Below are 288,358 nucleotides of genomic sequence, written 5' to 3'. Positions count from 1 at the left end.
AGGGCAGTGGCACCATCTGACTCTCCTCCCGCACCTTCTGCTTCAAAATGCCGACATTGGTTGGTGCCAGCACACGGGGCGTGAAACATGGCAGGGCTTCTACCGCGGCAGGACTGACCGCAACTAATCCACACCAAACTGTTATCTCCTTTGTGAAAGCCACACAGCACAAGGTAAGTTTTCAGCGGTTTATTGGGGAGAGCTAAAGCTGCAAAGTGAAAACAAAACATCCAAATTTAAAGTCAATTCACCGACGTGTTTCGTGCCCTGCGCGCACTTCTTCATGGACTGACAAAGTGAGAACGGCAAGCAAGATCAGGGCACCTGTATTTCACTACGACGCCTGCCTATGTGGGCGGAGACAGTCCAACTTCCTGATGGTCGCTGTAGTGCCTGGCAGTGTTATCACAGTGGATTTGAATGAATGAATATTGAATTTGTAAAGCCCGAACTTAGCCCAAGGGCGTAACGGCGCTAACTGCGGAGCATCTGGGTGCAGCAAAAGAGGAGACATGCTAATACCGACTTCTCTAAGAAAAGCCAGGTCTTTAAGGCTTTACGGAAAAGCGAGTGGGACACCTGACTAGACAGTTCTTCCGGGAGGGAATTCCACAATTTGGCCGCAGCCGCAGAAAAACCTCTTCCTCCCCATTTAGCCTTCTTAAACCTAGGAACAATTAGCAAGTTTTTATCAGAGGACTGGAGCAGCCTACTAGGAACAAAGTGATGGACGATCGCCTTAATCCACTCTGGGCCTGAGCCATAGTAGGCGTCATAAGTCAGGCACAGGGTCTTAAAAAGAATCCTATGGTCCAAAGGCAACCAGTGCAGCAGCTTAATAGAGGCCTTGACTGAGTGATATTTTGGAAGGTTCAATACCAACCTGGCTGCACCATTATGCACCATCTGCAGGCGTCGCACAAGGCCTTTCTTAATGCCCAGATAGAGGGGGTTACAATAGTCCAATCTGGACGTTACTAAGGCAATGACGGCCTGCTTGCGTGCATCAAAGGAGAGGAATTTCAGCACGTAACTGTAAGACTTGTGGCTGCTGATGGGGCAAGATGGCGGCCGCATAGGAGGCCGATAGCAGCCCTAGCGAGCTATGGAGGGTCGTCTCTGTGATCTGAAACCCCTGTAAGGCATTTTGAGCGCAAAAGAACCATTCAATTTGTTTGGGAAACACCCCCCCAACCCCGATGCTGAGATAATGGTATCCCTGCAGCAAAGTCTGGACAATCTGGTCTAAAGCTGAACTGCGAGAAATCAGGCGTATTGTGGAGAAATACCTGGAGCAGCTGGTGTTTCAGAACCTGGGAAGCGGTTAAACAATGGCTCCGAAGGTGGCAGTAAATCCCGCAGCCTCTAAAGCAGCAGCCGCCCGAAAGCTGCGTGAAGACACTTTGATGGACCCGAGTGCACTGGAGCAGTCCCCGGGGCGCCCTCAGCAGATTCTTGGGCCCGACCTGTCGCCGGTGAGGAGGGGAGGAGGCGGAGTAACTGGAAAGAACCGCCCGGCCGGCCCGTCCGTGGCTGAGCTTCTCTTACGATCAAAGGAACCGCAGGCTGGAGCAGCAGTAGCAAGCAGCGTGATCGGCAGCAAGAAAGGCGGTGAGCGGAGGCAAAACAAGGGGTTGAGTCTGGTCGAGATCCGGGAGGAGACGCAGGGTAGCCCAGATGCAGGGATCGCAGAGGGCACTACTCCAACCCAAGGACAAGGAAAGGTGGTGGAGGGTGAGGTTCCACCGCTCTTTGGTGGATATTGGAGGAAAGGGGAATGATTTAGCGGTAATAACGGAGAAAAACACTGTTTTAGAAGCGGTTAATGTGCCATTCCCCCCCCCCCCTGAACTGTGTTTGGTTGCTATTGAGGCAGTGGGCATATGTAAAAATGACAATTATGGCACAGAGGGCATTGTTGGTAAATCAGACAAAGGAGGAACGCCACGAGAAGAGGAGAATGGAAATGGAGGGCAGCCTTTGACCTCTATGCCAGAGACGAAAAAAGTCTACGGCAACAGACCTGTTAACGGATAAGAACAGAGCTGAACTGGATAAAGAACCCAGTGACTGTTTCTTTTCGGTTTCAGAGGGGGCAGAATGGTCGGATGATGCTCTAAGTACATCACCAGGGGCCAGCAGTTTAGATTCGGATCCTGAAGATAGCAACCTAGACCACCCCATAACAGCCAAAAAATCTACCGTCAGAGTTTCTACTCAAGGCCGGGGGAGGAAGGACCTGAAATGGGACTATTCATCTGCTACCCTGCTATCAGGCCCACTCTCGGGTAAATCCCTGGTGGAAACTAGTGCGTCTCTCCCTACATTGGATATACTTCACCAAGCTATTCTCTCTCACATGGAAGAAATGCGCCAATATAGTCAGAAAGTGCAGGCAGCAATGAGGAAAATGCAGGGGGTTTGTCAGGAAGTTCTCTAAAGCCTGCACAAATATAGGGAAGAGGGTGACAAATCTTGAGGAGAGAATTGTGTCAACCGAAGCAGAAGCTGCAAACGCTTAAACCCTGGTGGAGGCTCAAGGGGCACAAATCAAAGATATCCAGTGGAAGCTGGAAGAATTTGAGAACAGACAATGGAGGAACAACCTCAGGGTGTTAGGGGTCCAGGAGGGCTTGGAAGGGTTCGACACCTGGGCATATATAGTGGATCTCTTCAAGGCCGCTTTTCTCGAGCTGTCAGAGTGGAATTGGGCAGCAGAAGTACAAATAGCACATCACACCCCTTTTAAATGACGGACGCCAGCAAAACAGGGTGATAAACCATGGGCTATATTAATGTGTCTTGGCAATTTCCTCCTGAGGCAAGTAATTTCAGACAAGGCTAGGCCAGATGCAAAAAGATCAAGCTGAGGGGTTTCGTTCTTTTGCGACCCGACTTCTGCCATTCAACGGTAGAAAGGCGCTGTAGGCTGAGACAGCTTATAAAACCTTTTCAAGAGAAAAATATACAGGTCTATCTCATCAACCCGGCGTAACTCAAGATGATCCATCAGGGGTACTCGCGGTATTTCTCATCGGAGATAAAATCAAGAGAATACCTGGACTCTCTGGACAAATAAAGCTGATTTGGTGTAATTAAGAGCGAAAAGGGAAAGAATGTATTTACTGCTGGACGTAAAGGGATCTGGGAATGGGGGACGGTAGGAGGGTGGTGGGGGGCTGTGGAGAAAGTGGGTTACTGTACGTAAGAGTGGTTCAAGATTTATGATTTTGGCAGGAGTAAGGGGGTAATGTAAATTATTTTTGGGCTGGGTTTTGAAGGACCCTGGCCACTAGCACTGCGTACATCACATGCACAGACTATGGTCTGAGTGCTTCTTTGGGTTGGAGGGAGAGCACGCGGCAGAGGAGGGAGGAGGGGGGTAGGGAGGGGGTTGCAAGGGGTGGTGGGTGAGAGGATTGGATTGGTGGGGGACTGCAAGGCATAGGGAAGGGAGGAAAAGAAAAAAAAGAAAAATACCTGGTGCTACCTTGTTTTTTCTGGTTAAAGGCTTTCTGAACAAAACAGTTGAATGGGCTGATTCAATGGAGATGTGATAATCTAGTAGAGAAAAATGGGGAAGCTTAAGATTTGTACAGTTAATATTGGGGACTAAATGACTGGAGGAAGAGGCAACGGCTTGGGCACTTTGTCAGGTCAAATCAGATAGATCGGGCATGCTTACAGGAGACCCATTTACTGGGGGCAAAAAAAACATTTATTAAGTATAAAAGGCTTCGACTTGCTGGCCTGTTCCTCACAGACATCCACCGTCAGAGGGGTGGCAATATTGGCTAAATCTGCTTTGGAAGGGGCAAAACGCCAAATGGCAGATGCCTTAGGGAGGTTGGCACTGGTGGAACTCGATGTAGGATTTACACTCTGTACAATCTATGGTTCCAACCAGGATGATACCGAGCTATTTGATCACTTGGAAGTAGAGCTAACGAACTGGCCGAGACCTATTATAGTGTGCGGAGATCTTAATATCGCTGCTGACTTTACAAATAATACTGCTTATGTAGGCCGTAAGCCTAGGGTATTTCGAGCACTGAACTCATTAATTAAATTGCATGGGCTAGCAGATGTCTGGGGGAACAAGGAACCTAATAAACCGGGGTTTACGTATTTTTCGTGCCCCTTTAAGAAATATACTACGTTGGATTATTTTTTGATCTCTTTGACAAAATTGAAGAAAGTTAGTATTAAAAAATTACCAAAAGTGATTTCCGAACACAGCCCATTAATTCTGCAATTTGATATAGACACCCTAAATAAGAGCCACTCCAGATGGACTTTTGAGAGGAAGTTATTAGCTGATCCCAAATTCGTAGAGCTTTTGACGAGGTGGGCCCAAGACTACTATGATATGAATCGCTATAGTGCATCCCAGAATATTGTCTATGGATACATTCAAAGCAGCCCTGACAGGGGAAATGATTAGCTTCCCTGCTAGGCTTAAGAAAGAGGCACGGGAAGAAAATGAGAAAATAGTTGGCCAGCTAGCAGTGGCAGAGGAACAACATATGAGGCATATTGGTCAGGGGAATGAGTCCTCTGGGAGCCAGCAGAAGATTCTTATCATTAAAGCAGAGTTACATAAGTAATTAGCCCAGAAATCTGCAGATGAATATCAGACTCATAGGGGCAAGGTTTATGAGACAGGAGAGCAGGCGCGCAAACTCTTAGCACTTCGGATCAGGCAGGGAAGCACTAAGAATATAATAACAAATATATGAGTGGGGGCTCAGATTTACACAGAGCCAGACGATATTTTAAAAGATTTTAAGAACTTTTATCAAAAGTTATATAAAGAAGAGATCGGGTCAGATGTTGCTAGCTTGGAGTTTGACGATATAGGCCCTAAGCTGGGTAATCAGGACAGAGCAATGCTCGATAATGATTGGGTAATAGGGGAAGTGGTGGAAGCACTGCAGGATTTATCAGCAGGGAAGGCTGTGGGGTCTGATGCTATTCCACTCGAAGTTTATAAATGTATTCAGAAGGAAATTGCTCCTATATTGCTGGATCTATTTAATGGCATGATGTGCTCTGGTGAAATTCCAGGATCCTGGAAGGAAACAAATATTATTGTGTTTCACAAAAAAGGGAAGCCTAAAGAGAAACCTGGATCTTATCGTCCAATGTACCTCATCAATTCGGACACTAAGATCTACGCGAAGGTTCTGGCTAAAAGGTTGGGAAGGGTCATAGGCAGTCTGGTTTCCCCGTGGCAGCATGGGTTTATCCCAGGTCAAGGGACAACGGACCATATTAGGCGGGCCATTAGGCTTTTTGATGTGCAGGCTGCCACGAGGGGACAGATGACCATGATCCTTCTAGACGCAGAAAAGGCCTTTGATCGCGTCATGTGGAAGTATTTGTGGGGGATATTGGAACAAAGGGGATTTGGCCTCAAAATAATGGGAGCTATTAAGGCCAGGTATTCTGATCCTAAGGCTAGAATTCAGCTAATGGGAGGTTTCAGACATTTTTTCTATCTCTAGGGGTACGCGACAGGGATGTCCCTGCTCACCAATTATTTTCGCCCTGTACATAGATCCGCTTGTACGGAGAATATCAGGGTGCAATGACATTAAGCCAGTAGTTAGAAATGGGTTTGAGACTAAGCTTTTGGCCTACGCTGATGACCTGGCCATAATCACCCTGGAACCAGACAGGGCTTTGACAGCTATTACGGGGATAGCCAGGGAATTTAGACGATGCTTGGGGTACCTCTTGAACGAAAGTAAGACCCAGATAATATGCACTAATAATATTAGAAGGCATGATGTAAGATATTCTGAATCAGCAGTCTATTTAGGGGTCAGGATAAGCTCTGTAACATATACAATTATAAAAGATAATTTTACCCCGCTGTTAACATCAATTGCAGCACATCTAAAAAGAATAGGTGATTTGCATCTGTCTATAATAGGGAGAGCCAATGTACTCAAAATGACCATGCTCCCCAAAATATTGTATCTCTTTTGCTCTATCCCATATATGATCAATGGGGGCTTGAGGAAATCTATAGAGGTAGTATTTCAGAACTTTTTTTGGCATTATGGTAAAATCAGGCATTCCATGAAATATGTGTCCCTTCCACAGGAAAAGGGAGGGTTGGCAATCCCTAACATGATATTTTATCAATGGGCTTGACTGATAAGCCAGATGGTAATATTATTTGATTCTGCTACAAATTCGTCTGACACCTCATTTCGCAATCAGAATCTTCCATCCATCTTTCAACTGTTGCTGGGTAGAGAAGCCCTAGGGCGGAAAACTGATAGACGATACTATAAGAAAATGCGATATAAGGTATTACATAGTGTCTGGGAGGTTTGGAAGTTAACACAAAGAACAATGGCAGATAAAAATAGCCAACGCGTTTTCGTCCGAAACCGGACTTCTTCAGGGCTTAGCGCAGTGTACTCTCATGTCGAGCGTTCCATCCGTCCTGGCAAGTATGCAAATAATGAGTTTCATAAATTTGGCGTCCTCGTCGTGTCCGTGTGCAGTCGTCCGGTGGACCGGGAGACCAGACGACCGCACACGGACACGACGAGGACGCCAAATTTATGAAACTCATTATTTGCAACTAAAATTCAAATGGTATATAGGACTTTATTATTAAGGATACAAAATGATGTGGAAAAGTTTAAAGCCTCCTTGATGATGAAACTAGACAAACCCGGATGTCAATATGGATAAAGCATTGCAATTAGCTGGGAAACTGTTCCACTCCATGAATTTGAGAGCCCAACACTATGAAACCCTTTTCAACCTGTATTTTACGCCAGCCAAATTATATGAATGGGGTAAAACGGAGGACGATAAATGTCCAATGTGTCTGGAAGGGCCTGCCTACCTGTTACATATGTTCCATCAATGTGATAAACTAAGCGTAATTCGTGGGGAAATTGAGAAGTTCTGGGATGGGCTGCTAGGTGTTAATATCAACCTATTCCCTACCCTAATGATAATAGGAACTGATAGCAATCTGGGACTCAACAAGGAGGAGGAAGGAAGCCTTTGTTTTTATATGTGTGGCGGTCCTCCGGATATTGCTAGCGACAAGCTGGAAAGATACTGTAGCACCTTCCTTCCAGATGTGGTTGGCTAGACTCCTGGGGATTCATAATATCGAATCCTCCTTATGTACTTGAAAAGGCAGGAAGATGATGGAGCTGGGGCTGAATATCTGGACCCCTATCTAGGGGTGGAGGGACTCCCGCTTATAAATTGGATTATGTTTTAATATCATGTATGAAAGTGAGTGGAAGAGGACCAGTCCTCCGGTGCAGGAGGTTACTTTTTAATTGCCCTTAAAGGTTATGTGATGTTTATTTTATAATCCCCCATTGTGATATTAGTGTAATACTATTGTGTATTAATTAATTATTTTTTAACTAATTGTAGAAAGCCATATCCCAGCTTGTATTCTGTATGATTTTACATTTTCTAAATCTGTGCATATTGGATTTTAACAGATTGCAGCATAAAATGTATTTATTGTTGATTGTACCAGGTATTTAAATAAAAATAAAAAAAGGAGAGGAAATGAGACATTTTTCTGAGAATCCTAATGATCCCGAAACAGATGGAGACAGGCCTATTGATCTGCAGATTAAGAGAAAGTGAGTTGTCCACGATAACCCCTAGGTTCTCCCCATTGGATACTGGACAGGGCAGATGCCCAACGTGTCCGTCCACCAGTCACTGGACCAGATTTCCTGTATACTACCAAAAATCAGAACCTCAGTCTTCTCTCCATTTAATTTCAAGAAATTTTCCACCATCCAAGAGGAGACTGCCTCCATACAACTTCTAAAGTTGAGGGCTGAATCCCTTACACTACGTGAGATATACACCATTATTTGGGTGTCGTCCGCATAGGACAACACCTCTAGCCCAAAGGATCTCACAACCTCAGCAAGCGGAACAACGTAGATGTTAAAAAGTGTTGGGCTCAAGGAGGAGCCCTAAGGAACACCGCAGAGCAAAGGTTTAGGCGCTGAGTAGAATTGGCCCAACTTCACCATCTGTGCCCGCTCACTAAGAAAGGAGGCAAGAAGCCCCAGGGGTGCACCCCCAACACCTATCTCTCAGAGGCGTGCGACCAGCCTGTGAGGAGACAGAGTGTCAAAGGCTGCGGTGAGGTCAAGTAGAACAAGAAGAGTAATATGCCCTGCATCCACTTGAGTGCGGCTGTTGTTAAAGAGAGCCGTCAAAGCTGTCTCCATACTGTGGTGGCTCCTGAATCCATGTTGTAATCCATCAAGAACGTGGTGGTCTTTTAGGTATGTGCTGAGATGAAAATTTAGAAAGGTTTCCAAAATCTTGGCTATGACAGGAAGCTAAGAGATCGGCCGGTAATTTTTTAGGTCCCCAGGGTCCATGGAAGGTTTCTTCAAGAGAGGCTTAACTACGGCCGTCTTCCACAGCGAGGGATACAATCCCTCTGAGATGGCCGCGTTCATAACCCCAGTGAGAGGAGGGTATAATAATCTCCTAGCAAGTTTTTAGCACCTTGAAGGGACAGGGATCCAAAGGGGAGCTCCAATGACATAAGCGGGAAGGTAAGGAGCTTGGGGGTCGCCTCCGTGAGCAAGTCCTCACTAGGAAGGGTGATAGTTTGCATACACGACCTGATACTAGAGTTGGATGTTTCCAGCAGGGTATAGATATCTGTGATTTTGGCTTGAAAGAAGTCCGATATTTTATCACAGAGCTCTTGAGAGACATCTGAAGGGTCAGTGACATGGGGGGACGTAAGAGAATTAATAGCCTTAAAGAGATCCCTAGAAGACTTCATGGATACAGTAATCTTAGAGAAATATCATCTATTTTCCTCTTTTAGACATTGTTTATGGCGTTCCCTACTCAGAGGTTCTAAGTCTGCGCGCCACAGCCTCTCCTGTTTACTGCAGCCCTGTCTTAGCTTTATGAGTCTCTCCGTAAACCAGGGGGCCAAAGGTTTTATTCTTGCAGAGTAGTGCTTCTTGACAGGAGCAAGGGAGTCCATTGCTGCTGACAATAGCTGTGATAACTCACCAGCAGCCGAGTTGGCATCCTGATCCTTAGTAGGCTCCAGGTTATTAAGGAAGTTAGAGAGTGCCTCCTTACTTATAAGGCTATAGTTCCTCCTTTCCTCCAAATTCCTGTCAAGTGTAGGTCAAACGGGATGGCAAAATGGTCAGACCAGGCAAGGGGAATAGGTTGCCCCACCCTTATCCGAGAATCATTGGAGAAGACACCATCAAGGATATGCCCAAGTAAATGGGTGGGGCTTCTAACCAGTTGTGAATATCCACAGCAACTCAAGGTTTCCAAGAGGTTTTGGGTGTCCTTACATGAGGCATTTTCTATATGAAAGTTAAAATCCCCCAAGAGAGTAAGATTGGATCTCTCAATATATGGTTATGCCAACCTGTTGAAGTCCTTCCTGAAGGATGCCCTAGGGTCCGGTTGCCTGTAACATAAGACACCCGAGAAAATTTCTGTGGGGTGAAGATTAATAGAAAAATAGAAGGCCTGATAGGGATCAGGATGAGCCGTCAGAGCCTGAGTACGGCAGATCAAAGTTTCTCTGTAAAGAATGCCCAGCCTCCCTCCCCGCTGTCCTCATCTATCCAATCAGGCAAGGGTGTACCCAGAAGGGATAGCGTCTACAAGATCAGTACCTGAAGTGTCCGTACCCCAGGTATTGGTATTGGTAATAAAAACCCAGGTTGGCTTTTTTGCTGAGACAAAGTCTCTAAAAGCAATCTTATTCTTGATCAGAGATCTTGCGTTTATAAGAAAGCCCTGCGCAATCCTTTATTTAGGGGGGAGGCTAGTATTCCTAGTATCTAACAGGCTTTTGCAGTCCTGCTTCCAAGAAATATTACAGCCTGTACATACTAGGTATGACTTCCTAGCTAAGATCTCTGGGTCACATGTGTGGTAACCGGGAGCCCTTTCAGATCGAAGATCTAGCAATAACTTTCTGGTATAACAGGTCCATCCCTGTTGGTCAGGAATGAAAAGGGCAGCATCTCTGGCACGGTCTTGGCGCGGCAATTTTGCAGGTAATCACCAATAACAAATTAAAAGCCCCTGTGGCTTGAGGAGAGCTTGCATCAGGGCAGCGCCACCATCTAACTCTCCTCCCGCACCTTCTGCTTCAAAATGCCGACGTTGGTTGGTGCCAGCACACGGGTCGTGAAACAAGCTCTCATCAACCCACTGGAGACTTTTAATTTGTTATTGGTGATTACCTGCAAGAAATCCACTATGATACACTGCCAGGCACTACAGCGACCATCAGGCAGTTGGACTGTCTCCACCCACATGTACAAGAGTCGTAATGAAATACAGATGAACTACAGGTGACCTGATTTTGCTTGCCGTTCTCACTTTGTCAGCACATGAAGAAGTGTGCGCAGCGCATGAAACGCGTTGGTGAATTGACTTTGAATTTGGATATTTGTTTTCACTTTGCAGCTGCAGCTCTTCCCAATTAACCGCTGAAAACTTACCTTGTGCTGTGTGGCTTTCACCAAGGGGACAACAGTTTGTTGTGGATTAGTTGCAGCCAGTCCTTCTGCGGTGGGAGCCCTGCCGTGTTTCATGGCCCGGGTGCTGGCGCCAACCGACATTGGCATTTTGAAGCAGAAGGTGCGGGAGGAGAGTCAGATGGTGCTGCTGCCCTGATGCAACCTCTCATCAACCCACTGGAGACTTTTAATTTGTTATTGGAAATTGCCTGCAAGAAATCCACTGTGATAACACTGCCAGGCACTACAGCGACCATCAGGCATTTGGACTGTCTCAACCCACATGGGCAAGCGTCGTAATGAAATACAGGTGCCCTGATCTTAATTGCTGTTCTCACTTTGTCAGCCCATGAAGAAGTGCGCGCAGAGCACAAAACGCGTCGGCGAATTGACTTTGAATTTGGATGTTTGTTTTCACTTTGCAGCTGCAGCTCTCCCCAATAAACCACTGAAAACTTACCTTGTGCTGTGTGGCTTTCATCAAGGGGACAACAGTTTGTTGTGGGTTAGTTGCGGCCAGTCCTGCCGCGTTGGAAGCCCTGCCGTATTTCACGGCCTGTGTGTAGGCGCCAACCGACATTGGCATTTTGATGCAGAAGGTGCAGGAGGAGAGTCAGGTGGTGCTGCTGCCCTGATGCATGCTCTCATCAACCCACTGAGGACTTTGAATTTGGTATTGATGTTTACCTGCAAGAAATCGACTGTGATAACACTGCAAGTCACTACAGCGACCATCAGACAGTTGGACTGTCTCCGCCCACATGGGCAATCGTCATAATGAAATACAGGTGCCCTGATCTTGCTTCCCGTTCTCACTTTGTTAGCCCATGCAGAAGTGCGCACAGCGCACGAAACGCGTTGGCAAATTGACTTTGAATTTGGATGTTTGTTTTCACTTTGCAGCTGCAGCTCTCCCCAATAAACTGCTCAAAACTTACCTTGTGCTGTGTGGCTTTCCCAAGGAGACAACAGTTTGTTGTGGATTAGTTGCGGCCAGTCCTGCGGCTGTGGAATCCCTGCCGTGTTTCACTGCCCATGTGCTGGCGCCAATTGACGTTGGCATTTTGAAGCAGAAGGTGCGGGAGGAGAGTCAGATGGTGCCGCTCCCCTGATGCAAGCTCTCATCAATCCACTGGGGACTTTAGATTTGTTATTGGTGATTACCTGCAAGAAATCCACTGTAATAACACTGCCAGGCACTACAGCGACCATCAGGCAGTTAGTATGTCTCCACCCACATGGGCAAACGTCATAATGAAATACAGGTGCCCTGATTTTGCTTGCCATTCTCACTTTGTCAGCCCATGAAGAAGTGCGTGGAGCACACGAAAGGCATCAGCAAATTGACTTTGAATTTGGATGTTTGTTTTCACTTTGCAGCTGCAGCTCTCCCCAATAAACTGCTGACAACTTACCTTGTGGTGTGTGGCTTTCACCTAGGGGACAACAGTTTCTTGTGGATATAAATATATATATATATATATAGAGGAAAACACAATCCAGGTTCACCGCCAGCAACGGCACGGCGAAGAACAGGTACGGACCGCAGCGTGAATGGTGAAATCTTCGTGGTTTATTTGCAGAAACTCAAGAATTTCATCGCATCCAATACAATGAAAAGCAAGTGCCCAGCATGATGCGTTTCAACTGCATTTTCTTGATCACATGACGTGCTGGACCAGTAACATTACTTAAGTAGTGACCACAGTCATAGTTGGTAATGCTCAACCACACCTCCTTGCAGTAAACAGGGAAGAAGGATTTGCCAGAAAATAAACTCTGCTAAATAAATATAATAAGTACAAGCATATGTAAATAAATAAATAAATAGTCACGAGTATAAGTACATGAATGTAGAAATACTGTAAAATCTGTAACATTAGATAGAAAGGTATATTGGTACAAAATGTATTTAATCAATTTAAATAGTGATAAAATATGGCTTTACCTCGGTAAAAACAGTTGTGTCTGTTAATGCTACTCGTGTTCTATTCTCCGAGAGTATCTCCAACACTCTAAGGGGTATATTATCAAGGGGTTTATCTCCGCTTTTTTGGCTTTAAAAGCCAAGAAAGCGGAGATAAAATTATCTCCCTATTACCAAGCTGTCGCTAACACCAGTTAGTGACAGCTAATAGGAGATAGCGACCATCTTGGGCCCCGCTTTGCATGTCAGTGATATTTATCACTAATGACATGCAAAGTGGGCGTGCCAAGATGTTAGCGACTGGAAACAGTCGCTAACATCGCTATCTCCTATTACCAACTTTTGGAGATATTCGCGCTAAGCGCGAATATCTCCAAAAGCTAACACCTGCCCTGAGCAGTTCTTCACCATGTTATCCAATGGGAGGTGGATAACATGGCTAAGAGCATTTGCTCGATAATGCATGAATATCGCTGACTTTTCAGCGATATTCATGCATTGCGGCCGTTTTTTATCGCATTTGCGATAAACCTTGCTAATAGCAAGGTTTATCTGCGATAAAAATCGCCGATGTGCGGCGATAATTTTTGTCTCTAAACAAGTTAGAGACAAAAATTATCGCTAGTTGTTGGTAATATGCCCCTAATATCCTTACTGCAAGTATCCTAAACCAGTGTCATACGATAAAGTGCAAGTGCAGAAATGTGCAAACAAAAAAATATATATATTTTTAAAACTTATCCATGATTTGAGGCTAGCGGAAAAGCCCTTTTTACAATGTATTGCTAGTGCAATATTGTGTAAACATATGATTGTGTGCAAAATACGTAAAAAACTAACACTATACGACAGGAAGAGCATTTGAAAAACCTGTTTTGGAAGATAATCACGTAGATGTGGAACTGACTTCTGGACTGCTTTTAACCAAGTGTCCCACATTGAAGGTGCACACCTAAATGTTAGAGCAGGAAATTGGGGCAAGTGTTGAGACAGAGGTATATCTGTCAAAACTATAGGCCAGTTGGAGTTTAGAATGTTCCTAATCTGTTTTCCTTGACGACTGTAATTCATTATTAGCCTAACTTCCTCCAGTGCACCGGTATTTTGAGTGGACGTTTCAGATGTGGAACAATGCTAGTAGTTTTTTGTTGAAGGCAAGATTTCTTCCTGAGGCTATTTGCCTTATCCAAGGCTGATTGCAACTCTTTGATCTTGTAACCCCATTTTGTGAAACGATGAGTAGCTTCTGTCTGACATTCATTTAAATCTTTTTCTGAACTACATATTCGCCGGATCCTCAAAAATTCCCTGAAGGTGATGGTCCGGATTAGATGACCAGGATGAGAGCTACTTGCGTGCAAGATAGAGTTGCCGGCAGTGCTCTTCCTGTGTAGTTTTGTCCATACTGAACTACCTTCAATATATAGTTCCACATCTAATAATTGCACACATTTATTACTGATCTTGGCAGTAAAACTAAAATCTAACACATTGTTATTGATCGCATTGAAAAATTATGTAGCAATTTCTGCAGACCCTTTCCATATCACACTAACATCATCTATGAATCTCCAACAGTGGAGGACATGTGCATCAAAGAGGTTTTTGTGGTGGTTTCTGATGACATGCTCCTCCCACCAGCCAACGTGGAGACACGTGTAGCTGGGAGAGAAGCATTCCCCCATCGCCACTCCACGAAGCTGTTGGTCTGCTTCATTAAACAGGAAATAGTTGTTCATTAGTCAAGACTTGACTGTGGAATTTTTTTTATTTGAATTCCACAAGTTCTGCCCACCACTAGTCTGGAAACACACTACTGGCATTATGCAACTCACACAAAACTGGTTCTTCTTCTGAAACTGAAGAAATATATGAAAATTTATAATTTATATAAAGAAGAGCATTTATTGTATAATTTACATTAACAAATGTATGTAGTTCAAATTTTTTATGATACGGTATATCTAAGCATAAAGGTAAAACATTAAGATGTTCTATTTGAACTTAAGATTTTGATGGAAATATATGTAGATTTATTTAAGTAGATAGTTGGATTCCCATTACATTTGTAGAGCCAACCAAAAATCAGAGAGAATTCATGAAACAATAGTCATTTGCATTTCATACAGATCAAAATATAGTGAAAGAGGCACAATCCACACCCTTGAATGAGTTTGCATCACTCATAGGTTCAATGGATGGCACATAGTTATTGAGATGAAATCCTATGTGTATTTCATCAGATATAACTGTGTTAAAATATTACCATGTGTAGAATTCAATACAATAAACGAAGGAAGCAAAGATAATAGAAAGAAAGCAGGAAAGAGGCAGGCAGGCAGGGAGGGAGGGAGGGGGAGAAACAAACAAACACAAAAAAGTGTTACATGTGCTACAAATTGAACACAATAAATGCTGATTTCCTTTCTGGGCAAAGTGTATTAAGGAACCATTGGTGAAATTCTTTCCAGAATAAATGTGTTCTGAAGAATTGTGCCCCTATGAATTCACATGTATGAAATTGAAACCTTTTGTTAATGTACTGCATGCATAGTAAAAATGAAGATAACTTAATTCTCAAAGTGAAGTTAACCAGTGGCTTAAGTAGGCTGAACCATTGTCCCATGCTGTATACTGTAGTGGGTGGAAGCAAAATGTGAAAGACACAATAACAGACCAATGGATGAAGTGATTTGGCTGAAAGTCCCTTGAAGTAAGTCTATTATATGTTTAATCATAGCAAAATTAAAAGATTATGGCTAACACCAGACCTAAAAAGGTTACAACAACATGCATTTTCCATTTAACAAATTCATTCAGAAATAAGTGTAAATAAAATATGCCTACTACAAGCAATCTACACTTACCCAATGATGGTAGTGTGTCTGTGCTGGTGCATGCCATCATAAATTCAAACACAACAAAATCACACAACGACTACATACATTAACACATGTAACACGTTTCTGTCCTATCTTCAACACCGCACAACAAATATAATTGCTGTAATGTGTTGACAAAGACATTTTGAAGAATGGCCCTTACATTTAAATACAACGAAGATTACCTGGTTATGAATAATGTCAAATATGTATGACACATATCGCACATTTTAACCTACCCAGCAATCACAAAGTGCAGCACAATAGGTTTCAACATTTTGAGTATAGTATTCATCTATATGCCTTGAAACAATGTGAATAAATAGATACCATGTGTGCTGTAAAGGTGTAGCTCATGTCCACAATGTCATAGATGGTTTATATAACTTCACATGCATAGACTCAATAATGTACAGACACCTCATTTACTTATGAATAATGATTTAATGAAAATCATATTAACAAACAATATGCGATAACAGTGAGAAACATTTTGATTACATGCATTATTTCTTATTTCTATGTGTGATGCATAATTTATCACACACAGTAAAAGGAAATTAGCTCGGACCTTTGAGCCATGGCTCTGGTGTGCCTGCATTGATACTAGAAAATAACACATGTAGAGTTATGAAAACACAGTTAAAATACAACATATGTGTCAAAAATGGTGATCCTGTTTTGGGGGAGGGGGTAAAACCCTACTCAAACAAAAACCACAATTATTGTCAGGATGAAGTCACAAACAAACCCCAAATTGACCTGTGCTTAAACCTCTGGTAGCTTGGCCGAAAGCAGTCAGGCTTAACTTAGAGGCAATGTGTAAAGTATTTATGCAGCACTACAAACAGTAATAAAGTGAAAACACAACCCAAGAAGAATCCCACACCAAATTAGGAAAACAGAGTAAATTGTAACAAATAAAACAAGAGTACAACAACAAAGGCCCTCCACAACATAAGATCAGCCTACATACAGCACAGACTGACCTTCCACCAGCCCACCAGACAACTCCGCTCATCCCACCTAGCCCTTGCATATGTCCCATGCATCAAATGAGCCCAAGAAGGGGGCTTATCCTTCTCCTACCTTGCTGCTAAAGCCTAAATCCTTCAATAACGTGCACCTCCCCCTCCGGACCTCCACCACCCTCGCTGACTTCAGGGGAGCACACAAGACCTGGCTGTTTGACTGATCGACTCACCTTCAGCACCTGGCTAGCCCCGGGGTGAAAAGTCACGCCCTATAAATTCAAATTGTTTGATTCATTGAGTGAATATAGTGCAAAAAAAAGAACAAAGCACCAATTGTTGGACCTAGACTAGAAGTCGCAAGTGCTGGCCAACAATTATAGAGCATGGGATAGCTACAAGGACCCACTTAGGTATGCTGTACACAGTACCCTAATCCTGGCTTCGAAGATGTGTGGAGTCACATGTAGGCAATATATCATGCAGCAGAGGTGATGCGAGTTCTGGGTGAGGAGATGTGTCATGCAGCGGCAGTTCCGTGAGCTGCGACGGGCAATGTGATGTCCTTTCGTGGAATGCATCGCTCAGGGGTGGTTCAGGGAGCCGCATTGGGCGATGCAAGGTTCTTGCATGGAGATGCGTCACATAGTGGTGGTTCCGATGAGCTGCAATGGGCAATGAGGAGTCCTTGCCTCAGGGAATACACACTGTAGTGGCCTCTGTGGTTCTAACTTAATAGATTTTAAAAGCCATCGAAGAGGCTTTTAGCGGGGTTCTCACTTAATGTAGGGCCTGTTACCCAATCACAATATCATATCGGATGGTATGTTTGTCAAGGTTGTCATAATTCGAGGTTTGTTGAATTGTCCCATTTGTAAGTGAGAGTCAGTGCGTGTTCGTTGATGTTTTTACTTTACTAACACAATGATGATGCAATAATTGATTTGTGACCCCTAAGGTAAGGAAGGGAAATGTGTTGGTATTCCCAGACTTCCCTTCAACCAATACTACCAGTTAGTGAAATATAAGATATCTATGTAATGTCTGACTTGGCGTTCCCCCTATTGGGATCATATTTTTGAGAACGATACTTAAAACACATGCCACTTGTTTGCATGTCAGAGCAAATGTCATTTTGGCAAACGCCACATGGTGAAAAGGAACATCGATTGAAAATGGTATGGGCAGCAGTGCAATCTAGTAATCGAGAATTGTTGGTGCAAAACTGCAGCACTGCAATCGACTTTACTAGCTCAGGCCACGATCATAGAGATTTGCATTTGTGCAGCGAAGAGCAGTGTTCCTGTTTGCACTTTTTGTGCCGCGAAGAGCAGTGCTCCTGTTTGCACTTTTTGTGCCGCGAAGAGCAGTGCTCCTGTTTGCACTTTTTGTGCAGCGAAGAGCAGTGCTCCTGTTTGCACTTTTTGTGCAGTGAAGAGCAGTGCCCCTGTTTGCACTTTTTGTGCAGCGAAGAGCGATGCTCCTGTTTGCGCTTTTTAAAACTCACATATTTAGATCGCATTTCTCCGAAGTAGTGCATGCATTGCTGACAGCACAGCTCGGAAAGAGTAAGCAGTAATTGCCTCTCTCTAGTTCCAAGCTGCGCTGTCTGTAGCGCATACGTAAACATAGAGGGCTGTGCGTCACTTTTACGCCGCTGGTGCGTCACTTTTTGTGACGCACCAGTGGCGTAAAAAATGTGCCTTGTTGCACCATATTTACAAAGTGACGCATCTAGGTAGATGCGTCACTTTGTAAACCCCTGCGCTACATTATACCTGCGCCAGGTATAATGTATGCAGGGGGGGCATTCGGACACAGGAAAGGATCATAGAAGTGACGCAGTGAAATCTATAAGATTTCACAGAGCCACTTCTAGGACGCAAATGTGTCAATTTCTTACGCCTGTCTCACAGCAGGCGTAAGACTGACACAGGCCCTTTCACATGGGGCTTGCCCCATGAGAAAGGACACATTGCTGGAGCTGCGTCACTTTTGTGACACACTCCAGCAATGCGTCACTTTTGCGCCATACAAATACGTCAGAAGTACTGACGTATCTGTAACTCCTTGCGCCATGATATGATGCGTCATACTGTAAATATGACGCATTATTGGTGTCGCAAGGAGGACGCAATGAAAAGTGACGCATCGCTGTTTTCACGCAGCGATGCGTCACTTTTCATAAATGAGGCCCAGAGAACTCCCCACTTAAGTTTATGCTCTTTAGTTTAGACAATACAATGACATCAAAACAAGCGCAAAGCTATGCTCTGCGCGCACCTGTATGATATGACCCCAGAGCACTGGGAGATGGAAGTTAACCAGCTAAATATTTGAGTCGACCACCATTGGGTATCAAATGATAAAGGTAAGAAGCCAGGCGCTGGTCGGGTGATTTACATTAGAGCACCACATGTATTTGAATAAAAACAGAGTTCATATTAAATGCTTCCATATCAACTCTGGCCTTGATGGAGACAACCCCTGCAATATATTCCAGCCTCCTCACAAGCTCCTTTCTGAGCTCTCGGAGTTTTCTATCTATAGCCCTTTTTCCTCACCCTTCTTAAAACAAGAACTTACCGCTTGTCACTGCTACAAATCTTGGTTTATCCATTAACTGGGCTGCTTTGCCCTCATTGCTTATATATATGTGGTAGCTTGGCAGGGGAACCCCACCACATTCAAAAATATCGTTCCAAAACAAATGTTTGATTCACCGAAACTCACCAGCCACACAAGAAGTCAGACTGATATGAACATGGCTGGCTATAGGAATGCAGGTGGGTGGGGCCTGGACTGGGGCTGGCTTGTCAAAGAGGACATTAAATTGCCGCACCACAACAGGATAAATGGTCAACTTTTATTTGAATGAAACGTAAAAATACCATGCGGCATATTGTTAGCGGGGGATGAATTATGGGCCCTCTGAAAGGATTCTCTGTGGACTGTTCCAGTGTGTGAAACTGAATGCGGTCTTATTAGGCAGACTAAATACCGAGCATAAAACCACTTTGTTTCACGGGAGACCTCCCATGCATTCTCCCTCCGGGCTGCCACGCTAAGGACTCCGAGGGCCAATGAATAATTAAATGCTTACTGTAGAAGTGTAGAAAAGGGTATTAAGGCAAATGTAAACTGAAATATTTTCCCCTTTTTTGCCTCTTTTCGAAGTGCCAAGGGTAACAGTTTGCTTGAGTAGTGCCGCGAAAGGGCACCCGAGACTACACGGCTGGAATTCTTTCAACATCGGTCTAGGTCGCCTTCGAAAAAAAAAATGATTGGCTCTTGTATTGCTTGTTTGTCCTGCTCCAGACATCTGCAAAATAAACTTTTTTTTTTCAGCCATGATTTATATGCAGGGGAGCTAAAAACAAACTGACGTTTCTCCCCCTCGCATAGACCCCCTTTTCATTCCCTGCATTTTTTCCTACACCATGCACCAGTCACTACTACGGCCCTTCGAGTGCCCCGCATTTGCTCATCATTTGTTATGGCTATTTTGGATTAAACGTAGACAGGCTCTGTGTGATACACCGCCCGGGTCCCGAAGCAAGTCAAAGGAAGGAGTCTTCCCGAGAGCTGCACCTAGCAGTCTGGAAAGCAGCAGCCGCCCCTGTGCGTTTTTCTCTTTCTAGAAAATTACTAAGCCGCGCCGCTTATTTACGGCAAAATAAATATCACTCTTCGTTACGCAGCGTGCCTTTCCCTCAAGTAGTCTTTGGGAAAAACATATAAATTAAAGTGGTGTTAGCACACGTTTCCTCGGGCAACAATTGGGTGGCAGCTACTCTATCCACGATTGACTCGATGTCTCATGTGAGAAGGCTCTGCGCTGTTATCGAATGCAACTGAACACAATTTGCTGAATTTACTGTTTGCAAACTCTCCGTAGCACCCACCTGAGAAAGATTTCCTATAATACCTTAATAGAAGACACCAGGTTCTGCATAACATGGGACACATTCATGCATTGGACGTCACGAGTGCCCCAGCTGGCCATCACCCTGTACCATCGAAATGCCCCCATCCCAGTGTCCCTGAATTGTCAGTCATCAAGTACTGTCTTCATGCGTGAGATTTATTGCTCAACCCTTGCACAGCACCAGGGAACAAGTCCTACAAAAAGAAGGGGGTGGCTAACCTAGTTAGGCAGTAAGCAAATGAGATCACGGTGCATGATATCACTGTGCGTAACAACGCATGTGACATCACAGGCATTGACATCACAGGAAGTGGCATTACAAGTCATGACTTTACTGGAAGTAGCATCACAAAAGTGACATCAGATCGTAAGAGCTTACATATATGTTTAGCAGGTATATCATGAGTACATTTGAGCGCATTACAAGTATACATACAAACTCTCCTGATTTAGACAGATGACTCACACTTTTGTGAGCTACACATACAACAATGTTGCCTTTTGTCAATGTAAAGATTCCTTTACCCTATGATTGTGTGAACCTAACCCACTCCTAGCCTACTCAACCAGGCTTAAGATTCCATATGCAGCACATTTCCATGGAGATGTGATTGCTTTAGCTGCCTGCACTCTTCAGAGGTGAAACAGCGCTCCTATGTGAAGTATTCTTACTCAGCCTTACCCAACTGCACTCATTTTAGGAGAATGGGGCTGATTTTTCACCAAGAAACCATGACCCAAAACAAGATAGAAAGACAAAGGGCAGAAAGGAGAAAAAGAGATAAGAAAACAATGATAACGGCAGAAAAAGGGGTGAAACAAGATCCTGCCATGATAGGCAGTTGTAGGGTAGTGAAAGAAAAAGGTTATGACAACCTTGGCATCCAGCAATAAGACCCTAAGAAAAGGATTTGGGCTCTGTATTTATGTTTTCATAAATTACACACCACCCACAAAATGTCACCTCCACATTTAGCAGCAGACATCTCTCAAGTTCTTATTGCTGGCATAACAATATCTAGACCACCCTCACATTCACCAGCACAGCCTGACAGCTCACCCAGGAATTAGTACCACGAGAATAGCCACCTCAAGAATGGACCATACAATTCAAAGTAAGAAGTATCAGCTCCACATCAAAATAAGTGTAAGCAGCACAGAATCCAAGGATGAGCAGGAAATAGTAACAAAGGTAACTCACAAGAAAAAGACACATGCAATCCGACTCACAAGTAAAACTTTCAAGAAAATATTGTCCTTCAGAAGGAAATATTACTATTTTGAATAGAAAAACTACCCAAGTGGGGAGATGTAGGAATAGTGGGCGACACCACAAACTATGGCTAGTAATCAGAATCTACACTAGACTTCGCCCCCCTCCAAAAACCTCCTAGACATGTTGCACTGTTAACATGGTACACCGGAGACGGCCTACTTGACCTACTTGTGTATAGTAACATTGACCTGTGGGTTCTCCTATTCACTGTAACTCCATCGTGAAGGAGCCAGTCCTAGTTAAGCACACATGAGCTTTCTTTTTATAGATAGCATAACTCTGAATTACATCAGTCTCCCAGAGCATCATAACAACAAAGCTACCCTGTGTTATAGTGTTATAATACAGTAAATTGCAAACTTTAAAACATCGCTGCAGTAGGAAGGTGTGAGAAGGGAAAAAAAACAAGACCACATACCTCAGCAGGGTAGCAATTTGACAAAATGTAACATAGCCACATCCAGCGCTCCGATTTCCAGACCTACAAGAATGCTACTTGTCTTCCTTTCAAGGAAAACTGCTCTTCAACATTTAGTGATTGGAACTACTAAATAAAGCACATCATTTCAAAGTCTGGAAACCATTTTTTGTTGTGGTGTGACAAATTTAGATTCTTCTGCACAAGGATAGAGAGGATACTAATTTCCTTAATACATCCCCACCTGTTCTTAACTCCATCAGGGTGCCCTTTGAAAATATAATTAACCCCAGAACATCCTAGACTATTTTAAACCTAGGATCCCACCCAATAATCAAAGAGCTTGGTTGGCTACCAAGTTTGAGACTGCCCAGATACACTAGGTATTTGGACGAGGAATCTATGATGAAGCATGCCACTTGGAATTCCATTGGGTGAGAGTACTTTTATTACGATAGGGGATCCCCTTGGACTGGTATGGAGAGATAGGCTAAGCACTGTAGGTGTTCATGCCTGTTGTTTTTGGGAAGGTCAGCAAACCTTGTATCACTTCTCATTCCTTCCTTCCTAGAATATAGGAATATGAATCTAGGCTGCATATAAGATCCATTTTACACATGACTTTCATGTGGTTTCTGCCTGCCAGCCACACTCAAACCTCATGCACTAAGAATTAAAGTCAAAACATTGACCTGAGATGTGAAATAGGATAAATAAAGAGATGCACAAAGTGAATGCAGAAAACCTGTGTGAGGAACGTTATTTCCATAAGCCAGGTAGGGGTGGGCAGAAAACTCTGCTCCAAAAGTGAAATTCACAGATTTTTGCAACTCTGTGCTTAACTTGGAATGCGGAGTTCAGCAAAAAACTCCGCAACCACTGGTGGAGAGGATTTTAACGGTGACCGTGCAATACACTTTTCACTCTCCCTTCAGGACATGTTGGGCAGGCTATAGTCTTCTGGCAATCAAAACTAAATTACTGCCTTCATACTATGATTGGGTGAAGCATACCTAATGCTCCAATCATATGTCACCATACACAGAAGCGCACAAATGTGATCTCAAAACAGTCGTCGCAGGTGAGCGCCGGATCCGCCATGCGGAGGCAAGTATAGCCCAGTAGAGCAGTGACTTCCAGGGGCAGATTAAAAGTTCTTTCTGAGCAGGAATGGACCTGGGCACCCTTGAATCTAGAGACTTGTAAGGCACAAGGAGAGGAAAGGTATCAGTGAGCAGCAGTCGGTTGTTACAACAACACCTGGAGCACGGACATCTCTTCCTCCTGAGGCAGGTCCACTGCCATGCGCAGCCCGGCTACTGTGCAAGAGCTAAGGCATCTGAACTGCTTCAGGAGCTATGATGAATTCACCGGGGTGTCCCACACTTTGTCGCACTCCCTGCAAGGTGCTCTGGAGTCTGGACACGCTGATCCATGCCACCAACATGAATTTGCAAAGCATAAATCCCCGGAGAAGAACTTGCAGGAGGGTATGAGTGGTATCACGCCCCGGTACAGACTCTATCGGCAGTCTTTTATGACCATAACTGAAGCCCAAACTGGTGCCGGAATTTAGGTAAGAAGCACGTCAACCGATTTGGTTGTTGTTGTGTAATCAATCGATGAGCAAATGCTGGAAAGTTCTGCACCTAAGAGGGGGAGGTGTGGGCGAAGGAGCAAAGAGCCCAAATGGCTGGTTCATTTCTTCAAAGCATACAGGTCGGACTTGAACACAAAGTTGGGGGTGGTGGCTCATTTTTGTAGTGCCTACCGCAAACATTATCAATGCAGTATTGTAGGGGGGGGTATTGTGTAGATTCAGAAGTAGTGTTTTAGAATGGGCCAAGTATATGTTTAAAATTCTGCCTGCTGATATCAGTGTTGAATGAAACAAGAAGGTAAATGGTGTTACGTGCTGGTGTTTGGTGGGGAGTCCTTGTAACAATGGAAGCTAGAAAGTGGGTGTCCTTTTATTTTATCAATTATGTACACAGCACAAACATTACCTGACGGCAATTAAAGCGCTTACATGCAAAGGGGCATATTAATAGATTGGCTAGGCGAGCACTTATTGCTAATTGCCTGTTACTTAGGTCTCAGACTGTAGCAAGGCTTTTGATTTGGTCAGGAAATGCCCAACAGCTAGTATTTGACACATGGATTTTGTCACATGCGTTTTTGTTGTGTTAGTTTTACTGGGTTCAAGTGACTATGTTTCAGTATGCTGGTGCCGAAATCTTACAACTACTAGAACACTAGCGGCACATATGAAGAAATTCAGTGCTGGTTAGAAATCTTATTGTCAAGGAGCCCTTACCCTTATGATGCATTGCACTTGGACTCCACCCCACAGCAGCTGCTTGTGGTTTCCTTTGGTGCAGAGAGCCACTTGGGTATTAGAGAGGTGGTTGGCACTCAGTTTCTCCTGCCTGCTTTGCTACTCCTGTCAATAATGCATGACTGAGTCGCAGACTACTAGTGTGCTAAGGACACAAGTGCTCTGCAATGCACAGTACGGGAGACATAATAGCAAGCTGAAGCACATCCATAAAAGGAAAGAATCGAAACGTGTTAAACAAAAAGGCAAATTATCAATTTTATTGCCATCCATACAGAAGAATACAGGCTCCCTGCTCATGCTGTGCTCAAGATCATGCAGGCCTTGCCTAGGGGTGGCTGAGCAATACTCCGCTCGCTCGCAGAACTCCATGGAATTCAGCAGAGTTTTTCCACAGAATTCCACAGAGTGAAACTCCATGAGCTCTACCCAGGCCAAATGCCAGGCGTGTGATGCAGTGATGATTGAGGGCTGTCGCCCTGGTGCACTGCTCTATTGAGAAGAGAGCCATCATCCTGAGCAATGCTGTGAACTGAAGGGGCCATTTCCCTATGTGGTTTGTCACAAACCCTGTAAGCCAGGAGAGTGGCCATAGTGAAGTGAGAGGGCTGTCACCCTGGAGCAGCATGCAGTTGTGAAGGAGAAGCAAGCCATTAACCTTAGAGGAAGAGCAAAAATTCGGCGACACAACAATCCAGGTCGACCTAAGGCCTGATGCTTGATTCAGGTAGACTTACCACATAGGCTGAGGAGTGTTTGGATGTCTACTGCCTCTACGGTAGCATCCAGTCTTCTGCTCACTGCTATGCTGTAGACGTCTGCCAGAGCACACTGAACCTTCCCTCCAGCAAAAGCAGGTACAATTGAATACTGGGTAGCCAAATACTGGCCTTACTCTGACTTACACACTACAGCATGGAGGCATTTTGACTATCTCAAAGTCATCATGGAACTTCTAAGACTTGAACTCACTTGTGGGGCCTAGCTGGGATGTCGCTTCACATAATTAGGGAATACCCTTGATCCTTTTACAGGGAAGTAGAACTCGGGAACGGATCCAAGGAAAATGAATTTGCCTACCTTAAGAAGACTGTGTAATTATTTGTACACAAAATACATGAGTGGGAACACCAATGCACCATTCATATAATGCTTACCTGATGCACAACTCCCACACAGGAGGAAATACACATTCATGTGTTCAATCACATTTAAGTGCAAAATCACACAAAGGTGCAAAGTAAGCCTCTGTGCAACATCAACAGATGTGTGTAAATATTTTAGCAGCACAAATCATATTAAGTTTCAAAATCACTTCCAGATGCTGATTCGCTTTAAGATGCTAAATTACATGGTTCAACAGCAGCAGCAGTAAGGAAACATGTTTGTGTGCTCAAATCACATTTCAATAAATCAATCAATCAGGTTGGTAAAGTGCATCTACTCACCCAAGAGGATCTCAAGGTGCTGGGGGGTTTGGGGACGGGAACAACTCCGTTCAGTGCTGGAGTCATCCGAAGAGCCATGTCTTGAGGTCTTTCCTGAACAGGGGCAGTGTGGGGGCTTTTTTTTCGTTAATCTTTTTCGTTAAACAAGTCCTCATACATGCCCAAAGGGGACGCTCTTGATGGGATCTCTACGAACCTTCCAATCAGGCCAATTCCGACTCCGCCCTTATGTGATGCCTGTGGAGAGAGGAGAGCAATTCTCCCTCAAGATAAAACTATTTCCTTATCCCACTCCCGTTCACAGAACCTTGGGGACCGTATGTTACTAGGGAGGACAGGACCAACAGTACCCTGGCATAATCATAGGACCAACTACATCTCCCTCCAAGCAACTAGGGCCGCCCAGATCTTACGTATACTTGTTTCGTCACAGTCCATGTCAGATTGACTAGTCAAGATAATATGTTTCAGACAGCCCGCAAAAAGAAGGAGGAGTTTCTGATTTCCAAGCTCTACAAATTTCCCTTCCGGCCAGGAATATTACATAAAACACAAGTTTCGAAACTGGAGCATTCATACGATAGTCCAACATTAGACCGAAGAAAATAAATCTTGGGCTGACTTCCACCTGCTGGAGCAGCACACCCTCTAAAAAACCACATATCTCAGTCCAAAAGAGCTTGATTCTTGGGCACTCTGCAAACATATGAAGATTGTCTGCTGCTGGATACTTACACCTGGGGCAGTTATAAACCTTCCCGGCCACTTTGGATAAATTCATAGAAGTCCAGTAGACTCTGTAGGCAGTGTAAAGATGATCCCTCCTGAGTGTAGCTGGCTTCACTACTGCCTGCTACATGGAAAAATAATCACTCCAGAGTTTCCACATTCCCTCGTCATCTCCAGGCAGTGTGGGGGCTTGACAGAAGTGGAGGGGGAGGTCGTTCCGGCCTTGGCTGTGAGGTAGAAGGATTTTCCTCACATTCGGAGACCAAAACACATTTAGTTGCAAATCACATTTAAATGCAAAAAACACTTTTCCTGCACCATCAACAGGAATGTAGAAACACTCTTCAGAGCATACAAGTGCTCCAATGAAGTGCATTGATGCTTCACTGCAACGTCCTTGCACTTCACTATGACACACACTTTAGACAAGCATACTAACACACCTAGGGCCGCATTTATGAAAAGTGACGCATCGCTGTGTGAAAATAGCGATCTGCCACTTTTCATTGTGCCTTCCTTGTGACACCAATGATGCTTTATATTTACAGTATGACGCATCGTGTCGCAAGCAGTTTCAGATACGTCAGTATTTCTGACGTATCTGTAGCTGCATAAATGACGCATTGCTGGAGTGTGTCACAAAAGTGATGCAACTACAGCTATGGGTCATTTCACATGTGCAATTCCCATGTTAAATGTGCCTGCTTCAGTTTTACGCCTGCCATGAGGCAGGCGTAAGATATTGCCGCATTTGCGTCTTAGAAGTGGCGCACTGAAATCTCATTGATTTCACTGCGTCACTTCTACGAGGCTTACTTGCGTCAAAACGCCCACCCTGCATAGATTATTCCTGGCGCAGGTATATTGTAGCGCTGGGGTTTACAAAGTGACGTATCTACCAAGATGCATCACTCTGTAAATAGGACGCAACATGGCACATTTTTTACCTCGCTGGTGCCTCACAAAAAGTGACGCACCGGAAGCGCAAAAGTGACGCAAGTGCTCATAAATAAGCCCCCAAATTTATGATAGCCAAAAGTGAAACTGGAGTACTTCTCTGGTCTGGCTCAAAATGTGATTGAAGCTTACGTAAAGCAATGGTTGAAGGGGCCGAGTCAAATAAAAGGATCTCAACAAAAGCACATCTTCATGCGTGTTTTTTGTTGATCAAATAAGCTCTGTGAACAGCATAAGCTGTTGATAAACAGAACTAGAAGGGATATCATTATATTCAGGGCTTCATGCAGAAAGGAATATTCCAGGCTTAAGACAAAATTAAGGCTTACAAAATGGGTGTTTTATAATTTTTTAAACCTCGCTCTATTTGCAAATTGTTATCACTAGGCATATGTTTTTGAGTAACCTAGGCTTGTGTAATTAATATAAATCTAGATCAGACTTAGTTGGTCCTAAGTCTTCATGAGCATAAGGGTAAGGTAATACTTTGCAAGAGTGGTGAACACCAACTCAAAAGTAACTGATTGGGTGTTTGCAAGCATTTATGAATACATTTTCACACTTCTCAGCACATCTAAGTTACGCTAGAAGGGCCCCACTCGAAGCTCCAGAAATGTTTGGAACATCAGCCAGTTTTTTCTTTTAACATTTTAAAAAAAAAAGTTTTTATTACGATTGAAACAGTTTACAAAGCTATTTGCATACAACCCTGGGGCTGGCAACATATGCAATATAGCTTTAAACTTGTATAACACAGCTGTCACGCCAACATCCCAGGGGACCGGCAGCGGTCTTAAAATACGTTATGTTAGAATACAATATTATGAACAGGATTGAAGGTATGAACCAATTTATTATGTCTCGTATACTTTTCATAAAACCAAGTAAACTCCCCTTCCCCCCCCCTCCCTGCCATATCTCTAAATACCAGTTCAATAATGAATACATTCATGAACAATTTGCAAGTGTCTGTTGTAAGCTTTTGTCACTACATTCCATGTATGGCATCCTGCCCTTACCACCTGTTGTATCATCACGTTGACCACCTCTACAACCATCTAGGTGAAACAATCCGCTTTCCTTTTCCAGACATGAGACTCTCACTCTGTGCGATCACCCCGAAGGTCCGTACCCTCCGATCCTAGCCAATTCACAAAAGGTCCCCAGATGTCTAAAGGTCTAGATCTGCTAGGCATTAGTTCCCAATAATTAGTTAATTATACCCTGCAGTGTGTGGCTGCATTTAGCCACCCTGCTATTGTTGGAGTCTGTTGTGTCTTCCAGTGCATAGCCACCTGACATTTTGCAAACAACAACAGCAAAGCTGCGAGTTTGCGGGAACCCTTTGGGATATCTAGCACGAAGCCCAGCAGCGCCACCAGCGGTGTAAGTTGTAGTTGATATTCTGTAATGTTTCCAATGTGCCTTCCGAATTCCACCCAGAATTGTGCTATGGGCCTGCAGTACCAAGCCAGATGTATGAATGTTGCGTCCTGTGATCCGCATCTCCAACATCTTGTGTCAGGATGTACGCCCATGCGATGTAATTGAGGCGATGTTCGATACACTCTGTGTAAAATGTTAAAGTGAATAAGCCGCAATCTATAGTTTGGGGAACGATGCTCTAATTGTGAACAGCAATATTGCCATTGTTTATCAGTTATTGAAGTGTCAGATTCACTCTCCCAATGCGCTTTTGATGAGCTTGAGATAATGGGGACGTTTCTTGTGTGGTGCTACAAATACGAGTTATTAATTTACGAGAAGTTGGGTTCGGCAATATGTTTTCCAAAGCTGGCAAAGTGGGAGGGAAGTAAGTGTGTCTTGCCCTACTTGCCGCTCTAAGTTGGTAATACAACAACATATCTGAGGCTGAAGGTGTTTGCTGTTTGCACATCTGTTGAAGGGAGATAAACGTGCTGTCTGGATATAGATCGCTGCCCCTCGTTAGATCATGGGCCTTTGCCCTCAGTATGGTAGCCCTATCTGTCAGTGGAGCTAGGAGTGGATTTCCCCCAAGTGGCATGGATGGGGCATTCAATTCGCTTTGACCTGCCCTCTTTGCTATACTTCCCCATGCCCATCGCGTTGTTTCCACCGTGTCTATTTCCATATGAGGTATCTGTAAGGTTGGTATAATGCTGCATTCTTTTTTTAATTTTTATTGTTTATTCCACAGTAACTCAAGAGACTAATACATACATTTGTCATGACTTCATATATGCATATTGTTAGAAATGGGGTTTCTGGTTGGCTAAGGCTTGTGCCAAAGCCAGGCAGAAACCACCACTCTAGTCAGGGCAAGGGAGTTACACGCCAAAGATAACCCGTACTCACCCTCTAGGTAACGTGACACGAGCGGTAAGGCTTATCCCGGAGGCAATGTAAGTTAAGTATTTGTGCACGCACCCACCAGCAACAACATCCCAGGCCCCCTACAAAAGGAACTCCACACAAGGTTATATATAAAAATAGCCTTTGTATTATACCAAACACATTAGATAATAAACACACAATTTACACTGTGCCACTGGCATGGGCAGAATTTACAGGGGATTATGTACATAGGACAGGGCCACATGGACCACTGTCAGGAATAAGCACTTTTAGAACTAGCACTTGGTAGAAATAGCACTTTGCAGGAATAACACTTAAAACATAGGCTAATTGTAGTAAAAAATAGCACTTGTAGAACACAACCAGTAACTACTGGTAAAGGTATGTACACCCTATGCAACCCTAATCACCTTAGGCATATATCATGCAGGGACACAACCTCACTAGTATAACTATACTAGGCAGAAAAAATACATTTAGAGGTATGGGTAAAAAGCATTGCATAAATTATATTAGGCAAGTAATCACGTTTGCGCCAAAAAGCACACAGAACTGACCCCAGGCCAACCTGGCCTCTCAGGGGCTCACAGGCCCAATTTCCAGAATGTCTGGGCTGGCTGCACAGGCAGCCAAAGATGATTGCGCAAAGGTTCAGGGCCTAAAAGTAGAAGCTGCCCACTAAGTGGCTCCCTGGCTCTCCTCTGGGTGCTTAAGAACAACAATGCCCAAAAACAAGGTGGGAGCCTTGTGGGCTCTAGAAACAAAATGTGGCCATGCGTTGGAGCCTCGTGGGCTCGAGAAAAAAATGCCCCCAGGCGTGGGAGCACCGCTCTGGGACTCCTACGTTACCAATGTGGCCCAACTCTGAAGGTAGCCCCGGCAGGAGGGGAGGGGCGGGCACCGGCAATGTGCCCGACACCCCCTCCACAACACGGAACCCCGGGGCCCCACTCACCGGCTTTGGAGGACTCCTCTGGACTCAGTCTCCTTCTGCTGGCAGCGGGTGGCGACGGAGGCTGCTATGCCCCGACTGCTCTGGGGCTGCGGCTTCCTCCGTGACCGGACACTTGTAGCTGCGGCGCTCTCCTCACCTCCCCAGCTGCACTCCAGGGCTCTCTCTCGCTACTGGGAGCCCCGGGGGAAGGAACTCGCTGCTTCTTGCCGGTGCAGTAGCACGGGGTAGACTCCCATTTGCTTCCTATTTGGGGCAGCCAATGGCAGAACGGGTCGCCCGCCGAGCCTCCCGCAGTTTAGCCAATGACGGCAGCGGCCTCCCTGATGCCGGTAGCGGCCCGGGGCCAATGGCGGTGATCTCCTCAGCAAAATAAAGGGTAGGCTCCCGTTGAAATGCGCAAGTCCCTGGCGGGGTGGGCAACCGTCATGGGTTGAGAAAATATATATACGCGGGGTAGGCTCCCGCTATCTAAATAAAAAGAAACACGGCAATGAGCGGGGTGGGCATCCGCGCGATGATCGAAGGGGTATCCCCACGCCGGGGAATCCCGCGGAGAGGCGAAAGCAGCTCCGGGCTGTAGTTAAAAGTAGGAGCGCTCCCAGCACTCAGGACATAGCGCTCCCCTGGCCCTTTTAGAGGCAGAGTCAAGCAAAAGTCTTTTAGGAAGGCAGGAGGGCAAGGCTGGGCCCAGGGGCCAGCTCACAGGGCCCTCCAGGCAGGGATACAGTCCCCAGTGGTGGTTCTTCCTGGTGCCCAGCAGCAGCAGGCCCCCCTCAAGGTAGGATCAGGAAAGAGAACCTTTTCATGGGGTCACAGCCCCGCTTTTATATACATTTTCCCTTTGTCTGAGGGTGCAGGGTAGGAGAAGACCAGTCGCAGCTGGTTTTAGAGCACTCTGTTGTGCACAGCCCCTCTCCCCATTCACTGGCCAGGCTAGGGACATAAGACGCACCACAGGGGGCGGAGCCAGCATTGTGTAGAGAAAGCCCAGCCCTATTCAGGTCCCAGGTGCACTCCTCCCACCCATCTGGCTGTCAATCTCTCTATTCACCACCGGGGCAGACCCATCCTAACTCCTGGAGCCAGGCACACCAGCCAGCTCCAGCCAATCACAAGCCAGACAGGAAATTCACCTTTACTACACAGACAGGCCAGCTTCTAGGAGTGGCACTTCCCCACCAGACTCAATAAATCCGCACACATCATCGCGCAGCATTTAGTCACATGAGTCCGCACATACCAAACTCGACCCTGCACTCCCCACACATCAGGAACTAACATGGACACACACATTCCCCATGCATTCCTATGGGAGGGCAGGCCAATCTTACCACATGCACTCAGATTTCGGAAGCACTTTACACTGGGACACAGTAGTAAAGTGCGCAGAAGCCAAAAACAACCAACACCAAGTCACATATCAAAGCTAAAAGTTTAGAGGTGAACCTGCCAGAAGGGCCAAGTCCAACACAACCCCCTTCCAGCCAAAACACAGTGTAGACGAATCACCACCGTGATGGGCTTCCCTGCTTTGGGCGATAGAATACGGACGCGGGCCGATAACTGCAGGGAAACCCTCCTGTTCTACGCCGCGGCAAACCCATGTGGTTCCTTCTAAAAACGCTGTCTGGAACAACTGGGCTACTCCACTGGTACTCCCAAGCTGTCCGCGGCCAGGACCAAGCCCTAGGCCACCCAGGTGCCACTGGTCCTTGCCTATGCACAGAGTGGGGGGTAGTAACCCCTGGCACATAGTAGCCATTCTCCACTCTTCCTCTCTTCAGGACAGAGCTAGACTGCCACTGGTTCTTCATCCTAGGGTCTACATCCTCAGACGGACCAGGAGTCACGGGTGAGGCTCTCCTCCCCCTACCTCTCCTTCTAGGGTTCCGTCCTCTCTTCCTTTGAGAGGTACCCTTAGAACACCACTTTCCTAACCTAGGGTTTAACCCCTCAGGTTGCACCGGGGTCCGAGGCGGGCTCTTCCATCCTCTGTACCCCCTTCCAGAGTTCTGCACCCTCCCAACTGGAGTGGTATCCCTGGAAGATGAATCGGTCAGGATGTTGGTTACAGACGTCCTACCCTTCAGGTTAGGCGGATCCAGAACCTGGCCTCCCAACCTCTGGTCTAAAACCATTGGCGGGATACTTGCCTGGCACTCCAGGACTTCTGGGGACTTACACACCATCCCCCTGAGGCTAACACATGACTCATATGTTGTGTGACTGTCTGTGTGGCGCAGATCTTCCGTCCCCTGTCCATCTGACAGTGCAGGAAGAACCCCAGAACAGAAGTGGTGTCACCCTGGTCCCCAAAGGGAACGTAGCCCAACTGGCTAGTCCCTGGTCCACTGGTTCTTCCACTGGGGAACTCATCCCCCAATCACTCCTCAATTTGGACTCCTGTGCTCTCCCAACTGGAGTGGCACTGCCGGACACTAGAACCACTGGAGCTCTATTTACAGATGCTCGAAGTCCTCTATACACTAGGCGATCCTCCTCAAATGGACTAACAAGACAGCCTAGGTCCTTAATCTGGTGTTCCCTTAAGAAACCATCCAGGCTCTGAGAAAGGGCTTCGGGCATCTGGGGACTCTCGGTCACACACTCACTCCTACTCCACTGAGACAGGTCGTGAGCCCCTACACCCCTCTTACTATTCTGGGACCTAGCTGGGCTACTCTGAACCTCTTCCACCACGTTGGGCTGAAAGATACCTGAACCACTACTTTTGGAATCACTCACCAATGACTCTTCAGAACCTCTAGCACTTTCCAAGCGGTCTGCTTCCCTGGCAAGGAGCTCTGGATCAGCAGACCCATATTCCAACAGGTGTTGGCACAACCCTGGCAAACAACAACTGAGCAGGTGCTCTTTGAGAACCAGACTGAACAGTATGTCAAAATCAGATTCTGTGCAAATCTCTACCCAATCCCACAGTGCTCCAAGACATTCCTCCTGAAACTCGTCCCAAGACTGGTGAGACAGTTTCCTACTGCCCCTGAACTTCAACCTGCATTCCTTCTCTCGGGAACAAGGTACCATATTCTGGGAACTGGGAATGGGACTTCCTGCACTGAAGTCTATATCACTGCCACCACTGGACTCAACCCTCCCTGGGGAATCCAGAAAACTATAACTGCATGCAGGGGATAGTCTACCCTCCAGAGCTAATTTCTCTCTGGTGAGGGCCCTCTCAGCCTCCTCTCTCCTCTCCAGTGCTAAGACCCTCTCAGTCTTTAGCTTTTTCTCTTCCACACCCAGCTCCGCCATCTCCTTGTCATGCTCTAACCTGAGCTGTTCCAAAGCCAGCTGGTGCTCCTATTCTTCCCGCCTATCTTCCCACTCCTCTGGGGACAGGAAACGGGATGGGGCGCTGCTCCTGACACTGGACTTAGCAAGGGGCTCCCTATCTATGGGGTCTTCGCTATCTACTGGCGTCCATGCAATGTCATCTTCTTCCTCCTCTTCAGATTCTTCAGGGCTCCCCACAGACCCACCACCCTCATGGCGAGAGACCCGGGCCCTTTCCTTCTCACTGCGCTCAAGATCCCATTGATCCTTTTGCCATAGGATCAGGCTGTTCCTAAGTTCGGACTGGGTGTCTGACTCACCCACCTCTATGTCTCTCTCTTCACAGAACCTTACCATCTCTAACATACTGTACCTAAACATATCACAGAAATCAAAAGCAGGCTCCATTTTGGCGGACGTTCTCGAGAAAAGTTTAACACAAGGAACCTAGGTGTCTGAGCTAAAACAGGAGTACACAATTCACAAAGTACTCAGCAAGGTCCCCCAGAGAACTCACACCCAAGTATTCAGCAAGCTCCCTATCCCAGAGAACTCACACTCATTTGTTCAGCAAGCTCCCTATCCCAGAGAACTCACACTCATTTGTCCAGTGCAATACACCATTCATCCACACATCCCCCCAGACCGGTGAGACAGTATCTACTGCCCCTGAATCTCAACCTGCACCCCTCTTACTGAGTACCAGGTACCAGACTCTGGGAACGGGATGGGGAACACATGCACTGGACACAATTACGCTGCTACCACTGGATCTCACCCACTTGCACCAAAAAGCACACAGAACTGACCCCAAGCCAATCTGGCCTCTCAGGAGCTCACAGGCCTAATGTCCAGAATGTCTGGGCTGGCTGCGCAGGCAGCCAAAGACAATTGCGCAAAGGTTCAGGGCCTAAACGTAGCAGCTGCCCTCTACTGAGTGCTGAGCAGCTGGGGATCTGAGCCTAGGCACCAGCGTGCTCCCTGGCTCTCCTCTGGGTGCTTAATGAACAACAGTGCCCAAAACCAAGGTGGGAGCCTCGTGGGCTCTAGAAACAAAATGTGGCCGTACCTTGGAGCCTCGTGGGCTCGAGAAATAAAATGACCCCTGGAGCCTCATGGGCTCGAAATAACCCAATGCTGCCACAACTGTGGGAGCGGCCCGCTGCAAACCGGGGCCGCTCTACCACCAACAATGCCCAGAAGCGTTGGAGCCTCGTGGGCTCGAGAAACAAAATGTCCCGTGGCGTCGGAGCAACCCGCTCTGGGACTCCTACATTACCAATGTGGCCCAACTCTGATGGTAGCCCCGGCAGGAGGTGAGGGGCGGGCACCGGCAATGTGCCCCGACGCCCCTTCCCCAACACGGAACCCTGGGGCCCCACTCACAGGCTTTGGAGGACTCCTCCAGACTCAGTCTCCTTCTGCTGGTGGCGGGTGGCGACGGAGGCTGCTATGCTCCGACTGCTCTGGGGCTGCGGCTTCCTCCGTGACCAGACACTTGTAGCTGCGGGGCTCTCCTCAACTCCCCATCTGCACTCCGGGGCTCTCCCTAGCTACCAGGAGCCCTAGGGGGAAGAACTCGCTGCTTCTTTCCGGTGCAGGAGCATGGGGTAGGCTCCCGTCTGCTTCCTTCTTGGAGCAGCCAAAGGCAGCACGGGTCGCCCGCCGAGCCTCCCGCAGTTTAGCCAATGATGGCAGCAGCCTCCCTGATGACGGTAGCGGCCCGGGGCCAATGGCGGTGATCTCCTCAGCAAAATACAGGGTAGGCTCCCGTTTAAATGCACAAGTCCCTGGCGGGGTGGGCACCCGTCAGGGGTTAAGAAAGAATAAATACGCGGGGTAGGCTCTCGCTATCTAAATAAAGAGAAACACGGCAATGAGCGGGGTGGACACCCGTGCCAATGATCGAAGTGGGATCCCCACGCCAGGAATCCCTCGGAGAGGAGAAAGCAGCTCTGGGCTGCAGTTAAAAGTAGGAGTGCTCCCAGCACTCAGGACATAGCGCTCCCCTGGCGCTTTAAGAGGCAGAGTCCAGCAAAAGTCGTTAGGAAGGCAGGGGGGAAAGGCTGGGCCCAGGGGCCAGCTCATAGGGACCTCCAGGAAGGGAGGCAGTCCCAGCAGTTCCTCCTGGTGCCCAGCAGCAGCAGGACCCGCTTAAGGTAGGATCAGGAAAGAGAACCTTTTCATGGGGTCACAGCCCCTCTTTTATACACACTATTCCTTTGTCCGAGGGTGCAGGGTGGGGGAAGACCAGTCGCAGCTGGTTTTGGAGCACTCTGTTGTGCTCAGCCCCTCTCCCCATTCACTGGCCAGGCTAGGGACATAAGACGCACCACAGGAGGCAGAGCCAGCATTGTGTAGGGAAAGCCCTATTCAGGTCCCAGATGCACTCCTTCCACCCATCTGGCTGTCAATCTCTCTATTCACCACCGGGGCAGACCCATCCTGACTCCTGGAGCCAGGCACACCATCCAGCTCCAGCCAATCACAAGCCAGACAGGGAATTCACCTTTACTACACAGACAGGCCAGCTTCTAGAAGTGGCACTTCCACGCCAGACACAATAAATGCGCACACATCATCGCGCATTTAATCACACGAGTCCGCACACACCAAACTCGACCCTGCACTCCCCACACATCAGGAACTAACATGGACACACAAATTCCCCATGCATTCCTATGGGAGGGCAAGCCAATCTCACCACATGCACTCAGAGTGCGCACGCACTTTACACTGGGACACAGTAGTAAAGTGCGCAGAAGCCAAAAACAACCAACACCAAGTCACATATCAAAGCAAAAAGTTTAGGGGTGAACCTGCCAGAAGGCCCAACTCTAACAAATATGATCAGAAAATAATCCCCAAATGCCTAAACCAATTTTACTTTTCTTCACCCCTTAACTGAATACAAACTTAAATCTAAATTAAATAAATTATACATATTTGCCCTTCATCGTTCAAAGGAAGGAGGGTCAACTTGTAGCCATTCAGCCGCAATACAAAGTCGGGTGACAGTCATAGCTATAAAAATCAAATGTCGGTGTTTATACAGGGGAGTACACTTCACAAGTTCGGGCCCGATACCCAAAAGCATCATTGCAGATGTTATAACAATCGCAATCCCAATCATTCTAGACAAAAATTGCTCTATATAACAATATAATTAGTCAAATGACCACAACTAAAGAAAATATGCAAAATATCCGCATTATCCCCCCCCCACAACGAAAATATTTACCATCTTGCCCTTTTCCCTATTTAAGCATGCCTGCCGGCGAATAGTACAAATTAAAAAACATTTTAAAACATTGTACTTTCAAGTTGGCGGAGAGCAAGGCTTCCCTGGATCTTATGATAACATCTCTTAAGAATATATTATCTACTCCCAAAATAGTAGATCCTTTAACATTATGTTTATCTAAATCATCCTTTCTATGCAACAATAATAACTTATAGACTTCCCCAATTTTGGCATGGCACTGAATGGCCGCAACTACTGTGTAGGGAACCGGTATAATTTTTTCCGAGTAATAATTCTCGAACTTGAAGAAACTTAAAAAAATGAGGTTTAGACAGATTATGCTGTCTAGACAGCTCTTCAAAAGACATAAGGGAACCGCAGTGTCAAAAAAATCCTCCACTTGAGCAATACCTTTTGCCCTTCAACCCAGAGCAACGCTATCCCAAAAAATAGGTGGGAAGAAACCTTACGGCATTTGTAGGGGTGTACTGAGACAATTTCTCAACTAAACATAACTTACGTATTCTTTTACATACATTAAAAGTGGATATCAACACCTTAAATCTTGTCCGTTTAAAATAACTGCCATTTATTTGTTTGAATAAACATTGTCCTGCCTCTGGTCCCAACAGAATCTGAAAAACTGAAGGGGCCTCTGCGGCATTGCCTATGTCTTCTCCAGTCAATAAGATCCGCATCTTTAACAAAAACATGCATAAAAATAAAAAGCAAAATCCGGGATAGCTAATCCCCCACGTTCAATTAGTAGTGTCAAGAAACTCATAGCCCGTCTAGGTTTGCCTGGTGCCCACAGAAATTAGAACAGATAGACTGCAAATGTTGAAGTTGGGACACTGTGATTTCTAACGGTACAGCTCTAAACACATATAAAACCTTGGGCAAAACATTCATCTTGATAATATTACTCCTACCAATCAATGTGAGGTGAAGTTGTGTCCACTTATGTAGTGATTGCTGAATATTGCTTAGTAACATATTCAAGTTAGCAGCAACTAATTCATGCAAAGACGATCTAATTGTGATGCCCAGGTAAGTTACTTCTTTAACGACTCGAGTGTCATCCAGAGTCACCTTTTCAGTGATTAAGACTTGCGTTTTGGTAACATTTAATTTATAGCCGGATACCTGGCCGAATAATATAGCTAGCCGCTAAATCTCTTGGAGCGCTGAATAAGGATCCGTAGTGGTTACTGCAACGTCGTCTGCATATACAAACACAGAATAAGGAATTTATGGACCCCGAAGGGCTTAATCAAGGAGTTGTTGCCTAACTGTTCAATGAATGGGGTTATGTATAATGCAAAAAGCAGTGGTGAACAGGGGCAACCCTGCCTTGTGCCCCTAGTGATATTCACTTTCTCTGATAATAGGCCCATTGAGGCGATCTTAGACACCGGTGAAGTGTACAGAACCTGTAGGGCAGTGACGAACCGTTTACCAAAACGAAACATCAATTCCCACAGGTACGCCCACTCCACACGGTTGAACGCCTTTTCTGCGTCCAATAAAATTAAGCCTAATTCTCACCTTGTTAACATGCGTAACTGTGCTACGTTCAGGAATAAAGCTGTGTTGAGTCTGCGAAAATAAGGAACTAATGATTTTAGACAAGCGGGTGGCCAAAATCTTTGAATACATTTTACCATCGCAGTTCAATAATGAAATCGGCCTACAAGACCCCACCAATTCCGGATCTTTACCTTTTTTACTAAAAACTACAATAGGGGCTTCTGCCCAAGATTTAGGGGCAAGTCCCTCCTGTGCATCTCTGAATGTGCTCAGCATGTCTTTTTTTATTAAGCTAAAAAAAAAGCTTATAGATCCCAGCCGGAAGTTTGTCGGGTCCAGCAGCCTTACCTAAAGCTAATCTATTGACTGCTGCTTCTAGCTTTTCCATCATAATTGGATCATACAACATTGCTATCTCGCTAGAATTTAGCTGTGCTGTAACCCCATCCAAAAAATTATAGATATTCATACCGTGCGTAGCCTGTTGAGTATATAACTCCGAATAAAACTGATGAAAAATTGATAGTATCCCTTTAGGATCCTGACAAACTGTCCCTGCATTATCTTTCAGAGCACTAATACGGCTCATGGATTCTGTCATACGTAGCCGCAGTGCCAAGCATCGGCCCTACAGCTTCCCCAAATTCATGAATTTGCTTTTTGTGAGCCAGATATTTTCTGGCATTTTCCATGTTCCATACTCCTTGGATTTTAGCCCTTGCTTGCTCAGTGGCCTCTTCTAACTCTTGAATATTACCCGCCTGTGACATAGCTCCCTGGATTAGTTTACCCTCTGCGTCTCTAAGCAACGAATACAGCTCCTGCATCTCCATTTTTCTCTTCTGATTCTGCTGAAAGAAAAAACTTAAAACCTCACCTCTGAAGCATGCCTTACATGAGTCCCGTACAATTGCATAGTGGGCAGAGTGTCTACTGATCGAAAAAACTCATTAATCCAACTGGACATATGACCTTTAAAATCTTCATTCAAGCTAAGTTTCTGGTAAAATGAAAATGTTTTTAAAGGTAGATGATGAATAGAAGCAGTAACTACAAGTATGACTGGAGAGTGATCAGATGCAATCCTCAGCAAAATTTGAATTGAAGCCCCACCCAATGACAGAGCAGATAAAAAAATCATCTAAACGTGCAAACTTTTTATGGGGAAAAGAATAATTAGTAAACCCGGGATCTGTCGGATTTAATTCACCCCAGACATCAATCAGACCATGATTATTTAAAAGGTTGTGCAGAGCTTTGAACACTCGTGGCTTCCGCCCACTGTAGCTTTGGGCCCCTTTCTGCAAATCTACAGTAGATAACGTGATATTTATATCCCCACATACTATCAGAGGTGTCCCCCAAGTAGCTAATTCTATATTTAATTCTTCCAAAATAGAAGCATCATCTAAGTTAGAGCTGTATATGGTAAGACTGTATATTCAGTGTCCCCAATCCTGCACTCTGCGATGACCCATCTGCCTGCTTTGTCTGCTAAACAGCGTCCCACGGTAACCGTAATATTTTTGACTAGTATCGCCACTCCCCAGTGTTTCTAAGATTGACAGTTGTGACCAGTGTATGTGTGTCTGTTGGAGACATACCAGATCTGGCTGGATACTACGCAACTCTGCCATGACTCTATTTCTCTTATTCCAGTTGTTAAGGCCAGAGACATTTAATGAACATATCTTTACCCCCTTAACTGCCATAATGGTGGTCAACAAACACATCTATCTGCAACACCACATTAAGCATAGTAACACCGCACATTCCCCAATAATCATGAAAAAACCCACTTTCTCCTTGAGTTACTGTGGTATACTGCCGCATTCAGTGGGATAGGTGCAACTCTATCTTTTTCTATTGTCACGTGTGGTTGGTATGGTGTTGGGTGATGCCAAAAGTGTAGGAATTGTGCCTGTGCGCTATAGGCATAAAGTTCAAAGTCCGGAGCTCCTAGCCCACCCTGAGCAAAAGGTAGTTTCAACAAGTTCCCTGAAACCCGGGGTTGTGTGTCCGCCCAGACCAGCCCGATGATGCTTTTACTGAGACGTTTAAAAAACTCTGTTCAGCGGCATTGGTATATTGACAAATAAATATAGGAGTTTGGGTAGTATCACCATTTTTGTGATAGCAATACGACCCGTCAGGGATAACTGAAGCTGTTTTCAACACTGAACCTTACTTTCAATCCAATCAATCACCGTTCCGTAGTTGGCTAACCATATTTCTTGTGTGGACCTACTAATCCAAATTGCCTTCCGACCACTGGATAGGAAAGTCTGTTTCGCATGGGGCAGTGTCATCTGTGAGTGGTAGCATCGTGGACTTTGCCCAGTTTATTTGTATCCCCGTTAACCCACCAAATCGAACCCTTTCCCTCATAATGACGTCAAAATTATCTCTGGGATTCACTAGATAAATGGTTGTGTTGTCCCCATACATGGATATCAGTAAACCCCTAGATGTAAAACCTATACTCCGTTGAGTATGATGTTGACGGAGCCTGGCTGCCAGTGGTTTGGTGGCAATTGCGAATAACAATGGAGATAGTGGGCAACCCTGCCTCGTCCCTCTCGTTATAACAAACGGTTCCGACACCTGCCCATTCACCCTCACTCTTGCCATTGGAGTATTATATATTATTTGTATTTGTTTGATGAACATGGGGCTAAATCCCTTTTGGGTCAGTAGGGTGAAAAGGAACTTTTACTAACGCTTTTGTAACGCCCAATAAGGCAGCCACTGCCTGGACATGAGGAGGCAAGTAGTGCAGCAGTCCAAATATTGTTCTAAGATTATGAGCTGTTGAGCGGTCCGGGATAAACCCAGATTGATTCGGCAATGCAATCTGCAGCAGCATCGGCTGCAATCTGTTTCCAAGCAGTTTGGCATAAATCTTGGCATCCAGATTGATTAACGACAGTGGTCTATAGGAATCTGGTTTAGTGAGGTCTTTGTCGGGTTTCAATAAAGTGATTATTGTGGCCTCCCTAAGGGTTGGGGTGTAGAATACCCGTGCCCATTGCCTCCAGATATGCCAGTACTAAACGGGGAGCAAGAATATCAATGTATTCTTTGTAAAATGCCGCAGTCAGTCCGTCTGCTCCTGGGGACTTATCAGCCAGCATACCACTTATCACTTGCCGCACATCTTCTACCGTAATTGGCAGATCCATATATTCTCGGGCACCCCTGTTAAACCATGCCAGCGCTACAGTATCCAGGTAGTCTGTAATGTCTGACTGGGCTGGGTTTGTATGGGAGGTGTAGAGCTGTTGGTAAAAGTGGGTCATTGTTTGCAGTATTTCACACAGAGTTCTAGCCACCTCACCACTGTCTATTTTCAATTCGGTGATATAATTAGACCCCCTCGGAGTCCGGAGCAGTCCAGCCAATGTTTTCCGGGCTCTATCTCCCTCTCCATATCTTCCTGCTTGCGTGTATTTGTACAAATATGCTGTTTCCCTTACCGCCTCCATCTGGAAATCTGTTAATTTTGATCTAAGCTGGGCGGTAGCAGCAGGGGATGGAGTTAATTGGACCGATTGGTCTAGCTCTCCGATTTTCACGTTCCAACCTGTGTAGTGTGTTTTGTATGTCCCTGAGTACCCCTGTTTTAAGTGCGATACAGTTTCCCCTAGTGACCACTTTGAACACTTCCCACAGTGTCCCTGGCGAGTCCACTGTCCCCTCATTCAGTGTGAAGTATTCGATAAATTTTACTCCTAATTCCTCCCGGAAAACCTGATCCAATAGTGCACCTGTCGGAAAGCGCCAGGTAAACGGTTGCCAATATGGTGGTGGAATTTGCAATTTTATCTGAGTGGGTACATGATCAGAGAAGGTGCTTGAGTAGTGCGTAGCCTCCGTCACCCAGGAGTGTAAGTCTCTAGAGACTAGCCAATAGTCCAGTCTAGATCATGCGTTGCGGTGATGAGTCATGCATGTACCCTCTCTAACCATCGGGTGAAGTATTCTACAGGAATCCACTAGGTCGAGGTCTTCTAACACGCCCGTCAGAATTTCAGCTGCCTTCAGGTGGTGGTCGCAAAACACTCCCTGCCTGTCTGCTATAGGCGATAGTACAACATTACAATCTCCCCCTCACAAAATCGCTATGTTTCCCAGAGCCTGGATTTTCTGCCTTATATGTTGAAAGAAGGTAGGACTATCTGTGTTCGTCCGTAAGTGTTTATGATCACCACAGGGATATTATACAGTGTGCCTTGTAACAGAATATACCTCCCCTCTCTGTCTATTATCTTGGGATGTGTTTTTCATTTAAGTCCTCTACGAATAAGGATTTCCACTCCCCTGGAATAGTTCAAATAGCCAGCTTCCACTACCTCCCCCCATCTATTGTTTGAACGTGTTGGCAGCTGTGGTTGTTAAGTGAGTCTCCTGCAGCAAGCAGATATCTACTTCATGTCTCAAGAGATAGGAGTGGATCAGTTTGGCCTTCCTGTGATCATTTAGGCCTCTTACATTCCAGGAAAGACATGTGAGTGCTGTCATGAGGTGTATATGTGATGTACATGTGTGTGGTCAATTTCTATCTTACATGTGACCAATATGTGGGCAAAGGTATGTAGTGCGAAGACAACATGCTGCAAGGCGGACCTATGTACTAGGCTTTCCCAGAGGAATGAACAGGTATGTACCAAACAGTTTTGCCTCATGAGTTGTGGATTTGACAGGGCAGGTCAATTAAACAGAACATTTCCCTACCGCCCCACCTACACCAACCCCCCAATTAGGTTGTGAATCGCCCTCCCTCTTCCCCCATAACTGTAAACATATGGTCCACAATAGTGAACACAACGGAATCATCCCAGTGGGGTATGTGAGTCCGCCGGCAAAACTCCCCTGCGCTTGTGACAGGGTGGCCGAGTGCTCAACACACATCCAAGGACCAAGGGACCAGTCCGTTCCATACACCTACGGTCATCTGTCAAGTCGTATATATCAACATCTAGCCTAACCTCTTGTAGGCATATTCAAGTCTATCATGACAACTGCCGTCCAAGAACTGCGAAGCATAGTATCACAGTGTACAGTGTGTGGTACTTATCTGCGTATCCGGCGTACAGGCTCAGTTCCATCAATCAGTGTGTCCTCATGTAACATAACTGGTGCTATGTAAAGCGCTCTGATAACTGATTCGGTTCCGTTCTAGTTCGCGCTATATAAAACTCTGCAACAAAAAAAAAAGAAAAAAGAAAAATCAATGTCACTCAGATTGTTTTCAGTCTGTGAGTCGCCGGTAGCCACTTATTGTTTGTGCTCCTTCGCCATCTGTTTTGCGTTAGTTAGTACAGCCTATGCATCTGTGAAAAAGGTAGGCTTTCCAAGCCCCTGAACTCTCAGTTTAGCAGGGTATATCAAGGCGTATTTGGTTCCGAGCTGCTGGAAAATTTTCTTAGCAGGAATGAATTCCCTCCTGGCTGCCTGAACCTGGAGTGTGAAGTCCGGGTATAGTGATATGTTATTTCCTTTGTATTGTATATCACCTTTTTCCCTCGCCATCCGTATTGTGTCACGATCCCTGTAATTCAGTACTCTTGCCAATATTGGCCGTGCCGGCGCTCCCGGTCTGGGTCGTGGTCCCAACTAACCCTGGGCGTAGTATGCGTAGTGGGGCTACGCGAAGCTACGTGAAGTGGGCATGATGCTACACCCACTCCCACACTTCGTGTAGCCCTCTTATACATACCTAATTTCAGGTAACAACTACATTAAAAGTAAATTAAAGGCACTTACCTGGTCCGCGGCATCCCGGGGCTCCAGCTTCTATTTTGCACTGACTTCTCCCATCCAAATGCGCATGCGCGGCCGCCCGCGCATGCGCATTTCTCGAGAGAAAATTACACTAGGGTCCTAGATTCCCACATAACAGTGCGATACGCTCGCTCAATGAGAAACATGGCGGACAGGTTCGGTCCAAATAGGTCCGTGATCATCGTCTCGATGTATTTCTCCATATTTTGGATATCTGTCGTTTCCGCAATGTAATTCGTATATTATTTCTCCGAGACCTGGCCTTCAAATTCTCATTTTTCTGTTGTACCGCATATAGTATGCCATCAATATCCTGCAGTTTCTTGTCCATTTCTGTCTCTCCCTCCTCCGTTTCCGGCACTCTTGTTTTCAATACCCTCATGCAGCCCTCCTGTTTTTCCACTTGTTGCGTTATTCTATCCATTCTCTCCGGCAGTGAGTCCATCTTGGTATCTAGGCCTTGAAGACTAGTTTTTAGATCTATAAACATTTCCTGAATATCTTTGGCTAGTAAACAACAGGGAGGGACATTGGGAGGACAATATTTATAGGGGTCCAGTGTGCGTGTCCCATCAGTCTATATATCAAAAAGATGCACACAGTTCCCCAGGGAGATGGTATTAGTGCAGTGAAGTAATCTTTCTTCCTCTCTCTGTGAGATATACGTGTGTAGGTATATCAAGGTGAAACAGGGAAGGGTATCCCTTGTCAGAACTAGGGATGCCTCACACAACAGGCTGGCCCTCACACCCACTCGATCAACGGCTAGGAACAAAAGATCTCCACAAAAGTGTAGCACTGTGTGCTACCCGTCAGGCATTGCAGCGCCGGCTTGACGTTGGAGCAGGAAGCCGATGATGACACGAGACGACTAGCTGGCGATATGACAACAGCCGTTAAGCCAGCCTGTTGTGTGAGGCATCCCTAGTTCCGACAAGGGATACCCTTCCCTGTTTCACCTTGATATACCTACACACGTATATCTCACAGAGAGAGGAAGAAAGATTACTTCACTGCACTAACACCATCTACCTGGGGAACTGTGTGCATCTTTTTGATATATATCTCTGGCTAGTGGCTGGCTCGCTGCATGTTCTTCAGCCTGCTCTTGGTGGCCTGTGTCACCGTCGGCCCCTTTGGCAGTTTTCTTGTTGAAATTTATCCTTGGTTGGCGTGTATCCGGCTAACCCATTTTGGCCCTCCACTCCCACTAGTACAATTGCCTCAATGTTGTTGTCTCAGTCCATTGGTCTCTGTTCTAGTACCGAGTATCGTATTTAGTCCACTGCACTGCTGGATATCTCCACTATCGCCCACATTTCTCCAATAGTGACCTATGCAGTATGTTGAGGCGCTATGCCTATTGTTCACTTTCTCAGTACGTGGGAGGGGGGCTCACCACCTTGCCCAAAATCCCACCAGACCCCTGTTATTACGCCTGCCAGGTGCTGATCGCACTTCACGTCTCCGCTCTTCCCTCCACCAGTGTGGTCCACTGTGCGTGATGTATCTGCCACAATAGTATTCGGCCACTTATTTGTTTAGGCTGTGTGTACAGATGCACCGCAATGTCACAGATGAGCCCTGTGCTAGGTATCTTTCCTGCCATCCAGGGCGTACCGTGTCCCTCTGCCTCCAATCTACGTGCTTCCACCGGTGGTGATGACAGTGCTATATGAATTAGTTTACGCGGTAATGGCAATATTAACATACATCCCACATGGGATATGACTGCCCATTTTAGTGTCTGCAATTGCACATTCTTACCCTGGTATCAGAAGCTAGGAGAGCTGCGGTCGTCTGGTCTCGCTACAGGCCACCCTCCAAGGTTGCAGTCACTACCGCGCGGCCCAGGCGTCAGCACTGCTGCGATCCAATGTTTCCCGGCTCCCACTTACTTCAGTTCTTGGCACCGCGGTGATCCGCTGTTAAATCACCCCCTTATGCCTCATCTGATCGTTGCATGGCATGTGGGTCAGTGTTTTTTCAAATACGACCCCCGCATTTATCAGAGCAGGACAGGTCTCCAAGCTGTCCACCCCTACGACTTCTCTCTGGGCTCCACAAAATGGCAGACCCGCGTACGCTTTTCTCTTCGTGCTCTTAGCCGGTCAGTCAGGTAATCGGCAGCTGCTCCCCTCCCCTCCACTGTAGCCATCAGTGCAGCTCAAGCTTTCTTTCTCTTCGCCCCATGTGGGCGTCTGGGCCTCCTGACCTTATTCATGGGTCCGACGCCACACTGTGATGACCTCCCTGTACAGGCATCAGCAGTATCCTGCACTGCACTATGCTCCGCCCGGGCCCCGAGCAGGGCCGGACTGGGAACCAAAACCGGCCCTGGCAAAGTGCTCGGCCGGCCCCCCCGCCCCCTGGGCGGGAGGGGGGCGAGCGCTTTGCCAGGGCCGCTTTTCAGCCGATTTTGTTACAGGGCCGATTTTGCAGCTATGCTGCAAAACCGGCTCTGCAACAAAAACGGCCCCCAGGGCCCAAAACCGGCCCCCACCCTTGCGGCCGACCGGGGGATTGCCCGGTGCCCACAACGGCCAGTCCGGGCCTGGTCCCGAGGACTCCTTTCCCTGCCAGAGATTCACTCCTTTGTAACCGGAGTCCGCCCTTCTAGTTGCCCCCGCTCTTCTCCGCCATCAGGGACTCCGCTGGCTCTCTGTCTCCCGGCGCCCTCTCACCGATCTTTGGGCGGGACCAAAATCCAGGTCCCGGCTTCACTCAGCGGCTTAGGGTCAGGCCTCACTTCGTCCCATATCTTCGCTGTATCCACAAAAAAGGTTTCTCCGGACAGCTGGCTTGTTGCTGCGATGGTCCCCTGTGGATGGACCGCGGTGCTGTGTGTTTTGTACTGATTTATGACAGATTATTCCTCTCGGCCAGCGGAGCCACTCTAATGTGCGGCCATTCCGCTGCACACCTAAGCCACGTGCCCCAGAACATCAGCCAGTCATCACTGTATCCACAAAGTATGTGTTGGAAGAAAGCACATGTTAAGAACGTATTTTTAATTTAAAAAGAATTCCTGGAGTTATATTTAAAAAGTGTTTGTTTGGCACACACTCTCTCTTCTATGAATAACTGAATACACAGTCACGTGTTCTGCATTATATTATTCTAATTTCAAGTTCCAAATCCACACTCTGCAAAGTACACCCTAATGCTACAGACCCTATTATCATCGTAATGGCAATACCCGGAAATATGTTTACCAACTCTAACATCGAGGCTTTTTTAAACAAACCAGAGTTCTTTGGATTTATAAGTATACAGATGAAAAATGCCATATTTTTATATTTCAGAATGTGGGCCACAGTTACAAAAATGATATTTTTTCATGTCAACAGAGGACCGTTTAAAGCATGCCTCCCACAGGTGAGGATCTTTCCTCCTGGAATAGCTGCTGGGTATTCAGCACGGTGGTTTGAATCATTGCCTGCTGGTTTATGTGTAATAGGTTTTGACAACAAAATGCTGAACTTGTGTTTGTTGGGAGTTGTTTTATTGATTTTTTGTGGCAGAACATCGCCAAAGAGTGCTGGGGAAGAGATAAATTCAATTAATAACTCGTATATATTTTATAGTAGTTGGATCATTCGTAGGTGACTAAAATTCTCGTAATCGCAGACTGCTTCTTATTCTTTTCAGAATCCTTCCGCATGCCAGTGACCTAAAATTTGTGCTATCAGATACAAATTGTAACAATAAAAAAAGCCTCTTGCATCTTACTCCCAGAAACCCCAAATACATTCTAGTGGACATGTTGCATAAGCATTGACATTATTAACCTCCACCCTCCAAGTTAGGTGATCCTAGAGTGACAAATGGCTTGTTTTAATCCACCAGAATTTGCAGAAAAAATATAGAAAGTCTTCTGCTTCACTTCTGGTTTTGAGAAATTACCAAACAAAAGTAACACTGAGAGGCAAATAGCTAAATAGGGGCACAGAAAGGTTGAAAATGACTGAGTGAATGGTATCTGCTCAGTCAGTACCTTGTGCAAAAATGTAGTGTTTACAATGCCCTATTTTGAGGTACATCCTATTTATTTTTATTTGAAAAACGTGCTCTAGCTGGTAGCTGCTTAAGAGTATTTTGTGTAGAAAAGCAATTACGGACAAAAAGTAATACTTGTGTTTGGAATCAGTAAAGCACAATTGGTCTAAGATGACTTTGAGCTCTAAGTACAGAGGTCAAATGCTGCAAAAGGTCCCAGAGGATCAGAGCAAAGGGCATCCCCAGGTCTTGGCTGGGAGCTCCGCATTTCTTCACTGACAATGAGAAGTGTTGTTTCTGTAACCCAGGGAGGTGGATACAAGATTTTGGATCACTTAATATTTTGTTGTACTTCAGATGCAACGAGAAATGCTTATTCACCAGAGATGTCAACGACTTTGCAATGGAAGGAAAGCCTGAGGTGGGAGATGAGTTGGAAAAACTACTTTTCAGAACTAGAGTGATAATGAGAAGTAACATTTTGAAAGTAATATCTTCGTTGTATAGCAATCAGTGATGAGGTGAATAATGATGATGTGAGAAAGAGTAGGGATGGCGTAGACCTTCCCCAAGAAAGGTGAGACTTCTTACAAAGTGGGATTTTTAAGTCTGTGGCTAAACCCATGCACTGATAGTGGATTATCTGTGGCACTGGGCAAATCTACCTGCTACTGCTCATGGCTATTTCAACCTTCATTTAAAGTAGGTGGATAGATTAAGGACAGAATATCGGCAACAAAAATATTGAGATACAAAATATTGCAAAAAAATGTGAGCACACAAATATCGACTTTACCTGCTTTGTATGTCAAGTAAAAATATCGACTTCAAAGCTATAGGAAATATCACCAGAAAAGAAGTATATAGAATTGTAAACACTAAACATTACATTAACCTTCAAAAAATATATTATTAAAAAAATACAAAAAAGATCATATAAAATATATAAAGAATTGCTATAAAGTATAAAGATAAAAAAATATACACTTTAAACCAAATACATAACATATTATATGTATATATTTCTTTAAATAATACAATTATTAAATAAACATAAATAAAACACGAAATTAATATTATTTCATGATAATTACTCTAAATATTAAAATTCTAAAAAAATATAAGAAAGTAATTTATATTAAAAAATAAGAAAAACAACAGTATTCCAAACAGATAAAAACATTTTAAAACATCTAAATTAAAATACCTTTAAAAACAAAATTGCCAAAAATAGGTCAACATTTTATAAATATACACATAACATTTTTTTACTTGGAGGAGTCATATTCAATGCTCTTACTCTAACTTGAGCATTGGTAGGGAATGTGTTGGAATTTGGAGAGGTTAAATTACTATTTCCACTTCAATGTCAGCAACAGTCGGCAAAGTGTTGGACTTTGCAGAAGTAACTTTACTATTCTCACTCCAACATAAGCATTAGTAGTCAAAGTTTTGGACTTTGAAGGGATCTGACTTACTATTCTCACTCTAACATAGGCAACATTAGGAAATGTGCAGGACTTTGTAGGGCATGGATTTACTCTTCCCACTCCAACTATGAGCAACAGTAAGGAAAGTGGTGAACATTGGACAAGTCAGAATGACTTTTTCTATTCCAGCGTCTGCAACAGAAGGCTAATGCTGGACGACTTTGGAGGGGTCAGATTTTCAATTTCTGCTCCAACATAAGCAGCATAGGGAAAGTGATGTACTTTTGAGGGGTCACATTTATTATTTCCTGCTCCAATCTGAGCAATAGTAGGGAAAATGTTTGACTTTGAAGGGGTCTGATTTACTATTCCTACTTCAATATAACCAACAGTAGGAAATGAGTTGGACATCGGAGGGGCCAGATATACTATTTCCACTCCAGCATAAGCAGCAGTAAGGACAAAGTTGTACTTTGGGAGGCTAATATTTACTGTCCCCACCCCTAAATAAAAAAAGAAATCATATATAGATAAAATAAATACACATAAAATATATTTAAAAATTACAAACATTAAAAAAAATGATTTAACACTCTTCACACACTAGTACCCTAGTATTCAACACCCACAAAACTATTAAATAATACTAGAAATAGACATGTACATTAATTTTAAAAAGTTGTATACTATAAAGTAATTATTACAACAGGACACTAAAACTCCAATTTAGTATAGAGGTGATTAAAATGTATTAATTAATGTCCAAAGTCAATTATCTAGTTAACATGTTAATTACTCATTAATTGCCTTTTTAATTAAATATACATTAAATAATTTAAAAATAAAATAATTTGTAGAATTAACAATCACATTAACAAATTACCAGTTATAAAATAAAAATGCTTTAAATATGTTACAAAAAGAAAACAATAAGTTATTTAAAAAAATAATTTGATATACTTAACATTACAATAGTAAGAAATTAAAACAGAAAATCTAGCAAAACACATACAATAATTGCAAAAAATATTAGATACAACTGAATTTTCCAAAAATTATATAAAGAATTTTAAAAAAACGTTTTCGACTTTGGGGGTGCTGCTCCGGCTCTGCGCAAGATCTGCGCCAGATCAGCACCGCCAAAGCGGTGCAAGGACCGCCCACCAGATTCCGAGTACAACTTCTGTCTGGTGGACTTTTTTGGTCCTTTGTGTTGCGTTCCCATGGCGGTGCCCTGAAAACAGACACTGCAATGGGAACACAAAAGAAGTCAAGTCCATGCCGCCCTGGAACTTGGGGTGCATTCAAACAGGGGGGCACATGTAGTGCTCCCCTGAATGCATCTCCATGGTGGCGTGGGCATGTGGGCACGGTAGGGCCCCTGTTGTTTTCCCTCCACCAGCCTATTCATGGCGTTGAGCCCACCATGATAATCCTTGTGGATGGGAAACTCATAATATGCTCAGCGGACCTTGGTGGTTCAATCTTGCATAATATAAAGGCCTCCTGCATGCGCCATAACTAGGCAACAGAGAACTAATGCCTCAAACACTGCCAACACATAACCCAGAACTGGGTGTCCAGCACCTTGCTGAAGCTGAAACCAACCAAGACAGTATTCCTGTTATTTGCCAAGAACAACAAACAAGAAACATCACAAACCCGACCCAAAGTCTTAAACCTAGACGGCTTTGATCACATCTTTCACAAAATGGCAAATCACTTGGATTCACCATGAACACAAAGCTTCCCTTAATGAATACATTGCCAAATGACAATGATGGCCTTCTACCTATGCTCTCGTCTAAAGAAAGTGAAACCTTTTCTTCAGCTGGTCAAGCCCTAGTACTCTTGAATCTGGATGGTGGTAACACCTTTTTTCATGACCTCTAAGACTTCTCACTGACACTCTTGAAGGGCATCCTATGTGCCTCAGAATACCTACTTCAGGGCCTGAAGAAATATAATCACATCACCCTTACCCCAACGGAACTCCATTGGCACCCCTTACTTGCCCGCACCATCTTCAAAACCATTGTTTACAAAGCCATCCCGACCAGCACCCCACTTACCTTGCAGACAAGCTCAACATCTCAGGTGGTTCTTGGTATACTGCAGCCAGGACGCCTAGTAACTGCAAACTATGAAGAGTAAATAAGAAAATATACCCCACACCAGGCCATTTTCACCCATGCAACCTTGATTGTTAATAGTATCCATGTTTGTGTCAGGACCATCCCAATGCAATTTAGGAAAGATGTCCCTCTTTACAGAACAACAAATCACAATGCATTAATAGTCCACAGCACAGCTACCTCTCCTATCACTCACTGACTTAACGCGTATCTTTAACCCTGCCCGCACTCCACTGCCTTTTAGCTAAATTTACGCTAGAAAAATCCCACATACATACATTGTTCACAGGTAAAGTCTGCAATAGACTGGGGAAAATACACACTATTTAGTAGATAATAGAGGCATGAAGATATGCCCCAATATCTATTCCTGCTTACCTTTTGCAATTACTTTATACAGAATCAAGTTGAGTTATGGGACATTGATCTATGGGAAAAAACAACAATGGAAGATGTTCTTGTTAAAACATTATCAACAGGATTGAAGTTGAGGTCTGTGTGCAATCCACAGGACACAGCATTTATTTCTGTAAGAGTAACTCACCCCCTAATTAATTTTACAGTCAATAGAGTACCATAAGTTGAGTAATAACACTGTTATTTACAGTCTCATAAAAAAATCTATTGCAGCTAGCAATATAATAAACGTAACACTTTGTTGCTACTAGAAACCAATAACCACTTTGATTCTACTAAATCCAAATGGAAATTTCCATATAATGTCAGAAAATCTCATCTCTCCAAAAATCCAAATACTTTTAGATATTACATGCACATTATGGTGGAAAATTCACTCATGATAAGAAAGTGGTATCACTTTTATTTGCACTAATGTATTAAAAGAGAGTTTGTATTGCATTATAGTGCCATCTCAACATCATTGGCTGAGGTCTCCATTGCAACCATTCCTGTATGCATACTTTCATTCATTCACTGGCGTCAGCAAATTTAGGTGGCTGCTCTCCTCTTCTTTGCATGACCTTACACTTGGGGGGGGAAGCCTCACAAGACTCCTGTACTTACATAATTTCTGTTTTGTTTTCCAGTAAGTGAAATCAGGAGCCAACCCACTCTGGATATAAGCAGACGAGGCCACAGCCCTGGCAGCAAAACTGATGTGAAGATACACGTTGCAATCTTTATTGAAGAGCAGGGCCTGCCCACCACCTGGCTCCCAACCCCATGCAGTAACTGGGTATCCTTTCCACATTAATATTATACATGCAATGACAACAGAACAGCTAGCTCAACTAGTTGGGTTGATCAGCATTGCGAAGACCTCTGCTGTACCACTGAGACCGCCAGCAGACCACTGACCGCCGGGTTCGTGGTCAGGAAAAGGCAGCTGCAATAGGGCAGTATAGGAGAGCTGCACTGCAGTGCGTTTACAAACAAGGGTGAGCAGAGTTCACAGAGTTGTACTCTGTGAACGGAATGCGTGTTGTAGCACAAAAACTCTATGAAATTCCAAGGAGTTTCATTCCCTGGCACTCACCCCTTTAGACATGATGCTGTGGGAAGCAGGTGTAGTCTATCTACCCTCTATTTGTTAAGAAATGGCTATCGTAACTAAGCAGGTAGGGATGGTCAGCGCCCAGGGGTTGCAAAGTGCATGGTTGAGGAGGGGGGTGTGCCCACTGTTCCATTTTTCAGTAACAATCCTACAGGTGCTCTGATGAGCACATCACATGTCAGGCTGATATTTTCCAGGCTGGAAGCCGGGTTCCATGTTAAAATATCGATACAAAAACATAGTTTACAAAAATATAGATGTAAAAATATCGATTACACAAATATCGACTCCCTATACTTAAACAGGTAAGTACAATAATATCGACTCAAAAATATAGTTGTAAAAAATATAGATGTAAAAAATATCGACTTTAAAAAACATTATAACTTAAATTAAATAATTAAATAATATTAATATTAATATTATTAACAAAATAAATTACATTTCATTTATATTTTAACTATTTATAACAAATAAACTTAATTTAATCAATATAAACTTAATAAATGTGTACATATACCTATATTTCCTTAAATACATTTTTTATTATCTTTATTTAATTTATAAACTTTAATAATTATATAAAAATATAATAAAAACATATATAAAACATTTTGAATAAAATAAAATGTTGTATATTTAATTAACACATACAAGTATTTAAAAATAATAATACATACATTTAATAACAAAATTAAAACATTAGTAGTTAAAACATTTGATAGCGAAGGGGTAAAAATTACTATTCCCACTCCAAAGGGTGCAACAGTAGGGAAAGCGCTGGATAGCGTAGGGGTAAACATTACTATTCCCACTCCAGAGGGTGCAACAGTAGGGAAAGCGTTGGATAGCGTAGGGGTAAAAATTACTATTTCAACTCCAGTGAGTGCAACAGTAGGGAAAGCGTTGGATAGCGTAGGGGTAAAAATTACTATTCCCACTCCAAAGGGTGCAACAGTAGGGAAAGCGCTGGATAGCATAGGGGTAAAAATTACTATTCCCACTCCAGAGGGTGCAACAGTAGGTAAAACATTGGATAGCGTAGGGGTAAAAATTACTATTCCCACTCCAGAGGGTGCAACAGTAGGGAAAGCATTGGATAGCATAGGGGTAAAAATTACTATTCCCACTCCAAACAGTGCAACAGTAGGGAAAGCGTTGGATAGCGTAGGGATAAAAATTACTATTCCCACTCCAGAGTGTGCAACAGTAGGGAAAGCGTTGGATAGCGTAGGGGGAAAAATTACTATTCCAACTCCAGTGAGTGCAACAGTAGGGAAAGCGTTGGATAGCGAAGCGGCAGCATAAGCTAGGGGGATGCTTCCGGGTAAGTTCTGGGGGGTGGGAAGGATAGGGGTTGTGGGTGGAGGGGGAAAAAGGGGGAAAAAAATGTATTGCAAGGAGGAACTATTGTGAGGTTAAAGTAACTAAATGTTTTTTTAAAGACTATATGCAGAGGAAAGTTGAAAAACACAAATGTAAACAATGTTCAAGACAAGACTACTAATTTGGAATGTAGCTGGCCTCAACAGTAAGCAAAAGAGGAGATTGGTACAGGAGGAGATAGGCATGTATAAACCACAATTTGCGCTTCTCTCAGAGACTCATGCTAGCTATCAAGATAGGAAGTTGCTTTCCCAAATGGGGTATGAGCTTGTGGTCTGCTCAACCTTGGGCGCCTCTATTCGGGGGGTGGCAATATTAAAACAGAAAGGATTTGGGTTGGAAATTTTAAAAACGGCATCAGACATACGGGGGAGGTGGGCAATAGCCCAAGTTCAATTGGAACACAAGAAACTTGTTTTATGTCTGGTATACGGTCCCAATATAGATGACCCCAAGCTGTTTGAACAATTAAGATTGAGCTGTTAGAGTGGGAGGGCGAAATGCTGGTGATGGGAGACTTTAATTGTGTAATCGATTACAAAATCGATTCCACAGGACAGGGCTCTCCTCGTAGGATGCGCAAGGTTAGGTCCGCAATTCTGGAATTGGGCAGATTGCTTAATCTAAAAGATGTATGGCGCTCTAAATATCCTAACCTTGCGGGGCATACATATTACTCAGCGCCCCATAGATCTTGTTCAAGAATTGATATGGTTTGGGCGACTGACCAAATAGTGGGTAATTGTAAGATCGAATTGTGTCCGAGGATTACATCGGATCATAACCCGTTACTACTAGAGTTCGATAATGGGGATTCGAGGCCGGACGCAAGACAATTTACATTTCCAAGATATCTACTCACTGATTTGGGTTTTGTGACTTCTTTAAAAAAACATATCAAAGAATTTATTGAATTGAACATTAATTCAGCTACCATTAATATAGTTTGGGATGCATGTAAGTGCAGTATAAGGGGGTTCGCTCAACAACATATTTATAGAACTAATGCTGAAAATCGCAGAGCTACTATGAGAACTACTTCCAATATATTACAAATGGAACAGAAATTAGCAGACGCAACCAAACAACTAAATGCAAACACTGACGAGCTAAGAATAGAACTCTTAAAACAGCAATCCTCTCTCAAAAAGACACTAAGAGATAGATATTGTGCCAAAATACACAAGTACAAACTAGCTCAATATGAAGGAGGAGATAGAATTGGAAAAATACTGACATATAAGGTTGCGGACAAAAAAGCGAGAACAAAGATTAAAACAATCAAAGGGTCTGGCTCGCATAATTACGATCAGACAGAACAGATTCTTGATCAGTTTGCCAAGTATTATCAAAATCTATACACTCCTGATAATATTCCCACTAGAGCTGTAATTACTCAATACCTAGATAAATACATGCCCATACAAAGAGATATTGATACAGAAACTGTCCAACAACTTAGCTCAAAAATAACACAAGCCGAAATAAATACAGCCATCTCAGCCTTACCACCGGGGAAAGCCACCGGAGAGGACTGTATGCCTATGGAATTATACAAGACTTGCGCACAGGAATTATTACCTCTCTTAGAATCCGTTATTGACTCCACAGACAAGTCGGGGAAGGCTCCTACATCGTGGAAAATATCCAAAATAATCTTCTTTCTTAAAAAAAAAAAAAACTCCGGAGGATTGTGGCTCTTATCGGCTGATCTCTCTGCTTAATGCAGATGTAAAAACATTTCTAAGATATTAGCAAATCACCTAGCCCCCATCATGCCGACCTTGGTCAACACTCAACAACATGGGTTCGTGATGGGGAGGGATACTACGGCCCATGTGAACACTGCGATTACAGCCTTTGATGTTGCCTCAGCAACTCTCACCCCACTCGGAATGGTTATGTTAGACGCAGAGAAAGCATTCAATCGAGTGGGGTGGGAGTATTTGTGGGAGGTACTAAAGAAAACAGGTATCCAGGGCCAATACTTAGAGTGGGTATGCTCATTGTACGATAACCCACAGGCCAAAATTAGTTATGGCGGAAGAGAATCAGCAAATTTTTTGATAGGGAGGGGAACAAGGCAAGGTTGCCCTCTGTCCCCTCTTTGGAGCCATTTTTAAACGCACTTTTTACTCAAGTAAATATTCTTCCAATTAAGCACGGCGGTGAGAGCTTAAAAATAAATGCTTTTGCAGATGACATCGCCGTATTTACTACAGATTTAGTTAAAGCTATACCTCAAATAATAAAAGAGGCTGCAAATTTCGGCAATGTCTCAGGGTATAAACTTAATGTAGGAAAGACGCAGGTTATTGCCAATTATAAACCTTCGGAACCGATCCCTGGCCTATGTCAAAGTGCGACATACTTAGGTATTAGACTAGCGTCAAGTATTGACAAAATTATAATGTTGAACTATGATTCTTTTCTAAAAGAAACAGAAACGACTCTTAAAAAATGGCACAAGATCCCGCTCAGCTTAATGGGACGTATAAACTTAGTTAAAATGAAGATCTTGCCGAAGGCATTATATCTATTCAGATGTATCCCTCTTCAACCCAGTAAATCTTTTTTTAAAAAGCTAGAGGGTATCTGTAGCAGCTTCCTATGGGGTTATAAAAAGGCGCGTAGGGCACTGAAACTCTTAGAACTCCCAATAGAAAAGGGGGGACTAACGTTTCCTGACTTTAGGCTTTATTTTATAGCCACTTTCTTTCGTCGCATACGAAGCCTGATGAAAAACGAGAGTTCGTTATTCTACCACCAATTCATGCTGGGATCTGATTGTAATCAATTCTTACATAGCTTACATGATCCTAACTATTTCAAACGAGTGAAATTTAAGTCAGCCAGGCACATTATAAAAATTTGGGACCAAATTCTGACCATTGGGAAAATATCCTTTTATAATGCTGAGCTTAGAATATGGGGTAATCCAGGATTACCTAATATTTTCTCTGACGGAGCAGGTATCCTCTGGGAGAAACATGGTATCAACACATTGGGGGATTTTTATGGCCAGAATGGCTTTTTGGATTTTGATACATTTAAAACTTTATTTAATTTAGGGACAATATGTACTTTAAATACATTCAAATAAGGGATTACCTGCTCTCTAAGATGAAAATTATGGAAGTAGTAGAGTCAGATATACTAATATGTTTGTACTCGAATAAAATAAAATCATTAATAAGTCTGGGGTATGGATACTTAGTACAAGGTAAAACAGAAGACAGCACGAAAATAGCGGCCAAATGGTCTTCCAGACTGGGTATGAACATCAACCCAATCCAGATCTCATATTCTTTACGCCACATAAACCTGATTGTTCAGTCCTCCAGCTTGAGGCTACAGTCGTATAGAACCATTACACAACTGTATTACACTCCACAAAGAATAGCTAGTTGGGCACAGGGTACTCAGCTAAACAACAAGAAAACAAAGTGTCCGAAATGCGATCTAGATGCGGCAGGTATAGAACATATGCTCTTTTCGTGCCCGGCGCTTTTACCATTTTGGAAAGGGCTGACTGATGTTTTAAATACCAAACAAATTATTACCCCGCCATTGACAGCACAATTGGTTCTATTAGATATCCAGGAAATTAACTGTCCTCACAAAGATCTAGTAACTATCATTTATGCATGTGCTAGGCTAGTTATAGCAATATCATGGATATCAAAAGATGTTCCAGATGTTTTCGAGTGGTGGATTTTGATTAATGAAATAAATACTATGGAACTTTCGCTAGCAAGATATAGAGGTCCTAAGGCTTTGCAAAAGAAAGAAAAAATTTAGTTAAATTTTTTTGAACTATGATATATTTGATTCAGAAGAAAACGAGGCCAGCCTCAACTTATGTATATTATTTGTAAAACTACATTTACTTTTATTTATCTCTTGTCAAGATTTGTACTTGTTGGACCTCTGCTTTCATTGCTCCTTTTTCTTGCTGCTAAATAGTTTTTTCATTTTTGTATTGTAACCTCCTTTTGAGATATACATCACATGTGAACTTTGTTTTTTAGTTCTTCTTGCAATAATAAAAATATTTAAAAAGAAAAAAAAGGATAGCGTAGAGGTAAAAATTACTATTCCCACTCCAAAGGGCGCAACAGTAGGGAAAGTGCTGGATAGCGTAGGGGTAAAAATTACTATTCCCACTCCAAAGGGTGCAACAGTAAGGAAAGCGTTGGATAGCGTAGTGATCAAATTTACTATTCCCACTCCAGAGTGTGCAACAGTAGGGAAAGCGTTGGATAGCGTAGGGGTAAAAATTCATATTCCCACTCCAAAGGGTGCAACAGTAGGGAAAGCGCTGGATAGCGTAGAGGAAAAAATTACTATTCCCACACCAGAGGGTGAAACAGTAGGGAAAGCGTTGGATAGCGTAGGGGTAAAAATTACTATTCCCACTCCAGAGTGTGCAACAGTAGGGAAAGCGTTGGATAGCGTAGGGGTAAAAATTACTATTCCAACTCCAGTGAGTGCAACAGTAGGGAAAGCGTTGGATAGCGTAGGGGTAAAAATTATTATTCCCACTCCAAAGGGTGCAACAGTAGGGAAAACATTGGATAGCGTAGGGGTAAAAATTACTATTCCCACTCCAGAGGGTGCAACAGTAGGGAAAGCATTGGATAGCGTAGGGGTAAAAATTACTATTCCCACTCCAAACAGTGCAACAGTAGGGAAAGCGTTGGATAGCGTAGGGGTAAAAATTACTATTCCCGCTCCAGTGAGTGCAACAGTGGGGAAAGCGTTTGATAGCGTAGGGGTAAAAATTACTATTCCAACTCCAGTGAGTGCAACAGTAGGGAAAGCGTTGGATAGCGTAGAGGTAAAAATTACTATTCCCACACCAAAGGGTGCAAAAGTAGGGAAAGCGCTGGAACCCAAATGAATAAAAAAAAAAACTATCAATTTTTTTATTAAATTTATTTTCCAATATAAACATAATTAATATATACATTTAAATATATTATTATTAACAAAGATAATAGAAAAAAATTAATTACACATTATTTAACACTATAATATCCACCACACACCTAAAATTAATTACACATTTACATTTAATATTTACTAATTAATTAATGAAAATTAAAGTATTTTTTAATTAATTAATTATTCAATTGACAGCTTTCACACCATATACACTTATAAACACCACAACACAAAACTAAAATTAATTACACATTTACAATTAATAATTACTAATTAATTAATGGTAATTAATTCATAAAGTATTTAATAATTAATCAATAACATTCTAATTACTTCACACCATTTACACATATAAACTCCACTACACACACCTAAGATTAATTTAACAATTAACATAATTAATTAACATAATTAATTAACATAATTAATTAACATAATTAATTAATAATTGCTTAATTGAAATTAATTAACAAATAATTAATAAACAATTATTAATAAATGAACACATTAATTATTCAATTAATTTTATATATTTAAATTACTTCCCACCCTATTGCCCTATAAACCCACAACCCGCTACGGAACTAATAACACAAAATTCAACATAATATACATTAATAACTAATAAAAATTCTACAACATATAATAAAATGACAAACAATTCTCATTAAAAACACTAAAATACATGACATTATAAAAAAATCGATATTTTTGTAAACTATATTTTTGTAAACGATATTTATTACAACTATATTATTGTTATCGATATTACTTACCTGTCTGTCGATATTCTGGTCAAACTATATTTTTGTTATCGATATTTCTTCTATTCGATATTTCTGCAGCGATATTTATGTCAGACGATATTTCTCTGACGATATTCCTGCTCTGCACCGGAAGCCGTATGGTGTCCATCAGGCTCTCTGATACCAACACAGTTGGCTTTCTCTTTCGAGCTGCAGCCACCCGGAGGCAATTCATATTCTGAACATTAACATGGCTTTGCATGCCTGTCACATAGTGACTGTGCAGAAGTTTAAAACTATTGAACACACCACTATAAATCTCTATACAAACAACAATTAACTTGTATAGCGAATTCAGAATATCGTCCTAAAAATGACTTTCAAGTTCTAGCTTTTGTAAAGCATGCACATTTTCATGTGTAGTATGTTTTTCTCTTTGTGGCCTTTTATCTCATTCTATTAGAGAAAACTCATGTGCCCCCTCTTTTGAAGTTGTTAGCAACAAATAATTTCGAAACCCAACAAAAGAATATAAAATGTTATATTTACTAACATTCAAGGAAAAATACATTTACTTTCTTAGTGTGATAGAGAATCATTAATACATCAAAAATTACGATTTTAATTACAAGTAGGAGGGCACTTGCAATGAAAGTAATGATTATATTTAAAAAGTAGATTTTCAAGGGCAAGGAGCAAATATATTTTGAAAAAATTCAGCTGTTTTACAAGCAGGGCCTTCCTTGATATATACTACTATGGAGTTCATCAGAGCAAATAGGATTTTGTGCCGAGTATGCATTAGTTGATCTAAAAAATAAAAATGCGTGCATGCCTGCCATGTCTACTCTAAACACAACCAGATGAAAATGAGTCACAACCACAACAGCAATCTGCAGCTCCATATGGAGGAGAGAAAGTTAACAGCGGATCATGGCACAAATCAATTGGGCATATTCTCAAGAACGTGTGATAATTATCGTAAAATTAGCTTGACGCAACTCTTCACATCGCAATCTATCGTGGAAAAATAACACCCTGTTAACATTGTATTCTCAGCACGGCTGTGCAATGCAATAGTATTACGACAACGCGCCAAATGCCCAAGTAAAAGTTAATGCAACTCTGAAAAAACGCAAAACACGAACGTGAAAATAGTAGCGATGAGGTCAATTGTGATACAAATATCAGCGATAACCAGCGACTGGCCTGCAGTTGTCATGCTGGAAAATGCACCATAAAAGCAGAAGAAAAAAGGGAGAAAAAAAGAAACTGCATAGCACCATGACTGCACCCGGACCGAGTGCAGATGCCAATGCGAACCCCACAAGCCCCACAGACCACCAGCAAGGAACCCGTGGCTCGGGGAAGGCCAAGGAGAAGAGGAAGACTGGGTGCAGTCCGCAGGAAAAACGGATATTCGTCACGGAGGAGATAGAACACTAACAACAACTGTTCGTCACATCCACCGTGACATTGGCAACACAAACAGAATCATGCCAGTCTATTGTGAACAACGTGATTGTATTCAGAGTGTCGAGGAGGGCAATGGATGAGGCCAAGAGGCGCTAACATGATGTGAAAAGTCAAAGTCAAGCAGAAACCCCCTGCAACCAGGAAGGCAGCCCCGGCGACTGGAGGTGGGAGTCCTGCGCCACAGGAGGAGCTGGAGGAAATGGTGGCCAGAGTCATTAGTGTGGAGACGGTGCAAGGAGTTGGGAGTCCGGTCACAGCTCTATATGACCTGACACAACATCAACAGGGTGAGTAACAACCAGGGACTGGGGGACGGGGGGAGATGGACATAATGGCCTACATGCTCAAGAATGTAAAGCACACTGCACACCCACAATGAGCATGGATCATGGCCCTGATCCCTGTGGCACACTACAGCACGCATACAAACACCAAGCAGGTTCCCATCCACCATGTGCCCGAAGGGGTCCCACCACACACATCACCAGTTTCACAACCAACACATGCACACATGCAAAAAACAGCAAAGAAGCGTATTTGTGAGACACACTGACAATGCAAGTGACACATAGAAACAAATGACCCTTGGTGGAAAAGTATACGGTCACTAAATGCAATACTAAATCTCAAGATACCCTGCAAAAAAGTTTGTAGGCCATATGTTAGATCTTGAGAGGTTATACATACAACTATTGTGATTTATACGTTAAAATATATTTTTTTATTAAAAAACCACAGATATCACAATGATAAAAAAAATGTAAAAGTATTTACAAAAACATTAATGTCAAATTCATATAAAGTTAAATCATATATCTCACGCACAAAAACCTTGAATACTCTATAAGAGTGATTGCTAAAACATTCATATCAAATTCACATGCAATTGAAATCATGTATCCCATGCACAAAACCTCAAGTTCATATATTTCTATTTGTGTTTACCAACAGAAAATCAACAGAGAGAAAAATACAGACGGTACATTTTTTCATCTAGAAACACATCCGATCTGAACAGTTATATAACTAATCCTGGATACAATCTATTTTCCTAATCTACAGGATAAGATCATTCCATGGATTGTGTTGAAAGAAGCGTCGACGCGTTTCGATGGCTCTACTGATATCCCATCTTTTTCAAGACAACATATAAATCTCTCTTTATTGGCACTGTTTGGTTGCCTTTGGTCTGAATCCTGTGTGAGGCAAATACAATATATTTGTTTAGTATGTTTGGAAACTTAACTTCATAGGTCACTCTATACCCACTAAACTTGGAACAGCTTAATAATTCGTTGTTACTAATCATTTTGTTACCATATTTAAATCCACAAGTTTCTATACAATTTTTGTGGTCAGTTTTTGCCTGTTTCAAACATTGATAACTCAAAAAGGTTGACAAACATCTCCTCCTCCCTCAATGCAGAGTGGGCAAATCGAGCAGGTGCCAAACCTGTAGTTTCCTATTGCTTTTTGATTATACAGAGTAGTTTGGCTTTTGCCATCAGCTAGTATAAACTTAATGTAGGAAAGACGCAGGTTATTGCCAATTATAAACCTTCGGAACCGATCCCTGGCCTATGTCAAAGTGCGACATACTTAGGTATTAGACTAGCGTCAAGTATTGACAAAATTATAATGTTGAACTATGATTCTTTTCTAAAAGAAACCGAAACGACTCTTAAAAAATGGCACAACATCCCGCTCAGCTTAATGGGACGTATAAACTTAGTTAAAATGAAGATCTTGCCGAAGGCATTATATCTATTCAGATGTATCCCTCTTCAACCCAGTAAATCTTTTTTTAAAAAGCTAGAGGGTATCTGTAGCAGCTTCCTATGGGGTTATAAAAAGGCGCGTAGGGCACTGAAACTCTTAGAACTCCCAATAGAAAAGGGGAGACTAACGTTTCCTGACTTTAGGCTTTATTTTATAGCCACTTTCTTTCGTCGCATACGAAGCCTGATGAAAAACGAGAGTTCGTTATTCTACCACCAATTCATGCTGGGATCTGATTGTAATCAATTCTTACATCGCTTACATGATCCTAACTATTTCAAACGAGTGAAATTTAAGTCAGCCAGGCACATTATAAAAATTTGGGACCAAATTCTGACCATTGGGAAAATATCCTTTTATAATGCTGAGCTTAGAATATGGGGTAATCCAGGATTACCTAATATTTTCTCTGACGGAGCAGGTATCCTCTGGGAGAAACATGGTATCAACACATTGGGGGATTTTTATGGCCAGAATGGCTTTTTGGATTTTGATACATTTAAAACTTTATTTAATTTAGGGACAATATGTACTTTAAATACATTCAAATAAGGGATTACCTGCTCTCTAAGATGAAAATTATGGAAGTAGTAGAGTCAGATATACTAATATGTTTGTACTCGAATAAAATAAAATCATTAATAAGTCTGGGGTATGGATACTTAGTACAAGGTAAAACAGAAGACAGCACGAAAATAGCGGCCAAATGGTCTTCCAGACTGGGTATGAACATCAACCCAATACAGATCTCATATTCTTTACGCCACATAAACCTGATTGTTCAGTCCTCCAGCTTGAGGCTACAGTCGTATAGAACCATTACACAACTGTATTACACTCCACAAAGAATAGCTAGTTGGGCACAGGGTACTCAGCTAAACAACAAGAAAACAAAGTGTCCGAAATGCGATCTAGATGCGGCAGGTATAGAACATATGCTCTTTTCGTGCCCGGCGCTTTTACCATTTTGGAAAGGGCTGACTGATGTTTTAAATACCAAACACATTGTTACCCCGCCATTGACAGCACAATTGGTTCTATTAGATATCCAGGAAATTAACTGTCCTCACAAAGATCTAGTAACTATCATTTATGCATGTGCTAGGCTAGTTATAGCAAGATCATGGATATCAAAAGATGTTCCAGATGTTTTCGAGTGGTGGATTTTGATTAATGAAATAAATACTATGGAACTTTCGCTAGCAAGATATAGAGGTCCTAAGGCTTTGCAAAAGAAAGAAAACATTTGGTTAAATTTTTTTGAACTATGATATATTTCATTCAGAAGAAAACGAGGCCAGCCTCAACTTATGTATATTATTTGTAAAACTACATTTACTTTTATTTATCTCTTGTCAAGATTTGTACTTGTTGGACCTCTGCTTTCATTGCTCCTTTTTCTTGCTGCTAAATTGTTTTTTCATTTTTGTATTGTAACCTCCTTTTGAGATATACATCACATGTGAACTTTGTTTTTTAGTTCTTCTTGCAATAATAAAAATATTTAAAAAGAAAAAAAAGGATAGCGTAGAGGTAAAAATTACTATTCCCACTCCAAAGGGCGCAACAGTAGGGAAAGTGCTGGATAGCGTAGGGGTAAAAATTACTATTCCCACTCCAAAGGGTGCAACAGTAAGGAAAGCGTTGGATAGCGTAGTGATCAAATTTACTATTCCCACTCCAGAGTGTGCAACAGTAGGGAAAGCGTTGGATAGCGTAGGGGTAAAAATTCATATTCCCACTCCAAAGGGTGCAACAGTAGGGAAAGCGCTGGATAGCGTAGAGGAAAAAATTACTATTCCCACACCAGAGGGTGAAACAGTAGGGAAAGCGTTGGATAGCGTAGGGGTAAAAATTACTATTCCCACTCCAGAGTGTGCAACAGTAGGGAAAGCGTTGGATAGCGTAGGGGTAAAAATTACTATTCCAACTCCAGTGAGTGCAACAGTAGGGAAAGCGTTGGATAGCGTAGGGGTAAAAATTATTATTCCCACTCCAAAGGGTGCAACAGTAGGGAAAACATTGGATAGCGTAGGGGTAAAAATTACTATTCCCACTCCAGAGGGTGCAACAGTAGGGAAAGCATTGGATAGCGTAGGGGTAAAAATTACTATTCCCACTCCAAACAGTGCAACAGTAGGGAAAGCGTTGGATAGCGTAGGGGTAAAAATTACTATTCCCGCTCCAGTGAGTGCAACAGTGGGGAAAGCGTTTGATAGCGTAGGGGTAAAAATTACTATTCCAACTCCAGTGAGTGCAACAGTAGGGAAAGCGTTGGATAGCGTAGAGGTAAAAATTACTATTCCCACACCAAAGGGTGCAAAAGTAGGGAAAGCGCTGGAACCCAAATGAATAAAAAAAAAACCTATCAATTTTTTTATTAAATTTATTTTCCAATATAAACATAATTAATATATACATTTAAATATATTATTATTAACAAAGATAATAGAAAAAAATTAATTACACATTATTTAACACTATAATATCCACCACACACCTAAAATTAATTACACATTTACATTTAATATTTACTAATTAATTAATGAAAATTAAAGTATTTTTTAATTAATTAATTATTCAATTGACAGCTTTCACACCATATACACTTATAAACACCACAACACAAAACTAAAATTAATTACACATTTACAATTAATAATTACTAATTAATTAATGGTAATTAATTCATAAAGTATTTAATAATTAATCACTAACATTCTAATTACTTCACACCATTTACACATATAAACTCCACTACACACACCTAAGATTAATTTAACAATTAACATAATTAATTAACATAATTAATTAACATAATTAATTAACATAATTAATTAATAATTGCTTAATTGAAATTAATTAACAAATAATTAATAAACAATTATTAATAAATGAACACATTAATTATTCAATTAATTTTATATATTTAAATTACTTCCCACCCTATTGCCCTATAAACCCACAACCCGCTACGGAACTAATAACACAAAATTCAACATAATATACATTAATAACTAATAAAAATTCTACAACATATAATAAAATGACAAACAATTCTCATTAAAAACACTAAAATACATGACATTATAAAAAAATCGATATTTTTGTAAACTATATTTTTGTAAACGATATTTATTACAACTATATTATTGTTATCGATATTACTTACCTGTCTGTCGATATTCTGGTCAAACTATATTTTTGTTATCGATATTTCTTCTATTCGATATTTCTGCAGCGATATTTATGTCAGACGATATTTCTCTGACGATATTCCTGCTCTGCACCGGAAGCCGTATGGTGTCCATCAGGCTCTCTGATACCAACACAGTTGGCTTTCTCTTTCGAGCTGCAGCCACCCGGAGGCAATTCATATTCTGAACATTAACATGGCTTTGCATGCCTGTCACATAGTGACTGTGCAGAAGTTTAAAACTATTGAACACACCACTATAAATCTCTATACAAACAACAATTAACTTGTATAGCGAATTCAGAATATCGTCCTAAAAATGACTTTCAAGTTCTAGCTTTTGTAAAGCATGCACATTTTCATGTGTAGTATGTTTTTCTCTTTGTGGCCTTTTATCTCATTCTATTAGAGAAAACTCATGTGCCTCCTCTTTTGAAGTTGTTAGCAACAAATAATTTCGAAACCCAACAAAAGAATATAAAATGTTATATTTACTAACATTCAAGGAAAAATACATTTACTTTCTTAGTGTGATAGAGAATCATTAATACATCAAAAATTACGATTTTAATTACAAGTAGGAGGGCACTTGCAATGAAAGTAATGATTATATTTAAAAAGTAGATTTTCAAGGGCAAGGAGCAAATATATTTTGAAAAAATTCAGCTGTTTTACAAGCAGGGCCTTCCTTGATATATACTACTATGGAGTTCATCAGAGCAAATAGGATTTTGTGCCGAGTATGCATTAGTTGATCTAAAAAATAAAAATGCGTGCATGCCTGCCATGTCTACTCTAAACACAACCAGATGAAAATGAGTCACAACCACAACAGCAATCTGCAGCTCCATATGGAAGAGAGAAAGTTAACAGCGGATCATGGCACAAATCAATTGGGCATATTCTCAAGAACGTGTGATAATTATCGTAAAATTAGCTTGACGCAACTCTTCACATCGCAATCTATCGTGGAAAAATAACACCCTGTTAACATTGTATTCTCAGCACGGCTGTGCAATGCAATAGTATTACGACAACGCGCCAAATGCCCAAGTAAAAGTTAATGCAACTCTGAAAAAACGCAAAACACGAACGTGAAAATAGTAGCGATGAGGTCAATCGTGATACAAATATCAGCGATAACCAGCGACTGGCCTGCAGTTGTCATGCTGGAAAATGCACCATAAAAGCAGAAGAAAAAAGGGAGAAAAAAAGAAACTGCATAGCACCATGACTGCACCCGGACCGAGTGCAGATGCCAATGCGAACCCCACAAGCCCCACAGACCACCAGCAAGGAACCCGTGGCTCGGGGAAGGCCAAGGAGAAGAGGAAGACTGGGTGCAGTCCGCAGGAAAAACGGATATTCGTCACGGAGGAGATAGAACACTAACAACAACTGTTCGTCACATCCACCGTGACATTGGCAACACAAACAGAATCATGCCAGTCTATTGTGAACAACGTGATTGTATTCAGAGTGTCGAGGAGGGCAATGGATGAGGCCAAGAGGCGCTAACATGATGTGAAAAGTCAAAGTCAAGCAGAAACCCCCTGCAACCAGGAAGGCAGCCCCGGCGACTGGAGGTGGGAGTCCTGCGCCACAGGAGGAGCTGGAGGAAATGGTGGCCAGAGTCATTAGTGTGGAGACGGTGCAAGGAGTTGGGAGTCCGGTCACAGCTCTATATGACCTGACACAACATCAACAGGGTGAGTAACAACCAGGGACTGGGGGACGGGGGGAGATGGACATAATGGCCTACATGCTCAAGAATGTAAAGCACACTGCACACCCACAATGAGCATGGATCATGGCCCTGATCCCTGTGGCACACTACAGCATGCATACAAACACCAAGCAGGTTCCCATCCACCATGTGCCCGAAGGGGTCCCACCACACACATCACCAGTTTCACAACCAACACATGCACACATGCAAAAAACAGCAAAGAAGCGTATTTGTGAGACACACTGACAATGCAAGTGACACATAGAAACAAATGACCCTTGGTGGAAAAGTATACGGTCACTAAATGCAATACTAAATCTCAAGATACCCTGCAAAAAAGTTTGTAGGCCATATGTTAGATCTTGAGAGGTTATACATACAACTATTGTGATTTATACGTTAAAATATATTTTTTTATTAAAAAACCACAGATATCACAATGATAAAAAAAATGTAAAAGTATTTACAAAAACATTAATGTCAAATTCATATAAAGTTAAATCATATATCTCACGCACAAAAACCTTGAATACTCTATAAGAGTGATTGCAAAAACATTCATATCAAATTCACATGCAATTGAAATCATGTATCCCATGCACAAAACCTCAAGTTCATATATTTCTATTTGTGTTTACCAACAGAAAATCAACAGAGAGAAAAATACAGACGGTACATTTTTTCATCTAGAAACACATCCGATCTGAACAGTTATATAACTAATCCTGGATACAATCTATTTTCCTAATCTACAGGATAAGATCATTCCATGGATTGTGTTGAAAGAAGCGTCGACGCGTTTCGATGGCTCTACTGATATCCCATCTTTTTCAAGACAACATATAAATCTCTCTTTATTGGCACTGTTTGGTTGCCTTTGGTCTGAATCCTGTGTGAGGCAAATACAATATATTTGTTTAGTATGTTTGGAAACTTAACTTCATAGGTCACTTTATACCCACTAAACTTGGAACAGCTTAATAATTCGTTGTTACTAATCATTTTGTTACCATATTTAAATCCACAAGTTTCTATACAATTTTTGTGGTCAGTTTTTGCCTGTTTCAAACATTGATAACTCAAAAAGGTTGACAAACATCTCCTCCTCCCTCAATGCAGAGTGGGCAAATCGAGCAGGTGCCAAACCTGTAGTTTCCTATTGCTTTTTGATTATACAGAGTAGTTTGGCTTTTGCCATCAGCTAGTATAAACTTAATGTAGGAAAGACGCAGGTTATTGCCAATTATAAACCTTCGGAACCGATCCCTGGCCTATGTCAAAGTGCGACATACTTAGGTATTAGACTAGCGTCAAGTATTGACAAAATTATAATGTTGAACTATGATTCTTTTCTAAAAGAAACCGAAACGACTCTTAAAAAATGGCACAACATCCCGCTCAGCTTAATGGGACGTATAAACTTAGTTAAAATGAAGATCTTGCCGAAGGCATTATATCTATTCAGATGTATCCCTCTTCAACCCAGTAAATCTTTTTTTAAAAAGCTAGAGGGTATCTGTAGCAGCTTCCTATGGGGTTATAAAAAGGCGCGTAGGGCACTGAAACTCTTAGAACTCCCAATAGAAAAGGGGAGACTAACGTTTCCTGACTTTAGGCTTTATTTTATAGCCACTTTCTTTCGTCGCATACGAAGCCTGATGAAAAACGAGAGTTCGTTATTCTACCACCAATTCATGCTGGGATCTGATTGTAATCAATTCTTACATCGCTTACATGATCCTAACTATTTCAAACGAGTGAAATTTAAGTCAGCCAGGCACATTATAAAAATTTGGGACCAAATTCTGACCATTGGGAAAATATCCTTTTATAATGCTGAGCTTAGAATATGGGGTAATCCAGGATTACCTAATATTTTCTCTGACGGAGCAGGTATCCTCTGGGAGAAACATGGTATCAACACATTGGGGGATTTTTATGGCCAGAATGGCTTTTTGGATTTTGATACATTTAAAACTTTATTTAATTTAGGGACAATATGTACTTTAAATACATTCAAATAAGGGATTACCTGCTCTCTAAGATGAAAATTATGGAAGTAGTAGAGTCAGATATACTAATATGTTTGTACTCGAATAAAATAAAATCATTAATAAGTCTGGGGTATGGATACTTAGTACAAGGTAAAACAGAAGACAGCACGAAAATAGCGGCCAAATGGTCTTCCAGACTGGGTATGAACATCAACCCAATACAGATCTCATATTCTTTACGCCACATAAACCTGATTGTTCAGTCCTCCAGCTTGAGGCTACAGTCGTATAGAACCATTACACAACTGTATTACACTCCACAAAGAATAGCTAGTTGGGCACAGGGTACTCAGCTAAACAACAAGAAAACAAAGTGTCCGAAATGCGATCTAGATGCGGCAGGTATAGAACATATGCTCTTTTCGTGCCCGGCGCTTTTACCATTTTGGAAAGGGCTGACTGATGTTTTAAATACCAAACACATTGTTACCCCGCCATTGACAGCACAATTGGTTCTATTAGATATCCAGGAAATTAACTGTCCTCACAAAGATCTAGTAACTATCATTTATGCATGTGCTAGGCTAGTTATAGCAAGATCATGGATATCAAAAGATGTTCCAGATGTTTTCGAGTGGTGGATTTTGATTAATGAAATAAATACTATGGAACTTTCGCTAGCAAGATATAGAGGTCCTAAGGCTTTGCAAAAGAAAGAAAAAATTTGGTTAAATTTTTTTGAACTATGATATATTTCATTCAGAAGAAAACGAGGCCAGCCTCAACTTATGTATATTATTTGTAAAACTACATTTACTTTTATTTATCTCTTGTCAAGATTTGTACTTGTTGGACCTCTGCTTTCATTGCTCCTTTTTCTTGCTGCTAAATTGTTTTTTCATTTTTGTATTGTAACCTCCTTTTGAGATATACATCACATGTGAACTTTGTTTTTTAGTTCTTCTTGCAATAATAAAAATATTTAAAAAGAAAAAAAAAAGGATAGCGTAGAGGTAAAAATTACTATTCCCACTCCAAAGGGTGCAACAGTAAGGAAAGCGTTGGATAGCGTAGTGATAAAATTTACTATTCCCACTCCAGAGTGTGCAACAGTAGGGAAAGCGTTGGATAGTGTAGGGGTAAAAATTACTATTCCAACTCCAGTGAGTGCAACTGTAGGGAAAGCGTTGGATAGCGTAGAGGTAAAAATTAATATTCCCACTCCAAAAGGTGCAACAGTAGGGAAAGCGCTGGATAGCGTAGGGGAAAAAATTACTATTCCCACACCAGAGGGTGAAACAGTAGGGAAAGCGTTGGATAGCGTAGGGGTAAAAATTACTATTCCCACTCCAGAGTGTGCAACAGTAGGGAAAGCGTTGGATAGCGTAGGGGTAAAAATTACTATTCCAACTCCAGTGAGTGCAACAGTAGGGAAAGCGTTGGATAGCGTAGGGGTAAAAATTATTATTCCCACTCCAAAGGGTGCAACAGTAGGGAAAACATTGGATAGCGTAGGGGTAAAAATTACTATTCCCACTCCAGAGGGTGCAACAGTAGGGAAAGCATTGGATAGCGTAGGGGTAAAAATTACTATTCCCACTCCAAACAGTGCAACAGTAGGGAAAGCGTTGGATAGCGTAGGGGTAAAAATTACTATTCCCACTCCAGTGAGTGCAACAGTGGGGAAAGCGTTTGATAGCGTAGGGGTAAAAATTACTATTCCAACTCCAGTGAGTGCAACAGTAGGGAAAGCGTTGGATAGCGTAGAGGTAAAAATTACTATTCCCACACCAAAGGGTGCAACAGTAGGGAAAGCGCTGGAACCCAAATGAATAAAAAAACAAACTATCAATTTTTTAATTACATTTATTTTCCAATATAAACATAATTAATATATACATTTAAATATATTATTATTAACAAAGATAATAGAAAAAAATTAATTACACATTATTTAACACTATAGTATCCACCACACACCTAAAATTAATTACACATTTACATTTAATATTTACTAATTAATTAATGAAAATTAAAGTATTTTTTTAATTAATTAATTATTCAATTGACAGCTTTCACACCATATACACTTATAAACACCACAACACAAAACTAAAATTAATTACACATTTACAATTAATAATTACTAATTAATTATTGGTAATTAATTTATAAACGTATTTAATAATTAATCAATAACATTCTAATTACTTCACACCATTTACACATGAGGGTCTAGAAGACAGAAATGGCATATTTATGAGCTCCCTAGCAAATCTCATTAAATCCCTACTTGCACCCTTGGAAACTAGATTACAAGGGATTGAACTACAATTACAGGCTATATTTCAGGAGGGGAAACATAACTCCAAAACACCTGCTAATTCAACCCTGAGTACTCCGGTACTGCCTAGTAATAAACCATTGCCACCCTCTAAGCAGACAACAGGGGTAACCGTTACTTCTAAACCACTTCCATCTAAAACACCCACTTTTAAGAGCACTAATAGTAATACAACTAATTTGACACTCAAAGCTCCAATCAAAATTCTTACCACTGATAAACCTCCCATGCCGGTGCCTAAACCACCAGCTCCTAAACCAGTAAAATCTAAGGTTCGCCGTAATATCAATTTACCACCCGACGCTTGCCCTTATGTAATAGTGCTAACAGGCGTCCCTGAGCTTGCCCCTTTAACATCCGAATCTTTTTGGGCTCTCAAAAACAAAGTCTGCCATTGGTTAGACCAAAATCATCCTCTACCTTTAAATATCTACAGTAATTTACTTATGGTAGAGAGAGCACCCTGGGTAGGCGAAAATAAAAAAAACATTCAAGGGGACTGCGTTGTTGTGTCCTTCGAAGATTCATGCCCGGTGGATCATATAATTGCGGGGCCCCCAAGTATCACCAACTCTTCAATTTCAGCCAAACCCCTATCCTATTTCTACATGGTCACAGACCATCGTAGTAATAGGTGGAGCTGGCTAAGAGGTTCAAACCACCGAGAAAGAGGAATAAGAGGGGAACCCTGGCAGGACCACAACTCAAATCAGTGGAATGGTAATAATACCAGAGGGAGGAATATATTGCAACCCATAATGGGTAACCGTTCCCATGATATTAAACAGCAAAATGGGGCTTGGTCTGGTAAATATATTCACAACACCACTAGTCAGTGGGATGATGGCATTAATGAATGGTGGAGTACAGTATCGAGAAGAACGGGTAGACCACTGTATGGCCCTGACCGCCCAAATGGAGGGTGGCCAGGACAACAATTTAATCCTCCTCCTATACCCTGTTTTAACCGCTACAATGGGCTGGAAAATGTAGATTGACTTCCTGCCACTTCATTGGGGAAAACAGTACTAAGGGACATGATAGAACCCCAAGGGACTAATGCATCTATGTCAGGAGACACTCAAGTATATCTAAAAACTAATCATTCTGGGCTTGGAAAAAAATTAGCTGTCCCTGTGTATCCAACTGGAATGGGCCAAGTAGTAGTGTGGGGAAAGATAGACCCGACTGTAGCAGTAGAAGGTAATGCTAAGGTGGATGAGTTACACCTGGAATCTGCTGGACTTAGTTTTCTGGAAGAGGGACCTGGTCCTATCCGTTTGTCAACTGGACTGACTGCAGCCGGCACCCCTATTAATATCCTTTCCTGGAACATAGCAGGGCTCAAAAAAAATCTCGAAAGTCCAGAATGGAATGATTTTATTGAACCATTCGATATTTGCATGTTCCAGGAAACATGGAGTCTGTCCCCACAATACAAAAATGGGTATTCTACCTATTATGTCCCGGCCGTTTCCTCAGGGAAAGGCCGTCCATCTGGAGGCCTACATATATGGGTTAAAATAAACTTAAACTATGTCGTTAATATGGTTAATGTTCCCTCAAATGACATCCTGTATATCTCTCTGAAAAGCCCCCAGCAGGGCAAAATACACCTTTTCTGCATTTATGCAAGAGGGCTGCAGGACTGCCAAGCTTCACCAACAATCGACCTATTGGACTCCAAGTTATTAGAACTGGCTTCTGGTTCGAAAATTTTGGTGGGGGGCGATTTTAATTGTACATTCGAACCTCTGGCTGATGAAGATATATTGGGCTGGAACTCGGAGGACTGGAAGTATTCCATACCCACCCTGGATCTGGCACCCATTAAGAAATGGCATCCTAGAGCAATTCAGTTAAATGCCTTAGCCCAGGCCCATAACTTACGAGCTTTGAACGGGCGGACCATCTCCGATCGCAATGGGGCGATGACCTACAATAGGTTAGTCTCCCCATCGCGAATTGATTACATCTTTTTAGACATCCATTCTTGGTCCAACCTTATAGACATGGAGATCAGGCCTTCCACAGACAGTGACCATAACCCTCTATGTATGGTAATTAATTGGCACAACGGGCAAAATGAGCCCACAGGACCGAAATTGATTACTAAGGAGGCTATCCCGTCCAACTGTAACAGGAAATTGAGATGGGAGGCGATCAAGTTCGAGGAGGGGACTCTTCATCTCATCAGGGATTTAGTTATTGCGGAATCATCTTTTCTGTCAACAATGAAGTTGGATTTGGTTAACGTTAATAGCCAAGGGTCAAAATTATTGAACCACTACCAAGATCTTGTAGACAAAATAGGAAAGTTTTTTCACAAAGCCTCTAAGGGGAAGCCATCGGCTGAGAAGCGAATCCAGAAGACCAACCTCTGGTATACAGCTGACTGCAGGGAAAAGAGGAAGGCTATCGCATTAGCAATAAAGCTAAAAGACCCAAGTGCAGTAAAATTAGCGAGGGGGGATTATCGTAAAACTATGGCATTAGCCAAAAAGAACTGGGAGGAAGACCACTGGCAGCAACTTAAAACCGCAGCAAGGGACAAGAATTCAGTGTCCTTTTGGAAACTAATTAATATTTTAGATCGAAGAGGAGTTGATCCTATTTTAAACCACATAAACGAACAGCAATGGCACGCTCATTTTTTAAAGTTATATTGTGAAGAAGAGTCTGAAGTCCAACTATTAGCAGCAACTTCGTCCCACCTAAGAACAGATCTAATAACTGAGGCAGTCCCATTTGAAGTAAGAGAGGTTAAAGATGATATCTCCAAAATCCTCCCAGGCAAAGCAGCTGGACCAGATGGCCTACCCGGAGACCTGTCATCTCATGATCCTTTGATATGGGCAGACTTTATAGCTAGTCTGATGAATTTAATCCAGCTGGGTCTCCCCGCTCCAGATTCTTGGAAAGGGGCGGAGGTAATTACGATTTATAAAAAAGGAGATAGAGAGGACCCTGCCAACTACAGACCAATTAGTTTAATTGACACAATCCAAAAGGTAGTTGGCAGGGTCATTGTGAATAGAATTGAGACATGGCTCATGGAAGAAGAGATATTAACACACTTCCAGGCAGGGTTTAGACAGAACGTTGGTGCAATGGACCAGGTGTTCCGGTTTTGTGCGGTCTATTGGAAGTCAGTATCCATTAACAAAGGCAGTTTGTATCTGGCTTTCATAGACCTCAAAACCGCATTTGATGTCATTCCACGTTCCAAACTGTGGGAGGTTTTATTGGCTATGGGGTTCCCTAGTTATCTGCTGCAATTTATTATTAAACTTCATGAAGACAACTTTGCGAGGATACGGTGGGGGAGCCAGGGGCAGTTGACAGGGAGGGTACCAGTCAATAGAGGGGTGCGGCAGGGATGTGTGATGGCACCGACGTTGTTCTCCCTCTTTATAAATGGGGTGGTGGACCATTTGAGGGAGGACCCTGCGGATGCGCCCGTCCTTGCCGGTGAGAAGACCCCCACACTCCTCTTTGCGGACGACACCCTCCTGATGTCCAAGTCCCCACAGGGTTTGCAGAAACTGCTTGACCGTTTCTCCCTTTTCTGCAAGGAGCGAGGTTTAACAATAAACACTTCAAAAACAAAGTTAATGGTCTTTTCGTCAAAAAGAAAGTTTAGGAAGGTACATATTTCACTTTTTGGGTCTCCTCTTGAGGTTGTCACTGAGTTTGACTATCTGGGGGTTAGGCTATCTAACAATCTGTCTTGGGGCCAGCATATATCTAAAATGGTACTTAATCTCAAAAGAACTTCTGGAGCTATATCCAAAAATCAGCGCCAGTCCATTAGTAGACCTATTGCTCCAGTCCTTACAGTTTACGAGGGGAAGGCGGTAGCTTCGGCAGTCTACGGCTCCGAAATATGGGGCGCTGAAAATATCGGAGACTTGACGGTTGTAGAAAATAAGTTTATTAGAGACTTGGTATCACTTCCTATGTCAACGCCCCTGTTACCTTTATTTTTTGACATGGGTAAGAAATGTATTGCTGATAAAGTCCATCTTAGGCCCCTATTATTTTGGGTGCGCCTTAGAAGGACTCAAGAACTAAATAATTATGCTCGAGTGTTGGATGAGCTAATTACTCTCAATGTGAATAAGAAGATAAAATGGCTTAACAACCTCAAGCTATTGGTAATCTCGATAGGTTTGGGTGAGTCTTGGATTTCGCAATGCCCACCTCCTAAACAACTTGTGAAAAAGCTATACTGGGAATGGGTTGATTCCAAGGTTCATGCTAATCCGAACCTAGGCCCCTTAACGATCAACTTTCTTGAACACAAAGTATTGTGTAAGCTTGAGCCCTTTTTAGACTTTATTCAGCTACCTAGAGACAGGACTTTGTTTTTGAAATTGAGATATGGCACCTTGCCTGTTAGAGAAATTACGGCAGGCTGGAAAAGCATGGAGGGGCGAGACCTAAATTGTCCAGGTTGCAGTTGCCCGAAGGAATCCCTGGGCCATTTCATATTTGCATGTTCAGCCTACAAACATGTTAGGAATAAATGGCTGAAACCTGTGTGTAAGACCTTGGGCGTGAAAGACTACAGATCAGCCCTGCGCATTATGATAACTAATACTGCTTCATTGTATATTGTTTGTGGGGTGTCAAAATACCTTGCGGGTGCCTGGATAATTCGTTCTAGATTGCTAGGGAATCAAACCAAACCCATTTGAAATGATTATATAGTTAACTCCCTTATTTTAAATTTGTTAGTGTTATTTTACTTGGAATGTAGTACTTTAGGGCAGTTTTTTTTTTTTAATGTATTTCTGTATGTATGTCTGTACTTTTATGATGAATATTTATCGAATAAAGTATTACAACAACAACAAAATTAATTACACATTTACAATTAATAATTACTAATTAATTATTGGTAATTAATTTATAAAGTATTTAATAATTAATCAATAACATTCTAATTACTTCACACCATTTACACATATAAACTCCACTACACACACCTAAAATTAATTAAACAATTAACATAATTAATTAACATAATTAATTAACATAAATAATTAATAATTGCTTAATTGAAATTAATTAACAAATAATTAATAAACAATTATTAATAAATGAACACATTAATTATTCAATTAATTTTATATATTTAAATTACTTCCCACCCTATTCCCCTATAAACCCACAACCCGCTACGGAACTAATAACACAAAATTCAACATAATATACATTAATAACTAATAAAAATTCTACAGCATATAATAAAATGACAAACAATTCTCATTAAAAACACTAAAATAAATGACATTATTAAAAAATCGATATTTTTTAAACTATATTTTTGTAAACGATATTTATTACAACTATATTATTGTTATCGATATTACTTACCTGTCTGTCGATATTCTGGTCAAACTATATTTTTGTTATCGATATTTCTTCTATTCGATATTTCTGCAGCGATATTTATGTCAGACGATATTTCTCTGACGATATTCCTGCTCTGCACCGGAAGCCGTATGGTGTCCATCAGGCTCTCTGATACCAACACAGTTGGCTTTCTCCTTCGAGCTGCAGCCACCCGGAGGCAATTCATATTCTGAACATTAACATGGCTTTGCATGCCTGTCACATAGTGACTGTGCAGGAGTTTAAAACTATTGAACACACCACTATAAATCTCTATACAAACAACAATTAACTTGTATAGCGAATTCAGAATATCGTCCTAAAAATGACTTTCAAGTTCTAGCTTTTGTAAAGCATGCACATTTTCATGTGTAGTATGTTTTTCTCTTTGTGGCCTTTTATTTCATTCTATTAGAGAAAACTCATGTGCCTCCTCTTTTGAAGTTGTTAGCAACAAATAATTTCGAAACCCAACAAAAGAATATAAAATGTTATATTTACTAACATTCAAGGAAAAATACATTTACTTTCTTAGTGTGATAGAGAATCATTAATACATCAAAAATTACGATTTTAATTACAAATAGGAGGGCACTTGCAATGAAAGTAATGAATTATATTTAAAAAGTAGATTTTCAAAGGCAAGGAGCAAATATATTTTGAAAAAATGCAGCTGTTTTACAAGCAGGGCCTTCCTTGATATATACTACTATGGAGTTCATCAGAGCAAATAGGATTTTGTGCAGAGTATGCATTAGTTGATCTAAAAAATAAAAATGCGTGCATGCCTGCCATGTCTACTCTAAACACAACCAGATGAAAATGAGTCACAACCACAACAGCAATCTGCAGCTCCATATGGAGGAGAGAAAGTTAACAGCGGATCATGGCACAAATCAATTGGGCATATTCTCAAGAACATGTGATAATTATCGTAAAATTAGCTTGACGCAACTCTTCACATCGCAATCTATCGTGGAAAAATAACACCCTGTTAACATTGTATTCTCAGCACGGCTGTGCAATGCAATAGTATCACGACAACGCGCCAAATGCCCAAGTAAAAGTTAATGCAACTCTGAAAAAACGCAAAACACGAACGTGAAAATAGTAGCGATGAGGTCAATCGTGATACAAATATCAGCGATAACCAGCGACTGGCCTGCAGTTGTCATGCTGGAAAATGCACCATAAAAGCAGAAGAAAAAAGGGAGAAAAAAAGAAACTGCATAGCACCATGACTGCACCCGGACCGAGTGCAGATGCCAATGCGAACCCCACAAGCCCCACAGACCACCAGCAAGGAACCCGTGGCTCGGGGAAGGCCAAGGAGAAGAGGAAGACTGGGTGCAGTCCGCAGGAAAAAACGGATATTCGTCACGGAGGAGATAGAACACTAACAACAACTGTTCGTCACATCCACCGTGACATTGGCAACACAAACAGAATCATGCCAGTCTATTGTGAACAACGTGAATGTATTCAGAGTGTCGAGGAGGGCAATGGATGAGGCCAAGAGGCGCTAACATGATGTGAAAAGTCAAAGTCAAGCAGAAACCCCCTGCAACCAGGAAGGCAGCCACGGCAACTGGAGGTGGGAGTCCTGCGCCACAGGAGGAGCTGGAGGAAATGGTGGCCACAGTCATTAGTGTGGAGACGGTGCAAGGAGTTGGGAGTCCGGTCACAGCTCTATATGACCTGACACAACATCAACAGGGTGAGTAACAACCAGGGACTGGGGGACGGGGGGAGATGGACATAAGGGCCTACATGCTCAAGAATGTAAAGCACACTGCACACCCACAATGAGCATGGATCATGTCCCTGATCCCTGTGGCACACTACAGCACGCATACAAACACCAAGCAGGTTCCCGTCCACCATGTGCCCGAAGGGGTCCCACCACACACATCACCAGTTTCACAACCAACACATGCACACATGCAAAAAACAGCAAAGAAGCGTATTTGTGAGACACACTGACAATGCAAGTGACACATAGAAACAAATGACCCTTGGTGGAAAAGTATACGGTCACTAAATGCAATACTAAATCTCAAGATACCCTGCAAAAAAGTTTGTAGGCCATATGTTAGATCTTGAGAGGTTATACATACAACTATTGTGATTTATACGTTAAAATATATTTTTTTATTAAAAAACCACAGATATCACAATGATAAAAAAAATGTAAAAGTATTTACAAAAACATTAATGTCAAATTCATATAAAGTTAAATCATATATCTCACGCACAAAAACCTTGAATACTCTATAAGAGTGATTGCAAAAACATTCATATCAAATTCACATGCAATTGAAATCATGTATCCCATGCAAAAAACCTCAAGTTCATATATTTCTATTTGTGTTTACCAACAAAAAATCAACAGAGAGACGGTACATTTTTTCACCTAGAAACACATCCGATCTGAACAGTTATATAACTAATCCTGGATACAATCTATTTTCCTAATCTACAGGATAAGATCATTCCATGGATTGTGTTGAAAGAAGCGTCGACGCGTTTCGATGGCTCTACTGATATCCCATCTTTTTCAAGACAACATATAAATCTCTCTTTATTGGCACTGTTTGGTTGCCTTTGGTCTGAATCCTGTGTGAGGCAAATACAATATATTTGTTTAGTATGTTTGGAAACTTAACTTCATAGGTCACTCTATACCCACTAAACTTGGAACAGCTTAATAATTCGTTGTTACTAATCATTTTGTTACCATATTTAAATCCACAAGTTTCTATACAATTTTTGTGGTCAGTTTTTGCCTGTTTCAAACATTGATAACTCAAAAAGGTTGACAAACATCTCCTCCTCCCTCAATGCAGAGTGGGCAAATCGAGCAGGTGCCAAACCTGTAGTTTCCTATTGCTTTTTGATTATACAGAGTAGTTTGGCTTTTGCCATCAGTTTTTAGGTCTCGCCTATGCGCTGCATAGGCGAAAAGACCTTTTGCAAAAAATTCTGTTTTTCAGTCAAAAACGTGTACACCTTTGGCGATTCCTTTGCGGGAGCGAGCTTTAACATATGGTTCCTGCTCGCTCCTGCAAGGGAAACAGCCACAGACCCCCTCCTCTCTCCCTTACCCCTGATGCCAGAGTGAGGCGCGCGCTGGTTTTTTTTGGATCCATTTCACAGGGAAACAACTAAATGAAAGAAAGAGAGGTTGTGAACCGTTTCTTCAAGTCATGGTTTTCAGTAAGTGAGGAGTGAGGGGCGTGGTTGTTTTTTATAGATTTGGGGATTGTGTAGCAGGGTTTGCAAGCTAGTGCAGATTTATGGGGCAGTGTTAGGGGATTATAGTACAGAATTAGGCTTAGTTGTCCCCCCTTAGTACCGTCTTGTCTCTTCTTGTAACCTCCCATAAGCGAAAAATTAAAACAAAACAGGCGGTTTTAGATGCTTTTTCAATATGTATGTAGAAAGTGTTTCCTATCAAAAATATTTTCTGATGTCTTATAAACTGCTGAAGAAAAACACTATGGCCTCATCATTGCGCATCCCGTTATGTACACAAATAACTTTTGGGCAGTGAGTGGAGAAGCCTGAATACAAAAACAAAATGTTGACTGCAATTTACATGAACCAAGAGGATGCTGTTCATGTGACTTAAAGTCTCACTACCTCTTCCCTCAAAAGTGCTGAGCTTCATGTGGTGCCCACCATAGACAGGTCGCGTAATGTAGGAGCCTTCTTCAATTCTGACCTCTGTTTGGCTCTTTGGTTGATTAATTTGTATGCCTTATTTTACCCCCAAACCGCTGCTGTTCTTAAAGCTAATAAGAAACGTTTTGTTTTGGAATGCCCTGCGGCTGTTCTTGCCCACTCTGACACATGCAAATTGATTATACATGTATTACATTATTTATGCATCTAGTTTATGAATCCTAACAAGATGGCTCTATGAGAAAATACTTTCCACCAATATCTGCACCTTTCTGAAATTCACCGGTTTGAATGTCGGAAATGGTCATCCATCTGACCTGAGTAGCAAGAAACTTTGTAATCGTAACACCTGCATTTGACAGTGTTTAGAGACTACAGAAGGGCATTATGATGCATTATATGAAGCGAGGTATTATTTTTTATTAATAATATTCAATAGAATTAATATCAAAGTTGTAGCACTTTTAACCTCTCGCTATATAATTTAGAATGAGCGCATGTTGGGACCAGTGATGAGGTATTGTTATATTCATTGCTATGTTCATGTTTTAAAATAGGTGTACATGCAATCTGTGTAATTTGATGCTGGGCAGAGGAGATAATTGACCATACATCTCGAATACAAAGTGCCTTTTTTCAGAGCTTTCGGATTGCATGGTCTGAGAATTCAGCAGGTATAGAACTAAGTGGTCTAAATGCAAGCCCAAGACGATTTGTCCACTCGCATTTAGGTCTTAGGAAGTACTACAAACTTAGAATGTGGCAATGTACGACAAAAATATTAAATGCAGCACTCCGAGCAATACAAACTATTTTGTTTCATGCTAGATTCTTACTGTACGAATTAGTCACACCTGTGGTCTGGGCTATAAAATGGAGACCCATCTCCCACTTAAAGCTAGATTATTCAGATTCTTACTGCAGTTGGTAGTTCAGGCTACATATAAATTTTGTAACTGTCAGAAAGGTGCCCTTCAGGCTCACTTGGATTGACATCTAGTACGCTGGCTTGGAGAGTTATAGATTTAAAGCATATTTAAAAAGGTAGACTTCAAGATTTTGAAAAAATACCGGCAGATAGATGTTTTGCGTAGCTGGCCTTAGCCTTTGAGTTGGCAATGTTTTAGTTTACATCTTGCAAAGCTGTGCAGCATGGGTGAGAGATAAACAAATAAAAAAGACAGCCAATCGACCTCACATAGACGAGATCTTTTGACTTTTCCAATGCTTGTACTGCTGTGGGGACATTATCTTCAGTACTGGATGCAAGGTCTCATCCTAGACGTGACCTCCGGAACCGGACACAATCTCCGGGAGGCTCACAGATACTGTCAGTATGGTACACGCTAGTGAAAAACCTGTTTCTCGTTGGCTCAACATCCCACCCTTGGTTGGTGGAGGAGGGGTGCAATGAATAGTAAGTACATGGTGGGGGGAGATGCGAATGAGTCTACACTTAATGGTCTTGTATAGCGCCGCATCGCCATCAATGTGGCATCTCACCCAAAGTTTTGTTAAAGGGTGTCCAAATTGTGCCAAGGAGGACTGGTTCCCTTGATACTGTTTTAGGATAAACAGTAGCTCCATAATGATTCCTGAAAATCTTGCATGGGCCTAGCTCTCTCTGCCGAACCTATACTAGATATGCTTGAAGAGAATACTGTAATACCTTCTCATCACTCCCGCGTAGAATGGTGCGGTAACAACAATAAACAAGTGCAGACATTCTACAATTGATTATTGTAGCATTTGTAAATTGTTTTCCTCTGTGAGCCAGACTGTTACCGTACATGTGCATATGTTGTATGCTAGTGAGTTTATGCATGTCTTTGACTATAGGTGTCTCACTCTTATGTGTTGATCTGTTTGTTATGTCCCCGAGAGCCAAGAAACAGCTGACAAATTCTGGAAATAAAGTCTGATCTGCTTGACAGACAATAAAAGAGGGTACTCTTGAGGTGTTTATGTGTGTGAGGGCATTCCCCCAAATGTATATCTCAAGCTGGATAGTATGATTGAGGCTGTGGCTTATCCTTTGCATTCATGTTTATTGTCCTACTAATATTCTGCCATAATCAGGCTGTTTGTTGCTCTGTACTAATAGGCGCAGAGAACTAGTAAACAAGCATTGGCATAGCCAATAGGCCTCGCCTTTGGGACCTTATAAGTGTTTAGCCATGCAACAGTTGATGTTGTTGCCCCTAGGGTATTGTGCTGCATAACTAAATACTTATAAGGTCCCAAAAACGAGACCAATTGGCTATGCCAGTGCTTGTTTTTGTATGTCTTGACTAAAGCATTTCTTATGGTCTTATTATGCCTAAATGAAAAAAGAGGTTTAGTCAATATTGTCGGAAGTCCGCTGTTTAGGATTTTCCAGTTCTGATTTATTACATTTTTTATTTTGTTGTTCATGCCTTAATACTGACTTACAAACACAATTCTTTCCAAGGTTTTATTCTTCTTTTCTTTATTAACATTTAACAGGTGGTCCCGGTCATAAATTAGCCTGTTAAAATAGAAATGAGATGGGTTACATTTATTGTTGGCATTTCTTTAAAAAGAAGACTTTGTGAATCATGGGTGAACAAAATGCCCTGCAGTCCAAGTGAACAGATGTGCCAGTAATATGAAATAATGTAAAATCTCTTTGTCTCACGCTTATAAATATCCAATAATTGGGACTCGCAGGAGTTACCTCTGTGGAATTAAGTTCTGGGTTTTCCTTAGTAGGGGCCCGCTGGCATATATCAGAATGAGCCCATCTTATAGAGTCATATGTGTAAGGGGTATTGGAAATGCTTGGGAGGAAATGTTTGTCATCCTTAATGAGTTATAAATGTTTGAAACAGGCATAACTGACCACGAAAATTGTATAGAAACTTGTGGATTTAAATATGGTAAAAAAAAGATTAGTAACAATGAATTATTAAGCTGTTGCAAGTTTAGTGGATATAGAGTAACCTATGAAGTTAAGTTTCCAAACATAGTAAGCGAATACATTGTATTTGCCTTACACAGGAATCAGACCAAAGGCAACCAAACACTGCCAATAAAGAGAGATTTATATGTTGTCTTGAAAAAGATGGGATATCAATAGAACCATTGAAATGGGTTGATGCTTCACTCAACACAATCTGTGGAAGGAGCTTATCCTGTAGCTAAGGAAAATAGGTTGTATCCAGGATCAGCTATATAACTGTTTAGATCAGATGTGTTTCTAGATGACAAAATGTACTGTTTGTATTTGTCTCTCTGTTGATTGTTGGTATGCACAAATAGAAATATATGAACTTAAGGTTTTGTGCATGGGATACATGATTTCAATTGCATATACATTTGATATTAATGTTTTTGCAATCACTCTTATAGAGTATTCAAGGTTTTTTGTGCATGGGATATATGATTTTAACTGTATATGTATTTGACATTAATGTTATTGTAATTACTTTTACAGTATTTTATCATTGTGATTTCTGTGTTTTTTTAATTAAAAATATATTTTAACATATAAATCACAATAGTTGTATATATAACCTCTCAAGATCTAACAGATGGGTTAAAAAACGTGTTTACTGGGTATCTTGAGTTCTAGTATTGCATTTAGTGACAGTATACTTTTCCACCAAGCGACATTTATTTCTACTTGTCAGTAGCTCCCTACTCCCCTGGTCTGGCACAAGGGTTCACTCTTATTTTGTCTTATATAATGCAAGTGACACTACATGACGATCAACATGGCTGCAGTGCCACAACACTGAGGTGGCTGAGTGTGGACCACATCTGTAAAAGAGCAGCTCACACTCTGACACATCCACATGCACAAACAACCCCTGACGTCAACAATACATCTGCAGTTCTTTTTTTTCCTCTACAGGAGTCGCTTACCTATTTTCCAAAGGGAAGTAAAAGAGGAAAGGTATAAACAGAAAAAACTGCAATGAAGACAGTTATCTCAGCCGGAAGGGCCTTTAGCACCCCCTTTCGTTCCTCCCAAGGTGAGCAGTAGCTCATCAGCTTCCTGCACAGACCTGATGTTAAACATTTTATTATTGTGCATTATTCTCAGAGAGGCAGGAAACTTAAGTTGAGCGCTAGCACCTTGGCTCCTAAATGCCTCCAACCGCCTCCCTAGCTCCCACTGCTTCCCAAGGGTAGCCCTAGATAAATCAGATCTGACTTGAAAGTTAAACCCTTTCCCTGCCAATGATTTTTGCCTCAAAGCTAGATTAAGAATACCTTCCTTGAGTGTATATGTGTGGAAATTTACAAGGATCTTTCGAGGCTTGGACCTCTGTGGGTTTTTTCTGAAAGGGTCTCTATGGGTACGTTGAATGTCTTTAGCCAGGTCCTCAGATTATTCCGTCAAATTTAGTGCTTCCCTTAAGAGGGAGATCACAAATTGCTTAATATCTGCCCCCTCACTGCCCTCCGGGATGTTTAGGAGGCGAATATTATTATGCCTGGTGTTGTTTTCCAACGTCTCCATCCTTTCGGCCATTATAAGATCCTCTCTCTTGAGCTTACTAATATCGCCTTTGGCCTGCTCCAAATATAACGATAGGCCCGCGACTGTCTTTTCAAGTGCCGTTGTTCTGACATTAAGCCCGTCTATCTTATTATCCAGGAACTCACAGAGGTTTGTTATCTCCAGTTGATTTGCATTGGAAGCCTCAAAGCCGTTCTTGATGTCTGTTGATAGTGCTAAAAACATGGCCTGTAAGAAAACAGTTGTATGATCAATACTATCTCCCTGCATAGGCTCCTCCTGTTCGGCCGCATATGGTACCTCTACCAATATTCCCTCAGGTTCTATAGGCGCGCCTTCTGACATCACTACATGTGTGGGTGTCACATCTTCCGTCAAGCTCATCGAGGGCAGGCAGCTTACATTTGCTTCTCCAATGGCCATGGGGGAGGGGAGGGGATATATTCATCCCTCCACTAAACTCACTTAAGTCTGACAGATCTTTCTCCGGACAAACGTTCTGAGCCTGAGCCTGGGCCTGCTCTTCAGAGAGGTGTAATACCTGTGGAATTGCTTTGAAATAGGAACGAAGCGATGGTGTAATTTTGGACCCGGCACTGCTAGCTGAATTATGTCCTTTTGCTGTTTTACCGCCCTTTGCGCGTCTTGTCTTAATTTCCGCACACAGATACGTTGATATCTTCTTTTTTATGGCACCACAGTCAGGACTTACAGATAAGTTTGACCTAAAAACAAGAGGCTTAAGGGGTGGCTTGACTGATGTAACTGGCGTTGGAATCAAATCGCTCGCACTCAAGCTAGTGTTGCCCCTATTACCTCCTGCCACATTATTTTTTCCTCCCAGCTTACCTCTTTTTTTTTAGCCCTAATGTTGGTTCAGCTACTGAGGCAGCAGCAGTAGGAGAATACACAGGAACAGTCGCAGGGCAGCACACAGCCAGACTAAAGCATTTACAAACAAAAGTCCCGGAATCCTCTGTAAAACCCTCGGGTTCCTGCGGCGATTCTATCCCAGCCAGCTTCTCCCCACGACCGACACCGGCACTGGGATCCAAGCCGGTAGACTCACTGTTAAGCACACATGGAGCGTGCAGAAGACTTCGGCACCCCGCCCTCTTTTCAGCTCCAGGGCGGCTCGGGACCAAAAACGCATTCCAGGAGAAGGTAGGAACTGCCGGACTGATTCGGCCGCAGGCAGCAAGGAATTCACCCCTGCCTGCTGGGAACCCGTAGAGGACACGCCTCCAAGCACTTGCGGAATACGGAGGACGCCGGACAAGACGCCGGTAAGTCTGGGCATGAAATCATTCAGAACAGGCAATAGCTTAAAAAAAAGACCAAAGGGAAACTTTTCACCATTTCTAATGGATCCAGAGAGTTTTACCACAACATATCACGTCTCATAGCATCTGAATTCTCTACGACAGCCGTCAGCGGGAGCATGGTCTCGGAGCACTGCAGCAGCTCAGCTTGCTGCCGTCATGTTTATATATAAGGGAGTCAAAAATGTAAAAAAATGTTTTAAAAAAGGTGAGAGAGAGATGAATTTTCAGGGAAAAGGTTAGAGGGGATAAAAATAAAGGGAAGAAAGAAAGGTTCTTTTTTTCCAAATTGCTAGGGCCTGACACATGCATATCAGTGTATTAAGATTACATATAGGCGTAGTAATTTAGTCCCCTGTAATTGTTCACACTTTTTGGTATTTTGTTTTAAGCAGCACACTGGGAGTAATGGGACGGGGTACTATCTTCTGGACTTGTTCCGGATAGATAGGGCACGAGTTTCCCGTGGGGGGGTGTAATTTGGGGCACAGGTGAGTGGGGGGTGGGGGGAAATTCTAAAAATACCCTAATTTTCTGCTTGAAACAGGTTTTCTGTTGGTTAAAGGTTACTAGTTGTACTGTGTCAATAATAAGGTTAAGGCAGATTTTTGGGGTACTTAGCCCTTATGAGAGATTCGGGGGTGGAAGAATCGATCCCCCATGAGTAGTTTGAAAATCATCTCCTGAAACGTGAATGGCCTCCGCACCAGACCTAGAGCAGATAAGATCTTGCAGTATTTACGGGATTCCGATGCGCAGGTCATCATTCTCCAGGAGACACATTTAATGGAGGTTAAAATATTTGCATTGGTAAAGAAAAATAGATGGATCCGTTTTTCAATATCAACTTCGCAATCCACTAACACTAGAGGCATGACAATTATCTTTAAAAGACCACTCAGTGTAAGGCTAGTGTCGAAATTGGTGGACCCAGGTGGCAGATGGGTCATTGTGACAGTACTAATTGCCGGAGCACAAACTACGATATTGGGCTATTACGGGCCTAACGTAGATGATCCCTCTGTATTGAAAACTATATTTTTACATCTGTTGTCTTTCCCGGAATCAACAATTCTGGCGGGGGAATTTAATATAGTTTTGGATCCGGTTCTGGACAAATCTCCAAATAGTCAGCCCCTAGCCCTTTCTAAGACCAGGGTTTTCTTACTCAGGTCTATGAAGCAGTATGGGTTTGTTGATATTTGGAGGGATAGGGCTGGAAAGAAGCAGGGGGTTTCTTATCGTAACCATAAATACCATCACCAGTCTAGAATCGACTTTGTTTTAGTTAACCATAGGCTGGCAGAATTTGTAAAAAATATTTGTTACCTTCCATCCCATATATCAGATCATTCAGCAGTATTTATGGAACTCAAGGGGTTCCCTAAGGTATCTAGAGCTTGGACGTTTGATCGGTCGCTTCTATCAGCAGCAGATGATATATCCTTTCTAAATATGGAATCCCAGCTTTTTATGCAGTTCAATCTGGGGTCTGCTGCTTCTGGGATTGTCTGGGACTCTTTGAAGGCCTTTCTAAGAGGCCTTATCACCAGCAAGGTCTCATTTAGAAGGAAGCGATATAGGGAAGAAGTAGCTTCAATAGAAGGAGAGATGTTGGAAACTCAAGGTGAGATTGATCAAGCTTTACCAGTGATTTCTATACAAGCACTTGGCAATAAGCTTGTAACCTTAAAAGGTCAGATGGGTTTGATACTTAATCAACATTTGCAGGAGAAATGGGAGGCTAGTAAGATAGCCCACTTTGAATTTGGTGAGGGAGCTGGAAAACTCTTGGCCTGGAAAGGTAAAACGGACCAGGTCCGTAATAACATCGAGTCAGTAGTCCATAATAATATACCCTATTCATCAGATGGTGATATTAGGAGAATCTTTAGAGATTTCTTCCAATCAATTTATCAGGAAGATAACATTTTGGACAAGGAAAACATCGAGAGCTGGCTGAGAAAGGTGTCCCTTCCATCACTATGGAGCAGTGGGCTTCTTTGGATAAAACTATCACGGAAGAGGAGGTTAGAGCTGCTATCCTCCATAGTAAGAAGTGGAAGGCAGCCGGTCCTTATGGCCTACCAGCTGAGATCTATCTGGCCCTGGAACAAGCGATCGTCCCCTTTCTCACTATGTTATTTAACCAGATTTTGCAGGATGGAGTATCCCCCCCTGTCTCCTGGGATAGTGCTTCAATTACTTTAATCTTAAAGCCAGGGAAGCCAGCAGCGTTCTGCGGGTCATATAGGCCTATATCCATCTTGAACGTGGATTACAAGATCTTTGCCATGGTCCTGGCAAAGAGATTAAGTATAGTAGCACCAGACATTCTAGATTGTGACCAGAAGGGGTCTGTGAAGGGCCGTCAATTGTACGAACTGACCTATGATTTGATAGGGGCCATAGATATGGCAACAACACAATCACTCCCACTGGCAGTGTTGACGCTTGATCCCACCAAGGCCTTCGGCAGGGTGAATTGGGCATACCTGTCGGGGGTCTTGGACAAGTTTAACATTGGAGATAGCTTTCGCCAAGCTATTAGACTTTTATATTCAAATACATCAGCCAGGGTGTGGGTGAATGGCGAACTATCTGACCCCTTTCCTATTACTAGGGGAACGCTTCAGGGCTGCCCTCTTTCCCTGTTAGGGTTTGTGCACAGCAAAGAGCATGTCCCCTCTCATTGCACTAGTGGTCTCTGTAATAGCTCTCTTTTAAACATACTATTGAAAGCCTTTCTTGTTATCTCAGCCCCCCCCTTAGGCTTCTGTGTATGTTGCTAAATGTACTTCAAAAAGAACAGGGAGGTCTCCTTTAGAATCCAATCCTAAGGCTGTTGCTAAATGTACTAACAAGTTTGGACATTGCTGTCTTGTTTACACATTGGACCTTGCTTTTACCAAGGCTTCTTTAGAGCACCCCTCCCTAGGCCATGTGTTAATTCAACTCATTTGCATAATAACTGAAGCTCTGCACACCTTTCAAGAACATGTGCAGCATGTGAGAACCACACCCAGCTCTTCCAGCCACACCCAGCTTTTCGAACCACACCCAGCTCTTCGAACCACACCCTGCCCTGTCTATAAAATGCAGCCCCCGAGCCTCACCCAGTGCTTGTGCTCATCTACCTCCCGCTTACCTGAGAACAGATCCTTCGGCGCTGGCACTCCTGCTCTCTACAGACCTTCATCGGCTTCAACGGGCGCGGCTGCTGGCTCTTCCTTCTTCTGGTTTCCGGCTCCTCCTTGCCTCAGCCCCTCTCCTGTTCAATACAACCGACCTGCAAACGAGAAAGAGGACAAGGTTAGACTGATCCGTATCCCTTTCCAGCAACAAGTAAGTGCAAAACTTTTTATTACCTGAAAGAACTTTGACAGCGATTTCTGGATTCGTGTATGGACAATTTGGAACAAGATACCTTCCACGAACATTGTGATTCAAACCCTTTGTTACAAGAATACTTTGTGGAACTTTGTGAAATAAACATTATTTTACATGGAACTTTTAAGAATCGAACAGTGGAAACCATTGACAGCAAGGCAAACAGTAAATCAAAGACTTGCACAAATTACCTGCTGTATTTTGATGTAAAAGTACAGTATTCGTTTTTATAAAAATTCTGGAAATGTGTGAAAAGTGAGTTTGCTATTAAGAATTTAGGCTTTAGTCATATTAAGGTGAATGTTTGATATTGGTAATTCTGATAATGGTATTCGTTTAATTTTATAGAAGCTTTACAGTAATAGAAAGCACATCCCAGAACAGTAACACATTCCAAACCTAGAAGCTAGAGACCAGGACCCAAGAGGTACTTTTAGAAGAGAATTTCTAATAGATAAAGGGATAGTCAGGAACACATTTAGGAATAGGTTGCACTTACCTGTTCTTTGTTTATGTTTCATTAGGCACCAGTTTCTAAAGAATTCAGAGAGGGCCGCAGATTTTAGCAGCACTTCAACAGTGGAAACGCAAGAACGGTGTTGTCTCTCTTTTTTTATTTTATCCACTTCCCCCCTTCCCTTGAGCTTCTGGTTCTTAGTGCACTGTCTAAAACTAGTGTGCTGGAACAAGCAGTTTCAGGGTGGGGTCGGACTGTCTTCAACCTCCATCAGAACTGAACAGAAACTCAGGTGAGCTGAGCTTTGACATTCCCCCCTATAATTCGATCTATATATAGAGCCCTTCGCCCAGTTGCTAAGGGAAGAAGAGTCTATTAAGTCATTTGTTTATGAAGGGTGGGAAACAAATGTGGCTCTACATGCCGATGATATTTTGATATTTCCTCAGACATACGTTCAGCTTTTCCAGCAGTCATTAAACTTGCCTTAGAGTTTGGGGAAATATCTGGGTGCGAGGTTAATGCCTCAAAGACCGAGGTAATGGTTTGGAACGATAGAAATTGTGGTACGGAGATTCAGCTTTTTCCAAGTCTGCGTTATTTGGGTCTGAACATCACTAAGAACATTAATAAACTAGCCAAAACCAATTTTTCTGCTGTCGCAAGGGAATGCTGTACACTTATGCAATCTTGGTCACATCTCCCTCTATCTTTGTTGGGCCGAGTCAACTTAGTTAAGATGACCATCTTGCCCAAGGTGTCTTTTCTTTTTAATATTATTCCTCTTTTTTTTTACTCGATAGCTATATCTAAGTTACAGGGGGATATAACGTCTTTTATTTGGTAAAACATATCCCAAGGATTGCATGGAAGAAACTCAGACGCCGTAGGGAGAAGGGAGGTTTGGCAGCCCCTGATCTACAAACATATGCGTGGGCGTTCCAACTGTGCCATGCTCGAATGTTGTTAAAGATGCCTGTAGATCAAGGGGTTGGTTGCACGTTTTTAGCCATGCTTAAGGGTGAAGCAGTAGTGTAATCAGGTTTTCTATTTAAATTTGGAGACCCACAGTTTTTTAAGAAAATTAAATTGAAGGTACTACAGGGGATGGCAAAGATATGGTCTAAGGTGAGGAACCTAACAAAGCTTGGATAGGTTTCTAGTGGAGCCCCACTGAGGGGATCCCCTGGGAATCCTGGGTGGCTAGAAGATAGTCTAGCTGCTCCTTTGCAAGATGGTGGTCTGGAGACATGGGGAGACATTTTTGTAGAAGGTAGTCTGTTGCCATGGGAAGTCTTAAAAGGAAAGATAGGATCAAATCTTTCTATATTCAAGTACATTCAGATTGCCAGTTGGGCACATTCTTATACCTCGCAGGCCTTAGCTCGAAGTAGAGCTCCAGTTGGGGGTGGCAACCAACTTGAAACTCTACTTTTGGATAAACCATCTGGCAAGAAAGAAGTATCTTTGTGGTATAATTTGATACAAGAGGAGTCTGACGGGGAATTCCAGCTACCCGAGTTGTTGTGGGGCTCCTCTTTAGCCTGCTGTAACATAGTAGATCTGTGGTCTACATCGTTCAAGGTCCTGTGGGATATTGTGAAGCCCGCATGGTTGCGCAGGAACCATCTCTATACACTTCACAGAGCATACAATTCGCCACAAAGATTGTCAAAATTTGTCCAAGGTTCCTCGGTAGCTTGTGCCAGATATGGTTTAATAGATGCCAACGATGCTCATATGTTTTTTGAATGCCCCTCTGTTTCGGCCTTTTGGGACTCCATCAGTAAATTGCTTACGACATCTTTGGGCCTTCAAATTTCGATTGATCTTCCTCTAGCAATTTTGGCAGTGACTGATGGAGCGCGGAGTCGGCGAAAAATCTTCTCTTTTACTCCATCTTATTAGCTAGAAGAGAGATCTGTAAAAAGTGGAAAGACCATCATCCACCTATATTTTTAGACAGGGGAGCTTCGGTTCTACAAGTGTCTAAATTGGACTTGGTGAGATCTGGGAACTGTAACAAAAGGTCCTTTTGGAACTTGCTTAAATGGAACTAACTGTCCGGGGTTTTTTGTTTTTTCCCCCGGTCCAATGATTATGCTGCTGTGGTTTTACCTCCCGATGTGCACTTTTCCTAGGGTCGGATCCCTAGGTATAACGCCAGTATTATCCATGTGAATATGGTTTTGATCTACAGGTTTTGATTGGTCCTTTGCTTGCTGAAGGGTGACGGCACAGGAATATCATGTAAACCCTAACAGTTATATACTGAGACAGCGCAAGGGATTAGATGAACCTGTTAATTTGATACCATGGTGGAAAATGAGGACTAAAAACAATGCACAAGAGTATAAAAACCATCCAAGAGCACCAATGATCCAAGTCGCCAACATCTCAGCACTGTAAAAGCACAAAAGTCAAAGGCACACCACCTCAAAGTGATAAGGGGCTGCAAAATCACTGCTGCAGGGGCGAACACCCCACAATGCAGCACACACACATAGCAATAACAGCACATACACAATGATGACAATGTGGGACAAAGTGCAACAGTTACACTGCAGAACAGAGGACAAACTGGGTTCACTTGTGCCTTGAAACTGGCCAATCACACCTGACATAGCATGAAACTGTGAGATGGAAATGTACGTGTACAACCTCACATCCGTGATGTAGTCCAAATGTCCACTGTCCCGCACCAAATAGTCCGCTCCTCCAAAACAGTCACAATGTACATTGTCATGCAGTCTGCATGTAAACTTGAACAATGCGACAACATACATGTCAACAGAATGTCAAACTGCATCTCTCCTTCACATTGCAGAGGGACAAACAACACCTCCAGCAGAGCATACCAGAAAACTCATCAGTAATGCTTGAGAGGACCTCCACACCTTCGACACCGACGCCCTACAACAGTTCATGGAGATCTTAGGCAATCTACCTCCAGGAACAGGGCAGCCCAACTGCATTGAGGAGACCCCACCCCTTGCACAAAGCACACAGCTGGAAGAACCCACGCCCACGGCTGGCTCCCAGCACCCCATCGAAGCACACCTTGTATTCCAAGGCCAGGTGTCAGACTGACAGAAGGAGGTGGCCGAACAGGTGTGATGGGGTTTGACCTCATGGAACCCAAACTAGATCACGCCTGTGGTTGTCTAAGTCCCATCAGGGACCACTTACACACCCCAACGGACACCCACACTGCAACAGAGACACATGCATCAGCACATTTCCTATACTGATTCACGTACAGAGCCCCGGGATAATCATTCACACCCCCACGCTGGACTTGTGTACACTGCACCAGTCTACTCTTCTAACGAACTGAGTGGGGGACGACAAAGCTACATGTCCAAGGTCTTACCCGCTGCCTGCAGTGATATGTTTCTGTCCATTGTACACAGCCAATGTAATGTTGTAGGGCCTGGGGCCCTCATGCATACATTATGACCACACAGACACACTCAGATAGTTTGTGGAACTGACTTAGGGCATGTGCGCCCAGCACCTTTATTGTCAGGGCCACATGTACAGTGACGCCTGTGCTGGATGGGTGTGGGGTGAGTGTAAGCCCACCCTCATGGAGTGGTTAGTGCTGGCTACAACTTGAACAGTGATCACAATTAAAGCAGAAATAGAAAACACCAGCATAATGGAAACAAGTGTGAAGCATCATGGTGGTAGCTGGAGCAAATCCAGGGGTCACCCAATATGCAATCAGAAGGGTCAGTCAGTTGCAGTGCACTAAATTAGTGGCACCTAAAGAGCTGAGCCTTAATCAGATATATTATTCTCGCTTCATAAATAATTTTAGAGACCATCTCCCAAAAAAGTTTAGGAACCATCTCTAAATTAATTCATTACTTTAAAAGAGACCACACCCAGGCTAAAAAATAATTTAGAGATGGTCCCTAAAATTTATTGGAAGATGGTCTCTAAAATTATTTATGGAGCGAGAATAATATATCTAATTAAGGCATTTAAATCAGGTGCGTATCATACAATACAATGAACATATAACATGTAAGTTGTATAGGAGTTACAGGCCGCCCTTTCGGATCTATTTGTGTATTAAAACGAATGAATTTAAAGAGGACCCCTATAGATCTTAATAAGTGGAAAGATGCAATTGATTGGTCCACTGAATCATGTGACATAGGTCGCGCAAAAATTACGTAGCAAAAAACACACGTCACTTAAGATGCCGGGGATATAAACGCCAACCTTTCCCCGCGTCCATACCACACTAATTTCGAGACCGTCCACCAGACATGAGGTCCATCATCTAAATAATTCGGGTAAGCTCCGGCAGATTTGTTAAACTGTACCCATGCGTAAAAGAAATCTGATTCGCAGATTTATTTTTAAGTCCCTATCGTTTCTTTTGCAGACAATTCGGTTTTACTCTAGTCTGCACGCTTTTAAATAACGCTACCCCCGACCCAGGATAAGCTGGCCGACGAGAGATTTAAGTCGTGAAAAGAAAGAAACAAATATATAACTGCGTATAGCAGGTATTATTTTGGTTTCTAACTGTATAGATAGATAAATAAGAGGCCTTAAATAATACAAATGGCCTACATTAGCCGATTTTTTATATGTTCCCTTTTAGACGCATAATCCATGCCCCCGTCGTCCGTCTAAATCCTCGATTTGAGAATAGGTCCAATTCATCAGTGATGTACACCATGGACCTTTGACAGACGGTTCAGGAAGTGAGATTACGGTAAACATTAGGTATACCAATTTTTCACCTTCTCTATTTTTGTTAACGTATCTTAACCATTAGGATACATTAATATATAGATATGTTCTAAAGTATATATCTTTGCGGTCTCTATCCTAGAAGCCGTTTTTTATACTTCCGTCATTTTTCCAAAGAGGAGAGCAAAGAAATCAAGGTGTTGCGCCCTAAATATATTGAGACAGACGTAGGAGGAAGCTAATAATATTTTACAGAAAGGTAATCATTATCATATGAAAAGTAAACATGACAGCTATAAGGCTTATATGTCTTTATTTACTTATAATATGTATTAATTTGTAGATCTAACGACGTAAGGTCTCCAGTTATTATCAGTCACGACTTTGTCACGATTTTTTATCAGAACCATAGTGCCCTAAACAAGGCTGAATATCGAATTTTTATCCATATAAGGTAATCTCGTTTTTTATGCATAGGCAGAACCTCACGAGGTCTTGTGATCAACAAAAGTTAAAATGTAACTATTTCTATTTTGAGAGAGGGACAGAAGGTTTTTCAAATATGTCCTCTTCCTCTTTAGTTTTGCTACACTCCAGACGCTTCTACCGTCTTGTCTGGTCTACAGCTATTCAGTATCATCAATATACGAGTTGCTTGAAACTTACAGGTATTCTAAAACTTATACTAATAAGTTCAATCTGTATCATAATATTAGTCGCTATTAGGTATGTCAGTTTTTTGTAAATATATATATGCATACAAACTCACATCCCCTCCCCCTCTAACATAACGTTTATACAATCACATGGAACACTATGGAGTATCGCATAAGTTATTGTCGGGTGTTGTCGATAGCAATTTATTTCTTGAGTGTTCTCTAATTAATGGGAGTCAGACTAATTGTATGCTGTTTTATTATTAAAAAATGTGTTGTGAGATAGATCAGTTTTGCAGTGTATTGTGTAATTTTAAGTTTTATATAAAATTTGACATGAAGATCAAACAGTAACATTTCAATGTTAATCTAACATCAGTTTTTTAAGTACTTTTGTTGAAATAGATTTTAATCGTGGCTTTCCTGAAGAAGGCGTCCTCCCCACGCCGAAACGCGCGTGGAAAGATTTAATTTTTGCCACATTTTATAATTTAAAAAAAATTGTATTGTTTTATTACTGATAGTAATGTTCTGTTTATTTGATGATAAATACAATTGATTATGACAACAATTCATGTATGATAACATGTGAATCCTTTCGTGAGGATTTTTTAACTTTACATAAATAAATACGACTAATTTTGACTTTTTCAACCTTTTTATTCATTGACAGTAGTAATTATATGTTTGTTGGTCATTATACATAGGAAATGTTTAATTGTGTTGTCTGACTCTACAATTGATTGGTACACCATCTTGTATTCATGATTGCCCAGGAATGATAAAGCATTGATGGTTAATAACCCCCATTCCATTGACCCAAAGGCCATCCAATATTTAATTCGACAGGGTCCATGACTTGAGCTGCACAGAGTTAGTGGCCCCAGATGCACAGTGGCCGGCACAGGCACAACGCCACGGAACAGTGACATGCGGTGAACTGAAGTAGGGCCACGCAATCTGAGCGGGTCCTCATCGAAGGTGAATGTAGCAGAGGGTTGTGGGGGAAAGTGGAAGGTGTCCTTCAGGACATGATGCAGAGGGCAGAAGCCGGCAGGAAGTGGAATGCTACAGCCTCATTTTTCCACCAAGTCAGTATCACCTACATGATGTTGAAGACCACCCCAGTCCATAGACTCAGATGCCACCTAAGTTTAACCAGAGAGTGTCACTGAATGTCGGGGCACAGACTTAGTGGCACCAGAGCTGAAAGGGGATGCAGTTTGCCATGAGGCCTGTACAATGATATAAACTCTGCCATAAATAAATCAAGACTCAGTTCCAAATGTGTGACCTACTGGACCGCAGTGTGGGCTGAAGGCAGTAGTCAGTGAGGGACCACAGACACGTGTGTTTGGAATGCTGCACACAGAATTGGTGGCTCCACATAGAAGGGAAAACAGTGATATCAAACGTCCCATGAACATAGGAACTCAGCCATCAGGTTATCAAGATTAATTCCAAATGCGTAACCTACTTGAGGCAGCGGGGGCCGGAGGCAGCGGTGAAGTATGTCAACAAGAAAGGTGTACTTCGGATCTGTGTTGCTGAGGCCATGATGGTCTGAGGAGGCTACCGCGGTCGCGGGCCTAGGGATTGAAGCGTGCACCGGCATGTGGTGGGACCTCTTTGACATACGCCGGTGTCGGCAGCTGATCAGTGAGGCTTGGCTGCGCAGGGGCGGGCAAGACAGGTTCGGGGACTAGTGGCCCGTGGTGCAGCAGGTACACAGGATCGCAGGCAACACTGCTCATGTCGTGTCTGGTAGGTGGGCATGTTGTTTGACATGTATGTGAGTTTGTAACATGTGCATTCCCAGAGTTGCGAGTTGCATGATTGTGAAGTTGGGGTGTGTGGTTTGTTTATTTGGTACTTACCAAAAAGCAGAGCTTTTCCGTAGGGGCCATCCTGGAAGCGCCGGTTGATGATGGACTGTTGGAAGATGTAGGAATCATGCACACTGCCTGGGTAGTTGGCTTAGACATTGGTATAGAGTCCCCGGTGGTCCACGGTTGCCTGCACATTGATGAAATGCGTGTGCTTTCTGTAGCAGTGATTGTGTAAAGTTTCGGCAGGGTGCACAGGTAGGACATATGTGCAGTCAATTGCCCCCAACACGTGCAGAAAGCCAGCTATGGCGTAGAAGCCTTGCTTGGTCTCCAGCTGTTCCTGCGCAGTGTGGAGGAAGTGAAGGTGCCTGGGTATTAAGCTAATGATGGCATCGAAGACAGTTGTGATGAACTTTGATTGGACTGGCTGTAAGACTCCTCCGACACTGGCAGTTTTTTGGTTGGAAGGTACCTGAGGCAAACAGATGCAGCACAGCCAGCAGCTTTGTCTGCGGAGGGATGTTGGTTGTCCGCTGTGTGGGTACCATCAGTCTGTGGTCAATGATGTTCAGGATGCGGAGAATGGTTGCCCTTTTGAGCCTGTAGTGGGCAATGACATCCTCTTGTGTTGGGTATGTGATGCTGGTGCATTTTCTGTCATGGTCTGCACTGCCTCTGTGGTAGTCCGGGGGGCAGAGGATTGCCTGGGGTAGGGCACAGGACGGGTCATGGGTGTGTTGGCGGTAGGTGTTGTGGCCTTCTTGGGGACATGAGCTGCATGATCAGTAGCTCCATGGCATCTGTTGTTCTTCAGGTGTGGCTCTGGCCAGGGCTCCCTTTTCTGGTGCAGGTTATCGTCCGACTTTACACCAGGTCAGAGCAGGTGTTAATTTTCTTCTGCCAATGCGCCTTATCGCCTGTTGTTGGATCTTATCGCCAATCTGGCTGGTCGTTGAGAATGTTGTGAAGTAGTGTTGCGGCCTTTTTGCGCGAGAACGCCTACTCATTAGCGATAGTTGCCAGGGTCATCTGTGGCAAGGTTTTTGGTGGCTGCTTTCAAAGGCAAACTGGTGATATGGACTGTTAGCACCAGCTTGTGAATAGGGCGATAAAATTATCGCCACTTTGGCTGTGATAAAGTGCTGACAGCTCTGCGATAAATCCTCGAGAATATGCGCCAATATTTTTTTGGGTACCTGTAGGCTGCTGGTGCTGGTCAGCTCCTCAGTGCTGCACAAGCTCTTCGCATACCAATCATGCTGCCTGTCAATGTTAGTGCGTGGCTGGTGTTGTAATGCTTAATTCCACGCTGCCCTGGATGAGATTGATACTCTACCCCAGAAATGCAAGTGATTTACTCAAGGAGGAGGAGGGAAATAAACAAATCACAAACTCTTGAGTGGTGAACTCCACTAATACATGACAGGTGGAGTTGTATTGCTAAACTCTGCCACACCACGGAGTAGACAAAACTCTGCAAGCTCGGTGGGCGGCACGGAGTTTGCTGCCTAGCCTTAATTACGAGTTACCTGTTTCACCTGCGGTTTATGGCGGTCCGACTGCCTGCTTCAATGTGGTGGTGAAGAAGGATTTACGGTACATACTCAACTCTTTCTTCTTCTCCCCAGCAGATTCCAACATTGATCCCTTTCTCCAGGTCTTCCCTTCACAGCAAGAATTTCACACCAAGGATTATGACCTTGTGTGCGGCAATCTTCAGGAGAGTAAAATTCAGACCATATGCCCATTGCCAGGACTGCCCATATAAGGGCTGCAACCTGGTAATGGGTATATGGTATTATCCTACATATCATGTATATGTGTGCATCTGAAACATATGCAGTCTCAATGTATACACAGATATCAATATATTTGGTAATAGTACTTATCATCGCTGAAACATCCCCGCACCCAGACCACCAGGCCCGCAGTTGAATCGTAATATTGCGGCGCCGTGGGCTCGCCAAACTGGTAATAAGGCCCTCAGGGCCACATGCATCAAGCCATTTTCTGTTCGCAAACAGGCTGCTTTGCAGAAACGGCCCGTTTACGAATGGAAAAATGGCATTTCTATTGCATCAAAGGCTTGATATTCACAATTATTTGTGATTACCTAAATTGTGAATGCATTTAGGGAATCGCAATTTATAATTCTCTAATGGCGATGCATGCAGCCTTTCCTAAATGCGAACTGTGCATTTAAGAAATGCTAATTATAATCGACTTCAGGTTGATCGTAATTTGTGCAAGTACTATGTAGTGCACACATACCCTTAGGGGATGTGTGTGTTTTACATGTGCACAGGTACCTTTATTTGGGGGGTGCTTCGGGGGGCCTTAGGCCTCCGGGCACCCTTGGATTTAGATTCGCAATTTGTGATTACCAATTTGGTAATCGCAATTCGCGAATGCAATACCATTCATTTCTCTGGGCCTGTAGGCCCAGAGGAATGAATGGAGTCACATTAGCTAATGATAAGGAAGTGCAAATTATTGCATTGTTTTTTGCGATTCCAAAATAGAGATTCAGTAAAAATCACTATTTTAGAATCGCAAAATGTATGCTTGATGCGTGTGCCCTTAGTCTCTGTGATGGAAGTCAAATAACCTCAGCGGGGCAAGGCAGCAGACAGTTGGCTGAAAAGGGCTCCACATCGGCAGATCGCCACTGGAGCTGTTGACTGTTGGAGGTAAAACGCAAAGCAGTAGACATTTGAATTTCATGCTCAAAGATGGTCCCTCACTGGACAGATACTTTTGGCCTGGTTCTAAGTGAGTTTTGGGTCATTTTGCTGGACAAATTTGGGTTCCCAGAATCCAGGTAATTTGAATCTTAAATATGGTTTATTATAGTATCAGACTAGTTGATGTGGGTGTGGAGACTCCTCTCAATTCAGGCACTGCTTTTCATGTAGATTAGGCAAGAATGGTCTTGATGAATTGCTCCTGATCCTGTTAGGGACACTACAAGGCAAGAAACATGTTGACCAGAGTTTGACATCCTCATGAAACATTATTTTCCATGAGCCCCCCACTGTTTTTAATCTTGACAAATAAGCCTGTGATTGAAAAATCCTTTAAGGGGCTCTTTAAGTAATTTAACTTCTGCTTTCTTCATTCACATGGCCGATCTACCTTGTATATCTATTGAGTCTGGAATTACAGACTCTGAAGCTACTTGTTTAATGAACTCCAACAAAGAGCATCCTTGAGGGGCCTATCAGGCATTTCAACGCCAACCCGATGAGGAGCACAGCCCAGTGATGACACATGCCAAACATTGGTGGGTGATGGTTTGTGCTTCGCCACTAAGCTGCCTCAGTTGACCTGTCCATGTCCAATCTCTGTTATGGAGCACATATTGATCCTGTGAGGCAAGGTTGAAGGCTGCAGCTGAAGAAGGCTCCACAAGGTCAGACACCTTCTCCTCAAATTGCCTTTGTATCAGATTTGCTACAGCAGAGAAGAACATTTTGGGAGCATCCTGAATCTTTGGCCCAGCTGCAATGCACCTTCATTGATGAGCTTTGCAGGTGGATCCTAGTACACCATCAGTTCTCGTAACAAAAAGTTGGCAGAATGTTTCTAGGTTCCAGGATTACGCAAATGTTAGGAGTAGTACACTTTGCCACCTGCCAAGGGGCGGGGACCTTGGGACATTACCTAGTGGGGTTAAGACTCACTCCAGTAGAGGCCAGCAGCAGGGTTCAGGGCAGGTTTAATTGGAAATGGCCAGCTGGGCAGTAGCAGGAAAGGCAAGCTTGTTGTGCCTATGTAGCTCAATCATGAGGTCAGTCAGCTGAGGTCCTGTGTTCAAGTTAAAGTTATACAGGTCCTGTCTTCCTGCGGGTTCTTCAGAAAGCAGGACAGTTCTTCTTCTAATTCCTCATAGGTCTAGGAGTGTTCAAAGGAGGGTACTGGGGTTGTGATATTTATACCCAGTGACAGCTTGTAGGTGGGGGAAACTTCTGGCCTCTCTTGAACCAATGGGGTAAAAGTTCCCAAGGATGAGCCTACCAGTTCTTTTGAGCACTTACTGTGTGTGTTATTGTAAGCTATCCCACACTGCCCCTTTTTCCCTAAAACCAACATGTCAAACTCCTTCCCCGGTCAGAGCTCCATGTGCCCACCCAGAGAAGTGACTGTGGAAATAGCCAAACCCTCCCTTGTTTTTACTTCCTTCTGTCATGTGTTGCAGACCTATTGTTCATGTTGTAACCTGATGTGCACAATTTTCAATAAAGGTTTTTGAAAATAAAAAATAAAAAAACAACAAAAAAAATCCTTGTGGCCACTCCAAACCAGTTATGAGGTACCCCACCCTCCCACTGCCATTAGAGCCAAGCTGACTAAGAAGTAAAAGGGAGGCAGACCTAGGTGTGAGCTGGCATGCCTACAAGATTAATTTAGCTAAACAAAAGAGAGAGAAGGAGAATACGTGTCTACTCCATATCCTTACTTTAGTGCCTAATGCCTAAAACTGTAATCTCATCCAAATCTTATGGGCTAAGGAATCTAGGTGGATACCAGAAATGTTATGTTGCATATTACTAAGAGGAGGAGGAGGCGGCAGCAGCTGCAGACTCCAATACCCCGGGCCCCAGCCAGGCCATAGTAGTGCCTCGGGTGGTTCGGCACCATAGTCCAACAGCCGTCCACTGCCACTCTTCATCTACTGCTGCTTCCCCCTTTGTGGTGACCATTAGAACATTTCACTGCCGCATGCTCCTTAGAATGGTGCACCTTGAAAACCAGATGGAGAAGCGTGTTGACAGCCCAGAGAGGAAGATTTGACTTTCAGTCTGCCACTAGTCCTCTAAATCTCTTGCCTCTTTTTTAATCTTGTGTTTGGTGGGGGGAGTGGGGCCTGTTGAGGAGAGGGTAGGATGTGGTAGTTGGGGAAATTGGACTGGGGTTTTACTTACAGACATTTGGATTTTGGACTCTCATTAGACATTGGTTGGGGTTAGGGAGGGGCTGTCGTGGTCATTTCTAGTTTTATATGTGTTAGGGGAATACATTTTGTTATTTTTACAATATGATACATATTTATTTATTGGTGTGGGAGGGTTTACTCTCACTTCGCACGGTTTCCTTTACAGCAGGGCCGCAGCCAGTTTTTGAAATCTGATGCAGTACCCTCACTTGTCCTACTACTCCTTCCTGCTAGTCTATGCAGTCTGCAACTATATATTAACCCCTATTGACTCGTAAGGGGGGTGGGTGTGTGAATTAATTAATTTCCATAGTATAAATATTTAGTACATTCCCCAAACTTAATTTCTTACCTGTGATTGATGATTAGGCGACGCGATGACTGCATGATGATGGTTTGGTTTCCCAGGGTGCCATGGTGGTGGTAGTAATAGACAGTAGTAGTTGCATTAAAAAAATGGGACAGTCACCTGAGGGAGCCTAGAGAACGACTAGTAGAAGTAGAGTACACAAGAAGAAGACTGCCAAACAAGAAATCATGATAAGGAATGCTATAGTAAAAAAAAAGGTTGGTGGGCTTGCCTAGTAAAAGTTACATACTGAAGTTGACTCGAGCTATGAAGTGGTCGAGTGTAACTTTTAGTGCTGGAAGGATTATGATGCTGGCAATTAACTATGATGGACTATGTTCCTCTGGAAAAATTTGAATATCAAATACTATGCATGGGTGGGAAATCTAATATATATTACCAGTGTGGTCTATATCATTAGAGCAGAAGAATATCCTCGCCTTGCCTTGAGTTGGTGTTGCTTTTACCACATCTGCCCCAGCAAGTGTGTGATCAATTAATGGTGTAAATGTAATTCAGTCACACCTCAATAAATCACACAGCCTGGGAGAAAAGGTTTAGGGGTTTGATGAAGGGTTGGGAAGGGGTATTAGAGGGAAAGGTTTGACAAAGACAAACACTACACATGGACAACACTCATAATGGCAGCCGACCATCATACATCTGTTATGGGAGGAAAAGGAAAGGCCTCCGTTTTGATGAGTAGTACTAGATTAGTATAGGGCTGTATGTTAATTATGCAATTGTCTATCTGCCCCCAGAGAGACCCAAGTTACATACATTATGTTCTGTTGTACTGGGCTTTGAAAGCTAGCAAATAAAATGTAAATATCTGTATGAGCCAAAAAAACAAACATAAAAAACATACACAGTTGTTATGACTGAAGAGAAAAAAAAGGATACTGTGTTGTCAAATTGAGAGATGCATCTCCGCATTCCTCTTGAACTGTCCATCCGTCAATCTTGGGTGCCTGAAGGATGCGGTTTGGTAAGCTAAGTGTGAGTCATTTTTCTAGTATGATGCAGGGTAAAGGGCATGTAGATGGAAAAAGAAAATGTATTGAAAAATCAAGGGAAAACAATTAACTGCATAAGAAGTAGTGCACCAAGAAGACTTTCAGATGTAAAATGGCTAAATCATGCCTGTTTCCTGCAGTTACCTCCAACAACAAGACCCCTCACTCAACCTCCACTTAGTTTCAATTTGGAGCCAGACAGCACTGAGCACACACACACACACACACAGCAACATAGCATTTCCAAATGAAGTAAAAAATCAATGCACCACTGTCAGTCACACCACACTCGCCACCACCACTACACAGACATGTAGGTCTAGTGCTGTTGTTTACCTTTAGGCCTCTTCAAAGTCATCATCATCCAAATTGGTTGGTTTCAGTGAATGTGAAAACTTCCATCTTCTTCTGGTGGCATTTATAGAAGGTAGTCGCGCCCTAAGTTATTCCATCAATCATCACTGATCCTCCTGACTCTGACTGCGAGTATGGTGTCCAACTCCATACCAACAGTGTCCCAAGTGAGTCCAGACTCATCCCGACTCGAAATGCAATAGATCGGTCTGTAGTAGTACAATTTTGTTATTGAATAACTTTTTTTGTGTGTGGAATAGTAGGCATCATTCACAACAAACAACAACAACTCAGCGTGCAATGCATGCCATCATTTACCCCTTCTTCTGGGGCAGTCCCTTTAGGCTAGGCAAGGATAGCTGGATAGTCAGGGCCAATGGGTTGGAGGCAGGCACACATTTGGTTGTATTCTCCATCCAATGTCTGGCGTGAGGGAAATGGCTTTAGGGCGAGTCAGGAGTGGACTTACTTCTTTACTGACTGAATACAGTTCCAACTCCAATCCGGCAAAGACGGGATGGATTTATGAACCAGAAGGACATAGACACACACAAATAATGAAGTAAATAATGTTCCTTTTCTATATCTTTTTTTAGGGGGGTCAAATAAGGAAAGTAACTTGAAAGCCTAGTTGTCGGTGAAGTAGAGCTCGTCCTCAAACTCTGGTGGTTCCCCAGAAGTAGGTCACCCAAAACAATACTCCCATGGCCTGAATCACCATCATCATCTTCCTGCTGTGGTACTTCAGGTATGGTGTAATCTGGTGGTAGAAAGTGCATTTTCATTTTGATCATGGTTAACCTCTCTACATTTTGGGGTGAGAGACTGGTCCTTCTCACTGTCAGAACAGCACGCACAGCACTGAAAACATGCTCAGCAGAGACACTTGCTACAGAGCAAGCCAGATAGATTATCACCAGCTGCTGGGCACTGGCCATTGGTGCCTTTTCCCATACCAATACAGCAATGGCTTTTTATCTAAGTAGACCTCTGTTGGGTCATTCAGAAATGCCTGGACCATCCACTCAATGTTCATGGGTACGCAAATTTGTTCGGCCTCTTTTGCCTTTGCTTCAGCACTGGACATAAGCCCTGCCCGTAGAAACCATTCCTTTGCCGATTTTGGCGCTGATGCTCCTGTTCCTCTTGTTGTTGATGTTGTTCTTGCTGTTGTTGGTGGTTTTGGCTGCTGTGAGCCAACCACCCTGCCCTCAGGCTCTGAAGATGAACTGGAAGGCTGCCCTGCAGTCCTTGTTGTGCCCTGGAGAAGTGGATATCTAATGCCCAGCCGTTCTTTATCTAACTGACAGTCTTGCAAAGCTATACAAGTTTTCTAGCTGGCAACATCCCCATCTGAAAAAGGTATTAAAGTGTCCAGTAATGGTTTGTACAGTGGATCAAGAATTGTGGCCCAAATCTAATGGTTGGATGACACAATTCCTCTTTGCACCCTTGTATTTTCAGATAAGCAAAGTATTAACTTCGCAACAAACTCATATGCTTCTATTTTTCTCCACACCTGCGTACATTGCAAACACCTCCTTTGGCTATTCCTGTAGCATGAGCAACAATGGAACAGCTTGGCCCATGATACACTTCTCCTTGCTGACTTCACTCGTGAAGACTTTGAAAGGAGGCAGCATCTCTGTCAGGCATTTAACTATGCCCCAATGGTCCATCTCAATGATCATGCCATTCACAGTTGCATTCCCTCTTTGCATGATATATTCATTGATTGGTCTGTACTACTCAAACAGACATTCAAGCATGTAATAAGTTGAGTTCCTTTTTTTTAATATTTTTTATTTGAGCAAATTCAAATGTATACAACAATAAGATCAGTAAGAAAAATCCAGTTCATATATAGTAAATAACATATATAAAAATGACCACAGAATATATCAGAGCATACAGAGTTAAAATCTTCATTACAAAAAAAAAAAAATCAGGGGTAATATCACTCATTGATGTATAAAATTAATCTATAAAGTTCATAGTACCATCATACGAAGAATTTAGGGACCTCTTTTATTATCGTACCAGAGGGTTATAGGAGCCCAAATCTGAGCCCCAAGAATTCTTGATTTCTTCCCTCTAGTTCCGTAAATAGCTGTTTCTTGCTTATAAGTCCCCAAAAATCGGCTTAACCACATTTGAAAGGTTGGAGCGTCTGCTTCTTTCGAACGGGCTGCCAGAATAATTCGAAACACAGCCATACCTAGGAATACAGATATTATTTCTTCCTTACTGTAGCCCAGAGAATCATCATGACCTAGTACATACAGAGTCAAAGAAGTTCTTAATTCATGGCCGAAAATTTCTGTCCAATATTCGGTGATCATTCTTTTAATAAGATCTAATTTAGAACAATCAGCAAACATGTGTATAAGATTAGCTGGGCCTTGGCCGCATCTTGGACATTGATCATTAAGCCTTTGGCCCCAGGTAAATAGCTTAGCAGGTGTATAATAAAGGTCATATATTGTTCGATAATGTTGGGCCTTTAAATTGGACGCTAAGAACAATTTAGAGGATAAAATCAGAGACATGTCAACATCTACGTTAGGATTATCTAGTTTTGTTACCCATCCTTTCTCAACACGTTCCATGTCATCACTCTGATTCTTTGTCAATAGTTCATATATAGCCCCTATCCTGGTAGTCCGCCTAGCTATAATTTCAAAGAAGGGGATAATTTCTGGTTGATTTTTGGGTGAGAATTGCCGAATGGTAGTGTAGACTTGTATATACTTCAGATAATCAGTGGAAGAAATCGAGAATTTATGCTGTAGATCTTCAAATGACACTTTGGGACCTCGACCAAGGAAATCTCCGACAGTAACAAGCCCTAAGTTTTCCCATTTTCTGGAGGTGCTATCGTTAAGCTGAGCTGGTAAGATCGAGCTATACCAGAGAGGGGTATATTTAGTAAATTTCGGTATTGCTAGATGTTTTGTTGTGCGTTTCCAGATCTTCCATGCATCAGTGATAATCTTAAATTTAATTTTTTTAAAGTATGATGGTTCTACTTGTCTTAGTAGCAGCCCTCTGGCTTTATCCCCTAATACCAATTCATATATCGAAGGTATATTTTGATCTATTTCGACAGCGGTTATTGGCTTGGTGTTAAATAAAGGGGCCATTTGCTGAAGGAGAGTTGCCCATAAATATAGAGTCAAATTTGGAATGGCTAACCCTCCCCTCTGCTGTGGTAATGTCAAATATGGCATCGCCCTCCTAATTTTTCCATAGCTCCATACAAATTTGGACATACAAAAATCTAAAACTTTAATAATATTATCTTCGACCATGAGGGGAATTGCTCGAAATAAATAAAGTATTTTCGGGAAAATATTCATCTTGAGGTAATTTCCCCTGCCTAAAATTGATAGATGGAGATTATTAACTCTTATGAGATCCTTTTTTATTTTCTTATTCAGTGGGTTGTAGTTAAGTTGATTAATTTCATTCACCTTAGGAGATATACAGGCTACGAGATATGTAGCTTGGTTGACTCTGTATGGGCTTTCATACTGAGTATTTTCTGTGCATAAAACCATAGTCTTATCCCTATTCAGGGAATACCCTGAATATGAGCCATAGGTCTGGGTAATTTGTTCAATCTCCAGAATTGCCTCAGTGGGGTTAGATGTTAATACCGCCACATCATCAGCATAGGCTAGAATTTTAGTATGAAATATGCTGACTGTCACAGGTTCTATTGAGTTCCAACATGTTGCCACCTCCTGGATGAGTGCTTCCAGACTTTAAAAGAATGGCTGAAATTTGTGCAGATTCTTCTGCAGGTACTCATTAAGTTGCTGACATTCTTCTTTTTTCAGAAAGTCTTGAACAATGACGTTAATGCAGTGCGCTAAACACAGGACCCTGAAATAGCCACCATCGGCCATGGCCTTAACTATATTACTGCCATTGTCTGTGGCAACAAAAGCAATGTTAAGCCCTCTTGGTCGTGGCCATTCAAAGACCTTAGTGTTAAAGCCTTCCAAAATCTTTGCAGCACTTGTATGGCATTTCTCCAAGGTGAACATGGCTACTGTAGCATGTTTCCGAGCACCATTAAAAATGTCAGCAGTGTCAATACCTGCAGATATCTTTTCTCTACCCCCCGCAAAAGAGATCCAGTGTGCAGTGCTGCACATGTAATCAGTGGCTTGGCAACTGGTCCACATGTCTGTCATCAGGTGGATAGTGTGAACAGCACTCTGCTTAAAGCTTGTACAAGCATTTCCAGCATGTTGTGTTGTAGTGCTGGAACGGCAACTCTGGTGAAATTGGACCGGCTGGGAACGTTCTATTTCAGGCAGATGGCTGCCACAAATCCCCAAAATCCTACCCCTTCCATAAAAAAAGGGAGGAGGTCCAGCACTAACAATATAGCCAGCTTCATACAAATGTTCTGTTGGGTGGTTGCGTTCATACTGCCCCTTCAGCCTAAACATGCTGGGAATGGTAGCCTGGATTTTTTTCTTTTCTGGTGCCACTGATGCAGGTGACTTGAGACCAGATATTGTTAGGCTCAATGCACTTTTTTTTCGGAGAAAATGTCTGCCTCTTTTTCACCTTCCACCGTGATCAGATCAGCATCCCCTCAATCAACAACACTTGCAGTTTTTTAGCCGCTAACGTGCGCCTCCCACTGGATCAAGTGGTGTTTTCTCAGATGGGTTGTTTGGCCTCCCGTACCATAGTTAGTACCAAGCTTACCCTGACTAACACCTACTCCACAAATTGAGCTGTCGGGAGACCAGTACTGAAACTGATGTCCTGATGCTCTGTATACAGGCTACGGAGTATCCCTTCAGTTCAGCGGGAAGGCTCCAGGTGTAAGAGTTCAGGCTGATGTCATTCCCAACTACCCAATCAGAAGGAGATGGAAGAGGACGCACATTGAGAAGGTGGCAAGGAGGAGAGTTCGAGCAAACACAGAGGGGACGGAAAACAAGGCAGGTGAAGGGTCGAGATGTCGAACCCTTGAAGACGAGGAAGCTGAAGGAATCCTCTCAGAGGACAACAAGATGCCAGGAAGCCAATGGAACAAGGCGTTGCCCCACCACTCTCCAAGAGGAGGGTGGCTAGACCAGGTATGGGTCAGAATACGGGGACTCTCCAAGCACTGAGTGGGAAAGGGAGGTCTTAGGGAGGACACAGTTTTCATTCTACTAAGAAGGGTTGCACATGGTGGCGGTGTTCAGTGGCTCTTCACAAACCCTTCCTTTTCAATTTTCAGTATATCGGCCCTTCCACTGTCCCGTAGTTTTTTTATTGTCCCCTCTCTATTTCTAACTGAGTCACAGAGACCAGGGAGTTACAGCACCACCCTCCAAGCATCAGTGGAAATCAACCCCCCCCCCCCAGGAAAAACTGGTTTGATATTTTTCTTTTTCTTCAAATAAACAAAAGCACCAAAAAGAGTTCAAGTGTCTGGAACCTCATTGTCACAAGAGTACCTCCTAGACCTCCATCACACTGAGCACCCTGACAGGAGCATATAGTAATATTCACCTCCTTCAGGGTAACAGAAAAGAAGTGCCAAACTGGTGAGGTCAACTTTCTGATGCTGCTGGTGCCACTTGCAATGTCGAATGAACTGGTAGGTGGGTGTGACATTTGACTCTCTGCAGTGCATACTTCTACTGAGGTGGTTGTGGTGGATGTAGTTCTCCGCTAGGACTTTGACAAAATGGCAGCTGGAGGTGGTGTTGGTGGTATCTGTGTGGGTGGTATCTGTGCCACATCCCTCACATCAATTTGGGCTTGGGTAATGTCGATCTTGACTGGGGTGGGGTTAATGTCCATGATGACTGGCTCATCATCATCCTCCTCTTCTACATCTACCTCCATAACTCTTAGGCTTTCCGGAAACTTCTTTTTCCCTAGCTGTGTCTCGTGGGCATGACGTATCTCACTCTCAGACTGAGGTGGGATCCACATGGTGTCTAGATCATCAGAAGGTGGGCCTTGGAGAAGAAGTTGATGGACTGATCCTCCTTTTCCTTGCTGGGGATCTGGAAGACAATGGATCTTACAAAAGAGTGGCTTGCTCTTCTTCCTCAGCAGGAAGCTCGATCTCCTGAATTGCCCCTACTTCAGGAGGTACTACTACAATTGGTGGTGGAGTTTCCAAGATTGATTGGGTACTACTTTGCGATAATGCTAAGTCAATTTCAACGTCACTGCTCCTCTGCATTACCGTGATTAGACTCCCAGCCTCTGAGACAGACATGAGCTTGGGCTTAGGCTGGTGGGGTGGGTCAGTGGCATAACGATAATTGAGGGGGCCCCCCTGCCAGGTATGTGGAGGGGACCCATCCGGACTCTATTAGGAGCTCTCAGGCTGAAGTGCAGTGCTGAGGGGGCCCCCTTGAGCTTGAGGGCCCCCCCGCACTGCTGGGGATGCGTGGGCCTGTGTTACACCCCTGGGGCGGGTCCACTGATGCAGGGGTGCTGATCCCAGCTTGCTCCCCAGACACTGCTGCTGCAATTTTTGGTTTCCCAAAAATGGTACTGTGCGACATACCAGTGGTGGTAAGTGGCAGTGCCTTCTTTTCACTGCCAACTTTGACTTTCTTGGTACTGGTACCTTTCTTTTGGGCCATCTTGAAGCTGTCAGATAGCATGCAGCGGCACTTAGTTTAGATTCACAAGTTGAAGAGATGTCTGTGGTCATATGTCACATGACGTCGAGTGAAGGGTGCAGGCCTCTGTCTGGCTGCTCAATGAGTGATGTTGTCTCCTCCTCTTGTGCTCCTAAAAGCAAATAACCAAGAAGAACATCAATGAAATGTGGCATTGTTGTAGTTCAATAATTACTAGTACAAACAAATATTATAATTTATCATTTAGTGTGTGGTCACACTTGTTAGTGTTATTAAAAAAATTAACAGTACAGTATAACCATTTGGGAGATTTTGACAACAAGGTCTTTCATGGTGTACTACTGTACAGTCCAGTACGCCCAGGAAGGATAGGAAAGAAGTAGAACAACAAAAATGCAAATGTAACGCTTTGGCATTGTGCATCATGTGGCGGGGAATGGATGCTGCACTCAGGGAGCTGCAGCTGAGAAATAACAATGGAATGGAACAATCCCTAGACAATGAATACTGTTGTGTACGTCATATAGCATAAATGGGGTTAATGTCAATGGTTAATTGATGCCAAGTCATGTTGTTTTGAAACTGAAATAAAAAAAATTGAAAACGAAATTGAAAAAAATAAAGAAAACTAATTTTAAAAATTGAAAAAAAATTGAAAATATAAAAAAATAAAATTAAACTAATTGGAAAACATAAAAAAGTAAAATAATTATAAATAAGTAAAACAATGTAATTACCCTCAAGGGTCAAATTCTTAATTTATTAAGCTGCTTATCTCATTGATCAACCTTCCATGCAAGCACATGGCAAAGGGGCATGCTGGCTGAACGCAAATAATGGCTGCCAACCACATGGCCAGGCCAGAACAAGAAGCAATAAGCCAAGGGGAACAAAGGGAAGAAATGCAGGCCTGTGCAAAAACACACTGACTGCCTTAAGAAAATGGCCACCAGCTACATGGCCAGGCCACCACAAGAAGCAATAAGCCTACAAAGGGAAGACAATGCAGGCCTATGACAAAATCACACTGGCTGCCTTCACAAAATGGCTACCAACCACATGGCCAGGCCACCACAACACGAAGCAATAAGCCAAGAGGAACAATGGGGAGACATGCAGCCCTACAGCTAAAAAGCACACACACGGCCTCCACAAAATGGCCACCAGACACATGTCCCCAACAACAATCAAGAGGCCTGAAAAACATGAACACAAGCAGACCTATGGACATAGACTTTACAAAATAACCCCTGGCCACATAGGGAGCCAAGGGAAATGCTGGGGCCTTCTATTACAAGCAAACTCACACACTGGCCAGACAAAGGAATTGTGCTAAACAACATATCTCATGAAAAAAGTGAAATACCTCATAAAATTACATTTTGTATTTCAATCCAATGCCATCCATGCCCTAAATGATGTTTTAATTCAACAGACACCACAAAAACCGTTGTTGTTTCATTGTACCCATGAGTAGCTCTGGGCCTATTGGCTGAGAAAGGCCTATTGGCAGACTAATGGGCTACATAGTGAAATAAATACATATTGCAAATTGATTTCAAAAGCAAAACATGGAGAAAATGTAGTGAACTGTGCAACATATTTCCTTTGATAAAGAAGAAAAATTACTTACAAAGAAACAAATAGGCCCCTACGGAAACTACAAGCCACCCGATGAAAAGTACAAATAAATCTAGGTACATGGCCCCAATCAACCAAACAACACCCGTTTTCCAACTTACTTGCACCAGACACAAAGAGTGATCGCTCCAGCTCCAAATCCAAATGAAAAGTGACCAGGAGATGGACAAAGCACTGGGAGGAGCCAGGGAGGAACCTGTTGGACAGGAATAGGAAGTTGGAGCCTCTGGAGTTCTTCCTTCCTCTTGAAAAAAAAGAAAAAATGACTTCTTGCGCAATATTATAGCCAAATGTCAGTTTGAGGAGTTTTTTACTCCAAATCATAATTTTAAGAAGGATATGATGCTGCTCGGGGAGAGAACCTTCTCCAGATTGCAGTCACGGTAGATGTTGCATGTTCGGGATTGTGTTCTTCACAAAACCCCCACCAGAAGTCTGCTGACACTCTAGAATGATGTGTTGGCAAGCACAAACACTCGCGGGACCATGCAGCTGCCTAGCGAATCCTGTGACACTCGTGAACGGTTCAAAAAATCTCATCGGCTATCGCAGGCACCCGGTAAGCCGCTCCTGCGAAAACGCATTATGGGAGAGCCAGCACAAAAACTCTGCTCTGTTGCCAAAACTCCGCAAATTACGAGAGCAGAGCGCAGTTTTACTCCCAGGGTTAGTCCTATGGCCAACAAAAATGTGTTCAGTCAAAGAAGATAAACATCTAGGGAATACCATGCGTAAATAGACATTTCCAAAAGAAGTAAAAAAGTTAGTAAGTCACAGGTTTCATGAAATGGTAGGAGGAGTACACTTTATCACCAGCTAAGGGTCCAAAACTTTGGCGACAGCACTTGGGGATCAAGACTTACTCCAGCAGAGGTCAGCAGTAGAATCTAGGGGTGGGCGGAATTTGCGCAGTCGCGTTACGCAAAGTTCAGCGAAATGGTAAAAACTCTCTGCGAGCGACGCGGAATTCAGCGAGCACGCAGAATTGCTTGTTCCACCCATTCGCGATGTGTTTTTCCTGTTCGGGGGGCACTGTTTGCGTGCTTGTGGGGAAATATCTCGCGAACTTGCCCGTGCAGTTGCTAATGGACGCGTCCATCTTATTTTTCACTTGCCCCGCCCATTTGTGATGCTTATTTCCTGGTCTGGGTCACATATTGCATGTTCCCACCCATTTCTTGTTCGGGAAAGCATATTACTTGTTTGCTGCGCTTTTTGTGCGCTCGGGGGCGGGGAATATCACATTAACTTGTCCATGCGATTGCAATGGGCGCGGCCATTTTGTGTTTCACTCTATTGCTATGCATCTGGGCCTGCTTTTCTATCCTCCATCTATCTCAGCAATACTTTGTTTTTGTACACTTTTTTAAAATCTTTTTTTTATTTATTATCTATATGTTCCTGATTCTGTTTTGAGTTTTTTTCTTTTTTTTGTGTCTTTTACATTCTTTTTCTATAACTTACTTTTTAAATTTATTTTACTTATTTTTTTAATTCCTCCCTTTTCCATGGCAGAGGGAGAGGGCAAGGACAAGGGAAAGGGCAAGGCTACCCGTAGCCGTGACCACCTTCCCTGTGGAAAGCGGCACCCGCAAGGGGTGCAGGATAGGGACATCTTTAGCAAGGCAGCGCTGGCTATACTTGTTTTTTTTGTGCAGCACCACCTCCCCTTAACCCTAGCAACAGGCGGAAGGCCTGGGTCTGGATACGGGCTCCGGGAGCATCGCTAGCAGTGAAGAAAAGTGCGCCGAGCAGTGGTTCGCTGCTCTGGTGTCCGGCACACCGATACCCAGCTGACGCACCGGTGGTCCAATATCTTGGACCGAGAGCCGGACCTGCTAGTAGTGGAGGTCCCGGGGCTTGGTGAGTAGCTTTTTAATATTACTGCTTTGTGTTCTTCTGCTCTGTGCTATATTTTGCTAATATTTTTATTCTGAACAGCAAGAATGCTGCTGCTTACATTGCTGGTACCATACATTAAAAAATCTTCTGTGATTGTTATGTCACAGGTCGTCGGCGCTACTAATATTACTTGTTTGCAACTTTGCGCTTGCTTGGCCTGAATATGTAAGAGTTTACTTTAGAGAGCTTAAGTTAGGTAATGCTAGAGAAACTCTAGGCCTTCCTTTGTCCTCCTGCCACTATGAAGTGATAGTGGTGGATTGATAGGTTTAGTTACTTATTAGTATTAGTTGGTAATTGGTTAGTGGTCTGCATGACGCATACTCTGTCAAGTCACATGCTTCTGAGTGCTGCTTACCCCAGTCCTTAGTAGACCTTTTGTAGTTTCTTTAGTGAGTGAATAGGCTTATCACTAGCAGAACATTAGCAGCAACCAACCAACAATTTGGTGTATCGAAAAATGTATGCATGCGCCCTCCATCTATGCATTTTTGAGGACCGAAATACAGTGAAATGCAGAATTAGTGAACAATTGGCCCATCTGGAATAGGTGGACTTGGTCAGGTGGTACTTAGGCTTAGTTAGTATAATGGAATCAGAAAGGAACACTGGATTTGTGTTCATAAATAATAACTAGATGGTCCGTGAATCCCGCAATACTAGTAGTCGATCAGATTAGAAAGGTCAATGTTATTGCAATTGTTGTTTTCAAAAATGTTTTTTGAGCATTTAAAAAAAATATTTTATTTGTTTTACACCAATCATTAATGTTTGTCTCTTTTTTTATTATGGCTTACATGATCAGCACCCAGGGGCAAGAAAACGGGGTCAGAGCCGGCGGGCGCAGGACACAATGCCTCCCAGGGCCAGGACCGCTCCTCTTCTGAGGGCTCTGCTGCTGTCCCCATTAAGTCCTTCAGTGGTTAATATTAATAATTATATTTCCCTAACTTTTACTGGACCTAATTTTTCCAAAAATATTATTTCAGTTTCCTAATTCTATTTCTTACAAAATCTTCTTCGATCTAGACTATCTGTTTCTAAATTCTTGTTATCCCTGCCTCTAACTGCCTCTGCTATGACTCTCTGTACTACTGCTATTAGTCTGTCTGTAGCTAAGCTTGCCAAGTTGGCCACTCTTTATTTGGGTTTTAAATAAAACTCAGATTCACCAATAGCTCTAGCCACTGAGTCCAGTTCTTTGGGTTGTCCTCTTCTAGTCTTCTTAAGTGTGAGGCTTTTCAACAATTCTCACCAACAAAATGCCCAACCAGATATTTTACTATTTTTTATAGGATAGTACACACTACTACTGTTGTAGGGATTCTGCACATACAGAACTATGCACAAGAAAATTGTTCATTTGTGATTGGAGGTTGGCCCCTTCGTCACACCTCAGAACCCAAAATCCCCTGATCGATTAGCTGGAGTGTCTCTTTAGCTCCCCGAACCCCCCGAATATACCCAAAGATTAGACAACATTACACTCCCAACCTCTCAGAGTCGCAGAAGCAATGCCCACCCTTTCGCTCACTCACTCGTGTAAGTCCATACCAAATACCACAGCGTTTATGTAAGTACACGAGCAGCACCAACAGCAAAATGCATAAGATTAACACAAGAAACATTGTTACAACTGTGTCCATAGAAGACAAAAGGGCAAATCATGATAACTAAATAGTGGTGGAAGAACCACCCTCCCCCTGGTAGGAATATAATTTATATAAATGAAGATCTCTGAGCGAATTCTGGGGGACCCATCACCTTAGAACGTAAAAGTACTAGTTACATCATAAGCTCTGCAAAGCTCTGGTTCATAGAAGGGAATCTTCTGTCTGTTATGAGAAAAATGGTGCATGTTAGTATAATGCAAGCATTTCTCAGTCGTGCCAAAAAGTGTAGCATGTTATGGCTAAACAAAAGCAATACGGACTGACCAATACTCCATAACAAAATGGCTTATTTTTCGACCTTGTACGCAGCACTCAGACAGTAGCAGTATGAGCTTATGTTGGCTCAAAGTTGTCTTACACAACAAGCTGGGCGGTAACTTGCGCAAAAATAAAAGACACAAAGCTAAAATTGTTGCATGGCTCAGGCTAACTTAGCAAAGACTAGGATGACCCTAGGGACCATATAATACTACTAGTGTCTACTCTACTCAGATTTGTACTGGTCTTGCTAGTAAGCATGAGCGGTAAATCCGTTACGCCCACGGATTTTTTGGATTTTTGGGGAATCCGCAATCCGCGTATTTTACGGATTTCCCACAAAATCCGAAAAAAAAATCCACGCGGACGTAACGGGTTCAAAAGTTGAACCCCCACTCATGTAACTAATTTACAATGGCGCCAGCAAGCTGCCAGCGCCGTTGTAAAATAGTTACAAAGTTAGCTTGCACAGGAACCACTAGATAAAACGAAGCAGGTGCTGCTTTATTTTATCTAAGTGCTTCCTGTGCAAGCTAACTTTGTAACTAGTTTACAACGGCGCTGGCAGCTTGCTGGCGCCATTGTAAAATACAACAGCAGCTCACTCAAGGGACCCCTGCGCCCTTCGGGGCGATTGCATAGTAACACACACATGGTCGCTGTAGACAACTCTCTGGCACTTTAGGAAGCTGTAGTATAGTAAAAGCACTATACATTTACCCAACGAGGTAGCACTTACTGATTATCCAGTAGAAAGTACTCCAGTTGAGTAGAGGTATGGCACAAAACGGTGGCGTCTTCTTGAATAAATATGAAGGGCAGGGTTCATTCTGGCACGATGGTCCTGGCACAAAAATTAAACCTCAACAGGAAGCACTTACAGATATCAATAAAGCATGTGCCATAGTTGAAGCTTAAATTCAGTGACTCATTCATCAGCCCAAAAACAATCGTAAGCGTTGTCAAGGCTGGGCAGATGTGCCTTCTTCCCAAATCTACCGTCGAAAATCAGCTGTGATGCTGGATAGACTTTGCATCCTTGACTTTCACGAGTGCAATACCCAGGCACATTGTGTTCGCACGGGTTTCTGCACGTTCGCGAGTGTTTTGTACAATAAAACCCTCGCGAACTTGCAGAAACCCGTGCGAACACAAAAAAAAAATACGCTAGGATCCGCGGATTTTGCGTATTTTCGAAATCCGCAAATCCGCGGATTGCCAATACGCAAAATCCGCTCATGCTTACTTGCTAGTGAAAAAGAATAAATAGGGGGAGGTGTATATGGCATCTAAAAAATGTGTAATGTTTTTTCTAGACATACTGCCGACCACCAGTGCCGGGGCCAGCGGCGATGGCAACGCGGCCACTTTGGAGCCTCAGGGAGCAGGCGATGTGGCAGCTGCAGGAGCTGCAGGGGGTGAGCCAGCAGCAGTGGCGGGTGGTGGTAAGTTATTTTCATTACCTTTTGACATTACACTCGCTGCAAGGGTGTACACTATCCTTTTGAGACTTAGTAAGTAAGAGGTTGTTGTGAACAAAAGTTGAAGAAGACACCCTTTACTTAGCATTAGCAATAACATTAGCGGCAGGAGTGTTGTTGAGTAACCAATGGCCTCTTCTATTTGACTTCAACTCAGCTGTGAAAGTTTAATGGAGAAGACTAAAAGTCAGATCTGATGACCTTGATGGATGGGTTGAACAAAAGGGAAAAGAAGGGTGGAAGGAGCAAGGAGGGGCGAGATGTAATATTTCTGACTGAGAGAGAAGGATGCGTGGGATGCATGAATAGGTGGCTGATAGGAATCAGATGCATAGGTGGTTGAATGCCTGGAATGCCCACAAATGTTAGAGGCCGAGGAAATGGGAGGATAGTTACATACCACAAATGTTATGTACTGTGCTTTCTAGTGCTACTGTGCCACTATGTGTAGAATTAATTTGTCTTACTGTTTTGCTAAGGGTATATTGTTACAATATTCTTTTTTCTTCTTGATATAGCAGCTCCTTCCAAAGGGAAATCTAAACCAGACAGGTAGGAGTTGGCAGCCAGGGCCCAGCACGGGAAGCTGGAGGCCATACACACTGAATACCGGCAGCTGGTGGTTCTGGCGGAGGAGGAGGAGGCGGCCGCTGCAGCTGCAGCCACCTTCGATGACCTGGCCTCCAGCCAGGCCTAGGCCCCTCCAGTGTTATGGCACCACCGTCTGGCAGCCGACCGCCACCACACTACATCCAGCTGCTGCCCCCCCCCCTGTAGATGCAATTGTCGGGCATTGAAGCACCTCGTGGCCCACCTAGAGGAGCATATAAATGTCCTGGAGAAGTGTGCCCGCCGATAAGAGTTAAACTTGAGACCCTGTTGGATTGCTCCTTTTTATTGCTTCTTTTGATGGGTGGGAATTGGGCGTTGGGGTTTATGGACATGGAAAATTGGTTGGACGTTTTCGATTTGGACATTGGTTGGGGTTAGGGAGAGGGGTGGGTCAGGTACTGTTGAGGGCTTTTTTACATAGTTTATTTTTGTTATGGGGATTACATTATATCTATACTTTATTGCCTGAGAGAGATTGTGGGAGGGGTAGTAGAACGAAGTACAGTACAGTATAGTACACAAGAAGACTGCCAAACAATAATAATAGCCTAGTACAACAAGTTACAAACTGTATTTGTGTCGAGTCACTCAACTCAGCCACCACTCAACACAAGCGTTATGTTTAGTGCTGTGTAGGAGGATGACTAATCCAATCGATACTGGCAATTAATGATGATGGATTAGCTTCCTTTGGAAAAATTACATTGCAAATATACTGATCGTGGATGGGCAAGCAGAAGAAGATCCTTGCTCTGCCTTGAAATTTAATTAGTGTTGCTTTCGCCACATCCACCCCAGCAAGCGTGTGATCAATTATTGGTGTACATTTAATTTAGTCACACCTCTATAAATCACACAGCCCGGGGAAAGAGGGTTAGGGTTTGATGAATTGTTGGGAAGGGGGATTTGGGGAAAGGTTTGACAAAATAAAACTCTACGCATGGACAAACAACAAAACACAATCTTGGCAAACGACCATCATATCCATAAATCTGTTAAGGGAGAAAAAGGAAATGCATGCATGATGATGATGACTTGATGGTTAATGAGAAGTAGTACTTATTAACTAGACTAGTAGACAGTACAGGGCAGCAGTATATTACTAATAATTATTCAATTTGCCTTGACTATCTGCCCTCAGAGAGACCCAAATTACATACATTTTTATCTTCTGTTGTACTGGGGTTACTTTTTAAAGCTAGCAAAGAAAATAAAAAGAATAGTTGTAGGGATCAATTATAAGCAGAGAGCAAACAAGAACACACAGTATTAATGATTGAAGAGAAAAAATGACTTAAATTATTTAAAAGATGATGAATGTTGATACTAAAGTGTGACTGTATGTCATCCTGCTCACATTGGAGAGCTTCAACTCAGCGTTCCTCTTGGTCCTCCTGTCAATGCTGCGTCCGTCAATCTGTGGTGCCACTGCCTGCCTGGCAGATGTGGATTTGTAGGTGAGTGTGAGTTGTTTTTCTCAGTATAGCACAGGTAAAGGCCGGACTGTAAGTGTAGATGGAAAAACAATTTGAAAATCAAGGAGAAAAAAAACATAAATTATGGAGGAGTGCAAACACTTTCAGAGTGGCATTGCTAAATCATGTCTACTCTGTTGTCTGTTTCCAGCATTATCCTACAACAGCAACAGGACAGAACAGGCCCACGTTGCCCACCCAACCTCCACTTAGCTTAGATTTTGAATGAGCCAGAGAGAGGACACATGTCACATATACAGCAACATAGCATTTTACAAAGTAGTTAACTAAATCAATGGCATGCACAGCTGTCAGTCATACCACCACTACTACACTCGCGATTTGATTCCACCACTACAAAGAAATGTAGGTCTGCTGTGGTTGTTGTTGACTTGTTTATTTACCTTTTATGCCAGTCATGAATCACCCTGAGTTATTCCATCAGTCATCTCCGATCCTACTGAGTGACTTCGAAGATATTATATCACTGTGGTCATCATCATGGTGGTGTTCAACTCAGTGTGCAGTGTACATAGTGAGTCAAGATTCCATATTCAAAAATGCAATGGATAGGCCTGCAGTAGAAGTACAATTTTGTTATTAAACAACAAGAAGGGAAACATTGACTTGAGTTACTTTTAGTGTGTAGATTAAATAATTATAGTACACAATGAATTCACTTCATGCACAACAAATAACAACACAAACACCAATGACTCTTAGAGTCAGCTTCCAATGCATGTCATCATTCATTACCTCTTCCTTCTCATCTTAAGTTGAGGGGCAGCCTCTCTCGGCTCGGAAAGGAGGATAGCTATAGTATACACAAACAATATCCAAGGGTCTAGGACTGCAGCTCTGAATGCCATACTAACCTGTACAAACTAGATGTGTGCACTAACTTCCTTAGTGAAAACTACTACATTTGGAAATGATTTTCACATAGACAAATGCCCATCACTCACCCTTGGGTGACCTGCTTCATCATATGGGTCTCCTCATTGATATCACACTGGTGACGCCAAGGGCTACAACCCCTTCAGAAGGATGAGGGAGCCCGAGGATGTTTTATAAGGGTCTCTACCTACACTAACAGATGAGAGCAAAAAAGTTCTTCAGGTTTGTTTATGGGAAAAAATGCAGTGCACGCAAAAAAGAGATAACAGTGAATTAAAATTGACCTCAGAAGAAGAAGCGCTGTGGCAGTTCGGCGGGGCTCACGTGGTGAAAGGAGAGCCCGCATGTGCCGCGCTGACCCGAGGAGCTTGTAGCCTGTGGAGTGGAGGTGGATGGGCCCGAGGCACTTTGAAGGTGCCTGCCCCCGCCGCTCAAGTAAAAGGCTCCGCCCGTCTGGCTGGAGGAAGCCTGCCCCCGCCACACTGATGGAGAGCCGGCAGCCAGGGAAGAAGACCGGCGAGAGAGAAGAACCAAGCCGGTGAGTGGTGCTCGAGGTAGGCCCTGTTGGGAGAGGCAGAGTCAGAGCGGCCCCGTCTGGCAGCGAGCCACTCCAATGTTGTTGAGCAGCTTCTGGAGTGCAAGAGGGAACCCAGTTCTTTAGGGTAAGTATGGGCTGAAAATCCATTCCGTTCACGGAATTTGGGACTTTTTGGCAATTTCGCAGTCCGCGAATCGCGCAAAATTGTCAAAGAATTCGCAATTTGCGAGTTCGCTGATTTTTTTTGCTTGGTCGCGCATCAAAAATACAATCTCACGCATGCGGCATTGACTTACTGTGATTCTGAGTTTGCCGAGTTGTTTTCCTCCCGGTTTGCGTGCGCTGCACTATTTTCGATCTTGCTGCATGATCGCGCAAGACTTTTCGACCGCGAGTAAGTCATGGCGTGATCGCGCAAGACTTTTCGACCACGAGTACGTCATAGCGTCCCGCCATCTGGCACTGCGAGACTTTCAGAACGCGAATACATCATAAGGGCCCGTGATCACGCATCGCGAGAGTAAACTATTGCGAACACGTAGATGCGCCGCGCAGCTGACATCCCGCAGGATATTTGAACATCTTGCTTTCCCGAAAAATTGCAATTCTGAACAAGAAATCTAGCGCTGGCAGCATAAACCTTCTGAAATTGATGATTTGGATCAGGATAACTCCTCAGTTTGACATTTGGCTTCACTTTTTTGTGCAAGGAGTGCATCTTTGGGGGGTTGGGAGGAAAGAAGTGCCCCAGAGTCTCCAACTTCCTGTTTCTGTCCAGCAGGCTCTTCCCACTACTTTGTCCATGTCCTGGTCACTTTTCATTTGGATCTGGAGCTGGAAGGATTACTCTTTGTGGCTGCTGCTGGATATTTGTATATATAAATAAATATGTATAATATATTATATATTGTATATTATATTATATATTATTATTATTATTATTATTATTATTATTATTATTATTATTATTATATTATTATATTATATATTATATTATTATATATTATATTATATATAATTAAAATATATTGTGGGTAGCAACAGTATCTAGTAGGCCCAGGGTTAGTCATGGGTGCATGATACAACTGTTTCTGTGAGTTTTGTTGAACTTAAATGTCATTTACAGCATGGATGGCATGGAATTGAATAGCTCACTGTTATTATATCTATGTGGACGTTTTTTGTAATTTCGGGGTGCGTGTTAAAGCCACACTAGCCAGTAGGCCCAGAGGTAGTCAGTGGTGCATGAGCCAAGTCTGTGTGTTCTCTTGATTTTAAACATCATTTAGGGCATGGATGCCATTGGATTGGGGTGATTTTTTGTGTATTTTGATTTTTTTGGGTGTTGTTGGGGCCTGGTCCAGGCCCTGACCATGTGGGTGGGGGCCATTTTGACGCCTGGTCCAGGGCCTGGCCATGTGGGTGGGGGTCTATAGGCCATTTTGAACCCAGGCAGTGTGCTTTGTGCCATAGGCCTGCACCTAGTCTGCCTGGCTTTCATCCATTATATGCCCAGGGGCAGTCAGTGGTGCATGGGCCAAGTCTTTCTGTGTGTTCTCTTGATTTTAAACATCATTTAGGGCATGGATGGCATTGGATTGGGGTGATTCTTGTGTGTATTTCGATTGTTTTCATTGTTGTTGGGGCCTGGTCCAGGGCCTGGCCATATGGGTGGGGGCCATTTTGAGGCCTGGTCCAGGGCCTGGCCATGTGGGTGGGGGTCTAGGGGCCATTTTGAAGCCAGGCAGTGTGCTTTGTGCCATAGGCCTGCACCCAGTCTGCCTTGCTTGCTTTCATTCATTATGCCCAGGGGTACTCAGTGGTGCATGGGCCAAGTCTTTCTGTGTGTTCTCTTGATTTTAAACATCATTTAGGGCTTGGATGCCATTGGATTGGAGTAATTTTTGTGTGTATTTCGATTTTTTGATTGTTCTTGGGGCCTGGTCCAGGGCCTGGCCATGTGAGTGGGGCCATTTTGAGGCCTGGTCCAGGGACTGGCCATGTGGGTGGGGGTATAGGGGCCATTTTGAAACCAGGCAGTGTGCTTTGTGCCGTAGGCCTGCACCCAGTCTGCCTTGCTTTCATCCATTATATGCCATAGGGTAGTCAGTGGTGCATGAAACAACTCTCTCTGTGTGGTCTCTCGTCTATTAATTTAAACATCCATTTTGGATTAGAGTTGCTATTTTTATTGTGGGTCTTTCAGTTTTTCGGTGTGATGTGTTAATAATAATAAATACCTAGTTACAAATATTAATTGAAGCACGACACATGCAACATTTATTTAACTGATGTTCCTCTGGCTTCCTTTGCTTTAGGTGCACAAAGACTGAGGTGAGAAACAGGAATCATCCTCATCATTAACACTTGTTGTAGTGCCAGGAAGAAGTCCTGCTGCAGTGTGTGCACAACGTCACGTGACGTCACGTGTGGTGGCCACAGACAACTCTGCAACTCATGCAACTGCGTCCTGCTGTTCTGACATCTGAAGAAGATGGGCCCAAAGAAAGGTGGCCGTAGCTCCTCTACCAAGAAAGCTGCCAGTGCCACTGCCAGTAAGAAGGGGCAGAAGAAGCAAGTGGCGCCACTTACCAAGGTGACTGGTGTGCCGATAGACACTTTTTTGGGGAAAAAAAACTACGCCTGCAGCAGCGGTGTCCACTGGGGACCAAGCGGGGAGCAGCACCTCCGCTACATCAGTCTCAGTGCCACCACGCCAAGTTAGGCCCAAGTCCATGAGTGCCGTAGAGGTAGCCTCTTTAATTGCTCCTTCACCATCGACCAGTGATGTTGGCGATGACTCATCGCAAAGTAGCATCCAATCAACGCAGGGTGTAACTTATCTGACGACTGTTCAACCACAGCCGCAACAACAACCACAGGTGCAACAAGGAGAAGCGCAAGGAGAGGCGCAAGTAGAGGCGCAAGTAGAGACGCATGGAGAGGCACAACTGCCCACAATGCTTGTTCCTCCAGAAGTAGGGGAACATCAGGAAATCAAAATTCAAGCAGAGGTATCATCCGAGCAAGCCACTTCTCCTGATGATCCATTGTCTTCCAGATCCCCGGCAAGATAAAGGTCAAGGAGGGCTAGTACAAGTTCTTCTTCAAGCCCCCTTCCATCTGATGATCTAGATCTTGATTGGCAACCACCAATGCAGTCTGAGAGGGAGACACGCCATGAGCCAACAAAGGTAGCTAAAAGGAAGGTTCCAGCAACTTTCACTTATAGGTGATGATGAACAAGAAGTAGAAGTGGTGTATTCTGCTGCTGATGAACAGTCTGACGATGACGACCCAGTCATCACAGTCGTCACTCCAGGCCCAGTGGGCATGCAGCAGACAGACATTTTTACCCTATCCCAAAATGCTGCTTTGCAGGATGTGTGTGGCGTGGCACCACTGGTGGTACCCCTACCAACACAGGTAACTACTACGCCAACATGACCTTCAGATTCCATATTTTCTCATCAGAAGGGCCGGCAGGGACCTCCATGCAGCTCGACCTCCATTACCTCAAGTAGTGGTGCTGTAAGTGCACAACACACTCAAATTCAGCCTCCCCCATTCTCCACTTCATCTGGCATTGAAAGTAGCACCTCCACCACGACCAGAAATCTCCAGTCCCCAGTTTGGGACTTCTTTAGTATTAGCAAAAAGGCGGAAAACCTAGTCATTTGTTCGATTTGTAAACAAGTAGTTAGTCGGGGTAAGCTTGGTACCAACTATGGTAACGGAGGCCAGAGAGGTCATCTCCAAAAACACCACATTATCCAGTGGGAGGCGCACCTAAGTAACATCCGGAAAGCCAAAAGTACAAATCCAAATGTGGCCATTGATATTGCATCTGATGACGAGGAGCTGATCGTGCAGAGGGGAGGTGAATAAGCGAGAGACATTTTTTCTGGTACACACAGTACCCCTGGCCGGAGCACTGCAGTGGTAGCGCCCACACCCTCTACCCCAGCAACATCTAGGTGGCACAGTAGGAGTCTGGTAGAGACACCAATGCGAAAAAGTGCATCAATGAGCCTAACTGGGTTGAAGAAGTCTGGATCATCATCACATATGAAAACGGACCAGACCACCATTAAAAGCATGTTTTGGTCGGAGGCGCCATTCAAACGCAACCACCTAACGGCACGTCTGTATAATGCAATGCTGGCTAAAATGTTAGCGCTGGACCTTCTCCCATTTTCTTTCATGGAAGGGGTGGGTTTTCTAGAATTTGTCCTAAATGGAAGGTTCCTAGCCGGTCCTATTTTGCCAGAGTTGTGGTTCCAGCACTACATCAAGATGTGCTGGGCGTGATTGGGGCAGCTTTGCAGAAGAGTGCTGTTCACACTATCCACCTGACAACAGACATGTGGACCAGTTGCCAAGCAGTTGACTACATGTGCATCACTGCACACTGGGTCTCTTTTGCGGGGGTTAGAGAGAAGATTGCTGCAGGTGTTGACAGTGTCACAATTTTTCATGCTACTCGGAAACATGCTACAGTAGCCATGTTTACCATGGAGAAATCTCATACTGCAGTAAACATTTTGGAGGAGTTTAACAGTAAGGTCTTTCAATGGCTGCTGCCAAGAAAGCGCATGATTGGTTATGTTTCCACAGATAGTGGCAGTAATATAGTTAAGGCCATGACTGATGGTGGCTATTTCAGAGTGCCGTGTTTGGCGCACAGCATTAACATTATTGTTCAAGATTTCTTGAAAAAAGATAACACAGTCAGCAAGTTACTGCCCACCTGCTGAAGAATCTGCACACATTTCAACCATTCTTTTAATGCCCGAAAGCGGATGAGGATCATTCAACGTGAACGTAGAGTGCCAGTCAGAGGACTCATCCAGGAGGTGGCAACACGTTGGAACTCAACCTTCTACATGCTTGTGCGTCTGTTTGAGCAGTACTTGGTAATCAATGAGTATGTCTTTCACGCACGGGGTGCTTCTATGAAAGACATGAGGCTAGAGGTGGAGGAATGGGACCTAGTTAAAAGCCTAACAGACATGCCTCATCCTTTTGAGGTCTTCACGCGTGAAGTCAGCAGGGAGGACTGTACTTTGGGCAAAGCTATCCCATTATTGCGCATGCGAGAGCACCAACTGAAGGCAGTGTCTTCAACGTTCAAAGACTATCCTGACAAGCAAGATGCATATCAGTTGGCGGAGAACTTATAAACCTGCCTACTTGACAATGCAAGGCTTAAAGGAATACATTGTGAACAACGTTACATTTGTGCCACTATTCTGGATCCACGGTACAAAAAGGCACAGGCCAGCAATACATTCATTCCTTTTAATGAAGCAGATGTTTCAAAGTACAAACATTGGCTAGCTCTGTCAGCCAGCTGGTTCGAAAAAGAGCAGCAGGAAATTGAAGGAACCGGCAGAAGTACTACTGAATCAGCAGGCCATCCGACGTCAAGGCCCACTTCCACTTTTGTGGCCGAAGGCAGCCACTTTTCCTCAGAGCCGTTACCGACACCAGCAACCATATCATCATCATCCTCACCTGCACCAGGCCCAGCCATAATATCGTTGGAAGCAGATTGGATAACTCAACAAGGGTTTGCTCGTTCCAGTGTTGATGCAAAGGCCACAGATGGTACGCAAAGTGGAGCAGCCCTGGATGACCTTGAGTGGATGGTGCAGGCCTATCTGGATGACCCAACAGAGGTCTTCATTGATCACAACCCAATGCTGTATTGGTATGGGAAAAGGGGTCAATGGCCACTGATCACCAAGCTGGCTCTAAATTATTTGTCTTGCCCACTCGCAAGCGTGTCTTCTGAACGTGTTTTCAGTGCTGCTGGTGCCATTGTAACTTCAAAAAGGACCCGCCTAAAAATGTGGAGAGGTTAACAATGATCAAGATGAATCAGCACTTCATACCACCAGATTACAAAATACGTGAATCCACACAGGAAGAAGAGGACACCGACTTAGGTGACAGAAGTTCTTCTCTGTTAGCTGACCTACTCCCTTCTCAATTCACAGAGTTTGAGGACGAGCTCTACTTCCCTGACACCTAGGCCTGAAATACTGACTTCCTTTTTTTCGTCATTATTCACTTTTATTCCTGTGTCTTTCTTTGTTTTGCAACTTTTAACACAACAAAACTCTAATCACAACTAATTATGGGCGAAATTTGCTAATTCGCAATCCGCGAATTCGTGAGAAATTGCAAAAAAAGTCTGCGAGTTCGCGAATTTTCCCGCGAACTTGCGGATTTTTGTGCCAGTTGCACAAATATGTGACCACGTGTGCCTGTAACTTTGCCAGCGCGCCAAAAGGCGCCGAGGTCCCGTGAGTGAGCTGGCCATTATAGTGGGGACAGGCGGGAAGCTGTTTCATACCGCTAGTGTGTGGTGGATGGGGCCAAATGGGCGGGGTTTCCATGCGAGTTCACATGCATCTTGTTTATAAAGGGTCAGAGACTGAGCAGAGCAGCAGATGAGGAGAAAGCAGCCTCCTGGTCACAGGAGCTACACGGGGATGGCGCTCGGGAAACTCATGGATGCAAAAATACGTTTGGCACAGGGCCCCAGAATCCTTCAGATGTCCAAGATAGCTCTGCTGCGCGTGTTGGTACAAAGCCATTATGATCCTGCTCAGTGGGTTCAGGCGCATGCAGCTGCTGCTGCTGGATAATGTCCCATGTCATACTAAACTGCCCCGTACAGGCATATGCTGGCGCTGGGCAGTAGGGTGCAGTGGCATGCGGGTGCTCCATGCCTGGTACATGCACATACCGGTGCCAGGGGGACACGTGTTTATTGGTGCTGTGTAGCAAGTTATGACTTTACATTTTGACTGCACCAGACGGTGGTCCCACCTACACGGATCAGGAGCATCCAGGCACCAGTCTTCATCGTGCAAGAGAATAATGGTGCTGTGCGATATGGGTATATATGTACTGGGGGCAGGGGGACATTTAGCACAATGTGTGCTCACACCCAGAGGGCTCCCAGGCAATTGAGCACAAATTATTTTCACACTGAGAGGGCTCCGGGGCAGTTCAGCAGCACGGGGGCTCCCACCCACTGGCCCCGGGGCAGTTCAGTAGCTCGTGGGCTCACAACCCCTGGGCAGCTCAGCAGCGCAGGGGCTCACACCCACAGGGCTCCCGGGCAGTTTAGCAGCACCACCCTCTGGTTCATCACTGCCACCCTCTGGTTCATCACTACCACCCTCTGGTTCACCACTGCCACCCTCTAATTCATTACTGCCACCCTCTGGTTCACCACTGCCACCCTCTGGTTCATCATAGCACCCTCTGGTTCACCCCTGCCACCCTCTGGTTCATCACTGCCACCCTCTGGTTCATCACAGCACCCTCTGGTTCATCACTGTCACCCTCTGGTTCATCGCTGCCACCCTCTGGTTCATCACAGCACCCTCTGGTTCACCACTGCCACCCTCTGGTTCATCACTGTCACCCTCTGGTTCATCACTGCCACCCTCTGGTTCATCACAGCACCCTCTGGTTCACCACTGCCACCCTCTGATTCACCCCTGCCACACTCTGGTTCATCACTGCCACCCTCTGGTTCATCACTGCCATCCTCTGGTTCACCACTGCCACCCTCTGGTTCATCATTGCCACCCTCTGTTTCACCACTGCCACCCTCTGGTTCATCACTATCACCCTCTGGTTCATCACTGCCACCCTCTGGTTCACCACTGCCACCCTCTGGTTCACCTCTGTCACACTCTGGTTCATCACTGCGACCCACTGGTTCATCACAACACCCGCTGGCTCACCACTGCCACCCTCTGGTTCATCACTGCCACCCTCTGGTTCATCACTGCCACCCTCTGGTTCATTACTGCCACCCTCTGGTTCGCCACTGTCACCCTCTGGATCATCACTGCCACCATCTGGGTTGCCATTGCCACCCTCTGGATCATCACTGTCACCCTCTGGTTCATCAATGCCACCCTCTGGTTCATCACAGCACCCTCTGGTTCACCAGTGCCACCCTCTGGTTTATCACTGCCACCCTCTGGTTCATCACTTCCATCATCTGGTTCACGACTGCCACCCTCTGGTTGATCACTGCCATCCTCTGGATCATCACAGCACCCTCTGGTTCACCAATGCAACCCTCCGGTTCATCACTGCCACCCTCTGGTTCATCACAGCTCCCTCTTGTTCACCACTGCCACTCTCTGGTTCATCCCTGCCACCCTCTGGTTAATCACAGCACCCTCTGGTTCACCACTGCCACCCTCTGGTTCATCACTGCCACCCTCTAGTTCATTACTGCCACCATCTGGTGCACCATGCCACCCTCTGGATCAACACTGTCACTCTCTGGTTCATCACCGCCACCCTCTGGTTCACTACTGCCACCCTCTGGTTCATCACTGCCACCCTCTGGTTCATCACAGCACCCTCTGGTTCACCCCTGCCACCCTCTGGTTCATCACTGCCACCCTCTGGTTCATCACTGCCACCCTCTGGTTCACCACTGCCACCCTCTGGTTCATCACTGCCACCCTCTGTTTCACCACTGCCACCCTCTGGTTCATCACTATCACCCTCTGGTTCATCACTGCCACCCTTTGGTTCACCACTGCCACCCTCTGGTTCACCTCTGTCACACTCTGGTTCATCACTGCGACCCACTGGTTCATCACAACACCCTCTGGCTCACCACTGCCACCCTCTGGTTCACCACTGCCACCCTCTGTTTCACCACTGCCACCCTCTGGTTCATCACTGCCACACCTCTGGTTCACCACTGCAACCCTCTGGGTCATCACTGCCACCCTCTGAAGGCAGTGTCTTCAACGTTCAAAGACTATCCTGACAAGCAAGATGCATATCAGTTGGCGGAGAACTTATAAACCTGCCTACTTGACAATGCAAGGCTTAAAGGAATACATTGTGAACAACGTTACATTTGTGCCACTATTCTGGATCCACGGTACAAAAAGGCACAGGCCAGCAATACATTCATTCCTTTTAATGAAGCAGATGTTTCAAAGTACAAACATTGGCTAGCTCTGTCAGCCAGCTGGTTCGAAAAAGAGCGGCAGGAAATTGAAGGAACCGGCAGAAGTACTACTGAATCAGCAGGCCATCCGACGTCAAGGCCCACTTCCACTTTTGTGGCCGAAGGCAGCCACTTTCCCTCAGAGCTGTTACCGACACCAGCAACCATATCATCATCATCCTCACCTGCACCAGGCCCAGCCATAATATCGTTGGAAGCAGATTGGATAACTCAACAAGGGTTTGCTCGTTCCAGTGTTGATGCAAAGGCCACAGATGGTACGCAAAGTGGAGCACCCCTGGATGACCTTGAGTGGATGGTGCAGGCCTATCTGGATGACCCAAGAGAGGTCTTCATTGATCACAACCCAATGCTGTATTGGTATGGGAAAAGGGGTCAATGGCCACTGATCACCAAGCTGGCTCTAAATTATTTGTCTTGCCCACTCGCAAGCGTGTCTTCTGAACGTGTTTTCAGTGCTGCTGGTGCCATTGTAACTTCAAAAAGGACCCGCCTAAAAATGTGGAGAGGTTAACAATGATCAAGATGAATCAGCACTTCATACCACCAGATTACAAAATACGTGAATCCACGCAGGAAGAAGAGGACACCGACTTAGGTGACAGAAGTTCTTCTCTGTTAGCTGACCTACTCCCTTCTCAATTCACAGAGTTTGAGGACGAGCTCTACTTCCCTGACACCTAGGCCTGAAATACTGACTTCCTTTTTTTCGTCATTATTCACTTTTATTCCTGTGTCTTTCTTTGTTTTGCAACTTTTAACACAACAAAACTCTAATCACAACTAATTATGGGTGAAATTTGCTAATTCGCAGTCCGCAAATTCGTGAGAAATTGCAAAAAAAGTCTGCGAGTTCGCGAATTTTCCCGCGAACTTGCGGATTTTTGTGCCAGTTGCACAAATATGTGACCACGTGTGCCTGTAACTTTGCCAGCGCGCCAAAAGGCGCCGAGGTCCCGTGAGTGAGCTGGCCATTATAGTGGGGACAGGCGGGAAGCTGTTTCATACCGCTAGTGTGTGGTGGATGGGGCCAAATGGGCGGGGTTTCCATGCGAGTTCACATGCATCTTGTTTATAAAGGGTCAGAGACTGAGCAGAGCAGCAGATGAGGAGAAAGCAGCCTCCTGGTCACAGGAGCTACACGGGGATGGCGCTCGGGAAACTCATGGATGCAAAAATAAGTTAGGCACAGGGCCCCAGAATCCTTCAGATGTCCAAGATAGCTCTGCTGTGCGTGTTGGTACAAAGCCATTATGATCCTGCTCAGTGGGTTCAGGCGCATGCAGCTGCTGCTGCTGGATAATGTCCCATGTCATACTAAACTGCCCCGTACAGGCATATGCTGGCGCTGGGCAGTAGGGTGCAGTGGCATGCGGGTGCTCCATGCCTGGTACATGCACATACCGGTGCCAGGGGGACACGTGTTTATTGGTGCTGTGTAGCAAGTTATGACTTTACATTTTGACTGCACCAGACGGTGGTCCCACCTACACGGATCAGGAGCATCCAGGCACCAGTCTTCATGGTGCAAGAGCATAATGGTGCTGTGCGATATGGGTATATATGTACTGGGGGCAGGGGGACATTTAGCACAATGTGTGCTCACACCCAGAGGGCTCCCAGGCAATTGAGCACAAATTATTTTCACACTGAGAGGGCTCCGGGGCAGTTCAGCAGCACGGGGGCTCCCACCCACTGGCCCCGGGGCAGTTCAGTAGCTCGTGGGCTCACAACCCCTGGGCAGCTCAGCAGCGCAGGGGCTCACACCCACAGGGCTCCAGGGCAGTTTAGCAGCACCACCCTCTGGTTCATCACTGCCACCCTCTGGTTCATCACTACCACCCTCTGGTTCACCACTGCCACCCTCTAATTCATTACTGCCACCCTCTGGTTCACCACTGCCACCCTCTGGTTCATCACAGCACCCTCTGGTTCACCCCTGCCACCCTCTGGTTCATCACTGCCACCCTCTGGTTCATCACAGCACCCTCTGGTTCATCACTGTCACCCTCTGGTTCATCGCTGCCACCCTCTGGTTCATCACAGCACCCTCTGGTTCACCACTGCCACCCTCTGGTTCATCACTGTCACCCTCTGGTTCATCACTGCCACCCTCTGGTTCATCACAGCACCCTCTGGTTCACCACTGCCACCCTCTGATTCACCCCTGCCACCCTCTGGTTCATCACTGCCACCCTCTGGTTCATCACTGCCACCATCTGGTTCACCACTGCCACCCTCTGGTTCATCACTGCCACCCTCTGTTTCACCACTGCCACCCTCTGGTTCATCACTATCACACTCTGGTTCATCACTGCCACCCTCTGGTTCACCACTGCCACCCTCTGGTTCACCTCTGTCACACTCTGGTTCATCACTGCGACCCACTGGTTCATCACAACACCCTCTGGCTCACCACTGCCACCCTCTGGTTCATCACTGCCACCCTCTGGTTCATCACTGCCACCCTGTGGTTCATTACTGCCACCCTCTGGTTCGCCACTGCCACCCTCTGGATCATCACTGCCACCATCTGGTTTGCCATTGCCACCCTCTGGATCATCACTGTCACCCTCTGGTTCATCAATGCCACCCTCTGGTTCATCACAGCACCCTCTGGTTCACCAGTGCCACCCTCTGGTTTATCACTGCCACCCTCTGGTTCATCACTTCCATCATCTGGTTCACGACTGCCACCCTCTGGTTGATCACTGCCATCCTCTGGATCATCACAGCACCCTCTGGTTCACCAATGCAACCCTCCGGTTCATCACTGCCACCCTCTGGTTCATCACAGCTCCCTCTTGTTCACCACTGCCACTCTCTGGTTCATCCCTGCCACCCTCTGGTTAATCACAGCACCCTCTGGTTCACCACTGCCACCCTCTGGTTCATCACTGCCACCCTCTAGTTCATTACTGCCACCATCTGGTGCACCACTGCCACCCTCTGGATCAACACTGTCACTCTCTGGTTCATCACTGCCACCCTCTGGTTCACTACTGCCACCCTCTGGTTCATCACTGCCACCCTCTGGTTCATCACAGCACCCTCTGGTTCACCCCTGCCACCCTCTGGTTCATCACTGCCACCCTCTGGTTCATCACTGCCACCCTCTGGTTCACCACTGCCACCCTCTGGTTCATCACTGCCACCCTCTGTTTCACCACTGCCACCCTCTGGTTCATCACTATCACCCTCTGGTTCATCACTGCCACCCTCTGGTTCACCACTGCCACCCTCTGGTTCACCTCTGTCACACTCTGGTTCATCACTGCGACCCACTGGTTCATCACAACACCCTCTGGCTCACCACTGCCACCCTCTGGTTCACCACTGCCACCCTCTGTTTCACCACTGCCACCCTCTGGTTCATCACTGCCACACCTCTGGTTCACCACTGCCACCCTCTGGGTCATCACTGCCACCCTCTGGTTCACCACTGCCACCCTCTGGTTCATCACTGTCACCCTCTGGTTCATCACTGCCACCCTCTGGTTCATCACAGCACCCTCTGGTTCACCACTGCCACCCTCTGGTTCACCACTGCCACCCTCTGTTTCACCACAGCCACCCTATGGTTCATCACTGCCACACCTCTGGTTCACCACTGCCACCCTCTGGGTCATCACTGTCACCCTCTGGTTCATCACTGCCACCCTCTGGTTCACTACTGTCACCCTCTGGTTCATCACTGCCACCCTCTGGTTCATCACAGCACCCTCTGGTTCACCCCTGCCACCCTCTGGTTCATCACTGCCACTTTCTGGTTCATCACTGCCACCCTCTGGTTCACCACTGCCACCCTCTGGTTCACCACTGTCACCCTCTGCTTCATCACAGCACCCTCTGTTTCACCACTACCACCCTCTGGTTCACCACTGACACCCTCTGGTTCACCCCTGCCACCATCTGGTTCATCACAGCACCCTCTGGTTCACCAATGTCACCCTCTGGTTCACCACTGTCACCCGCTGGTCCTTCACTGCCACCCTCTGGTTCATCACTGCCACGCTCTGGTTCACCACTGCCACCCTCTGGTTCACCCCTGCCACCCTCTGGTTCATCACTGCCAGCCTCTGGTTCATCATTGCCACCCTCTGGTTCATCACTGCCACCCTATGGTTCACCACCGCCACCCTCTGGTTCACCACTGCCACCCTCTGGTTCACCACTGCCACCCTCTGGTTCACCCCTGCCACCATCTGGTTCATCACTGCCACCCTCTGGTTCATCACTGCCACCCTCTGGTTCACCACTGCCACCCTCTGGTTCATCACTGTCACCCTCTGGTTCACCACTGCCACCCTCTGGTTCATCACTGCCACCCTCTGGTTCATCACAGCACCCTCTGGTTTACCCCTGCCACCCTCTGGTTCATCACTGCCACCCTCTGGTTTATCACTGACACCCTCTGGTTCACCACTGCCACCCTCTGGTTCACCAATGTCACCCTCTGGTTCATCACAGCACCGTCTGGTTCACCACTACCACCATCTGGTTCACCACTGACACCCTCCGGTTCACCCCTGCCACCATCTGGTTCATCACAGCACCCTCTGGTTCACAACTGTCACCGTCTGGTTCACCACTGTCAACCTCTGGTTCATCACTGCCACCCTCTGGTTCATCACTGCCACCCTCTGGTTCACCACTGCCACCCTCTGGTTCATCACTGCCACCCTCTTGTTCATCATTGCCACCCTCTGGTTCACCACTGCCACCCTCTGGTTCACCACTGCCACCCTCTGGTTCACCCCCGCCACCATCTGGTTCATCGCTGCCACCCTCTGGTTCATCACTGCCACCCTCTGGTTCACCACTGCCACCCTCTGGTTCATCACTGTCACCCTCTGGTTCATCACTGCCACCCTCTGGTTCATCACAGCACCCTCTGGTTCACCACTGCCACCCTCTGGTTCACCACTGCCACCCTCTGTTTCACCACTGCCACCCTCTGGTTCATCACTGCCACACCTCAGGTTCACCACTGCCACCCTCTGGGTCATCACTGTCACCCTCTGGTTCATCACTGCCACCCTCTGGTTCACTACTGCCACCCTCTGGTTCATCACTGCCACCCTCTGGTTCATCACAGCACCCTCTGGTTCACCCCTGTCACCCTCTGGTTCATCACTGCCACTTTCTGGTTCATCACTGCCACCCTCTGGTTCACCACTGCCACCCTCTGGTTCACCACTGTCACCCTCTGGTTCATCACAGCACCCTCTGGTTCACCACTACCACCCTCTGGTTCACCACTGACACCCTCTGGTTCACCCCTGCCACCATCTGGTTCATCACAGCACCCTCTGGTTCACCAATGTCACCCTCTGCTTCACCACTGTCACCCGCTGGTTCATCACTGCCACCCTCTGGTTCATCACTGCCATGCTCTGGTTCACCACTGCCACCCTCTGGTTCACCCCTGCCACCCTCTGGTTCATCACTGCCAGCCTCTGGTTTATCATTGCCACCCTCTGGTTCATCACTGCCACCCTATGGTTCACCACTGCCACCCTCTGGTTCACCACTGCCACCCTCTGGTTCACCACTGCCACCCTCTGGTTCACCCCTGCCACCATCTGGTTCATCACTGCCACCCTCTGGTTCACCACTGCCACCCTCTGGTTCATCACTGTCACCCTCTGGTTCACCACTGCCACCCTCTAGTTCATCACTGCCACCCTCTGGTTCACCACTGCCACCCTCTGGTTCATCACTGTCACCCTCTGGTTCATCACTGCCACCCTCTGGTTCATCACAGCACCCTCTGGTTCACCACTGCCACCCTCTGGTTCACCACTGACACCCTCTGGTTCACCACTGCCACCCTCTGGTTCATCACTTCCACCCTCAGGATCACCACTGCCACCCTCTGGGTCATCACTGCCACCCTCTGGTTCATCACTGCCACCCTCTGGTTCATCACAGCACCCTCTGGTTCACCACTGCCACCCTCTGGTTCGCCACTGCCACCCTCTGGTTCAGCACAGCACCCTCTGGTTCACAACTACACCTTCTGGTTCATCACAGCACCCTCTGCTTCACCACTGTAGATTATGGGGAGAAAGCACACCTGTCCAGCCTCAACCGGGGGCTGGTCAATGTGTTACTGAATTTGAGCTTCAAGTCCGGCACCTGCTTCCTTATCTGTAAGTGCTTCCTGTTGTGGTTTAATTTTTGAGAAGTAGAAGTTAATCTCTTTGTAACCATTTTGTAAATGGTCACAAAGATATTAGCTTCAACTTGGGCACCTGCTGTAACCCTGTAAGTGCTTCATGTACTTCAGTTTTTGAAAATCCATTCCGAACGCGATTTCGCGAATTTTTCTGCAATTTCGCGAGATTCGCGGACCGCGAAATTACAGAAAATCCGCAAATTCTGCGAACGGGACTGATTTTACGCCTATGCTTAATCACAACAAATCCATCAGCAGCACTGTCTTCGTCTTATTTCCCTATTGAAGGTGCCGCTGTCTGCATTCCTGAAGTTCACAAGTTCACAACTCAGTCATGCTCCTCTCACCTCCTCCTCCAGTCTCCCCCTATCCATTTCCCTCAAGGCAGATGGCTGTATTACGCAGAATCAAGAAACTGTTGCTTCGTAGACGAGTCCCCTCAAAAGAAGTGGGACTGGAATAACTGACTATATGCTGATTGCTGACAGTTACTTCTGAAATTGACACGAGAGGCTGCCCTGTGGGCCTCCCTTCACTTTAGGAACAAGATGCAGACAAAAAGTCGAACAGGTAATGAATAATGAGATGGCATGCAGTGGACAACACTGGCTGTCTGGCTCTGATGAAAGCAATTGCTGTTTGTTTGTTGTGCATGAAATGAATCATATGTCTTCTGTCATTATTTAATCTTTTACACACTAAATGTAACTCAAGTCTACTCTGATTTTACCTTCTTTAATTTAAATTGTACTTCTACTGCAGGGGCCACTACGTTGAATTTTTTAATATGGAAAATGTCCTTGGACTAACTGTGTGTAGACTGTGACTGCATGAACAACATTGAGTTTGCCAATATACCATGATGATCATGAGTCTTGATGATCAAAGTTACATAATAATAGATTTTGTCTTAAGTCTGTCTTAAGTCTGTCTTAAGACAAACTTAAGACAAAATCCTAACTTCTGTGAATACCAAAAGTAGTAAGTTTAGGATTTTGTCTTAAGTTAGTTCTGTGAATCGGGCCCTTTATTCTTTACAGTCACTCACTGGGATGGATGGATCATCATCGTCGGTTTACAGAAGAACTATGGCCATTTCGTGAGTGGCAAACAGGTAAACAAGTCAACAACAACTACAGCAGAGTTACATGTCGGCCTTGTCATGGTAGGGAGTGGTCGAGCCAGTGTAGTGGTGTTATGCCAGAGTCCAGACAGCATTTCATGTAAAATTGCGGCTCTGTGGCTTTCTGGATACAATTAGATATGCTTTGTCTGTCTGTGTCAAAGAGGTATGCTACATCAGGTTGCTTTACTCAGTGGTGCCTGCATTGAGCATCTGCATGGCCGTGGCCTGCTGTGTGCTAATTACTATCCTTGAAAAGGAGACTCAGAGAATGCACTTCAGAAATGATGCTTGTATGTAATACTGTCGCCTCTGAAACTGAAAGTGTGTTTTTTGCACTACACACTGTACCTTATAGTTTTTTCTCCCTGGTGTTTTAATATCACTTCCTGTTTTTCCATCAACAATTACAGGCCAGATTTTACCCTGTGCGATAGGAAAAACATTAACTCAGGCTTACCATTAGCAATCCGCAATTCCACATCCGCCAGGCAGGCAGTGGACAGTGTGTCTGGTCACCAAGATTGATCGACGGAGCGTCAGATGGAATGGAGGAGTACCACGGATAAGAGGAATGTCTTGATGCATGCAACTTCCCAAATTGAACAGGACAACTGCAATATACAGTTACAGTATCCTCTTCGCTTTTCCTTATCTCTTAAATAGTGTTATTGTTGTGAGCTTCTATGAGTGTGACTCTGTGCGTTTGTTTGCTCTCTGCTTCAAATTCATCCCTCCAGCTATTTGATAAGTTTCTTTGCTATTTTTAAAACTAATTTAATGTACTAATAAGTCAAGTGTTTATTCTCTCTGAGGACAGATAGGCAAGTGAAATTGCGCAATTACTGCAGCCCTGTACTGTCAAATTGTTTCTTCATAGTTAGTAAGTTGTAGTAAGTTCTACTTTTCAGTAACCTAACCATCCATTTAGCAAACAACTTTGTGCATGCAGTAGTGCACTTCCTGTATGTCCCTTAAAACATTTATGGATATCTTCGTATCCCCAATTTTTTTTTCTTCATTTGTTGTTTGGCCATGCTGTGTTTTTTTCCCTCTCTCCACAAAACTTTCTCAAAAACCCCCATTCCCATCCAATTTCCAAACCCTAACCATCTTGCCCTGGGCTGTGTGGTTTTCATTGAGGTGTGACTAAATGACAACAATAAGTCCACACACTTGCTGGGGAGGATAAGGTCAAAGCAACAGAAAATCAATTTCAAGGCTGGTGAAGGAATCCGAGGATATATTCTTATTCTTATTCTTCTTGACACACACCCATGAGTATTTGCAAATCAAATCAGAATTTCATGTGTGCCATCAGGTGGATTGATCATCAACAACATCCTCCTCCTACACGTGACGAATGCTTATGCTGCTGTGTCCTTCACCTTCAGTACTATTTCTTGTAGTAGCTATACTCCACGGCCACGCCACTAGTACTTATATTTTGAATACTTTAGCATTGCTTAGGCTACAATTTATGGCACTGTTCTTGTGTACTGTACTATCTATCATACTGTTCTAATGCTCCACTCAGGCCACTCAATGTTTCATTTCCTTTTTTTTCATATGCTGCTACTGCCAGTGTGTACCACTACTACTACCACCACAACAATGACATTTCATCTATCCAGGATTCCATAGCCAAACTTAATTGCTATTTGCCATGCAGCCAGCCCTGTGCCTAGCCCTATTCTCAAACATAAATCACAGGTAAGATAAGCATTTTGGGGGAGGAAGAATAATGGAGTAGGAGGAGAGGAAAGGAAAGACTGACGGTAGTACTAGTAAAGAAGTAGGACAATTGAATTCCCTAACTCTGTCAGTGGCACTTTTGTACAAATGTGGGCGATTAGACAATTTGAATCAACCAGCCAGTTAAGTTTCAGGAAAACAAACGTACAGTTCACCCAACCCTGCCTCCCCCACAAAACAGTAAAGAAATGCGGATGCTATGTTTAAGTTTAAATAAATATTTATTTGAGCCCTAACAAAAATAAACTATCCCACAAGAAGACCTGGCCCACCCCCTCCCTAATCCCAACCAATGTCCATGAAATCAATGTCCCCAGTCCAAAAACCCCAACGCCCAATTCCCACCCCCCCAAAAGTCTTTAAAAAAGGGGCAAGGGACAGTCTCTCTACTTCCGCCGGCGGTGTCCTTTGGCCAGGTGGTTACGCTGCTCTTTCCGGAGGTCCTTGAGCAGGGCTTTCAGCCTAGCCATCTCCTGCTCAAGGTTGGACACTCTCAGGGTCAAGCGGTGCACACGACCCTTGCACTTACAGGTACTGTGGGGGGGCAGCTCTTGTTTTTGTTGCTCGGCGGTGGCGGGTGGCTGCCAGACCACGGCTCCGTACCGCTGGAGGTTTGCGCTGGCTGTATGACCCAGGGGCAGCGGAGGAGGATGCAGCTATTGTGGATGTTGTTGTTGTAGATTGCGTGTCATCCTCTTCCTCCTGGGCCACCAGCCGCTGATATTCGGCAACAATTGCCTCCAGCTTCTGTTGCCGGGCCCGTCTGGCCAACTCCTTCCTTGTTAGTTTGGAAGGAGTATCTATCTGAAGAAAGAAAAACATACTGTAACCAATGCTCTTTAGGATTAACACAAAATAATTCATCAGAAAGTTGTGTCACAGTAGCACTAGCAACTTGTAAACACAGTACATAACATTTGTGGCATGTATCTATCTAACCTCCCACTTCGTCGGCCCTTGCTCTAACATTAATGGGAGTTTCAGGAATTCTACTAGCACTATATAGACTCACTACATTAGACTCAGACAGTACACCAGTCGTCTTCTTCTCTCTTGTTTAGCGAAATTGGTACGTAAACTTGTGGAAGCCGGCATAATGCCAGCGCAGTCAACTTGCACCCGAGAAAAACAGATGCAAGCCATGATGACACAGACTTGCATTACTGTTACCAGTTCAGTACATGCAGGTGGTGAAGGTCTTACTTTTCTATTACGGGTGGCACTGGCCATACTGTGTTACAAGGGCTAACGGTTAATTAATTTAACTTTCACCTTGCCCTGCCCCTGACTACTACAAAAGGAAAATGAAGAAGATAAATAATATGATCATCTATCCCTTCACAGGATATTTGCTTACATATGGGATGACATGTAGGTGCTTTGTTTTTGATTGAGTGAACACTGATAGGCCACACATGAATGACAGAGTTGTAAAAAAATTATGAACAGAGGTAGTGAGTGAGAGGTCACCGTAATCGCCATATATATGCAGTGCTTGCAAACTACTGTTACTAGTCATGGTAGTATTCTTAAAAATTACAACTTCTACTTTCCTCGGCTTTGCTACTCTGGCATGGACGTGCGTTTTTACATGCTCTTCAAAGTAACACTCTTCATCCAGTGACCATCTACTCTGTCTACATACACCTATGCTAACTGTGAGGAAGATACCATCCAGGCATCCATCCATTCAAAGTAAATGTCAATCATTCTTCTTAATGTCTGACTCTCAACTGGACAAACCTTACTTTTTCTCACCCCGAAAAACAACCTTTTTATTTCATTTTGTAAACTGCCAGCATGCATTGGTGCTTGACTTGCATTTGATTTTGAACCAAAGGATATATTGCGCACACATACAGTTTCTGTTTCACCCACCCAGGGAGTCCTCTTTTCTTTCTCCTTCCACCCATCCTTGCTTCAGCCTTCAACCGGCCATGCATCAGATTCCCAGCCACATCGGGCAGCATTCAAAAACAAGTATCATTCTTTGCCAGTCATTAATTTTAACTCGCTAGTCCTTCCGTACACCCTTCTTTCCCTTTTTGTTCATCCCATCCATCAAGTTCATCTCTGGTCTGACTTGGCTTCTCGATAAAACTTTCACAGCTGAGTTGAAGTAAAATTTAGAGGAGGCCATTGGCTACTCGTCAACTCCCGCCGCTAATGCTATTGCTAATGAGAAGTCAAGGGTGACTGCCTTCTCCCTGGTTGACAAAAACTTAGTTCTAAATTTGTAAGTCTTCTTAACAGTAAAGTGTTCTTGTACTGTACAACATATACATCCCTGCAGAGAGCCCACTCTGCAATCTCAATAAGTAAGTAATATAATAGCTTACCACTGCCCGCCACTACCGTGGCATCCCCCACAGCAGTTCCTGCTGGCTGTGGTACCGCATCCGCCCCTGGAGTGACCACCTCCGCGCTGGCCCGGCACTGGTGGTTGGCTGTGCCGATGTTGTTACGCCTAGAAAATACATTTAATATTTTTAGATGCCATATACACCACTCCCTATTTTGTCTAGGAATGAAAAAAAAGTTACTAGTACTACATAAACAAATTTAATAATTTGTGACTCTCTAGTCTAAACTAAATGTAAATGTTTTTGAGCTTGTAAAGCGCACTGCTACCCGTCCATAGGTCTCCTGGCGCTGTATAACTCTGGGGAACCCGTCCTGGCTTTCCCTGTGGGATGGTCCCTTGCTGGGAGTCCCCAAGGTGGAGCCAGGCATCCCCGGAATTGGTGGGGCCATTGTGGAGATTAGGCAAGCTAATGCCCAGAGTTGCCGAGTGGAACCCCTGATTAGAGTAAGCACCAAAGTCAGAATTATCAAGTCCGCTGACCAAAGTCCACGACCCTGCCGTGTCGGGAATTGAACCCTGGTCCCGGGCCGACTTCTGCTCTTGGGCCTGTCGCCTCTAACCAGTGAGCCACACCACTCCAACTAAATACCTAATAATAATCCAGTAGAGAGTCATAGTAGAGGCATGATAAGAATTTAGAAACAGTCTACAAGAAGACCAAAGACGATTTAGAAAAAAATAGAATTATGAGGAACGTTTGGAATAAATAGGTGCTTTAAAAGATAGGGAAGTATAATTATTAATATTAACAGGAAAACTTACTGGGGCCAGCAGAGGAACCCTCAGCGGACCTATCCTGGCATTCCTGCTCCACCGGCGCCGCTACCTCCACCTCTGTTCTCTTGCCCCTGGAGGGATCTGATGTACATGAAAGAAAGACACAAACACAATAACAAATTATTTCGTGGAAATAGACGATAATTGTACTTAATGTATTGACCTATCTGTTGTGGTCTACTAGGATATTAGTATTGCTGGATTCACGGACCATCTACTTGGAAAGTTATGTAACTCCCTAAACCAACTATAAAAAGGTTATACTAGGACTGGCAGGCAGCACTCCGCAGCACGCGAAGTGACAGACACAGTCTGTCATGATTGCAGACCACTAAAAAATTTCCTACTAAATAACTAGATTAAACAAAACCATTTAAAATAGGGTCCAAGGGATATATATTTTAAAGACCCACACCTGATTTTATCCCCAGCACCAACTGAATGTATAACACACGAAACACAGGGGGTCTAACAGCCAAATTGAGAGGCTACACTGTCGATACTGAGTCAACAAGATCTCAAAATATCTTTATCGCACACACATAACGTATTAATAAGGATAAAGAAGGAAAAAAGGCTAACACTACATGCATAGAGGAGACCGGTACATCATTGATTATTCGTAAAATGGCTGATTAATCCACAACAGATTGTAAAGGGTTTCCATCAAATTAGACTCAATGATCAGTCCTATCATTTGGCCAAACCCATGTGCAATGGAGGCTGGTCCCCTGATCAGTGGGACACTCAGCTCCGCACCTTATTGTTGTATCAGGATTTGGTCCACCAAATACACAAACCATCCATGATGACTGATCTTTTGATGGTAAAGTAAGAAGAAATAGTGCAACGAACAAGAAAGTGATTTAAAATAGGATGGAATGTCCTCCTTCTAAATACTTTATTCTGCGGACTGGACATGCCTCCTAATTAAAAAATAGAACAGTGCAAGAGAAGACAGTGACAATTATCTGTCTACATAAGGGCCAACATGTTTCTGCCTAACGGGTATTTAATCCCTTGGCATTCGTCAGGGCCTCTGCTCGTATAATAGTTGCACTCCTAATAGTGAAATATAGAATTCACCACCATCACCAAAACAAATTGTAGTAAAACTGGTTAGAAACGGTACAACCTGTAACAACCATGGACATTAACCCTCCGATTCACAATGGTTACTGTGAATTCTGTGAAGGAAAACGTTATATCATTAGTACTGTATTTGATGCATCAGTCTCATGTGCTTAGTGTGTCACCAAGCCAACCAATAATGTGTGTCAGAAAATTAATTTTTATGCTTACCCTTTGTGGTAGGGCAATAGACCTCACCTCACCTGGACACTGCTCAGGTACTAAGAGGCCCCGCACTACAAAGATATAGGGAAAACAAAAGAATGTGGCAAAGTACTGAAAAGAAATGTTTTCGCTTTACACCCTGCCTATAATCATTCCTATAACCAAATGCCCTATATCTAGATGCAAAACATGTGAGGTAGATAAACACCCCAAACTCAGTGTACTAAGCCTCAAAATGACCCAGAAACTCGACTAAGACACCAAACTTTAAGGAAGATTAAAACTCCTTTGTATGCTTATTCAGGAATTTTACAACATTCTGATCTTCAAAACCTGTGATTTGCTAAAGTTTACAACATAGTATAGTTAAAAGTATTCTGTGGTAGCTGCTCACCTTTCCGTCGGTACCTCAAGCTCCCATCTGAGACTTGGGGGAGGCACCGATCTGTAGGAGATGCTAGTATAAGTAGTCTAGTGAGGGTTTGTTGGTGAAGTATCCCTCCACCTTTAAGATGTATACTAGATAGTGGCAATCTTATCATGTGTCCCTACAATTGGTATATATTAGTGGCAAGGACACTATTATCAGACATTTATTGTGAAGTAAGCCTTATTGGTCTTTATTTTCATAAGAAAACTAAGCGCACTACTTTACGCTCGAAATCTCGCGAGATCTCGCGAGAGGACGTGCTCAGAACTACCATATGATGTCATATCGGCCATCTTTGTAGTTCCTAACACTATAATCTGATAATCATTAGACCATGATTATTCCTCACGTGCATATGATGTTAGAATGCCCCCAGTGTTGTGAGTCACTGCCTATTTTTCTACAAAGTAAGCCTAGTTGAGCTTGTTTTCTTAGGAACAAGAGCGCACTACTTAGCGCTCGAAATCACGCGGGAAGATGCGCTCAGAACTTCCCGATGACATCATATCGGCCATCTTTGTAGTTCTGAAGGCTCCAACCTGTATATCATAGAATCACGATTGACCATGTGTTGTTTTTGAAAAAAGTACCAGTCATTGGGCAATCACAGCTGCCCAATGATGTCATTTCGGACATCTTTGTAGTGCGATGACTGCAACCTATTGGTCCGTGATATTCCAATGTTGTTTTTGGGAACGCATGTGCTCTGAGTAGTGTGCCATGAGTGGCCTCAGAATATATTCAATGGGCATAACTATGCAGATGCTCCAAAATCTTACAATGTGGGAACCATCCTAATGATTGTGCATAGCTATATGTCACCCTCCAGTGTATGTCAGAAAACTCCCATAATCAAACCTATTTGTGATATTATGAGTAGAGTGTGAGCAAAGTAATTCAGGCATGAATCAATATGTACAACATGTTTATATAGACACACCCTATTACAGTCAGTATATCCCAGGTATTGCTCACTAGTGCCAAGGCTACAGGGAGGTCAAAGGAATATCATCATTTAATCCTCCTGTATCAGTCCGAAGTTTATAAATCCATTTTTGCTCTTTTCTAAAAAGGTAACCCGACACATCACTTATGTGACTGGGTATATATGGCTTCTCCAGGACAGTCCATTGGAAGTCCGTTTCTAGATGTGCACGCTCCAGGAAATGTCTCGTAAGTTTAGTGTTGTTTTTCTTACAACGAAAAGAACTCTTGTGTTCCAGCATCCTGGTTCAGACTTTGCGGGTCGTCATACCCACATATCGTGTGGAGCAAGGACATGTCAGCATATAAATCAGATTGGTACTATTGCAATTACTATAGTTACTCTGCAACCAAGGTCTCGTGGTGCCTATATCTATCTCCTTCGTGTGTTTGGTCTGAGGGCAGACTGAGCAAGTGCCGCAAGGGTGATGCCCGACAGCTGGTGGAAGGTTCCACAGTGTTTCACCAAGTTTCCTAGGGAGCTCTTTTGGGCGTGTGTGAACAAGTCGATCCCGAATGCTGCTTGCCCTTTTGAACGCAAACAAGGGTTGCACGATTTTCTCTCTCCCATGGTTCAGAAGGCGGCAGTGTCTTTTGACAATCTTCTGGATGGCATTGCTTCTAGTATTGAAGGTGCTCACGAAAGTGAGTCTAGTCAGAGGTGGTTTAGGGATTGGAGCTTCCAAGAGGGCCTCCCTATTGTTGTTAACCGCTCTCTTTTTTGATCTTTTTATGAGTGAATTTGGATAGTGTCTGTCCCATAATTGTCCACAGAGATTCCTAGCATGCACCTCAAAGTCCTCTCTATTGGAGCAGTTCCTGCGAACCCGTAGGAACTGGCCATATGGTAGATTCTGGCGCAGGGACTTCGGGTGGTAACTCTCGTAAAGGAGGAGTGAGTTCCGCGCCATAGGTTTCTTATACAGTTCACTCTGCAATCCTGCAGTAGTGACATAGATCGACAGATCTAGGAATGCAATTCTTTCCTTATTTGTTTCCATGGTGAATTTAAGAAACTGGTTTCTACTGTTTAGCCATTGGTGGAATTCATTGACGGAATCCACCGTGCCTCTCCACACCACCAACCCGTCGTCAATATAACGCTTCCACCACCTAATAGAGGTGTGGAAGGGGTTGGTGGGTGTCAGTACGTGTTGTTGTTCGAACTGGTGCACGTATAAATTCGCCAGGCTCGGTGCGAAAACGCTGCCCATACTCGTGCCCGAGATCTGGAGAAACAGCTTGTCCTCATACTTGAAGAAATTCATTTTCATGGCTATAGTTGCCAAAGCCATTATAAATGGTACAGGGGTGATAGTTTCACATATACTATCCCTCAGGATGGATGTTACGACTTCCAAAGTCTCATCCTGAGGGATAGAAGTATACAGTGATTCTACATCGAAAGAGACCAGGAGGTCTCTTTCAATATCATAATCAATTTCTGGAAGGACACGCAAGACATCTTTAGTGTCCTGCAAATATGTAAGCATTTTCTGTACAATTGGCCGCAGAAAATAATCGACAAAAGTTGACAACGGCTCCAGGAGAGACCCTATTCCTAAAATATTAGGCCTACCAGGGGGTGGCCTCTGAGGTTTGTGTACCTTTGGTAAAAGGTAGAAATAAGGAGTGGTTGGGTGTTTAGCAACCAGATAAGTCGCCTCACTTTGAGTGATCCAACCCTCAGATAAAGCTTCTTCAACCATATCCTGTATCTGTTTAGTCACCTCTTCTGTAGGATCTGTAGACAAGGGAGAGTATGCCTGTCTATTGTTTAGTTGTCTATAGCACTCAGTCTGGTAATCCGTGGTGTTTAAAATAACTATAGAGCCGCCCTTATCTGCAGGCTTTATAGTTATTAAATGATCCTCTGAAAGTTATTTCAGTGTCATTTGTTCTGATTTGGTAAGGTTGTTTAATGACCTGACTGTTGTTCTCCACAGTGAACCAATATCACCCGCAACAGCTTGCTCAAAGGCTAAGACCTGTGGAGGAACCGTGTGAATAGGTGGCTGGAATTTAGATTTTGGTCTAAGACCGGTGTTTGTGTCGCAATCAGCATTGATCTGATCCTTGAAGAGATAGTGTAATCTAAGTTTCCTGAACAACTGACTCAATTCACATTGGAAAGTGAATGGGTCCCCATGATTCGTCATGACGAAACCCAAGCCTTTATTCAGTACTTGTTCTTCAAGTGGAGTTAGTATCTTGTTAGATAAGTTGACTACGAGGGATTGTTCGATGGGCCTGCTTTCTGGTTCTTGGCAGTTTGGCTCCGTGTACCTGCATGTGGGCCTGTCTGGTCTTCCCATTATACAACTGTGTTTTGTGCTGCTCGCCTTTTGCCTCTTGGTCGGCGTGGGCCAAACCCTAAAAAATGTTGAGAATTGTAGGCATTTGGAAACCCTTGGAAATTCGGTGGAGGTGGAGGTACAGGGTAAGGCTGTTGGTTCGGTGGAAAACCCCAAGGGGTGGGTGGCCACCATTGCTGGTATGGATCAATATGTTGATTGCCATATGAGTAGGGTCTGTTCCCCCTACCTCTCCCACGTTGTGGAAAGCTAGGAGCGCCCGTGTTGGTGTTGTCTGGATCACTACTGTCAGACCCTGAACTAGAGTAGTTAGACCCATAACGTTTTCCATTGTTTCTGTATACAGGTGGTGTGTACATATCACTCGTATAGGGGTACACACGTTCATGCTTCCATTTACTCAAATCTTTTTTGAATTTATCTAATTTTGTTTGCAGAATAGTCTCCTTGAATTCACCTGAGTTTTTGTTCGATTCGTCCTGCTGTTTTTTAAACAGAATCGGTGTTACTGTTGTTCTTATTGCTGCTTCTAAAACCTGTATTTCAACCAAGATGGTATCGGCTATTCTTTTTGCTGTGCTAATGATCAATATTAGCCAGTCTCTAGTACATCTCCATGCTATAAGCGACCAATCCTTCAGGAAGATCTTATCTTGTAAGAATAGTCGAGGAGCATTGGAGATCACTAGACCAGGCGGGGCGCAACTAGCCCTCAGATATTCTGCCATGGTTATTCCATGGACCAAGGTTCGGGCATGTGTCTTTTTTAAAACCATAACTTTGGCCCAATCATCTCCTGTACTAGGAATGGCTGTTGAAGGTATGTTCAAGACACTGGGCATACTATCCAATATAGAATGATATATGGCATCATCATACGCAATACCACTAATTTCTGCCATTTTAGTGTTGGTAAAACTAGTTTGTGAAAAAGGTGTCAAAAGCGAACAACTGAGAAATCGAGTCTCAATCACCACTAAGGTCGGGGGTCGACCGACTCTCAATGCTATGTAACAGTTCTACAACTGGTAACTGTCAAAGAACCATCTAATCGTATGGTTATATAGTCGGACCCGCAGCCAGACAGCTGCTCCAAAACAGATTAAACAAAACCATTTAAAATAGGGTCCAAGGGATATATATTTTAAAGACCCACACCTGATTTTATCCCCAGCACCAACTGAATGTATAACACACGAAACACAGGGGGTCTAACAGCCAAATTGAGAGGCTACACTGTCGATACTGAGTCAACAAGATCTCAAAATATCTTTATCACACACACATAACGTATTAATAAGGATAAAGAAGGAAAAAAGGCTAACATTACATGCATAGAGGAGACCGGTACATCATCGATTATTCGTAAAATGGCTGATTAATCCACAACAGATTGTAAAGGGTTTCCATCAAATTAGACTCAATGATCAGTCCTATCATTTGGCCAAACCCATGTGCAAATGAGGCTGGTCCCCTGATCAGTGGGACACTCAGCTCCGCACCTTATTGTTGTATCAGGATTTGGTCCACCAAATACACAAACCGTCCATGATGACTGATCTTTTGATGGTAAAGTAAGAAGAAATAGTGCAACGAACAAGAAAGTGATTTAAAATAGGATGGAATGTCCTCCTTCTAAATACTTTATTCTGCGGACTGGACACGCCTCCTGGTAGGCCTATTATTTCAGGAATAGGGTCTCTCCTGGAGCCGTTGTCAACTTTTGTCGATTATTTTCTGCGGCCAATTGTACAGAAAATGCCTACATATTTGCAGGACACTAAAGATGTCTTGCGTGTCCTTCCAGAAATTGATTATGATATTGAAAGAGACCTCCTGGTCTCTTTCGATGTAGAATCACTGTATACTTCTATCCCTCAGGATAAGACTTTGGAAGTCGTAACATCCATCCTGAGGGATAGTATATGTGAAACTATCACCCCTGTACCATTTATAATGGCTTTGGCAACTATAGCCATGAAAATGAATTTCTTCAAGTATGAGGACAAGCTGTTTCTCCAGATCTCGGGCACGAGTATGGGCAGCGTTTTCGCGCCGAGCCTGGCAAATTTATACGTGCACCAGTTCGAACAACAACACGTACTGACACCCACCAACCCCTTCCACACCTCTATTAGGTGGTGGAAGCGTTATATTGACGATGTGTTGGTGGTGTGGAGAGGCACGGTGGATTCCGTCAATGAATTCCACCAATGGCTAAACAGTAGAAACCAGTTTCTTAAATTCACCATGGAAACAAATAAGGAAAGAATTGCATTCCTAGATCTGTCGATCTATGTCACTACTGCAGGATTGCAGAGTGAACTGTATAAGAAACCTATGGCGCGGAACTCACTCCTCCTTTACGAGAGTTACCACCCGAAGTCCCTGCACCAGAATCTACCATATGGCCAGTTCCTACGGGTTCGCAGGAACTGCTCCAATAGAGAGGACTTTGAGGTGCATGCTAGGAATCTCTGTGGACAATTACGGGACAGACACTATCCAAATTCACTCATAAAAAGATCAAAAAAGAGAGCGGGTAACAACAATAGGGAGGCCCTCCTGGAAGCTCCAATCCCTAAACCACCTCTGACTAGACTCACTTTCGTGAGCACCTTCAATACTAGAAGCAATGCCATCCAGAAGATTGTCAAAAGACACTGGCGCCTTCTGAACCATGTGAGAGAGAAAATCGCGCAACCCTTGTTTGCGTTCAAAAGGGCAAGCAGCATTCGGGATCGACTTGTTCACAAACTCCCAAAAGAGCTCCCTAGGAAACTTGGTGAAACACTGTGGAACCTTCCACCAGCTGTCGGGCATCACCCTTGCGGCACTTGCTCAGTCTGCCCTCAGACCAAACACACAAAGGAGATAGATATAGGCACCATGAGACCTTGGTTGCAGAGTAACTATAGTAATTGCAATAGTACCAATCTGATTTATATGCTGACATGTCCTTGCTCCACACGATATGTGGGTATGACGACCCGCAAAGTCCGAACCAGGATGTTGGAACACAAGAGTTCTTTTCGTTGTAAGAAAAACGACACTAAACTTACGAGACATTTCCTGGAGCGTGCACATCTAGAAACGGACTTCCAATGGACTGTCCTGGAGAAGCCATATATACCCAGTCACATAAGTGATGTGTCGGGTTATCTTTTTAGAAAAGAGCAAAAATGGATTTATAAACTTCGGACTGATACAGGAGGATTAAATGATGATATTCCATGGACCTCCCTGTAGCCTTGGCACTAGTGAGCAATACCTGGGATATACTGACTGTAATAGGGTGTGTCTATATAAACATGTTGTACATATTGATTCATGCCTGAATTACTTTGCTCACACTCTTCTCATAATATCACAAATAGGTTTGATTATGGGAGTTTTCTGACATACACTGGAGGGTGACATGTAGCTATGCACAATCATTAGGATGGTTCCCACATTGTAAGATTTTAGAGCATCTGCATAGTTATGCCCATTGAATATACTCTGAGGCCACTCATGGCACACTACTCAGAGCACTTGCGTTCCCAAAAACAACATTGGAATATCACGGACCAATAGGTTGCAGTCATCGCACTACAAAGATGTCCGAAATGACATCATTGGGCAGCTGTGATTGCCCAATGACTGGTACTTTTTTCAAAAACAACACATGGTCAATCATGATTCTATGATATACAGGTTGGAGCCTTCAGAACTATAAAGATGGCCGATATGATGTCATCGGGTAGTTCTGAGCGCATCTTCCCGCGTGATTTCGAGCGCTAAGTAGTGCGCTCTTGTTCCTAAGAAAACAAGCTCAACTAGGCTTACTTTGTAGAAAATAGGCAGTGACTCACAACACTGGGGGCATTCTAACATCATATGCACGTGAGGAATAATTATGGTCTAATGATTATCAGATTATAGTGTTAGGAACTACAAAGATGGCCGATATGACATCATATGGTAGTTCTGAGCACGTCCTCTTGCGAGATCTCGCGAGATTTCGAGCGTAAAGTAGTGCGCTTAGTTTTCTTATGAAAATAAAGACCAATAAGGCTTACTTCACAATAAATGTCTGATAATAGTGTCCTTGCCACTAATATATTCCAATTGTAGGGACACATGATAAGATTGCCACTATCTAGTATACATCTTAAAGGTGGAGGGATACTTCACCAACAAACCCTCACTAGACTACTTATACTAGCATCTCCTACAGATCGGTGCCTCCCCCAAGTCTCAGATGGGAGCTTGAGGTACCGACGGAAAGGTGAGCAGCTACCACAGAATACTTTTAGCTATACTATGTTGTAAACTTTAGCAAATCACAGGTTTTGAAGATCAGAATGTTGTAAAATTCCTGAATAAGCATACAAAGGAGTTTTAATCTTCCTTAAAGTTTGGTGTCTTAGTCGAGTTTCTGGGTCATTTTGAGGCTTAGTACACTGAGTTTGGGGTGTTTATCTACCTCACATGTTTTGCCTCTAGATATAGGGCGTTTGGTTATAGGAATGATTATAGGCAGGGTGTAAAGCGAAAAAATTTCTTTACAGTACTTTGCCACATTCTTTTGTTTTCCCTATATCTTTGTAGTGCGGGGCCTCTTAGTACCTGAGCAGTGTCCAGGTAAGGTGAGGTCTATTGCCCTACCACAAAGGGTAAGCATAAAAATTAGTTTTCTGACACACATTATTGGTTGGCTTGGTGACACACTATGCACATGAGACTGATGAATCGAATACAGTACTAATGATATAACGTTTTCCTTCACAGAATTCACAGTAACCATTGTGAATCGGAGGGTTAATGTCCATGGTAGTTACAGGTTGTACCGTTTCTAACCAGTTTTACTACAATTTGTTTTGGTGATGGTGGTGAATTCTATATTTCACTATTAGGAGTGCAACTATTATACGAGCAGAGGCCCTGACGAATGCCAAGGGATTAAATACCCGTTAGGCAGAAACATGTTGGCCCTTATGTAGACAGATAATTGTCACTGTCTTCTCTTGCACTGTTCTATTTTTTAATTAGGAGGCGTGTCCAGTCCGCAAAATAAAGTATTTAGAAGGAGGACATTCCATCCTATTTTAAATCACTTTCTTGTTCGTTGCACTATTTCTTCTTACTTTACCATCAAAAGATCAGTCATCATGGATGGTTTGTGTATTTGGTGGACCAAATCCTGATACAACAATAAGGTGCGGAGCTGAGTGTCCCACTGATCAGGGGGCCAGCCTCCATTGCACATGGGTTTGGCCAAATGATAGGACTGATCATTGAGTCTAATTTGATGGAAACCCTTTACAATCTGTTGTGGATTAATCAGCCATTTTACGAATAATCGATGATGTACCGGTCTCCTCTATGCATGTAGTGTTAGCCTTTTTTCCTTCTTTATCCTTATTAATACGTTATGTGTGTGCGATAAAGATATTTTGAGATCTTGTTGACTCAGTATCGACAGTGTAGCCTCTCAATTTGGCTGTTAGACCCCCTGTGTTTCGTGTGTTATACATTCAGTTGGTGCTGGGGATAAAATCAGGTGTGGGTCTTTAAAATATATATCCCTTGGACCCTATTTTAAATGGTTTTGTTTAATCTGTTTTGGAGCAGCTGTCTGGCTGCGGGTCCGACTATATAACCATACGATTAGATGGTTCTTTGACAGTTACCAGTTGTAGAACTGTTACATAGCATTGAGAGTCGGTCGACCCCCGACCTTAGTGGTGATTGAGACTCGATTTCTCAGTTGTTGGCTTTTGACACCTTTTTCACAAACTAGTTTTACCAACACTAAAATGGCAGAAATTAGTGGTATTGCGTATGATGATGCCATATATCATTCTATATTGGATAGTATGCCCAGTGTCTTGAACATACCTTCAACAGCCATTCCTAGTACAGGAGATGATTGGGCCAAAGTTATGGTTTTAAAAAAGACACATGCCCGAACCTTGGTCCATGGAATAACCATGGCAGAATATCTGAGGGCTAGTTGCGCCCCGCCTGGTCTAGTGATCTCCAATGCTCCTCGACTATTCTTACAAGATAAGATCTTCCTGAAGGATTGGTCGCTTATAGCATGGAGATGTACTAGAGACTGGCTAATATTGATCATTAGCACAGCAAAAAGAATAGCCGATACCATCTTGGTTGAAATACAGGTTTTAGAAGCAGCAATAAGAACAACAGTAACACCAATTCTGTTTAAAAAACAGCAGGACGAATCGAACAAAAACTCAGGTGAATTCAAGGAGACTATTCTGCAAACAAAATTAGATAAATTCAAAAAAGATTTGAGTAAATGGAAGCATGAACGTGTGTACCCCTATACGAGCGATACGTACACACCACCTGTATACAGAAACAATGGAAAACGTCATGGGTCTAACTATTTTAGTTCAGGGTCTGACAGTAGTGATCCAGACAACACCAACACGGGCGCTCCTAGCTTTCCACAACGTGGGAGAGGTAGGGGGAACAGACCCTACTCATATGGCAATCAGCATATTGATCCATACCAGCAATGGTGGCCACCCACCCCTTGGGGTTTTCCACCGAACCAACAGCCTTACCCTGTACCTCCACCTCCGCCGAATTTCCAAGGGTTTCCAAATGCCTACAATTCTCAACATTTTTTAGGGTTTGGCCCACGCCGACCAAGAGGCAAAAGGCGAGCAGCATAAAACACAGTTGTACAATGGGAAGACCAGACAGGCCCACATGCAGGTACACGGAGCCAAACTGCCTAGAACCAGAAAGCAGGCCCATCGAACAATCCCTCGTAGTCAACTTATCTAACAAGATACTAACTCCACTTGAAGAACAAGTACTGAATAAAGGCTTGGGTTTCGTCATGACGAATCATGGGGACCCATTCACTTTCCAATGTGAATTGAGTCAGTTTTTCAGGAAACTTAGATTACACTATCTCTTCAAGGATCAGATCAATGCTGATTGCGACACAAACACCGGTCTTAGACCAAAATCTAAATTCCAGCCACCTATTCACACGGTTCCTCCACAGGCCTTTGCCTTTGAGCAAGCTGTTGCGGGTGATATTGCTTCACTGTGGAGCACAACAGTCAGGTCATTTAACAACCTTACCAAATCAGAACAAATGACACTGAAATCACTTTCAGAGGATCATTTAATAACTATAAAGCCTGCAGATAAGGGCGGCTCTATAGTTATTTTAAACACCACGATTACCAGACTGAGTGCTATAGACAACTAAACAATAGACAGGCATACTCTCCCTTGTCTACAGATCCTACAGAAGAGGTGACTAAACAGATACAGGATATGGTTGAAGAAGCTTTATCTGAGGGTTGGATCACTCAAAGTGAGGCGACTTATCTGGTTGCTAAATACCCAACCACTCCTTATTTCTACCTTTTACCAAAGGTACACAAACCTCAGAGGCCACCGCCTGGTAGGCCTATTATTTCAGGAATAGGGTCTCTCCTGGAGCCGTTGTCAACTTTTGTCGATTATTTTCTGCAGCCTATTGTACAGAAAATGCCTACATATTTGCAGGACACTAAAGATGTCTTGCGTGTCCTTCCAGAAATTGATTATGATATTGAAAGAGACCTCCTGGTCTCTTTCGATGTAGAATCACTGAATACTTCTATCCCTCAGGATGAGACTTTGGAAGTCGTAACATCCATCCTGAGGGATAGTATATGTGAAACTATCACCCCTGTACCATTTATAATGGCTTTGGCAACTATAGCCATGAAAATGAATTTCTTCAAGTATGAGGACAAGCTGTTTCTCCAGATCTCGAGCACGAGTATGGGCAGCGTTTTCGCACCGAGCCTGGCGAACTTATACGTGCACCAGTTCGAACAACAACACGTACTGACACCCACCAACCCCTTCCACACCTCTATTAGGTGGTGGAAGCGTTATATTGACGAAGTGTTGGTGGTGTGGAGAGGCATGGTGGATTCCGTCAATGAATTCCACCAATGGCTAAACAGTAGAAACCAGTTTTCTAAATTCACCATGGAAACAAATAAGGAAAGAATTGCATTCCTAGATCTGTCGATCTATGTCACTACTGCAGGATTGCAGAGTGAACTGTATAAGAAACCTATGGCGCGGAACTCACTCCTCCTTTACGAGAGTTACCACCCGAAGTCCCTGCGCCAGAATCTACCATATGGCCAGTTCCTACGGGTTCGCAGGAACTGCTCCAATAGAGAGGACTTTGAGGTGCATGCTAGGAATCTCTGTGGACAATTACGGGACAGACACTATCCAAATTCACTCATAAAAAGATCAAAAAAGAGAGTGGTTAGCAACAATAGGGAGGCCCTCCTGGAAGCTCCAATCCCTAAACCACCTCTGACTAGACTCACTTTCGTGAGCACCTTCAATACTAGAAGCAATGCCATCCAGAAGATTGTCAAAAGACACTGGCGCCTTCTGAACCATGGGAGAGAGAAAATCGTGCAGCCCTTGTTTGCGTTCAAAAGGGCAAGCAGCATTCGGGATCGACTTGTTCACACACGCCCAAAAGAGCTCCCTAGGAAACTTGGTGAAACACTGTGGAACCTTCCACCAGCTGTCGGGCATCACCCTTGCGGCACTTGCTCAGTCTGCCCTCAGACCAAACACACGAAGGAGATAGATATAGGCACCACGAGACCTTGGTTGCAGAGTAACTATAGTAATTGCAATAGTACCAATCTGATTTATATGCTGACATGTCCTTGCTCCACACGATATGTGGGTATGACGACCCGCAAAGTCCGAACCAGGATGTTGGAACACAAGCGTTCTTTTCGTTGTAAGAAAACCAACACTAAACTTACGAGACATTTCCTGGAGCGTGCACATCTAGAAACGGACTTCCAATGGACTGTCCTGGAGAAGCCATATATACCCAGTCACATAAGTGATGTGTCGGGTTACCTTTTTAGAAAAGAGCAAAAATGGATTTATAAACTTCGGACTGATACAGGAGGATTAAATGATGATATTCCTTGGACCTCCCTGTAGCCTTGGCACTAGTGAGCAATACCTGGGATATACTGACTGTAATAGGGTGTGTCTATATAAACATGTTGTACATATTGATTCTTACATGAATTACTTTGCTCACACTCTTCTCATAATATCACAAATAGGTTTGATTATGGGAGTTTTCTGACATACACTGGAGGGTTACATATAGCTATGCACAATCATTAGGATGGTTCCCACATTGTAAGATTTTGGAGCATCTGCATAGTTATGCCCATTGAATATACTCTGAGGCCACTCATGGCACACTACTCAGAGCACTTGCGTTCCCAAAAACAACATTGGAATATCACGGACCAATAGGTTGCAGTCATCGCACTACAAAGATGTCCGAAATGACATCATTGGGCAGCTGTGATTGCCCAATGACTGGTACTTTTTTCAAAAACAACACATGGTCAATCGTGATTCTATGATATACAGGTTGGAGCCTTCAGAACTACAAAGATGGCCGATATGATGTCTTCGGGTAGTTCTGAGCGCATCTTCCCGCGTGATTTCGAGCGCTAAGTAGTGCGCTCTTGTTCCTAAGAAAACAAGCTCAACTAGGCTTACTTTGTAGAAAAATAGGCAGTGACTCACAACACTGGGGGCATTCTAACATCATATGCACGTGAGGAATAATCATGGTCTAATGATTATTAGATTATAGTGTTAGGAACTACAAAGATGGCCGATATGACATCATATGGTAGTTCTGCGCACGTCCTCTCGCGAGATCTCGCGAGATTTCGAGCGTAAAGTAGTGCGCTTAGTTTTCTTATGAAAATAAAGACCAATAAGGCTTACTTCACAATAAATGTCTGATAATAGTGTCCTTGCCACTAATATATACCAATTGTAGGGACACATGATAAGATTGCCACTATCTAGTATACATCTTAAAGGTGGAGGGATATTTCACCAACAAACCCTCACTAGACTACTTATACTAGCATCTCCTACAGATCGGTGCCTCCCCCAAGTCTCAGATGGGAGCTTGAGGTACCGACGGAAAGGTGAGCAGCTACCACAGAATACTTTTAGCTATACTATGTTGTAAACTTTAGCAAATCACAGGTTTTGAAGATCAGAAAGTTGTAAAATTCCTGAATAAGCATGCAAAGGAGTTTTAATCTTCCTTAAAGTTTGGTGTCTTAGTCGAGTTTCTGGGTCATTTTGAGGCTTAGTATACTGAGTTTGGGGTGTTTATCTACCTCACATGTTTTGCCTCTAGATATAGGGCATTTGGTTATAGGAATGATTATATGCAGGGTGTAAAGCGAAAAAATTTCTTTACAGTACTTTGCCACATTCTTTTGTTTTCCCTATATCTTTGTAGTGCGGGGCCTCTTAGTTCCTGAGCAGTGTCCAGGTGAGGTGAGGTCTATTGCCCTACCACAAAGGGTAAGCATAAAAATTAATTTTCTAACACACATTATTGGTTGGCTTGGTGACACACTATGCACATGAGACTGATGCATCGAATACAGTACTAATGATATAACGTTTTCCTTCACAGAATTCACAGTAACCACTGTGAATCGGAGGCTTAATGTCCATGGTTGTTACAGGTTGTACCGTTTCTAACCAGTTTTACTACAATTTGTTTTGGTGATGGTGGTGAATTCTATATTTCACTATTAGGAGTGCAACTATTATACGAGCAGAGGCCCTGACGAATGCCAAGGGATTAAATACCCGTTAGGCAGAAACATGCTGGCCCTTATGTAGACAGATAATTGTCACCGTCTTCTCTTGCACTGTTCCATTTTTTAATTAGGAGGGGTGTCCAGTCCGCAGAATAAAGTATTTAGAAGGAGGACATTCCATCCTATTTTAAATCACTTTCTTGTTCGTTGCACTATTTCTTCTTACTTTACCATCAAAAGATCAGTCATCATGGACGGTTTGTGTATTTGGTGCACCAAATCCTGATACAACAATAAGGTGCGGAGCTGAGTGTCCCACTGATCAGGGGACCGGCCTCATTTGCACATGGGTTTGGCCAAATGATAGGCCTGATCATTGAGTCTAATTTGATGGAAACCCTTTACAATCTGTTGTGGATTAATCAGCCATTTTACGAATAATCGATGATGTACCGGTCTCCTCTACGCATGTAGTGTTAGCCTTTTTTCCTTCTTTATCCTTATTAATACGTTATGTGTGTGCGATAAAGATATTTTGAGATCTTGTTGACTCAGTATCGACAGTGCTCCCTACTAAATAACAGTCATAATAATATACTCAAACTATCAATCCAGCACCACTATCTCTTCTTAGTGGCAGGAGTACAAAGGAAGGACTGGTATTGAATCTCTAGTGTCTAGCATTACGCTGTTCTGTAAAGTACACTCATACATAATCACTCATGCCAAATGAACACAAAATTGAAAACAAGTAAGCATAGTAGCACCACCAGTGAGCAGGCGAGCCCCTGCAATCACAGAACCTTTCAAAACATAATTTACCTGCAATGTAATCTCTAGTGTCTAGCATTACGCAGTTCTGTAAGGTACACTCATACATAATCAGTAACCAGGCCAAATGTGCACAAAATTGGAAACAAGTAAGCATAGTAGCACCGCCAGTGAGCAGGCGAGCACCTGCAATCACAAAACCTTTTGAAACATAATTTACCTGCATTGTAATCGGCAGCAATCTTGCTCTTCGGAAAAAATAAATATTTGCAATATCATAACACAGAGCAGGAGAAAACAAAGAAGTGATTAAATAGATACTAGTACTCACCAAGCCCAGGGATCTCTGCGCCAATCAGGTCGAGCAGGTCTTGTTCCCGGTCCAGGATGTCGGACCACCGGTGCGTCGCCTGGTTGTAGGTGCGCCGGACCCCAGACTCCTGATACATGGCCCTGAACACCTTACCCCATAGCTGGCGATGCTCCCGGAGCCTGCAGCCTGCCGCCTGCCGCAACGGTCTTGGGGAGGTGGCGCTGTACAAAGAACACAAGTGCGGCCACCTCCACTGTGCTGAAACTGGCAAAAACACCCCCAGAAGGGTTGGGTGACAATGAATGTATAGGTGACACCTGATTGGGGGAGATCTCAGCCATAGGACCCCAGGGGAATCCAACTGAGTTCTCGCACCAGAAAGCCAAAAGGCAGGTGGTCGCAAACTATCAAAGAGTGCTCCTACTATCTCCGAAGAAACCACATGGCTGCCCATTGTTGCCCAAAAGTACACCACAAACGGAACAAACTGTTAGCAGGGCTACCCCCACGGAATCCCTATGCACAGAACAAACCCCAGAACCGCCCAAACATGTAGGGAATTCAGAACCTCAGCACCAGCATACCTCTTACCTCTGACACCCGCTGTAGGAAGCCCCATGCAAATGTAAAAAAGAAACATCACAACAGTGGGGATAACTGAAAACCATTAATGTAACAATAGCAGCAGGGATCACTCAAAAACATTAATTTAACAATTACAGTAGGGATAATTCAAAGCCTTTAATTTAACACTAAACAGATCATTCAAAACATTTAAGCTCATACAGGAAAACCTCAGGGCGGCCATACTATGTCAAGCTAAAATCCACAACAGTGTTCTCCATCCGGATGCCCACAGGAGGCCCAGCGCGGCCTCGGCTGTTGATCCCCCAAGGCGGGCTGGCTGACCGCACCCCCAGGGGAAGACAGTCTGGTGACAGAGAAGTACTGTCCCCACCAGGACATGTAAGCAGGCACCCAGATCCTTGTGTCCATACCACCAGGGCGTGCAGCAAATCAAAAGGCCCCCACTCTCCAATGTCTTTCAGGCCTCCTCCAAATAGAGGCCCATCTATTGCTCCAAAACTGTGTGAATGCTCCGGTGGTGGAAGCCTGAACATTCCGGCTTTTGGGGAAAGGGGGTCGAAAGAACCCTAAAGTTCTTTGGCCTCACACTAATCAAGCACTGAGTGAGTTGATAAATTCTCCAGTGAACAGCAGTTTCAGTTTGCTTATTTACCATGCAATAAGCCCCCAAATGCACACCAGACTCCCCTGTGGGGCTATAGCATTTGGCTCCATCCACCTCTCCCCAAAATGCTTCCAAAACCTTCTAAGTTTGACCCATTGGATCACACCTCATTAAAAGCTATGGATCCAGAACATCCAGGGTCTGGGGGACAGCAGAATGATAGGAGGTAGAAGGGCTCCACAGATAACCTTCTCTGTCTGCGTCTGGGGCGGCCACGTGAACCATGCTTAGCTGGTGAAAACGACATTCATGGGGCCCCATGAGGCAGCATCCAAAGAAGTGGACAGCCTGATCTCAACCATAGCCATGCTCAAGGCACAGGGTCGACAGAACTGCATCCCAGTGATGGATCCTCACAGCCTCAAAAATAGAACACAGCTCATGGCCACCAATCCCACCAAGTTCATTTACACAACCTCCATCAGGCCGTACACCAAAAGTCCCAATGGGACCCTTGATGCTTGCCAAGAAAATACTGCAAGCAAACATAGTTCCAGCCATTTTTCCCTTGGAGGGGTCCACAAGTTACCTTCCAACTACCTCCAGTATCATCTATTAGAAGTGGCAACACCCAAGAACAGGGAACAGCCCACCGGGACCCACACAAAAGAGCCCAAAGTGTCTCACCCCTTAAGCCTAAATTAGAGAAACATTGTTCCACGACTCGTGCACAGAGCCAAGGGGCCTGCACATGTCAATGGAAACTTAAACCTAAAAATTAAACATCCGCCTCTCCCCACAATTGCAAGCTGGCCAGATAGGTCAAAAAGACACCTCAGCAACTGTTTAAACATCATGCTCTGAACAGAATAACCTGCAGAGAAAATACTGTCCCCGCTGTTGCAAGGAGAGGGGGGTAAAACCCATAATACAAATGGCATTAAAGTTAGTTCCAAAATTCCTGGTCATCCCTGAAACTCGAATGCTGAGTGAAATTAGGATTAAAACCTCACCAATGTCATTAAAAAGTCTATCACCTCTGTCCAATCCTGATAGAAATATTTGCTTCCCAATAAAACTATATAGCTCCCAGTAAAACCATATTGCATGATCGTTTTACAGATGCAACCGGAAGGTTCCAATAATTGCATAACAAATGTGCTTTTCCAAGATAACCTACGACCCCGAGCTCTTAACCTACAGGTCAGTGATTGAACTGTAAGTGCACCATTGTTGCCGCAGCCCTGCTGTTTCTTTACTCAGGACTTTCTAAAGACCAGTCACTCAAATACTTCAGAGTTCAACTGACTTTGTAACTTCTTTTTTAAGAGATATTCTTGCTGCACCGTACTAAGACGAAAAAAACCCTAGGTGCCCAGACAACAGCCAAAAGACACCGGAGCACAGACAACAGCCACCCAACATCAGACCTCAGACAATGAACAACAACATACAGGCCCAGAAGACAGACATCCCTCCTGAAGACGATTCTACATTCTACAATTGATTTCGAAGTTATGTACCCTTATATTTTTGTCCACTTTATCCTTAGCTGTGGTGCCTTCTAACCACTCTAGAACCAAAAATTTACATGATTTTGTAAGCACTACTTCTATATTCTTGCAACATATGCACAGAGACCTCTCTCACCTCACATACATCTACACTGAAACAAATGTTAATTTCTCACGCACTACACAGTGCACTCCAACACAACACATTGTACCAACAGATGTCCAATGTAGGCACACAAACTACGAACAAATCTGTTCAGACAGACTTTAATAGTGTAGGAGACAGCCCCTGAAAAAGCAAAATGCCTTGTCTATCTGTACCTATGTAGGATCAGGGTAACAATCCAACCCAATAGAGTAGAACCCCATAGGACACTAGTAAACATCACCCAGTATAAGACCAAAGCACTGCACTATATCTCTTCACTGAGTCGAGTGAGATCTAATCCAAGGTAGACAAGATGTGCAGAAAGAGTTCTATAGGGGAGGTTACTGTTTGGCCCCGGGAATTCGTGGAAAAAAGGTTTGTGGAGGTAGCACGACCACCACACCAGTTCACAAATAAATTCCCTCCTGCATCCATTTGCTTTCCCAGGGTGGCCCTTAAACATCTTTGCGACCACCTTCTTTAGTGATCAATGGACCCCAGACATGGAATTCCAGTGTAGGGCCGCTCATTTCAATCATGCTCGGGGGAAATGAGTCCCTTGGGAGGTGGTCCAACACCAGCATAGACATTCTGTGTCAGGAAATCTGGGTACACATAGTTGGAGGGGAAGGAACAACCCCTAATTGTACAGAAACCTACGCTGCACTTTTTATGTTTCAGAGGCCAATAAACCATACCGTTGGGCAACAACAAGAATTGAGGCACAATACTGCATGTACCGACTCTGCAATGGGGCACCTCAAAGCTGATGAATTTCTACTGGCATTGTGATGACCTTGCCTAAACCCAGCTCGTCCCTGGATGGTGGGGCCTCTGCGCCCTTGTGACCATACACACCCAAACCCAGGTCATCCCTGGAGAAGATCCAAGTTGTTGCAATATCGGTTACAGAGGAAAATAACTGTGTTGTGCCAGTCTCAAAGGAGAAAAACTGCTGATTATTTTGGCAGGACTGAGTACAAGGACGTTCCAGAAGAATTTAGACTGCTCACAGAAGCTCATGTAAATGTAGGGGGTAAATACGCTTCTTCACCATGCAAACAAACGCAAACACCCGCCGGTTACAAATAAGCACACGGGAGCTGATGCAAATGAGCAAACATACTGAGCTCAGCCTAAACACTATCAAGAAAGAACTGCGAGGCATATGCCTTATGGTGATGCAACATCGGTACGTGTTAGACTTGATGAGCATGATGGAGTGTGGGGTGTGTGCCAAGATTGGTGCTTTTCGTTGTATTTTGTTCTCAGAAATGACATGAACCATGGGACATTAACCTGTTCCATCCAAGATCTGCATATTCTACAAGGACTGGTTGCATAGCATCTTTCAATGGATCCCCTTGTGGGTGTCTAAGTTACTGACATCTGTGGTGCCGATTCTCCTTGCTGTACTTCTGTTATGTGGTTTCCTACAAGTGTTTTTTTTTGCTGTAAAAAATCAATACTCAAATTTGATAGTATGCTCTTAGCTAGGGAAAATGCAACCAACACTATAAACACACTTTCAAATAACATAACTGACATGACATAAGAGGAGGATAGAGCAGTTGATGACTCAACTAGAGGGGGGAATGTTGGAATGGGTGAATACAATGTCAATGAAAGTAATGACGTGTGCAGGCCCGACAATGCCAATAACAGTAAATGCAATGTGAACATATACAATAGCCTGTGCCTACATGACCATGTCAATGCCAGTCAATGTATTGTCAATGTATACCATAACTTGTGCCTGCACAGCAGGGCTAACATTAGCAATAATGATATCAATGTATGTCATAATTAGGGCTCCCGGTTTTATGATATTTATTTGTATGCCTTTTCCGTCTGTATTTATCCATATTTATATTTTGGAATTTGTTTCTGTATTTATCCGATTTATTTTTTCCGCAATCCAAAGATGACGCTGCCGCTAGTATTTTTCCACATTTATTTAAGGCTATTAACAGGTCAGTACTACCACAATTTATTATATTCACAAACTAATATCCTCTTACAATAGTGTCAGTGTGTGGAAATTAGCCGCAGTACTTGCCCTAGCCTTTAAGTGCAGTGGCAACGTGGTGCTGCCATTAGACATAGAAGGGGCCGTCATGGAGAAACTGATTCTCATGATTTGTACCCTTTTAAAGAGAACTGTCAGAATTTGCGTGGAGCTAACAGAGATTAAGCATTTTCCCTCACTTGTGCAGAAGCTGGCTTCTAAAAAAAAACATTTAAATATTTATATAATAGGGCTTTCAAAAGACTAAAAATTCACAAATGAATAAAGCTTCGCAAGGCCGATGTGATACATGTTTTTTCACAAAGCAATTTTCACACAATTCGCTACTGCTGTAGTATATTTTGTATTTCGACATTTTTTAGTTTTTACTATTCACTCTGACGTCTGGCTACAATCCGTCATTTTTCCATTTCTTGTAGTTACTTTCATTGCACAGCTTCTGGAACAACTCCTGGGGCAGAAATAGACATAGAGAGTATATCTGCTGGGTACAGCATATGTGCACATGTGTTTTTGAAAAGACCCTAATTGGAAGGAATTTCCAGCAAGCCACAAGCTGTAGGGCCCAGCAGGTGTTTCGTTGGCAGGCACATCCCTAGAATCAGGGAGTGGGGCGTGGAGAGGCAACTTGGCTGGAGCACGGCAATGCAGTATAATTTGCTAGTATTTTACCGCTTCCAAATAAAAATACAGACAATGGAAAAATTGTTTTCCGTCTGTGTTCATATGTAAATATACATTTAAACGGAAAACCAGGAGCCCTAGTCATAATCCATGTTTGTATGCTAATATTAATGTTGCCAAAAAGAACAATGTCAATGTATGTTCAGAACAAAGCAGACATACCTTTGTTAATACCAGTAAGAATGATGTCAAATTACAAGATGACAACCGTATGCACAATGTTGCTAACGTCAATAAAAATGATACCAGTGGCTGCCATATTGTTCTTGGGAGTTTCAATGAGCTCAGGTCGGTGTTGTTAGATTCACCTGACCTCCCCATCAACCCTGAGTCAGAAATACATGGTAAGGCAGGTCCTGCGGCCAGCGCCCACTCCTATCAAGTAATAGGTCACAGGAGGGGTCCCCCATAAACTAAAGGGAAACACGCCTCCAGGGAAAACCCTGATCGATTCCATATATAGATATTTGCACCACAATCAAGTCCGAGATAATTGGCACTAATAAAACACGTTTGGCCAAAGGTTTGTGTCCCCCAGAAATACCACAAAGGTAGATACCTCATATAGATAGGTGCACTCAAGCAATCACAAAATGCACACCACATTTAGTGACCACCCGCTCCTCATGCCGGACATCTGGACACATACAAACTGGCCCACCTTAGCTCTCCCCAAGGTTGAGAGCCATCTGTGTCCTTATCAGATGCACACATTTGATTGATGTACAACTGAAATGCTCTTTAAGAATGCTGAAAACATTTTTATTGTACCTTAGGACCTGTATAAATTGACGGCCAAAACTTTGTACATTGAGAGATTTTGAGCAGACACACTCTGTCCAGGCTCTCCCAGCCACAGCTTTTAGTTAATTAAACTAACTTGTTCCTGTTTTGCCAAACGCCTCTTGTCTTTTCATTTATTTAAGATAAAGTCATATCCAAGCAACATTTTTTTAGCCCCAAACTCCATAAATCTATGTTCATTCTTTAGTCTTGAACTTATCTTTGAACTGATTTGGTCCATATGTGCAAATCTATTTGGGAGTTCGCAAACGGCGCAATTCACACAATTAGGCCATTTGCGACAGCAGAAACACATTTTAATGTTAAAAAGCCGAAATGCGATTCTATAACTTGTAATCGAATCACAATTTGGGTTTGCGATTTGGTATTTGAAAGGGATTTTTTTGGGGGGAACTATATAGAATGCAGTGGTATGTATTAATGTTTTGCAACTGAAACATGGTTGCAAAACATTAATTTACCTCCTACTGAAAGGTAGTTGTAAACATTTGCAAATGGGACTGGATCCCCATGGGAAATCTTGCTCTTTGAGAATGTTTCACAAAATATTTTTTAAGACCAGGCATTAGCCCAACGGACCACTACCTACTCTTAAAAAATTACAATTAAACATTTCATTTTTTGTTTATGAAATGTTTCCCTTTTTCCTTTATTTAAAAGCAACCACAAACATGGTGGTCTCCTGCTCCCAGCAGACCACCATCCCTGTGATGGCTATTATTACTAATTTGTTTCAAATTGTGACCTACCTCATTAGTGTTCCTGAAGTTGGTTGATTTGCGAACCACTAGGAATCGCTCGTTAAGTGTGCTAGGGTTTCTTACATTGCGAATTGTGATTGCCCTGAGTTATTCATGTTACTTTGAGTTATATGGGTAACGGTCAAATAGCTAGACTTCACCCTATGATAGGGTTACTAATCATCAACATAAACACATCATACCATAACAAACTCTCAATATGAAGGAAGACGTGTCCAGCTTCCTCAAAACATTGCTCAAGTGTTCCCTGAAGCCATGCTACATGCTGCATCTGTGTCATCATCCAAATCAGCTATTTGAACCTCAAATTCACCCCTCCTGGTAGCAATACAATGCCTCCATTACAAGCATATGTTGCTATTCAATTGCTATACCTTTGCTGAGCTGAATCCTTCTGGATAACCAAAAGGATATATCCTATGTGGTAAGTCTCAGACCTCTAAGAATGTAAGACTTTTCTGATGATGAAATTGATTCCCTACAGAAATTCCTACAATTTTCAAATTTTCATTACAGTTTTAGGAAGCTCCTCTTCCAAAAATGAATCCTCTATGAGTAACACATCAGCAATCCTTGTCAGTAAGCAGCAAGGTAACTCTTCCTGTGCACTCCAAAACAACATAATCCTTGAAATGTTTAAATGTGTTACACACCGTAAACTGCTAACACCCCCTACTTAAATCTTGGTCCTCAATATGTAGCCCAAGATGGACTGCTGTGCATGTGCCAAGTCATCATTTTGTTATCTACTGCTCTCACTGAGAACCATTAGAATGAATGTCATATTCTAAGTCTTATAATTCACTGCTGTGATATGGCAAAATTGGGTTACAGATCTCTTAACTCACTGTTGCAACGTCATAAAAGAATTCCCGAGTGCTGTGGATGGGCTCTGTTAGAGTGGTTGGGGTGGGTGACAGGAGGTCAGGGATTTTCTTTTTTTTGGGACAGGGGGCTGGGGTCATGTAATGTACGGCTCCCTCCATTACTCCTCGGCCTCAACCATGGCATAGCAATTGGAAGCAGAGGCATACATATCATAAAATTATAGAGGAGTAAAAAGCTAGTTACTGGGATGTTTTTCACCTTGGAGTTCTGGGTGATATCATAGACAAGTTGAGCTTCACTTTTATTGTCTATTTCATGCCACTCAAAAACATCCAAATTATTTACTGTTACCCATCGGTAATTGGATATTTAATTGTATTCTTGTGTGTGAAATTTTGAAGTGATGTGATTTTCTGGCTTTGAACCTAGATTCTAGCATGGGACTTGTGTGACTATCTTAATACTGGACTAAGACTTGTGCTCTTCTTAGGTCAGGCAACACTTATATTTCCTTTCAAGTAATAATGCTTCAAAACATAAAATTGGCAGAAGGACAGAGAGTACGATAATGTTCTGTGTCAAGTCTGTTCAGCCATTTCTTGTTTTTCCATTATTTGGATGCACTGTCCATCAATGCCATCAATGCCATTTCATTGTGTCCATGGTTAATAGTCCTATTTATGTTCCCATCTGGAGTTTGTTGATGGGGTATCAAACAGACATTTTGTTAGACTACGGATGGAACATGATATATAGCTTGTAGTAGAGAGCCCTATGTGTTCTTTTATGTATTTACTATGCTGACACAACAATGTGTAATCACTTATTTATAAAGTTTTAGGTTTGACTGGCAGCATGACAGCACAAATATCTCCATAATCTGTTGTTACAAAAACAGTACAATGTGCATACAGTGTTTTTGGCTCTGTCCAGAAGAGTACATCTCTCTCACCTAATGATTTTGGCAGTCAAGTGTAGCATTTCACTTCCTATAGAGTACATGCAGTGTAATCCATGAGGCACTACGTTACATCTTAAAATTACTCTGTTACTTGTTTATTTAAGAGGCAGACACAGTTTGAAAGCCTTCACCTGTCATAAATTCACAGTGCCATTTACCAATGTCCCTTGCACAATAATTTGTTGTACTTTGTTGCCATGATACCATATAATTGGTATACAATATGTTTGGTGTTCAAAGTCTTTCTTAAAGATTACATTAAATTATTGGCCCTTTATCCAAAGCATCTACTAAGTAATGTTGAGCTATGTGTGCCGTTTATGTTCCCCACTTGTAACTCAAATGTTACATACATTACATGATATGTTACTTACATCTTTTTATTGTGCTCTTTTATGAGGATGAGCTTAAGGGTCTTATTTAGAGTGTGCTGCATAGGCACTCTCTGCCACAAATGGGGCAGAGTAGGGTGCCCACTGCCCTCAAAAGTCTCAAAAGTCCCCTCCTCTATTTAGAGTTGAAGGAACTGCTGGCTTGCAGGCAGAACTCTTTTAATGATATCCTAACGGACAGTGGACGTTGGATCAGCGGACATCAGACTGTCTGCCATATTGAGAACGGACATTCCAAAGTAAATTTTTCCTGTTTAAAACTCTCAGAGAAAGCCTCACCTTTCTGAACATGGAATAGGATTAATGAAGCCCGCATGAAGAAAAATCTCTCAGTATGACAAGGCCATCATTTGTTTATTTTTCAAAAATGAACTCCTAACTTTTGTTAATCTGGCACGTTGTACATGATACACACATAGAAAATCGTTGGTGCCTTCATCAGAGCCACTATGGTAGGGGCTATGCCAAAGGCACAGACATCTTCAACTGCCTGAGGGAAATCTCAAAATATGGCATATGTTAGACCTGGCATTTTTAGCACGTTTATCCCTGGAGTTTTTGCTTTTTGACCTCCTGGTTTTGACCCATTTTTTGTTAGCTTTAGGACTCTGGGCACTTTATCACTGCTAATGAGTTCTAAAGTGCAAATGCTCTCCATGTAAATGGTATTATTAATTGGTGTATTTGATGTACTAGTAAATCCACAGTGTGTGAACAGGTGTGGCAAGGGCATGTAAATCAAATGCTACTAGAGTGTCTGTAGCGCTGGTTGTGCCACCTACTCAAGTAACCTTTCAAATGTGTCTCAGACCTTCCATTGCAGCTTCTGCGTGCGTAGTTTTTAACTGCCATGTCGACATGGCAAGTGCACCCACTTGCCAGGCACTAACTTTCCCTTTTCTTAAATGTAAGTAACCCCTACGGTAGGCCCGAGATAGCCCTCTGGGCAGGCTGCAGTGTATATACAAGGTAGGACATGTAGTAATATGCTATACCTGTCCTGATAGTGAAATACTGCCCATTTCGTTTTTTACTATTGAAAAGGCTGTTTCTTCCATAGGTTGTCATTGGAGCCATCTTGTAACATTAAAAGTGTAACTTTCAATTGGGAAGAGATCGAAATTTGAAGTTTAGGTTCCCTAAACTCAAGATTTAAAAATACATCTGTTGGTCAAGATGGATTTAAAATTGCGTGTTTGAAAATACCACTTTTAGAAATGGGCATTTTCTTGCTTTAATGTCCGGGTTTAGATTGACCGGGGATTTTTGTCCATTCACTCTGGATACTCACAAAAAGGGAGCTGAGGTGTGCCCTGCATATCCTGATGAGTCTACCTGGGTTAGAGTGGTGATAGGAGTTGTCATTGAACACCTGAATAGGCTGTGGCTGCCTTGCACAATGCTTTCTCCACCCCCTAGAGCAGAGGTTTTCAAACTTCTTTACTTTGAGCCACCCTAAGCAAGATGTTTTGAAGTTGGACTCCCCTCCAAAACTGTATGAGAAAGGATTGAGCCCTGGGGGCAAGGCTTATGAGTTAATTTCAGTGGAACCTTTTCTGTAGCTCATAGTCCACACTGAATGTGAGACTTATAAAACAGCAAGCACATTGAACAAAAGCAGTAATTGGCCCAAAAATACCACTTCCCATAATCGGGGTGTTGTGAGCGCTTTGCACTCCTGGGCCCCAATGCAACTGCACCTGCTGCACCGATGATAACTAAGGCCTGAGTAGCATGCTAACACCTCTGCCGCTTTCACCTCTTCCCCACCTTGCCTGACCATCATAGCAACCTTTCAACAGGCTCTGTATCACTTTCAATAAAAAACAGAAGCTCTCACATGATGTACCTCTTTTTCGGCAAGGGTGCCCTACATGGGAAATAAGTCCCCATGACCCCTTTCTTAAATAGAAAGTCATAACTGTGATGCAGTGTGCCTCTCAGAACCCTGGACTGCTGTACTTACCTCTTTAATGATAGCTTCTGCCATGCAAGAAGCCTATCTCCTCTGCAATTTGTTAAAAATAGGGCTCTTATCTTGCCACATCAAACTCCCTGTCATCTCTCTGAGGCTTAACTAAGGTACCTCCTCTGCTTCAATTTTCCACTCCCTTGAGCTATTGCTCCGAGACTGAAAGCAAAACTGACTTAGCAAGTGTGAATTGGGCCCTAATGCAAGCCAAGGTGGTAAAAATGCCCTGATTTGGGTTTACTTGGCTCCTCATGCCATCAGGCCCTTGTGCCACTCTATCTGCAGGATAATTTCTGCACTCGAGTGTTAAAAAAACCGAGCAAAGGTGACCTGGGCTCTAATGCTAGCAAGGGCCTTGGCCCCCTACGCACCTTTTTCATAGGAAGGAAGACATAATTGTGGGACAATGGTCACTCACACCCTTGTCTCAGTACCTGTTACATTAATGATTGAGATGGTATGTAAAAAAAAGCTTGTATATACCACACACTTCCTAGGGGGCAAATCTCTGAGGAAGTTGTCTTGGTTCATTTGTAAATGAAAAATTGACCCCCCCCCCACATAGTGTGCCCTCTTCTGGGCCATATCGTTGACACTACTAATGAATCCAGCCCCCATAGCATGGTTTCTATACTTTGCACCAAGTCTGTTTGCAAATGAAAATGGCCTGGAAATGCACCAAAAAAATAAGGCCACACGTCCAGGCCATCTTCATTTACACTTCTTTTCTGAGGCATTTGTGCCCACCTGACAATGCAGTCACGGATCCCCAGGTGGCGCACCCGGTTTGAAGACCTCTGCACTAGAGAGTGGTTGGACAAGAGAGGACAGAACTATTTTTTACTGAGCAAGAGAGACTTTCTCACAAAGACTTCAAAGAGAAAAAAGGGTTTATAAGTATTAGAAATAAAACCCCAGAATTTGAGATTACTTCTGTAATCAAGAGGATCATCTGCCAAGGAAGAAGAGCTAAAGAGCTGTGAGGAGGAGCATTGCCCCTTTGCTGTGTGCTGCTTTGCTGGGTTGGCCTGCAGTTGCTGCTTTTGCCAAGGAAAGGGCAAAGACTGGACTTTGCTGTTAAACCTGCTTGAGAAATATCTCCAAGGGCTTGTGTGTGCTTGCCTCCTGTTCTGAAGTCTCAGGGACACAAAGACTTCCCCAACATATTGCTTGAACTTCACTGCTGGGTGTTCTGCCCTGCTAGGTGGTGCCAAGTCTAGTTCTGGGTCCCTGGACTTTGCTCCTGCAACAGAAATATGTGAAGAACTGAAGAAATCACTCCACCCTTCTTGTGGCTGTTTTATCCGATGCTGCACCATTGTGCGGGAGAAAATTCTGTCGCAAGGCCCGTGCGGCTGAAGAATTGAAGCAGCGCATGTCAGTGGGCTGAAGAACTGGCGCATGCCAAGTTCTGTGCACTGATATCCGAAGTTCGAGATCCCAGCACCGACTCCGATATAGGTCCTGCTGTGCGGCTAAAAGAATTGACGCATCGTTGGACCACAGCTGAAGAAATCGACACAGTGTCTATGTGACTGCCGCCGCATTCACCTACAGTAAGAAACTGATGCATGACCTCCCAGTACAGTAAAAAACTGACGCATCACCTCCTAACCAGTGAGGAACCAAAGCATCACCTCCCCAGAGCATGTTTTTTGTTTGATTTTCGATGCATCCCAGGTACTTTGCAACAAAATAGACGCATTCATAGTTTTCTATAGACAGAGCTATTTTTGCCTTTTAAAAGTCATATTTCGATATCTGCATGTTGGATTTTTGTCATTATGGTCTTGTTTGTTTAGATACATATACTTTATTTTTCTAAAATGGTGTGGTGTCCATTTGTAGTGTTTTCACTGTGTTACTGTGTGTTATGTGCAAATACTTTACACATTGACTCTAAGATAAGCCTGACTGCTCATGCCAAGCTACCAATAGGGTGAGCAGGAGCTATTTTAGGTATGTAACTCTCTTATCCTGACTAGAAGACAGGGTCCCTACTTGGACAGAGTACAATCCACTGCCAACTAGAGACCCCCATTTCTAACAACAGGCAGCACTCCAACAGGGCACTCGAGCGCATTATTTAGCTGACCGGGCAGAATGGAGTACTGCTTGCCATATTTTCAATTATTTATTTATTTATTTATTGCGGATTTGTATTGTGCATGGCTGCCCCAGCGACGGGGGTGTCCTAGCGCCACCAGAGACCAAAGACAGGGGCCTGGAAGGGAACAGAGTGTTAGACAGCAAAAGCAGGGAAGAACCAACAGCCTGATTCATGAAGCGAAATAGCGCCCGCAATGGCTGCGAAAATGCAATTGCGGGTGCAAAACACGGAATCGGCATTCATGTACAAAATAGCGAATTCGCAAAAACAGAATAGCGATTTAAATAGCGATTACGCTATAATAGTCGCAGATTCCCGGTAGTCGTGCATTTGCGATACGGAAATAGCGACCAACCACGGAATCTGCGAAATGAATAGCGAAACGCAATATATTCTCAATCGGCATTCATGAAAAATATACAATAGCGGAAAACCCCAAAATCGCAATTTAGCGCGGCGCAAATTAAGGACAACTCAAAGCAGGTGGTAACCATAAAAGCCATGATTAACAAAAATTTTAAAAACAGTTGGCCAATCACCAACAGGTCCAGGCCTGACCAATCACACATAAGGACATTCAGCAGCAGCAGTAGGCGTTCCACAATGCCAGGAATGTACATGGTGGTGAGGCGGCGAAGGCTACAGCGAGCAGCACGGAGGAGACGCATGAGGCAGGAAAAGATTTACCGGCAGCGGGTCACCTTGCTGGGCCAAACCAGAGAACAGATATATGCCAAATACAGGCTGAATGGGGAAATGATCACCTGGCTGATACATGAACTTGACCCCCTCATGCAGCACCCAACAAGGCGGAACAATTCGGTGCCTACACATGTGCAGGTATTGTGCAGCCTGCACCTCCTGGCCGGCAGTTTCCAGGGCATAGTAGCGGCTGCTGGGGGGATATCCCAGCCCACCATGTCACGCTGCCTCCACACTTTCGTTGACGCCATGCTCACCCAGCTCCACCGCCACATCACATTTCCCACGAGCCAACAGGAATTGGACCTGACAAAACTTCAATTTTACAATGTAGCCCATTTTCCCCATGTCCTCGGCTGCATAGACTGTACCCACGTCGCCATCTGCCCACCAGCTGCCACGGAGTATATGTACCGCAACAGGAAGTCCTACCACTCCCTCAACATACAGATGGTCTGCAATGCCAAGACCATCATCACTGACATTGTCGCCCAGTACCCAGGGAGTACCCATGACTCCTTCATCTTCAGGCACAGCGGACTCCACACACGACTGCTCAGGGGAGAGTTTGGGGAAGGACACCTACTTGGTAAGTACACTTTGTCGACAATGTCACATTGCAATGAAGGCACTGCGCTGCACAGGCAATCAACATCTGCTCCTCTCATTCAGGTGACAGTGGCTATGCCCTACGGGAATACCTTCTGACCCCTTACCTCAACCCTGCCACACCTCAGCAACGGCGCTACAATGTTGCGCACATCCGGACAAGGAACTGTATAGAAAGGACATTTGGCCTGCTCAAGAGCAGGTTCCGTATACTGCACAAGACAGGTGGGGCCATGTATTACAGTCCTGCTGCCTGCTGCCGCATTGTGGCTGTCTGTGCAATGCTTCATAACATTGCAACCAAGCGCCGGATACCTGTTGAGATCTCAGGCAGTGAATCAGAAGGGGACGACCGGCCACCAGTACATGCGCACCATGCACGCGGGGAGAACCCAGCTGAAGGCCACAGACGTCGCAACCACATCACAGCGAACAATTTCTAGCCCACCCTCTACCACCACCCCACATATCACAATTGCATGCAAAATGTAATGATCACACAAGGTTAATGTGTGCAGCAAAATAAATATATTTGTTTCATTCACAAGAAAAAGGTAATCTGTACAACTATTTACAACCAACAGTATTCCTTCATACTGCATTGTGCAAGTCCATGGCAGGCTTATAGTCAGCCTGTGCCTGTGTATATTGGGCAGAGTCAAGTGCGCCTCCTGCGCGTGATGCCCAGCCGCCTCTGAGGCTCATCCTCCTCCGGGGCACCTGTACCAGGCGTTGCCCTGGTGCTGCGCCTAAGTGGCGGGACCGGTGTTGCAGATTGGCTGCTGACGCTTGAAGCCCCCTCACTGCCATCGTCACCCCCTACAGTGGCAGGTACAGCTGGAGGGTGTAGTGCCATCACCGCGGTGGTTAGGTGCTCCAGGACCCTGGTGATGTCCTCACAGCACTGAACTAGTTGGTGCTGCTGTGTGAGGGAGCGGCGTGACAACTGGGAGGTGGCATTTGCTGCCACATAATTAGACCGGCTGTAGGAGGCCAGCCGGCCCATGAGTTGGTGGTGGCGCCGGCTTGCTGCCCTGCGCTGCTTGCTCATTCCCGCAGTGTTTGCCTCCATGGCTGCAGTCATGCGGCCCATGGCCGCCGTCATGCGGTCCACGCGGTCTCCCACTCCCGCCACATTGCGCCCAATTTTGTGCAGCTGGAGCTGTATGGCACCTTGCTGCTGTTACTGGCGCTGGTGGATCCTGAGCATGCGCCTCTCTACGCTCATACAGGCATGGAGATGTCCATTGCCCCTCCTGCTGATTGGCGCTGTGTTGCCGCTGTCGCGGGCCCAGATCTCGTAGCACCAGCTGCAGGTGGTGTTGCAGCAGGCGTTGCTGGTGCGGCAGGGACTGGGGGCACATTAGTGGGGTGCCTGGCTCTGGCTGCGGGTGGGACGGCAGATCCAGATGCAGCAACGGTGGGGGGCCTGGCCTTGGCTGCGGGTGGGACGGCAGATCCAGATGCAGCAACGGTGGGGGGCCTGGCTGCTGGTGTTGTTGCAGCGGCAGGGGCTGGTGCCTGGGTTTCTGGTTGTGAATCCTCCTCCTGGGCCTCCTCATCTATCTGCAGCCTCTCGCTGTCACTGCTTTCTGCGCCACCTGTGAGGGTAAGTGGATACTCATTAGTTGCATGTGACTGGCAGACGTGCTGATGTTACATGCATGCTGGGTGACATTCCCTGGATGGCTGTGGATTTGCGTACTTTGGGACCTGTCTGGCTGCATTGGGGTACTACTACATTGTGGACATACTACATCTCCCACAATGCTTCAGGGAATTCCCTGATGCGCAACAAAGGCATGACTAAGGGCCAATAAGTGAGCCTATTTGGTCAGGGACGGTCATAGGGGACAGGGTCGCAGTCGCATGCCACTTACCTTGGGTGTCTTGGGTGGGGCGGGAGGAGTCCAGAGGGGTGATGCCAACGCACGCCTCCCTCTCAAGGGTGTTCTCGACCTGGTCCTCCAAGGGTGTGTTGGGTGGGACTGTCGGTCCGCCACCTCCAGTGCCCGATGCCTCTCCAAGGCGCTCCGCCACCCTCTCCTTGGCACGACCTCGGAGGTCATACCAGCGCTTCTTAAGCTCCTCCAATGACCTATCGGCCACACCCACCGAGTTCACGCTGGAGGCTATTCCCAGCCAGATCCTCCGCTTGTCTTGCTCTGGGACCTTTCTGGAGTTGATCCCGAAGAGCCTGTCATGGTTGGCCACCACCCCTTCAATTAGGTTCTCGAGCTCCTGCTCTGAGAACTTCAGCTTTCGCTTTCGTCCTGCGCTGTTGCTGGGGCCAGGGACAGGTTCCTCAGACATGGCAGCAGATATGTCGCTATTACAGGCGGTTGTGAAGTCGCTATCGCTGGTTTAGCGTCTGCTTTCCGACTTGCTCCCTCGGAGGTTTGCCTCACTGTGGTGTTTGGGGGTGGGAACTGCCTGCTTCCTGGTTGTGATGTCATCACTGTGCTAGGAAAGCGACTTCCCGTTTTCCCGATCGCGCGAGAATGCGAGTCGCATTCCCGATCGCACGGGATTGCGAGTCGCATTCCCGATCGCACGGGATTGCGAGTCGCATTCCCGATCGCACGGGATTGCGACTCGCAATCCCGACGCAGGTAGCCGGGAATAGCGATTTTTCTGCGTTTTTAGTTGGTCGCTAACGGATTTAGCGCCCGCGTGCGAGTCGCTATTTTTTCCCCGAAAAGTACATGAATGCCGTTTTGCGTTTTCTCAATAGCGAGTCGCTATTAATCGCTATTAGGGACACGCAAAACGGCCCATACATGAATCAGGCTGCAAGTCTTTAATGCTTTACGAAACACAAGATGATTTGGACTAGCTCTAATTGGAGCCGGGAGCGAGTTCCAAAGTTTCGCCGCCAGACAGCGGAACGAACGCCCACCGGCTCTAGCTCTCCAGACTCAAGGGGTACAGACCAATGCTAGGTCGGCAGATCTCAGCGGGCGTCCAGGCACATAGAGCTCTAACAAATTAGATAGCCCTGATGGTGCCTGATGAGTCAAGATCTTATGTGATATGCACAGCGCCTTGAACTGAAAGCGCTCTTCGACAGGCAGCCAGTGGAGTTTGGGAAGCACATGCGCAACTGAGCAAGATCTAGGCAGTGCGACCAGGATGCGGGCCGCTGCATTCTGGACCCTCTGCAGGCGCTTGATGCTGGCCGTTGGCACCCAAATAGAGGGAGTTTCCATAGTCCAATCTGGACAGAATTGATGCCTGCACAATGGTCTGAGGCACCTTGGGAGGGAAAAAACCAAGCAAAGGTTTCAGGCCTCGCAGAAGCCCGAAACAGACCCCTGCAACTGCTTTCGATTGTGTGTCAAAGGTCAAGCCGTTGTCGAACCACACACCCAAGTTCTTCACAACCCCCTTAGGGAGTGGGGCGGGTGTGAGACGATCCGGCCAACACTGTTGGGACCATAGCTCCCGGTCCTTCCCAAACAGCAAAATCTCTGATTTACTAGCGTTCAACTGTAAACAGTTTTCCGCCATCCAATCAGAGACTGCAAGGAGGTCTTCTTTGAACTTACCCAAATTGGTATCGCATTTCTTCGAAAAAGCGATCACCAATTGGGTGTCTTCGGCATATGACATCAAGGACAGCCCCCTGCCCTTTGCCACCTCCGCCAGGGGTCTAATATAAATGCTAAACAAAAGTGGGCTCAATACTGACCCCTGCGGCACCCCTGATGCAAAGCAAGCTCCTTTGAGTGAAAAGGTGGTACTAAAACTTTGAAGGACCTCCCCTCCAAGAAAGACCTGATCCAGTCCAAGGCCGCATCCCTGATACCAATTTCCTGAAGGCATTTGAGAAGTATCGCATGGGAGATGGTATCACGCGCAGCACTTAAGTCCAAAAGGACCAAGGCCGCAGAGTCCCCAACATCCAGGCTATCCCGGATGGCTTCCGTCACTACCAACAGCCTGGACTTTGTACTGTGCTGAGATCGGAAACCATGATGTGTTGGAAACCTGGATGGCGTTCAGCTCAATGACTTTGGACAGAATAGAATTCACGTGTGATTACACCAGCTTTGGCAAAAAAGGCAGCTGGGAGATAGGCCGGTAGTTGCCTGGTTCAATAGGGCCCAGAGACGATATGTTTAGCAGTGGGATAGCTTTTGCGTGTTTCCACGCCCCAGGTACAGATGCTGACACCAGAGACAAATTGACCCGATATATACTCACAGGAGAAGTCAGCGAGTGAAACTGCCAAAAGTGGGCGGGTGTCAAAGGGTCGGCCGGGGAAGCCGATTTAATTTTTAAACACAGGGCCTCAAATTCCATGGGTTCCAAGGGAGGAAAAGATGACAAGCTGTTACGCCCCATGTAGTCCCCCACCCCTGGCTCAATGTCTGCTTCTGCTGGCTATTAAGAAAATTACCCTTACTCACAGTTTCCATATTGTTATCGAAAAAAATGTTGCTTAATTATTGGATTCTCTTTCTAGGACAGCTGGGGACAAAACACACAAAGTTACCATACTATAATCAAACACTTCTCCTAGCAAACAGCCTGACGGCGCTTGTTTAATCGAAAAGAAAAAAACATCACGCTTGTTTTCTGTTGAAATGAGTTGAGTGGAACCACCGGCTCAGAGATGAAATGCCTTCTTTGTTTGTACCAAAACTGTGCCGTGTACAGGAGTCTCCAATATTAACCTTTGGTTTTTCACTTGAAAGTGTTTTACGCAGGCTTACACCAGTTTTTTATAATATTCATTATGTGCCTAAAGTTTGATGAGAACTCTATAAGCAGAGAGGTCATTTGATTTATCAAGTTCATAATGAAACCTTGTATAAAGTTGTTTGTTCAGATTTTTGTGGTACTGTGGTAAGTGTTGCTGCATATCGCAGTCAAGCAGTACCAGGACCCTGAGCTGACCGTATTATAATCTCATTTAAAAATAGGAAGAAGCGATTAGTGCGCTATGAATAACAGTTCAGTGTTGTGATTTATTATAATACGCTCAGCATGAGAGAGACAAACAAGGATATGGGAAGGAAACTTTACTTTTTCTATTAACTGGTATATACGAAAGATGAGAATGAAACTAATACATGAATTATGTAATAGTTAAAAAGCCCAAGGGGCTGAGCAGCCCCTAATATCAATAAAAGGCATAAAAAGATTCCTTGAGGTAAAAGTAAAAATATAACAAGACGTTTAACACTCTAACCCTCTTACATTGCTAATTCCTGTGTGCAAATACCTCTGGCTGTATTAGATTTTTTTTTATTGAATACAGAAATTCTTAATGTGGCTTTTTATAAACATGGTACAGGTAGTTAGTGGCAGGGGCTACCTCAAACTTTTCGGTGTCTGGCAAGCTATGAAAAACTCAGATTGTACCAAATAGTTCTGTTTGTCATCTAAGGACTAAGACATACCAGACAGAGCAAGGGTTATTATTAGAGCTAGGCAAAACTCCAAAATTCCACATCCAGAAGGGCTCTGATTATTTATTTTAATTAAATTTGGCATCTTATGCTGTAATTTTTCACTGGCGCAAGGCTCCAATGCTCTGCTTGCAAAACTATTTAACCTTCTCCAACAATCGGGTTCCCCTGTACTCAATGGCAAGACGCAGACACACACATATAAAACGAATGCCTAACACTCTCACACAGTTATGGTACATTTCCAAAACGGTAGATAAACATGGCTTCGCCATGAGCAAGTATAGCATGCTCCGAATACTTACCTGACATGGTTAAATTGCATTTCGAGTATGAACTTCAGACTGTATGAACCACGATAAAATGGCAATGCATGTGGGAGCACATTAAACGCATTCAGTGGCTGCTAACGCTCACTCTTCCTGTTTTGGACATGAGTGGGCATTTTTGTGCTAAGAAATAGCACTAGACACAGAAATACTTTACAATACAACACACTCCCATAAAAATCAGTGGATACAGAAAATTAACATCCCACCCCATAGGAAATAAGGTGACATTAATTAAATAATATTGACATGTAAATAGTATACTTTTCCATAAATATACATATACACGTTTAGACTTTTCCAGAAATTTGCATTTAAAAAGATGTGGTGGTTGGGAATGAAGAATTAGCATTTCTAAGATATCTGTACCATTCATTTGCAGGGAATCTGTGGTATCGAAATTCGGATATGATTGGCCGAGAAGCTTTCTTATTGTCTGCCATATTGGTTCAGCATATCCAAAGACATATCTGTGTTAGCAGAAAAATCCTTAGTTCCTACGTCCTGAAGGTTAATAATAGAAAGGGCACATGAGAATGTTGGGTAAACAAACTCTGACCCCCGAGGCCTATTTGGGGCAAGATATGGACTCAGAGAGACTCCATTGTAGTACTGTTATTGTTTCAGTTCAACAAAATTCAGAATTTGTCACTTAATCTACAGACCCACTACAGATCCCAGCTCAACCCCCTGGGTGCCGTAGATCCAGCCTACGAACCATGGTACCCAAAACTAGGGAAAGCTCTACACAGTTATATTGGTCTCCTGATGGAACATCAGTTTATTTTCTAGAACTGCAGATTTGCACAGTACCTTGTCCTGTGTTAGGAGAAAATCCAGTGAATCTTGCCTAGGGCCTCACTGGGAACTGCAATTCCAACTTAGAAACTACAAATCCAGAAAATGTATAAAGAGTGGACACAAGTGTTGGGCATCCTCTCACTGTGTTTGGGGTGCAGGTACTGGTCAGAAGCCATGGAGAGGGGCTTGGCAGCCCATGAAGTTTGAGGCACGGAGCAGGGAGAAAAGTGCAAGATATAGAGAATGAATGTTCAATCTGTATAAGAGACTAAAGCTCAAAGTATGGATATCGCAGGTGAATAAAGGGGCAAAGGTAGTCGTGTCATGTGTCAATACAGAAGAAACATGTCTGCTAAGTAAAAGAACACAATGGCAAGTCGTGGTTTGAAATGAAGATGGACTGAGGATATGTACGCCAAAGTATGAACTAAGACACATTGTGTGTAGCAAGCTTCAAATAGGTGAAGTGAGAGATATAGGGCGATGTTAGGTGAAATTGATTACCTAAACATTGCATCCAAGGCGACCATGAGGGAAACTCTTTAGGAAGTGACAATGGTAGATATTAGGAATAGTTGAAATATAGAAATTATAGTTTGGGTCTGTGTAACTCGAATGGCAATGGTACAAATAATGCATGTAACATGTAAAAGATATAAAATAGTTGATCATTATTAGTAACCAGGTATGGGTAAGTACATTTACTGTAAGTATTGGAAATATGCCAAAAGAATAAGAATGGAAAAGAGGTAAGAGTTTTGTAGGATAACAGAACTGACATCTTGAAAACTGAATGTTGAACCTGGCCCTCTCTGCAGGTTCACCCCCAAACTTTTTGCCTTCACTCCTCTTATATTTGCTGAATTCGTTTTGTTTTGGCCAGACTCCGTGTTCTTTGCCACTGCTAACTAGTGCTAAAGTGCTTGTGCTCTCTCCCACAAACATGGTAGAATTTGTGTATACCCAATTGGCACATTTAATTTACTTATAAGTCCCTGGCAAAGTGGTACCCCATGTACCTACGGCCTGTAAATTAAATTACTCTGGAGGGCATGCAGCATTCATTGTGCCATTTACTTAAGTAGCCCTGTAAAACATGTCCCAGGCCTGCCATTGCAACTTTTTGTGCAGTTTTAAACTGCCAATTCAACTTGGCAATATAACCACCTTGCCAAGCCTTAAACTCCCTATTTATTGGTTAGCCATGTATTTTTATGTTTGACATGACCTAGTAGTGAAAGCCTCCTAAAGTTGTTTTTGACTGCTTTGAGGCCTATCTGTCCCATAGGATATTGTTGGATTGACTTAATAAATACAGCTCATGGTGATTGCCAACACAAAGTTCCAGCAACGAGCGTCTGCGATGCATAGCCTTCTCTTCCCCTACTCGAATGGCTATCCGCTACGTTCTGCCATCTCATCGTGCCCCCCACCCCTTGAATGGAACTGTTGGAAATGACCCTTTTTGCTGGGTTATCCTCAAACCTTTTGCTTCTTACCCCTATTTTTTCCTGACCTGTTGTTGTTGGCTTTAGGACTCTTGGCACTTTACCACTGCTAATCAGGGCTAAAGTGGTTATGCTCTCTGTGTAAATTCTATATATGATTGGCTATCCATGATTGGCATATTTGATTTATTGACAAGCCCTTAGTAAAGTGCACTGAGTGTGCCAGAGCCTGTAAATCAAATGCTGCTAGTGGGCTTCCAGCACTGATTGTGCCACCCATATGAGTAGCTCTGAAAAGGTAACTCAGGGATCCCACCACAGTGCCTGTGTGCAGTTTGTAAACTGCCATGCTAACCTGGCAAGTACACCCACTTGCCAGGCCCTAACCTTCCCTTTTCTTTCATGTTAGTCACCCCTAAGGTAGACTCAAGTTACCCCTGTGGGCAGGGTGCAGTGCATTTGAAAGATAGGACATGCCATGATATGTGATATTTTCTGCCAATTTTGATTTTCACTGTTGTGAGGCTATCTGTTCCCGTAGGACAGAATGGACAGATTGCTTGTAACGTCTTATAAGCATAACTCGCCCTGGGAACCAGATTGGAAAATACAATTTAGTATGCCTGAACTCAGAATGTTAAAATGCATCTTTTAGTGAAGGGGATATTTACTTTCTGTGTTTGAAAATATCACTTTTAGAAGGTAGGTATTTTCTTGCTTAGCCATCCAGTGTGGCTCTGCTAGGATGTGCATTGACTGTCTGGCTTTGGAGTGACAGTGTCTGGGGATGTGCAGTGGCTCCAGAGAGTCTGGATGAGTCAGAGCTAGGCTGAATAGGCCTGATCTGCTTCTGGAGTAGTGGGAGGAGTAGCACCTGCACCTGAATAGGGCTGTGCCTGCCTTCCACAATGATGGCTCGGCCCCCCTGTGATGTGTCTGGAGCCAGGGCTCACAGTGACAATAGAGGTTGTGTGCACTTGCTATTTGCCCCCAGAACTGGTATGGACTGGGCTAAGAGCCCTTGGGCCAGGAGAGAACAAAGATATTTACTGTATAAAAAGAGGGGCCCAGACCCCAGACTTTTAGATCATCCCTGGAATGCAAGAGGACCCTTTGCCAAGGTGTAGAGTTAGAGAGACTGTGGAGAAGTACTGCCCCTTTGTTGTGTGCTGTGTGGGTGTGGGGTTGGCCTGCAGTTGCTGTTTCTACCAGGGAAAGGGGAAGCCTTTGCTGTGTGCTGTGTCCCCTGCTTGAAGGAGATCTCAAAGGGCCTGTGTGTGCTGGCCTCCTGTTCTGAAATCTCAGGGACACAAATACTGCACCCCCAGCTCCCCTGAACTCTGCTGCTGTGAGTTCTGACCTGCCAGGAGGTGCCTGTGCCATTATTGTACCTCTAGAGGTTGTTGATGCTGTTTGGGCGCTTGAAGAGAGAAGGAACTTGAAGAACTACAAAAACGACGCACCGCTCTTCTTGCGGCTTTTTTTCTGACGCATCTGCACAGCATGAGAAGAATTTCAATGCACTGCCATGCCGCTACGAAACCGATGCAGCGCCTGGCTTTGCTGCAAGAATCTATACAGGGAGGGGTCACAGCTGAAGAAAACTGAAGCAGCGCCGCTTCCCACCACCCATCGATTACCGACACATCCCGCATTTTCACGCTTCACACCTGTGCGACAAGTTTTCCTGACACATCTCCTGCGGATCGGAACCGTCACAAAGAATCAATTCATCACTTCCCTCTACAGACCGGATTCAACGCATCACTTCTCTTGCGTGCAGCAGAACTGTCGCACCGCCTCCCAAAGGTCTCAGGAACTGACACATCTCTAGGTTTTCGACGCTTCACTCTGCCGCTGTTTGGTCCTGTGAATTTTGATGCAACCACAATTACTATGTGTAAAACTCAAGCATTCGTAGTTTTCCATGGTACAAGTTCTTGAAACCTTTTGAAAGTCATATTTCTAACTGTCTATGTTGGATTTTTTGTCGTTTTGGTCTTGTTTAGTTTAGATAAAGATATTTTATTTTTCTAAACTGGTGTGGTGTCCTTTGTGGTGTTTTCACTGTGTTACTGTGAGTGTTGGTACAAATACTTTACACATTGCCAATGGGTTTAGCCTGTATGCTTGTGCCAAGCTACCAATGGTGCACAGACATAATATCGACTCCAAAATATCGTTTGGACAGAATATCGAGTTTTAAATATCGTTTGGAGAAAATATCGACAGGACAGAATATCGACAGCCAAAATATCGTTTTTAAGGTAAGTGAAGTAATATCGACTGTAAATAATATCGAAAGTAAAAAATATCGTTTTTTATATAATATGTAATTATTTATAGTGTTTTTATGTTATAATATGTGTGAAAAGTGTCATGTTATGTTATAATTATTTTTAATTAATGATTTTTTTTAAATTATTGTGTAATTTTATTCTGTAGCGGGTTGTGGGTTTATAGGGGAATAGGGTGGGAAGTAATTTAATTATAATTAATTAAATATGTAAATGTATTAATTGGTAGTAATAATTAATTAATTGGTAATTAAATATTATATGTTAATTATTTAAAATTTAATTGGTAATTAATTTAATTTAATTTATTAATTGCTAATTATGTAAATTAAAATAATGTATTTCCTGTAGCGGGTTGTGGGTTTATAGGGGAATAGGGTGGGAAGTAATTTAAATATTATTTATTAAATATGTAAATGTATTAATTGGTAGTAATATTTAATTAATTGGTAATTAAATAATATTTGTTAATTAATTAAAATGTAATTGGTAATTAATTTAATTTAATTGATTAATTGCTAATTATGTTAAATTAAAGGGGTATTTTTAGGGTTCAGGGTCAGTTTTTAGTTTTTGGGTAAAGGGGTATTTTTAGGGTTCAGGGTCAGTTTTTAGTTTTTGGGTAAAGGGGTATTTTTAGGGTTCAGGGTCAGTTTTTAGTTTTTGGGTAAAGGGGTATTTTTAGGGTTCAGGGTCAGTTTTTAGTTTTTGGGTAAAGGGGTATTTTAAGGGTTCAGGGTCAGTTTTTAGTTTTTGGATAAAGGGGTATTTTTAGGGTTCAGGGTCAGTTTTTAGTTTTTGGGTAAAGGGGTATTTTTAGGGTTCAGGTTCAGTTTTTAGTTTTTGGGTAAAGGGGTATTTTTAGGGTTCAGGGTCAGTTTTTAGTTTTTGGGTAAAGGGGTATTTTTAGGGTTCAGGGTCAGTTTTTAGTTTTTGGGTAAAGGGGTATTTTTAGGGTTCAGGGTCAGTTTTGGGTTTTTGGGTAAAGGGGTATTTTTAGGGTTCAGGGTCAGTTTTTAGTTTTTGGGTAAAGGGGTATTTTTAGGGTTCAGGGTCAGTTTTTAGTTTTTGGGTAAAGGGGTATTTTTAGGGTTCAGGGTCAGTTTTTAGTTTTTGGGTAAAGGGGTATTTTTAGGGTTCAGGGTCAGTTTTGGGTTTTTGGGTAAAGGGTTTTTTTAGGGTTCAGGGTCAGTTTTGGGGTACAGGGGTACAGTGTAAAAATAAAGTAAAATTAAATTTACATTAATTTAATTTAATGAAATTAAATGAAATTAAATTATATTTAAATAATTTTAAATAATTTAAATTAAAAAAATTATTATATACTTACCAATACTTACGTTGTAATGGTAGTGCGTTGTAAAAGTTGCATTGTAACGTCATATATCCACTGTTGCACTCTTTGCAGTGGGAATAGTAATTTTTACTCTTTTGTATTTGTACGTTAATAATATTGGCTATTGTTTAATTAAATTTTGTTACTATATATATATATGTTTTAAGAAATATGATTAAAAAATATAATTTTTTTACTTTCATTAATTATTTAATTATTAAAAGTTATTTTAAGTATTGTTAATTATATTTTAGTAATTAATTTTTTATATTAATGTAATTAAACATTGTTTTTATTAAAGTCGATATTTTTTACAACTATATTTTTGCTAACGATATTTTGTACTCAATATTTTTGTACTTACCTGTTTGTACATACAAACTCGATATTTTGGTTGTAGATATTTTCTCGTCGATATTTTGGGTAGTCGATATTTTGGTAGTCGATATTATTTCAGTGATCCCTACCAACGGGCTGAGCAGGGGATATCTGAAGTGTGTATCCCCCTTATCCTAAATAGAAGCAAGGTTCCCTATTCGGACAACGGTACCTACCTCTGCCAACTAGAGAATCACATTTCTAACAGGAACTCCTTGCTCTGGACTGTGAAGGTAACTCTTTCAGCTGGACTAACCTCGTCCCTGTATCTGGCCCACGTTCTATCACTGTAAGCCTGAACGGGTGACTTCCCCCGGTCTCACACAACCAGATAACCATGAGTGGCTCTTCGCGCTTTTTGGTGTTATTTTCACCTAAATCTTTAGAACATACATACATCCGGGTCTACGGATTGGATTTTTGCCATTATGAACTTAAAATATTTATTATATTTTGCTCTATTTTATTAACTTGGTGTGGGATTTTTCTTGTGTTGTGCTTCACTGCATTACTTTTTAAAATCCTGCAGAAATACTTTACACATTGCCTCTAAGTTAAGCCAGCCTGTTTCATGCCAAGCTGCCAGTCGGTTACGTACAGGATAATTCAGTGTTTGCTTGTGATTTCACTCCTGACAAGGATTGTGATTGCTGCTTGAGTAGGATGTCACCTCTCTCAACTAGTAACCCAATTTCTTACACTGAAATAAAATCTCAAGTAGGTGGTGGGTGTAAAAAAGAAATGAAAAGGAAGGATGAGGCATAGGTTACTAGAAAACAAACAGGTGGAAAATATAGTTAGTAGGTTCAATTGATATAGGAATAAAGAAAAGAGTAAGATGTAGATAGCAATCAAATTCTGTTAGCAGTGGCTCGAAAGAAAAGACATCATGGGCCTCATTCACATAGGTAATTTACACTTTTGAGTAAGATTACACTTTAGAGTAAGTTTGCTACTTTTTGGAATTCACAAACTGTGCTTTTGTAGTAACTTACACTATGTAGTAAGTCCAGAACTCCACATGGCCAACCACTGGTACTGCAACTCCCTCCCATAGGCAGACAGGGAATTACTACAAAAGTGCACATTGCTATAAAAGTGCTAGTGAATACCAAACTGTAGTAAACGTAGTAAAAAGTGTAAGTTACTACAAAAGTGCAATTTATGAAGAACACTTTGTACTAAGGTTTATTGTAGCATTGTAGTACTAGACAAAGTTCTACAAAGTGCAGTTTGTGGGTCAGTCCCCATATGTACAACAGGGATTGAGGTAAGCAAAAGTGCTGTAGAAAGACTGAATTATAGAAGTGAAACATCCAAGATGATAGAGGAATAGTCACGATAACAAGCATTTGCAATGCAATCGGTTCCACCTTTGGGACCTTATATGTATTTAGCTATTCAGCACATTAACCTGGGTGCTGAAACATCTATTTTTTTACCATGGTGGAAAGTAAGCACCAAACTGCGTGACACACCTGGTATGGTGACACATGGAGAGAAATATTGCCTTTCAGCTGGAAATGGTATATTCCAAAGCTCTGCTATTAATATAAAATCAGGGCCTTTGGTGGTCATATCACGGAAAATACAAGATTTAAAAAAAATATTATTGTCTACGGATGCTCGTGGAAGACAATTTCTATGGACTGAAATCTAAAGAATGCTAAAGTGATTCTGGTATTTTACTGACCTCTGTTGGTAGTTTTCTATCAAGATAGTTAAATAGAGGAAGTTGCCAGAATAAAAAAAAAAAAAGTCGCTCAGTAGAAAGCAATTCTGGTATTTTACTGACCTCTACGGGTCCTTTTTTATTAAGACAGTTAAATAGAGGCAGTTTAACAGAAAAAAGTTCCTAAGCGGAAGCAGACAAGTCCTAGGGCTGATCTCCAGAGCCCACAAAGTAGATACACATATAAGTATATACTGATATATAAGCATATACTAAAGTATATACAAGGGGTCTCAAATGCTCGACCTACAAAGGATGGTAGTTTACCATTTTGAGCACAGAGGGGAAATGCTGTGTCTAATTAGACCAGTGACTGGCGGAATGGCAGACTCAGGTGAGAAAATAAATGTACGTCAGTGCCGAAGTGATCTATATAACCTAACCTTTCTGAGACAGGGGTACAAGTGGCCTAAGGGCTTGAGTCGGTACCATGCGGGTGGACGGCATCCCCCCACTTATTTTACCAGGTTTTTACCGGGTGGACGCCGCCCCCCCCTGCCCAAAAGAAAGAGCCGGTACCAGAGTTTGCACCTGTGCGCTCGCTCAGCACTCACCAAACCTCACCTTCTATTGTTGAGAGAGGGCGAACAGAGCTCTTTAAGTTGTTTCACATGATGGAGCCATTCAGTATGATAGGCGGATGCTTTTGGCCATATTTTAGAAAAGGTCAGTATGTATTCAAGCATTTCAGAAGGAGACCGTCAAATTTACTGTGGGCAATAAATACTCACCGAACAAGCGCTGCTTTAATTTCCCCGCTCCTTTGAGTGTCAATACGGTGACAAATTCCAACGTGAACATTCTGCTTTGCCCTTTGAACCTGCCCTCATTGCCTTGTAACATTTGTTAATTAGAAGGGACTACATTTCATGACGTCACTTCCTATCATGACGCCAATTCCGGTGACACCACCTAACTTGGAGCGTTCCCCCACTTCAACTACACGAATCATGTACCAAACATTCCGCCTGATGTTGCACAATCACATCTGGTTACATGCATGTGTCGGCACAAAAATGAGCATCACATATTCACCTTCGAAGCAACAAATGAAAATGTATTAATACAAACAGAGAGCAGAAATGAAGGGACATGGCGACACCCCTCAGGACACTCTGTAGGTCACAGCCAGCAAGACAAAAATCTTGATGAAGAGGTGTGTCCTGCACACATCAAGGGACAGAGAGAGAGCGAAGGGGAGAGAGAGATAGAGAGAGAGAGAGATAGATGGACAGAGAAAGGGAGAGAGAGATAGACGGACAGAGAGAGAGAGAGAAAGTCGGACAGAGAGGGGGCGAGAGAGATAGATAGACAGAGAGGGGGCGAGAGAGATAGTCGAACAGAGAGGGGGAGAGAGACACAGACACAAGAATAGAGGGACAGGGAGAGAGAGTGCCGACAGTGCACACACAGGCCACAATGCTCATCTGCTGCCACTGGTGTGTCTCCAACCACGTGCCGGTATGTAGTTTAGTTCACCAGATCCCACAGCTGAGGTAGACCCGTCATCTGGAACAGAGTCCAGATACATGAATGGCAAAGTACATACAATTGCACGTGACATCATCGTCTGTCCATCTCTGCGCAACCAGGCAGGTGCACCCAGTCCCTCCCGCCACCCAGCGGTGCATGCCTGCCCCTGTGCACCGAGACAACTGCACCCCAGCCCCTCCTGCTGCCCAGCGGTGCATGCCCGCAACTGCTTACCCAGGCCTCACAGCTCACCTTCCGCCACCGGCATGTAGAAAAGAGGGCCCACCACATGCCATTGCAAGCCACAAGCCCGGGGCCCACCGACATAGCACCCTCCACATCATGCAGCCCTGTTCCGCCTGGCCACTAGGTCTCACATTTGGTGCTGGGTCTTGATTTCTTCATGGAAGAGGACATACCAGTGCACCCGGCATCATTGCAGGCTGCACATCCGCTCAAGTACTTAAGGTGCCCCTACCTCAGTGCACCGAAAGTCACAATCCCGTGGCGGTGTGCCTGTGCCGGTCTCATTGTATCCAGTGCCACCAAGTCTGTGCCCCGTTAATCATGGACCCTCTATGATTGGGTATCGTGGTGCAGACGCCATCATGTCACCTTCGGGCCTGCAGAATGTGATGTCGAAGGCCCCTGGCCCCCATGCATACATGCACACCACACGGATACACCCCAAGAGAGGTTGGAAATGGCATTGTGCACGTACGCCTGGCCCTTTTTATTTGCAGGGTCACATGTGCTGTGACCTGTGTGCTGGATGGGTGTGGTGTGGGTGTAAACCAGCCGTGAGAGAGTGGTCGTGGGATGCTGACAACTAGACCTGTGAGCAGCAGATCACTACAGGGGAGTCCTGGCACATGTGGCATTGTTGTCCCCCCCTGGAGCGTAAGCATAGTGGGCTGGCCTGGCGTATGCCAGTCCAGCGTAAGGGTTTGAGCAATAACCCCAGGCCTCTGGGCATTGTTCCATACGGGGCTGGACAAGGAACAACAAATGTGTGTGTCGCTGTTGTTGCATCAGTGCCACCCGGACAACATTCGGCAATGGGTCACCCTGTGACCAAAGTCCAACGACATGAGCCACATGAACGTAGGGGGACTTCACTGACCCTACATTCATCAATACTACCACACATGAAAGACCATAGACACGACACATCTGTGTGATTCGGAATGTTTAATGCACATTCAGTAGAGTGTTGTATCTGGAGCAGTACAGGGCCATGCAAACCCCACTTTACAATGTTTGCCTGTGGAGGGCCAGCCAGAGTCCTTCAGGGAATGAAAAGTCCAGAGGAAGAGGAAGAGTTCAGTCGCAGTTTGATTGCTGTGTTATTGGCGATCACACTTAATATGGCAGTCCATTGCGAGGTCCAAGGTGAGTGCCGCTGTGTGTATCGGGGGATAGTGGAAGGTGGTGATGCAGAGGGAAGAACCAAGCTGAAACCGGAAATATACTACTTTGTCCTTCTTACCACGATGGTGCTTCATCTGCCTTTTAGTCCTCTGCTGTGCCATGTGCCTCACGTTTGGGTGGAGGTGGTCTTACTCCAGCACTGTGTGGCAGTGACGTCTCGGGGGTCGGAGGTGGAATGTCTGCCGCACTGTGTGGCACTGACACTTCAGGGGGCAGAGAGGTGGATGTAGTGGTAGCAGCACAATGCATCAGTGGCAGGCCTTGTGACAGCAATGCCATGAGGATCGTTTTGAGGTTGTTGAGGAACCCTGCTACCATTCGCTGGTGTGCAGCCGTGGCAGCCGCTCTCTCCGCATTGGCCCGCTCCATGGTCTCCATGAGCCTCTGCTTGTTTCCCACATCCAGGGCGAGCTCGATGGAGCCACTCTGACTAGTCAGTCATTCTTGTCTCTGAGTCAGGACCCTGGCGATGTCTTCATGGTTCTTTGGAGAGCATGGAGCGGACTGAGGGTGTCCGTTGGGGACTGTAAGTGGTCCATGATGGGACTTAGACACCCACGTATCGCATCTAGTTTGTCTGCCAAGCGGTCAAAGCCCACCCACACCTGTTCAGCCAGCTGCTCCTGGCATCACACCACTCTGCATTGGAAGGCCATGTGTTCTTCTAGGGGGTCCTGGAGGCAACCATGGTGGTGGGTGCTGCCCGCTGTGTGGTCTGTGCAGGGGGTGGGGTCTCCTCGTTGCAGCTGGGCTGCTCTGCTCTTGGAGGTGGGCTGCGGAGGGTGTCAATGAACTCTTGGAGGGCATCAGAGTCAAAGCTGTGGTGGTCCTCTTCGTCATCAGAGAAGAGAGGATGGGGCTGCTCTACAGGAGGTGTTGATTGTCCCTCTGGGTGCACAGACATAATATCGACTCCAAAATATCGTTTGGACAGAATATCGAGTTTTAAATATCGTTTGGACAAAATATCGACAGGACAGAATATCGACAGTCAAAATATTGTTTTTAAGGTAAGTGAAGTAATATCGACTGTAAATAATATAGAAAGTGAAAATATCCAAGTATATAATCTAGGTAGTAAAAAATATCGTTTTTTAAATAATATTTAATTATTTATAGTGTTTTTATGTTATAATATGTGTGAACAGTGTTATTTTATGTTATAATTATTTTTAATTAATGATTTTTTTTAAATTATTGTGTAATTTTATTCTGTAGCGGGTTGTGGGTTTATAGGGGAATAGGGTGGGAAGTAATTTAATTATAATTAATTAAATATGTAAATTTATTAATTGGTAGTAATAATTAATTAATTGGTAATTAAATAATATTTGTTAATTATTTATAATTTAATTGGTAATTAATTTAATTTAATTGATTAATTGCTAATTATGTAAATTAAAATAATGTATTTCCTGTAGCGGGTTGTGGGTTTATAGGGGAATAGGGTGGGAAGTAATTTAATTATAATTAATTAAATATGTAAATGTATTAATTGGTAGTAATATTTAATTAATTGTTAATTAAAAATATTTGTTAATTAATTAAAATCTAATTGGTAATTGATTTAATTTAATTGATTAATTGCGAATTATGTTAAATTAAAGGGGTATTTTTAGGGTTCAGGGTCAGTTTTTGGTTTTTGGATAAAGGGGTATTTTTAGGGTTCAGGGTCAGTTTTTAGTTTTTGGGTAAAGGGGTATTTTTTGGGTTCAGGGTCAGTTTTTAGTTTTTGGGTAAAGGGGTATTTTTAGGGTTCAGGGTCAGTTTTTAGTTTTTGGGTAAAGGGGTATATTTAGGGTTCAGGGTCAGTTTTTAGTTTTTGGGTAAAGGGGTATTTTTAGGGTTCAGGGTCAGTTTTGGGTTTTTGGGTAAAGGGGTATTTTTAGGGTTCAGGGTCAGTTTTTAGTTTTTGGGTAAAGGGGTATTTTTAGGGTTCAGGGTCAGTTTTGGGGTTTTGGGTAAAGGTTTTTTTTTAGGGTTCAGGGTCAGTTTTGGGTTTTTGGGGTACAGGGGTACAGTGTAAAAATAAAGTAAAATTAAATTTACATTAATTTAATTTAATGAAATGAAATTAAATTAAATTATATTAAATTAATTTTAAATAATTTAAATTATAAAAATTATTATATACTTACCAATACTTATGTTGTAATGGTAGTGCGTTGTAAAAGTTGCGTTGTAACGTCATATATCCACTGTTGCACTCCTTGGAGTGGGAATAGTAATTTTAAACCCTACGCTATCCAACGCTTTCCCTACTGTTGCACCCACTGGTGTGGGAATAGTAATTTTTACTCTTTTGTATTTGTACGTTAATAATATTGGCTATTATTTAATAAAATTTTGTTATTATATATATATATGTTTTAAGAAATATGATTAAAAAAATATTATTTTTTTACTTTCATTAATTATTTAATTATTAAAAGGTATTTTAAGTATTGTTAAGTATATTTTAGTAATTAATTTTTTATATTAATGTAATTAAACATTGTTTTTATTAAAGTCGATATTTTTTACAACTATATTTTTGTAAACGATATTTTTAACTCGATATTTTTGTACTTACCTGTTTGTAGATAGAAACTCGATATTTTGTCTCTCGATATTTTGTCAACGATATTTTTGTTGGTCGATATTCTGTCCCTCGATATTATTTCAGTGATCCGTCCCTCTGCAATGTGAAGGAGAGATGCAGTTTAACTATGTGTTCACATGTGTGTTGTCGCATTGTACAAGTTTTACAGACAGACTGCATGACTGTGTACATCGTGGCTGTTTGGGAGGATAGTGGAGATTTCGACAACAGACGTGTGTGTGTTTGTACTTGTAAATTGTCATCTCACATTTCCCTGCACTGCCACTTCAGCACCAGTGTTGTCCTATGTTCTGTTGCGGACGTGTTGCGGTGTATGCCACATTGTTGTCAGTGTTGATGTGCTCTGCAGGTTATGTGTGTGTGCTGCATTTTGGGGGAGTGGCCCGTGCTACTCTGATTTTGCTACTCAGTATCCATTTCCTGCAATGTGCCTTTAACTTCTGTGCTTATGCAGTGCTGAGATGTTGCAAACTTGGGTACATTGGTCTCTTGGTGGGAGTTGGGGTCTGGGGCATGATTTGTCCGCAGATGTGCTCAGCTCAATTGTGCATGTGTGCCATTGTGGCTATCTCCCCCGTCCCCCCAGTCATTACTCACCCTGGTGCTGTTGTGTCAGGTCATGTTGAGCAGTGTCCGGTCCGTCACCGTCTCTCCACTGATGACAGTAGTCACCATTTCCTCCAAGTCATCCAGCTCCTCCTGTGGCGCAGGACTCCCACCTCCAGTCTGCATTGCTGCCTTCCGTTTGTTGGTGAGGTTCAGCTTGGTTTTGCGCTTGACGTCATTGCAGCGCCTCTTGACCTCTTCCATTGTCCTCTTTAGCACTCCCACTGCATTCACATTGTCCACGATGGACTGCCATAGTCCATTTTTTGTTGCCAATGAGACTGTGGAGGTGACGAACAGTTGTTGATGCTGTTTGACCACCTCTGTTATCAGGATCCTGTTTTCCTGCGTACTGAAGCACTTCTTCCTACTCTTCTTCTCCTTGGCCTTCCCTGTCCCCGAGGACCCCAGCAGGTCCTTTGAGTGGGCTTGTGGGGTTGTGGTTCTCCTCCGTACTTGCTACGGCAACATCCATTGTGCTTCGCTGTTGTTTGGCATTTGTTTGTCAGTTTTTTTCCAACTTTGATAATGATTTTTCCCGCCTGACGCGTGTGAATTGCAGACCTGTAGCTGGTTTTAGCTGATTTCAGTATCGCAATTGGCCTCATCGCAGCTTTTTTGCGTTTGCGTTTCGCATTTTTGTGGCGTGGCATTGATTTTAACGCGGTCAGTTGACGCGTTATCTGGAGACTATAGCATGGTACCGCCATGTTGAGAATGCTTGGTTAACACAGGGTAATTTTCCCGCGATACACTGCGATGTTGGAGGTCGCGTTAAGTTAATTTTGCGATGGTTATCACACGTTCTTGAGAATATGCCCCATAAAGTTTGAAGATGTCAGAGCCGATGTACTGAGATAAGTAAAAGTGACGTTACTAATTAGTTAGTTAAATAAGTTGAGACAAAATAATTTAGATCTGTCCTAATAAAAATACAAAGTAAAAGACACAGTACATGTTGATTGTTACAAATATACTAATTAACATAATTATATACATTCTGTTACATTGGCGAAGGTGTATTGATTAAGTTACATCTTTACAAAAGTTTCCATTAAAGTGAATATTATCATTTACATAGATGCCAAGAAGTATGTGAGTACCAATTCTCAGCCTTTACCACGCTTGTAGTTTTTTTGCTCATCCAATTTTAACTCCCTTTCCAGGTTCCGAAGGTCAGAATAAGAAATAACACATGTTTTGGTTTTACTGCATGATGAAACTGCATGCTCTTCCTTACTGGAAACCTCGAACTCAGATCCGTATTTCCTGCACACTGGGTAGAGAGATTAGAAGTTTTTGAGAGAACAAATGTAGATCAGTGCAAAATTTTAAAACATCTTGTATTATTAAATGAGTTGCAAACATCATTTTAGCACAATTTGAGAAATGTATATTGGGAGCAAGAGGAGGCTGTATGACAATAGGAATCATGCAAGTTGGATATTGGCTGTGGGTGATTTTGATGAAGGCTGGTCACCTTCTTAACGCAAGGATGAAGGAATACCTGTGCTCAATTTGAAGTTGGGCATTTTGCCCGCCCAAGCATGTCACCCTTAGACGTTGAAACTACTATGGAGCTCAAATCGCATCAAAGGGATGAATTTGAAGACTGTAGCTAGCATGAGCAGTAAAAGATCTGACTGGAGTTGTCAGAGACACTGGAGATGTGTCTACTATATAGCTCTGGCATTGAGAACAACACCTTCCTTTGGACTCTAAATAAGGGGTTAGTACCACAGAGGTGGGGAGAATTCCTGCAGAAATATTGATTACTGCCCACTCCCGAGGACTCCATATCATGCATTTGGTATCTTTCGAAGACATCATAACAGAGACAGGCCGTCATTATGCAGGAGTTTTTCAGACTCATTTGGCCAAAAGCAAGTGTTTCAACAGAAATCAGTATTATGTCATGAATTAATACCATGGGATGAGTCCGAATGAGGATAAATTATCAATATCAAACCTTGCGAAATTTTTCCCAGAAACTGGCCCAACAGGCTAAAAGCCAGTTACGCCAATTTCAGCATGATATACATTCCAATAGGGTTCAACTGCAGACTATTTGTATACCCATAGTATAACCGGCAATTAACAATAAAATTGGTATTGCTGCAAATAATATCCATTTCCATGTAATAACTTTATTTCAGCCACTAGGGCCATAAAAGTACAATTTACAGTAAAACAGATAATATACACTTGTAATTAAAAATTTGGATAGCTCACAATGATCTTCTTATACAGAGATAGTCCAAGGAACACACAGGGAATAAGAGTCACAGCAGGGATATAAAATTATACTTAATACTGTCTTCAACCCGTTAAAAGCACAATAAAAGCAACAATCTAAAGATAAGCTGCAATCTAAAATTTTAGAAAGACAAAATATAGGACTAAGGCGATAGACCCAAAACATGGATACACAGTTAATATACCCGCGCAAATTCAGTGCCTTCGTTCTTCCCCATGGAGTCTACTTTAAAAAGGCCCGCCGGATATGCCACATACAATTTAGGAATCATGATACAGCAAAGACAATTAGATGATGAGTGTCATACTTTAAAACTCTGTAGGCCTTTATGCAGCGCACAAAGCCCAAATTCTTGCATAGTTGGATTAACCAATCCCTCCGCGGCAGCCGATATGCAGGGCTGAGGAGCAGAACATGTAATTCAGACTCTTCCTTATAATAGCATGCAGGACATTCACCCGTTTGCTCCTTCACCCATTTGCTGGTATACGCACATAGTGGAATGGTCCCTAGTCTGAGTTGCACGTACAATTTCCTGCCCAATGGGAGTTGAATGAAATCCAGGAAATTAGCTTAACAGTTGTTGTACTTCAGCACGCAGATATAAGTTTTACATAGAAGCAGGGAGATAGTTCCCTGTCCTGATCTTCCTAGGGAGTCATGACTTTTAATGATTCAAATACACATCCAATATTTAACTGCATACAGAGAACATCCAAAACATGAGATATCTTTGCTGTTTTAATATCATATTTTGCACAATTATTGTCAATACAATCTCATATCATTGATACATGTTACACAGCTCGTTGTTAGTGGTTCTTCTGTACATATATCCAAGAGAAAAACACAACAGGCAGCTGACACATATTTTGTTACTGGAAAGTAATTTCCTCAAGGCTTGTATTATTTCCTATTTGGGATACGTCATGTGCAGCTTAGAAATCTCTCAAAGACGAAAGGATTGATGAGCCTTGATTGAGAGGTTGTGTTGCCTCTCAATCCTATTAGTCAACTTGCTATTCCCCCAAACATCACAGAGTTGTAATCCTTTATTCAACGGTTTCGCTCAGCTGTGTGTAATGTATTTGTCCACAGCCGGTTAGTAAGAAGTCCGAAACAGGATTAGATGGACCTATGTTTAAAATTCTGCAAATGCGACGGCGTACAAGAAAAAATTCCCCAGTAACAAGATTCCTGTAGATTCTATGTGCAAAACCAAGCGCACATTGTCAGGAATAATATCTCAACAAATGTATCCTCAAACAGTATCCTGGGAACTCTGATATACAGTTAAATATTGGATGTGTATTTGAATCATTAAAAGTCGTGACTCCCTAAGAAGGTCAGGACAAGGAACTATTTCCCTTAGAAGCACTTGCTTCTATGTAAAACTAATATCTGAGTGCTGAGGTACAATAACTGTTTAGCTAGCTTCTTACAACTGATCTCTTTTGGGATTTCAGTTGAAATCGAAAAAATCTGTGGCAGTGGGATGTCACTGTTACCTCGAGGGGCACCTTCATCTTTTTGAAAATAATTCGGACTGACAAAATCAATCATAACAAAATCCCACAAAAATCTTAAGATTAGAAGTGCGACAATCTGTACCACCAATACCTGTGCTGCATCATTGTGAAATCCAGGAAATGTTCCTTGCTGTATACATCTTTTACTAGCAGAAACTCTGCTGTCAATCAACCAGAAGAGGAACTTTCTTGTATGGACTTTAAATTAACTAGTTTAATAGTGTTTAACTAGTTCCAACCTGGAAATCGTAGCACATGATGTCTCAGGTGTCCTCCAGAGGTCCAGCTTGCCTAACTTAAGGACAAGGTCCCTTATGTGGCAAAGCCAAGGAATTTTCTTGGTTGCACAGATGGTCAAGAGCTCATTTAGATAAGTCCTGTAGACAGTTAACTCTGGGATCACCCATAGCCTCTGCCAGAATGTTAAAGGTCTCAGGGCTATCTCTTCATCAAGGGGCATAATACCCAAGTCCATGCAGAAGGGTGTGAGGGGGGTACTATGGGGTAGGCCTAAAAGCTGCCTCATGAAATTGTTCTCTACCTTTGTCAAGTTAGTGATAGAGCAATACCCCCACAACGCCACCTCATATAATGTAGCACCCCTTGCTTGTGCCTTGTAAAATTCCACCACAGGGGCGGCTGGTTTAAAAACTGAAGTTCTGTGCAATTTCATTATACCGCCCACTGTCTGGATTAGCCTGAGTCTTGCTTTGGCCAAATGTGGGCCCCATTCAAAGTACTCTGACAGGGTAACTCCCGGACAATCAAATATCTTCACTCTTTCCAAAGGAATGCCGTGAGTGGCGGATTTCGACGAGTCTTGTTGGGGGGGTTGAAAACCATATATTTGGTCTTTGTTAAACTGATCTCCAGCCCTCGCAACTTACAAAAATTGGTGAAACCATCAAGACAGCGCTGAATACTATGCCTGGGTGGTAAATTCTGTTCTGCTCGCCGAATTTGCGGAATTTGGGTAATTTTGTGTTCTGCAGAGAACACGAAATTGCCCAAAATTCTGCGTTCTACAAGTTTGCGAAATGTTTTGCGTATTCGCGAGATATTTCCCCCCGAGCATGCAAACAGTAATTGTGAACAGCAAAAAAGCATTGCGAACAAGCAATTCCGTATGCTCACGGAATTTCTGCGTGTTCGTGGAGATTTTTTACTGTTTCGCAGAGATTTGCGTAACGCGATTACGCAAATTCCGCCCACCCCTACTGAATACCCATTGATGTTTTTGAAAGTAGCAGGCTGTCATCGGCAAACATCAGCGCAGTGACTTTCACAAAGACTAACTTGGGGGTGTCATTGTCCTTTATTTTTTAAGATGGTCAGTAAGCCCATTGATAAAAAAGATAAAATAAAGTAGGACCTAAAACAAATCCCTGCCGTACCCCATTTTGGACAGGAAAACGGGAAGTGAGTTCCCCATATTTTCCGCATCGTACTTGTGCAAAATTTGCCGAGTGGAGCCTCTCTATGACATTAAGAAGGTGGGCAGGAATCCCGAGGTCGCTCAAAACCTCCCAGAGTTTCTCCCGGGGAACAAGCTCAAAAGCCGACTTCAGAGCAACAAATATTAAATAGAGGCTGCAACCCTCTACAGTCAACCTCAGAAACACTAATACTGTGGGTTGAAGAGTCACCTGAGTGGACCACTCAATACCTATCTAATACCATCCTCTGTTCATCTTCTCTGCTTGTGTCACCCAGTGAAGCGGGGGATATAACATCAGGGACCCCACTTGATTGTGTCCTGCCTCCTGCTGGAGAAGTCCACCGAGGGGGGCCTAAACTACTACCCCTAGTTTTTCATTTTAGGCCTCACCCCACAATGACAGTGGGGTCGTGTCCTACCGTTTCTGAGTCCCCACTCTTAGATGGTCCCTCCCCCAGTCAATCTACCTCCTCCAGAATGTCGTATCAGATATTTACCGGAATATCAAATGGGGGGGGTCTATTATAGGCAGCCCATCTTCCCTCATGTAAGGGCCAAGCCCTTTACTGGAATTAAAGGTGGTTCGCAGCTTCTTGGGTATGTTTGATGTTGTAGATAGAAAAAGTCCAATGTGCGCAGGCTCATGCCCGTTGGTTCATTGTGGCAGTTGAGGGTGGTTTTAAATAGATTGGTTACAGTGTTAGGGTTTTTGAAATTGATATCTACACACTCATCCAATTTGCTTTTTCTACGATTTCCTACCCACTCTACTCTTCGAACTATTATAATCTCCCCTGCTCTGGCATAATCAAAATGCTTGTTTCTTGCGAGCCAGAACAGGCATTTATTTCTCAACTTAAGTTGGGTTTCCTTTGCACTGGGTTCGATTGGCGGGACACCTGTCAGTATAGCTACATACGGGGAGCAGGCAGGAGGAAGATTGATATTAGGCAGGTTTAAACTTGAACAAGCAGGCCTCCCCTCACTATATTCTCGTACTGGTTGCCTAGTCACTTTTCTATTGGTGACTTGGACTTGAGGGCTAGGTTTGTCCTGATGCCTGGGAGGGGATGATCTGTTTTTAGCTCTGGACTCGAGGCTAGCACTCCTGCCTCTCTGATGCATATGAACACTCTGTTCACCTATCTCGTGTCTCAACATGCATTTCCAACCCGGGTGGGGGTGTTAAACCCACACTATCCACCTGACAACCTCTGTTGAACCGTCTTCTAGACTTGCTGGTGGCGTGATTATGTGGGTCAATTAATCTAGCTTCCCCTGCTGCTAACGCTTTCTCCAGTTTCTCTAGATGATTGATAAGGGGGGACAATTCTTCTATGATGGTGGCCCTTAGGTTGTTCTGCAGATCTTTCATCGGGTTCATAGCTCACGAAGGGTAAGTCGTGTCTGTACTAGCTGTTAGCAGTCTACCTGGGATCTGTTCTCGCTCTTCACCCCCCTCTGGGATAACTATATTGCCCTCGCTAAATTTCTCCTTTTTGGGTCCAACCTCAGATGTTTGTTTGCGCTTTCCGTTCTTAGGAATACTAGTGGTACTACTACCCTTGCACAGTGCTTTCTTTTGAGGAACAACCAAAGAAGATGGCAGGGGATGAACGTTTGACTTGGTTTGGGGCATGTTTGACATTGTGATCAAATCAGATGATGGGGTAAATAGATCAGGGGTAAGTGATAACCGCCTTTCCGTTAGCAAAATTTCCGAATCCACCACCCCTATGGCCCTCTGTAACATTTTGTCTATTGATGTTGGGGACAGTGCGGATGCACTTGTAATTTTGGCTATAGCTGGGCCTGTCCTCCTCCTCATTTTATTGGCTACTGGCAATCTAACACCCCAGCTCACTCCACACTGGTTCTCAACATCACTCGTCTAGCATGTAGCACCTGTGATCAGTTAACAACTTAAAAGAAAACCAAAAGTCAGAAGCAAAAACAAGATGCTAGCAACCCCGGGACCACCCCCACATTGACATAACCAGCCCATTTGTGGGCTTTTCAACTCAACTGTTTGTTATGTTATGTTATGTTATGTTATGTTAAAAGTGTTTGTAACGCGCGCGTACACCAATTGGTTTCATGGCGCTCAAGACAGGTCAGTGGGGGGAGGGCACTGGGGTGAGAGGCTAGTCATAGGCAAGGCGAAAGAGGTGAGTTTTTAGAAGTTTGCGGAAGGTGATGTAGTCCGGGGCGAGGCGGATGGGGAGAGGGAAGGAGTTCCAAGTGGAGGGGGCAAGAAAAGAAAAACAGGCACCGCCGTGTTTCTTGCGTTTGAACCTGGGGGTGGTGAGGAGGTTTTGGGCAGATGACCTTAAGAGTCGTAACGGGACATGAGGGTGGAGGCAGAGGGAGTTTGTTAGGCCTTGGACACTATTCACACCGTTAATTTCTCAGTTATTGTTAAGCGGGTATGGTTTTACAAAGTCAAGCGAGGGGCACTATGTCACATCTCCAAAAGTACAACAGAAAACTGAAAACTTATACCCGGAGAGGAAGGCAGGGAAATAGGCAACAACAAGAACAAAAACCTCTCACTAGTCTTCAATTAAATATAGGTAATATATACTACATACATTCAAATAATAACATTGTCCCAAAACAGAGATTATTGAAAAAACATTTTCTTTTTTATTTACACAGTTTTCTAATAGGTTAGAACATTACAATAGCACAATATCATAGTCGTGGTACCAATTCTTTATGCATATTCTATGTACACATATTATACTCCCGAAAAGTAAAAAAAAATCAGACATAAAGGCCCAGTCAAATCAAATCACCGCTGTCCTGGCAGGCGTTGCATTGGGAGAGTCGACGCTTTATGCGCAAGGCTGATTGTGTGCCTCTCTCTCGTCTGCAGCACCTGTTTCAGACTCGTTGCACGCTGGGACTTGGTGTTGCCACCAGGGTGCGACGAAGGTCAAGGAAATGCGGGTGCAGGGCAAGATGATCCTGGGACTACGGTCCCACCAGGGCAGACTAAGTGGAGCAACAGGACCGCGATTGGCCCCCCAGCAGAGCCCAAAGTCACTTTAGCTACACGCACGGCAAGCAACAATGCAGCTGTTGACAAAACAGAGCACTGAGAACGATAAATCAAATGAGGCTAACTTCCCCATCCCACAACGTCACTCCTGAAAATATGCTCATAATATTGCTTTGCAAATACCAGAAACATACTGGAGGTCACTGAAAAATCCAGCTTTCTAAAGATTAAAATTCATCCTTTTTATATATTTATTTTGGGTGTGAGAAATTGGATCATTGGTTGAAGGGGGTGGACGTCCCACTTATGCAACAACCACATTCCTTGACAGGATGAACCACAAAACTCACAACAATTTACCTGTGTTTAAGACTCTGGAAACTAGGCATAAAGAAGTCAGGCTTAATGTAGAGGCAATGTGTAACATATTCAGATAGCACAGAAACTTTAATAAAGTAAAAAACAAAACACAAGAAAACCCAGAAGCGAATTTAGAGAAATAGAGTCACTTCAAACAAATAAAATATCAGACCAACAAATATTCAATCAGTAGAACCAGAGATATTACATTTTAAATTTCTTAGTGAAAATAGTGCCTAGAAGCACAATGAACCACTTGCAGCCATCTTGTTGCGCTAGACAGCGGGAAAGTCACAAGAGCAGGCCAACCATGATGGATCGCGAGTTAGATATAGGGACCAAGTTAGCCCTGTTGAATGGTTACCTTCTGAGACTGGGGCAAAGAGTTCTGTTTGTGGTGGAGGCCTCAAGGGGGAGGCTGAGCGACGCGAATGGTTGTCATTGTAGCAAGAAGAGCTAGCCGGGAGTTACGGATGGTCGTCTCTGTAGAGCAAAGATCCGAATCAGCGTCTTTTACAGGTATTGCTGTAGCTTTGCTTTACTGGTCATGGCATGCTGTCATTGTAGGGTAAAGGGCATGTCTCGCATTACTGACCGTCATTGGTGGTCACTGTCAGAGCAAAGAGCAGGTCTCACCGTAATCTTGCTTTGGTTGTCATCGGTAAACTCTTAGAACAAAAGGGTCCACTCAAGGTCACTGGTAGCCCAGATTTCAGGATTTTTACCTTTTCTTAAGGAGGGGTATATTCTGATGCCAGCCAAGGGTTGAGTACCTGGGAAGGAATCTCTTGGAGACCAGGGATTCACTCCAGTAGAGGCCATCAGGACTCAGCCAGGGACAATTGTAGGTCCAGGCAGGTCCAAGTTGCAGTAGGTTATCTGGGCAATTATAGGGAGTCCTCTAAAGCTTATTGTTTCTCTGTAACTTACACAGGAGGGCAGTCAACGTACCCTGTGAGTAACTCTAGTTAGCCTGGGATGAACGTTAGTAGGTCCAATCATCCTTCTCAAGCAGCAAGATAGTTCTTCAAGCAGCAGGACATTCCTCTTGTAACAAGGCAGTCTTTCTTCTGTGACTTCCACAGGTTCAGGAGAGTTTTAAAGAGTGGCCCTGAAGATCCAATATGTATACCTGGTGTCAGCCATTGTGTGGGGGGGCTCCCTGTCCTACAACCACATCTGCTTCTGGAAAGCTCTTCTCCTTCCCTTGTCAAGGCTGGAATCTGTCTGGGGCGGCAAAAGACATGCAGGCCTGGTGTCAGGAGGCAAAGCTCTTGCAAGTGTGGGGCTAAGCACAGCCCCTCCCCCTGCAATCCTGCCAGGATGGCCCATCCTGTCCACACCGAAGCCCCCTTTGTGTTACTGTCTTCAATCAATACACACTCTCCAACAGCAGAACCCTTCACAGTCATGTGACCCTCGGTTCTGGCAGATAGAAAAAATGACAGGGACAAGAAAATGCCAACATTCTAATAGTGGCATTATCAGAATTGTGACTTTATCACTAAAGTGGAATTTAAATGGCAAATCATTTGAGTGAAAACAGCATATATCTATCTGTCCCAATGCAAAGTTATCACCTATTAAATGTAATAATGTAGCCCAGTGTTAGACAGTGAGAGAGATAGATCACACAACAGTGAAAAATTACTTTAGGGATTTTTCACTGCCAGGACTTGTACAACTTAACTACACATGTCTTACATTTGAAATACAATACACCCTGCCTCTGTGCCTTGAGGGCCTATCTTGGAATGACTTACAGGTATTAACAAGCATTGGCATAGCATAGCCAATAGGTCTCGCTTGTGGGTCCTTACATGTATTTAGTTATGCAGCATAATAAACCTGGTTCAACAACGTAAACTGTTGCATGGCTAAACACTTATAATGTCCCAAAGGCGAAACCTATTAGCTATGCCAATGCTTGATTTTGTTAGGCACAGGGAGGCTTAGGCCGAACCTCTTGTTGACAGTTGCTTGGTCTCAGTTTCCTCAGCTGCTGGTGCAGAGCATCCTTGGTGCAGTGTCTCTAGGATAGCTTCAGAGAATGTCTGCCACAAGATGGAAAACTAGAACATCCTGACAAATCTACTATTCACTATCCAGTCACTTATTAATTTGGCAGAAGCAGAGATTTGTCTGAATGGCCATCTGTCATAAAAGATCAATATACTAAATGGCTTTACACAAGGGTGTGTGCGGCGCGCTATTACGAGTTTGCCTGTGTTTTTGCGTGCATGCGGGGGAAATATCGGGCAAACTTACCCACACGGTCCTCAATGGGCGCGGCCATCTTGTTTTTCATTCATTGCTATGGTTCTGGGCATGCTTTTTGTATCCAGCTTGAATCTTTGCCATCCTTTCTTTGTTTGAAGTTTTTTTTAATCTTTGTTACTCATTTTCTATCCCTCTCTTTTTCTACAACTTTATTTTGTGTTTTATTTCTACTTTTGGTTAGTTTAAAACTACTTTTTTAACTCTTTTTTCTTTTCTTTACTTTTTGCCTATTCTTTCCTTTTTTTATTTTACTTTACTGTCCAGGACCATGGCACATGGAGCCGACAAAGATCTGAAGGGGAAGGGTCCTGCACCCCGTAGCCGGCTCCCTTGCGGGTGTTTAAGAGGGGAGGTTGTGACGGCCAGGGAGATTTTCAGCCCGGTGGAGGTGGCTGCACTGATCTTTTATGTGCAGCACCACCTCCCCAAGACCGTGGCAGCAGGGGGCAGGCTCGCGTCAGGGTATGGCTCTGGGAGCGTCGCCAGCTGTGGGCTAAGGTTTGCCGGGCCATTGGGAGGGATTCGAGGGTCCGGCACACCTACCATCAAGCGGCGCACCGGTGGTCGGACCTCCTCGACCGCGAGCAGGACTTGCTCCACCTACTAGGTGTGGAGATCCCTGGCCTTGGTGAGTAGCTATTTAATAACTACTGTTTTCTTCTGCTCTGTGTTATATTGCTAATATATGTTTTTCCTGAATGCAAGAATGCAAGAATGCTGCCGATTCGATTACATTGCAGGTAAATTAACGTTTAAATAGCTTCTGTGATTGCAGGTGCTTGCCTGCTCAGTGGCGTTGCTACTATGCTTACTTGTTTGCAACTTTGTGCTTATTTGATAGCAGAAATGCGTAATGCTAGAGAGACTAGAGACTCAAGTCTAGTCCATCCTTTGCACTCCTGCTACCAGTAAGAAGAGATAGTGGTGGATTGATAGGTTGAGTATATTATTTAGTAGTAGGACTTTTTTTAGTGGTCTGCAATGATGACATACTGTGTCTGTCACGTCGCGTGCTGTTGAGTACTGGCAGTCGTAGTAGAACCTTTTTGTTGTCGGTTTAGTTAGTGATTTACATAACTTTCCAAGTAGACGGTCTGCGAATCCAGCAATACTGTACTATCTATCCTAGTTGACCAGATCAGATAGGTCAATCAATACATGTAGTGCAATTGTTGGTAATTTGTTTCCCCGAGATAATTTTAGAATGTGGTCAAAGAAATCAAATATTTCAAAAAAACAATCATCCATGTTTGTGTTTATTTCATGATCATCAGCACCTCCCAGGGGCAAGAAGACTGAAACTCCGGCGGAAAAAGGTGGGCAGGAAGGGTCCTCTGCAGGCTCTTCTGCTGGCCCCAGTAAGTTGTTCTATTGTTAATGTTAATAATTATACTTTCCTAACTTTTACAGGTCCTATTCATTCAAAATTGTTTCCTAATTCTATTTTTTACAAACTAGTCTTTCATCTTCTTGTGGACGGTTTCTACATTCTTATCCTGCCTCTACTATCACTCTCTGTGCTAATACTATTATTTACTATTATTATGAGTCGGTCTCTGTAGGTAGCTAAGCTTGCCCAGTCGGCAAACGGTGTTAAACAAAACTCTGATCCAGGCACTGAGTGAAGTCCTCTGGGTTGACCTTGCTGTCTATTCCAGTCTTATTAATGTAAGTGCTTTTACAATTTCCTACAACAAAATGTCAATGTGTCCAACAAGAATAAGCTAGTGGTTGGCTTTTTTGACTTTATAGGAGCACATACCATACCACTAGTGTTTCAGGGACTATTCTGCACATACAGAAGTATGGACAAGAGAAATAGGACATTGTTGATGATAGGTGCAGTTCGACTTTCCACATACCTCAGTCCGAACAGAAGTTGAACCCCCAATCTCCTGACCGACTATCTAGTGTGTCTGACCAATGATTACGTTACGTCCCAGAAGAACAGAAGAAGACTACCGTCGAGTCCCGACCTATCAGAGTCACGGAAACATGCCTGCACAGTGCAGTAGTTCAAAGTTCAAACCCTTCCGCTCACTCACTCGTGAACAAAAACCACACAGTGTTTGTTAGTTTTAAAGTTTTATTTTCAAATAAGAAATAAAAAAACAATTTCTTCATTTTTAATATTGCAGTATTGCGAGCGAGCACTGGTGATGAGATAGATGACGTTAAAGTTTAAACAACATTCCCTTGAATCAATACAACTTAACACATCAAATTATTAGAATAACTGTGCGGGAGCCCCCACCTTCTTTAAAGTACTTAAAGTACTGCTGGTGATGAGGAGTAGGTGGTGAATTGTCCTGTTGGCAGAAGGGTAATGGAATCTTCTGTCTGTAATTATAAAAATGGTGCACGTTAAAAAGCAAGCATTCATCAGTTGTGCCAAAAAGTGTAGCATTTAATGGCTAACCATATAAAAGGTTATCACCCTCCCCAAAACCGTCACTTTTTTTCATTCCCAATAATTACAAATTGGTGTATGTATTAACATTTTCTTTCATTACAAAACGACATAGGGGGTGGTGTATGGCATCTGAAAATATAACATGTTTTTTCTAGACGTCACAACATTGGATGCGGCACCTAGCACCAGTGCCGGGGCCAGCAGTGTGGAGGGATCCTCTCCAGGTGATGCGGCGGCGCCACAACAAGTGCCACCAGGTGTAGTTGGGGGGGAAGGCTCAGCGGTGACGAACGGTGGTAAGTTATTATACTCCTTACTTATTGACATTTTTGAGTAGGCTCGCAGAGGAGTGTATGATGTACTGTACAGTAGACAGTACACTAGTACAAGTACACTGTACTGTTAAGAACAGTTACTAATTTAGAACTACATTTTTGCCAATCACGGAGAAGACAATCAACATTGACTTAGCCATAGCATTAGCGGCGGTAGTTCTCGGGTAAGCAATGGCCCCCTCTATGACTTCGACTCAGCTGGGAAACTTTTATCGTGAAGCCAAGTCATATCAGATGAACTTGAGGAATGTGAAGAACGAAAAGGGAAAGAAGGGCGAAAGGATGGACGAGCGAGTCGTAATATTTATGACAGTAAAGAACGATACGTGTTTTTGAATGCAGGCAGTGGTGGCTGATAGGAAGGAATCACATGCATGGCTGCTTTAAGAGAGGATGGTTGGAGGAGAAAGAAAAGATTACTGCCTGTGTGGGTGAATAAGAGAAAATGCATGTGTGGTGTGCATTGCAATATATCAGTTGGGTCAAACTCAAATTCAAGTTAAGACGGTGGTTTACCAAATAAAATGAAAAGGGTGTTAGTTGGTTGTTGAGAAAAAGTAAACTTGGTACAGTTGAGACATTAAGAAGAATGATAGACGTTTACTTTGGGAGCCTGGATGGTTTCTTCTTCTTCCTCATAGATAGCAGAGGTGTATGTAGTAGAGCAGACGCTCAGTGGATGAAGAGTGTTACTTTGAATAGCATGTCCGTGCCAGAGTAGCAAAGCTGAGGAAATCCAAATACTAGAAGTTGTGATGGTTCAAAAATATTCCCTTGACTAACAGTACAGTAGTTTACTTTGCAAGCACAGCATATATTGTCAATGTATTGTATAGTTGACATTAAATCAAGTAAAGTCCCTTCCTCCGGCAATTATGGGTACCACACTCACTCCCTATGTTAATAATTTTCTTTCAGCTGTGTCATGGGTGGACTATCGCTGTTGTTCACTCAGTCTATCAAAACAAAGCACCTAAAGCCATCCATCATATAAGCAAAGATCATGTGATTGGCAGGATATAGGATCAGAAATGAATAATCTTCATTTTTCTTTTATAGTAGTCAAGGCCCGGGGGGGCAGTGCGAAATATAAATTACATTGAGCAGTAGCCCTTGATGTAACCGAGTATGGCCAGTGCCACCCCTATAGAAAAGTAAGAGCTTCCCTATTACCACCTGCATGTACTGCTTAAAGTAATGCGAGTCTGCGTCATCATGGCTTGTGTCTGTTTTTCTTGGGTGCAAGCTGAGTGAGCTGGCATTATGCTGCCAGCTAGGCTACCACAAGTTCAAGTACAAGTAATTTCTTTTGCAAAACAAGAGGAAAAAAGAAGAAGACTGGTGTAGTCTCTGACTCTCCGACTATGTATTAGTGAGTCCATAGTGCTGCTAGTAGAATTCCTGAAACTCCCACTAATGTCACAGGCCTATAAAGACGGCGGAAAGATACATGCCAAAATGTTATACTGTGCTTGCAAGTTGCTAGTGTTACTAACTGTGAGACAACTTTCTGAGGAATTATTTTGAGTTAATGTTAAAGACTATTGGCTACAGTATTTTTCTTTCTTTCTTCATATAGATGCTCCGCAACAAAAGCTCACGCGGAAGTAGATGGCTGTCCGGGCCAGGGCCCGTAAGCTGGAGGCCATTTGCGCTGAATATCGGCGGTTGTGGGCTCGGGAGCAGGACGAGGAGGCGGCAACTATTGCATCCTCCTCCAGTGCCCCCGGGTCCACCAGCGAGCAGCCTCCAGATAAACGGCACGTGGCCCGACAGCCTCCCGCCATCGCCGCACAGCAGCAAAAACAACTGCTGCCCCCCCCCCAGAGCCTGGATGACACGTGTGCGCCGCCTTAGAAAAAGAGAGGACTTCCTGGAGCGTCTGGCTGAGAAACAACAACGCCAGATGTGGGACCTCCGCAAAGAGCTGCGGGACCTCCGCAAAGAGCTGCGGGACCACCTGTCTACAGGACACTGCCAGAGGAAGTGACTGTCCCTTGCCCCTTTTTTAAAGACTGTTGGGGGGGTGGGAATCGGGAGTTGGGGATTATTTGGGACTTTTCAGAGGACTATTTGAAATGGACAATTGTTTGGGTTAGGGAGGGGTGGGACTAGTTTATTTTTGTTAGGGTAAATACAATTATTTATTTTACATACTTCAACATAGTGTACGCGTTGATGTTATTTTGTGGGGTGGTGGGCGGGGGTTACGGCACGTTTGGTTTCCTCAAACTTACCAGCATGAATTATCTAAAACGTCCAAAAATGTTCAAAAGTGGCACTAACAGAGTTAACGAATTCAATTGGCCTACTAGTACTCTACTAGTACTACTGTCAGTCTCTCCTCCGAGTCCTAGCCCATTATTCTACCTCCCCAAAATGCTTATCTTACCTGTGATTCGTGTTTGAGAATAGAGCTAGGCACAGCGCTGAGAGGAGTATTAGAAGGAACAGTAGCCTAAGCAATGCTGAAGATAAGTATGGGGAACAAAGAATTGCATGGATGATTATGGCTACAACAAGAACAGTGGCACAGCAGTGTAACAACAAGTCTTCTTGACATGTAGGAGGATGACGTTGACGATGGATCCAATCGATGGTGGGCATGAAATTCAGAATTTATTTTAAAATACTCATTGTTGTTTTTTTAACCAGAATTACAATATCCTAGGATTCATCTAGCCGCCGTAAAATTGATTTGAGGAGGTTGCTTGCACCTTATCCTCCCCAGCAAGTGTGTGGAATTATTGTTGTAATTTACTCACACCTCAATGAAAACCACACAGCCCGGGGGAAGAGGGTTAGGGTTTCAAACTTGGAATGGGAATGGGGTTTGTGGGGAACGTTTTGTGGAGAGAGGGAAAAAAAACACTACATGGACAAACAACAAATGAAGATAAAAAAATCTTTGGATATGAAGCTATCCATAAATCTTTTAAGGGACATAAAGGAAGTGCATGCACTACTGCATGCATGAAGTTGTTTTCTAACTGGATAGGTTACTGAAAAGTAAGTAGTACTTTCTACAATGTACTAACTATGAAGAAACAATGTGACAGTACAGGGCTGCAGTAATTACGCAATTTCACTTGCCTATCTGCCCTCAGAGAGAAGAACCAGTTAGTACATTAAATTAGTATACGATGGCTGGAGGGATGAATTGAAGCAGGGATCAAACAAATGCACAGAGTCACACTCATAGAACTTCACAGCAATAACATTACTTAAAAGATAAGTAGAAATGAAGATGGATACTGTAACTGTATTTTGTTGTAGTTGTCCTGTTGAATTTGGGAAGTTGCATGCATCCAGCCATTCTTCTTTTTCGCGTTACTCCCCCATTCCATTTGATGCTCCGTCGATCAATGTTGGGGACCAGAAGACACCTTGCCACTGCCTGCCTGGCGGATGCTGAATTGCGGGTCGTTAATTGTAAGCCTGAGTTCATCCTTTTTGACATTGCACAGGGTAAAAGCCGGCCTGTAATTGTTGATGGAAAAACAGGAAGTGATATTAACACCACGGAGAAAAAAATATAAGGTACGCTGTGTAGTGCAAAAATAACACTTTGAGTTTCAGAGTTGACAGTATTACAATACATACAAGCATCATTTCGAAAGTGCGTACTCTGAGTCTACTTTTCAAGGATAAATAACTTGTGTGGGCGACATTTGCGGATCTTTCCCCTCAAGCTAGGTGTAAAGTGTAAACTGTGATTTTAGAACAAAATTAGACCTTCCCAGTCAGTGCTCCCAAAACCCTCAACTCACCCCCAAACATCTAGAACCCCCAAAAACATGCGATACTACTAGGCCTAACTTTCAACCGTGCCAAAACGCTCTCTGCAACTAGGGCTAGGCCCTAACCCCCCTTTTCCACCATGGATTTTTTTCAAACCACTTGCAATCAAAATTAGACTATCCCAGCAGTGCTCCCAGACCCCCAAACCCACCCCCAAAAACACGCAATACTGCTAGGCCTCAGTTTAAATTGTGCCAAAACGCTGTCTGCAACTAGGCCCAAACCCCCCTTTTCCACCATGGATTTTCTTGAAACCACTTGAAATTAAAATTAGACCTTCCCAGCAGTGCTTTAAGACCCCCTGACCCACCCTCACAAATCTAGAACACCCCCAAACAGCCCCCCAAAAACATGCAATACTGGTATATTCAAAACATGGCAAATTGCACTGTTCACAAAAAATTGCTGTTTTCAGCACTTCCACTACTTTGATCCTCTTGAAACTTACCTGGACACTTGTTCCAGCGATTACCAAGAATCTCAGCAAGGCAGAACAAAATCAAACGACTGCGCTCTTTGAAGAAGAAGAAGAAGAAGAAGAAGAAGAAGAAGAAGAAGAAGGTCTACGACTAGTTTTCACTTTTCACCCAAAAACATGTGCCCGCAAAACAACAAAAAATGCCAAAATTCTGCCAATTCTGGACCAAAGAACGCCAAACCCTCCTAAAACCATGACAACATCATTATGAACGAGCCTGCATCGGGCCCTGAGCCCTAGACTCAGCGGGAACCCTACCAACTTAAACCCAAAAACCCTAATAAATCGCACTGAATCCTAAACCCTAGATATGCTTTGTCTGTCTGTGTCAAAGAGCCTAGGTATGCTACATCAGGATGCTTCACTCAGTGGTGCATGCCTTGACCATCTGCATGGCCCTGCTGCAAGCATGGGCCAAAAATCCGTTCCGCTCAAGAATTTGCAATTTTTTGGTAATTTCGCGAGATTCGCGAACAACCGAAAAACAGCAAATTTCGCAAACATAACGGGTGTTTGGCCCAAGCTTGAGGCAGTGCCATGCAGACGGTCAAGTCAGGCACCACTGAGTGAAGCAACCTGATGTAGCATACCTAGGCTCTTTGTCAGACAGACAAAGCATATCTAATTGTATGCAGCAAGTCAGATATCCCCAATTTTACATGAACTGCTGTCAGCAGTGGACTCTGCCTGGCATAACAATAACAGTACATTGCCTCGCCCTCGACCACTACATATCACGAATAGACAGACATGTAGTTCTGCTGTGGTAGTTGTTGTAGACTCGTTTACCTGTTTGCCACTCACGAATTGGCCATAGTTCTTCCGTAAACCGACGCTGATGATCCATCCATCCCCGTTAGTGACTGTAAAGAAAAAAGATACATTATTTAATCAATCATCATGGTATATTGGCAAGTGAGTCCACTCCAAGGACATTTTACATATTGTAAAATGCAACATAGTGGCCCCTGAATTTGAAGTTTCAATTTCAGAAGTAACTCTGTCAGCAATCAGCATGCATGTAGTCAGTTAGTAATTTCAGTCCCACATGAGGGAACTCGTCTATGAAAACAAAGTTCCCATGAGGCACAGGGTCAGACTGATTTGCATATAGCCATGTCTGAACTGGGGTGGCAGAGTGGGCTAAAGAACAGTGATGGATCAAACCCAGATCATTTGACTGGGTGTGAGTGTTTGATTGGTTCAGATGCCACCCCCTTTTGTACCACTTTGGCCGCCATAAGTGTGGCAGGGTATGCTCAGACGTGATTCCCTTGCTCACTTTGCCACTGGATTCAAGCAAGCCGGGCTGAAGACGGCTGTAATGCCAGAAACCGGTCCTCGGAAGCTTGTTTCTGGTCCAGGGAAGGCATGGCTTGGCAGTTTGGGCTGAACTGTTCCCATGAGGGACAGGGTCAGACTGATTTGCATATAGCCATGTCTGAACTGGGGTGGCAGAGTGGGCTAAAGAACGGTGATGGATCAAACCCAGATCTTTTGACTGGGTGTGAGTGTTTGATTGGTTCAGATGCTCCGTCCATGACCACCCCCTTTTGTACTGCTTTGGCCGCCATAGAGTGTGGCAGGGTATGCTCAGACGTGAGTCCCTTGCTCACTTTGCCACTAGATTCAAGCAAGCCGGGCTGAAGACGGCTGTAATGCCAGAAACCGGTCCTTGGAAGCTTGTTTCCGGTCCAGGGAAGGCATGGCTTGGCAGTTTGGGGTGGACTGTTCCCATGAGGCACAGGGTCCGACTGATTTGCATATAGCCATGTCTGAACTGGGGTGGCAGAGTGGGCTAAAGAACGGTGATGGATCAAACCCAGATCTTTTGACTGGGTGTGAGGGTTTGATTGGTTCAGATGCTCCGTCCATCACCACCCCCTTTTGTACCGCTTTGGCCGCCATAAGTGTGGCAGGGTATGCTCAGACGTGAGCCCCTTGCTCACTTTGCCACTGGATTCAAGTAAGCCGGGCTGCAGACGGCTGTAATGCCAGAAACCGGTCCTCGGAAGCTTGTTTCCGGTCCAGGGAAGGCATGGCTTGGCAGTTTGGGTTGGACTGTTCCCATGAGGTACAGGGTCAGACTGATTTGCATATAGCCATCTCTGAACTGGGGTGGCAGAGTGGGTTAAAGAACGGTGATGGATCAAACCCAGATCTTTTGACTGGGTGTGAGTGTTTGATTGGTTCAGATGCTCCGTCCATCACCACCCCCTTATGAATTGCTGATTCATCTTGATCAGAGTTAACCTCCCCACATTTTTGGGCGAGAGGCGGGTCCTTTTTGAAGTTACAATGGCACCAACAGCACTGAAAACACGTTCAGAAGACACGCTTGTGAGAGGGCAAGACAAATAATTTAGAGCCAGGTTGGTGATCAGTAGCCATAGAGGCCTTTTCCTATACCAATACAGCAATGGGTTCTGATTAACAAAGACCTCTTTTGGGTCATTCAGATAGGCCTGCACCATCGACTCAAGGTTCTCCACAGTTGCTCCACTTTGAGTACCATCTATGGCCTTTGCAGCACTGGAACGAGCAAACCCTTGATGAGTTAGCCAATCCGCTTCCGACAATATATGGCTGGGCCTGGTGCAGGTGAGGATGGTGATAGGGTTGCTGCTGGTGTCGTTAGCGGCTGTGAGGGAAAGAGACTCCCTTCGGCCACAGACTAAGAAGTGGAACTTGACACCGGATGGCCTGCTGATTCAGTTGTACTTCTGCCGGCTCCCTGAATTTTCTGCCTTTCTTTTTCTAACCGAGTGGCTGACACAGCTTGCCAATGTTTGTACTTTGAAACATCTGCTTCATCAAAAGGAATGAATGCTTTGCTGGCCACTGCCTTTTTGTACCGTGGATCCTGAATAGTGGCACAAATGTAATGTTGTTCTATATGTATGGTTTTAAGCCTTTCATTGGCAAACTAGGCGACCTAATAACCTCTCCGCCAACTGAAATGCGTCTTGCTTTTCAGCATAATCTCGGAACGTTGAAGACACCGCCTTCAGTTGGTGCTCTAGCATGACCAACAATGGGATAGCGTTGTCCAAAGAACAGTCCTCCCTGCTGACTTCACGCGAGAAGACCTCAAAAGGACGAAGCATGTCTGTCAGGCTTGCAACTAGCTTCCATTCCTCCAACTCTAGCCTCATGTCTTTCATAGTAGAACCTAGTTTATAGACATAATCATTTATTACCCCCCACTGCTCAGACAGACGCTCAAGCATGTAAAAGGCTGAGTTCCAACGTGTTGCCACCTCCTGGATGAGTCCTTTGACTGGCAGTCTACGTTCATGTTGAATGCTCCTCAGCTCCTTCCGGGCCTTAAAAGAATGGCTGAAATGTGTGCAGATTCTTCGGCAGGTGGTCAGTAACTTGCTGACTGTGTTTTCTTTTTTCAAGAAGTCTTGCACCACGATGTTAATACTGTGCGCCAAACACGGCACTCTGAAGTACTCACCATCCTGCATGGCCTTAACTATATTACTGCCATTATCCGTGGAAACATAACCAACTATGCGATTTCTTGAATGCAGCCATTCAGAGACCTTCCTATCAAACTCGTCCAAAAGGTTAGGTGCAGTATGAGTTTTCTCCATGGCAAACATGGCTACTGTTGCATGTTTCCGAGTAGCTTGAAAAACTGTGTCCGGGTCAACACCTGCATTTATCTTGTCTCTAACCCCTGCAAAAGAGATCCAGTGTGCAGTGATGCACATGTAATCAAGGGCTTGGCAACTGTTCCACATGTCTGTTGTCAAGTGGATAGTGTGAACAGCACTTGTTTGTAAAGCTGCCCCAATCACCTCCAGCACATCTTGATGTAGTGTTGGAACCGCAACTCTGGCAAAATAGGACCGGCTACGAACCTTCCATTTAGGGCAGACTGTTGCCACAAATTCTAGAAAACCCACCCCTTCCACAAAAGAAAAAAAGAGACGGTCCAGCGCTAGCATTTTAGCCAGCTTTGCGTTATACAGACTGGTTGGTTTTATTTTTTTTTAATTTTTTTTTTTTTTTTTTTTTTTTTATATTTTGCAATTATACAGTTGGGTGGTTGCGTTCAAATGGCGCATCCGACCAAAACATGCTTCTAACGGTTGGCTGGACCGTTTTACATGATGATGATGATGCAGACTTCTTCAAACCAGTTAGGCTCATTGATGTACTTTTTCGCATTGGTGTCTCTCCCAGACTCTTAGTGTGCCTCATACATGTTGCAGGGGTAGAGGGTGTGGGCGCTACCACTGCAGTGCTGCTGCCAGGGGTACTGGGTTTACCAGAAAAAATGTCGGTCGGTTCTTGACTTCCCCCTGCACAATCAGCCCCTCGTCAGCATCAGATGCAATGTGAATGGATACATTTGGATCAGTTCTACTTTTGGCTTCCTGGATGTTCCTTAGGTGCGCATCCCACTGGATAGTGTGGTGTTTTTTTAGATGACCTCTCTGGCCTCCGGTACCATAGTTGGTACCAAGCTTACCCTGACTAACTAATACTTTACAAATCAAACAAACAACCATGTTTTCCGCCTTTTCGCTAACTGTAAAGAAGTCCCAAACTGGGGACTGGAGATGTCTGCTGGTGGTGGAGGTGCTACTTTGACTTTCAATGCCAGATGAAGTGGAGGATGGGCGTGGCTGAATTTGTTTCTGTTGTTCACTTACAGCACCACTACTTAAGGTAATGGAGGTCGAGCTGGATGGAGGTCCCTGCCGACCCTTCTGACTATAAAATATGGAAGCTGTAGGTCGTGTTGGTGTTGTAGTTAACTGCGTTGGATGTGGTACCAGTGCCACGCCACCCACATCCCGCTCAGCAGCCATTCGGGATAGGGTGAAAATGTCTGTCTGCTGCATGCCTGCTGGGGCTAGAGGGATGTCTGTGATGACTGGGTCGTCGTCTGACTGTTCATCAGCAGCAGAAGACACCACTTCTTGTTCGTCGTCATCACCCATAAGTTGAAGCCTTGCGGGAACCTTCCTTTTAGGCTTAGCTACCTTTGTCAGCTCATGGCGTGCCTCACTGTCAGACTGCATTGCTGGGTTCCAATGAAGATCAAGGTCATCAGAATGAAGGGGGCTTGAAGAAGAACTTGTAGTAGTAGTAGTAGCAGCCCTCCTTGACCTTTTTCTTGCTGGGGATCTGGAAGACAATGGATCATCATCAGGAGGAGTGGCTTCCTTTGATGATACCTCCGCTTGAATATCAATTTCCTGATGTGTCCCTACTTCTGGAGGAACAAGCGTTGTAGGCAGTTGTGCCGCTCCATGAACCTCTAGTTGCACCTCTCCATGCACCTCTCCATGCACCTCTCCTTGCGCCTCTACTTGCGCCTCTACTTTCGCCTCTCCTTGCGCCTCTCCTTGCGCCTCTCCTTGCCCATGTACTTGCGCTTGTACTAGTTGCACCTGTGGTTGTTGTTGTGGCTGTGGTTGGTGAACACTCGTCAGCTGAGTTACACCCGGCGTTGATTGGATGGTACTTTCTTGTGATGAGCCAACATCACTGGTCGATGGTGATTGAGAAAGTAAAGTGGCTGCCTCAGCAGCACTCCTGGTCTTGGACCTAACTTGGCGTGGTGGCACTGAGCCCAATGAAGCGGAGGTGCTGCTTCCAGCTTGGTCCCCGGCGGACACCGCTGCTGCTGCAGGCGTAGTTTTTTTTCCCCAAAAAAGGTGTCGGTGGGCCCACCAGTCTCCTTGGTAGGTGGGGCCACTAGCTTCTTCTGCTCCTTCTTACTGGCAGTGGCAAAAATTTTCACTGAGGCGCTACGGCCACCTTTCTTTGGGCCCATCTTCTTCAGATGTCAGAACAGAAGGCCGCAGTTGCACGAGTTGCAGAGTTGTCTTGTCTGTGGCCACATGTGACGTCATGTGACGTTGTGCTGCGCACACCGCTGCAGGACTTCTTCCTGGTACTGGTGGTTCTCTTGTGCACCTAAAAGCAAAGGAAGCCAGAGGAACATCAGTTAAACACCCCACAAAGTCGAAAAACACACACAAATCACCACAATCCAATGCCATCCATGCCCTCAATGATGTTTAAATTCAAGACACCCCACAGAAAGACTTGGTCCATGCACCACACACTACCCCTGGGCCTAATGGAAGAAATCAAGGCAAACTAGGTGCAGGCCTGAGCACACTGCCTGGCTTCAAAATGGCCCCTTGTCCCCCAGCCACATGGCCAGGCCCTGCCTGGACCAGGCCTCAAAATAGCCCCCACCCACATGGCCAGGCCCCAAGAACACCCCACAAAGTCGAAAAACTCTATAAATCAACACAATCCAATGCCACACATGCCCTCAATGATGTTTAAATTCAAGAGGCCAGACACAAAGCCTTGCTACATGCACCACTCACTACCCCTGGGCATAATGGGTGAAAGCAGGGCAGGCTGGGTGCAGGCCTATGGCTCAGAGCACACTGCCTGGCTTCAAAATGGCCCCTTGTCCCCCAGCCACATGGCCAGGCCCTGCCTGGACCAGGCCTCAAAATGGCCCCCACCCACATGGCCAGGCCCCAACAACAACCCACAAAGTCAAAAAACACAGAAAAATCAACACAATCCAATGCCATCCATGCCCTCAATGATGTTTAAATTCAAGAGACCCCACAGAAAGACTTGGTCCGTGCACCACTGAGTACCCCTTGGCATAATGGATGAAAGCAAGGCAAACTGGGTGCAGGCCTGAACACACTGCCTGGCTTCAAAATGGCCCCTTGAGCCTTGACCCCCATCACATGGCCAGGCCATGCCTGGACCAGGCCTCAAAATGGCCCCCACCCCTCTGTGAGGCCCTCATTACACCCGTTACCAGTCTTCCAGAACCGGACAGCAAGCTAGGGCTGCTGCCGACTAGAGACTTGTTTCTACCCTTCTTCTGCTGTGCCAAGCTCGAGCAGGGGGAGGCAGATAAATAGATATCCTGTAAAAGGGAGGTGTGACCACCTTCCAGACAGGGTTTAGTGTATTGGGGCAGGTTGGGGGTGCTTGCCAGCACCGCTGAGAATGCTTAAAGGGCACATCAGGTGCCCTCCTTGCATATCCCAGCGCAAACCATTTCAGGGAGCCGTTGCCACCTGTTCTGGCGTGAAACTGGACATAGGACATGTCAGTATCCTCCCCTCTGTCCAGCCCCTCCTCTGGGAAGGATCCCCGAATTGTCACAACCCTTTCCTTAGGGTATTTAAGGGCTTACCTGTGGATGGGTTCCTAGATTCTTCATGGGACCAGATTCATATCAAGACACCACTTCTTCCCCGACTGTCTGGGCACTCTAGACTTCACTGGACTGCAACCGAGAAATCTCCTGCTGCTCATGGTCTTGTCTTCCTTCAAGTCTGCTGCAATGTCTGTGCCTGTGCTCCATACAGGATCCTCTTACTGCCTGTGGACATCCAAAACACCTGAAGGAATCTCCCTTAAAGTGAAGGAGTCACTTCCCTGCATCTGCAGGCACCACAACGAATCTGACCGGTCTGCCGATCCTGGGCTTCCACTTACTCCGAAAGACTCAGCAATACAGGTGGGAGTTCTTCACTTCTCTCGAGGCCTGCACTGTCTTCTCCCCAAGTTTGAGGGCAGTATTCCTCGTCGGAGCCACGGGAACTGAACCCCTGAACACCACGTCAACTTGCTGTTGTAAAGGCTTTTTGGCTCTCTTCCTCAAAGATCTTTGGGCTCCAAGTAGCCTCCAGCCAAGCATTTCCTGTGACCAAGATCATCTTCCTCACCACATCTCTTGCACCGTGGGCCTTCAACTTTGGTGAGCTGACATTAGAGCCTCCAGCCTGTGGGTCCTCTAGAGGGTCTTGTTTGATTACAATTGGCTCCTGTGATTGCTCAGGGCCCACTCTGACTCCTCTGTTTGTGGTGAGTCACTTGGAACTTGCTCATCCCGACACTGCACCTTTTTCGCTTCCCACGTTGTTGGCAATTGCCAAGGCTTGTTGGTGCTCCCGACGGACACCAACCCCTCAACTCTCTACATCCGACTTATCACAGCTTGTGAATTGCTCCTGGTCTTCCACAGCATCGCCTGGTCCACACAGTTGCAGCTCCAAGGTCACCATCATCTCTTCTGCAACACCTGACATCGGTGGGCATTTGTCTTCCGTGCCTCCTGGTCACTCCTGAGTGGCACAGACTCTGTCCCCTCTGCTTACAGGTACTTATCATCTTGAATTCACCTTTGGGTTCCACCAGACTGTTAGATTTGGGGGTCTCTAGTTGGCACAGGTAGGTACTTGTGACAAATAGGGACCCTCTCCTCTAGTCAGGACAAGGGGATTACACTCCTAAAATAAACCCTTCTCACCCTCTACGCTGCGTGGCGCGAGCAGTCAAGGCTTATTTCAGAGGTGTTGTAAGTTAAGCAGCTGTGACCACATACAGTAACCCAGTTACAACACTACAAATGGACACCACACAGGTTTTATATCACAAATAAGTAGACTTTATATAGAGTTACCACAAGACCATAAACGACAAAAATACACACTATGATTACTTTAAGATGGCAGATTTAAGCTTAGATCAGTTCAGTTCTTAGATGCGACACTCTGCGTCAATGTACCTTAAGTTGGGTTGCGCTTCCACGACAAGCAATGTCGCAGTGATGGGAAATGCGGCAAAGTTCTGATACAAAGAAATAAAGATGTGAAGATCTTCCAGATGCGGAACGCATCTCGGGGATGCGAGAAGCCATCGGTTCGAAGCGTGGACTGCAGAGGCAACGCTCTTCTCCACGATGCGTGAAGCTTTCGCTCAATGCGACAACTACAGCGGCGACATCCAAGATGCGCCGGCAGCAGCTCCGATGGTGGCGCACTTCTCGGGGATGCGAGGTGCTCTTGGTCAATGCGGTGCAATGCGACAGTTCCAGCGACGACACCCTCCTGCTTTGGAGTTGCGACGGCAGGCACAGCGACACGTTCCGACCTCGTTGCAAGATTCTTCTCCTGATGCGGTGCAGTGCGACAACTACAGCGGCGACACCCTGCTTCTTTGGAGTTGCAACCGCAGCAGCAGCGACAGCTACACGCTTCCTCTTCATTGCGGCACACTTCTCTCCGATGCGGTGCAGTGCGACATTTCCAGTGGTGACACCCTCCTTCGGAGTTGCGACGGCAGGCACAGCGACGGTCACACGCTTCTTCTCGTTGAGTCGCTCTTCCAGCTCCTTGCGACACGCAGTTCCTCAGAAGGCCCAAACCAGCAGCAGGCACTTCCACAAGAACTCGGGGGAACTGGGGGGGGTGAAGTCTTTTGTCCCTGAGACTTCAGCAGGAGGCAAGCTCTTTTCCAAGCCCTCGGAGAAACTTCACAAGTTGGAAGCAAAGCACACAAAGTTCCTTTCTCCTTCCTTTGGCAGTAAGGCAACCACTGCAGGCCAATCCCCCAAGCAGCACTTCAGCTCGGGAATAGTCTCTCCTCAGTTTCTTCAGGTTCCTCTCCTCAGTAAAGGTTTCTTCTTCATGGGATCAGGGTCCCAATATTTATACCCCAAAATCCTTTGTTCTCTGAGGGGAGATGGGCCTTTGCCCAGTCCAAACCAGTTCTGAAGCACTCTGTTTACCAGACTTCTCCTTTCCATTCACAGTGCAGGGCAGGCACATCAGACGCCACACAGGAGGTGGAGACAGCATTGTAGAAGACAAGTACAGTCCTGGAGCACTTTGTTTACAGGACTCCTTCTCTTCTTTCAGTGTGCAGGGCAGAGACATCAGCCGCTCCCCAGGGGGTGGAGCCAGCATTGTGGAAGGCAGGCACAGCCCTATTCATGGTTCAGGTGCAACTCCTCCCTCCCATCTAGATGCTGATCTCTCTATTCACCACTGGGTGACTCAGCCTGTCTCCTGGAATTCCCCAGCCCTGTCACTCTCAAAACCAGACATAGGAATACACAACCTAGCAGAGGCAGGTTTGAATGGTTAGACAAGTAAATACCTACTTTCCAAAAGTGGTATTTGCAAACACATAATATTAAAATAAACTTTACTAAAAGATGTATTTTATTATTCTGAGTTCAGGCATACTAAACTCGAATTTCTACCATGTTCTCTGAGACAGTTAGGATTATAAAATGTAATAACTCTAACACCCCATTCTGGCCTATGAAGAACAGGTAGCCTAGCAATAGTGAAAAACGAAAATGGCTGTAATTCACTATTAGGACATGCCACACACATCAGGGCTTGTCCTACCGTATATTTACAATGCACCCTGCCCTTGAGCCTACCATAGGGGTGACTGATATGAAGAAAAGGGAAGGTTTAGGGACTGGCAAGTGGGTGCATTGGCCCAGTCAGCATGACAGTACCAGACTGCACGCAGGCTCTGCAATGGCAGACCTTAGACACATTTTACCAGGCTGCTTCTGTGGGTGGCACAACCAGTGCTTCAGGCCTACCTGCTGCATTTGGATTTACACGCCCTGGGCACACTCAGTGCACTAGACTAGGGTCTGACAAGTAAACCAAATAGCCAAACATGGAACCACTGATTAGTACATCAATTTACAATAGGGAGCACTTGCACTGTGGCACTGGATAGCAGTGGCACAGTGCCCAAAGCATACAACACCAGCAAAAATACATGAGGCAACAGCAAGCATGGAAGGGAGACCCACGCCAATGGTGCCAGGTCTAACACAGACACTTTCCCATTCTTCACCAGTGGCATCTTCCTGAAGTCCTCTATGGAGTTTGACTGCAGTTTCCAATGCCACTTCGCAGCTATGCACCTGACTTCCCTGGTGGAGGTATCCTGGTTCCTAGGGTATCCATGGGTGGGGTGGCTCTCCAAACTTCTGTCTTCCACAGAGTTTCTTCATGGTCCACTGGGAAGGGTCCTTCTTCTTTAAAATTGCAACTGCGACTTACCCACTGACTTGAATTGAGCGCGCGGTTGTGTTCTCACTCTGAACATGGCCTCCGTGGGGTTCCTGGTTACTTACATCAGACCGTTCTTTGGGTCCCCACCATTTCTATGTCCTCTGGGTAAAATCTTGACTAGAGTTATGATTCACATCCCTCTATTTTAGTATATGGTTGGGTCTCTCCCTGGCAACCACTTTGTATTTGTGCTACTTACCTGTTTGGAAAGTATTATGTGCATTGTGTATGTCTTCGGGTAGGAGATATTTGTATGTGTAAGTGAGTGTCGAATAATAAATACATATTTTTATGAATACACTGTGTGGTTCTTTTTCACTTGATCTATACCAATAAGATTACGTTCTGGTAAAACAAGCTGCCTTACATTCCTTCTGGACTAAGCCTGAAGGCTGCTCTCCACAGCTACCACTTTCTAAGGTTGTCTAAGACCACTAAAATCCCCAAAAGAGTTGTCCGTATTAGTACAGGGTGCTCCACTTAGATAAGTGAGCACAATATACTAAGCCAGCCTCCTACAATTCTAACCTATGGGCCTTTAGTCTCATAGGAAGGAATGGAGTCGTATTACCTAATAGGTATTACCTAATTCCGATTACGATACTTTAGGAATCACTATTAGGTAATCATTATTTTCTTACATACCATTTTCCATTCCTTGAATAGCGATTACCTAAAATTCGCTATTTAAGGAATATGAAATACATTTTTGATACATGTGGCCCAAAGTTTTTAATACATGATGAAAACTGTCGGAATACATGATTATACAACAATTTGCAAGATTGATAATACGATGTAATCAGATGAGTTAATCCAAGCAGCCTTTCAAGACCAGTGTTTCTCATAGCTTCAAGATTTCGTGTAGATTATATTAGGCCTGGGAACTCTGCGAAGTGACCCAAAAGCTCAGCCGCGCTACGTAGAGTACTGCAAGTGTGGAGTGCGTTAGGTCATGTTGTTCACACTGATATTTAGCACTGGGAGTATGTGCCGCACTAGAAAATCAGCGCAAACTGCACCATGTGCAGTGCAAGAGGGCGCTGCATCTTTCTGCTGCTCTAGTAGATGTTCCTTAACGTGAACGGAAGGTTTCTCAATGCGAGCGGTCACGACCATACGCGGCCAACTGTGTTGACAAATCTCGCTGAAGCGTGGTCTAGCATTGGATTTTCCTCACTTGCCCTCGCCAACTTAACATTACCGAGAGCGAGCGAAGAAAAACTCCGCTCCAGTGAAAACAATCATCACTGAGCTGATGCTGAAACTATTATGCCACTTATAACTAGTACTGTTAGTAGCTTCTGAGAATAGATATTGCAGTACAAATATATGTGTTAGGCCTGTTAGCCTTAGGGTCATCTTCCCCCAAATATTTTGCCTTTCTCCTCTTATTTTTGCTGATTTTGTTTTTTCTGGCGTTAGCACACTGGGCACTTTACCACTGCTAACCAGTGCTAAAGGTAATGTGCTCACTCCTTAAAACATGGTAATATTGGCTTATATCCTATTGCATATTAAATTTACTTGTAAGTTCCTAGTAAAGGTGGCACTACCTGTGCCCAGGGCCTGTACATTCACTGCAGCTAGTTGACCTGCAGCACTGATTGAGACACCCAATTAAGTCACACATTAAACATAACTCTGGTGTCCTACCTGCCGCTTTGCATTTGGGAGCACAAATGGCAGCGAGGTATAAAAGTCTGAGCTTCCAACGCAGGACGCTTTGCGTTCTAGTGTTTCTGTGGGACAGCTGTGTCTGTTTCCTGTCAACGATCTACCCGCTTCCAGTTTTGACACCAGACTCCTGCAGCTCCTTGGTGGTCTTCGGTCTTCAGTTTTACCTCTTCAACACGTACCTGATCGTCCCAGCGGCTGCGGCGTTGTCTTCCGATGACCCGGTAGTGGTGGTGATTTCCCCGGTCACAGCATTGATTCTCCTCATGATCCTGGTGGCGAGGGTGACTACTTTACGCTCCTGGTTGTGGTGGGGATTTCAAGCACTGGTAGCACATTCTGACAACGTCGGTCGTGGCGGTGAGTTCCTGCTGCCCCAAGTTGATCCTGGGTCGTGGCGGTGTTTGGGACAACCTCGGATAAATTCCCTAGAACAAAACAAAAAATAAAAGAAATATAAAACTAGTTCCCCACCTTATAACAGGCACATATAAACGACTACTAATGTTCAGTTAAGATACATGAAGATATTATATCTATATGCAGTGTTGCCGATCTCTGTGAAGATCAGTTTCCTTTTTGTTGCTTTTTAGTTTACACCCCTGCAAATAAATGGGGTCATCATTACTTTTTTGTACAGAACTTAAGAAAGACTATGAATAATTTTTGTTTTAGTTTTCAGTCGTAGTCAGTTTAAGTGAATATAATAAGGACTGTCTAACCTTTTTCTGAAGACTCCTCCAGAGAATATCCACAAGACTGATGTAGGTGGGTTTCTTTAATTGCAGTGTTAACTTCTTTCCCTTTATTTTTGTTTTGTTCTTGGTCTCTAATCACCGCCATACCATTTCTCCTTATCCACAGATGTACTTGACACAGCAGCCACCCAGTTGAGCAAGACTTAACGCAAGAAGGGAAATAATGAGGTAGTTTAGTGAGTAATATGATATTTGTCTATTCATACATACTCCTCCTAGAACACTGTTTGCCAGATACTTACACTATTCTTTCTTTACTTTTAGAGTATCCTCGTACCACTGAGTCCTGTGCTTGAACTGTGAACATTGGTCAACACTTCCCCTTTGTTTTCTTCCCTTCTTCCCCAAGTCTAATACTGGCACTTTGACATTGTTGGGTGCAGTGAGCGACTGGCGGGGTGTAGGGGCCTATCATCTATCATATCACTCCAGTGGAATTGTAAGTAAACTTTCCTTTCCACCCTAGCAATATGGATGAATCCCAGGTTTCACTTACTGATTTAGCACACATGATTGTAAACTTGCAGAAAGAAACTCAGGCTCTGGCCTTAGAGTAGATTTGTTACAATAGGAAATGAGACCTGAATCCAGTTTGGGGGGGCATGACTGATACTACTAGAAATGAATTCTTGTCTCCTCCCTCTTCTTCTAATGCCAGTACCCAGTTAATCCAGGTGGCTGTTCCGCCCACTGTTTTATTGGCTCTTCCGACACGGTTCATGAGAGACCCTTCCAAGTTTTCCACCTTTATTAGTCAATGTCAGTTACATTTTATGTGTAAACCCTCTTGTTTTCCCTCTGGGCAGGCCAAGGTGCCGTTTGTATTGTCTTATCTGGAGGGTCCTGCAGCAACTTGGTCTATCCCATTAATGGAAAGAAATGACCCGCAAGTACACAGCATTTATAGAAGCATTAAGGAAATTGTTTGATAAACATTATTTCATGCATGTCATAGACACAGAATTACTAAGCATAAATCAAGGAACAAAAGAGCTGATGACATATCTCACAGCCTTTCAATAGACTAATAGCAGAGTCTGGATGACCAGAGGCAAAATGCTGTGCCCTATTCTATAAGGGACTCAAAGATAAATCAAAAGACTTTCTAGCTCAGGTTGTAGATTCTCCTGAGTCCTTTAAAGCTCTCATCGACTTGGTAGTGAAATTAGATCATCAAATTAGTGAGAGAAAAGGAGAGAAGTGTCATCCAGAAATGCATACAGTAATTTACAAAGTGAGAAGGCAGGAGATGGAGAGAACAGAAGATCCAGAACCTATGCAAATAGGTAGCAGAAGAAGTCCCCTTAGTGAAGAAGAAATAAGAGAAGGCATGAGAAAAATTAATGCTTATATTGTGCGAAGCAAGGGCATTTCCTTAGACTTTGTCCAGTGAAGCCAAAGTACCGCTTTTGGCCGCCATAAATGTGGCAGGGTATGCTCAGACGTGAGTCCCTAGCTCACTTTGCCACTGGATTCAAGCAAGCCGGGCTGAAGACGGCTGGAATTCCAGAAACCGGTCCCCGGAAGCTTGTTTCCGGTCCAGGGAAGACATGGCTTGGCAGTTCGGGCTGGACTGTTCCCATGAGGCACAGGGTCAGACTGATTTGCATATAGCCATGTCTGAACTGGGGTGGCAGAGTGGGCTAAAGAACGGTGATGGATTAAACCCAGATCTTTTGACTGGGTGTGAGTGTTTGATTGATTCAGATGCTCCGTCCATCACCACCCCCTTTTGTACCGCTTTTGGCCGCCATTAGCGTGGCAGGGTATGCTCAGACGTGAGTCCCTTGCTCACTTTGCCACTGGATTCAAGCAAGCCGGTCTGAAGACGGCTGGAATGCCAGAAACCGGTCCCCGGAAGCTTGTTTCCGGTCCAGGGAAGACATGGCTTGGCAGTTCCGGCTGGACTGTTCCCATGAGGCACAGGGTCAGACTGATTTGCATATAGCCATGTCTGAACTGGGGTGGCAGAGTGGGCTAAAGAACAGTGATGGATTAAACCCAGATCTTTTGACTGGGTGTGAGTGTTTGATTGATTCAGATGCTCCGTCCATCACCACCCCCTTTTGTACCACAGAAAAATAGAGGGCAGGTAAACTCCTAAACCCGAAGTCTGACGAGACAGAGACTTCGGGATCTTCGGGGTTGATTGTCTAACAATATGCAACTCAAGATAATTCCTCAATTGCTTCCTGGCATCATAATTGAAGTGGGAGCAGATGTCTTTAGAGGCTCAAGTGATGCTAGACTTGGGTGCCACTGGTAACTTCATGGATTGTACTCAGGCTAAGAGCAAACACATTCCTTTCATCAAAACTATAGATGACAGCAATCTTAAATCAGGTCCTATAAAGTATGCCACTATTTGCCGTTACTCTTGTTATACAAAATTCCTATTTTGAAAAAATCTTTTTTGACGCATAGGATTCAGTCACCTCAATTTCCTGTCTTGCTAGGCCTTCCCTGGCTCCGTCAGCGTAACCCTTTTATTGATTGGACATACTTATCAGTATCTTTCACATCAGCATATTGTACTAAGTCTTATCAACAACTCCAAGAGCTTCCCAGTAAAGTGGTGGTAATCAATACCACTGCAATACCTGCCTTGCCTTTTTACTATTGAGACTTAACAAGCGTTTTTGATAAAGAAAAGCCTCTCACACTCCCACCACATAGAGCACATGATTGTAGAATAGATTTAATATCAGGAGCTCGTATACCAAGCCGTAGAATTTATGGAATGACTGAGAATGAAAATATATATCTTCGTGAGTACCTAGATGAGATGTTGTGAGATGGATTCATTTATCCTTCCTGCTCACTTGCCTCTTCACCTTTGTTTTTTATACCGGGAAGGGTTCTTCACTGTTGCATTGACTATAGAGCCCTCAACTATATAACCATGAACCATAGATACCCTTTACCTTTAATTCCTTCTTTATTAAATCAGGTTATACATGCCACAATCTTTAATAAGTTTGATTTGTGAGGGGCATTCCATCTAGTGAGCGTCAAAGAGGGAGACAAATGAAAAACAGCATGTTGTACTAAGTTTGGTCTTTATGAATACTTGGTAATGCCCTTTGGATTGTGTAATGCTCCGTCTGCCTTCCAATTTCTTATTAACAAAGTACGGAAAGACATGCTGGATTCTTATGTCATTGCATATATTGATGACATTTAATTGACTCTTCTTCTGAAAAAACCCCATATAGGACATGTGAGGAGTGTGCTTGAGAGACTTTGAGATGACCATTTGTATTGTAAATTATCCAAATGCCAATGTCATACTTCACAAGTGTGCTTTTTGGGGTTCATCTTGTCACCTCAAAGTATTAGCATGGACCCTCAGAAAGTAGTTGCCATAACCCGTTGGCAATCTCCACAATTGGTTAAAGAAATACAAAGTTTTCTCAGCTTCGTCAATTTTTACAGGCGTTTTATTGAGAACGTTTTTGATTTAGCCTCGCCAATCACCCGGTTAATAATAAAGAAGTTTCTTTTTAGTGGACTACAGCAGCTGAAGCTGAATATTAAGGCATCCTAACCTGTCTTATCCTTTTATTGTAGAAGTGGATGCATCCCAGATGGCGGTTGGAGGAGTCCTATCTCAACCAGATCCGAGCTTGGGATGATTGCATCAAGTAGCTTATTATTCATGCAAACTAATCCGCAGTGAACAAAATGATGCTATTGGTGACAAATAACTGCTTTCCATTAAGAGGGCTTTTGAAGAATGGTGTCAGTTTTTATTGGGGGCACTCCATAGGGTTACTGTTTTGACAGATCCTTGTAATTTACAATTCCTAAAATCAGCTTAAGCACTATCAATGAGGCAGCTGCGTTGGGTACAATATTTTAGCGAATTTGACTTCATCATACAATTCCAGGCTGGAAGGAAAAAGGGAAAAGCAGATGCTCTATCTCAACTAAGTTATGAGTTTGAGGAAACAGTAACTGACCCACCTCCTATAATAGCTAGAGAACGTATTATAGGCACCATTTTCTCTGAAGAAGAGTATTTAAAGCCAGTTACAGAAGCTCAAAAGACCACAGAAATTGAAGTATTAGCACAAACATATAATGGCACTACGTTTAACAATCTACCATACATTCAAGGGTTTTTGGTAATATCTACACGACCTCTAAAACAACAAGCATTAGAATGGTGTCATACACATCTCCTTTCTGGGCATCCAGGTTATAAAAAATCATTGGCACTCTTGTGCAGATATTTCTGGAGGCCTAATATGGCTAAGGATACCAAACATTATATTCAGACTTGCTCTGTGTGTGCCCAGGGGAAGGCTTCCAATCAAGCTCCAGTAGGTCTATTAAACCCGTTACCCCTTCCCCCTAATCCTTGGACACAATTTCCATGTACTTTATAACTGACTAGCTTACCCGTCGCGCGTTGCTGCGATCTCCGAAAAAAGAAAATTCAAGGAAACTCGTTATGATAACATTCAATTTACATTGTGTCATTTTCATTGAAACTTATTCATTTTAATATGGAAAACATTTCAAAGTGTTGTTTTAATTCTATTTATTTATTCGAGTGCTTGTGGATACACGATTTGTTGTTTTTCCGTCTTGTGCGTACATCAGCATTCGAAAGATTATGACGGACCTGGGGGGCCGAAAACATTTTATGCCAGAAACCTTCGCGGGAGTGTACTCAACAACTTCCCAAAGTTTCATAGCGATCGGATGAATGGTGTTTTAATTCTATTTATTTATTCGAGTGCTTGTGGATACACGATTTGTTGTTTTTCCGTCTGGTGCGTACATCAGTATTCGAAAGATTATAAGGGTCCTGGTGGGCCGATATTTAAAAAAAATTATGCCAGAAACCTTCGCGGGAGTGTACTCAACAACTTCCCAAAGTTTCACGGCGATCGAATGAATGGAGTAGTAATGCATAAAGGACAAACAGACAGACAGACAGACAGACAGACAGACAGACAAACATACATTCGTTTTTATATATATAGATAGATTTACCAAAAATCTCATAAGGTAATATAACCCTCTTTATTGTTGTGTATTTTTTAACCAAGATGGCTCATTTCATTTCATTGAAGTCAATCCCTACTGCTAAGCAACTAGCTTCCTTTGTTTGCACAGCATATAGTTAAGTTATCTTGCCTTCCCTCTGTTTTGGTTTCAAATAGAAGTTCTCAATTTGTCTCCCATTTTTGGAAAGGTTTAGGAACATTGTTGCAAATTGATGTCTGGTCCTCTTCTGCCGATCACTCTTAAATTGATGGTCAAACTGAAAGGGTGAATAAGTGTTTAGAATAATATCTGCATTGTCAACTTCTGCATTCCACATCAAATTACGATACATTTATCTGGATTGCTAAATTTTCTTACAACAATAGCAATCATTCTTCTATTGCTTATTCCCCTTTCCATTGCAACTATGGTTTCCATCCTCGATTCCTTTTGTCTCACCCCTTCTGTTACTTACTTTGTTCCTGCACCTCTGACTTTGTACAAAATCTTCGCAACATTCAGAAATCCACTTTCACAAATGTAGGTAGAGACCGTGCTTTGTACAAGACGGAGACAGATCTGCACACATGGGCAGAGCCAATATAAGCTATCAGAGATAAAGCATAGCTGTCCGCAAAGAACATTGCACTAAAGGGGTCTTGTAAGTTTAAATCCTGCTTTATCAGTCCCTACTCAATAAGCAAGGTTATCAATCCAGTCAACCTTCTTCCTACCTTGAAATACATCCTGTTGTCCATGTATCTTTATTAAAACCAGTAACAGTGGACACAAAATTACTGGATCATCCACTTCCCAAGATGGTTAATGATCACCTTGAATATAAAGTAGAAGCTAATATTGACTCCCAAAGAGGCTATGGGGTTGAGGATTGCACTTGGGAACCTGCGAGTCATGTTCATGCCCCTCGTTTGCTGCGTCTCTTCCACAGACGTTATCCTTGAAAACCCAAGCCAGAGGGGTGGCCAGTAGTAGAGTGTTCTGTTGTGCCTGCCGCTTTGTGTTCAGCAGCCCGCATGGCAGTGAGGTGTAAAGGTTTTCACTTCCAATGCATAACGCTTCGTGTTCTAGTGTTTCTGGAGGACAGTAGCGTATGTTTCCTGCCGACAAGCTATCCACTTCTGGTTTTAAATGCCGGAATCCTGCAGCTACTTGGATTTTTTTGTTCCTCATTTTTACCTCTTAAACATCTACCTGATTCTCCCGGCGCCTGCAATGATGACTTTTGATGACCCTGATTGTGATGGTTATTTTATGACAATCCCCAGTCACGGCTGTGATTCCCCTCACAATCCTGGCATGAGTGATAGAGCGCGTAGGTCACCCGACTCAGTTTACCATCCTCACCTGGGCCCATAAAACAACATAACTTATTGTGAGTTTAGTCAGGAAACATGTGCACTTACTTCCATCAGTGATTTATGAATTTCATTTAGGACCGCCGCCTGAAGCTGAATTCAGACAAGACGGAAGTCCTCATCCTGGGATCATCCCCCTCCGCCTGGGACGACTCCTGGTGGCCCCCTGCCCTGGGCACCACCCCCAAGCCAACGGACCACACACGAAACATGGGCTTCATCCTGGACTCCGCCCTCGCAATGACCAGACAAGTCAACGCCGTATCGTCATCATGCTTCAACACCCTGCGCATGCTCCGCAAGATCTTCCGATGGATCCACACCGAAACCAGGAAGACGGTCACCCCGGCACTCGTCACCAGCCGAATGAACTACGGGAACATCCTCTACGCGGGAACCACTGCCAAACTACAGAAAAAACTTCAACGCATACAGAACGCCTCTGCATGACTCGTCCTGGACATCCCCCACCACAACCACATCTCCGCCCACCTGAGAGACCTGCACTGGCTCCCCGTCAGCAAGAGGATCACGTTCAGACTCCTCACCCACGCACACAAAGCTCTCCACGACCTGGGCCCCAAATACCTCAATAACCGCCTCACTTTCTACACGCCCACCTGCCAGCTGCGATCGACCAGCCTCGCCCTCGCCACCGTACCACGCATCCGCAGCAGAGCCACCGCCGGAGGAAGATCCTTCTCCTACCTGGCGGCCAAGACATGGAGCTCTCAACCCTTCCACCTACGCCTGACCCAGGACCATCTCTCCTTCAGGAAGCAACTCAAGACCTGGCTCTTCGAGCAGTAACGGACCCCCCCCCCAGCGCCTTGAGACCCTTCCGGGTGAGTAGCGCGCTTTACAAATTGTTCTGATTGATTGATTTATTGATTGACCTATACCATTGACTTACCAATCCTTGTCATAGGTACCTAAAGTCCTATGGGATCAAAAGGAGTTAGAATAATAGGTAAAATAATAACATTTGCACTCATATAATAACCACAAACTCGGGAAAGGTTTAAACTCTTTATCTAAATTTCTTAAAAGTCTTAATCCAAATATTAAACCTCAGAAATTTTTCAATCACGAAAATAATAATTTGAATCAAAATATGCAGAGATTTTATAAAGCAAACTTTACACATTTGACATTAGGGTTGGAAGAGAGAAGGAAACAGTAAAATTATATACACACATTGAATATTTACCTAATATGGCATGAAGAACTAATCCTGGCCACGGGTCAGTTTAAAGGACAGAACACCGAAAGTGCAAGCACCATAAAGGCAAGCAGGTGCAGATCAGAATCAGGACAGGTAAAGCCAAATTGGATCAGGACAGGATCACCACAGGCTAAGACCGGCACCCGCAGTTAAAGTTGCAACGCCTGCCTTACTTCTTCTCTCCAGCTTACAGCAGAACCCGGTAAGAGTTATCGATCTCTCCGACAAAGGGCTTCGCCAGCACTTCAGCTCTCAAACCCCGATCTGGGTTTCAAACCTTCTGACAGAGGGCTCCGCCAGCACCTCTGCTCCCGATCACCTATTGAGTGCGTTGGGTAAGTGACAGGTAGGCTATTCGGACAAGTCGGACAAATTAACTAGCTAAGCCTACCCTAGTTATACTATTTTCCAGGTCAGTGTACCACCCCCCAATATTGCAAGTGTAAGGATCCTCAATCTTGATTGGGCAAAAGGATGAGGAGAGGTCATCACACCATACCAAAATGAAACTTTTAGAATGAATATTAATGCTTGCGTTCCCGCCCATCAATTTATTTTCCCATGTAAGTTTATTCCACCCAGCAATGAATGTTGCAATATTGGCTACATTTTAGTCCATTTGAGAATTCTGCTTCCTCCGTAAGGGTCATGAGGTAAGATTTCCACAGGCATCTTCAAGCAAATTGGCTCTTTGGCAGCATTTCAAAGGTCATTCTGCTTCATGGACTTTGTGATTCGTGCGCAGTTGCAATTTCTCCAAGATGGAGTTCAGCAATAGGCGTCAGGCCCAAATTGATTTACATGTAAGAATAGAAAAGAAACACTTTGAGAACATGGAATAAATGAATGCACTGTATACTAGTTATCTCTATTCTATTCCCATTACTTTATTTTAACTACTGCGTTATAAATTAGGCAGAACAAACAGCTTGGCAAAAGCAGTGGTGCAAGCTTCTTGCATGTGAGAACATAGAGCAGCAATCTTAGTTCTAGTGAACAGAAGCAAAAGATTCCCTCCAAAAGCAGAAAGTACGCCATGTCACGTAGGTGTGACAGACGCATGGCCAATAGGAAAACCCATATTTTAGCAAGCGGATTATCGTTAGTAAAAGCACATATGCAAGCTTCACTTAGATGTCATGTATTGCAATATTAATAGGACAAACATGTTGATTAGTACATTAACGTTATGTCGAGAAGACTGAATACAAGCAAGTCACATTATGTGCAAATCCGTGCTCCATCAGTAGCGGTGACTACTTTACGCTCCTGGCTGCAGCAGTGACACTCTGAGCAATCCCAGCAACGGTAGAGAATTCTGACAACCCTGGTTGCGGCAGTGAGTTCCTGTTGCCCCTCTGCTGATCCTGGGTCATTGCGGTGTTCGGGACAACCTTGGCTTATTTACTTAGAACAAAAAACTAAATAAAAGGAATATAAAACTAGTTCCCCACTTTATAACAGGCTCATGTAAATGATTAATAATGTTCAGTTAAGATACATGAAGAGATTACAGTTTTATGCAGGGTTGGCCTTCTCTGTGAAGATCAGTTTCCTTTTTGTTGCCCTTTAGTTTATACCCTGCAAATAAAAGGGGACATCATTACTTTATTTAGTACACAGTTTAAGAAAGAATGTGTATACTTTTTGTTCCAGTTTTCAGTCCTAGTCAGTTTAAGTGAATATAATAAGGACCGTTTAACCTATTGCTGGAGACTCGTCCAGAGAATATCAACAAGACTGATGTATTTGGTTTTCTTTAATTACATTATCAACTTCTTGTCCTATATTTTTGTTTTGTTCTTGGTCTCTAAATACCACCATACTATTTCACCATATTCACAGATGTACTTGACACATCAGCAACCCAGTTGAGCAAGGACTAAACGGAAGAAGGGAACTAATGAGGTAGTTTAGTGAGGAATATGATATTTGTCAATTCATTCATACTCCTCGCTTACACTGTTTGTCATATACTTACACTATTATTTCTTTCCCTTTAGAGTATCCTCGAACCACTGAGTCCTGTGCTTGAACTGTTACTGTTGATCAACACTTCCCCTTTGTTTTCTTCCCTTCTTCCCCTAGTCTACTACTGGCACTTTGAAATTGTTGGGTGCAGTGAGCGACTGGCGGGGTGTAGGGACCTATCATCTATCATATCGTTCCTGCACAACTGTAAGTAACCTTGACATCATGCCTGCAATTGCAGCCTGTGTTTACCAATGTTAAAATCCTCATTTCGACTTTGTAAAGTAAACCTTTTGCCAGGCCCAAACCTTCTTTTTAATACATATAAGTCACCCTAGGGTAGGCCCTGGACAGCCCAGAGTGCAGGGTTTCATGTATTTAAAAAGGAGGGCACGTACCCACGTACCTTTAAGTTTAACATGTCCTGGTAGTGAAAAACTCTCAAATTCGTTTTTCACTACTGCAATGCCTTACTCTCCCATAGGATAACTGTCAGGATCCCCAACGCTGTAGATTTAAAACCTATAAATGTCTGTGACCCAAAAGACTCTTGCGTTACTAAAAAACTTCAGACAGGGCACCAGTGGTCGAAAATGTGGAATTTGCGCAATTGCAAGATGGCCGCTAAGGTGCTGAAGTCAGTGGTCTAGTGTTTCTGCAGATTTCGAGTGAGCCTGATGTGACGCGCGCACACCTGAAGTATTGCGCACTTCACTGAGGCTTTTCCCTAGTGAGGAAGTGTTCCTAGTGCGTCCGTAGTTTTGAAAGTTAATTACCAGAGTTCAGGGTTATTTCGGAGAAACTCTTGAGAAGAGCAGAGGCTTCGATAAACGTTTCCGAGAGTAAATTAAAGAAGAGAGGCGAATTTGACAGATTAACGGAGCTGTGCTCGTTTGCGTAGTCAGAGGCCGGCAGAGTTCATTTCTTCACAACGCTTCCAAGCTGAGAGCTAAGTGACAGAAGAGAGTGTTTCAAATTGAAAGTTAAAATTGAAAACGTTTACTATTTAAGAAAACAAATAGACTGAGCTGTCAAGAGATTTTGAATTATCAAGAGTTACGATGTTTTTCACCAGTGAATAGAAAGGCAAAATAAAAGACGATAAAAGCATGTTTAAAACTGAGAGGAATGCAACGTGTACATTGAGAGGAAAAAACTAAAGAGAGAAGTCTTACCTGAGATATTTTCTTGTGGCATCCATCCTAAGGAGAGAAAGACAAGAAAGCAACGTTGGTACACAGAGATAAATAGAATACAAGAGAAGAAAAGACAGACGAAAAAAGGTTAATAATAGGCAAGAATAATTTGAGGAAATATCCCTTAAAAATACCTGGTAGGTCATAGAGTTAAGCAGAAAAATTAATAGGAATACAGGGAAAATAACTAGGAGACTGATTCTTTCCTTAATGTCTTGCAGATGTAATACACAAGCATTATCCTTTTAAAAACGGAGAAACAACACCAGGTTTAAGAAGAGAGGCAAGGTGCTAAGAACTGTGGGTAGGTAGTCAAAATTAAGAAAAGTAATAGGAAATAAGGTAGTAGAGTAGAGTAGTGAAGGGAAATACATAATTGTTGTGTGCTTAGTTTCCTAGGTGTCTTCAATAGGCTGAGTGAAAGCTGAAGAAGAGAACCAGACGGAAATCAGAAGGTTCAGGACCAGTCTCTTCTTGTTCTTTATTATTTTATCCACTTTCCCCCTTCCCCCTCGCTGATCAGTTAGCGCCAAGATACTTATGGCCCTGAGTGATTGGTAGTGGGAGTTGGGAAATTAGCAGCTTCTGTTCCTGTGCAAGAATTATCGGCAGAGCAGGAAATATTGAAGGTGAGCTCTGACAGAGTGAAGTGCCCACGTCTTTAATCTTGCACCTGAACAGAAAATGGTTGAGGGAGTGAATTTACAGGCCCTTGGGTCAGTCTTAGAGGCAATTCAGAAGGAACTAGTAGCGGTTAAAGAGGAGAATCAAAATTTAAGGCAAGAGGTCATGACTTCAAGGAAAGAGACTGCAGAATTAGCACGAGGAATAAGACAATCGCACCCAGCTGGAAGGGAGGGTCCGACAACATCTATGAGAGACTCAAATAAGCTAACTACGCAGGTTATACATTCCTTGTCACCAGTTATACCATTGGCAGCACCAGAGAGATTCAGTGGGGATCCACAAAAGGCGCAGATATTTATCACGCAATGTTCACTCCATTTTATGTGTCGCCCTTCTATCTTCCCTGATGCGCAATCTAAAGTAGCATTTATTCTGTCGTATTTAAGTGGAGATGCGGCGGCATGGTTGATGCGGATAGTTTCACGGAATGATCCATTGTTGCAGAATTTTGACGAGTTCAAGAAAGAATTTCTGAGAATCTTTGATCAAAGACAAATCTCTCAAACAGTGGAAAATGAGTTGTTAGAACTGAAGCAGGGGAATAGAGAGTTGGTGGCTTACCTAGCTCAGTTCAATACACTTATTATGGAAACCGATTGGCCTTAAAGCAAAAGAACTGCAATTTTTTATCGAGGTCTGCGTGACGAACTGAAAGATGGTTTGGCTCAGATACCAAACCGACCCACTGAGATATCAGCTCTTATAGATCTGGTTTTGGAATTGGACTTCCGGCAAGGAGAGCGGAGAGGAGAGAGGAAGCGAGAGTTCAGAGTTACAGTACCACGTTTTGATAGAGCCAAGACCGAAGTGTGGGAAAACGCAGACAGCCCCTCTATGATTGAACCGATGCAAATTGGAACTATTCGGGGCCCACTTACGAAAGAAGAAAAGGAAAAAAGGCAAGTCAGTATTTTATGTATGTACTGTGGTTCCAGTGGACATTTTGTACGGAACTGTCCGAAGAAGCCAAAAGGTTCATTTAAGCCGAAGGAAAACTCACAGCACCACCTGTAGAAGGAGTTGTGCAGGTGGATGCGAATCAAGAATCAACTCCACTAGAACATCGGTTGGCGAATACCTTGCAGTCTTCTTCACCGCATTTAATCCTATCCATGACAATAAGATTTCGACAAGAAACTCTGAAGGGAGTAGCGGTTATGGTGGACTCAGGGGCAACGGGCAATTTTTGTGACCTGAAATGCGCGGCCAGGATTGGATTGCAAGCAATCGCCATGGTTGAGAGTGAACCAGTGAGAGCCATTGATGGAACAAATTTATCGTCTGGGCCTATAGTAAGTCACACTGAATTGGTTGAGTTGATCCGAGAGGATGGGCATAGAGAAGCGATACACTTTAATTTGATTGATGCTCCCCAGTTTCAACTCATTTTAGGGCTTCCATGGCTCACGGAGCATATTCCCTCAATTAATTAGAATGACAGAACAATCAAAAAGAATTCAGTATATTGTAGAGAAAATTGCTTTGGAAACCTACAAGAAACAGGTAAACAGAATCCGGCTCATGCCTTGTGTTTGGCAGAAGTCTCAGTGTGTGTAATCAATACACAGTCGATACCACCAGAATATCAGGATTTCGAGGTGGTATTTAATGAGCAGGAAGCTGAGCAATTGCCGCCCCATCGAGTCTATGACTGTAAGATAGATCTGGAACCGGGGGCGAATTTGCCATGCAGTCGTGTGTACGCTCTGACTGAACAAGAACACCATCACCTGAGAAAGTACCTTGACAAGTATTTAGCTAATGGGTTCATACGTCCTTCCCAATCACCAGTGTCTTCGCCTCTATTTTTCGTGCCCAAGAAGGAGCAGGGCGAGTTGAGGACGTGCATCGACTATCGAGCCATAAACAGAATAACAAAGAAGAATAGATATCCTCTTCCCCTCATCTCTGTTCTATTGGATCAAATCAAGGGAGCACAGATATTTACGAAGTTGGATTTAAGAGGAGCCTATCACCTTATTCGAGTAAGAGAGGGTGATGAGTGGAAGACGGCCTTCAGGACTCGTTTTGGGTTGTTTAAATACCAAGTGATGCCCTATGGGCTATGCAACGCTCCAGCAGCGTTTCAACACTTTATCAATGAGGTACTTAGTGAATTTATTGATCAGTGTGCAATCGTGTACATTGATGACATATTAATCTACTCGGTTGATACACAAGTACACAAGACCCAAGTTCGAGGTGTTCTTCAGAAGCTTAGAGAGAACAGATTATTTGTAAAACTGGAGAAATGTGATTTTAGCGTTACGAAGGTGGAATTATTGGGTTTCGTGATTTCACCAACAGGAATCCACATGGACAGAAAGAAGATTCAGGCAGTTCTTGAATGGAAGTCACCGACTAGTGTCAAAGAGGTTCTAGCGTTCATTGGATTTGCAAATTTCTATAGAAGATTTATCGGAGAATTCTCTCGACGAATATTACCTCTGCCGCGCCTATTGAAAAAAGGAGCACAATTCGAATGGTCTGAAGAAGCAGAGCAAGCCTTCAAGGAATTGAAGTATGAATTTACTTCTGCGCCAATCCTTCTTCATGCTAACCCAATGGAGCCCTTTTATGTGGAAACAGATGCTTCAGATTTTGCAGTTGGTGGAGTGCTTTCTCAAAGGAACAAGGAAACTGGCCAATTACATCCAGTGGCCTATCGGTCTAGGAAATTGACGTCAGCTGAAATCAACTATACGATTACGGAAAAAGAGTTGTTGGCGATAAAGGACGCCTTCAAGGAGTGGAGACATTACCTCATGGGAGCTCATCATGTGGTAACAGTTTACACAGATCATCGCAATTTAAAGTTCCTGAAATCTGCTAGAACTCTGACGCCGCGACAACTTCGTTGGTCGCTATATTTCGCTGATTACGATTTTGTAATAACTTATCGGCCAGGTACTCAAAACGGTAAGGCCGACGCCTTGTCCAGAATGGGAACAGGAGAAGAGAAGAATTCAATCTGTACTCAAGCGATCATACCAGATTCTGAAATCATCTGTGCTACTGATATTTTGGAATTCAAGGAGCAAGTAGTTCAAGCCTTAACACCAGAAGAGATGCTAGACTGGGTTCAGCAAGGTGATGGAAGAGAAATTCTAGACGATTTACCTTATCAAGAAGGTGCTTTGTATTTGCCAACAACCGCATTACAGGAGCAAGCCTTGCGGGAGTGTCATGATCATCGGTTAGCTGGTCACAAGGGAGAACTCAAAACTGCAGATCTAATTAAAAGAAAATATTGGTGGCCGCAAATGCATAAAGATATCGAACAATATGTGAAAACCTGTGAGATATGCGCTCAGGGAAAATCAGAACGGCACGCTCCCCAGGGGTTATTGCAACCTTTGCCCATCCCTCCCCATCCTTGGCACACGATCACTTTAGATTTGATAACAGATTTACCATCTTGTCATGGGATAAACACAATTCTAGTGGTTGTAGATGCATACACGAAGATGACACATTTCTTAGGTTTAAAAGGAATTCCAACAGCAAAACAGTTAGCAAGTCATTTTAGTACACAGATTGTGAGGTTGCATGGAATTCCAAAGGTAATTATATCAGATCGTGGAACTCAATTTGTCTCACATTTCTGGAGGGCCTTTATGAAAGGGTAAGGAGTAGAAACACGCTATTCCACCAGTTTCCATCCCGAAACAGATGGGCAGACTGAAAGGGTGAACCAAGAATTGGAACAATACTTACGATTGTTCTCCTTGAAACAGGAAGGTGAATGGCCGGATTATTTATGGACAGCAGAATTTGCTCACAATAATGCTAAGAATATGTCCACCAGTTATTCTCCATTCTATTTGAATTATGGTAGACACCAGAAACACACAGTACAAGATGTTGAGCTTTCAGTCCCAGCAGTTAAGGATTTGGTGTCTCATTTAAGCTCGGTACATGAATCGGCGTCAAAAAACTTAGAACAGGCTAAGGAAAGGTATAAGAAATATGCTGACAAAAAGAGAAGGACACCTCCCCCTTTAGGAATAGGAGATGAAGTCTGGTTGAATACCAAAAATCTGAGATTAAAGGGAAACTGAAAATTTCAACTACGATTCATTGGTCCGTACCCAATTGTTGAGCAGGTTAACCCAGTGACTTATAAATTTACATTACCACCAAAACTCAAGATTCACCCCGTATTTCACGTTTCCCTATTGAAGAAATCAGCTCTAAATCTGAGAAAGGAATCAGTTCCACCACCTATTCAGTTAGACACAGGGGTGGAGTTCGAGGTCAAAGAAATTTTAGACTCAAAACTTGTTAGGGGGAAATTGTACTATCTTGTTGATTGGAAGGGTTACGGTCCGGAGGAGCGAACATGGGAGTCAGATTCGGATGTTCACGCTCCTAGATTGATAAAACTTTTCTATCAACGCTATCCTACTAAACCAAGAGTGAGAGGAGCATCTTTGGTGGGGGGTACTGTCAGGATCCCCAACGCTGTAGATTTAAAACCTATAAATGTCTGTGACCTAAAAGACTCTTGTGTTACTAAAAGACTTCAGACAGGGCACCAGTGGTCAAAAATGTGGTATTTGCGCAATTGCAAGATGGCCGCTAAGGTGCTGAGGTCAGTGGTCTAGTGTTTCTGCAGATTCCGAGTGAGCCTGATGTGATGCGTGCACACCTGAAGTATTGCGCACTTCACTGAGGCTTTTCCCTAGTGAGGAAGTGTTCCTAGTGCGTCCGTAGTTTTGAAAGTTAATTACCAGAATTTAGGGTTATTTCGGAGCAACTCCTGAGAAGAGCAGAGGCTTCGATAAACGTTAACAGAGACCGAGAGTAAATTAAAGAAGAGAGGCGAATTTGACAGATTAACGGAGCTGTGCTCGTTTCCGGAGTCAGAGGCCGGCAGAGTTCATTTCTTCACAACGCTTCCAAGCTGAGAGCTAAGTGACAGAAGAGAGTGTTTCAAATTGAAAGTTAAAATTGAAAACGTTAACTATTTAAGAAAACAAATAGACTGAGCTGTCAAGAGATTTTGAATTATCAAGAGTTACGATGTTTTTCACCAGTGAATAGAAAGGCAAAATAAAAGACGATAAAAGCATGTATAAAACTGAGAGGAATGCAACGTGTACATTGAGAGGAAAAAACTAAAGAGAGAAGTCTTACCTGAGATATTTTCTTGTGGCATCCATCCTAAGGAGAGAAAGACAAGAAAGCAAAGTTGGTACACAGAGATAAATAGAATACAAGAGAAGAAAAGACAGACGATAAAAGGTTAATAATAGACAAGAATAATTTGAGGAAATATCCCTTAAAAATACCTGGTAGGTCATAGAGTTAAGCAGAAAAATTAATAAGAATACAGGGAAAATAACTAGGAGACTGATTCTTTCCTTAATGTCTTGCAGATGTAATACACAAGCATTATCCTTTTAAAACGGAGAAACAACACCAGGTTTAAGAAGAGAGGCAAGGTGCTAAGAAGTGTGGGAAGGTAGTCAAAATTAAGAAAAGTAATAGGAAATAAGGTAGTAGAGTAGAGTACTGAAGGGAAATACATAATTGTTGTGTGCTTAGTTTCCTAGGTGTCTTCAATAGGCTGAGTGAAAGCTGAAGAAGAGAACCAGACGGAAATCAGAAGGTTCAGGAGTAGTCTCTTCTTGTTCTTTATTATTTTACCCACTTTCCCCCTTCCCCCTCGCTGATCAGTTAGCGCCAAGATACTTCTGGCCCTGAGTGATTGGTAGTGGGAGTTGGGACATTAGCAGCTCTGTTCCCGTGCAAGAATTATCGGCAGAGCAGGAAATATTGAAGATGAGCTCTGACAATAACATTGGAGTTACCTTATTACATTCAATAAGGTACAATTTCCAAATGGGAGCTGGCCACCAGTTCATGTCTAATGTCTTTGGAATTGTAATGAAACCTCCTAACTGACGGTCAGGTCAAATTTCAAATTACAATTTAATGCCACTGTTAGAAAATTGGCATTTTCCTGCCTTGACCATGTAGTACCCATAGCCCATCTCTAGGTCACTTGACTGGATGTAGTTGACAGTAAGCCCGGGCGGGTAGCTCTACTAAGCCAGCGGAGTTCACAGAGTTTTGCCTACTCCGTGCTCCGTTGAGAACGTGGAGTTCAGGCAAAACTCTGACTCTATGGCGGAGCAGAGTTAGCCGGCCCTTCCAACCTCCCCAAAATATTTATAACAAAAAAAGGCACTTACCTGCTGTGGCTGCCTCCTCCTCATCATTGTCTCACTCTCCTTCCTCATCCTCGCCATCCTCGTTAATGGAAACCCCTACTTCGAACGTCTTGTGGATAGGGGTTTCCATCGACAAAGACGAGGAAGGAGATTGAGACCATGGCAAGGAGGGGGCAGCCTCAGCAGGTAGGTGCTTTTTTAAAAATTATAATTACATTAGGGGGGGTGGAGGGGAGCAGAGTGGAACAGAGTTTCTTTCCAACCCCTTGAAACTCCGCGTAGTGTCACTACGCCAGCTTAGCCTAGGGTTAGTTGACAGATGGGCTTTGTGTTTCCCTCCCAGATAGCCACAGTCCACGGAGAGCTTATTGATGCCTGCATGGGCCATCACTGGCAGGATAGGAAAGAGGTGCTGGGTGCAGCCCCACTTACATTTAAATAGGCTGTGTCCTCCCTTCACACAAAGGAATACACAAATGCCCCTGTAGACAAGGAAAGCAGGATAGCTGGGAATTTCACAGGGTATTTCTAAAAGCTTCCCCCAACTTCCAAAGGAAGTATACCAGGTATGAATATTGGATTGCAAATACAATCTCTTCAGTACACTTCTGAACCAGTGGCTACTCTGCCAGGACGAAGGACTTTTGTGCTGCTGAGAGGACTGCCACTCTGCTGGACCGCTGCTGAGGAGAAACAGCAGCTTTGATACTCCTCGAACTCTCTGCAGCCTTTGACACCGTATCCCAACACACATTGATGGAAAGATTCCATCGCACTGGCATCCAAGGGGACGCGCTCAGATGAATAACCTCCTTCCTCACCAGAAGAACCCCTAGGATCCACCTCCCACCTACCACCTCTGAACCCAAGGAGCTCACCTGCGATGTCCCCCAGGACTCATCACTCAGCCCCATGCTCTTCAATGTATATATAATCCCACTGGCCAACATCGTCAGATCCCACAGTCTCAACACAATTTCCTATGCAGATGACAGCCTACTTATCCTCTCACTCACCGATGACCCCACCACCACCAGAAGCAACTTCCACAGAATTATGACAAACCTCGCCAACTGGATTAAGAGGAAATGCCTGCAGCCGAACACAGACAACACAGAACTACTGATCTTTAGCAACAAATGGAAGACTCCTGCTGGCCATCAGTTGTAGGACCCGCACCCAGTCCCTCTGACCATGCCAGAAACCTCAGATTAATCATTGACAACAAGCTCACCATGATATCACTGATCAACACCATCTCCTCTGCCTTCTACCTCACTCTGCACATGCTGCGTAAGATCTTTAAGTGGCTACCCCTACAAACGAGATGCACTGTGACACAGGCCCTCAACACCAGCCAACTGGACTATGGCAGTGCCCTCTACGTAGGAATAACCACACACCTCCTACAAAGACTTCAGACAATATAGAACGCCACAAAAATAGTCCTCCTCAGCCTATCTCGATGAACCCACATCAAACCCTACCTGAAGCACCTCCACTGGCTTCCCCTGGAGAAGAAATGCCAATTCAATCCTGCTGACCCATGCAAACAAAGCCCTTAATAACCAAGGACCCACATGCATTAACCACTGCCTGAACTTCCATCAACCGTCAAGAAGACTATGTTCCACCTCCCTTTCACTAGCTCATACTCCCAGCATCTACCTGAGCCGCTCATTCTCTCACATTGCAGCAAAGACCTGGAACAGCCTCCCATGCACCTCCGGACCTCACCTCACTTCTGAAATCCTGAATGGCCCCCAAGACCTGGCTGTTCGAATAGGCCTGTGGGACCTGCAACCAACTGAATACCCAATTGGGAGATTAGCCACACTTTATAAATCCTGATTGATTGATTGATTCATTTAAATCTGATTTATTTCGAACTTGGACTGAAATGATTTTGTGTGGTGTTTTCAATGTATTACTGTTTGAATTGTTTCACAAATACTTTATACACTGCCTCTAAGTTAAGCCTGACTGTTCTGTGCAAAGCTACCACAGGTTAATTTAGGGTTTGCCTGTACCTTACCTTGACTAAGATTGTGGCTGCTGTTTGACCAATGCTCATACCCCAGTCAAACAGTACCCAATGTCTAACAATGCTGCATCTTTTTCAAAATGTTTTACTCTAAAATGTCCCCTGGATAAACATGACATAACTTCTATCATGATTATATAATTACGGACTCGTTTGTAAACATTCACATATATAATGCTGGGCTTTGAAGAAATGAAAGTAAAAACAATGATCCCATGAGAGAGAGGGAGATTTGTATAAAGAGACCAAATTTGTATTAGAAAGGTGATTAAAGTGGATAAACAATTAAAAATACCTAGCACCTGAGAGACAGTGCACGGAGACTTGATTAACATAAGTCTGCCAATAAAATTATGCATTGGAATCAGCTGTCTATGTGTATAGAAAACTAAAGTAGTTTGGTAGTCTTCACTTTGTGACTCTTGACTGCTTCTGCCTAAGGAGGTAACTAAGCATGGGCGGATTTTGCGGATTGGCAATCCAGAAATTGCGTATTTACGGATTCGCATCCGCAAAATCCGCGAACTCTCCCGAATTTTGTGGATTCCTTTTCTTTTTTGTGTTCGCAAGTGTTTCTGCCATTTCGCGAGGGTTTTTTACCAGTTTGCAAACGCGAACTTACTTGTCGGGTAGCAACGGTCGCGACCATGTTGTTTCTACGTCTGGTTCATCACAGCACCCTCTGTTTCACCACTGCCACCCTCTGTTTCACCACTGCCACCCTCTGGCCACCCTCTGTTTCACCACTGCCACCCTCTGGCTCACCCATGCCACCCTCTGGCTCACCCATGCCACCCTCTAGTTCACCACTGTAGATTATGGGGGGAAAAGCACACCTGCCCTGCCTCAACTGACATGAATGAATTAGGGGCTGATTAATGTGTCACTGAATTTGAACTTCCAGGCTGGCACCTGCTTCCTTATCTGTAATTGCTTTCAGTTGCAGTGTAATTTTTTTAACAGGACCTTTAATGTATACTTGTAGCTATTCTCTGAGCCTGCTGTGAGGGTTAGAGTAGGGTCATAGAATAGTTGCAAGTAGGCAACTGACTCTGAAGGGGCCCCTCAGGAAGCACTACAGGGAATGGTTACTAATGATAAGATTGAACTTTTGCACCTGCTGAGTGCTTTCAGTTTTGCAAAAATCCAAATATCCAGCAGCATCCACAAAAAGTAATCCTTCCAGGCACTACAGGGAATGGTTACTAATGATAAGATTGAACTTTTGCACCTGCTGAGTGCTTTCAGTTTTGCAAAAATCCAAATATCCAGCAGCATCCACAAAAAGTAATCCTTCCAGGTCAAGATCCAAATCAAAGTGACCAGCACATGAAGAAAGCACTGGGAGGAGCCTGCTGGACAGGAACAGGAAGTTGGAGACTGTGGGGCACTTCCTTCCTCCCACCCTCCCCCACCCCCAAAATGGACTCCTTGCAAAAAAAAGTGCAGGCAAATGTCAACCTGAGGAGTTATTCTGATAAAAATCATAATTTTCAAGGTTTATGCTGCCTGCTGGTGGATTTCTTGTGCGAAATTGCAAATTTTGCAATCTCGCAATTGCGAGATTGTCGCTACCCGCCGCATCTACGTGTTCGCAAGTGTTTACTCCCGCGAAATTGTATAGTATTCTAGTTGCCAAGTGCGACCAAGCAAAAAATCAGCTGCGCACGGATTTACGAATTTTCGGCATGTTCGCGAGAGTTCGCGGATTGCGAATTTGCAGAAAATCTGCAAAATCCGCGAGCAGAACGGATTTTACGCCCATGCTTAGAGGTAACATTGAAACAGGGTATACCCAGTGTTTCTGTAGGAACCTAAGTGAACTGAATATATTTAAAGATAATGACTCACAAAGATTCAATGGCCTACGGTTTGAAATGGCGGGAGGGCCTTGTTGCATCATCTGCTTTCCCCTCCCCCACCATGCCAGATGTTCTTGTTGTAAATTAATGTTAGCCTGCAGAAGAGATAGGAAATTTTGGAAATTATATTTACCTCTCCCAAAGTATTGAAAGGTTCAGTCACAGAGTCAGAGGCAGGCACGAATTAAGGTTCCCGAATACAGGCCTTTCGAAGCATACACACACAGGTGAGATCAATGCGGAAACAATGGATCCGAAGGAATCATATAGTGAATAGAGTTGGCTGTACATTAATTAGGGCTCCCGGTTTTCAGTTTTTACGGATATTTACATATAAATACAGACGGAAATCTATATTTCCTTTGTCTTTATTTATATTTAGAAACGGCAAAACACTGGCAAATGTTGCCGCGCTGCCGCTGCATGCTGTTTCCTTTGCACGCCCCTGGGAATTAATTTTAATCCCTTTCAATCACAGTCTTTTAGAGCCCTCATGTGGACCCTGCCCTTCCCCCCATGCCCCGGCGGCAGCAGAGGATCGTATTCTCCGTCGTCATGTGGGTGAGGGGGAGATGGGGGTTGTTGTCCTTGATTTTCCTAATTACCGTGCGTGTTGAATACCACAGGGTGCCTTGTGTCCCATAGTAGTATCATTAAGGCTCGGAGCCTGCAGTATCTCAAGAACAGAAAAGCTTAAAAGTTTACAGCGGGGGTGGGGGGTGGGTAGAGGGAAAGGGCCCACAGTCGCGCCATTATATGATTGCCTTCTCAGCATGAGGTTAACAAACTGGGGGGGAGGGGGATAGGGGTCAGACTGCCTCGAGAGCCATTATTCTGTCCCCCACCTGCCTTAACACAGCTCCGGCCTCACCCTCATAGCAGCGTCTTGGTTCCGAGGGCATCTTGTTCCATGATTAATCCGGGTCGCCTTTCTGCAACCTCCGGAGTTTCAAAGAAATGAGAACAACCCTCGTGGCTCACCTTGAGTTTCGTCGGAAGATAAGTATGTATTGAAGTTTGAGGGAATTAAGCTTTTGCGTTACCTCGTCAATGGATATCTGTATTTCTGCGTCTTACGGGTATAGTAGGGACAGATCATTATTCGGGATGACTGAAATGTTAGATGCCCCGCTTTACAGGCCTCTCAAACATTTGCATCTCTGTCGCAATAATTAAGGATCCAGGCAATTGGAGGACGCGCGGGGTGCCCGGTGGGGGCTCTTGACCAATAATTGTGTCAGGTCATTACAAGCTTAGACTTCTTATATCTAAGAGTAAAAGTAAAAGACCCGGGAAAGAAAACTTATGAATAAACCACCCCTCTTCTCACCCCCACCCACAATCCGCACCAGTCAACCCATCCCCCCCATTTCCAAGCCTCAGAAGCAGAAAGCGTCCTTGGTTGCCTCCCAAGATTACAGCTATAGCGGTACTTAAGGGGCGTCGTGCAGTAACAGTCAATCAAAGTTCTGAAAGTTCTGTGAGCTCACATTAATACCTGACCCCTTTGTGTCCAAGGAGCGTGGCGATCCTCCTCACACGGGGCCTGTAACTCACCGTACGTCTCAAAGGCCTCGGAGCACAGGTGGTCTGACTTGGCTATCATGTGCCCTAAGAAGAATAACCTGTTGAATGCACTGTTTTTGAACACATTGAACAGAGGCAACGTTTCTTTGGTTGTACGGCATTACAACGCGGGCTTTTACCCCGCATGCCATTACAACACAGTTTTTACAACGCAAGTCATTACAATGACTTGCATTGGGGGGCGCTGGATAGTGGAATAGTTTAATTTTCTATTCCAACTCCAGCCCACGTTGACAGCAGGGAAGGTGATGGATAGAAAATTAAACTATTCCCTATCCTACAGCACCCTCCAGCGGAAGTCGTTGTAACGACTTGCGTTGTAATAGCAGCGTTGTAATAGCAGTGCTGGGTAATGCCCGCGTTGTTATGGATGTTTTCCCACTCTTTCGTCCACTTTTTGCTTATTTTTCCGGTAGCGCTATACATTAGTCTCGGGTAGTAAGCGCTATATAAATGCAGTTAGTAATGACTTCTTAGCAGCCATGGAGTTTCTGTCATCAGCAATTCTCCTCCCTTTTTCCACAAGAGTAGTTCAAACATGAAAGGCAAAATACCCTAGTTAGCAACAAAGGACTACAAGGTGTAGGAGTCACATGACAACCATACCAGCTGTTCCGCGCTACCGAGTGAGCACCTCGCGTGCGGGTAGGTTCGCAAGCCTTGGGCTGCACTGACAACAGGGTATTCTACCTTGGTGTGCTGCCCCACGGGAACAGACTGCGAGGCCCTTTAGGGACTTCCTTTAGGGTCAACCTCTCAATGCAGAACCACTTGGCCTGCACCCTTACAGACCCAGAGAGGTCGTATTGATCTTCTTCCACTTTTTTCCACTTTTGTTGTTTTTTCACTGTGTAGTACTTTGTATTTTAGGTCCTGAAGAATTGCGATACTAAGCAAGAAACATGTCGACCTGATCAGAGGGTCGAGGTAGTTCCACTGTGCCCCTTACAGTCTCTATCTCCCCTCCCACCTTTTTAACCAAGGGAATCAGTCACGCCAATAAAAATCCTTGTGAATTGGTTCACCTTTTTTAATATCACCTTCCCCACATGACTACACCCCATAATTCCCCCTCACACGCACACAACCGTTGGCTTGAACTAAAGATCTCCGACAAAGAGCGCCCTTGAGGCGCCCATCAGGCATTGCAGCGCCAGCCTGACGAGGAGCAAGAGGCCAATGATGAAGCCTGACATCTAGCTCGCTGGGTGTGTGAGGCCTCTGAGTTCTAACAAGGGTGCCTTTCGCTCCCTGACTCCACCCGTTCGGGTTGCACACTCCTTCCCCTCTCTCCCTCCCCTTGTTTCCCTTCTCTAGACACTCTCAGGGAACTTTGTACCCTTTGTGTTTCAAACCATACTAGTAGGCAGCATACTTTAATAGTGATTGGTCTGGAGAAACAAACTCAGAATGTAAAACTTAATACCATGGTTGGGGAGTCTCTTTAATAATCAGAATTGATTTCTACCCAAATGAACCCTTTTGCCACATTAGGATAATCAAAGACTGGAAGAAAAACCATAACGCTCTAACTTATACCTTGCAATTTGCATACAGCTCTTACGTGACAGTTAATAGCTCACTGTTCTATGTTAATATGTTTACTTGCTAACTACAAGTAACAATAGGGTCTCTCTGACAAAAGCAGTAACCCACTGACCTATTTACATTATGTGTACCTCTCGAGTACTACTATGGAGTATTTTCTATTAGAAGCCAATTACATCTTGGAACTAGTAACTTGTGTTTTAATTTTGGTTTCAGGTAGTATTTTATTCTTTTTAGAATGTCCCCAAAGTCTCTTGAAAAGCACATGTGCTTGTACTACAATGGCAAAGTTTTCAAATGAATGTATTGTGTTGACCAATAACCAGGCGCTGGTGTGCATTGTCAATTTAAATAAATGCGGAAAAATACTAGCTGTAGCAGCGTCTTTTGCTTGTGGCAAAAATAAATGTGGATAAATATAGACAAAATGCCCAAAAAATAAATATGGATAAATACAGATGGAAATGGCAAAAAAATAAATACCATAAAACCGGGAGCCCTAACATTAATACATCTCACATTTATCTAGTTGTAAAAGTAATAATCCAAAATTACAATTAATTCAAAGGAACTTTTTCATCTGTATAAACATCAGGCATAAGCCAACATAGATACTCCAATTAAATATTTTAATATTCGTATTAGATATATAAAATAAATGTTTACAAAACTAAGCCAAATAAACATAATACAGATTGTGCAATCCACAGTTAAAAACGCGCTCAAGAAAAAGAAAATACAAGAGCAATGTAGTGTGTTGCAAGCTGAGTCTGAGTCCAATACAGGAGTCCTGAGAGATGAGTCAAACAGACTCCTTTGATGTTTGTAAAATTACTCTTAGTCCTATAAATCGCTGTTGATGTAAAAACCTGTGAGTCATCTCAAGCTACATCCTATTTAAAAATAATAAGTGGAAAACATTGTGTTAGAGTCAAGGCGCTTAATGAAAATAGTGATGGAGAAGTGATATCTAAAAATACATTCTACTCACATGTTGAAAGTATCATTCAGATCTAAAAAATAGTAAAGGCATGTATAACCACTGGTTACAACAAAATTGGGTATGGCATGGGCAGGTATTAAAGTAAATGTAATCCTATTAATTCAAGTGAAGAATGACTGGAAGGAACAGAATTATAAATTGTATGTGATGGTCCAATCCTGCAAGCCTATAGACAAAAGAGTAAACAATTAAGGGGCAGATTTACAAGTCCCATGCGCCTCTTTTACGCCGGCGTTGCGTGACTTTTGTGATCAGCGGCGGTGCAAAAGATGTGCCAAGCTGCGGGGTATTTACAACGTGACGCATCTGGGAGATGCGTCACATTGTAAAGCACTGAGCCAGAAGTTGGCGTTCCTGCGCAGGGGGCGGCCTTCCTGCGCTGGAACGCCTTCCAAAAGTGGCTGAGTGAAATCTACAAGATTTCACTTAGTCACTTTTGAGTCCATGTTGCGTCAAAACACTGCGCCTGCTTGAAGCAGGCGTAAGGATTGATGCAGCATTGTAAAGATGGGGCCCCCCGGAGCATTGCTGGAGCTGCGTCAAGCTTGCGACGCAACCCCAGCAATGCGCCGCATTTACGGCACAGAGGCGTCACGCATCCGTGCAGTTTTTGCCCCATGGTGCGCCGCATTGTAAATGCGGCGCATCCATGGTGGCGGAGCCCTGGCACACAAGTGCATCTCTACTGATATGCAGGGATGCACCAGTTATTGTAAATCTGCCCCTAAATCCCTACACAATGGTGATGTTAAATAGGTGCGGGAAATATCAAAAGCCAATTACTTACTGTGGAAGACTAAGCAGTCCTAGTCAGTGTTGTCGCAGGAAGCATTTTTCTAGCCAGAGTCCTCTCAAAAGCCAGTGTGGTCAATACTCAGCAAACTCAGTGTGAACCTAGACTAAGGTGCCTGTCCAACATTGTAATGTTCAAATAAGGTCCCTGTAATGCTCCTAGAAAAGGACACATAGGGACCAATAAGGGGAACCTAAACAAAGTGATCATCAAACGGTGTATGACAATAAGATTAACATAACAAGTAGTAGATACACAATTCGCATTGGTGAATACAATATTAATCACAATGTTTGCAAATGTAACAAAACAATGACGTTTACAAAGGATACTGTACAGTAACTTTTTTAAGAATAGAACACCACCACTGGGTACTAAGATATTGAGTTGATAATGTTTAAAACAAGAGGAGGGAGGTTGCTCCTCTAAACTGTGCACAGCAATGATAAAAATAAGATCAGCATCACACATGATGAAGCAGGGATCCTTAAATCTCAAACGTTTGGTGTACTCCTCATTTAAACCCTGCCACTGTTCTTATGGACTTTTATTTATCGACATGGAGAGATGTAGAGAGAAATGTAGTAGCAATCATTTGAGTAGATTTCCATACATGGTGAAGACTAATGAGGTGCCACAGTCAATCAACCAATCAATCAGGGGAATTGTAAGCGCACTACTCACCCAGGAGAGACTCAAGGCGCGGGGGGGATAAGCAGCCCCATTCAGTCGAAGAGCAAGGTCTTGAGTGACTTCCTGAAGATGTTCAGGGAGGGGGTGCATCTGATGTCGATCTGGAGCTCGTTCCAGGTCTTGGCCGCAATGTAGGAGAATGTTCTTCCACCTTTTCTGGCTCTGCAGATGCGTGGGGTTTCGGCGACGTCAGTGGATCAGAGGTTTCTCTTGGGTAGATGGAAGGAGATTCTTTTGTTGAGGAATTGGGGTCCAGTGTGGTGGAGGCATTTGTAGGCGTGGGTAAGTATCTTGAAAGTAATTCTCTTCTCAACGGAGAGCCACTGGAGGTTCCGCAGGTGTTGGGTGATATGTTCATGCCGGGGGATGCCGAGTACGAGTCTGGATGTGGTGTTCCGTATGGTCTGCAGCTTGCGGAGCTGAGATTTGTTGATCTTGGTGTAGAGGGTGTTTCTGTAGTCGAGTCTGCTGGTTATGAGTGCATGGGTGATGGTCTTTCTTGATTCAGGGGGATCCATTTGAAGGTCTTTCGGAGGATACGGTGGATGTTGAAGCAGCTGTATGTGATGGCACTGACCTGTGGGGCCATAGTGAGGGAGGAGTTGAGTATGATGCTGACGTTCTGGCCATACAAAAGGGGATGATGGACGGAGCGTTTGAGCAAATCAAACACTCACCCCCAGTCAACTGATCTGGGTTTAATCCATCACCATTCTTTAGCCCACTCAGCCACCCCAGTTTAGACATGGCCATATGCAAATCAGTCTGACCCTGTGCCTCATGGGAACAGTCCAGCCCGAACTGCCAAGCCATGTCTTCCCTGGACCGGAAACAAGCATCCAGGACCGGTGTCGGATTCATAATCCTCATCAGCCAGGCTATCTTGAATCCAGTGGCCAAGTGAGCAAGGGACTCACGTCTGAGCATACCCTGCCACACTTAGGGCAAACAAAGCGATACAAAAGGGATGATGGACGGAGCGTTTGAGCAAATCAAACACTCACCCCCAGTCAACTGATCTGGGTTTAATCCATCACCATTCTTTAGCCCACTCAGCCACCCCAGTTTAGACATGGCCATATGCAAATCAGTCTGACCCTGTGCCTCATGGGAACAGTCCAGCCCGAACTGCCAAGCCATGTCTTCCCTGGACAGGAAACAAGCATCCTGGGACCGGTTTCGGTTTCATAATCCTCATCAGCCAGGCTATCTTGAATCCAGTGGCCAAGTGATCAGTTGACTGGGGGTGAGTGTTTGATTTGCTCAAACGCTCTGTCCATCATCCCCTTTTGTATCGTTTTGTTCGCCCTAAGTGTGGCAGGGTATGATCAGACATGAGTCCCTTGCTCACTTGGCCACTGGATTCAAGATAGCCTGGCTGATGAGGATGATGAATCCGAAACCGGTCCCAGGATGCTTGTTTCCGGTCCAGGAAAGACATCGCTTGGCAGTTCGGGCTGGACTGTTCCCATGAGGCACAGGGTCAGACTGATTTGCATATGGCCATGTGTGAACTGGGGTGGCTGAGTGAGCTAAAGAATGGTGATGGATTAAACCCAGATCAGTTGACTGGGGTGAGTGTTTGATTTGCTCAAACGCTCCGTCCATCATCCCCTTTTGTATCGCTTTGTTCGCCCTAAGTGTGGCAGGGTATGCTCAGACGTGAGTCCCTTGCTCACTTGGCCCCTGCATTCAAGATAGCCTGGCTGATGAGGATTATGAATCCGAAACCGGTCCCAGGATGCTTGTTTCCGGTCCAGGGAAGACATGGCTTGGCAGTTCGGCCTGGACTGTTCCCATGAGGCACAGGGTCAGACTGATTTGTATATGGCCATGTCTGAACTGGGGTGGCTGAGTGAGCTAAAGAATGGTGATGATTTAAACCCAGATCAGTTGACTGGGGGTGAGTGTTTGATTTGCTCAAACGCTCCGTCCATCATCCCCTTTTGTATCGCTTTGTTCGCCCTAAGTGTGGCAGGGTATGCTCAGACGTGAGTCCCTTGCTCACTTGGCCACTGGATTCAAGATAGCCTGGCTGATGAGGATTATGAATCCGAAACCGGTCCCAGGATGCTTGTTTCCGGTCCAGGGAAGACATCGCTTGGCAGTTCGGGCTGGACTGTTCACATGAGGTGCAGGGTCAGACTGGTTTGCATATGGCCATGTCTGAACTGGGGTGGCTGAGTGAGCTAAAGAATGGTGAAGGATTAAACCCAGATCAATTGACTGGGGGTGAGTGTTTGATTTGCTCAAACGCTCTGTCCATCATCCCCTTTTGTATCGCTTTGTTCGCCCTAAGTGTGGCAGGGTATGCTCAGACGTGAGTCCCTTGCTCACTTGGCCACTGGATTCAAGATAGCCTGGCTGATGAGGATTATGGATCCGAAACCGGTCCCAGGATGCTTGTTTCCGGTCCAGGGAAGACATCGCTTGGCAGTTCGGGCTGGACTGTTCCCATGAGGCACAGGGTCAGACTGATTTGCATATGGCCATGTGTGAACTGGGGTGGCTGAGTGAGCTAAAGAATGGTGATGGATTAAACTCAGATCAGTTGACTCGGGCTGAGTGTTTGATTTGCTCAAACGCTCCGTCCATCATCCCCTTTTGTATCGCTTTGTTTGCCCTAAGTGTGGCAGGGTATGCTCAGACGTGAGTCCCTTGCTCACTTGGCCACTGCATTCAAGATAGCCTGGCTGATGAGGATTATGAATCCGAAACCGGTCCCAGGATGCTTGTTTCCAGTCCAGGGAAGACATGGCTTGGCAGTTCAGCCTGGACTGTTCCCATGAGGCACAGGGTCAGACTGATTTGCATATGGCCATGTCTGAACTGGGGTGGCTGAGTGAGCTAAAGAATGGTGATGATTTAAACCCAGATCAGTGGCTGGGGGTGAGTGTTTGATTTGCTCAAACACTCCGTCCATCATCCCCTTTTGTATCGCTTTGTTCGGCCGAAGTGTGGCAGGGTATGCTCAGACGTGAGTCCCTTGCTCACTTGGCCACTGGATTCAAGATAGCCTGGCTGATGAGGATTATGAATCCGAAACCGGTCCCAGGATGCTTGTTTCCGGTCCAGGGAAGACATCGCTTGGCAGTTCGGGATGGACTGTTCCCATGAGGCACAGGGTCAGACTGATTTGCATATGGCCATGTCTGAACTGGGGTGGCTGAGTGAGCTAAAGAATGGTGATGGATTAAACCCAGATCAGATGACTGGGGGTGAGTGTTTGATTTGCTCAAACGCTCCGTCCATCATCCCCTTTTGTATCGCGACGTTCTGGCCATGGTCAGTGGGGGTGGAAGGGCTGCTGAGGGCGGTGGGCCACCAGGTGTTGTCCCATGCAGAGGGGCAGTGTCCAAGGACGAGGACCTCTGTCTTCTCCAAGCTGAGCTTCAGGCAGCTGCTGCTCATCCAGGATGTGACATCCTTCATTCCTTCCTGGAAATTGAGTCTGGTGGTGATGGGGTCCTTGGTGAGGGAGAGGATGAGCTGGGAGTCGTCGGCATTGGATACTATGCAGAGTTTGTGCTCTCTGACGATGGTGGCGAGGGGGGCCATGTAGATGTTGAAGATCGTAGGGCTGAGTGATGATCCTTGGGGTACCCCCCAGTTGATTTCCATGGGTTCTGCGAGGAAGTCGATTATTTGGGTTCTGCCGGTGAGGAACGAATGGATCAAGTCAAGGGCAGTTCCTTGTATGCCAATGTTGTGGAGTCTGGCGGAATGTGTGGGTTGTGGGAGGCGGTGTTGAATGCTGCCGATAGGTCATGTAGGATCAGGGAAGCGGTGTGTCCTTGGTCGAGGTGGAAGTAGGAGCCGAGCTGGTTGCAGAGATCCTGGGATGAGGTGACCTCCGTTGTTTTGCTGGGGGGCTTGGTGAATTCCTGGATGACGCTGGAGAGTTCTTTGTAGTTGCTGGAGTTGGCGAGGATTGTATTTTAGATGAAGGACCCTTTGGTGGATCTGATGCGTTGGTGGTATTCCGTCATAGCGTCCTTGTAGGTGGTGAGGTCTTCCGATGTTTTGCTGTTTCTCCAGTTCTTCTCGAGACATCTGCAGGTGCGTCTGGATTCTTGGAGGTTGGCGGTGAACAAGGTGGCCTTCTTGGTGCATTGTCTGTCGGGGTTGCATAGGGGTGCGAGTTTGTCTGCGCAGTTGGAGATCCATCTGTGGAGTTCTTTGGCTGTGGGCTGGCATTGGTCGAGGTGGTGGGGGTGTCGTGGTTCAGGGTGGAGTTGAGCTGCTCCTCAGTGATTTTGCTCCACTTCCTCTTCGTGGAGCGCGTGGTGCAGGTTTGGGCAGCGTAGGTTTGTCGATGTGGAAGTGTACGCAGTGGTGGTCTGTCCAAGGGGGTTGTGTGGTGTGGTCCAAGGGGGTTGGTTGGTATGGATGTTGTTACCTCCTGTGAAGATGGGGTCAAGGGTGTGTCTCGCCTGGTGGGTAGGTGTGGTGATGAGTTGTTTCAGTCCGATGTTCACTAATTTGTCCAGGAGGGTGGTGGAGTTGGGGTCAATGGGGTTGTCAAGGTTGAAGTTCAGGTCTCCGATGAGTATGTGGTCGATGGAGGTGATGGCATGGAATGCGATAAAGCCAGGGATGGTGGTGGTGAACGGAGCACAGGGTCCAGGGGGTCTGTAGGCAAAGGTGCCGCGAAGTGTGGATCTAGGCTAGTTTGGTCCTTGAAGTATAGGTGTTCGTTGTGGTGAAGGAGTTGCTCGTGGTGGAGGTGGAGGGATGGAGGGAACTTTTGTGTGCAATGGCGAGTCCTCCTCCTGGGCAGTTGACAAGGTCCTTCCTCTGGATCTGGTAACTGTCAGGGATAGTGGTGGCGATGTTGGGGGCAGAGGAGGCATTGGTTCATGTTTCCGTAAAGAAGGCGACGTCTGGTGAGAGGGTTTTGAGGTGGTCCCTGATCTCTACGGTGTGTCTGTGCAAGGAGAACACACTGAGGAGGATGCTGTTTAGGGATCCTGAGGTGCTGGTGTTCGTCGTGGGGGCGGTATCTGCGGGGGCATGGTCGGAGGCGAAGGTCTGGAGGGAGTGGCGGCAGGAGAACTGGCTGTGAGTGGTGCTCAGAGTGGGCAGCTGGCAGCTGTTGTTTCTCCCCGGGTTGAGTAGGAGGAGGGCAGCAGGTTCGTAGCGGTGCCTGGTCGAAGATCCAGGGGCTCTGGTGCTGGTCTGGTCGCGGATGGGCATAGACGGGTTTGCCTTTGGCACTCCAGCGTTGCGCCCGCTGTGTGCAGCTGCCATTCAATAGGGGAGGGGGAGGGAGGCTCATATGGGAGACGGGAGCAGTAATCGGCAGGGGGAGGGGCCGCAGGGCAGCAGCGGCAAGAGAGAGAAGTGGGAAAAAACAGGCAGAGAGTAAGAAAACAACAAGAATAGCATAATACGTCAGAAACTGAGAGGCACAATAACAAGATTGGCACAATAAGGCAACAGTCAAAATTAAGGGGCACAGTAAGGTAACAGAATTTAATTAAGAAACTGGCATAATACAGTCTGGACCAAGGCTTGAACCGCTACCTGCACTAAGCACTGCACAGGGCAGCGGCACAGCACAGCAGCGGAACTGTAGAGGGAGAGAGCTGGTCTCTGGCAGTGTGGAAACAACAAGGATAATTGTTAGAATTTTAAAAGGATTTATTGACATATGTAGTTAAATTATGGTCTTTAACTCATTAAGAATTCAGAATTAAGCATCAATATTACAAGTTTAAAAGGCCCAATAACCCATGTTTCAGGATAGGATAAAATAGAAATATAAAAAGAATACAAAATATCCAAAAGATATGTCCATAAAGGGAATCCCATCTATATTAAGCAGGTATTGGTCGGAAAAGGGCATTTGTTTAGTCAAATGAGGTAAGGCGTCAGCCTCAGAAAACCAAACAAAGTTCTCTGATGAGCGAACATGAATGCTTGGGCATAAAGCCTTTGCACTCAGGCAGTGGAGATCAGCAGAAGAGAGATCTAGCTACTCAGTTCGAAGTAAGCAAGAATTTCCCCTCTAGTGTAATGAACACTCATTATTGTAACTCAAAAATTCACTTGTTTGCAACAATATAGTATGCCTCACTCTTGGGAGCCAATCATAATTCTCCAGTCACTGGGAGCAAGTAAACTCCCCTCTTTTCAAGGGGAGGGCAAAGCAATGGCCACATGCATGTGTATGTCCTTGGATTTTTACACTGGGCTGACTGACGAATGCAGTCAGTTCTTTACCTGGGTCGCTCTCCCGTCCTGCAGTCTTCTTTCGATGATAAGCTCACTACCAGATGGCTAACATATAACAATAAACTATTTACTAGCTAGCAAAATGCATCTGGAACAACAGAATCTGCAGCGGAAAATCATATATGTGCAAAACAAATGAAAATGGAATGTGTAGGCCTCTTAGCCTTAAGCATGTAAAATATGACATTGAATACAAATATGGCTAACTTAAGTTAAACAGCATATTAACTCAAGTGTTGCTCATAATAGCTAAATGCAATCAACTACTACAAACTATTTGATTAATATGCTCGCTTTATTAATCAGAGTAAATCACACTTTGCTCATAAATGCGTTAATTATGCAAATGTAATTACGCTCTTCCAATCACCATCTACATATTGAGGGCATGTTGCTGTTTCCAGTAGTGGTAATTTGTTCAGTTGGCCCTGGTTTACTAGGCCTACAATGAGTGCAGTTTATTGCATCTAACACACTTGGCAACCAATAACTGTAAAGAACTTTGACTTAATGACATTGAGTGTGTGTAGATCTGTAGGCAAAATGATGGGTTGGGCTACTGAATTAGAAAGTGCACCTATAATCTGCTTATTCATTTTACAAACGGATGGCTGTGAAATCCAATGAAGAGGACCTTATGGTCTCTGGTCTCCTCCTTTTTCCAAGAAATGGAGCACACCCATCAGTTCCATGAGGAGGTGTACTGTTGCCCTTATAGCAATATTTGGTTGCAGTGCCTCCCCTATAATAGAAGGTGGTTACTAGTGTTCATGCTCCGCCTGTATGTTTTAAAATGATAGGCTTAACACATGTGTAAAGGAGCTATGTGTGATTTGCTCTACGCCCTCTACTATTCCTTCAGCCTTATCCCTTTAGCGCTGTGCCTCTTCCTCCTCCTGCACCTGGGGGATGGCTTGCTGAGTGAGTTCTATTTTATGTAGGAACAAGTACTCTCAAAGAAAAGAGAGGGGTCCAACAACCCAAAGGGACAGGACACCACAAGGACGTTTAAGTCTAAAGAAAGTTCCCTTTGGGGTATTCTAATAGCATTCAACTTTCACACTAAACACCTCAAGGTACACTCACACTAGTAATGTTCAACATACACTGGGTCAAAGTATTCAGTTGCCAGAAAGTCAAAGGATAAGTATGATTTTAACAATATTTTCCATAAAAAAGTTTTGTTAAACTAGTTCATATAAAAACATTTAAGTCAGTAAAAAAAAGATTATACACATTAAAAATAGTGGGAAAACAAAGTCACCAGCTGAGTGGATCGATGGTTGTAGCAAGAACCACACATAAGCACATCAGTATTTGCATTAATAATACAGCACATAACATATTATAGGAACATATTTTCTAAAGAAACAAAGGGGCAGATTTATGTTAACTGGCGCATCCCCAGGGATGTGCCAGTTAACATGCACCACAGTGCGCCACTGCTCCACCACCCATGGTGCGCCGCATTTATGATGCGGCGCACCATGGTGCAAGGCAGTGAATATGCGTGACGCATCTCTCAGCGCACGGGCGGCGCATTGCAGGAGTCATGTCGCAAGTGCGACATGACTCCTGCAATGCACAGGGCCCACCTGTTCAATGTATGGTGCGTCACCCTTACGCCTGCTTCAAGCAGGCATAGGGAATTGACGTAGAAACTGACTGAGTGAAATCTCATAGATGCGCAGGAACGCCCCCCCCCTGCGCAGGAACGCCTCCTTATGGTGCAGGGGTTTCCAACGTGACGCATCTCCTAGAAGACTCTGTACTTGTGACTCCCTTGAAGACATAGGGCCAGATGTATCAAAAGAGCATTGTGCGATTCTCAAATATTGATATTTATCGCATTGCTATTTGGGAATCACAAAATATTTTTTATAAAGGAATCGCCAAAGATTTTGCGTTTCCGTAATATTACCTAGCAGTGATTCGGTAAATAGCGAATCACTATTAAGTAATATGACTCCATTCGTTCCTATGGCCCGAAATGCCCATAGGTGCAAATTGGTATTAGCTAAATTGTGGTTACCTGTTTGGTAATCACAAATTAGCGAATGCAAAGCTGAGGGTGCCCGCGGGCCCAAGGCCACTTGAAGCTACCCCAAAATTTAAATTGTGCACATGTAAAGCGCTCACATGCCCTTCGGCATGTGTGTGCAGCATGGCACTTTGAAAAATGCATTTTTGTGCTTTTTTCAAAATTCGCACATGGTTGACTTGAAGTTTATGATAATTAGTGTTTCCTCAATGCACAGTTCACATTTATGGAAGGCTTCCTATGTGTGCATTAGAGATTCGCAAATTGCGATCCTCTATTTGCATTTGCAATTCAGGTAATCACGAAAAATTGCGATTACCTAAATTGCAAATACAAAGCCTTTCATACATGATGAAAGGCCTTCTTGCATTCGCAAACGGCCACATTTTGCGATTCGGACCATTCGTGAACGCAAAATACTTTCATACATCTGGCCCATAGAGATCTCCACCAGGCAGGTGTAGAGCTCTAAATACTGTGGCCTGTAGACCGCCCAGGTAGTCGAGAGCATGCCTCCTCCGTCTGTCAAATCAAAAATAAACCCTATGAGTTCTATTATGATGGCAGGTGGATTGCCACCGCCGGCCTGGCAGTGGCGATCCGCCCGCCATCTGTACCTGATTTACTCCCTGCCATATTAGTATGACAGGGGGTACCGTGGTGGAGGGAAAGACCACCTGCCACTTTCCCGCCGGCAGGCAATCATGACGATTGCCTGCCATGCGGATCTGGGGCACAATATGGTGGCGGTACTGAGCAGGTACCGCCATCCATATTATGATGTGCATTTTTCATGGCTGCAATTGTGGGGTACCATTACAATATGGCATCCACCAGTCTTTGAGCTTATCAGTATATGTATACGGAGGTGAAACATTGCTTGCCTTACCGTGACCAAGCCGTAAAGGCAAAACAGGTTGGTAGGAGGCTGTCTGTAATGCAATAAACAGATTTCAGCATATTGGAGTGTCCGGAGCATTTTTGTTTCAAGGGAGAAAAAGTTGTTGTTTATTAAGGAATGCCAGATTCCACTCAGGACCGCGGCATGGTAAAGCCCTGCACTACCAGACTTACGTGAGTGAGATATATTTATATAAATATTCACTGAAAAAAAAAAGGTTTCAGGCACATTATAGTTAGAAATTAGCATTTAAAGAACCTTAGAAATTCACTTAGCTGAACTAACTATAACAGGGTAATTTCTATGGTTTTGTACGAGTGAAATGTCCAACTAACTATAACGCCCCTGAAACCTATGATTTTTTCAGTGAATTTCTAAGTTTTATAAATGCTAATTTCTAATATAATGTGCCTGAAACCTATGTTTTTTTTCAGTGAATTTTATAGGTTTTTTTAAATGCTAATTTCTAACTATACAGTGACTAAAATCTATGCTTTTTTGAGTGAATTTCAAAGATTTTTTAAATGCTAGTTTTTAACTATGCCTACAGAGGTCGGACATGTGAAGAAACAAGAAAAAAACGGGCAGAAACAAAAAAAGAAATGCAGAAAGAAGCAACAGAAGTCCTCAATGATGAAGAAAAGTGCAGGAAGAAGGAAGACGTCCAGAAAGAACAAACAGAGGAGCAGAAAGAGGCCTTGTTGCAAAAGCATCCTGTACCCTCAAGTTTTTCAGATGGGTACTGGTGGTAACTGACTCTGACTAACCAGTCCTACAGCCAGTGCTATGCTAAAAGACACTTAGAATACAGTGAAAACACCTACATACTCTAGGGAACACTATGCGTTGGAGTGCCCCTGTGATGACAATGGTCTCCTCTGTAAGACCCTAGTACAGAATAGGGCAGGGGGATTAAAACTACCTCTTAAAACACCCCACAGGGCCCCCCTCCCGAGGCCATAATCGGCCCCGGGGACCCCATCACCCGGGGTATGGCCATTTCTAAAATGTGATATTATTAATGGAGGGGGGCTGCATGGCCCCCCTCCTCAGGCTTGTTATGGCCCCAGGGACCACATCCCCGGGGCCGGCCCTATCTGTTGGGGACTGTGGGGGGGTCCCCAATCCCCTCACGGTCCACCCGACTCCCCCCTCCTGCTGGACCCGGCATTGCTTTTCCACACGGGGAGCTGCTAAGATGCAAATAGCAAACAGCAGTGTCCCAGGGCTGGGCACCCCGGGACACTGCAGGAGCCGGTCCCGGTTGGGTGGCGGTACTCAGGGCCATCACAGGGCTCCGAGGGGTGCCTCCCTCCCAACATTAGCAAAGCCCTGGGGAGGTTGTGGTCCCTGGGGCTGGGGGGTCCGTAACGGACCCACAATTTGCATACTTAGTGCCCCGGGGAGGTGGTGGTCCCCCTTTGGGCCCCCCATTACAATATAAAGATTGCCCCTGGGACTTGGCCCACCCGGAGGCTAGATATTAACGAAACGCAGGAGGCCGCGCTTCGGTTTTGTTCGCAGCTGGATCTGTGGATCCTCAGCTCACCCGCAATTTAATTTCTCTGGTTTTGTACGAGTGAAATTTCCACTTAACTTTAACATGCCTCAAACCTATTGTTTTTTCAGTGAATTTCAAAGGTGTTTTAAATGCTAATTTCTTTGTATAACATGCCTGAAACCTATGTATTTTCAGTGAATTTCAATGTTTTTTTAATGCTAACTTCTAATTATAATGTACATTAAAACTATAGTTTTTTTCTGACACCCAAAAAGGACACAACACCCACTGACACAACCCTCAGGACCTCCCCCATACCACCTTTTTCCCTCCTACCACAAAGCCGTTGCAAAACAGGACAGCGTACCCTCCAAAAACAGCATGGTCCCTCAGCCATATATTAGCTCAATGTTGGGAAATGAGGCAATCGTTTTTTCAGTACATTGCTAACTTTAATGTTCCTAAGACCTATTTTTTTGTAAATGTCAAATTTCTCAGTAATTTTGATTTAAAAAAAAAATATTTTGTAACTTTAATATCCTAAAAATAGCTTTTGTATGTTTTAATTTATTATTTAAACTATATAATGTCTTCTTGTTTTTAAAATATTAAACAACTACATACAGTATGAAAAGGAGCCCAGCCCAGAGCCACATCTGAAGACCAACACATGTCATAGACCTACCGATCAAGCAGCTCCATCACCCAAGAACGCCACAACACCCACCACCACCCCCATGACCCCCATTCTCTCTACGACTGAGGCAGTGCAGAACAAGACAGCGAACCTTCCAAAAATGGCATGGCCCCCTCAGCCACACAATAGCTGAATATGGGGATAGGTGTGAACAAACTATATGTGAAGGAAGCAATTCACCCATTAATAACAATGCACACAATGCAAAGTGTAGCGGTGATGTGCTTGACACATCTCAGTATGCACAACACACACCTCTCCATGTGCACAAATACTACTTGTAGTGTTGTGGACAATAGACCCAACCATTTTACATCAAACACTAGGGAGGATCTCAGTCATGTAGCTGTGTCCTCCCCCCGTAAGCATAAGCGTAACCAGAGTGGGCTGGTCTGATGTACCCCACTTCAGCGTAAGAGTGTTAATAAATAGGCTGGAGCTCTGGGCGTAGTTCACTTGTGGGAAAGCCAAAGCGTCTGCCAGGGTGGCGCCCCTCACCCTGCCACAAGGTCGCAAGGTGACCACCAGCCACCTCAGCCGATTGCTGGCTTCCGCCACACAGGCCCCCAGCGGTACAGCACAGCAGACCTATGTCTGTACAAACTACTGCCTTCGATATACACTGCAGACAGCAATGCTCCCAAATCGGATCGGGTCACGATTGCAGATGACACAGTCCAGTAGGCAACAGACATTGCTCAAGTCAACAACATGTGGATGTGAGCCCTTTCTCATTGCTGCCTTCGGCCTACACTGCGGTGAGTAGGGCTTACAATTCAGATAGAGTCGCGATTCAAGATGACGTAGTCCAGTAGGCAACAGACATTGCTTAAATCAACACAACGTGCATCTGTGCTCTTCCTGACCACTGCCTCCAGCCTATACTGTGGTGAGTAGGGCTCAGAATACAGATCGAGTTGCGATTGCAAATGATGCAGTCCAGTAAGCAACAGACATTGCTCAAGTCAACACCACGTGCCTGTGGGCCCTTCCTCACCACTGCTTCCTGCCTCCACTGCGGTCAGTAGGGCTCACAATTCAGAGCGACTCCCGATTACAAATGACGCAGTTCAATAGGCAACAGACATTGTTACCAGTACGGCCTGCCAGGGCGACGTGTCACCGGCACAGTAGATCCCACATGTGCAACTGTGTCCAGAGTCCTGAATGGCACTGACACCAAGTCCGTAGCAGCGACCACAGCACCAGACTCCCTTCGATCACTGAGACATATTTCCATATGCAAGGCCGGTAACATATGGTGCCACTAACCCTGTACAACAAAAGGTGCGACAAGTGGTGCCAGTAACCATGTTCAACAAAACCTGATCCCACGTGTGAAACTGTGTCTCCAGCACTGTTCCCAAGAAGCCGCGCAGCCGCGTGTGCACTTCTCTACCCCCGTGCGCGCAGTCCCATGTGTGGAGCGCGCACAGAGGGCACATCCCGCAAGAGTATTCGCACCGCCGCCGCTTTTAAAAGGCGCACAGCACGAAAAGCGGGCATTTCCAGATGGCAGGAGACGGCGGCGAAAGGAGCAAAGGTAAGTGTTTCCATTTGGCCCCTTGTGTTTGTTTTATGTATTTCCCTGATGCGACTTTCTTTGCTGTAATGTTTTATTTGTAACGTGAGGCTGCGGGGGAGATTGAGTTCTTTTATTGAAAGAATCCATGTTAATTGCAGCCCCTTCACGAGCAGCGATTAACATGGATATTGAAATAAAACCACTCAATCTGCCCGCAGCCTCGCGTTACTATCAGAACAATGCAGCAAGTTTAAAAACAAGGCAGATTAGCCTAGAAATACACGCAGTGTTTTTAAACTTGCTCTATTGTTCTGATAGTAACGCGAGGCTGTGGGCAGACTGGGTGCTTTTATTTAAATATCCATGTTAATCGCTGCTCGTGAAGGGGCTGCAATTAACATGGATTCTTAAATAAAAGAACTCAATCTCCCCCGCAGCCTCGCTTAATTCAGGGATATCCATCACTTAGCTGGGTCGAGACACCAACTAGACATTTCTAATTAAAGATTATTAGCATAAAAGCATCATGGACTGTAGAGCCACCAATAACTCGAGATTTGTCTTTGGAAACGGGTTGGGTAAATTACCTTTTTGGTAGCAATTACAGGGTCAAAACAGTCGTTCCAACCCAAATATTAACATGGCAGATGTACCACAGCCTTGATCTGACGTATATATACTATGCAGGAATCAGATGCTGTGAGCTGGGAAGGGGGAGAAGGAATCCTTACTTCTCTACTTTGCTTTTGCTCTGCCTTTCGTTCGCATAATACATGCAGCTGGATCTGCATATTTAACCAGGTGCTCACTGCTGAAATTGGTAATGGGACCTTCAAGTCACCGTTTAAAAAAAAATCTGATATAACCATTGATAAGATTCAACAACAAATGTTAAAAGGCGAATGAGAGGTCAAAACAACAGCAAACAGAATTATTCAGGTGGGATGTGAAAAATCAAGGAAACCTAACTCACAAGAGATCTTAAAGAGAGGTCTCTATTCCTACATAAAGGACTGTGAGTACACACATTGCCTTTGCTTAGTCCAGGAGGACAACAGAAGATGCTGCGTCCTGTTCCAATCACAGGCATGTTACTGTGGGGTTTTGGTAGCTAGGTGACTGAGAGTAAAGTCCTCTTCCCAGTGTCTACACTACTGGAGAGTTCAGTTCAGCGCTTATGAACTGTGAGAGTGGGTAACACTAGACTGTCTTACATTACTTTATTACACCAGCACTGAAAGTGGCAGATTTTCGGAAGGATGTTGGTCTAGAATGATGGTGCATATGTGTGTCTTGAGTTGGCTACTTTCAACTCAGGAATGGAGGGGCGTCATTGCGCATGCGATGGGAGCACTGAGGACCTCTTGAGGAGGTACCCCTTTATGTGCCTGGTAGATACAGGCCCCTGAGATGCCAAAACTAGTCAGAATGATGTATCAGGGAATTGAAAACAAGTCCAGTCTGTGTCCACTTAAGAATAGGGAGTAACCTCAGGGAATCGGATTTAACAAATGACTGGCAAGGTTGTTCCTCATTCTTGGCTGGGTTTTCACCTGGAAGGTTTGGCTGCGTCGAGCAGCCAGAGGGCCTGGTGGGAACTGCACTAGCCCACGGTTTTCCCACACAACTCATAATTTTGGGGGCCCAGTGAGACAATTACTCACTGGTTATTATGGTTTACACGTAAATGGATTAATACTGTAAATGTCTAGAAAACAGCATGTTCAATACTCAACTCTCTAGACGCGTCACTTGCTTTCAGAAGAACTCATTTCTCATGTTTGTCTTGCTGTGTAGCTGGCATCTAATGCAGAATTGGCAAAGTGTTTGTGTTTGGCTTCAGTTTTTCGCCTTGTAGTGAATTAGTTAATTAAAAATCAAGAGGTTATTTTCTTGGGTGTCTTCGTGATTGCAGAATCCTTCATCCTAATGATGAAGGCCATACTTTTTAGATTTATTCCACTGAGGTTTGCAGTCACTCTTAGAAGAATGTTTTAGGGACGAAGCCAGAAGATCTTTTTTCAAATTAATTCTGGTACCTGTTGGTGAGATGTAAATCTATGACACATCAGCATAGGACTAAAGTCTGATTTTCTTTTAATCATATGAATCAAATAAATCATATAGATAATAAAAACGACAGGGGATAAAGACAGCGATTACAGGTGACAATACAAAAAAAAACATGATAGATGTTTTGTTCTTCACACAGTAAAATGCCTGGAAGGTTCCAGGTTTATTTTCATGGAAGGTTCCAGGTTTATTTTCATACATGTTGCTAAGATGTATATCTTTGTGACATCTGCATAGGACTACATGGCAGTTGTTTTCTTTAATCAGATGAATAGATAACAATAAAAGACGGGTAACAAAGTTCATTTATGTTTCCGATAAAGGAATCCAAAATTTATTAAGTGTTTCGCAGACACTAAAAAGTCTTTGTGATAACTATTCATGGTCAGCAGTATCAAACGCTTGAAAACCATTAAGGAGGTTGGGAAAATTCCTTCTAACAAGGAAGATCTGACAATTTGATAAACAGTTGAAGGTATTATCATATGGCAGTCAACAAGAGTCAAGTCTCAAGAGGTTAAGCTTTTTCTTTACATGTATCTAAAATGATGATAAAACCCTCCATAAAGTGAGCCTCGAGGAACTGTAGTACCCTTGTTGGCATTTTTAAATTTAGCTGTCAAGCTGTTTAACCTTGAGATCCTTCACCCTATCCCCAGAGCTTCTGAGATGGGGACTCAATGGCAACACATCTGAGAAGCAGTATTCACGGTTGCTTAAATTGCTCCACATCACAGAATTATTTCGCTAATAAGAAACTTCCTTAACTTTGTGTAGAGGTGTCTTGATGGACCTCGCTTGCCGATGAAATATCCAGGGAAGATTAGAATATAAATGGTTGTTAACAAATCTTTTAGATTTTTTTAAAGAAATCTTTTATTTGATTCATCAAATACAAACTGGCACCAACATTTACCAAACTCCTTTCCAGAGCCTATCATGTCACGGTAAATGTTAACGTCTCACAGTGAAATCAATTTAACATCACAGAGATGACATCTACACAAGCCCACCAACGTACTATCCCACCCTCACCCTTTCCCAGCCTCCGATCCCACACAAAGAACATAATAGGATAATTGTATGCCTCAGTAGAGTCCGAAGACTCTTTATTGACCGAGGTGGAGAAAGAATGCACCCCCTCTGCATGAATAAACCTGTCCAATAGTCCCACCCACTTCAATGTCCTCCTCAGCCCTCTCATCATGCATACACCTTCTCAAACAAACCTTCTCAGTTGCAGCCCATTCAACCACATCCACCACCCACCGTTCTCCACTCAGATCAACATGAGCTATCCAAGTAATCGCGACTAGTCTCTTGCCAATAACAACATCAAATGCAGGAACCTAAAGGCCATTTTAAGGCCCTTAGGTGGACAGACATCCCCAACAAGCAAACACGTGGGTCCATAGTCACAGGAATCTGTACTACCGTGCAGACATGTATAAACACATTTGCCCAGTAGCCATACACCTCAAGACATGACCATGCTAAGTGCAGGAAGGAAGCCATTGGGGCTCGACACAACTCAGTCCTACCAGATCTACTCAATGCAGCAACACCGTTGTGAAATATGTAGGATGAAGGAAATGGAAATGCAGGAGTTTGAATGGTGTATTATTCAACACCATCATCACCACTGCACACATCTGGTACCAAAAGACATAATCAAACGGAACCCTTAGCTCCCCCTCCTAGTCTCTCCGGGCCAGGAATGGGTCTGCATACAGTCCGCTGTCAATGCCTTATAAAGGTGTGAAATCCAGTGATGGCTCCCGCCCAACTCCAACAGGCATCTAAAAGTATGTGAGGTAGTTGGAGCCCTGGGAAGCGTGAGCCATATGTCCCACACATTTGCAACAATGCTGGCCAGGCCCTACACTGAAGCACTCCTGTGCTGCCTCGAAATCTGTAAACTACTCATTAGGAAACAGGTCCCGTAGCACTTCACAACAACCTGTCCTCCATGCAGTCAAGTCAACAGATGCCCCCAACAGTCTAAGAGCAGGGAGATCCCAGAAGACCAAGTCACAAGCAAACAATCTCTAATCAGAGCACTTTTAACAGTATATTCCCACAGTGAAGCAGTATGTCTGACTAAATAAGAGCCATTATCTATCTACATCCCTGTACTCTGTCATTTAGAGCTGAGGTAGGGTCAACCACCCCCTGATATCTCCCAACAGTGACTTCTCCCAGTTGCCCTCCTTGACCAGCCAATGCGGTGTGTGTTGTATTTGGGGAGTCAAGTAGTCTTGCTCTACGCCAGGTACTGCCAGACCTCCCTCTTCCAGTTGCAGCATCATATGGACCCTAACCACTCTACTCCGCACCCATGCCCAGATCAGAGACATCAGAAGAGAGGTCAGCCTACGATAGACATCGCAGGACTACATGTCAAAGGAACATTAGATAAAATAGAGGGACCGGGGCAGAAACACCATCTTCATGACAGCCACGCGGCCCCTAGGAGGCTGCGGAAGGGAAGTCCAGAATCGTAGGAACTAGTGCAGTCCCTCAATTACCCTCTCTATGTGGCATTGTTTGTGCCTTTGTGGGATTTGAGCAATAACCATACTCAGACAGTGGAAGGAGTCCAGCTCCCATCGAAGGGGTACCACCAGCAATTTCCCCTCTCCGCAAGTAGGCAGAGACCCTAATGGGAACACAAGGGACTTATCATGATTAAGGTGGATGGCTGATAGTTCCCCAAAAGCAGTTAAATAAAACAACAGGATGGGCAGAGACCGCAGAGGAGATGATAAACAAAAAAGAGTATAGTCCGCATATAAAGATACCAAGTGGATTACCCCCTTACCCCACACCAAACTCCCACTTCACCATATGGTGCCGGACCTGAACTGCAAGAGGCTCTAGTGCAAAAGTAAAGCAGTAACCTGCTGATCTATTTACATTATATGCACTCTGTAATCTACATGGTACATGTTCTTTGCAGCAGGCATATTAACCCTCTGCACTACCTTCACAGAAGTCAAAACATGAACTATACAAAACTCCAATCTCTCTCCTTGAAGAACATTAATACCAGGAGTTAACTTGACAATTTTGTGCGGCCTAGTAGTTGCTGGAGGAAAGGAACATGGCAGCAGGTGCTTTAAAGAACATAATAAACTTGCAAATACCGCGCCCCCAGGAAGCCAGTACCCGGTGGCAACATGCATTGCTTTAAGGTAGCCTGAGTGCTCAGTGCTAACCATGGGCCCTTCCCAGCCACTTCCACTGCTTCTGCTGTTCTCTACCCCAGCAAGTTTTTTTCTTCCCTGCCCCCTTGCACCAAGGTTTTCCATTTCTGCCACCTCCTGATCTGTGACTGCACTACTTCCCTACCCACTTGTAGCAATGTTGCCCGTTCCTGTCATCCCCTGGTCTGTCACTGAACTTCGTCCCTGCCTACCTGCAGCAATGTGTCGTTTTCCTGCCAGCTTTCATTTTTTTTAGCTGAAAGCTTTACGCTGTCTGGTTTGCTAAAGACATTTTGGAGACATTCAGAAAGCTGCTATAGGAATGCATTCTGCCCATGGCTTTTCGTTGGCAAAGGGGTTTGTAACTCACATTGTCATGCTTTCTATTTGCTGGATTTATTTGGTTTAGGCTGTCCAGCTTGAGTTTGTCTCTCCGGTTGCCAAAACTTTGATTACTATATTGTTCCACAAACTCACTTTCTGTAAACAGGCCTTTACATCTTGGTCTTATCTTGTCACATTTGCGGTGCATTCAAAGACAAGGTAAAATGTCAAGCTCTCGCTTCAGAAGGGGCTTGGTGTTTACTTTTCTTTCTCTAACTTCAAAGTGAAAGTATGTATGCGACAATCCTGCTGAGTACCATGTAAGAGGAGAGGGTGTAGGATTTTTTTCCTAGTACGTGTCTGAATGGCCCTCTCCTACAGTCCATGTTTGCCTGGATGTCAGAGTTTCACAAACCATCTCTGGTGGGATAGCCCAACATTACTCAGTAGCTTTCAGATCAAATTATAAATATGTTATGTAATTGTGTAACTTATTGTGCATATGTGATATTGTATAGGCTCTCAACATTTCCCCACCCAATGAACAGTGCTCCAGTTAAAAATATTCAGTAAAAATCTTTTGATTATACCACCGTTGGAGTCTTGTGCTTTTCTAAACCTGAAGTGTACTTACCTGTGTAACCAATTCATGTCATGGCGTGTTTATCCAATTTGCACACCGGCCTTAAGACCCTTAACGTGGCGCTGTATGTGTGAAAATGCACAATCTTTTCACTTTTTTAAGTAAACGTTTAGAGTGACATTTGGCACTGCAAACGTGTGTGGTCTGGTTCCTGGCGCACATAGCCATGGTTGCAGCGCACAGAGACCCTCGACTGCCGCACACAGAGGAAAAAAATTAGAGGGAACATTGGTCCTGAGTCCTGAATGACAGGGACCCCAACTTCATGGCAGCGACCACAGCACCAGACTCCGAGCAGTGAGGCATATTTCCATATGCAAGGCCGGCGACACATGCTGCCACTAACCCTGTACAACACAAGGCGCAACACGTGGTGCCAGTAACCCTGTTCAACACAACTCAATCCCACATGTGGAACTGTGTCCTGATTCCTGAATGGCAGTGACCCCAGCTTTGTGGCAAGGACCACAGCACCAGACTACCTTCAATCAGTGAGGCATATTCACTCGAAAATCGAATTGAGGCAGAATTCAATAAACAAAAGAGATTGCTCTGAGTGCGCCCCCCCCCGGACCACGCATCATCGCAGGGTACGTACACGCTGAGCACCAAAGGTATTACTAACTCACTGCACCATAAGTCATCACCACATGGCTGTATTGAAGCACAATTCAATAGACAAAACATAGCTCCGAGTGTGGCCCCTCCAGACCACGCATTATCGCAGGATACGTACACACTCAGTGCCAAAGGCACTACTAACTCAGCGCACCATAAGTCATCGCCACGTGGCCTTATTAACACAGCATTCAATTGACAAAATACATTGCTCCGAATACGGCCCCCTCTGGACCATGCATCATCGCAGGGTACGTACAAGCTGAGCGTCAAAGGTACTACGAATTTAGAGCACCATAACTCAGCGCAAGGAAGAGTGAACAGTTTTATGTCAGCAGTGAGGCATACTATTACCCAAAATACTTATAATATAAAAAGTACAGAACAGTCAAAGTGCATTAATTATTACAATGCGGTGATTTAGAAGATGTGGAATGCAAATAGGGATATACAATATGTTGCAGATAACTGAATTGCTGTTTCTCCCTGTGTCACGTCATATATTACCAAGGCTGAGAAGACAGAATTGAAAAGAATTTGGGAAAACATTTCACAGGAGAAGACACTTAGCAAAAAATTGTAAAGTTTCAGCTTAACGATGCTTTCACATTGAGAACTTAGATCCTACGAATGTTCGCGTCGATAGACATCTGCAAGTTTATATTCAAAGTCAAGAGGAATCATCTGGATAAGTGTAGGTCTTGCTGCGGCATGAAATGCAGTTGTAATATAAATGATATAAAACAAGTTTGTGATCATTAGAGTTACGTTTCTTTGGTAGTCAAGAGAAGTGTGCAGAAAATAACAGTTTGATAAGTGTACTTGTTGAAGAAGAGATGGAAGATAATAGTGTTGTGAAGTTTCTTAAAGAAATAACAACGTTTAAAGTAGTCTCTAGTGAAAATCCCAACTAAGTATAAAGTCCATCAAATCTACACAATATCGTTTTAGTATCCTTGCTTCAAGAACTTGTTTTATATCACACAGTGCCACTGAACCTGAACTACGCAAGCGGTGGGGCCACCAACCTATGCATGTGGCTGTGGGCCCTTTCTCACTGCTTCCTCTGGCCTAGACTGCAGTCAGAAGGGCTCCAAATTCAGATAGAGTCGTGATTACAGATGATGCAGTCCAGTAGACAAGAGACATTGCTCCAGTGCACCCTGTCTCCACCAAGCATCATCACAGATTCATACATTCTCAATGCTTCTGGTGCCACTAACTGTGAACCTCAACTCAATGCCACGTAACTATCACAGGCCTAAAACCTACTTAATATGCTTTTAGTATCCTTGCTTCAAGAACTTTTTTTATATCAGTTATAGCTTTAATATAATCACCAAATTAATCTTAAAGTGCAAACGAACACTCAATACAAGTCTACACTGCGGGCAGCAGAGTTTGCAATTAGAATTTTAGACACGTGGTGCCAGTAACCCTGTTCAACAAAACCCGATCCCACATGTAGAACTGTGTCCTGAGTCCTTAATGGCAGTGACCCCAACTTCGAGGCAGCGACCACAGCACCAGACTCCCTTTGATCAGTGAGGCATATTTCCATATGCAAGGCCAGCGACACATGATGCCACTAACCCTGTACAACACAAGGCGCGACACGTGGTGCCAGTAACCCTGTTCAACACAACCCGATCCTACACGTGGAACTGTGTCCTGAGTCCTGAATGGCAGTGACCCTAACTTTGTGGCAGCGACCACAGCACCAGACTCCCTTTGATTAGTGAGGAGTATTTGCACATGGAAGTCATCGATGTAGAAAGTATTGCTGACGGAAATATAAGTCAAAGGATACATTTTACACAAATTGTCAATTTGGCTTTCCGCGTCCAGTAATGTCAAAAGGAAGAGTGAAAAGTTTTATGTCAGCAGTAAGGCATACCATCACTCGAAAATCACCCAAAAATACTTACAATTTAAAAAGAACAGAAGAATTGAAGTACATTAATGATTACAATCCGGTGATTTTGAAGATGTGCAATGCAAATATGGACAATATGTTGCAGATAACTCAATTGCTGTTGCTCGCTATGTCACTTCATATATTACCAACTCTGAGAAGAATTGAAAGAAATGTGGGAGGAAATTTCGCAAGAGAGGACACTTAACAAAAAATTGTACAGCTTCAGCTTGAATATGTTTTCACATTGAGTAATTGGATCCTGCGAATGTTCGTATAACTTAACATCTGCAAGTTTATATTCAAAGTCAATAGGGATCATCTGGATAAGTCTTGGTCTTCCTGCAGCACAAAATCGAGTTTTGAAATCTGCACAAGACATTGAATACTTGGCAATGAATGAACCGGAGAGTACAGATATTCTGAAAATAAATATGTTGGATACGTACTATCCAAATAGAAGTCCATACCTGGAAAACATATATCTATATGAAATACTGCAACATCATAGTTTTTAAAAACATTTCACAGAAAATATAAATGAAGGAAAATATGCTGTAATTGGATCTGAAGGATGTTCGGTAAAGCATGACAAAGGAAATCTGATTAATCACATGAAATTAATTTGAGATACTCCAGATAAAAGAGAGTTTTTCTATTTTGCTCTTCCACAACCCTTTAAACCTTGGCAAACTGAAATGGAATTACTTGGACATTGTGACTGCTATGAGGATTCTTTCAATGCATGTAAATATAGCATTGAATGTACAATTTTTCCAAATTACCTCCAAATGTTGAGCGAAGAGATTAATCAAGAAAGAAGTATTGCAGCTGAAATAGCGAGAGGTAGTTCTCAAGATAGTCAAAGGTCACATGACACACAATCTTATCTTGCTGTTTATCTAACAAGCTGTGAATCATAAACCAAAGTTCAGCCCCCAACACTACCAGAGCTGAACGCATGAAACATCTGCGATGATGCATGGCCATCCTGACAATAAACACCCAACCTGAATTGTGAGTTCAGCTGGACCGTGTGTACGCAATGGCTGATGAGGTTGCTTCAGCATGTGGTGGACCCTCTTACACACACGCCAGTGGCAGAAGGTGAGCAGGGAGACTTCTTTCCACAGCAGCGGCCAGTAACCTCTGGGCAGTGGGAGTGGATAGTGTGCAGCAGTCTGTGCGCACAAGAGCGTGCAGACACCTCCAAGCAGTGGGAATGGATGATGTGCACCACCCTTATTGCGCATTATCGAAAAATAGAATTACGCGTGTGCAGTTGTATGTACTCTACAATTACTAATTCTATACTATCTTTCAGATCACTAAACTTGAGGGCTGCACTATCTAACAGCACGTGGCTGGAGACACACCGGTGGCACAAAGGTGAGCTGCAAAGATTTTTTCCAGTCTCAACACTCTCTCCCCATCTCTTCCTTGCTCTCTCTAACATTTTCTCTTTTTTTCTGTCTCATTCTTTCTTTCTCTCCTCCTCTCTCTCACTCTTTATCTCTCTCTCTTCCTCTCTCTCACACTGTTTATCTCTTCATCTCTCTCTTCCTGTCTCTCACACTGTTTCTCTCATTGTCTTCCTCTCTGTCTCACTCTTTCTCTCTTTGGCTGGTTTCCTCTCTCTCACTCTTTCTCTCTCACTTTCTCGCTCCCTCTCTCTCACTCTTTCCCTCTCTCTCTCACATTTTATCTCTCTCTTCTTCTCTCTCACTCTTTCTCTCTCTCTCTTCCTCTCTCTCACTCTTTCTCTCTTCCTCTCTCACTCTTTGTTTCTCTCTCTTCCTCTATCTCACTCTTTCCCTCTCTCTTCCTCTCTCTCACTGTTTCTCTCTTCTTCTCTCACTCGCTCTTTCTCTCTCTCTCTTCCTCTCTCTCACTCTTTCTCTTTTCCTCTCTCTCACTCTTTCTCTCTCTCTTCTTCTCTCTTACTCTTTCCCTCTCTCTACCTCACTCTCACTCTTTCTCTCTCTTTCTTTCTCTCTCTCACACTGTTTCTCTTTCTCTCTTCCTTGTATCTTACTCTTTCTCTTTCTCACTGTTTCTCTCTTTATCTTTCAGATCACTAAACTTGAGGTCTGCTCCATCGCCCGGCACGTGGTTGGAGACACAGTGGAGGCACAAAGGTAAGCTGCAAAGATTTTTCCAGTCTCAACACTCCCTCTACATCTGTTCCTTTCTCTCTCACACTTTCTCTTTTTCTCTGTCTCATTATTTCTTTCTCTCCTCCTCTATCTCTCACTCTTTCTCTTTCTTACACTGTTTCTCTCTTTATCTCTCCCTTCCTGGTTCTCACACTGTTTTTCTCATTGTCTCCCTCTCTGTCTCACTCTTTCTCTCTTTGGCTGGCTTCCTCTCTCTCACTATTTCTCTCTTCCTCTCTCACTCTCTCTCTCTTCCTCTCTTTCACTCTTTCTTTCTCGCTTCCTATCTCTCACACTGATTCTTTTTTCTCTTTTCCTCGTATCTCATTCTTTCTCTCTTTGTCTCTCTTTCTCTATCTTCCTCTCTCTCACACTGTTTCTCTCTTCCTTGTAGCTCACTCTTTCTATCTTCTCCTTAACTGTTCCTCTGTGTTCCTCTCTCCCACACTGTTTCTCTTGCTCTCTTCCTTGTATCTTACTCTTTCTCTCTCTCACTTGTCTCTCTTTTTCTCTCTCACACTCTTTCTCTCTTCTTCTCCCTCTCTCTCTCACTCTTTCCCCCTCTCTCTCTCTCTATCTCCTTTCCTGGATGCCTGATGCACCATCTTATCTTTCTTTTTGCCTTGAAGGCTGGATTCTCAAATGGACCAGCGATGACACACCACAGCTGTACATAGTTTTATTTAGTGTTATTTTGTTTAAAAAAAATGCTTGATATGTAAATTTATGCATGACTAAGATTCTTGTTTGTCCAACCACGCAGGGACACTTCCGGGTCCAAGAAGGTTGTTAGGGGTATGCTGGTGATGTGGTAAGAGGGTGTGTTCCCTGCCAATGTGAGGAGAAGCAGCGTGAAAGGGGTATCTCTCAGAGAAATGTATGTTTTCATAAATGCCTTGGACTGATGCCAGCTGACGTACTGAATCACAAAATGGCTTTTCAATGCTCATATAGTGTGACTTATGAACAGTTCGCACCCTGGCTCGCAGAGGGACAGCTGCGGCCCGTGGGCTCAACTCGCAGAGGGAGAACTATGGGCCATCAACTCCCAAAGGAACAGCAGCGTGGTAGCTCGCAGAGGTAGAGGCACAACACCGTAGTAGCTTGCAAAGGTAAAAAGCTGCGAGCCAATGCACTGGCTTCTAAAGGCATACCTGCGAAGTGGTGATGTTGGACAGAGGGAGCGTGAAGGGGGTATCTTGCAGAGAGAGACCTGTGGTATATTTCCAGTCTTGATTTTATAGATACAACTGCAGCCCCGAGAAGTCCCAACACTGGTGATATGGGAACAAAGTGCGTTACCTACTGATGTGGGGAGAAGCAGCGTGAAAGGGGTATCTCTCACAGACAGAACTCCGGTATGTTTTCAGAGTTGCCATGGACAGATGCAAGCTGACGGACTCGATCTCAAAATGGCTTTTCAATGCTCATATAGTGTGACTTATAAAAAGTTCGCACCCAGCCTTGCAAAGGGACACCTGCGCCCCACAGCAACGTACTAGCTTGCAAACATAGAGAGGTGGGAGCAGACGAACGGGCTTCTAAAGCCATAGCTGCGACCTAGTGATATCAGGAGAGGCAGCATGAAAGGCATATCTCACACAGATGACAGTGTTGCCTCAAAGAGGTAAAACTGAGGATCCAATGGCTTCTACACGGAGACATGTGAGGTAACGGAGGAAATCAAAAAATGGCTGCCAACACTTCCTGGTTTCAATAGTTCACAGCCAATGAGCCGCAAGCTTGTGCTTGTAACCCCTCAGCCAATCACATGTCAGAATTCTCAAATATCGATATCTTGAAAATTTGATATTTCTTAAAAACTACTGATCAGATTTACACCATTTAAACAGAAGAATGCTTTCTGGACCATCACCTTTTCCCTGCCAAATATGCTGCGATTCCGTTCAGCACTTTCACCTGTACTCCTCTGTAAAGTTTCGTAAAGAAACTGCATGGAGAAAAAACATTTTGTGACTCCCTTTTTACTCAGCCCCTCCTACACCATTCACCCCCAAACTTTCAATATAGGACCTAATCAAAAAAAGAGAAACTTTTTTGAGAATTTCATAAAGATTCGTCAAACGATGCCAAAGTTATAAGCACATACAGGGCTCCAGAAGGGGGGCCGCGCAACCCCACTCCCAACATGACTGAAGCCCCGGGGCTGCGTGAACCCCAGTGGGCCAACGCAATCCCTGCGAACCCCTTCCATTTTTTAAGAAATGCCCCTGGAACATAGCCAACCCATGAGCCTCATTAAATTAAAACACGCGAACCCAGCGCGAATTCCGCAGATTTAAAAAAATTTACTTTTTGGGGCCCTGGGGTCCCTCTAGGACCCCCTCAGCAGGCCCAGGGGGTCAAGGTGTTTCTACCCTGCCCCCCTTCCTTGTTTTCTACCTTTGTTTCTCCGTTTTTGGGTGACTCGCTTCTACCGAGCTACAAGATGGCTGCCAATACTTCCTGTTTTGGAGTGCTAGCAGCCAATCACAGTGAAGCTTTCGCACCCGACTTAGGCTCCGCCCAGATATGGAAACTTTTATTTTTCTAATTTATCAGCAAATTCTGAACAGATTTACACCATGTTTTAAAAAGTCGCTTTCTGATCCAAGGCCCACCTTTGAGCCAAAATGAGTAATTCCATTCAGTACTTTTGGCTGTAGCCTTACACAAAGTTTCCTATGGAAAAATGATTTTTTCACTCTTATTCTTTAAATTTCTCAAAAACTACTGAGGGGGCTGCGTTGCAGAGAGGTGTAATGAGGCCACACCCCTTTTTACACCTCTTTGCAATGCAGCCCCCCTGGCGCATACTGGAGGTTCCTGGTGGGCTAATTGGCCCGCAGGGACCCCAAGTATTCAAGGGGATTTAGTTCTCCCTCTGTAAAGGCGCCAGGGGGCTGCGTTGCAGAGAGGTGCAATGAGGCCACGCCCTTTTTACACCTCTCTGCATCGCAGTCCCCTGGTGCATACTGGAGGTACCTGGTGGGCTACGTGGCCCCTAGGGATCCCCAGTATTCAAGGGGATTTAGTTCCCTCTCTGGAAACGTTCCCCCGGGCTGCGTTGCAGAGAGGTGTAATGAGGCCATGCCCCTTTTTACACCTCTCTGCAATGCAGCCCCCTGGTGCATACTGTAGGTTCCTGGTGGGCTAGTTGGCCCCCAGGGGCACCCAGGGACCCCCAGTATGCAAGTGGACTTAATCCCCCGACTTAGAACGCGCTACGGGGCGCGTGCGCACAGTGGTGAAGGTAGGGGGCGGGGCTTGAGGTGATATTTGTGCAAACACGCCCTGTGGCGCGTTTTAAGTTGGGGAATTAATTCCTCTTCAATCCAGAGGTCCCCTAGGGGTCAACTAGCCCAACAGGTACCTCTAGTAAGTGCCACAAAGCTGCGTTGCACAGTGTTGTAAAAAGGGGGAGTGGCCTCTGAAGACCTCTCTGCACCGCAGCTCCCTGGCGCATACTGGAGGTACCTGGTGGGCTAGTTGGCCCACAGGGGACCTCAGGATTGAAGAGGAATTAATTCCCCAACTTAAAATCCACCACAGGGTGTGTTTAAACACATGTCACCTCAGGCCCCGCCGCCTTCCTTCACTATTGAGCAAAACATTCCCCTAAAAACAGCCGAACTATGAATTCAAATTTACTCACCTGTTATCACGAGAGACGTCAGTACTGCATCTTTGAGCCCAGTACGGACCCTGAAAAGTAAATCTAAGTGTACTTACCAGTAACTTGTATTTCCTTTAATAGGAATCTATTGTGTTGTTTTCACCAGAAAAGTTTCTAAGTGTCTATTTTTGAATTGTACGAATATTCCCCTAAAATCAGCCTAACTAAGAATTCCGATTTACTCACCTGTTATCAGGAGAGACCTCAGTGCTGCATCTTTAAGCCCACTACTGATCCTGAAAAGTAATTCTAACCATACTTACAGTAACTTGAATTTCCTTCCATAGGATATCAATGCCTGCTATATAAAATATATATAAATTAAAAAATATATAAAATAAAAAAATATATATTACAATTTAAATATTTTAAAAAACATTTGTTTTCAATTTATATTAAAAATATGTAATGTAATTTAAAAAATTAAATATCTAAAAATAAATACTTTAAAACAATGTAGTATAAAAAATATAACAATTAATACATTTAAAAAATATAATTTAGAAAACATTTGAAATTCACTGAAAAAACCATAGGTTTCAGCCACGTTATAGTTAGGAATTGGCATTTAAAATACCTTAGAAATTCACTAAAAAAACATAGGTTTCAGCCACGTTATAGTTAGGAATTAGCATTTAAAAAACCTTCAAAATTCACTGAAAAAACCATAGGTTTCACACATGTTATAGTTGGCTGGACATTTCACTCATACAAAACCATTGAAATTTCCCTCTTATAGTTAGTTCAGCTAACTATAACTTGTGCACCCGCAATGCACTTCTGATGACGTCACATATTGCATCACTCATGACATGGTCAGTGACATCACTCATGACATCACTGATGACATCATCCTTGTGAAAGAGTGGCTGACCTCTCATTCTAATATAACCTTTGATACACACATTAAAAAATAGAAACAAACATTTTCAAAAAAATGGAGATACCAATACCAGTTACAACAACCTATGAGGTAATTCCAACATCTACATACACATCCACTCAATCACCAACAGTTCTATATAGTCACTCATACATGTACTCACTCATATGTACTCATACACCTATACATCCTGTTACACACCAATACTCATCCATAGAGTTACTTACACACATACTCATAAATGCAAATCTACTTACTTGCATAGACAGCGATACACACACCACTACACTTACTTCTACAGAAACGTACACATACTTACTTTCTTAAACAATTACTTATAGAAACACGTATTTATTTATACAGGAACTCTTCCAATCTCTCACTCTCACATATACTCACTTATATACATCAATACTCACATATACTAGTTTAAAACATATGTAGTTACTCATAAATATACTATTGAGACAGTCATTCACTCACTAACACACCCATACACACACTCATCACCCATACAGTCCTGCACACATGCTGTCTTTAAAACACATACAAACAGTGAGTCCGTCATTCATGCATCTGTGCGCGAAGTAATACCCTCAAACCATACAGACACTCATTCTGATAATCAAAAAACCAACTAATAACCCATATAGACACTCATGTAGCTACTCACCAACCCATGCAGCCACTTATACACAAAGTGAGACACTGATATAGATATTGACATATTTAAACATTACTCGCTAATACATGTATTCACTAAGATACACTTAATAAGTCAGTTATACAATCAATTTTACAAAAAAAACATCGATTTAGACCCTTATTTACCAATTTATTCTTCCAGCGACCTTCAGATATACATATATAAAAAATAATTATTTTTCAGTAAGACACACATTCACTGACTGATGTCATCAGTGATGTCATCAGTGATGTCATTTGAGATGTCATCAGTGATGTCATGAGTGATGTCAATGATTATGTCATGAGTGATGTAATATTCATTAGCAGTGCATTGCGGGTGCGCGAATTATAGTTAGCTGAACTAAATATTAATGGGGGAAATTCAAAGGTTTTGTATGAGTGAAATGTCCAGCTAACTATACCATGGGTGAAACCTATGGTTTTTTTCTGTGAATTTCTAAGGTTTTTTTAAATGCTAATTCCTAACTATAACATGGCTGAAACCTGTGGTTTTTTCAGTGAATTTCAAAGGTTTAATAAATGATAATTTTAAAATGTACTAATTATTATATTTCTTTCTTTTTATAGTAATTTCCAATATTTTTATTATAAATACCTATATTTATTTTATTTTTAAAGTTACATTTCATATTTTTAATGTAAAATAATAACAAAAGTAAATTCAAAAAGAATGCACTGCTAGTGAAACTGCCTGGGTGAATTTGTAAGTGTTTGTTAGGGGCAGATTTACAACACCCTTGTGCCTCTTTTACACTGCCGTTGCATCACTTTTCTGATGAAGCGGTGGTGCAAAAGATGCGCCATGGTATGTGGTATTTAGAATGTGACGTATCTGGCAGGTGCGTCACATTGTAAATTGCTGTACCAGAAGGAGACATTCCTACATGGGGGGGGTGTTCCGGCGCAGGAACACTTCCTAAAAGTGGCTGACTGAAATCTACAAGATTTCACTTTGTCACTTTTTGGCTCATGCTGTGTCAAAACCCTGCACTACCTTGAAGCAGGTGTAAGGATTGACACAGCAGTCTGAGCATAGGGCTCCCAGAGCATTGCTGGAGATGCGTTGCACTTGCAACATAACTCAAACAATGCACCACCTTTACTGCACAGACACATCACATACATGTGCCATTTTTGTCCCATTGTACACCGCATTGTAAATACGGCGCATCCATGGTGGTGGTGTCACGGAGCACAATAACTGACATATTCCTGGGGATATGGCAGTTATTGTATATGTGCCCATTAGTGTTTTAATGTAGTGAATGGATTACTACATACCGATGAATGAGTCACTATAAAACTAAACAACAGTGAAAGAGTGTTTGGTGGAAGTGTAAGGATACAAACTGGTAAATTGAACATATAAAAGACACATTTGCAAGTACATAGAAGACTGCATACATAGTCTATAAGGTTTTGAAGCAGTCTATGCCCTAAGGCCTATTTTAAAGCATGAGTACTTAGGTAGTGAGTGGATGATTACAGTTCTGCAAGGAAAGAGCCTGATTGAATTTATAACAGCCTCAGTTTTACCACAGTATACAGATAAACACTTACTGCTGAATGGCACACTACAATATTGAAACAGTAGTGTGAGAATGTTTGCTGGAAGTGTAGGGATACACATTGAGGAATTGAACCTATAAAACATAAGTTTGCTGGTGCATAAAACAGTGCATGCACAGTCTATAGGGGTTTGATACAGTCTATTGACTAAGGCCTGTTTTAATCCATGAGTATCTAGATAGTGACTGGATCATTACAGTTCTGAAAAGAAAGTTCCTCACTAAATTTATTACAGCTTCAGTTTTATCAAGGTACAATGGAAAAGAACATACTGCTGACTGACTCACTACAATACTAAAACAGCAGTGTCAGAGTGTTTGGAGGAAGTCTAAGGATACAGACTGGGGAATTGAAGGCATAAAACACAAGTTTGCAGGTGAATACAAGACTGCATGTATACTCCATATGGATTTTAAGCAATCCATACCCTCAGACCCACAGACCCTCAGACCCACTTTGAATATTTTAAATCAATAAAAACATTTAAAGAATATATAACTGAATCTATAAGTGCTTCACTTTTAGTACAAAAAATACATTAGTAGATAGTGGTCAAACCTTTATTATTTTTAAACAATACATTTATTCTTGTAATATCTCATAATTTAACACACATTCCAATACAAGTTCATCAGATATGTCATTCAGATCAATTTCCTCGTTAGCAGTTTCTGAATTAATTTGTTCTAAAATTTCAACATAATCAAAGCTTTCATTTTCGAAATCACACCTCATGTCTGCAGCACTAATTTCCCCTTCTTCACTCTCATTGCCTGTGACAGATACGATTAGTTCTTCAATTATACTCAAGGTAATATCCAAAATCTCCTCAGTATGAGGCTGTTCTCTTTCCGTAATATTTCCTTTATGTTCTTGCTTCTTGTATAAAAATATAAACAGTTAATTTTATCACTTTTCATAATATATAATACAAAAGTACAATTTTCACCTATTTTGGCATACAAAAAATACTATATAAATACTATTATCTAATAACATTCCATTAGTAGAGTTTTATTCCTTTGCAAAGTTATATAAATATAATTACTTATAAGGATATCCTGTTCTTAGCTTTTCATACATTTTGAAACCAGTCACTCCTTAAGACTATAGGAAAAGACTCAGGCTGTTATAGTAAAATACACTACTAAAAAATGTAGAATATGTCTATTCACCTTACTATTCCAAAAGAGTAAATGTGTTTAGTAAAATGCAATAGATACTATTCATTGTCCAGAATAACACTGTGTATCTGTGTATATTTAGGCATCATTATCACACTACTTTTTGAATACTTCCTGTGTTTACTCTATCTCTATTCCTCATCTATAACTTAGTCTAACCCTACTAATTACCTACCCCTTCAACTTTCGAACTAGCCTCTCCTCTAGTATTTATCTGCAACCTTGTAGCTTGAGGTTCTTTATTTTTCTCACTGCTTATAACCTATAATTACGTAACATTCATTAACCTAGGCCTCTCAGTTTATTGTCTAATTTTTATATTATTAATTTCCTTGTGTTCTTCTACTAACCTTTCTTTATGCAGTTGCTTGTTATCTATTCTGTCAATCCTTGAATATCTTGTGTTTTTCACTAATGTTCCTTCTTAATTCAACAGTGTTTCTGGTATTCCTTACTCAATGTGTTCTTTTCCCTTAAGACCTTGCTTATCACAAATTTTATCGTTTCTTGTTTTAGGTTAGAGAATATACATCGAGTGAATATATTCAATATTCTCTATAATGTCAGGTAAGTTTAGTCACTCAGTAACTTGTCATACGATTACTTCCCAAGAATATACCTTTGTCAACTATAAGGTATCACTTAGGTTTCTTGTATGGTTTCTTGTTCTCTCTGCTTTTTAGGTGCTGAACACGACTGAGTGCATCTGCCCTGAAGGAGCCGCAACAGGAAAATCAACCACTGTGCAATGTGCAGGCTTCTTCCAACTCGGAAGCTGAATTCTAGTTGCGGGCACGATAACTAAGGTAAGTTTAACCGGGAACCTTCTTTAACTCTCTCAGAAATATTTGTGCTTTCTCTTCAGGAATATCTATGGAGCAATTGAAAATGGGTCTGAACTCAGGAACGTCTTTGGTGAAGTGCGTACTCGTTAGGGAGCGCGCGCCTCACCAAGGATTCCCCACAGGTGTGTGGTAAATGACTAGACCACCACCGTGTCTTTCCTCGAGGCGCCCATCTTAGAATTCCTCTGTTGCACTAAAGCACTCCAAGTATGTTTCCTTGCGGATTCTTCATCTCTCCTGCAGCAGCTAGGGTTTAGATAAGTCATTATCGTATCCACTGATTGATGAGGGGTTCTGACAGGTACACTCAGTATATAATTTTTCGAAATATCTTTAAAAGATACAAACCATCTTTACACACGTATCTTCTCCGTCCATGTTTTGATACTTCAGCACGGTTGAAGCACACTCCATCGACCATTTTTAACAGTTACTTGTACTTACCTTAAGCATATCAAATATTACAAAAATTGTATATTATAAAATTACCATCTGTGGAAGACACAAAAAAATACAGTTACAATATATCTTTTACAACACAAAATAATTTGTAAACTACTACATTTGCCTTTTTTGCTGTTCTCAGAATATATTGAATTTCACTAGAAACAGTGAGTTTAATAGTACTCATCACATAACAGTGGGCTGAAAAAAGACAATCAATAAGATTATCTTAAAAAAAAACATTGAACATTCTCATTAACAATCTAAAAAATAGAAATAAAACATATCTTAAATGTTTTTTTCTAAGAGCAATTTCTTACGTAAATATGACACATCTCAAACAATCATAACATAACAAAACATTGTGATTAATTTTCATACACTGTAAATAATATTACTTACAAATATATGCTGACAAAATATATAACAACAAGTCCTTTATGGTTTCATTTACTTTTCCACGCGGCCAAATAGTATGCGTCAGATTCTTAGTTTGGCAATTGTTCAATAGTAATCCTGAGCGTCTGCCTCCCAGCCTTCTGATCCAAAACCATCAACACCATTTGCTCCGCCCCCCAGTACTCATCCCTCAGCCCAACGCTATTCAACATCTACATGGCCACCCTCACACAAGTAGCCCACCATCACAACCTCAACATCATCTCCTAAATCGACGATACCAAGCTCATCCTCTTCCTCAACAAGAATCCACATACCACCAAAAGCAACCTCCACGACACAATGAAGGACATCACCAACGACATAAAGAGCAGCTCTCTAAACATGGAGTCGCACAAAATGAAAGTACTCATCCTCAGACCCACCCCCTCAGCCTCGGACGATTCCTGCTAGCTCACTACACTGTGGACAGTACCAACACCTACCAACCAAGTCCACAACCTAGGATTCATCCTAAACTCCTCCCTCTCCATGGGCAAGCAAGTCTACACCGTCTTCTCATACTGCCATAACACCCTCCACATGCTCCGCAACATATACAAGTGGATCCTTACCAAAAGAAGAAGAACAGTGGCACAGTGGCACAGTCCCTCATCAGCAGCAGACTACACTGAGGCAAAACACTCTACACATGAATTCCAGCCAAACACCTACAACAACTACAACAATTCAAAAAGACCACCACATGACTGATTATGAATGTTCCCTGCTGCAGCCACATCACTCACCACCTAATACACCTACACTGCCTCAATATCAACAAGAGAATCACCTTCAACCTCCTCACACTCACTTACAAAATACTCTACAACACTAGACTAACGTACCTTAACAGCAGTAATCCTAAAAGGCCAAATTTTGAACTTAA

The sequence above is a fragment of the Lissotriton helveticus genome, chromosome 7 (assembly GCF_964261635.1).
Source record: "Lissotriton helveticus chromosome 7, aLisHel1.1, whole genome shotgun sequence".
NCBI classification, from domain to species: Eukaryota; Metazoa; Chordata; class Amphibia; order Caudata; family Salamandridae; genus Lissotriton; species Lissotriton helveticus.
This window is presented reverse-complemented; position numbering follows the sequence as displayed.